The 242,986-nt window shown below is 39.0% G+C and overlaps 3 protein-coding genes across 36 annotated transcripts; 2 read left to right on the top strand and 1 right to left on the bottom strand.

Moving 5' to 3' along the window:
* Positions 1 to 6,620: 6,620 nt before the first annotated feature.
* On the bottom strand, positions 6,621 to 14,564 carry COMMD6 (COMM domain containing 6). Its single transcript, XM_068929633.1, has 7 exons — positions 14,430 to 14,564; positions 13,740 to 13,798; positions 13,086 to 13,151; positions 12,911 to 12,987; positions 11,593 to 11,761; positions 10,401 to 10,553; positions 6,621 to 9,329 (listed from the first exon to the last, which is right to left on the bottom strand). The coding sequence occupies exons 1-7, from the start codon at positions 14,476 to 14,478 to the stop codon at positions 9,279 to 9,281; spliced, it is 624 nt and encodes a 207-aa protein (XP_068785734.1). The 5' UTR covers positions 14,479 to 14,564; the 3' UTR covers positions 6,621 to 9,278.
* A 4,762-nt stretch (positions 14,565 to 19,326) lies between these two features.
* UCHL3 (ubiquitin C-terminal hydrolase L3) lies at positions 19,327 to 65,421 on the top strand. Of its 3 annotated transcripts, XM_068929630.1 has the most exons (9): positions 19,327 to 19,430; positions 19,633 to 19,644; positions 32,945 to 33,073; positions 37,374 to 37,530; positions 37,918 to 38,003; positions 39,061 to 39,108; positions 60,834 to 60,909; positions 63,419 to 63,477; positions 64,678 to 65,421. In XM_068929630.1, the coding sequence occupies exons 1-9, from the start codon at positions 19,389 to 19,391 to the stop codon at positions 64,759 to 64,761; spliced, it is 693 nt and encodes a 230-aa protein (XP_068785731.1). In that variant the 5' UTR covers positions 19,327 to 19,388; the 3' UTR covers positions 64,762 to 65,421. The 3 variants fall into 3 exon arrangements, with proteins under 3 accessions (XP_068785731.1, XP_068785732.1, XP_068785733.1); XM_068929631.1 differs by lacking the exon at positions 19,633 to 19,644; XM_068929632.1 differs by lacking the exons at positions 19,327 to 19,430; positions 19,633 to 19,644 and adding an exon at positions 19,719 to 19,943.
* A 4,450-nt stretch (positions 65,422 to 69,871) lies between these two features.
* On the top strand, positions 69,872 to 204,707 carry LMO7 (LIM domain 7). Of its 32 annotated transcripts, none has more exons than XM_068929607.1 (34): positions 69,991 to 70,133; positions 106,590 to 106,660; positions 110,263 to 110,332; positions 128,329 to 128,435; positions 158,125 to 158,155; positions 158,556 to 158,669; positions 159,153 to 159,351; positions 160,489 to 160,741; positions 161,780 to 162,070; positions 162,323 to 162,523; positions 162,945 to 163,661; positions 165,188 to 165,217; positions 167,905 to 168,022; positions 169,206 to 169,345; positions 170,628 to 171,075; positions 171,823 to 171,952; positions 172,106 to 172,146; positions 174,757 to 174,871; positions 180,585 to 180,746; positions 182,254 to 182,357; positions 183,040 to 183,100; positions 184,119 to 184,175; positions 186,288 to 186,313; positions 186,670 to 186,774; positions 188,571 to 188,663; positions 190,117 to 190,496; positions 192,672 to 192,737; positions 193,028 to 193,093; positions 195,007 to 195,059; positions 196,831 to 197,050; positions 197,972 to 198,244; positions 199,617 to 199,725; positions 201,476 to 201,578; positions 203,959 to 204,707. In XM_068929607.1, exons 1-34 carry the CDS (start codon positions 70,026 to 70,028, stop codon positions 203,979 to 203,981), a joined length of 5,085 nt encoding a protein of 1,694 aa, XP_068785708.1. In that variant the 5' UTR covers positions 69,991 to 70,025; the 3' UTR covers positions 203,982 to 204,707. The 32 variants fall into 32 exon arrangements, with proteins under 32 accessions (XP_068785725.1, XP_068785721.1, XP_068785727.1 ...); XM_068929605.1 differs by having other exon boundaries at positions 182,173 to 182,357; XM_068929597.1 differs by having other exon boundaries at positions 162,326 to 162,523; positions 171,823 to 172,146; positions 182,173 to 182,357.
* Positions 204,708 to 242,986: the final 38,279 nt, after the last annotated feature.

Raw genomic sequence — 242,986 nt, 5'->3', positions numbered from 1 at the left:
TATTATAAACTCTGCCACTAGTATTTTTAACTGCCTTTAAAATAAAATTCTCAAATGTTAATCCAAACAGTTTTCAGGCTGTCTTTTCTTCTCACATCTCTCTGAATCAATTCCTCATAGTAATCCTTCTTAGCTGTCCATTAACTTTATCCATTTACTTCATCATTTCGTTATCCCTTAATCTGCCTATCACTTTTTATCCCCCCGTCTTGTTGACACTGTTTCATTAGTAACTCAGTCCTTTAGTTATATGACTTTGGTTGTTGAACTTTTTCCCTTTTTCTCGTTTCTTTGCAGTCAAAACACCTCATGCACCTTGAAGGTAAGCTTCGTAATTTATCATATATTGAATTATATTCCTTCACTCATGACCAAGGCTTCTCACCTTTTATATTCCTCATGTAATTTCCCCCCTAATATTTATAATGGTAACAAAACTATCACCCTCCAATACTTCCAACACCACAGTCAGGAATTAGTCCAAATGCTGTATAATCCTTATAGTTCAGTCAATGGGAGTCCAGACGCTCCGGGACGGAGAAGAAAACAACTTCCCATAGCCCATGCTGATTTATCCATACAGCTCTGAAAATACTTTTCAGCTCTGGACGTAAGAGCAGTTTCTCCCCATGTCATCCCAAGTGGAAAAAACCACCTATACAAGAGACATCACAGATAAAGCCCCTGCTGAGAGGCCAGAAGTATGTTTCTAATTCCTTTTTTATTTTTGGCCAAGTTTCTTGAAACAAGTTGTAACATTCAAAGTAAAAACAACATTGGAAGATCTAAAGTTTGGAAAAAGTATACTGTGTTCAGCATTTTCCAAACAACGTGCTACAAATATATCTGTAGTTTGTCAGACTGACCAAATAACCAGTCTGATTTTTTTGAACTGTTGGTAAGTTAACATTAATTTGTGTTGACTAGAAAGACATTAGATGCAAAAATCTCTCAAAATAAGGTATATTATTGAACTCATGAAACACTGATACAGTTATCTAAATTCAAGTAAACATCTCTGAATATTTTGGATTTGATATGCTTGTCAATAGAGCACCACAAATAAAGACTTCTGAGATATTACTAGATTCCAAATGAAACTGATATTATGAAACAGGAGAATATATGTGAAACAGGTACAACAGAAATATTATCTTCCTAACCAACTATGGAGACCTGAACTTTAGATATTTTAAGGAAGTATATATTGTTTATATTGTTTAATAAAACAAGTATGTTTTGTTAATTAAGACAATACCTTAATAACGTACACCGATTACAGCACATTACATTACAGTGTAATGGATGTTACACTGTGTAACGTACACCACAGCAGCCATTTCACATATCATATCTGGATCATCACTTTATCTGCTGTGTTAAAGGACTTAAACCTGCAAAATGGTAAGCAACCCCAGTTTTCAGAAATTTCTCTAGCAGTGGAGGGAATTCACCATCTCACATGATCAGACTGTTAATTGCCAGTGGTTATCCAATCATCTTAACCTTTTGGCCAAAATTATAACCGCAGGAAAAATATGAAGTTATTAATGGAGCTGTGGACTTTATTTTACAATTCTGTGTAATTATAACTACCTTGGACTAGAATATTTTATTTCAGTAATAGTAAATCCCTATAACTGGAATTTCTTATCTTATTGCTTTTCTAAGAATGCTGTCACTTAGCTCTCTGAGATTTCAAGATCTGCTACCCCATTTACATTATTTTTAGCTAGGAAAATTTCATTTCAGTCTTAAATCACCTTTTAGCAAGATCTGAGATATGGACATTTTTATTTTAGAAAACATTTTATTAATTTAATTACCTAATCTTATTCAAAAATACCAGTGAAGTAACTTCTGCTAGTGTAATTCCAGTATTAGAAAGCAAGTTCAGTAGACTGGGAGTATTACCAAGGCTTTAAACTTTGGCTGCCAGAGAAAATTCTGGCCTCTCCTCTATGATTCTAACAGGATAGAAACATACAGTGTGAGAAACACCACTAGAAATAATAATAATTAAAAAAGTATGTTTTGCAGAATGTATAGAGGTTATTATAGTTTAAGATATAATGCCAAAGAATTGAGTAAGACATATCACTCTTGCAGAGACAAGTCAAAAACAAAAGCGACTCTGTAATTGTTCACAGTAAAAAAATGATAAATTAGTCTGGTAGGGCTTTTTTTCCCCCACTCATATCTTTTTTGATCATAACAACAAATTATAATTTGTTCTGCCAAGGAGAACCATTCCAAAGAAGATTTAGGGGAACTGGAATTGAGCAGAGTTCATAAACCATAAAAGAATAATCCCTGACTGAAGATTTTGTAGACATCTCCAGAACTTCAGAGGATCTACCGCACTTAAGTCCATGTACAGTGTATCAATGCTCAATTTAATACAGCACTAATTAAAAGAGAGAATGCATTGAAGTATTATACTTGCCTTCCTCAAAGCATTTGACTGAGGAAGAGAATCTATTTTTGACATGTAAAGGTTATCCGATAAAACTTGCTAGCAGAGAAGACCTTGAATCCAGTGTAGATGAATACTGTTCTGTTTATTAAGGAAAGTTTTTGCAGTCCTGAAAGTATAGCTTGGTTGCTACAGTTGACAAAAGGCTGGCTTCACTTTTTGCAGAAGAGAATGCAAGTTTCTCAGATGCCACAGAAAGTTTCTGTATATATAATGCAAAATGAGCAGATTCCGAAGATGTATTCCTCTGACTTCTCCCAAATCTTTAGTCCTGTGGTCTCACGTGTGATCAGAGCAGCTCTCCAAGTGGAAACACTGACAATTCCCCTGGCAATTCCCCCCCAACAGACACGTGTTATTTTTCCCTAAGTGTTCTGCAAAAACTCAACACCAGATCAGCTCACTAAAATCATTGTCATTGAGATGACAGAGAGTTAAGGTTGCCGTTAGCCACTCAGGTCGGTTGCAAAGCTAGTTATTGCAGGAGATGACTTCTGCAGCAAGAACTTCCACATTCCCAACTATTTCTGCTTTTATATAAAGGATACATTTACTTCCCTACCATTCACCGACCACTACAGTAACATATGAAAAAAAGAGAAGAAACAAGGAGGGAGTTCTGCAGCTGCTGGAATCTACTTCTCTTCCGTGATAGTGCCTGCTTGCTCAAACTCATTTTAGGATTCGGAAGAGATCCTAGTTCCCTCCAGCTCTCCAGAGATGAAAACCAAGACCAAAGCTAACGGGAACTCCTTGAGATTATTCCACAAGTTAAGTGATGACAAATGAAGGAACACAGGCTAGAAAGGTTAATAGAGCTGCAGTATAGTACAGAATCAGTAAGAAACAGAGATGCTTTGGGAGGCAAAACTGCTTCAGCTTCAAAAATGACAAGTTATATCCGGCTCAAGAGAAAAATGCAAATGCCCTAAAAACTTGAACAGGGTATCACCATTAAAATATTACTAGAACTTTTGAAGACAACTAAGAAGCACAGCTTAGTACTGTATGTCTGGTGAGAGAAGGCACAGCTTACTATGGACGATAGGGCACTTGTATTCCCAATGCAATACCAAGAACAAAAGAATGATGCCAGAGTAGCAAAAAAAAAAAAAAAAAAAAAAAGATTATGGGATTCCCATCTGCTGTCTTTTTTCACCTCCCTTGACTCCTTCCTATATAAATCCACATCTGCTGTCTTAACTATGTAGACTGCTGAACATATCTCTTCTTCCCACATCCCCAATTGTGAGAAGGTAAGTATTGCACGGCACACCAGTGATTCACTTACATTCCTTTACTCATTTTAAATGTAGACTTTAACACCCTTTTCAAGTTGCACGTGTGGTTGTAGTATTCAATACTTGACAGCTTGGAAGCATCACTGGGAAGGAGGCCTTTCTTGGTTTAATTTGGCCTAGCTCTCAAGCAAACAATTTTTAAAAAACACTCATAACCTTCTATCTCAAACACAATAGTGATGAAACCCTGGCCCCAAAAATAGTAAAAAAAATTTCTAGCAACTTCAATAGTTGCAAGAACATCAGAACATTATCTGTCAGATTCAGATGTAACTAACGGGAATTAAGCAACAATGCCACTTCCAGTGGCTGAAATGTGTATTCTTAAATGTAATCAGTATGGCATAAGGACACTGAAAACTAAGTGGCATAATATAGAAAGCTAGAGTAGTTAAGTTGCATAAAAATGGATAGAGAAATGCAAATGCTTATTCTCTGAACCAGATTTAGATCTAGAAAAAAGTTATTTCAGATATAGACATATAGGAAAAATTGTAAATCTAGAACAGGCCCCAATAAAAATGTAACATGACACTATGTAAAGAGCAAGTAATAATGTGTAAGTGTTGCTATAATTATATGACTGTTTTAAGTTATGGCAAATGTGTAATGTAGGGTATATATTATCATTAAGATACTGCATTTTTATGTAGCTGGAAATTTCGACATGCATCATTGAAAATTTGATGTGCATACTATAACAAAAGTTAAAGTATTTTCAAACAATATAAAAAGTTACAGTAGTATAAACAGGTAGAGTTACAGATACAGTAAGTCACCCAGAGAAGAAAAATAAAAGGACTACCCGTGTCAGACACGCACTCTCAAAGCATTACTGTGTAGCAAGACTACGTGTAGCAGTGCCACCTGGTGACCACTCCCATAACAAACATCTTAAAACAAACTGCCACCCACACAGACATTTTATTACATGAAGCAGTAAGATTTTCCTTCTTTTTTGATATATATATAAGCTTACTGTTCCAGAGCTAATTATGTGAAGTACAAAAGTGACAGATATTATAGTTATAAACTGTAAATTTCAGTGATATTTTGTAAACACTAGCAAATTATTTAGAAACTATGGCACCTGCACATATCCAACAGAAACAGTTATCACAGGCAAGGCAGGTGGAACATAATCAGTCAGCAGTCTCTGAGATGGATAGATAATATCCAACTAAGCACATACTTCATTTCCAAATTAAGCTTCATTACTTCCTCAAGGAGATACAAAGTCATGAATAATTAACAGATATATCCCAACAGCTCAGTTCAAATAGCAGGACATTTCTTCACCTGCCTTCAGAAAGACCATTAACATTCAGAAAGTCTTTCAAAGCACCCATGATTGGGCATAGTGACTGACTCATCATCCCTCTAACAAGCATGAGGTCTATGAGCAACTCTAGCACTAAAAGAGGACTTGATGAGAATGTATCGACAGCACCGCATGGCGGAAACAAAAGTAAATATTCAGACAAAGGTGCTGGCGAAATTCAGTTGTTTATGAGATGACCAAGCCTCCTGTAGACCTCAGTAAGGAAATACTGTAGGAACAGATTATGCAAGCTGAACCCAGTTCTAGGCACTTGTATCATGCACTGACCCGCACGCAGGTCCGACTTCCTAAATCAACCGAACACACAGTAAGTTGGCAGCCCAGCCAAGAGTCATATGACCTTTTACTACAGAGTCAGTATAGCCCACTTCCCAAACTGAAGAAAAAGCAGGGGGGGAGGAGGGTGGATAACAAAAGGGCACTTACTGGGTAGGATGGATGCCACTGAATTTTAAGTACTCCCCATTGCAAAGCTTGTTAAAGGATGGGGCATTTTTGCTGCAGTAGATTAAGTGACTCTGGAATCTTCATGTGTTATTCTAGTACTGCAGAGGCTAAACAGAATAATCCTGCCTGACTCTGCAAAGGATTCAAAGTTGCCCTCTCTTTATACCCACAGTAAGAGGATAATAAAACATCCAAATGCCATAGTGAAGAGAGCAAGCAGGAACAAACAACAGACAAAGCTTCTTCTCCCCTGTCCCCCTATTTTATCACCTTTTTACTTTTGCTTTTCAACTGGTCCCTGCTAGCATATCTTTAAATACAGTAGCAAAGCTTGAAAATAGGAAAATTAAAAAAATAAATAAAGATAGGCTACACAGCTTTGAAGTGTGCTTAAAGAAAGGCAATACAAATTTTGTGGAAGCAGGAATGACAGAGTTCAACACAGACATGCTTTATACTTTGGCAGTGACTAGGCCAAAGCGAGTGGGCAGTATAAAACACTAATATGCAGAAGAGACTACAGCCATTTCTGCCCTCTGAACTTTTCTCCATTTTCTAGAAAATAAAAGGCATTCTGTAAATGAACTGGTGTGTTTTGAACTAATGCAAGAAAATGGTCAGGTGATGAAGGAGAAAGCTAGCTGTTGCCAGCCAACAAATTCCTTCCTCCATCCCTTGGCTTTGTTTACTGTATGAGACCATTTCTTCCCTCTTCCCTTCTCTTGCCCTGCTCCAAGCAACTGCTGAAAAGAAAAACTGTTTGTGCTCTATATACAGTTAGGAAAAGAAAACCACTTGCATGCTATTTCTTGAAAATTTTCATTTATCGCATATCTCTTTCCAGGTTAAATACACTATTTTGTCTGGCTGTAACTGATCACTGCAGTTATCCCTCAGCTCTTTGGTACCCCACCACAGAGGAAGATTGTGTTTGTCTGAACTCCATCCTAATTTAATAAAAAAAGTTTTATCATAACCTAGCTCTGAACTTTACCCACTGTAGTGTTTATGAGACAGTTTTATTCAGTAGACTTAAAATAAAATACAGACCATCTTTACCTTTGTCACCTATATGTTTAATGATCGTTTGCGGACTTACAAAAATATTCATGTTACACAATTCTGTATCAACCAACAGGTAGAACCAGGAATACATAAGGACTCCTGATTCACTTTAAAAAGATCTGGCGCAAATAGACAAGCACGTCTCAACAGCTTGTTTGAACAAGTTAATATTGCCATCCTGCAGACTGTTAGGTTTTTACTTTTTTAAATAGTGCTTAATTCTTCCGTTGTTTAGTATATGAATACCTATTGATAGTGATCAAGATAAATCCCATTAGTTTGAGTTCATAGCCAACTTCTAGTCACATCTCTTGGATTAAACACCTCTGAGAATTCTCAGTCAGTTGTGCTGGTACAGCACACACCTCCGGGCATCTTCCAGCCAGTTACAACACGCATTCAGGAACGCAGGGACATTTCAGAAATATTCGTTAGTATTTCTGGCATATTTAACTTGACAAAATGTAACAGTTACACTTTTCAGATGTTGCCAACTTTCTCCTCTTGGTGACAGACCAAGTAAAAATGGTAACTGAAGTTTTCTCATAACCAGTAATTGAGTAGACTGGAAAGGTACTTAAAGTTAAGACTGGACTTCATCCAGTTCCAACGAAGGCACAAGTATTTCCAGCACTATGGAGAACTTAAGTGCATTGTCAGACTCCAACTTCACTCTCATTCTAAAGAGAATAAACACACACACACCTCCCCCACCTTGATCTAAACCAGTTAATTCACTAGGCCAAAGCATGACAATGTTTTCCAGTTACAGATGCCTTACATTCCAACTTCTACAGATTACATTAAAAAAAAAATTACTAACTGCTCACAACACTTCTCCACACACTTAGAGAGGAAGATTTTTGCAATACGCTCAGCCCCAAGGCCATGAAGACAGACATGGGAAAAGGCAAACAGGAAGTCTTCTCCTGAGGCCGTTTTGTGACATTCCATTGAGAGGTCCCAGAAAATAGGGTTCTGCTCTCCCCTGCCCTGAAGCAAACATCTGTGACTTCATCTGCACACAGGAAGTATCATCCAGATTAACAGCCACAGCACAAGACTGTTAGTGTCACTGGTTAAAGCCAACATATCATTAATAACGCTCAAAATAATAGTGTGTGGGGGGGGGTGTATCTCTCTTCAAAGTACACCTAATACAGAAAACATGGTGCAGTTTATTTTCATGAGAAAAAGGCAGGCAAGACCTGTAGCAGCGTCTTTCAGCCAGCTTCTAAAAAAAAGTAAAAAAGTTAAAAAGGCTTTTTGTGGGCTAAAAAGCTGGATGTTCTCACTTACGGGCTTGAAATCACCTAGGGATCTGTCCCAACAAAACTAGTTCTCAATCTCCAGCCTTCCAAAGCTGCAGCATAAAATTCAGCCTGCTTATTAGTATGATTTGTCTATCTTCAGACTTACTTGTTTAATTAGACCACCAGCCTATCTTGAAATGCAACACTATTGTTTTTATTACATCCAACTGTATTTGTAGTTTGTGTTTTGTTTACTCTAGTCTAGAGTTTTGTAAAACTCTAGAAACAAGAAGGAAAAAAGAGAGAATACATAAGCACACTGAATTTATCACTCCTGCTCTGAAAATGCCCCCATTCTCAGAGTCAAATTTTACTCCTCAGGACATTTTCTGACAGAGCACCACAGCCCTATGGACTCCCGCCACAAAATATAAGCAGGAAAAACAAAACAACACCCACCTTGCTGACTTCTAGTACAGTCATTTCTCTGATGTGTTTGGCTAATGCACCAGCTTTGAATTCTCAAGTTTGCTCTTGACTTTTCTAGTTCAGAGGATGCAGTGAGGCAACTACATCAATAGTCTAATTTAATATAGAAACCAAAGTGCTGATCAAAACATCAAGCAGACTGCCACAAATTAGAGCTGAATTAAATGCAAAGGCAAAAAATATATTAAAATGCTTCTGAATTAAGTTAACCTCTCTTCCTAAATTTAAAGTTAGCCTCTGGGCTTCATTTCAGGGAGTAAGTTTTAGGTCTCCAGAGAAGTGTACTGCACTAACTCAGTATTCATAAGCCCAGGCAGTGGGAAATAAGTATTGAAATAAACTGTTAAGACAAGTACATTCTCCAGTAATTAAAAAGAAACTGAAAGCCTGGTCTGCAAATACCTGCAACTAACTACCTGTCACTGCTTTTCTTCCAGACTAACTGTATGCTTGCTATGTGTAATTATACGTACTCCGCATAGATAATAGTGTTGTTTCTATGCACATCTCAATTTTACAGACAAAATAGTTAATACGGGATTTACACTTCTCTTAATATCAGTCAAATTAATGTTTCCACATATCCTTCTGCACTGCAGAGTTAAATGCATAGTTTCTTCATCTTGGATAGCAGAAAGTCTACAGTAACACATCTCCTTACACATCCTGATCGTTCGTATACCAGGATGAACAAAGCTGAACACATTTTACAGACACTGCAGAGTTGATCTCAAGTATTCAAAAGCGAAGAAGTCTTCGGAGTGATTCAAGGAGGATGCTGGCAAATATTCTTCAGGAACATGAGTATACATACCTTGTTTGAAAAACAGCACTCTACTCCCTGTGTAGAACAGAAAGTTTACTCGATCTAAGTCTGTTAGAAACTTCACTGTAAAAAGTTCCGTTCAAACTGTTTCAAGGACAGCTGCCATTTCCTTGAACTGTCTGAAGAAGTTCTGAAAAATAAGAGTTAAGATAAGTTCCAGTTGCACAAAAAATGGCCTGAACTGTAGTCCAAACCAGAAGGCTATACAAGAAGTTCACTTAATCCAGGTTTCTCACATTCCCTCTATCCTCTGGTTAGAATTTGCAGGTTGAAGTGAAAGAGATTTTGCATTTCCTTTTGTGGCCTCAATAGCATTTGGGCACACTCACTATTAAACCTACCACAGATGATGCCTTATTTGCATTGGTTTGACTACTAATAGGAAAAGATGCCATAAAAAAAACGTAGCAGTTGTCACACTACAAAAAAGCAAGTCTTAGACAAGTGTTTCTACTCCCACCTGAAATAATCCAGACCTCCTATACAGCAACCCTTTCTTATAATAGTTGATCAGCAAATCATTTAATAAACTTCACCCAGAAAGACTGGGTGTGAGACTTCAGAACAGCCAAGGATTCAGAATATCCTGCTCAAAAATTCCTTCCTGCCTAACTGCACAGATTTACCTCTAAGCTTGTAAGATAAGCATTCTAACTGACGTACTGGCCTTCTAAACAGAGAATGACAGAATTCCCACATTTATGTGAAATTAAACAAAGTTACCAAAGTTTATAGCTGAAAGCACAACAATTAAGAGCCAACAACCAAAGCAGACTGACCACCATTCTTAATTATTAGCAAATTCCAGGCTGAACCTAAGTTTTAGATTTTGAGGCTAGGAAACAGTTCCATAGATTTAGAATATCTCCAGAAGTTTTTGATGAGGCAGATGGACAGCTGACAAGATGGATCAAAAAGTCTTCATATCTTCAGTTCTAAGTTTATTTGGAAGAGAAAAGGTTAATTTACCAGTAACTAAACCTGTTCGGAAAAGCAACGTAGAACTATATGCTATGAAATAGGTATCTGTTTTCAGTGTTTTAAACTGAAATTTAACACTTCATCTTTAATACTTCATCTTTCAAATATCATATTAGTAATTACGCATCACAAATGTAGGCATCAAGGTACATATATGCTTCTTTAAACCACACCACAGTTATTCTTAAGAGACTGAATCAAATAACACTGGGTTACAGACCTTGAATTGTGGAACCGTCATTTCAAAAGATTTGTTTGTTATTTGTCCTGAAGGGTCTGCCACTTTTAGTGTCACTGTAACATAAGGATACTTGAGAGACCTGCAGGTGTCAGAGCTCATTGCAACTCCCAGTTTCCAACTGATATCTATAAACTACAGAAAAGGAAACAATCATTGGAAACAGTGTTTAAGGAAGAAATCTAACCTATTTTTACTGTTCTCTTGTGCAGATGTTTTGCAGGTTATAGACAACATCTACAGCCCATATCCAAATGGGAAACAAACAAATATTCACATACTATTGTGAAAATTCTGGCAACAAACAAAAGTAATCTGCTCTTCCTTATTAACTTGTTTTCTTCCTTATTTATAACTTTTATTTCACTTAAATCTGCTTAGAGTTGAATTCCGATTCAAATGCACGGCTCACAAGAAGTTTACAACAGAAAGAGAGAAAAATCAAGGTATATCATAACTATATTTCAGATAAATCAAGGTAGGTCAAACATTTTAGATGGGTAAGTTATAAACATAAAAGGTTAAAAAGGATAATAAGTAGAGCTGCTAAATAAGGCACTGAAAAGAACATATAGAATACTATTCACTACTGAGATCAAAGATTTTTTTTTAGTTCTGCGCTAACTGGTGCTAGAAAAAAAGAGTTTGAAATGCAGGTACACTTTGTATCGTGTTTTGCAAAAAAAAAAAAAAAAAAAAAGGACAAACAAAAACCCATCAGGAATGGAATCCTAGAGACTGACTGAAGCTACCTTTAAAAAAGTTTGTCTCCCTTGGTTGTTTTAAAACAAAGAACACCACATTCAAGTGCTAGTGCTATCAACTGTAAAGAACAGTTCAGGTCACATTTAGAAAACATATATGTAACAGCTAATACAGCTGTCTACCATACTGACTGCCACTCGTTTTCCCCAATTGTACTATGTAGCACTTAATTAAAAAGAAAAAAGTAGGAAACGTGTATTTGTTATCCCAGCAAAGATATTACAAGCTTTCAGGACCGTTTTTGGATTCAGAAGACCTTTACTGGATACGCTTCATCTGGCTAGACGCTGGCAATCTCTATGAAGGGTAAGCCTTGGGCAGTCAAGATACCATCACGTGCCTGACAACATAACATACTTTTCAGAAACGTTAGTGCTAACAGTTCAATTGCATTTTGTTGTTTAGTTACCTGCCCCACTGTGGCCATATTTCTTTCATCTTCTGACACACTAAAAGATTTGCCCTGCTCATTCCATACATGACGAACAACTTGAATTGCATGTTTCGGCAGCGTTCTGACAGCATTGCCCAGAGCGGTGACGAGTTCTTCTGTAGAGAGATTGCTTCTGGCTGCTGTGCTATAGGTGTGATCCAAAAGAACAACAAATTAATTTCATTTTCCAAGAATTTAATAAGGTTTCTCGCTTCACCCCAAATATGTAGAAGTCTCTATTTCTGCTTTATGCTCCTATGTGTTTTACATGCAGCCTCTGACTTCCTGTTGCAAAATATTTCACGCCTCTGGAAATATGACTTTGGTATCCACATGCAGAAAACAACATATAACTTTTTAATGCATCTTAAGATGAGAAAACAACAAACAGACCAAGTTTTGCTGAGCTTGCACAACTTGCAACATTAAAGCAGAAACAATCTCAGCCTCCAAGTGCTGTCGTAACTGCAAAAGGGGTATAATTCAGCAAAGGATGTATAAAGAGAGCAATTAAGATTATTAAATAATATTACTACTTTAGAAACAGAAAAATTTAATTAACAGTAAAGAGAGTTAATTTAAGCATCACCAAGGGGCAAACAAGGACCTCTAGGTAATTGTGTAACTGGAACCAACAGGAGTCAAATGATGTAACACACACAACTGAAAAGGCAGCAAGTCTACAGAAAAAAGCAGCAAAAAGCATCACCTGTAAACTATGATTTAAGGTTTCATATTTTACAAAGGAAAAAGTAGTAAGTTAAATTTCTACTGATACATTTGCTACAGTTTGATTAATGAGACATAAAAATGTTTAAATACTACATTTTGAAAGAATAAGCAAAGTTTTGAAAAAAACTTTGCTTTTTGAAAATAGAAGAGCCTGCAACAAAATAAAAGTAGAAAATACTGCCTAAAAACTATGCCCTTATCACAATGGAAATCTACTTTATAGAACCATGCGAAATTCAGATAGACAACGTGGTGGGTTTGCAATGCTCCATTCTTTTTTGTCAGTAATTCTAAAGCTTGCAGACAGGTTCTAAGAGAACAACTTCCTCTTTAGCTTTTTTCATTATGAAAACCAAGTCTAAATACTATGTTACTCTGCATTTTCGTTTTTATATTAAGAATATAAACTAAGTACAGAAGTCCTGTTGCATACTGGGAGTTAAAATTTTTGCATTTTTCCCAAATTTGGTTTATTTTATACATTCACTTTTTAATACTGTTATTAAGCTAGAGTGGGGGGAAAAGAAGAGAGGTGAAGAAAAATGAATTACATTGTGCTTACCTAAATAAAAAGGAAAAGGTATTAGCTATTTTTGCCAGGTCACCAACATTAATCTCAATCCCAGATGTTTGAAGTCTCTAAAAACAGGATGTTCAAACAATTATCAATATGGTATATATTTTTATTGTTGCCTATATTATTATACTCACTTACAAGTGCTAATATCCATATTTACCTGACACAATTCTATTGTATTTACACCAGGGATCCTACGGTTCAGATGTTGAATTACTTGCTCACACTGTAAAGAAAATAAATTTGAAAACATTCTTTATGCATATTTGAAAAGATGAAACAAAGCTAGAAACACAGGGTTTGACTCCTTGGAGATGACACAACAAGAAAGAAAACTGGTTAATACAAAAAGGGACAACAGGACAACATTAAAACTATATCAAATTCAAGAAAAGCAAATGAACATAGCCCAAGCTTTTAGCTTTTTACTACGTCACTTGCTTTTACTACTTAGCAAACTGCTTGCATAGTAACTGAACAGCTATTCTGTTCAAGCACACATTACTTTTTTTGGTAGAAAGATTTGTTGAGGTAAACTGAAGCTGAGTGTTTTCCCAGTGTATTTCATTTACAAGTAAGATATGTTTTATGTGTGTGCATATATATATATTTTAAGACTTCTGTGATAAAATATAAAATTAAACCACTTCTATTAGCTGTTAGCAGGACTAGTCCATTTCATGAGTCATGTAAAGCTAAGGTACTGTACCCATACAATTCACTTCTCAACAGACAAGAGCATAACAACAGAAAGGTTTTCAAGAATCAAAGATGCCCAGAAGCCCTTCCATATCCCACTTATTGCCCAACTTACTAGTTCTGCAAAAAAGTCTTGAGGTATTAAATTAATCTTATCTGCTGCACCACCAAGATCTAAAAAACAGAAGCAGTAGAGATCAGAAGGGAATCCTCGATTTGTTGCTAGCAATAAGTCTTCTGTCTCACTGAAGAATTCCTAAGTCATCATGCTTGCACCTTTTAAACACTTTTTTCAAGGGAATCAGGAGTTGGTCCTAAATTCCTGTACTATAATCTAAGCAGGATCCAAAGTAAAGTCTAGTAAGAGTGACTCTGTATAGTCTCGAGCACCAAAACTGGGTTTCTACAATTGTACAGAATGACAGCCCTTTAAAATCCCCCAAAGGCTGTGGGGCAAGATCTGCAACAAGTCTCTCAAAGCACCAGAAGAGCCAAACCCGCCCAGGACCCTGCTCCGGCCCTGAAGCCCAGGGCACAGGGCTGCTCCCCTCCCTAAGGCCAAGCTCCCCCAGGCAGCGCGGCAGCATCCCAGCTGCCTCTCGCCAACGGCCCCGCGCCTGGGCGAAGCCCCCGGTGGGCCCGGCCGGCGCCTGTGGCGCGACGCGGAGGCCCAAGCCCTAGCGGGGCCTGCGGGCAGAGCCGCCAACCGCCGCCCTCCCCCGAGGCGGGGGGGGAGAAGTGTGGGGGGGGAGAAACGGCCTCACCCCGGTGGCCGCCACGGTCCCGCCCGCCCCTGCCCCCTCACCGAGCGCTTCCAGCGCCCGCGCGAGCACCGCCGCCGAGCCGCCGGCCATGGCGCCGCGCACCCGCCGAGACCCCGCTTCCGCCACACAACATCCACCCCCCTGATTGGCTCCGGCCGCGGTCGAAGCTGCCGCTCGAGCTGGGCGGAGCCTGCGGCCCCGCGCTTATTGGCTGCCGGGCGGGGAGCATGCGCCGTCTCTCCTCCCCCCCCCCCCAGGGGTTGGGCGCGGCCTCAGCGCCCGGCGCCCCCGCGCAGCGCTTGAACTTGAAGGCGCGGAGGGGTCGGGGGGGGGGGTGGTTTCTGAGGGTCTTTTCCCCTTCCTCGAAGTAAATCGCTTCTCTGTGTGTAAAACCAGGACCGCGCTTAACATGAAGAGCGGAGGTGGGGGTGGACCAGGCCCATGCGGGGCGATTTGGGCCCTGGGCCTCCCTCGTCCTGGCGAAGCGCCACCTCCGCGGTGACCCGGCCAGGGCCTGGCCGGCCTTCGCCCTCCGGCCGCTGCCCTGCGGCCTGCTCGGGCGGGCCAGCGGCGCCTGGGTGCGTAGGCTGGCCATGATGTGCGAAACTGCCTCAGTTAATTGGGGAGGCTGTTGAGATTCCCTGTGTGCCTGGTGTGCGCAATGAGCGGTTTAGTCAGTTCTCTCTATCACTAACTGGCGTCAGGGTTTTCTTGGTATATAAATCATGCACTGTTCTTAGTGCGTGTGGCAAGTATGGTGTACTGGACTGAGTATAGATAAGTGGAGTGACTGCTTTGCACAGGTAGATTGTGGACTAGATCTGCACACCTGCAAATAAACCGCGCAGTTTGTGAATGGTCTGTGTGTGCAGATCAACCACTTTTTCTGTGTAAATTGCCATTTACTGAAAATGACTAGAACCACATTCAATAAGCTTTTCATACACGGCACAGTAATTTTGGGGTGTGTCCCTCACCCAGTCTCACCTTCTAAAAGTAGCAAATACTCTTTTAAGATTTTTCCAGTCATCGGTGTTTTAACTTTGCTCTGTCCTATTTTTTATACTGTAATGCTAGGACCTCAAGTTGATTGATTGTTAGACTTTGTGTTGAAAGTTATTAAGTAGTAAAACACAACTAGTCACACAGAAGCACTGGCTAGTTTAAAATTACATATTTTCAACTCTAATTTTCCCTTTTAAATAAATTTAAATAAAAGGATTGATATTTCAGGAAAAGGAGAGGCTATTATGGAACATAGTATACATGTTTATGAGCTTTATATGTTTACGGACTCCCTGATGTTAGCATCTCCATTTTAAAGCATCTAATTACATGTGCAAATGTTTTTGAGTAATATGTACTTTTGTGACCTCATCATTGTCAAAACATTTGCAATGCACAAATAAGATCGGCCTGTGATTAGCAGGGCCATGACTCAATCTCTGTGTTCTCTAACTTAGGTAACTCTGTCTGTGTTATCTGGAGAACTTTACATATAATTTTATATTGTAATTTAATCAAATCTCTTAGTAGAGAGAGATGCAATATGACTAATATGACTTTAGCAATATGACTAATATATGTTATGTTTTTTCATTCTTTTTTCATATGGAGATGTAGAGATAGGTGTGCAGTTGCATGTCTTGTTTTCACAGGGTGGTTTGGTAATTACAGAATCATTCTCCTGGTGTTTTGCTGAAATTTAGAGTTACTTTGAGGTTATTTTTATCAACATGCTAACATGTATTTAGTTCTTCCAACCTGGAACAGAAGGTGGTTGAAGTATTTAATGATTTCAGTTTATGGTCTGTCCATCTGTACTCTGAAATTGGGTATCTGTAGCAAATTCTGCCTTCTATAAGCTTGCTCTAAGAAAGATTTTTGGGGTGGAAAACAGATATAGACTCTGATCTTCATTTGACAGTACGGGCCCATCTTTTAGCTAGATAAGGACTGCAAGCGATAAGGAGACACTTTGTATAGAAACTGGAAGGCGTATCTCATAAGCTAAAAGTAGACGGAGTTGCTCAAGAGATATGCTACCGTGTTCTGTATAGGCCAGAACAGAACTTTTAGGCACAGACTTGTTGACGTAACTGTAGTCCTGCTGAGTGATAACAGGGTAAAATAAGATAAAAACCAATTCTTTAGGTACTTTACTCCATTTCACAAGCTTAACCTTTTCAAGATTGTTTTTGCCAACATTCACTAAAGAACTATATACCAGGTTCTTCAAAAAGCTTTTTAGGCATAAGGGAGAAAGTATTTCTGTTAAAAATTGTGTTTTGGTGGTGCCTGGACTGTCCATTGTATGGTATCTCCAACGCCCTGCCTTTCTTGCCTCCAGTCAATTTGGTGCTTATGTCTCTACAGTGCATAAAAACACCATTCTCCTATATTACCCTCTTCCTTCCTCTCATGGGACTTTTTCTTTGCCTGTGAACTGGCAGTTTGTTCTTTCCCACAGCCTCTCTGCTCACCATAGACAGACATAAATACATGCTCAGCCACCTGCTTCCCACCGCTCCAAGTCTTTTTCTTCACATGCATAAGGGCTGGACAGGTCTCGGGCTTTTCAGCTCCAGGGCCTTTTCAAATAGTTTGTCCGAATGTCCACCTCGGAGTCCACAGCTGCTCTCACAAGCCCCCAGATCCTATGACGTACAAACAGGTAAACGTTTGTTCCCTTGTGTTGCAGTGAAGAAACATTCAAACGGACATTTCTGTTTCTTACAGCCTTTGCCTCTTGCAGATCTGTATGCCTCTTGCCTCCTGCAGATCACCTGCGGGCAGGGCTTCGATCCTTTTTAAAGAGGGGGCAGGAGGTAGGTATCTTGGCTAAGAGTAATCTTTCTTTCACGTTTACATAGGCACCTGAGAGATGGCAACCAGTCTAAACAAAACAAATTGTGGACATGGACAACAGTTACCGTGTTTTCATGAGGCAGAATAGCGTAACTTAATGTTTTAGAGAGGGAAAGAATTGTGACAGCTATCTTGTCAGTGCTCTCCAGTGTGACACGTGACAGGTCAACCGGCAGTAAAGGTTATGAGGCTAGACATCTAGTGAATTTTAAAGTTGCTCCACAAAATAGAGCCTTTTAAAACCATTGTTTCCTCCCTTTTCACCTGCTCCTTGAAATAGATAAGCCAGGCTGCTCAGGGGGTAAACGAATCTCTTGCTGTGTCCTTCAGCAACCCAGCATCTCTGCTGCAGAATTAAAATGACATTCTCAAAATATCCAGTCTAAAAGAGAGAAAGATAAATCTCTTGCAGCTGCCCCTCTCGGAATGGCTTTGTGCAGCTGTCCAAAGATTGCCGAAAAAGCATGGGAAGGGCTCTAAGGAGCCACACAGATAAGCTTATATATAATCTATATAAGTTTGTATAAAGAATAGGGGTCAGAAGCAATTGGGCTGGGAGCATGAAGTGATGAACTCGGAATACGCAAGGAAACAGGCAGAACTACTGGGTCTGGGGAAAAAATAAAAAGAGGATACTGAGCTCTAACGAAGGAAAGGGTAAAAACAGATCCCTGGTCAAATAATAGGAAAACACGGGTAGCAGAGGTACCATGGTAACCAACAGCCAACATCACTTTTCTGAATTAGCTTGAGAGAAGATATGACACTAAATCTGATACATTGAGATTACATATATATGTATATGTATACTCTTGGAAAAGAAGATACAACATGTTTTAATACTTTTTGGTGGATCATATAGGGAACTTCGGCACTTATGGCCTTGCTGATACACACATTGAAGCCTTCTGAGAAAATCTGGAGGTAACTTTGTGCCACTGTGTTAAGTGTGGCATACAGTTCCATTTTGAATCCTTGTGTCCTGCCTTCCTCTGTGATTTATTCCATTTCTACCAATCTATATTTGTAAATATTGTCCTTTCATCATTCTCAGTCCACGGCCATTTCTCAAAGTCTCACGCTGCTGATTAACTGTCTTCATTTTTTCTTTTTAGCTTCTGGACTCCCTGTTTCAGAGAGGACCTGGGTATCCAGAGCCCTTGATGTTTGCTTTCCTTTTGCTACTGTCGGGTGGAACACGAAGGAGCTGGAAGCAAGATGGGTGGCAGGAAACAGCAGGCCTGGGGGGGGTCTTCTCCGACATTGCCCTAAAACAAGGGTGTAGGGGAATCAACTGGTACAGTAGTCGAGCCAAGGCTCAGTTTCCCCCTCCCACACATCAGAATATTTCCTCCTACCATTTTACCTCATCAATTGCTTGTCGGTGTGCTACCCTTAACCGGTACATGTCTTCTCGCCACCAGTGCGACACGCGTATGTAGGCACATTTGAACATTGAAGCATACTTTTATCGGTCAGGTTTTCAAAAACACCATCAGGAGAAAAATGCAAGTTGTGTATGGAATAAATACCTAGCATATTTTGGGTTGTAATATAAATGTTTTCACAAACAGCCCTTGGTTTCTGCTGGCAGCGCTTGTTTGAATGAGGGCCTAGAAAGGAGACACGAGAGGGGAGAAAAGACAAGAGACGCACAAGGGAGGAGCACAAAGCAGAGCCCCCTTTTAACCATTTGTGCTTAAAAAACACGTTTCTAACCGCGGCGGCCGTTAGCCCTGAGGGGGGGGCAGGGGCGGGGCGCGCAGCGCCCCCTCCCCCCGGCGGCTGCCGCGCGCCACGCAGCGGGCGGCAGCGGAGCCGCGGCACCGCCCCCCGCCCCGCTGGGAGAGTCCATTGCCGGGCGGGAGGAGGGGGAAGCCTAGCCGAAAGGCTTCCAGCCATCCCTGCCCGGCCGCAAGCAGCGGGAAGGGGAGAGACATTGGCCTGCGTGACGGTTTGGCCAGGTGCGGAGGGAGGGGGGAGGGGAGGTGCGCGCGTAGGACAAGAGGAGGGGCGGTGCTTCCTCCGCGGCTCCCCCCCCTCGCCGCGCGGCTCGGTGGTACGGTCTCGGGTCGGGTGTGCGGCGAGGCGGCGTGAAGCGCTGTCAGCGCTGGGCTGTTGGCGCCGTCAGCATGGAGGCGCACCGCTGGCTGCCCCTGGAGGCCAACCCCGACGTGAGTGCCGCGGGGAGGGGGCCGCCGGGCGGCCGGCCCCGGCGAGGCGGGCTGCGACGGCGGACGGAGGGACAGGGACAGGGGCCGGGGCCGCGGGCTCAGCAGGGCCCGGTGCCCGGGCAGCGGCTGTGTCAGGGGTGAGGGGAGGCCACGGGGTCTCGCCAGGTTCGTAACGCCCCTCTGTTTTCTGTTTGCTTTCCAGGTCACGAATCAGGTAAGCAGCTTTTTTTTTTTTTTTTCCTTTTTTCCCCTCTGGGGTAACCTTTAGCCCTCCTCCCCCGCAGCCTTAGGCTTATCTCTCTTCCCCTTCGTAGTAGTAAAGGCTCCTGCTTCCCTAAGGAGAGGAGCCCCTTCTTCCCCCATGCGTGCCTGTGCTCTCTCCGCTGATGTGTCAGACCTTTCAGGACCTCCTCGGGAATCTCAAAGCATGTAGCATAATGCCAACACCCCGTATGAGAGTGAGAGCTGCGAATGGAAAGAGAATGATGTGTTTTGCAGTTAGGAGATAACCTGGTAATGTAACCTCTAATATATTTTAGGGTGGGGTTTAATTCATTAATTAATGATTAAAGCATTATGGCATACTTATACATCCACATTTGGACCTGTATATGATGGCCTTGTGCATTTGCATGGGTCTACTTACATCATTGTGTCACAATCTTTTATTCTGCTTCGGATGACCGTAAGAAGTAGTTTATTTTACTGTATTTGTACTTTACTGCTTACTCAAGGCTGTGCCTCCTTGGTTAAATGTAAAAATGTGATTTGTTGCTCTCTTATTTTTGTTAGCATAGTAGAAATAACAATAGCATAAGAAACTTGTTCTAGGTCACAAAGACATGGAAGTACTAGATAAACTCTACCTGAAAGAAAATTATGTATCCTCCAGCCCTGCATTGTGCTCTCAGTGGTAATTTTGAGCATCTATAACAAGCATTAGAGGCCGGATATTGATCCCAGCAGGCCTATTGATAATGTTAGTGATAACGTTTGAGCTAAAAGAGTCTCTCTGCAGCAGTGAGATTACGTTCTTAAAACTGCTAGGTTGAAATATTTTGGAAATCAGGAATTTTGTGTGTGCAAAGAATGCATTTTGTTGTTGTTATTGTAATGGAGTAACTGAGCCTGTAGGAGACTGAAGGGCTGGCTGTTGCAGGGTCACTTTTCATTTTACAGTTCTTACAATACTGCCGCTGTGGAGCAACTTGCAAAGACTTTATTACGAGCTCTGAATTAAAACCAACACACAGCCCCACCAATTTTTATGTGGAGTACTCTATGAATTCCTCATATTTGCTAATATGGTATGACAACTTACTGATTTTTGAAATTTGGAGATTAAATTTTAATTTGGAAAAAAAGAGGTGCAATTAATTTTATAGTTCAATTTCAGACTCTATTTTTTTGTCATCTTCCAGGTGTTGAGATGTAGGAACTGAGGAGAAAAATCAATGATTGCTTCAGAATATCTGAATTATCCTGTATCATTACAGGTTTATGTTCATTTACTATTCTAGGATTTTCTCTGTATAACAATTTTAAGTGTGTTCAGAACCTCTCTCTCTTGCCCCCTTAGCTTTGTATTTGAAGGTAGGTGATGTGTATCAGCTGTGGATGATCATGAGTAATGTGAGCTTCTGCTCAATAGTGACTTTCTTGTCTAAAATTGCCTTTTCTGAAAAGAAATATTAACGATTTAGACTGTCTTTGGTGTATTTTGCCATTATCTGAGCAGTGGTTGTGGTTAATATCTAGAGTGAATGGTGTAGCCTTTAAAAGCCTTTGAATATGAGTACGCCTTGCATTATTAGTCATTGTTTTTTAGCCTTATAAGGATATGGGTAAACTGGACAACAGCGGGTTTGTTAGTCAAGTTATTCATCTCCTGCTTATGTTTAAAACAATAATAGTAATATGAAATCTAAGTGAAGTTGTAAATATCCGATTGAGTTGATTGCAAGGACTGACTTTGCGGTACCCTGTAATGGATAAAATTGTGTATGTGTATACACGCACATACGTAGATATACACACTCCAGAATTCTTCAGGATCAAAAAGTATGGCGTAGAGTATGTGTCTGGCAGTAATTTAATACATATATCTTTTTAATGATATAGATCTATGTTGGTTGGGTTTTTTTGTTTGCTTTTACCTTGGGTATTAGACTATCCTTGGAGCAGTGTGTTGAATATGCTGTTAGTGTTGCTATTGGCTGTATAAATAATAGCTTTTTAAACCAAAACATTTTCAGTCACTTATAGGAAGCATGGATTCCCTTAGCATTATGCTATAATCAAAAGAATAATTAGGCTTTAACATATAATTAGTCAAATTTGACTAAATGTACTCATTATTTTATTCACTTTTTTAAAAGTAACTGAAAAGGGAAATGTGCTAAATACATTTCAAAACAAGAGGGCAAGCCCTATGCTAAGGGCATATTAAGAGTATATGAACGTGTGTGTTGTCAAATTGAGACTCTTTCAGTCTTTGTGCTAGAAATTCAAATGATAATGGGGGGATGGAGAAAAGTCAGGATTTCCTAGTTACAGGGGCATGAGATTGTTTAGGTGTGAAATCTTTCCGAAATACCTTAAGACTTTCTCCATTTGATGAAAACATCTGTATTATAATTCAAGTCTAAGAGCTTCTAATTCCTTAGTGTATAGGACCTCTGGTGCATTGGAGTTATTTGCAAGTTCAGAAAGTGCCTGGTGAGGGTAAACACAAATACTCTTAGCGTCAAAGATCTCAAATTGCCATGACTCACAGAACAGCACCACCACTTATCTGTTGTGATCTTTTTGAGAAGTCAGCATAATCAAATGTACCATACAGTGCTAATTTGATTCTGTCACAATGCTTTTTTTATCATTATCAAAGTCTAATGGAATGAATTGCAAAGTGTTGCTAGTCTACTTCTGGTACAGAAACAGTTGATGATTCAGCATGCACAGAGCTCCAGTTGTATACAGTGAATCAGTGATGGTGGGGGAAATGGTCTCTTCCCTTTGAGGCCCTTCAGCTGTAGGGCCTGAAGGGACCCGTGCTACTCCTTTTCCTGACCCTCTTATGACACTAATAGAACTTTCCCAGTATTGGGAGAGAGAACACAGGAAAAGTGGATTTAGCTGCCCGTTGTTTATGAGATGATGCTTGCCTACGTATCTTGTTCTGAATTTCTTTTCACACGCACGTGCACGTGCAAAGTGAGACTGCTTAAAAATTTCTGGAGTGAAAAGATCAGGCACAAGCTAATTGCAAGTAAGATCAAAGTGATGGCATGAGGAACAATCAAGGATTATTTGTTTGTCTGTGCTTGTTAAGGAACCAAGTACTGTCAGTAGCCAGATTTATCATTTTTGATCACTAGCGTTCTAAGAAATATCCTTACTTTCTACGGAAGGTACCGCATCAACACATGCCTTTGTAACATCCAGGAGGGGTTAAAATAGTTCATTATATCTGATCATGCAGCTCAAGCACTGGCTACGGGTTATCCGGAGTTAAGCTGTTCGGCTTATTTGGCAGCTAGTTGGCTGTGGCTTGGGCTTCTGTGATCACGTAAGGCTTATGAACTGGTTTCTAGTTGCCTTCCAGAATTATTTGCAGGCCTTTGATCCTGCTCTTTTAAAGCCATTAAAGTGTTGAGAATCATTTAAATAAAGAAACTAGTTTTAGTGCCTGGATCGCCTTGACAGCTATGACTTTCTGGGACAATAAAGTTCACAAAACATCAGAAAGTAGATATGGCCAGTATTCATCCAGTTATGGCACACGTTTCTCAAGGGCATCAAGCAGATATAGAGATGAATTATCTTGAGGATATTAACTTTACTCTTCCTAGAAGGTCTTTCTATTTTATCAGCTCGCTTGGCGAAACTGGGTTTCGCAAAAGAAAACCCCACTGACCAGGAATCTCTGGCGCTGCCTCTTCAGATTAGTCTTTGAAGTGCGTTGTTGGTGGTGGTCCTCCTAGATGAGCCATTGTGTTGGAGTGAAAGCATGTCTAATGTGAAGAAACAGAAGTGGCCTTCTGAAAATGCTTAGCTAAGCTGTTTTTTTCTTTAAAAAAAAAAAGTTATCTGTTTATAAGCAAAGTAGCAATATTGGAAATATGCAATGTTGGAAGGCAGCCTAGTATTATGAGTGTAAGCCCAGAAAGTAGAAGACCAAGACTCAATTTGCACGTCTCTATAACGAGAGTACCCTAGAATGTCTTTGATAGAGTCAGCTAAGGGGAAATGTCGATGCTGTGCCACTGCATAGCGAAGAATATAAGATTCATAAACATAAGGACAAATATAGAAGTGGGATTATAGACATGTTGATCACAAGATTGGTTGTTGAACGGTTTCTTCTAGCTTATACTATCTCAGGCTACTGAAATAGCATGGCTAACCTGCAAAGGGAAAATTGTAGGTCACGTTGGAGTTTGCAACGTTACTTACAGGAATAGTGGAAAGACTGACTTATAGGTCTGTCTTGGTATGTTCTTCAGTAATTGGAAATTAAGGAAGCATACATTTCATCCTTCTGTAGGTAATTGCCACTTTTGGTCTTTTATTCTGCCCTTAGTTTTTTCTTATTTAATTGAGATAGAAATAAATTGACAGCTGTTAAGAGGAGACTCTAACTGTTAGACGCTGAAGTACTTCCTGCCAGCCAAGGATAAATAAGTCTGTTTAATGAGTAACAACAAATGTTGTGCTCTACAGTGGAAAACAAGTGATAGTGGTTTGTGTGACAGATTATCTTGTTTCACTTAATGGCGTGGCAGAGAAGACAAAATTCCTTGCTTCCCTGTTTTCCTTAATTTAAAGTAGCAGTGGAATCAGTAGAATCTACTTGTTATTTTAGTGCACTGTAAATAACATGTGTAACAGCTTATCTGAAAGAGTGGATTGATCAGGCCCGTGCCCATTATTTAGAGTTGTTTAGATCATAGAAACAAATTTCCAAATATTTTTTCACAACATAACATGGTGCCCTATTATGAGTCATTGACTAAATAGCTGCATTTCACAATGTACTTTAATCTGCAGCCTGTGCTCGCTAGAAACAGTTTCAGAGGAAATCTGAATTGTGTGATTAGTCCAACTTTGTGTGCTTTGCATCGCTGTCTCTGTGATGCTCTAGTCCTAGTCCAAAGCATACGTCGGTGCCTGAGCATACTAAGTATTGAGTTTGGAAACTGCTTGATGGATATTAAAAATATGTCGATACTACTCACTGTGAAGATCAGGAGCTCTAACTCTTGAGTCAGTACTGCTCTTTTTAGATACACTGAAGAAATTAACACAACTGCAAGGGTACAAACTCTATGTTTGTAACATTCATCACACTTCGATGAAAGTATTCTTTCGGTTTCTCCTCTGTAAATTTGGAAAAAAGCAAAAGGTGATGGTAAACAGGCTTTATTCCTTGCACTTTTTTAATGAGATCCTGAAATACCAAGCTTGAAGATATTAAAGAATTTTTGATAGTCCTTTAATTTCCTAAGTCAGCTTATTTTAAAGGCATGTCAACGGTTTGACCAGGACCATGTTGTGGCCGCTGTACAGAGTGGTTGCTAAGGAAGAACAATGCTCTTCAGAAGTAAATAGAAAGCCGTAACTTACATGATATGCCTCTTGACCTGCAGGGTAGAGCTAAAGTTTCTGTGGCTGCTAGTGTCTTGTTGCCTAAGTCATTCTGATTAATAGTCTGAAAAACACTTGCTCTAAAACATTGTTAGAAATGATCCCTTCCTTTAATTCTGTAAATATCATAGTGGAAAGAAATAAGACATATATTCTTATAGTGCCCAAACAGCAAAAACTTGTTTGGGTAGTTCCCTTATTTCTACAAAGTAATTTCTGAAATAAATAGCTTTTTTGCAATGTACCTCTAGGAATGAGGTTGAAAGAACTCCAGAAAAGCAAAATACTATGTAGTTGTAATATATGTTAGTTTAATAACAACTGGATGCTTAAAGGGCTAAATACAATGCTCAGACTGTTTGTCTGTTAATATAAACTGTAACATAAAATTATTTTTGCTTAGGGATAATTCCATCAGATTTAAGTTTTAAACAGTGTCTTATTAATTTCTGGGTGAAAACAGTAGTTTCATTTCAGCAACTAAAAAGCTACACATACAATTTTTGAAGTTTCACAGTATCATTGTGCGAGCACTGGCTCGTACAATGCCAAAAATTCTTAGACCTGAGTGAAAAAGTTACAAAATGTTCATTAAGCTTTTATTAACTGGTTTATTTTGATGTAGTCCTTTCAGTTTCATAAAGCCATAGGTCTGTTCTCATTTTTGTGGAAAAAAAGCCTTATCTGTAGACTTGCTATGATACAGTGATACTTTAATCCACTGAGCATAAGAACAGTAAAATGTAGAATCTGTTTATGTCTTAGTTTGTGTTTGCATTTGGAGGAAGACTACAGCAGCTGATTCTCTCCAACAGCTTTCTTATGTGTTTCTATTTCAACTGGAAGTGTTTGTGTTCTTTCCATTTTTATGTTCTACTGGTTCCAACTTGTTTGCAAATAACGAAGTAAAACGTGGAAGTCTTAAGTATAATGACTTAGCATTTAGAATATGGTTTTATTGGAATATTTGAAAATACTTTCCAGTTTTAATGGCACCTAGATTTCAAAGTCTGCTTTGTTTGAGTGTTTGTTCTCTCTTTATATGCAAGTGACAAAGTGGAAGAGAGCATTTTAAATACTGTCTGAAGACTAGCAATGTGCACTATTTCTGAAATTTCTCACTAAAATAAACTGCACCCTTATTTTTTTCTCTCCCCACTTTCTCTTCACACATGGCTGTCAGCCGCATAAAACAAACCTCATATTGGCTGTGTAGCTGTGTTGGAAGAAGTGCTATTTTAAACTGCTGAAGTCAAGAGGGCCAGCTGATATAACGGTCGAGATGTTGCTATTTTGCCTTTGCCCAGGCTCTTTTTCTTTCTTTTCTTTTTTAGACTTTTGTTTCTCTTAGTAAAGTTTCATGAATCCTTACATGTAGCCAGTGTGCCTCATAAGAATCGCATGTTGAAGATCAAAGCTCTGTGCTGCTACTTTCAATACTTAGCAGTTAATACATTCAAATAGTGGTACCAGCAATGAAAACAGCATAGGTGATACTACAGAAATGCCAAATGTACTTACTGTTGCATGCCTTTTCTATTAACTCACACATAGACATTAACATTTACAGGTTTTGGTGATTTAGAGTAGAACCGCTTAGGGTTGAAGGGACCTCTAGAGGCCTCTAGTCCAACGTCCTGCTCAAAGCAGGTCCAGTCAGAGCAGGCTTACTTCAAGCCTTACTGTCAAGTTCTGAACCCCTCTGGGGATGGAGGTTGCACAGCCTGTTGGGCAGTCTGTGCTGGTGTTTGGCCATGCCCATGATTTTTTTGTTTTGTTTATTTTTCCTTAGATCAAGTTCAAGTTTCTTATTTTCCAACTTGTATCCGTTGCTCTTACCCTTCTAGTGTGTGCTAGTGAGTTGAGTCTGGCGCCATCATCTTTGCGCCCTTTCTTTTGGTAGCTTAAAACAGCTCTCTAACTTCCTCTTAAGACAGAACAAACCTAGCTCTCTGTGTGTCCTTGTACATCAGGGGGCTTTGGGCCCCTGACTGTCTTGGTGGCCCTCTGTTGGACTCATTGCAATACATCAAAGCCTGTCTTGTACACGGGGGCCCCAACCTGGACACATTTTAGAGAGGAAGGATCACTTCTACCTACTGTCTACAGTCACTTGATTATACAGCCCATGTTGTGGTTGGCCTTCTTTGCTGCCAGGAGAGCACACTGACTTGTGTTCAGTTTATTACTGACCAGGACTTCCAAATCAGTTTCTGCAAAGTTGCTGTCTAGCCAGTCAGCCTAAGCGTGTATGGTTGCATGGGGTTATTCCATCCCAGATGCAGGATTTTGCATTTGCCTTTGAACTTCATGAGCTTGTTTTTCCTGCCTTTTGAGATCACTGTAAATAGCAGTCCTGCCCTCCTGTGCCCTTCCCAGTTTGATATAATTTCCAAATTTGCTGTGTGTGCTCTATGCCATGATCTAGGTCATATTAAATAGTTTTGGCCTTAGTGTCAATCCCGGATGGATATCACTGCCAGCTGGATTTTGTAGTGCTGATTACCAACCACCCTGAGTGTGATAGATCAGCCAGTTTTCCACCTACTTCCCACTTAACCTGGTTTGTAACTTGCAATAAGGATGCTGTGCGAGACTTATAGTCCTTGTTAATGTCATTGTCCGTTTCTCCCATCCTAACCTACACGTTGTAGAAGGCTAGCGGGTTAGTCAGGTGTGAGTCCCTGGTAAATCCCTGCTGGTTGTTTCCCATCACCTTCTTCATGGAACAAGAGTAGCTGCTTGGAAGTAGCTTCAGGATGGGGTGCTCTATAACTTCCCCAGGGATGTAGGTGAGGGTGACTGGCCTGTAGTTACCAGGCTCCTCCTCTTTGCCCTTCTTGAAGATAGCTAGGATGTTTTCCTTTTTTCAGTCATCAGGAGCCTCCCCTGGTCACCGAGACCTTTCAAAGATGTTAAAGAGTGGGCTCACAAATGCAGCAGCCTGCACCCTTGACACTGTTGGATGTATCCTGTCTGCTCCCACGGACTTACGTAGGTCCAATTAGCTTAAGTACTTGCTAACTGTATCCTCCCCTGCGGTAGGTAATGCTGCACTCCCACAGACTCCGCTAGTGGGTTTCAGGAACTGGGAGGACAGGAGGCCAACCTTATTAGTGAAAACTAAGGCAAAACTGGCATTGAGTATCTCAGCCTTTTCCATGTCCTTTTTTCACCAGGTCCCCTGCTACATTGTGCTGGGGCCCCGTGTTTTCCTTAGCCTTCCTTTTGTTGCCAGTGTACTTATAGAAGCCCTTCTTGTTGCCCTTCGCATCCTTTATTATTTCAACACAACCTGGGTTTTGGCTTTCCTAACTGCATTCCTGCATGCTCAAGTAATGCCTCTATAATGCTTTTGGATAGCCCATCCCTCTTGTCTGCCTTCTGTATTTGAATTTAAGCTCAGTCAAGAGTTCCCGTGCTGATCGGTTCTGGCCTTCTGCCACACTTGCTTGACTTCCTGCGATGGGAATGGACTGCTTTGAGAAGGTTGTCCTTGAAGATTGAACTCCAGTTCTGAGTCTGTTTGCCCTGCTGGGCAGTCTCCTATGAGATTTTGTGAGGCAGATCCCTGAGTAAGTCAGAATCTGTTCTCCTGAAGTCCAGAGCTGTGGTTATGCTGTTTGTCTCACCCATTTTGCTCATTATTTTAAACTCCATGTTCTCATGGTCACTGCAGCCGTGGTTGCTCTCAGCCTTCACAATTTTGACTAGTTCTTCCTTGTTTGTGAGTAGTGCAGTTATGTGTCCAACTTAAGAAACTCTTGCTCTTATCAGGCAATCTTAATGAACAGATCCTGCATTGCCATTTGCCACCTTGAAAACTGGGCCCACCAGTGTGGGCCCCACGCCACAAAGGGTTGTATATTCTTCAATGGGTCTGATCATGTTGATAATCTCAGCTCAAGTGTATTGGGTATTGAAGCGAGTGTGAAAATTTCCATTTGAATGCTAATTGAGAAGAAATTCCACTTAATCCTAGATCCCAGCTGAGAAGGGATACTTGGGCAACAAGTAGAAACTCATGAAAAGTGTAGAGAAGACATCATTGAAATGATCGTATTAAAAAAAATGTCACTCTATTAGTGACTTTTTGTCTAATGGAACTCTATTAGTGACTTTTTGTCTAATGATTAGATTAACTAGTGAAAAAACAAGAATGTTTCTCAGGAAGATAATTTAATACAACAGCAAAATAAACAACCAAAAATATGACTACAATCGGTAAAAATAAAGCTCTGAAAAGGTATCTAAACCAGATATGCAAATATGCATTGATTTTATTCTATCTGAACCCCTGCAGGACTCCTGTAACGTGACCAAGTATCTTTTCCTGTTATATCTTTGAGCACTCATTTCATATAAATTAAAATTAATACGCAAGATGATAACAAAAGTGAAAATGAGTATCTGATTGAAATAGAGCAAATCTAGAAGAAAAAGAGCTATTTTATGTTAACCTGACAGGTATCAAGAAGCTAAAGGAAAGTAAGCAGCTGAAGGTTTCTGGGTGAACCCTTCAAACGCAGAGAAAAGTACCCTAACACTTTATCCATTAAGGATCCGTAGAGTTGAATTACTTGCATAATTGCTGAATAATTGGGATGCAAAGCAGCAAAAGTCCTTCCATTTGAATGATACTGTCCAAAAAGCATACAGAACTGTCTGCTTTTCTAAAACAGTAACACTTTTGTCAATGTGGAAGTGGCTGGTTCATCTCTCAGTAGATAACTGGGCATGTTTTGTACCGGCTTTTTTGGCTGGCTTAGGAAAGAGCTCGGAGAAAATCGAAGGAGGAAAAAGTAGGTTTGATCTAGTTCTAACCAAAGTATTCACATAGCTGAAGCTGGCGTTTAGGATGTCCCTCTTCTGTCCTCCCTATGTCATGTCTAATACAGATCTGATGTTCACCTTCAAAATTATTTTCTCTGGTTCCTGACTCCATGCTTTTATTTCTGCAGCATTTTTTCCTCCCTAGCAGTCTTGTCTTGCTTCTAGCCATTCACAGCACAGTCGCAAAAAAATTACTGGCTGTGGCTTTGAACCCCTTTTTTCTTTGCATGTCTCCACATAAAAGATAAGCTACATAGCTTTGCCTTGAGGGATTTTTTCCCACCTTCCATCTACTGTTCCATCTGTTACCTGTCTGGCAGTCTATCTTACATATGGCCTTATGATGCCAGTTTTTATCTCATTAAATTTTCAGACAGGCATCTTTGTCCTTTTTCTCAGGTTTGAGTGAAATTCTCTTGTTACACAGAGGTATCTCATTAGCCGACTTCAGGGGTCTCCTTAAAAATCTACTGGTTTTGATGATTCTACAATAAAGTTTTTGAGCTGCTGGTGTGTCAAGACTGCTACCTGTCCTACTAAGCCAATTTTCTTATTGCTTCTTATATTGGTAACTGTCACTTAAGAGCCAACTCATTGTATATTGAAACTTTGGACTTCTTATTTGTAAAGTTTCTAGGGGCTATGGTAGTAGGAGTAATAGAAAGCTTCACAGAAATAGAGGACTTTCATCTGATGAATATATTGTTCAGGAGTTTGAATAGCTGTTTTTGAGTTTAGGGCTTTTTGCAGTAGTATGGAGCAGGAGAAGGAGAATCTACATCACTTGTATGTCCAGTAGCTTAATGCTCTCCTTCTAATGTTGCCTCTCCTAGTTGTATGGGGCTTTTGTTTTTGTAGGGGAGTGTCTCCCTGCTCCCTCTTGTGTAATCTTTCCAAATAATAATTGGTGTCAATGTCAGTTGCAGTACTGTTTAGATAGTCTGAATAGCAGCAATGAAACCTGAGTACTTTGAATCGTGGGTAGACTAGTCATTGGCATCACAAGAAAAGTACTAGAAGTATAGCACTTTAATGCACAAACACACATTCCCCTTCTGTTTGTTTTATTGTTCACAAAGTGGTGATTGTCTTTGCCACCTAGGGGTTTTAAAAAAGGAGTTAAAATGGTCTTCTCTTTCATAGGCTAGTAAATACTTACATTTTCCCTTTTCACCTTTTTCATTAAAAGCTAATGAGTTGGGCTTATCCATCTTGGCAAAACTTAAAGATGGTGTAGAATCAAAAGATCTTGTTGTATTTACACTAGCAATCTTTTGAGGGACTTTTCTCTTATCGTACTTGAAACAATTTAAAGCTAGTCAAAAAGGGTAGGTGCTGCAAAGCCTTAATCATAATCTTTGCCCAGTCCCACAGACCTCTGCTCAAGGGACCAGAAGTTTCTTGAGAGCTTGGGGGGGAAAAAAAAAAACACCCCCCCCTTTTTTTTCTCCTCCTTGAATTTATGATTATATATTACTTACCAATAATGAAAAAAGTGATAAGAAAAAAAGGAACTGAGAGAAGATGTTTACATGGCCTTATGAAAAGAAAATCTCCATATTTCATAATGCAGCCAGAATCAAATTCTAAACCAGCTCTGGGAACTTCATAGATTATTGCTATAGCTGTGCAGAAAGCTGTATTAATTTTTTCAAGCTTCTCTTTAAGCTTTTTTCAAATTTAATTCTCCTTTACTTGCCCTAGGTTTTGATCTTATCTCTTACAGGGTATAAGGGAAAGTAAAGACTATATTTGGAATGGTAAAGTGCTTTTTTTTTTTTTCTCAAAACATTGACTAAACTATAGCTTCACTCTCTTCATAATAAACTTAGCAGTATGTATGTTTCCTGTTGCCCCCTTGTAAAAGCTGTTCCTAAATATTACTGATTAAAACTTTCCTTACCCCTTATGAGTACATGTACTTCATACATTCACTTGTATACCTTTTGAAGAGATGGTCGTCTTTTTGTCAACAACCCTGATTCTTGCCCAGTCCAAGTTGAAATTGGAATTTGGATGAGTCTTGTGTTTGAAATAGACGTTTCTTGTATTTTACTTCATATAAGAAATATCCAAAATAAATGTTTTACTGTAAACCTATGTAGATTTTTTTCAAACAGTATAGCTGTCACTGAATTCCTGTGCATATGTGTAAATATGTTCCATAGGCAGGTTATGGAAACAAGGAAAGGCGTAGATGGGTGACTTTGGCTTGTTGGCCCATGTGATTCATTGTGTCTCATTCTCAAGTAGCTAGATCCTAGGTAAAAGATCTACAATCCAAAGACCCAAAATGTAATATGCAGCTGTAGTATAGGAGAGATTTTGATTTAGACACTTCTGAACAATTCTAGAGAAGCATCTGAGAAATGTTTAGAGATTCGTGATTATTGTCTGGAACTTAATCTTTGTTTACGTCAAAACTCTGTTACTCCATCACAGTTTGAAAGGATTCTTCCTATAAAGGAACACCTTAAAAGGTACGCCTAGTAAAGTTTGCACTTTTCTGTCTCTTTGGCCAAAAGCCATTAAAGAGCACTTCCCCCCCCCCCCCCCCTCCACTGAGCTGCTGAAACTCAGCAGCTCCAATATACTGCTACCTGTACTGGTATAGGGTATTCTGAAGTACTCATGGAGTCAAATAATATCGTAAGCTTATTCATATATACTCTACCCCACAGTTACTGGTTAAAGTGAATACTTGGTACTTTTCTATACTGGTAATAAAACACTTTCAAAATGATTAAAATGCTTTGATGCTTAATAAATACTGTTAGGGATGAGTTTTCACTTCCCTTTCATATAGCTATTTAAGTAAGTTAGACATGGGGGTTTTATACGTCTTCGCTTAGCACTAAGATTTATTCAGTCTTATTTATTAAAATTTGAATCTCATTTGTTCTTATTTTGAGTTGTTGGGAAGTCTGTGCTCTTGCGATGGTTTCTACCTTGAAACTACTCCTTTATGTTTCTGAAAAGATCAGCTTATGAACACTCATCTGTTTTATTAATATATATATTTTTTTCTTTTCCAGTTTCTGAAACAGTTAGGTATACATCCTGACTGGCAATTTGTAGATGTTTATGGTATGGAACCAGAACTGCTTAGCATGGTGCCAAGACCTGTTTGTGCAGTGCTACTTCTCTTTCCAATAACAGAAAAGGTAAATGTTTACTTAATAATCGGTGAATCACTCTTTTTGTAAATGAAGTGGGAGTGAAAACTTTGAATCGTGTACTTCAGTGTCGTAATAGAATCAAAATGAGACTGAAACCTTATTCAGAGACTTCTTAATTAAAAAAGAAAATTCCTTCAACACTTTCTTGTGATAGCCTTGTGTGTATATTCCCAATTGCTTTTTGCACTCCAATTAAAACACTTTAAAAGTTAATGTAGAAGCAAAGTATGGCTCATACCTCTCTCTTATGAACAATTTCAAGACTTTTTAATATTATGTACTATGAAATTGAACATTTTTGCTGCTTTTAGTAGAAAGCCACATACTTTGCATGTGCAAAGTATGAGGAAGTTTTGAATTTTGGCACTGTCACACTGACCAAACTTCAGCCCGTTTTTAGTTCAGTCATTAGTACCAGTATGACTTTTACTTCTTGGACAGATGGGGCATGTTTCTAAGACGAGACTGTGTGTGTGTGTGTGTGTGTATGTATATATATATATATAATTTTTTTTTTACTGCCCCTTCCCCCCACCACCTTCCTGACTGCTTATACTCATTCAAGAAATAAAAATAAGTTACCATATGTTAGGCAGGAATTTGAAATAACTTAATTTAGTTAAGTCTTTAAGTCTGCTTATTCTGCGTAGTTATGTATTTCTATATAAAGAAGATACCCGTCTCTTCTTCAAAAGTTAGATGGCTATAGGTTGAAATGTGCAGTTCCTATTGATCTTTTAGCCTGTAAAAGTCTTACATGATTGTGGAAAGGTCCAAAGTCAGCCAAAAAGTTTGAAGTCAATTTTTCTCAACTTCCTACTTCTGTAGACCATTTGTTCTTTTTGAGGTATGCTAAGGACGAGTGGAGAGAACTAACAGTGGCTAGGTCAGTCCTCTTCTGTTACGACCTTTTTAAGCCTCTGTACATTAGCTTGTTCAAAACACCTATGAAGTTGGTCCCACTCACGCTTGATTTCGGCTAGCTTGATGGCTTTAAATTGAAGCAAACTCTGAACTGCTCTTTCTTGTCTTCAGGAATTTTTTTTTTTTTTCCTCTCACCTTTGAAGGTTGCGTCTATTTTCTGTGTTTTGACTTTTTGGCCTCTGGCTGCTTGAGCTGTGCAGTCTGAGCTCCCTCTGTGACCATCCCTTTCTTCTTCTGCCTGCCACATCATGCAGTCTGTGCAAACTTGCTCCCTTGGAGCATGCGAAGGGAGCAGCATCCCAGAGGAAAGAGCAGCCTCCCTTTTGTTACAGAGGATCTACCTGGTTTCATTCTGTAGAAGCATGAGACAGAGGGAAATGGCATATATTGCATTGATCAGTCAGATTTGATAATTAACAAAATATTTGAGATTTTCCTCTAGCATGTTAACCCTTCAACGTAAGGGACACAAGTGTTTCTATCAGCTATGTAGTAACTCTTCCCCTGAGCGCGTGTGAGCTGAATCTTTTGCATTAAGCCCCTGTGGTCTTAAGCTATTTTTGCTCAGTGTAGACTTTGAGTTGAGCATTATTTAATATTTTTGTGGAGTATTTTTCCCATCTTCCATCACCCTTCCAATACTGTCCATCGTACTATGCTTGTATGTTGGCATATTATTTGTCTATTTTTTGGCTATGCCTACATTTATGAAAGCATACCGCTTCATTTTGCTGCCTTGTAAATGTTCCCCTATCATGTCTTTGTTCTTCTGTCTAGAAATACCTCCTTTCTTCTGTCCTTCCTATGTATCAGTTTCTTTGAACTTACTTTCAGGGTTAGATGCTCTCATTAAAATAAAAATCATCTGTATGCTCATTGTCCAGTTAAAGGTTAATGACTTGATTAGTTTACATCATAGCTTCTAGAGAGAATGAGTGCTGTATGTGTTGGGAACTTTGGGCATGATCCTGTAAATGCATATCATGGGATAACTAAAGTTGGAAGAGACCTCTAGAGGTCATCTGGTCCAACTCCTGTGTAAAATCGTATTTTCAGTATTCCCCAAAAATCAGTCAATCTCTCTCTCTTTTTCTCATTTTTTGTTTTCTTCTGTAGGGGTCGTTACGGTTGACAAGGAGTGAATGGCAGCTCTTGCTGCCCTCTTTAACCCGCACTTTTGTCCAACATGCTTTTTAAAAGTCCCCAAGTAAGATTACTGTTGCAAGCTTGTAGCTAAGTGGTTAAGATACGTCATAAATGCACTTGCTATTAATGTGAACATTCAGACAAGCTGTAGATGTGGAACCACAATGCTGGAAAAAAAATTCCTTGTTTGTCTTTGTCACTGACGTATGTAGAGTTTGAGAGAAGTTTCTAACAGTTCCTCAAGAAGAGTTCCTTGATATGTTCTACATGCAAACTTCAGATTTGCCATGCTTGTATCAAAAGTCTAACTACTTTGGTATTTTTTCTGTGAAAAGAGTTAGTAGAAGAGAACGAGGCAAAGGAGAAAGAAATATGGCATTGTCTGGAACAGTCTCTTTCCTTGATTTCCCTATGAGATTTGTCTTTTTTTTTTTTTTTCCTTTTGCATCTCCCATTCATGAATCTTTATGATTCACAAATCCTTAGCAGTCTTTACAGATTTCTGAATGTAATACTAACAAATCTGTTCAAATTTGTTATGTGCTCTCTTGGCATACTCCTGGATAGTGTTTCATAGATTCTTTATGGAAGTTGGGATATACTCCTCCACCTCAAGGCTGAGCTAACTGTTTCCAGCACTTTAGCCTCTGTTGGCAAGTTACTACTCTGGAGGCCTGTCTCCTGTATTCCTACCTAATTTTTAAAATTAAGGGGAACTGCAAAGCTACATTTGTGCAGAATTAATATGCTACAGTGGGTTCTGTGGGCAAGTACTGCTTGAATATTCTCTAATTCTTGGATATTACCATGATGCACAAATGGTTGAAAACTCCTTTTATTTTACTGCTAAACAGGCAGTTAAGGGGGAAGGTCAGTATTTCCAGAAAATAGAATTCCTGCAGTAGCTAAAAGAATGGAATGTTCTATAATCGGCAAAAACAGATGTCTGGCACTTACAAGTTTGCTGTCTTCTCCGATAAAAATCAATCCGTGAGGCACACTGAGAGGGTGGCAGTGTTTAAAATGAGAATATAATTTCATTTCGTAGTGCAGAATAAGAAGACTGGTTGTCAGACTAACCTTTTGGGGGTTGTAGGCAGCACGCTCTTCCTTATTTCTGTCTTATGCTGGTTTTACACAGCTCACAAACTTCAACATCTTTCATCCTTCCTAGTTAAATCTGTCTGTTGTCAATAAAGCACATGAATGATGTTCTGTTTAAGTGCCTGTTGAATATTCTTTATGTTTACTAATGTTTTCATGAAGTTCTTCTCTTAAAGCAGAATGCTTAATTTCAGGAGTCATTTCTTACAACAGCACCAAAGGACCTAAACTGAATTCAGTCTACCTGATCTGAAGCACTTATCTTAACAAATCCAGAAGCAAATGGTATTAGCCATATCGTTTTCCAGTAAATTTAACTAGTGCAGCTAGTATCTCAGCGTCCTTTCAGGTTTAACTTAGTTATTCCCCTAGTGAGGAAAAGAGGAAACCTCACAAAATAAGCAAGAGCCTTATTCCCAAGGCTTCTTCCCTCATTTACAGTTTTCTTTCATCCTTTTCTAGATGAGATGAAAACCTTAAAAACAAAACAACAACAAAACCTGTTGCACAGACAGATTTTCTTCACCAGTTTCTTGGTCAATGATAATTTTACTAAATATTTTAGCTTGCTCAACCAAAATAAATTCTATCTGTTACTACTAGAATCGTGACCTTACAAATAAAGCTTTTGAAGGCCTGTTTTCAGGCGATGAGCATTATATGAATCTTATTTTATCTCTCTGGGGAAAAAATGAAGTGTGAAGAGATGGAGCTTATAATAATGCTTCATATTGATAAACACCTGAAGTATTATGATTTGCTTGATAGACCTTTGAAACCTTTATCCTTAAACATTTTTTGTTGAACTGAAGAGAGATGGTGACAGATCAACGAAATACTTTGAACTTTCTTGAAATGTTAGATAAATGCATATTTCAGTGATGGATTAAGGATGATTGTTCCCTGGCTAGCAAGAAGACATTAAGACATGATATAGAACTTTTCAATTAAGTAAGTCAACATATACTGGTTGAACCGCTTGTTAAGTGTTTTGAGCTAATTTTTGTGTGTGGTTTCTCTTTTTTTTTTTTTGCATACCTATTTTTTTTTGCTGAATGATGTAAACAATTGGTATCTAATTAGCAAAATGCTGTGTAACTTTCCATCTAGTATGAAACCTTCAGAACAGAAGAAGAAGAGAGAATAAGAGCCAAGGGGCAAGATGTCAAATCATCAGTGTATTTCATGAAGCAGACCATCAACAATGCTTGTGGAACAATTGGACTAATTCATGCTATTGCGAACAACAGAGATAAAATGAACTTTGGTAAATTTCTTTCTTAACATTGTGGAGAAGGCATGGAGGGTAGGATAGATTGTGTACTATTTCTCTGAATGTAAACATTTGTAAAGGACAATTTCTACTCATAAAGCATTTCTGCCTATAATTATAAAAATAATCTTTCATACTAAACCAAAAACTAAGGCACTCAAAATGTTGAATAATGCAGCAGATAGCAATTCCTGTTGCAGTAAGCCTCCTGTGTTCTGATTATATATTTAAATCTTTTGTTGGATATAAGCATGCTGTAAGCTTTGAATGATGTTGGAGTTAAAGCATGAATCAAAACTTTTGTTATGTAATGTTCAGCTAATTTATTAAGATATGAAGCACAGATAAGAAAATTATTAATGTTATGTCTTTTTTTTTAAGAAACTAATTCTTCATTGAAAAAGTTCCTAGAAGATTCGTTATCTATGACTCCTGAAGAGAGGGCCAAATATCTAGAAACTTACGAAGTTAGTATCATGCTTTTTACTTTTGTTTAAAACCATATAAGAATTATTTGCATGAGTAGATACAGTCTTTAGGACTTAATCTGGTCAAGTGTTTGATCAGTTTAACTTTAAGTGTGAGCCTGTGATCAGACAGTTGTTGCTGCAAAAAAATTACTTTGATAATTTAAGGGATTACTGCTCAGTCAGTAGAATGGATTTTGTCAATGTTCCTCATCCATATTAGTTCACTGGCTTAGTTTAAAATTACTGTAACGTGGATGAGAAATGTATGCACAATCTCTTTGGTTCGTTCAGAATCCAGTTTTACAGTCAATTTGAGCTGATCGGAGGCCATTGTTGAAAGGATGATCCGTCTACTGCTTCTTTCTGTTTGTGCCTTCTAATCATCTCACTTGCTTTGGCTGTAGCACTTCTGGCCACGCAGGGAGCTGATTTGACTGATTATATTGACTATAATCCTCTCACAAAAACACATATCACCACTGAGAAATTAGGTGAGCTAGCTGAGAGGGTCGTTAGGTAGTTCGTTCATGCTGGCTCAAAGGACGGGGCAGAACCATTTGGAGAGGGATGGAGAACAGCTCCTCATGGTAGTGATGATCCTCTGTCGAAAGGGAAATTGCGATGACTTCAAGTGTTAGTTTGATTTAACCTTATTGTGAAACCTTCAGGAATAAGGATGGTAACTTGTGGCTGAAGGATATGATAATAAACAGGAACTGTGGAGATTTGATTAAAATTTAGCGTCTATCACTTCTGCTGAGATGTCTGATCACAGCTTCTGCCTAAAGTGTATATGAGTTCCTGCTTAGTAACACAATATAAGAAAAACACTTGCTAGTACTGTTGTCTGTTTGTTAAAGTTCAGTTACCAGCTGTTAGATATTTTATTTGAATTGAATGAAATTGAAATATTGATCTCCTGAGATCTTTAGAAGTGGAGGTTATTTCTTGATTCATTTTTTTTCAAGAGCTGTTACTTTTGTAAAATGAAGAGCGTAGTGATTCATTTAAAATCTCTTATTTAAAGTCTGACTGAAATATGTTTTAATTTCAGGCTATTCGTGTCACTCATGAATCCAGTGCCCATGAAGGTCAGACTGAGGTATTCATTCTTTTAAAAAAAAATTTAATTAATTGTAGCTCAATATACCTATGATGAAAGCAAGCAGTCATATGTAAAGATGCACAGTGAAGTGGAAATAATTGTTTTGTGTCCAGTATTGAGTTGTTGGTCAAAAATCAGAACTTGAAATCAAGTAGCCTTGGGGGAGGAAAAACACTTGAAGCTTTTTAATCTTTTGTATAATGTAGATGATGTTTTCAAGCTTTATTTTACAATAAAAGTGCCAGAAATAGTATTTTTAATGAAAGCTGAGATTTCAGTGTTGCAAATTCATAGCTGGGACTGTAAGATCCATAGTAATCGTACAAGCAGAACAAACATTGTTATAAGTGATTGAAAAGTTTTGTTTCAGGAAAGCAAATGGTGCAGTACTTAGTAGGATAAACACATTACTGTTTTGTCTGTAAAATCAGTCTGTTCTCAGTGTTGTGCTTTGTCATCCGTTATCAAATATGGGCACAAACCTTCAAGGATTACATACACTTTGGCATATGACAGGATCTGTATGACATGTTTGTTTTCATTAAGCTAAGGAGAAAGTTAAGAAAATTTAGACTTGGAGAAAACTGGGTGAATAACTGACCTTTGCAGTTTTAGAGGAGTGATTTTTTTTTTTTCCTTAAGTGTGTATTGTGTGGTGTGTGTATGTGTTTTTTTTTTTTTGGAAACTTTGGGTTTTTTTTTTTTTGTTTAAAGGGGTAACTGGATATTAAGGTTACCCAACCAGTCAGTCCTTTAGAGGCAGTTTGCCATATTTCTGATTTAGACTTCAGTCTTCCACAGAAACAAATTTGGTTAGATTGTTGTTAGCACTCTGGCAAAGAGAAGAGCCCTATTTTGTTTGGCTTGGACTCCATTGAATCATCTGTTGCATATTTTTTTGCAGTACAGTAGGTAAGCTTTTCTTTTCTTTTATGGTTTATGCCGCGTCTTCTACACGCTCCAGAAGAAAGTAAAGCAGACCTTTCTGCTGTAATGAGTTGGTAGCAAGACCTCCTTTTCCTCTGTGCGGGAGGAATTGGTTTGCTCTAAAGCATAATTCTTTCTAAGCAAAACAAAATACGTGAAGTCTGAATATGCTAAGAAGTGTAACTGAGGATTAGAATGAGCTAATCTCCTAGTCTTGTTCCTGCTAGTTGTACATTTTGAATGTTGCTGCATAGCTGTTCGTGAAATGTGGAAGCGAGTGATGCACAGTGTGCACTTGTTGCTGAAATTGCTATAGGCTTGTCATACAAGGATATTAAGTTGTCCTGAAGGGCAACTTGATAATGTTGTAGCACCTTTAGACCAAGAGAGAAGATCCCATTTGTCTTGCATATCCATTATTTTCTGGCTGACTTCCCTGGGAACTGAAAGTTCCTTTCACAACACCGGAGAGGAAAGTATCTGCCTTCCTATGTCTTTATTGGGTTTTGTTCCTTTTTCTTCCTAGACTACTGAGGGCATTTTGCACAGAAGTCCTTCCTTTGGATAAAGTGGCTTAGGTAGTTGCTTAAAGATAGTAAGTGCCACGGCTTTCCAAGCAGAAAGTCCTTTCTAGGTGTCCAGCAAAATTAACAGTTAAGAAAACATATAGGCCTGCAATTTTGGCTTCGGTGGTACCTAAGAACAGCCAGCGTTCTAGGTGATTTTTGTGTCTCAGGTAGGTGCTGCGCACTAATATCCATGCAAATTCTTCTGAAAATATTGCTTAAACTCAATAGCGTGAGGGCAGAATGCTGAAAGTAGGATATGTGGCAGTCAGATGTGCTCATCTGGTTAAGAACGAATGCAACTGCTTTCAGGATGCTGTCTTTCCTCTTCCCCATACAAAACACGGCATCACATATTGTTCTACAGTACCATGAGGTGAAAGTAACATTTTCTGGAATTTTGACGTGTGGAAGGTTAAAAGTAGGAAAGAATACAGGCAGGCTCTCATCTGATAATATTTGTTCTGTGCTCTAATTTCTGAGATGACGCAGATAATCTAATAAGTCAGCCTTTAAGGCTGTAAGTAAAGCCTTTACTTGTTGATTGCTCCTGACAATCTTACTAAAACTTCAGATTCTTTTTTTAATCATCTTAGTGAATTCTTGATTTTTACAATATGCTAGTGTATTTTTGCTTTTACTTCTGTTGCATGTATGCAGTATTTCAAACCTGGAAATAAAGTGAGTCTACCTAGAAATAAAAGGTTAGAAGTAATGTGAGTAAAATGATTCTGTCTTTCCAATTTATGTGTACTCCATCTTATTAATTTATCTGATTAGGAGTCAGTTCTATTTTAGAATAGTCTGTAATCAGACCTATATTTTAATTTCTTATGTCTTAAAGAAAAGTGCTATTAAAAGATATTTGGCAGGAAATTATTACTGGCCTACCAAAGTCGACATTCCAATTAGTGACTGCTGGAAGAGAAGAGTTACAGTGGTATTTATCACTGTGTGCTCTATTTAGGTGAAATATTAAGATAAAATGCTAAGCAAATGGATTGAAGCTGACAGCTGCAAAACATTCTGCCTTGACAGATACTTTAAGAAGCTTATCAGGTTTGATAGTTATGATTCATTTGCTTAGCTTAAAAAAAGGCTGTGTTCACATCCACTTTGTTTAATTATTGGTAACAAATTCAAAAATTTTTGCAGGCAAGCTACAGACTGGATAAGAATCGAGTATTTTTTTTATCAAAGTACTTGATGTTTTAATGAAGTTCCCTGATTTTTTTTTTTTTGGTCAAACTAGTTAATGGTTTTTTTTTATCGATAGAGAAGTCTTTTTGTCCTTTCAAAGATTATATTTTGAAGAACAGTTGTGCGGTTTTATTGAACTAATTTTCTTCAGATTTGCAGCTAAAGTATTGTTAACTTCAATTTAATCTATTGGGCCAAATTTTAGACCACATTTGATTAAAGTTCTTTAAGACTACTGGAATCTGTAGCTCCATGACTTATTCTTCTGCTGGAGTAGAAGAAATGAAGTGCTACAGGAATTCTCATGTTAAAAAAATCTAAGTCTGTTTAGAATTTACTGTAGGCTAGTCAACAGTAAGGTCTGTGAATTGTTCTTTTGGAGAAGCATGGTGTTATTCTCGGGCAATTTCAAGGATAACTTGATGCTGGTCCCATGGTTCACGTGCCATTTTGAATGAGGGCAGTTGAATGTAAGCTTTTTTTTTTTTTTAAACAATCTTTTTGTGTACGATTTGTGCTGCTGAAACTTGTACTTTCTCAAATGACAGGTATTTCCTATCCAAAGCAGCCGAAAAAGGATCTAGATCTTTAAGATAAAGCTGGATAGATCTAGTGGTATAAGGCCAAGTTTTCAGACTTCAGCTGTAGCTAGAATTCTTTGAACATTGATACTTTTGCTAGAGACGACTGTGCTCTTGGGAACGAAAAGGAAAACTTTCTTTATGTGCCAGACTGCTCCCTTTTTAGACTATATCTTTCTCCTTTCTCTATGCTAACTCCTGAAAGGCAGCTATTGATGAGGCTAGAATAGTTGCCAGCTACTCAAGATCTTTCAGCGGAAGCATCTTCTTTATTCTTTCATGGTCTTCTGCTGGGCATGTACTTTTGTTTGTAGTATCTGTGATGTTTGAAAATGTGGAAAATACAAATGATTTCTTTGCAGAACTGCACAAGCTTTTAAACTTATCCTTATATTGTCGCTGCAGTATATGCTTTTGGTTTTTGTTTTTTTTTGTTCTTTCTGTTCCCCCAGAGTTCAGGAACTGTTGAAACCGTATGCTACCACAAGTCGTAATTTTTTTATATGCTTTTGGAGGAACTTTATTCAAAGATAATAAAAAAAAAAGCAGTCTGTGGATGCTAGACAAACAGCTAATTTATATCAATTATTAATGAAAGAAAATTATAGCAAAACTGGGGACAAATAGCAATTAAATTGTATACTGATCAGGGTTAGATTGATCTGTAACTCTTTTGTCTTACTGTCTTGGATTGCTTTCTTCCCGGACAATCATAGTAACTGACTATTTTCAAATAACATCAGAAAATCTGAGTGGGAGTTTTGTGAAAACAGGAGATCATTTCAGTACAATGAGGGGGGATTTCCAAGTTCACAGTCTTCTTCAAAGCGAGTAGTTCTTTTGAATTCAGAGTTGGAGAAAAAACTAATTTTATATCCTATCCCCTCACTTTCATTTATTAAAAGTTACTTCATAGTGTTCTGGGAGGGAGGGAGAGAAGGAGGAAAATGTGAAGTTGCCAGTTACAGAAATAAAACAGTAGAAATTGTTTAAATCACTTGCTGTCATAGCCTGAGAACAGTTATTCCGGGTATAAAATAATACCTATGCTGATTCTTGAAATAAATGACTTTTTAAATATAAGACTATAATAAAGAGAGTAGCAAGATATTTTATTCTGCTCTTGTATTACTGACATCCACATCTACTACTTTGCAACTATGCTTCATTGCAACTCAAGTCTACAGTACGAAAATGGAGAACTATACCATGTAAAGTACTTCTGAAAAGACTAATTGGCCTTTAGTCAAGGAAGTCTATCTAGAGAATGGTGTATACTCAGTCTCTGCAGTCATAAAGGCTTTGAAATGTTTAACTCATATCCGTATGAGTAATAGTGTTTGAAGTTCTAGCCAGCTGTGTGTGTCTGGCAGCTGAAATCAATCTAGTCTGGATTTTCAGGTCACCTAAAATATTTTCTGTCTTCTACCAACTTCCCGAACCAGCTTATCTTATGATCTCATAGGAGCTAATGCTGGCACAAGGGTGTTAGAAGCCTATTTCTGGGAAAACAGAAGAGGAGACTTAAGAGCCTAGACTTTTTGGGGACAGCAAATACTCAGATAGTTATGGTGATAAGTAATTCACAGATTATGTTGTGCAACATCAAGGTATTGCTGACTGCTGACACATGACTCTCCATATCACTTTTTATTATAAAGTTCAGATGGTATAGCCAGCTTTGTCTTGTGGTACTTGTGGCATATGGAAACACTTCTGCGTTTGAGGTTGATGTTTTGGGGATGGGAATTTCAGCATGGTTTATACATTACCACTTAGCAAAATGTGATTTGTAGGCTGTATCTTTAGGAAGTTTACTTCTTTAAATGTTACTGCACTATAGTTCAAAATAAATCTAACACTTCAACCAACCAAATAAATGCAAGTTAAATGGCCACTTGAAATACCTGTGTATTTGCTATGGGTTAGAGCAGTATAACAGCTTTTATTTTTGATGCTTCAAATTCTTAGGAGGAAAATTAGGAGTGCTCAGATCTCTATTTTCCTTTTGCTTCTGTAGAAGCTATTGAGAACGTGAAATTAGGTGAAGTTTAACTTACAGTGGTTCAGTTTCTAGTTATTGTGGAAGACATAGAAGAACAGAGCTCTCTGTATATTTTATATTTTCTGTTATGTCACCTATTTCTGGGAGCAGAGAAAATATTGACTTTGATTCTGTAACTCTTCTTGTTTGCCCTTTCTTATATGCTTAATACATCCATATATCATCCAACAGCTCCAGCTACTAGGTGCTCAGCTAAGTGAGGGAAGCTGTGAACTGGGCAGTCTGAGGTGCTGCATCTGAGCTGCCACTTCAAATGGAAACAGCATTCTTGTACCTCATTGGACCATGATCAAAAACAGTGATGGGGGGGGAGAGGCAGGGGGGAAGTAGCCTTTGAAAATCAAAATTGCTGTTTGACTGTGCCAATTTAAGAGTAATAAGTAACTGGCCTCAGATGTTCACAAAAGAAAAAAATACTTGTGCACATAGATATACTTAAGGTGCAGAAGTATACAAAGTATACATATTTAACAGCAGTGTTTTTCACAAGAATTGAAGTTGGCAGCCACAAAAAAAAAACAAAAACAAAAAACTACCACAGCTTGGTTTCTTCCTTAACTCAAACCGTAACTGCAAACTATAGTCTATAAACTTATTTAGCATGCCCGGAGAACTGTAATCTTGTTTGGAATGCACCAAGTTAGACTTTGATCACAGTAACAGTCGTTAACATTGGCAAGAACTAAGCAAGACCTAAGCAAAGTCAATGTGCTCTGTTCTCAGCTGCTGTAAAGCTTGAACTTTCAAAGATCTCTGGCTCCCTAGGGCATTACAATTTATTGTTGAAGGAAAAACATAAAGGAGCTTCCCTTTGACTCATGCCAAGAACATATGGTGGGATTTTTTTGAGGTAGTCTGTATTTCTTGGTGTTTCTTTTGAATAATTCGTACAGTCTCATAGAGAAATGCTTGTATCTCAGAATATAAAATCAAGTCTAGTTTAGCGTTACAGCACAAGCCTCTAACTTTTCCCATAAAGGAGGTGATGTTGCCTAAAAATGTTGACTATAGGTTTTACCTTTACGCAGCCTACCCAGTAAAAAGGGTAAGGATGAGCTTACTGGAATCGCAAGAAATTCTTTGGAAATTACATTTGGTTAGTCTCCGATTCATTGCATTGCCCTGTTGGCTCTCTGTCAGTGTCTGAGACAGACATGCATCAATCTGATTTCTATACTCTATACTGAGTAAATAACTAGTAAGCCATTAACATGATCTTGCTCTGAGATGCTATTTTGGGTCTTACGCTTAACTCTGTAAAATCTGTCTAAACAAATTCTGATTCTTAGGATGAAACAGAGCTATAGAGGATATTCGCACCCATAAAGCAGCTCATGAATTTAAAAAACAAGTATGTAAGAAGAAAACCTGCAACATTAACAAAACATTTTTACAGTTTTGCATCCTACATCTCTATCAACCAACTGCCATAAGTTCTCTTGCATCTCTCCAACCCATAACACTTCAGTGCAGTCTTTCACTCCATATGTAAGAGGTAGCAAGTAGCATGTTCCAGCTGTGTGTTTGTTCACTGGTGTTTAAGAAGACTGTTCGAGACAGCTGACGATAGAGTTCACACTGAAGTCGTTTTCCTCAGGCAGGAGAGAGACTAATTTAGCTCTCCTTCTCCTTTATGTAACCACTAATTTTGAAAAAAAACTTACAGGAACTTAGTAAAATAATAATATTAAAGATAATAGTGTGACTGAAGCTAGTCAGTGGGCTAAAATTACTTGGAGAAATGATATTGCAGCAATTGAGTTTCCTCAAGGAAACGCACTAAAAATATAATAGTTGGTGTGCAACACTGCTCTTCACTTTGTTTAAGAAGAATAATTTTGTTGAGGAAAAGCTTATTTAAACTAACTAGTTCATTTAAGTTTTGCAGATCTCCCTAACCTTTAGAATTTTATATATATATATTTTTTGCAACTCCTAATTTTTGATCACAGAAGTCACCATTGTGATAATGTAGCTTGACTTTTGCTTAACATGGGCCATAGAACTTAAATTTGGATCTTCAGAGGGAGATTCTTTTGAGAGCATATGAGAACTTTAGTTATAACTAATTTTGGAAGGGTTTTTTTTGAGTGCTCTGATCTCATTATTTTTCTTGTTTTAGGCTATGTCTTAACCCACGTGTTTAGCCAAGTATTACGCTCTGGATCCTTCCCATTCTTAAATATGAGATGAGTTGACATGGAGAATACTAGAAAGACTTCCTCTTTACTGACTGCAGAAACACTAAGTAAACTTACTGGTGAGCAAGTTGCTGAGCTGACATCTCAGCAGCCTGGTTCAGTTTAAAAAGTTGAATCCAAGTTTTAATACATATTAATGCTGATGACTGTAACGTTGACAAAACAAGTAGATCTATGAGCAGTGGAATTCATGAACCTTGATTTCCTAAGAATTTACATGTTGTATAGATTTCTGTTGTGTCTGTTGAACTTCTGGTTAGGAATAAGGCTTTTCCTGAAGTTGAAGTATTCATAATGTCTCATGTGAATTTTGCAGTGTGTTGTTGTAGGTGAGCTCGTGAAACAGTATCTGATTCTGTGGAGCACTCTATTCATAAGGCAGCTCTCCTTTGTCTGGCTGCCTGTTTTTTTTAATAAAAGGTTGTAGGAACTTAGCATCTCTTGATTTTGCTGCCACCACCAAAATAGCTTAAAACGCAAAGAAGGTTGAAAATTTTTGAGGGAAAGGAGTTTTACTTTGTCAAAACACATAAAACCCTGAAAAGGTGTGTGTGGAAGTAGAAAAGACAATATTAAGTACACTTTTTCTGAATATAATCTTAAAACGAAAACAACTCTTATATAGCCCATATAGCTGGAAAAGTTAAACCTTTTAAGTCGGTTCGACCTTCCCCTATCTCTACTGCAGAGTTTGTTGTACATGCACTGTGTAACTAGTCCACGTATGATCAGTTTGTCAGGAGGAGTTACTGGCTGGTCATGGATCCACTCAACTGAGCATAGGTAGAACATTCAATCATGTGGTAGGGTCTTTGATCCTCGGGCTGTCTATGTGACTAATTGTGGAGGCAGAGACCAGGACTAACAGTATTATACATCTTTCTGTTTCCCAGGTGAGTACCCCAGCGACCGTGGTATGCAATCAAAGCTCCTTGCATCTCTGTCCCAGTGAGACTAGCATTTCTTTCTAGGCAGTGGCACAAGATCAAAATGGAGGGAAGAAGATAGCCCCTGTCTCAGCACAATAGGTAGGACAGCCTCCTTAGAGGAACGTGGCATGGGCTTGACCTTTCCAATGAGAGAGGGTGCCCGAATTTGAGCCTCCGAATGGATGAATTTTGTAACCACTAGCAAATTCATCAGTGTTAAATAAAATTTCTACTTGCAAATAAATGGTTATGCAATGGTAGATGCCACTTTCTTTGGTAAGCGTAGTCCTGTCAAGCCTTTTATGCGCTTTATTAGACATGGACTGGGATATTTTGCTGACTTGAGTTCCCCAAGTGAGATGAACCCTGTTTTTAAAGCCTGACAGGTCTAGGCATGAACTGGGTCCTGAGCTATTCAGCAATATCAAACTTGTGCACTTCTGGGCATGCAGTGAGGCACAGCCTCTGGTGCCTGAGGGACTCTATAGGCGTTTCTTGAGATTTTAGTAGTAACGTGGCTTTAGGATTTAATAGCTGGTGTACGTAGGAATGAGTCTTGGATTGAGGCAGGAGTAAATTGCCTGAGCTCCCTTTTTTGGACCAGTTCCAAGAAGTTTAACTTCTTCATAATGAATTTTACTTTGCAAACTATTAACTTAATATGCTTACTGCCCTATATGATACTAACATAAATTCCGTTTCAGGGTTTTTTGTTTTACCACTTCAGCTGTTTGCCCTGCTACAGTTTTCTGCGCTAAAGCATACTCCTGTGATCTTCTCATCTTGTGAAGTTAGTCTATAATTCTTCTAACTGCAGTTTGCTAGCTTGTAATGAGTCTTGTTGGAATAGTGTCTAAAGTTATGACAGTTTTCCCCATTGTAAATTAAATGTGGAATGTAATACTTCCATAACCAAATTCAGATACTAGAATATTAAATTTAATTTCATATTAATACTGAAAAATATAATTCTATTTTTGTATATCTAATACTCAATTGAAAATGGCACAGCTTAATTTATGCTTGTTATTCAAACAATAGATATAAACTAACTCTGAATGAAATTTTATGGCTGCTGCAGCCATGTTAATTAAAGAGAAGTCCAGCAGTAACTTTGCCTTACCAGAATTCCTGCATACTGTCTGTCAAAACTTCACTCTTGAAATGCAAAAGTACATTTTCAAGTGAAGGAACTTTCTTTAAGCCTTGGTTGATGTCACTAGGGGACCCCCTAATATGGGAAATAAAGGATAAAAAGATTCAATAAATGAAACTTTAAAATGAAGGAAGATACTGACCTAGAAATAGTAAACTAATTTGGTTTATTAATAACTGTAGTAGATGGCATTCTAAATTTGATTTTGAGAATATTAAGTCCTTTCCAGTTTCAGTATTAAGGGACATTTAACATTCTCACTGTTCTATCAAAATTAGTCAGAAAACAAATAAATGCAATCATTGAGGATGGTAAAGGTTAGGAATTGTTTTTACAAAGCCTTTTTGACTTTCGTTGTGATATTAAACATATCTTTGAAAATACTCGGCCAGTCCCAGAATATGGAACAGATCTGGAATTTGGTATTATTCAATATCTCATTCGTGATTTCATAGCAATTGTGCTAGGAGTGCTAAATGATAATTTTTCAGAGCAAAAGTATACAGCTAAACAGCTTCCTGTCAATGGAATGAACCAAAGACAGAGTAAATTCCTTATCTCAGTTTTTTTTCTCTTTTCCAGTTTTATTTCTTTTACCGTTTCTAAGTAAGCAATTACTGTACTTGCAGATTCCAGAAAGACTAACAATCTTGTCTATTTTGATAGCAGAAGCTTGATTGTAAAATATAATATAGGCTGTCTTGGCTTTTGTTGTCCCACAGCATGTTCTAATCTTACAGGCTTCCCTGTCCATAGGGAGATCCATGCACTGTGAAGACTTCTCAGACTAGAGTTTTATCAGTCGTCCTTCAGAGTTTTCTTAGGCATACTGAGCATAAACAGTATAAGCCATATATCTAAATGCAAAATGTTTCATTTTAAATCAGTTCTTCATGTGAAGAATTTGGAAAAAATAAACCTTCAGTAGTACAGATGAAGTATAGTAACCATTAAACTCTTTAAGTTTCTCTGACTCTAAGTACTGTCATTGCTAAATTCCTTGTTCTTCATTTCTTCATATGGTTACATTTGGGGTTTGGATTTTTTTTGGTTTTAGTCATGTTGCTGAGGAGCTGCTCAGATCTAGGAACAGATTAGAATGCTTGAAAATCCTCTTTTACATGGGGGTCTAATAGAAGAGAGCCTCTGCCTAACTTCTACAAAACTATGTTTTCTAGGCACGTTATAAGACGTGGAAAACACTTCATACACGCCTACCTCTGAGCTCCGTAGTTGTTGCTTATTGGTGCTTGGTGCTTATTCTCTGTGAAGAACTTCTATCCTTGTCCTTGTTTGTTAAGGACAACAGTATGGAAGCAGAAAAGAAATATGTTGCCCCACTCTTGATGAGAAATTAAAAAAAAAAAAGAAAAGTGAACAGGAAAGAAGGTGAAAAATAATGCAGAAAATAAATATTTTGAGTGGCAATTACTGATTAAACAAAGTAAAAAATTAATTTTTCAGAGAAGCTATCTAATGCTCAGTTTGTGTAGTCTGTCATTGTCCCATTGAGTGCATCATTGGACGTTTCTTGTGGAACTGCAGTTGCTATTCTGCCTGCATAATTTTAAGGAATTCACAAGCATCTGGCAGGTCTCAGTGAAACTAAGTGGAATATCATCACTGAGTAAGTGGTTTTTTTTTTTTCTAATGGGGCCCTGCAGGCATTGCTTTTAGGACCTGTACTGTTAAACAGCTTCTATCAGTGACACGGATACTTAAAAACACAATTCAGAATTTGCAGATCAGTAAAGATCAGGAGAGAGCAAATTAATGGTGAACACAAGACATTGACACAGGGCAATCTAGATTGCCCTTTAAGTTAGCTTCAGACAAAACTGTATTTTTGTGAGGTCAGATAAAGGACACGTAATTAGCACAAGAGAGAATGTATGAGAGAGGTGAGGGATTCTCTGAAAGACAGAAGATGACAGAGGGGATTTTATATGAGCTGAGAGGAGAAACTTATGTTGGATGGTAAGCTGAAGGTGAGACTGATTTGACATCATGGCTAGAAGGACTAATGTAACCTTTGTTTTTTTTTTTTTGTGTTCATATTATTAAGTAGGAGTAGCAAGGTTGCCTTTTTTATTTACCACTGGTGGGGCTAGTGCATTTGAAAAACTATATGAAAACATTACTTACTGGCTCTGTAGCTGTAGATAGGATTGATTGAAAGTCTGTGTCTTGTTCTGATTTATTTTGGTAGTCAATAAATCGTAAGCTTGACTGTTTTTTGTTTTGTAAATATTTTCTAGTTCAAACAAAAGTTGATTGGTCCTGTGGCCCGTGTGGGATGGAAGATCAAAACTAAATCATCACAATGGTTCTTTCTGGTCTTAATATGTTATTATAACTTGTCAGTTGCGGCTGAGAGTCATTGTTAATACTTCTGTGGTCTTTCTTCTAATAGTAACTATTTGAATGGTTTAACATAGTCCTACTGCTTCCACGGATACTAAAGGGATCCTGAATGTTAATGGCAATACTGCCACTGGCCTGCTATTTTAGAAGAATAGGTGAAAAACTTAGGAAGTTGCATACCTCACCACGGTAAGCATTCCTTTTCCTTTGCTATCCTTTTCCATTAGAAATGGAACAATAAAAAAAAAAAACCAAAAAAACTCTGGGTTCCATTACAGTAGTTAATTCATTTGAAATCCCAGAGTAGTACAACCTAGCTCTCTTAAATTGACAAAAAGTTTTACTTGTAGTGTTTGTGACTATAGACAGGATTGATCACTCTGTTCTCAGCTATTCCTTCCATTATACATTATTTCAGTCCCCTTCCTCCTCACTTTTTAAGTCTGTCTCTCATATTAATCAGTTAACTTGTGTTCATATTATGCAGTTCACTGGGTGTGAATAACCTCTAACTTATTTGATAATAAGCTTCAGATATGGACCATGCCTTTCCGTATCTTCGTTGCTCTTTTGTCATCTCATTCAAATCCAACACATTCTTGGTTATTTTCTGTGTAGACTTTATCAGTTAAAGCACAGTATAATGAACAGTGGACATCTTTGCAGTTACCTTTTTAGGTATGTTAATTCAAGTTTCAGTGGGCTAAGCATGTTCTTTTTTAATATTTATGTAGTCGTCATCGTCCTCGCTGTCTTCACCACCATCCTCATCGCAGCCTCAGGTTAGCCACAGCAGAACGAAGGCTTCACCATTGTGTCACTCTGCATCCCTCTCCTGGGCCAAACGTAATCATGTAGGTCCTGCAAAAGCTACCAGTCCGTCAATCCGTCTCCGTCGTTGGCGGCCCTTGATACGCCTGCCATCTGTTGGGCTTCATTCTGTTGTAAGTGTAGTCCATCTTCAGTCTTTTCTTACTCTGACATGACTGGCATTCTGCCGTGTAACCTTCAGTCTTCAAGGCATCATTTTTTGTTGGGGTCTTTTCTCAACCATTCTTAGAGGTTTTTCTTTCTTTCTCTTTTCTTTCCCCCATGTTGGACAGCAAAAGTACATGACTCCATGCTTTGCTGTCCAAAACTTTTGATTCAGCACATGTATCAAGTCATTTTCAGAGCATAAAGTTTGCCGTTCATGAAGTGGCTTTTTTTCTGCCCATAGGATTTACATCCAATCCAGCCTCTTCTCTTCACCTCATCTTCATGATCTCTCATTTGGATCTGCTAACCAAGGGGCTTCTAACTCTTTGTCATATGATATTATTTCTTCTGTGTTTGAGACCTGGTTTATGTTCTGATATCTTGAACCTGGTCTCCTTTTCTTCCATTCTAAGTCTTGCTTAATAGTCCCTCGGCCTTTCACTAAAGATGAAGTGTTTTCTGTAATCCCAAGGGGCTGGTTTACCTGCTCACTCGACATCTGTTTCTTTATCCAGTTTCTAGAACTTACCTTCTGGTTGAAGGTGAAGACCTTCTCATAGGTAGAAGCTTTTCATCAAATGCCATACTTGCACTTTTTTTTCCTTCACCCACAGGAAACAAATATATTTTGAAAAAGCAGGAAAAAAATGACACATGCACAGAGTAGCTAATATTCCTGAACTGCATTATGACCACCATTAGAATCATTACACTGAAAGAGTGCTTTGGTGGAATTTCATGATGCTTTTTAAGAGTCATCACTCTTTTTTCAGTATGCATGACACAAATTTTGTTATGTAGAACTGAATGCGCTCTTAAAAGTAAAACTGGGACAGTGATTTTGTTTTAATTTTTTGTAACAACCATGTTTTTGCTGTGTTACTAGAAATTCCTATATGAAGTGTGCGTGTGTGGTGGGTGGGTGGGTGTATGTCTTTTTTTTTTTTTTTTTTTACTGAAGTGAAACAAGTATTCTGATTGTGGTCCAAATAATTCCCTAATCTGTACAGATCTATCTTTCCAGATGTAGAAATTATTAATATATTATTACTATTAAAAATTAGTGTCAAAATACTTCCATTTCTGTTTAGCTTTATGTTTTTATCCTGATAAGTATCTCAAGATGAGCCTTTTCTCAGGTGCCATTCTGTTCATATAAATAAAAACTATTATTAAGTGTCCAGCTAGGAACCATGATGTTATTGTTCAGGGCTAGCTGAGTAACTTAAGATTTTAGGAAACACAAAGCTAAACATGGAGTTAAGTTCTTCCCAACTCATGCTTTTTTTTTGTTTTGTTTTTGGCTGCTTTAAACATTTTTGGCACGAACATTGGCCAACTTCTGACGTTTTACCTGGAGATTTTGTTTGTTTAGCAAAACTGGAAATTCTGCATTGTAATATTTCTGTAATTTGAAACTGAGATCTTGTATGAATATGGAGCTTGATGTTAACAAAAGACTTGTTAAAAACTTTTGAGCTTGGGATTGGTTGCCTGTAATAACTACATTAATTGATTATGAGTTTACTTCAGCACTAAATAAACCATGACTTAACCAAGGGTGGAAGATACACCATAGTCTGTTGTGATTGTGCTAGATAACCAGTGTTTGCAGGTTGAGAGTTCTTGTTCTTGGTTTGGTTTGGTTTTTGTTTACTTCAGAGTATTTTTAAACAGATCGTCATCCATTAGCAGCAAGCATTTGTTTGGAATACGTTTAAATTATAATTTAGTTCAGAAAATAAATGGCCTTCAGCACAACTGCATCTGGGAATAGAAAAGCTTGCTGCTAAAATTGGTTTTAAGATATTGCTTATTAATTCCACTCAGATCCAGATTCTCTCCACCTGGCAGGTTAAAATTGTATATATCCTTTTTGCAAAGATTTATCACTGAATACCAGTCTGACACTTACTGGTAACTAAGAGGTTATTCTTGTCACTACATTTTTGTAGCACGTACGTGCAGTTCATATGTTCTTGATAGTAAATTAGTATAACTTAGGAAAAAATAGGCTTTTGATCATTAAAGTGATCTTAGTTGGTTTAATTGGATTTAAACAAAAAACAAACATTTACCTTCAAGTTTTATCTTGTCTGTGCCGCTAAAACATCTTGGCTTCAACAAAGTAGTATTACTGCAGAACCGATCCTTCTGCTAGACGTACAGTGTAACTGCGTTGGTCTGAGTATTGTATGAGAATGTTTTAGCATTGCTTTTATTCAGAATTCTGTGCACTTAAATTTGAGAGGGGGAAGAAAACATCCTGTACCTTATGTTTAAAATAAAATTGTACTTCCTTGTAGTTATAAACACATTTCTCCTTGTAGTTATAAATACATTTCTGCTATGTAAACACTGATGGACAGATGGTAAATTTCTTCAAAATTGAGAACAAAAGTCAATGGTGGGAGACTGACTCTGTTCCTTAAATAAAACTGCTTTCCATTCTCAAAAGATTTCTTTGACTTGATGAAGTCTCCAGATGACTAACGACATGTAGCAGAAAAATATTGAAAATACTGTACTGAAATATTCCATGCAAACCTGATGAACTGCAGTAGATGTGGTGAGTCTTTAAACTATAGATAACAACATGCTTCATTGCTGCTGACCCTTCCTCAACCCATGTTATCTCTTATTTTCCACCTCATCTGTTTTTTAGTTAGCATCTCTACTTGCCTTGGGATCATCTTGCTGCCTTTTATAGGATGTGATAATCTGCTAATTCTATCTATCTTCCTCACACTTCTCAAATGGGAAAACGTGCTCTGTTTTTTCACTGCAGCTACTCAACCTTTAATTTTTGTGTCGGACTGAAGTCGCTGGTTTTTAAAAACAAGAAATACCTGTTTAGCACAGCACACTGCTGAATAATCTCCTTTGCTTGTGGATTTATAGGTAGATTTGTGTTTGTGTAAACCTTCTGAATCAAGATACTTCCGGATTTCGGTTTCTTGCTTGATATCCTCCCATTCAAAACCAGATGCTGCCATCCAGCAACTTGGAATCGTGTCTGCCTTCGTTCTGCTAGAACACTTGCATGTTCTAGCTGCAGGTGGGGCACAAATGAGTTAATAAGCTTTAAAGGGACTGCATGGTAGAAAAATGCATAAGGCAAGGTTTGGCATAGGAACTTCATATCCATTCTGTGGGTCAGCGTTCTTAGCTAGATAGATATTCCCTTTGCACCTTTTATTTTTTCATAGTCTGGACAAGGGTTAGGGTTGCATTGCTCTGAAGTGAGCTGTTAAGCCTATGTTAGGCAGCAAAGCTCCAGGGCATTCTGGGTACGGTTGACTTACTGCAGTATATTGTGCATGAATAGAGATGTCCCTGTTCAGTGAGAAAGAGCCAGAAATAATCTTGCTGAAACTTGTGATCATCATTGCAGTGGTCACTGTTTAAATTCCAGTATTTTAACTAGGTTTCAAATGCCTTTCATAGGCAGATAAAGTAAATTTGTCTCAATATGTTCTGCCTCATCTACCCCACGGCAATTGCATCACCTTTCTTCCTTTACTTCAAAACTTACTGAACCCAAACCACATCTAAAGTTCTCTTGTGTAAATGTATGTTTGAATAGTCTTTTTCTTTTCTTGTAACCCCATAAAATTGTATATTTAAACCCCTAACTCTTTTTTTTTTTCTATCTAAACCCTATTAGTTGCTTTTGTCTTAATCTTTGACTTTGATGCATCTGTATCTTTTTCACTCCTCAAGGTTCTGCAAAATTATCTTCTCCTTATCAGTCTTTACCTATTTTCTTCCAGAATCTGAGACTCTTGACAAGACAGTCTTGACTTAGGCAAGTTTTGTTTCGGTCACTACCTGACTACCTGTAATGCAAAATACTCTTCTAAACTAGTTTGAGGTTTATTGCCTCACTTTATTTGTTTATACTTGCTCTTGAGAGAATGATCAGTAGATAAGATTTAGTTACATGACAGATTTCAGAAAGCTTCTTCTAATATTGAACCTGCTTTTGTATTGTGATCCTTCAACGAAGTTCTAAGCTGTGTGAGGTGAGCCCTTGCCCAGTATATCCATGGAAGCAAGACAGAAATGTTTTTCCCAATTGTGTGTTTGCCCCCAAAATGCATTTTGGGGGTAAAGAAACCAACTCTAAATCAAGTTTGAGCAGTTTTGTCCTAAATTAGCAACATTTGAAGATCTACATTTTTCAAATGTATGAAAATAGAATATTAACTTTCAGATGATAATGGTCTAAATGTATTTAGGAAGATGAACTGTATAGGAGATGAAGTGTACTTCGTTAGACCAGCTGATATAATTAGCCTAAGAGTGGACAAGCTTTTGGGCACAAGGTTGTAACATTGGGTTTCTGAAGGTTAATGCAAAGCAAGAATGAAAAATGTAGCAGTTCATGAGTGAGGGCGGCACACAGGGCAACGGTGAAAGGTGAAAACGGGGAATTTCTCGGAACAACAGGAGATGCCAATAACATGAATTAATGGATCTGTGAGAGAAGTCAATTGAAATCGACTTTTCACGACAGTCAGCAATAGTTTATTATTAAGTCTGAATATCCAAGTCAGCAGAGAAATGCAGTCACATCCTCTGAAAAATCAGGACTCGCTCACATAGGTGCCTTTAATTTGGTATCCAAAATCAGATGGCACAGCAACTCTGGTTCTCATTTGTGTGACCCTTGGAATGCCATTAGTAAGAGAAGCTTTTTTTGTTACTAAGGGAATGAATGATGGTGCAAGGCAGAAGGAGAAACAGCTATTCGATATTAAATAATGAAAAAGGACCAAAAGGCTGGAAAGATATCCGTTCCGTCTGTGTGCTAAAACGTGTAAAGTATGTGAGACTGGTAATCCATGAAGATGTACTGCATTATTATTGAGGGCTATTTCATAGCTTGAGGACAAACGATGATTAAGAAAATATTCTTAGCACCACCACTTGTCACTTTGAAAGTCAGTTTCAAGACTACTGGATGCTGGTTCCGAATGTGTGGGGTTTTTTTGTTTGTTTTCTCTTAAACAGATTAAATTGGAAAAGTCGTGTCCATTACAGAGTAAGTTCCTGCAATATGAGTTATGCTAAGACTAAAACAATAACTCAAGCTTATGTAAGCTATTTGAGATATTTGTCTTTCTGTCTTTTTGGATGAAAAAGAGGTATGAGTTTTCTTTCACTGAGTGCCAAAGCTGTTGAGAAGTCTTGACAAATATAGTGAATCCCAAAGATTAGTTCCGAATCCTGGTCAGAGAATGATCTTGTTCAGACTTATATGCCTTACACCTTCCTGTTGGTTCTTCCACGTGATCGTTCAAATCTGCTTTTTCCTTCTGCACGTTAAGTGTGACACTAAGTGAAAAATCAGAGGAATAGGAGATCCCAGTGCATGGCTAATATTGATGTTATAATGGTCTTTGACAAGAGGAGTGATCCAGAGACTCATCTGTAGTTGCTGTGAAAATACTACTTAGGGGTGAACACGCAGATAGACTTCTTCAAGCTATGTTCTCTTATTCTTTTAAGCATTTATGCAGACTATTTATTAAAAGTAGAAAACCTTGCCAAAGGTGTAGCTTTTCATGGAAACCGCAAAAGACATCTCCCTGAAGCTGATATTCCCTTTTCTTTCCCTCCCTTTGAAATTTAAAGTTGTCTTGTTCTAGTGCTAGAATTGCTAGAGCTTCTCAATGAAATAGAAGTTGGCCTGACAAGTTTGTTTGTTTATTTGCTTGTTTTGGGTGTGGAGGTGCCACAGAAAGCTGCTTTCTTCCCCCAGGGAGGGGTCGTGGGAATTCTGAATCAGGTTCATCATACGGGAAAAGTTTAATCAAGATGGTTGTTTTGCATAAATCATAAGCAATGTATTTTTGTAATACAAAATGTTAGGTCAGCTTGTCAATTCAGAGCCTATTGTCTCTCTGTACTTAAGCAAATAATTAATTGTCAGTTGAAAACAATCACAATCCTTATTTCCAAGAAATGGGATGGATCTGCTTTGTAGTATTGTAATATTTACTAGTATCCACCTTATATGAAAATGATGAAATGAAATGATTTCATTAGATGAAATCACAAATGAAGGAAATAGAGCATATGATAAAGTTTAAAAATGATCTGACGCTTGCTTTCTGTCTATGAGGTGGCTCCATTTCTTTCTAGAACAAGTGGGAATTTAAAATATAAAAACAATGTTTCTTACAGGCTGTGGCAATAACCCTCAATGGAAGCACATTATTTGAATTCGGCAAGTTCAAAAACGACCATGGCTATATACTATAGTAATAGCACTAGCTTAAAGTTAATTCTATGAAAAGTTAATCATGTTTTTCTTGATGGCTCCCCTGTCCATCTTTCAGCTATACATAGATTCAGCACTGTAAGTGTGCCAAGTACCTATCCCTAGAAAAGGTCCTTGTTAAAAGTCAGCAAAGAACAGAGGTCTCAAAATGGTCAAGGGAACAACTCTGTTCTGGTCTAAATCTGAGCGAAAATAGGTGTTGGGAGTCTTAGATACTTTGAGTTCTCCAGTTAAATCAGTTTGTGCCCAGGTAGTCAGAAGTAAGCTTTTAGATGTTAAGCCATTTGTTAAATTGGGAGCAACTGGTAGCAATCTTTCTACTCACTCTGAAGTTTCTTAAACCCAGACTTCCCAGTGGTAGCTTTTGCACAATATAGTTCAACACCCCTTGATATGTGGACAGCTTGAAGTCATTGTCTGTACTGGGATTAGCTGGCAACGTGGGATTAGCAAGGGCTCTGTTTTGCCTGTCTTTGAGCTTTTGTAACACCATGGTTTGGTGTATCTAAACAGTTGGTTGATTGATGGCACCTTTCTGTTACGCCTGTTGGCTGTCGGCCACTGTCTTATGTCCTTTTCAGGAAGTTACTGAAACCAGTGAGGTTTGGTGTGTTTTTTTTTTTTTTTGAAAGTTTTGGTTTTGTACCAGTATAGCCAAACTGTAGAGGATACCTATTTTGTTTTTCCAAATCCTTACTTTATTTAGCTTATTTCTTATTTGGTAAAGCAAAAAGGAGCGCATTTTCCTTTGATAGCTTCTTCATTGTAAGTGGCAAAAATTTTCTTTGTTCTCCCTTCTACGCCCTTTGAAACAGAGATGAATAGAATATTTAAGTCTTTCGCGTTTTTATCTGGTCATGGAGACTGATCTCAAGTGAGGGTGGGGGGAGGTTGTGTGGGTGGTTTTGGGGGGCTTTTTTGTGTGCTTTAATCTTTCTTGCGTGCTGTGCTCTTCAGCATTCTTCATCTGTTGAAGTACTTACGCTAACTTCTTGTCCTTCACTGGAGATATTCAAAACCCACCTGGACGCGATCCTGGGCAACGTGCTCTAGATGATCCTGCTTGAGCAGGAGGATTGGACTAGATGATCTCCAGAGGTCCCTTCCAACCTCAACCGTTCTGTGATTCTGTCATTCCCACTTTTGTTTTGGCTCTTCGCTGCATTTCTTCAACTTTGATCTCCTTTTGAAGTCTTTCTTCGTGACCATGAAGAAGGAAAGTTTTAACCCAGTCTTGAGAGCATGATGTAATTGCAAGGTTCCAAAACCCACCTTATGCTGTACTCTGTTCCCGGTGAACTTTTAGATTCTGAGGTGCTTTAAGCAGTTCCAGGAAGGCTAAAATTGGAGATTTCCAGTTAAACACAGAGGAAGAGAGTGCATCAAATGTATTTGCATGTAAGCCGGCTGCCTAATAGTTTATTCAGGAGAAACTGAGGTGCTTTTTCCCATCTCCTCATGTATTGTCTAACTGTGTTGTAGATCATGGGCCATCAATGGACTCATATGGAGATTAGACAGATTCATGAGGAAATAAAACCACCATTGGGCTATTGAAGCCAATGGTAGTGAAGCAGCGTTTGGCTCGGGAGTTCCAAATCCCCTGCTTAGTGGATGTTGGGGAAATAAAATGGCGGGTGGACCATGCACTGTTGTCTCCCCTTGAGAAAGGTGTGGCTTGCTGCAGTTGGCAGTGCAGTACAGGACCGGATTTTTACCAACTGTGGCCGTTTTTAGGTCACGTCATTTAATTGTGCTGTCCCTGCACTGCAGTGCTTTTTTGATATGCAGTGGTGATGCGTATGATATCACCATGAAATCTCTGAGAAATTCTTCTCTCCAAGAAGTCTCTGAGACAAATAGAGCTATATGCATCTCTGATTATTTTCCTTTCTGTCTGCCTAGTACATGTCTTGGGATGGATGAATTATGCCCTGGGAACATCTGTTTCTCTACTGCCTGTTAGGGGAGAACGTGTTAACTGTATTATAAGTTACTTACAAGCAAAATTAATTTGACTAAGCAAATATTTTCAGTTTTAAAATACTGTAGGTTCAGACTGCAGTCCTGCATCGCTTTGTTTTGTTACAGTAGATGAGTTAGTGAAGGAGGTGCTATTTATACGAGTATCTATTTTTAATGCTGATGTATTCGAGTTGATACTACTTGTAATCTGGTAGTGAAAAATGAAGCTCTCATGTAAACTTACTGTTGGGAACACTTTCAGATACCTTCCTGAAGTTATTCTGATTGATGTATGCATTTGCAGGAAATTTGTTTATATTTCAAAACGTTCTGTGGTGTGACTTCTGCCATTCTGCATAGAGCCAGAATGTGCTTCTCACTTGCAACTTCCATCCTTCTAGTGACCCGGTGTTTTGTGTATTGTGATGATATATTCTAGTTAACTTTTTTGTGCTAAGAGTTTTAGTGAACACAACATGTTTTTTTTTTTTTGTTTTGCAGGCACCAAGTATAGATGAGAAAGTAGATCTTCACTTTATTGCATTAGTTAATGTAGGTGGTCATCTCTATGAATTGGGTAAGAAAACTTTTTATCCCCCTTCTCCATTAGTTTGAAGCAAATACAAGTGATAATCTTATTTAATTAGTGAAACTTTGTGACAGATTATTTGATTTGTTGTAGGGCTTTGGTTCTTTTCAACCGCCTCCTAGGTTGTAGTTTAAGGGATTTGAGAGGGCTTTTTTCCTCTTTCCCTCGACTCTCTCCCACTCAGATAAAACAGTACATAATACTAAACTATCTCTAGCTGAGGTTCCTTTATTGTTTACGAGGGTAGGAAGCAAGAAAGAATTAATGAATACTCACACTTCCAGAGAGGAAAATATTGCTATACTTATGTCCCTGAATTGCTTGTGGAAACAATAAACTTTAGGCAACTATAACTATTAGCTATATTATTAAATAGTACTATAGTTAAAATTGTAATTATGTAGTCAGAATACTAGCAGATATTAATATTCTGCAATTTATTTATTATAGGCTGGTTATTCTCTTAATGAGATTCTTCTTTTTATAGTCATTAGGCAGTTAACTTGTAAAAAGGAGTCTCTGTTTTCCAAATTACTTACAGCTATATTTTTTTTCCCCTTTCAGATTGTGTAGCACCAAGTTCTGCTCAAATATTCTCTAATGATTCTAATCTTAAACACGTTGCTGGGCAACTAGGTTTTGCTGCCGGCACTTCAGAAAACTAGCAGGTAGATTAGGATTTAAAAACTGCAAGTCACTCTAGTCTTTCCTAAAGTAATTTTTGTAGTATTTTATGGTGGGAATGTTTGATGTGTCTTTGGATTTTAAAACCTCTTGAAAATCAACGTTATTAAGCAATGCCCTTAACGAGACAATGAATTAAAACCTGAGGCATAAATGATATGTAAGAAATGCTTACGTTAATATTAAGGCAGATATAAGAAATAATATCTGTGATCGTTAGTGAACAGTAGACACAGACTTCTATTTTTCTGTGATGCTGGTGTGATGTCAGTGCACTAGATCAAATAGTGAGGCAGCTACAGTAGGATGTGATATAAATATTTTATGACAATAAATTTCCAAACATGTTGCGTATAATGATGGATGACTCATTTCTTTTAGTGTGCTACTATTTCCATACTGTTGTTGTATTATGCATTAATTTGTTCTACTTAAAACATACTGCAAACTATGATTATCATATCTATCTATTTTCCACTCCGTAAGAATGATGCAAGATAAAATCTGCTCTCATTTTTTGCTGAAATGAGGCATGTAGCTCAACTCTATAGTGGAATGCTACTACTATTTCCTTTGTTCTTAAGATAACTTTTCTCTGTACTAGCAGAAAAAAATTAAAAAATTACTTGACAGTAGGAAAATAGGAGGTTTTTCCATTCATTCACTGACTTGAGTCACTGTGGCCAGCATGTGGGCTTTGGCAGGCAGCAGACTCTAGCGAACCACCTGAACATTAAATGCACGTGATGTTTTTGCCGTGGAAGACACGTTGTTTATGGACAGATGAAATTAAAAGAGCTGTTGTGCCAAGATGCATGTAAAAATTCCTATCGAACTTAGCTTGTCTAAATGCAGGGCATTCAGTTCTGTTTCCTGGCATGTGCTCAGGCTTTTGTCTTGTTAAATCTTCAGTCATGCTTGTTCTATGAACAAGGTGTTCATTACTGCAAATCTAAGTGTTGTAACTTAGTTTCCCTTACTAAAAATAGATTCTGTAGCTTAGACACATTGCCAAATTCTGTGGAATCTTTGAGGAGGAAAAACTCTTTAAAGGGATGACAGAGCCAAAAGGGATCTGGTCTAGTAAGTACTTAAGGTATCCTGACGGGTCTTCTCGTTGTTACCTCTTCACAAGTAACCTGAAACACTTTTAAGTGTTTTCTACAAACAAAAGTATTTAAAAAATATGGACGGTGATAGCATTATTATTTGGCAAGGAATTAAAAATTCTAGCTGTGGCAGCTATTTTAAATGCTATGAACATATTTAATACCTGAATCGTTTGGATTTTGTTCACTTTTTTTTTTTTTAATTAAGGTAATGTTTCGGTTATGCCTTTTGCTCTTCAACCTCTTAGAGTGGTGGCTTTGGTATTCTGTTCTGCTAATCATGGAGTCTATGATCTCAGTTGCCAAAGACCACAGGTCCGCAGTCGTCCATTTGTGTATATCCATTAAGAGTAGTTGAAACTGTTCTTCTGTACTTGAGAAACTGAAATACTATACCAGTGGTAAAGCAATTGCAACTCACGGCTTTAAAGCTTTCAGTAAAGTGTTACAAAGTATTTAGTTGTTTAGATTTTTTTTAATGTAACAGATTGTGCATAATAGTATCTTTTGAAGCGGTCAGCAATGGAAGAGAGACCAGGCAGTAGCTGCGTGTTATAATTTGTGTGACTCTGTGAAAAATGAGGTGGCACTTTTGTAAGTAAAGAAAGAAGAATCTGTTTAAATTATTCTTTATTGAAAAAAATGAAGATTTTCTAATTTAATTCTACACATGCTTTGTTTAATCCTGTTTTATGTTTCAACAGATGGACGCAAGCCATTTCCAGTAAACCATGGGGAAACTAGTGACGATTCTTTTTTAGAGGTAGGAACAGAAAATAATCTTAAATGGTGTTAAACAAAATTCAGACTTGTATTTATGGTTCTGTTGGGGTAGAGTGAGTGGGATGATGAGAGAATTATGTTTACTCAATTTTAACGTGGATATTTCAGAATGCTCGTTTTGTGACTCTGGATGAGAGAGTATCATAACATGAAAGCAAGAAATGTCTGAAAGGTTGATCATAACAGATGATCAGACAGATCTTTTTTTTTCCTTTTGGGCTGAGATTTTCTTATGCTACTGCTGCCTTTAAGTCACACATGAGATGAAGCAATCAATTTGAAAACTTAATAACTTTTCATTTTCTTTCCTTTGCTTTAGTTATAGTTTGATAGGTGCCATGCTGGACATAAGTTGAATCCTCTTTCCAGCCCTTTTTGTCTCTGGTTATTGGCAAGGAAGAAAGAACAATTCTCCTTTAGCTTCATGATTTCTTTTGGTTGCTTCTTTATGTCATCTGGTTAGTTGAGAAATGAATTCAAAAGGAATACACTTAATTGGGAGAGTAAGCTTTCATCCCAGTAGAATGATGCCATGTTGAAGCAGGCAGAGGGCAATGCATAGACCATTAGAGTATGCAATCTGGATGAGCTTTATGAAAGGAAGAAACCAGACAAAAACAAACAAAACCTCTTACAGTTTAGTAGTGTTGACTTAATCTCTATAAAGTGTGCGTGCAATTTGTGCTTGTTTGGGGGTGGGAGGCAGAAGTTGGGTAAAGTTTTTATTCTTTCACATGTTGCACTTTTCCCCCTATTTTACTGATAGCATGTGCTCTCCATATTGCACCCTGAAGCTAGGCGAAGGAATTAGAAGTAAGTTTTCATTTACCCCACGCAGCTTAGATTCATCTTGAGACAAAGGAAAAGTTTCTGAATACAGCAGTACTAATAAAGGCAAACCTCAGAGTTGCTTTAGGAAGGTCAGACAAACAACGTGTCTGTTGCACAAAGTAGTATTCAGTTAAAAAAAAAAAAAAATTGTTGTTAAGCTTCTGTATGCAGCTTATGCTTTCTTTTACTGCCTTTGAGTGCTGTAAAGAATCTTGAACAGGAGCAACTTGGATGAGAAATACAGTTCAAAAAAAATTGTCTGATTAGTAATCCTCTATGGAAAATTCCATTTTGGTTATATTTCAGTTGCTTTATTGAGTAAAGTTTTTTGTTTTATTTTTTCTTTCAGGATGCAATAGAAGTTTGCAAGAAATTCATGGAACGTGACCCAGAAGAATTAAGATTTAATGCAATCGCACTGTCTGCAGCTTAAGCTTTTTCCAGTTGGGCTAATCTATCATGACATGCTGTAATAGTAAAACTCTTGCTATATGTTAATAATAGAAATTTTGATACTTCTCTAACATGTTGATTAACTGTAGCACACGTGGAATAAACTTTGGATTTGTCCTTGCTATTTCTTGCTGCTTGTTCCTAAAGCAACTTGGATATTTATATACACGCATGCATTTCATGTAAGACTTCTGTGATGGGTTTTTTCCCCCGTTTTTCCCCCATTCCCATTATAATATATGGGAGTTAGTGTCTGTGATACTCCATCCTTTATCAACATAATGACCTAATTCAGAGCAGGATTATCCTTCATATCTAACATTTGGATTGGTGTATGTGGTATGTTAATGGGTAGAAACTTTGAAGTCTGAGGCTATCTGCATCTTACTTCTAGTTAAAATGATATGGGAATATTATAAGAACTTTTGCAAGTGACTCAGAAGGCAAAGTCAGTTTTTTCACTGCATTATTTGTTAATAAATAAATGGAAGAAGAAAAAGCCTGAACAGAGGACTGACTGTTTCTAATTACTGTTGGTGAGCACTAACATTTTAAAACTATCTTATCTTTACATTTTGAATAAAAATTAATTTCGCTTTTCAAGCCTTATGTAAATAAATTGCCAGAAGCTTTAGTTCAACCAGTGTTTGCTGTTTGTGAAAAATGACATAAATTTTTACCGGAAGAAAAAGGCATTGTAGTAATAAATACTAGTTCAAATGCTAGAGCTGGGAAGGGAACACACAGGTGAATAGAGCAGTGTGAAGTATCTCACATAATAAATGATAGGAAAGTAATGAATTCTTTTAATGAAGTCTGTGTAATAGGGCCAAAACCACTCTATAGATCTGAAGATGGTCGTGATGGTCATATACTTTTTTTTCCTTTAGGAATATCTATTGTGAATCTGTCAGGTGGTATTACTGAATGCTGTGTGATACCCTTCCTCTGTGCCCTCCCCTGCAGCCCTCACACTGATTTGTTAGCTACTGTTGACCAATTTTTACACTTGCTTCAGAGATGATTTTATGGGAGGGCTAAACAACTTTATGCTGTAGGATTCTCATGAAGATTAATTTTGTTTAATGTGCATTTTTCTGAGATTCCGAAATAGCATTCCTTGGTGTTGGTTGGTTGTTTTTTTGTTTGGTTGGGTGGGGGTTTTTTGTGTGTGGTGGTGGTGGTGTTTTGGTTTTTGCTTTGAAGGGAGATGTTTCAGGTTGGCTTCCAATCAAGACTGCTGGCAAAAGAAACTGATCCCTCAGTGTCCCATAGTGTGCTTTCACTCTCTATCAATTGTCATTACAGGTAAAATGAATGGGATTATGCCAGAAGCAATCTGGCAGAATTTTCCTTCATAGGAAAGAAACAGGCCTGGGAGTCTGTCTTATCACTTAAGAACGTCTTTTGCACTCTAAAGAAAAAGTCGGAGGAGAGTGTCTGTCTGAAAATGTCACCTGGAGAGTCCTCTGACAACAGAGTCTGTTTTCTGTAAATGAGCTGGTTGGAAAAGTGAGGGGGGAGAACACTAATGAGCTTCCATTTCCAGCATTTATTTTTCTCCCCATAAAATGCAGTAGTGTTCAGAAAAGTTGCTCTACAGAACACTTGCTTTACATTGCCATGCTCATTAGTAAAGCCTTGAAACTTCCTTTTAAGTGAAATTCAAAGAATTTATTAAACAGAGCAACTGCATTTGTTTTCCTGCTGAACTAAAAGTTTCCACAATATAATTGGGATATTGCATCTTTTGTGTTAAAGATGGCTCAGAGGACTGCAGTTGGGAAACTGAGCTATAGCTAATAAAGATAAGGTGCTCTGAGGGTGAGGGAAGAGGAAGTGCAATCAAAACTGTTTAGCTATATCAGTTGTCTAATGTAGGGAAATGTTCATACCCATGTATGCCTATCAATGTTCAGAAGATGTCTGTATTTTAAAGCACTAAATGTGGGGACTGTGTTTTTGTGTAAATGTTTATTGCACACCCAAAAGAACTGGAACTTCTATCAATTATTGTAACAGACTTAGTGAAACCTCAGCAAAGGTGATTGAGGTTAGAGTAGTAAAACTGGGATAGGTTTTTTCTTGGTCACGTTTGAAGAATGTGACCTTAAGCAAAAGATTATAAATAAGAAGTCTTTGTGTTTGGAAAGATGACAGTTGTGCACACACTTTCTAAATAGTCTCCAAATCAGTTCTCTAGGGTAAATAGTCTTAAAATCAGTTCTCTAGGGTAAGGTTTCCTTGTATTTTTACTTTCAGTGTTAACTTCTGGATTATTAATATAAGATGGTACTTGTTAGTGAACATTGCTTTTGGACAGTCAGGTTCTCAGAAGACTGAGATCACAGTTAAGGAAGAACCATGTGTCAGGCTTTATACTGAGTGGTATCTGCTTACTGCGCAGTTCCTTGCTAGGCTGAAATCTCTGACAGACTGCTGCAGAAATACTATTTTAGCTAACATGTGCACTGTGGTGGCCTTCCAGTGCTTGTAATACCGTGGTTTGGCACAGGCACTGGCGAGTGTCTTGAGAAGCACAGACAATGAAGGGATCTGCAAGGTGCCGGAATATCTTTGGCATTGAAAAACCAATGTTAACTCGGACACCAGGAGCGTGGCACGCGTGCTTAGCTGACTTGTGTAGTCTAGCAAGGTTTGAACTGGGGTGAAGGAGCTTGGCTGAGCCCTCAGTGCTGCGATGCCCATGCAGGCATTGCATTATCTGTCAAGTTTGTGCTATTAACTCAAGCTCTGTGGAAAAATCATGTGGCATTTCTGAACTTGTGCGTCCCTGGCAGAGCCTAGCCCCCTTTGTGTGTAGCCTGCTTTGGCTCCAGGTATTTAGCGCTAGGACTGCCAGGAAATCCCTCTTCGGCTCCTGCAGTTCAGGTCGGCCATATGCATGATGGACGCAGGGAAGAAATGATGCATATTCAGCGCTTGCATAATTTTAGCTGAATGGAGCTGGTGTACTATGAACTGCTTGCGATTGTTCAAAGTCTTCTACGTATACCTGCATAAATCTTCCTGTGGTATTAAAAGCATTTTGTTGGGAAACATTAAAGATTGAAGAGCCAGAGTAATGCATTTTCCTTTCAATCATGGCTGCATGTCCACAACGAGGTGAGGAGAAAAGTGGTTTCTATCACTGAAATGTCGTATTTGGAAAATAAATACACTTAGAGCCCACACTAAAGAAAAGACACTATTTATTTTCTAAGAAGGGAAAAAAACCTGCCTTGATGGAAAATATTATTGCATCTAATATTGTTGGAACTTTTTATGAAAAGAATAAGTCAAGCCACAGTCTGTCTATCCCTGGGAGCACACACACAGTGAATTAGTTTGCGGAGTGAATTAGTTTGCCTACTCTTCTTACCAATAATTAGCAGTCATGCCAGGATTATGCAGTCTCTTTCTGATCTAAGAGTCTGGTGACTTATCTTGTTAGTGCAAAAGAATATTGAACAATTTCTGCTGTTTTGGCCTACATAGGAAAATTGTTGATTTAAAATTCACTTTGAGGAAGAAATGTGTATGTTGGAACTTGAAGTCACTCACTGAGTAAAAGCATCTACTTGAAAGCTGCTGTGGTCCATGAAACTTACTGAAAGGAGTATTTGCTGAAAATTACTGAGATATGTTATCTAAAAAATTACTTTCCTTATGATTAAAGTATTTAATCTGATTCATCTTGAAGTGATATAAAACAACCAAAAAAAAGTGCAAAAACTTGGAAGCTATTTTCTTAAGCATGAACTCTATTTTTTTTAAACCTGTTTCATAGAAATTTATTTTCAAATTTCCACCTTTTTCTCCTACTTAAGGCTGAATATCATATTTTTAATATTTGTGAGAAGGCAGACTTTAATGGCAAATGCTATAGTAGTTCTCCAAATGAAACTTTTAGTAATGACAACTGATGCAAATTGATGTCAGCCAGCAGCAGCACATGCACTCTTTTTTTCACCTTTGTAGCCATGAATGCAAAATAATTGAGATGAGAAGGTTGCTTGGTTCACACATTTCACTAAAAAGGAATGCACGTTCTTCATTTGTATTTGGTCTTACAGTTGCTCCACCTTGGGATAGGAAAGAGGAGTGAGGAAAAACTGTTTCAAAAGTATAACTTTCATTGTCGTTTCATTCATTGCTGCCCCTGTAGCACTGAGATCTCAAATCATACCACCGTGAGGAGCTAACTGTGTGCTTTCTCTGCATTTCTAACTTTAATAAATGTCAAACATCCTGTGGAGTTTATTTCAATTTGAATCACTGGTTTTTCATTTGTCTGCCACTCGTAAAACAAGGTCTATATGTGCTACAGAAACTGATAGCTAATAGCTTATTGATAGGAGATCAACTCCACCCAAGACGTTCATTCCCCTTTTAAGAAGGTTGTATTCAGATCAGAAATAAGATGTGCATCCAAGTAAACAGGTCAAGAGAAGCTAATGGGTGTGCAATGTTAACTGAATTTTCTTAAATTAGATAGAATTAGCCCATGCTCTGCCACAGCCCATAACAGCAGACGATACAGGCAGCAACTGCATTTTGCTTATATGGAAAAGTTTTAGGGAAAGAAGACTAATAAGAAATTCAAGTAGGGGCGGGGAAAAACCGCCTTGATGTTAAGGTTACAATGCAATCAAGGAGTTGCCCTTTATTTTGAGGTGGGCAAGCACGCCAGGGAGGGGCCCCTCTCTTGCTGAGCTTTCCTGCTCTGCCCTGGGAGCAAGGGTTTTGCTCGGCGGGCCTCAGCTGCCCGCTGCCTCCTTCACTGCGGCACAGCCCGCTTCCCACCGAGCGGGACCACAGAAGACGTGCGGGGCTGAGGCGCGACACGGGCACCCTTGCAACCCCTCCGAGTTAAAAACACAGGCGTGGTTACCACCATGGAGGGGGGGGGGCGTGAATGAACAAAATGACAGCCAAGAAGGTCCTCGTCCCGGCGTCTCCTGGAGCGGGGGGGGGGGGGGGACTCTCTTTTTGTGGCCACCCGCTCAAAGCGCCCCTCTCCCGTGGCGGGGGGGCGGCTCGGGGCTGCCCTGAGCCCCTCGTCGCCGGGGGGCCGGGCCGAGCCCGGCGGGGGCGGCCCCTGCCGGGGGCGGTTGCCTTAGCGCCAGCGGCTTCCCAAATTCCTGCGGCCGCCGAGTGCCGGCAGCTCCCGGCAGGGGGAGCGGGGCGGAGCCGGGCCGGGCCGGGCCGGGCCGGGCCGGGGCGTTAAAAGGAGGCGGCTGAATGACAGCGGCGCTGCCCGCGCCTCAGCCGGGCCGAGGACGGGCTGCTCGCTGCCCCGCCATGGAGGGGCCCGCGGAGGCCTTCGCCGCAGCCCAGCGCTGGGTCGAGGTGAGGCTGCTGCTGCTGCCGCCGCCGCCGCGCTACTGCCCTCCTTCCCGCCGCGGGCTGCCCTTCATCCACCCCCTCCCACCCGCCGCCTCCTCCTCCTCCTGCTGCTGCCCCGCCGTCCCTGGGGAGGAGGGTGCTGCTGCTGCTGGGGGGCTGCGGGGCGGGAGCGCCCAAACTTTGCTGCCGCTGCTGCTCGTTGAGCAGCTGCGGACTGCTGTTTTTCAGAAGGTGTCGTTAAAGCTTGCGGGAAGGTGTGCTTTTGCGCTCCCCCCCCCCCCCCCGCCTACGCGAAGGGATGGGACGGCGGCATGCCCGCGACTAGGGCTCACGGCTCCTTGTGCCTCTTGCAAATCACTGCCGCCAGCGCTCGCTCTGCGGCCGGCGGCGTTAAGGTGTTTCCTCCTCTTCCTCCTCCTCCTCCTCCCGCCTCGAAGGCTGCAGGAAACGGAGTAACCCAAAATTACAGTAACCTTCCTCTTCCCCCCACCCCACCCTCTTTCTTCTTATTTATTTATTTTTTTAACATCAGTGGCTGGCTGCGCTTTGCCGGACCTAATAATACCTCTGTTTGTCTAGTCGTTAGCCCGAATCACGCTGGCGGTATGCTAACGCCTGCGAGGAGGTCGCGACCAGGTTGTACCCGGGCGCCCTGTGCGAGCGAAATGGTGGTGTATGGCTGGAAAAGGGAGCTTGGCGACACGGAAGGTGTTTTTAAGAAACCTCGGAGTTCCTGCGAGCCTCGTTTTCTGTCATTGCGCGCTTTTAAAAGCGACCTTTAACATCTCAGGTTATGAGTTATTTAAACAGCTTTAAACTTGTAGGTATGCTTGCAGCCGTTCGCTGCAGGTGAAACTTATGTTGTTGGAAATACGCCATTCCGGTAACTTTGAAAAGCGTAAGCGTTCGAAGAAAGTCCCCCTTTGCCAACTTGTCCAGACCTGAGTTCAGGCTTCTTTGTTTCCTCTGGAAAACGATGACATCTAGTGCTTAAAGTCTATCGAGGAAAGGCTGAGTATTTTGAACCGAGGGCCCCGTAGGTAAGGGAATCGGGAATGATTTCCACAAATGCCAAATTTGTAAGTGCTATCAATAAAATTAGGTAATTAAAGCACTCTTTTTCTCTCTCTCATACACTTTTCTTGCGTGATTTTTTTTTTTCTTTGAGTCAGCGAAGCTTACGTTGGATGGTATTACCTCACCTATTTGAAAATCCTATTTTAAGGTGTTTTTTTCCTCCCCTCGTTTGGTATTGGCTTGGTGTACTATTCAAACAAAAGGACCTCTCCTTTGCCTGCCAGTAGCACATGGGAGCAATAGGGGTAAACTTATGTAAGTGTGAAGTGTGTGCTGTTTTTTATATAGTGGAAAACCAGTATGTTCAACTTCCTCTGTGTTCCTTCTGATTTGTGTGGTTGTACTTTGTTTCTGAAATGGGAAGGCTTACCTCATTTTAAAATAACTTTTAAACTTACCCTATGGATAGGCTTTTTATTTTAAGTAGAATAACTTAAAAAAGCCCGAAGGTATTGATACACAGGATGTTTAGAGTTCTGTAACGTTGAAGGAAAATGTAAATATTTATTTCTGTATGAAACAAGGTTTGCATTTCTGAGAGTACTTTGTATTTCTCTACTCTTTAAATTTAAAAAAAATCAAAACCAACCATTTACAAAGTCATATGAGAGGAATACATATTTTTTTAGATGAGTCGTGTTCCAGGGTTTTGTGAAACTGGGTGAAACAGTGGTTGAGAGCAAAACCTGAAAGATATCGAGAGTCCTGCTGGTTTAAGCAATTACTCCTGAGGATGAGGCGCTACTTCTGACCTTTACGTTTTTATGTTTTGGTTAGGATGTCATTCTCCAGTTTCCTCTGATAGAGGAAGATGAAAGCATACAAACACTAGCTGATATGTATCTATAGCTATCTATCTATCTATATATACACTTAAAACAACTAGGGAAATCCCTGTGTAAACTGTTGATATTTGCCTTTGATAATGAAATCTGCATTAACAAATATTTCATTATTTCAGCACAGAGCTTTTCAGAGTCTGGGATTAGAAAACCTCAGATGCTGAAACTGAGGGATTTTTTTGTAATGGGATTGGGTAGCTGTATTTGTCATATGGCGGGGGGAGAATGAGAATAGATGTGCAGAAAACTTTTGAAGCTTTAGGTAAGAGAGAAAATACCACTGCTCACACAGAACCCCCCCAGTAATGGTAATTAGAGTGCTTGTGTGGGGTTCAGAAGGGACCTGGTCAGGTCCCTCTTCTGCCCGTTCCCAGCTGAAGTCTCCCAAATCTCCATGCTGTGCAGCCACCACTGGCTGGTGGGAGCAGCGACATTTGACCATACGCTTTACACTGCACAAAAAAAAGGCACCCTTAATTAAAAGTAATGATAAAAAAAATGTTGGATCTGATGGTTAATGGAAGACTTGGGGTTTAGTTCAAATTCATGTTCAAACATTTTATTGTCATGCAGACAAGGCGTGCTCTGGTCTTTGCAATGTAAAGAATGTTTCAATTGCAGTCTCCCACCCCTTGTAAAATGGGTTTTTGTGCACGGTGGTGAACTGCGGGGAGAAGGGGAAGGATGTTTTTGCTCCTCTTGGTATTGAAAATTCTAGTTAGCGATGGCTGGTCACTCTCGGAGAGCTGACTGTCTAACACATCTATTTATTTTGGAGAAAGAGAATAGTCATTTTCTAGGCAAAACTTAAACTCTTCTCCGGAGTTCCTGTGCTGGTTGTTTTCTAACCCAGAGCCTGGCACTGATTAGTGTGGTTAGAGTCTTGTATCGGAGACTTCTGGCGTCTTCGGAGCTGCGCATGCAGCAGCCATCGCTAATCAAAATCACCTACAGCTCAATCTTTATTTAGCACCTCAGCTGGGCATACAGTGTGTGCCGAGACTAGAATAAAATACTGAAGCAACACAACCTCGAAACAGTTTCTCTAGAGTAATGTTTGCCATATCTAGAAATAGTTGGGTTTTAGAAATTATTTTATTACGTTCTGTTCCGTATTATAACTTAAGAAAGCCAAAAGCCATCGCTCAAAAACCAAGCACTCTTCCCTCAGCTATTAAACATTCCAAATTGCTGGGTCCATTTTCCTGCAGTGTTGTTTAAAAACGTAGGAGAGCCGTCTACCTCTTCCTCTGTGCAATCCATCCAAAAATTTGTTCTTGTAAATGAAGGTGAGTTATTGTGTTTCCCCTCTTCCCCCCTCCTCCCCCCCAAAAAACCCTTTTACCGTTTTAGAGGTGTTGACCCCATGAAAGTTCAAAGGGAAACAAAAGCGCGTGTGCTACTTTCTTGTCAAACCGCTCAACTTGTGATTCGTGTTCTGTGTTTTAAATGAACCCTAATCTTCAGGTAAACGTCTATGGCTTGAAACTGTTTGCTAAAGCAACTTGAAACCTGATCCATGATGTCTGTAAATCTTTAGTTAGAGGGCCCTGAGGCAAATAACGCCTCCCCCCCTCCCCAAGTAGCTGAGTCGAGTGTGCAATAATGTGTACAAATAACTGTGAGAGGGAGATTGGGAAGTGAGCGTGTGCTTGAATGAATTGTCGAAGTGGAGCAGTATGGCTGTAGGAAAGCAAAGAGAGCGATTTTGAAAAACCCACTGAAGTGAAAAATGGGTGTTAGGCCAAGCAACTTGTATTGTCGCAAACTGTCACGGGGCTTCTCACAAGCTGAATTTCTTCCCTTAATCACCTGGTCTAGAGTTATTAAAGTCATGTATGGTGAAAGCTACTAATTTGATTTAGTGATACTGTCATTGAGAGCTTCAGCTGTAGAATCACAAGCAAGATACCATTAGTCTTGGGGTTGTTTCTCACGTAGGAACGCTGCAGTGTAACAGGAGAAGTCTTTTTCTAGTTGCTAATGCTACTGAGTGTTGAAGGAGCTGTTAGGGTTTCTGTAGTAAGATAAGGTTTTTATCATTTTTGCTAGACTGCATCAGAGGATGGGAGCCCGCCGTTATCTGGAGGGCAACTAAGGAATACCTCTGCTGTTCATCTCTTGTCATGGCCCTTAAATAGACACATAGTAAAATAGCTAATTCGTCTGAACGCTCCTGTGCATGTGCTGACCGCTTTATTACTGGACTATTGCACGCTATGCTTTTCAGAGTCCAGAGTTACCTTCCTTTGTGATTTAAAAGTATCTGGTACATCTGGGATATTGGCAAAAATTAATTTTGTCCTGGGGAGGGGGGGAACGCAAACAAACAACTCCCCTGCCCATAAAACTCAAAAAGCAAATTTGCAGAGTATCCTGGTAGAAGGAGTCACTTGAAGATAAAACTTGAGAGCCAGTACTACTTGGTAAAATCTTTTGGTTTGGACAAATAGTACAGTAATCAAATCCAAGGAAAGGTCTCTAACATGTGGTCGCCAAATGTTTCAATTTGTTGAAATAGTTCGAAGTCTGCATTTCTACTGTGTATATTTTTATGGCTTCTGCAAATGTAGCAAGAGGTCTAACAGCACTGTATTTGCATAAAGATCTTACCTCAGTGATTATTTTGCTTTGTTTTTCCCCCAAGCATGACTCTCATGCATGCAGTCTGGTATGATGGGGGAAATAACTGTGGATGTAGAAGCTGGTCCAGGCTTATCTTAGGCGTATTTATTTCAGTTGCACTAAACTTTATGAAAAGGTTTTTCTTGATTCTAAACAAGGTATTCTCACATGGTACACAGCCAGACAGTCTATGCCCTGGATGTTTTCAAAAGGAAAACTGTTTAAATTAGAAGGCAAAATCTATATATTGTATTGCCTAAACCATATCTAATACCGAGTAATTCTATCAAGTCATAAAACCTGGGTGGGCTGGTTTCTGGAGAACTTCTTACAGCACTGCTGCCAAAGTCTTGGCTGCCTCCTTAATGTCTACATGAGGGATGTGTTTAAACCTCCATTAAGCAGATGCATCAATATCTCATTATTGTATGTAGATTCTTGGCAGTGAGCCCTTGCATAGAATAAATGTATCCAATTAATATATAAACATGCATTGATACAGAACTATACATAGTATTAAGTAAATACTATGGGAATGTAAATCCTAGAATTAACATTCTCACTGGATGCAGACTATGAAAGTGCTTTGTCAAACTGTCATGTAATGTTTTAGGGGAAGAGTGTGAGAGTAACTTTTTTTTTTTTCCTAGTTAAAAATTTCTCTCTCTTACCTTTGTTGTCTTCCTCCCAGACCTCTGGAAAGATATCAGTGGTGTATTTGGGGGAGTGGGCAAGAGAAAAACGGGACTGATTTTGCTTAAGAATAAAATCTGTTTACTGGATTCTGCAAAATTTTTCCTGTTGGTGGTGGTGTGTTGGTTTTTTGCTTTTTCTTATATATATGTTAATTATAAATTCAGATTTCTCAAAGATGCCTGAAGTCTCTCTTTACACAACTCTGCGCAATGTGAACGTGCAGCTTTTAGCTGAGTTCAGAGTGCAATTGTTTCCTTTTTCAGATGGTTGCCATCTTTGTAGTTTACAGCACTGTTTTACGTTTTTGCATGAAATCAGCATCTGCAGGTACTTTAGGAGGAATACTTACCTTGTTGAATGTATGTCTTCTACACTGGGGAAATGTAATGCTGCTGTAGAGGATCTACAGAGTACTTGACTGGATTCTTGTTCTTATGTTCTGTATCATGTGGTTACCAATAGAGTCAGGCATGGAGTTAGTGTTGCTCTTTTTTGATCTCCTCTTTTTGAACTGTGACCTGATCCTTTCTTAATTTTTTGATAGGTTGTGTATGTCTTTCTCCTGTAGCTCGGAGAGGAGGAGGTGAGATGCTGATGATTTCTATCTTAAGTGTGCTTTTTTTTTTTCCCCCTACATCACTATGAACTTCCTTTTAGCACCTTATCTTTGTCAAACACTTTTTTTGTCCAGTGTTTCAAGTTTTTAACAAGCACTTGAGTGTATTATATTAGACTGTGACCTTGCTGAGCTTTGGAAAACACTTGGTTTTTATTGTATTTAAAGAACTAAATACTTTCCAGCTGTTTCTTGTGCCTACTACTCTTTGTCTTTAAAGTTTCTTATAGCTGTAATCTTCTCCAGGAGTGGGGGGGGGGGGGGGGGGGAAGTGATGTTAGTCTCATTAAGCAAAAAAGATTATTATTTTTTCTTTAGGTATTGTTTTTTAAAATGGACTTTCCGACTTCAGGAATTTAATGAAAAACAACACATGTTCTCAGACTTTATATACTGGAAATGCTTCTGCTGATCCAAGGTGTACTTAGCACGCCTTACATACTATATGAAGGACCTTAGAAGGAGTGTTTTGTTGCTGTTTTTCACTTATTTCAATATTGTCAATCCAACTGAAAAACTATCTTTAAAGGAATGTAGTGAATAAGCTATTTCAAAACAGATTCTTTGGTTTGTCATACTGTATAACTTCGGTAAGATGTTGTAAATTTAGCTTTTTATGTATAGTGCTAGGTTTTTTTTTTTTAATGATAAAAGATGTGTGTATCTGATTTACAGTATGCTAGCTTCCAGTTGGACATTTAGCTGTATAACTCATTTGTGTTAGGCTGAAAAGGGAAACTTGATTTCAGTAGTGTTTTGCATGTGTGGTACATAACATCTGAGATTGTCTTAGGGCATGAGATTTAAGAGTTGATTCCTCTTCCCCCCTGCCCCTTTCTGGTGCTGGGTGTGTTGGTACGTTTTTTTGCATCAACTAATATGAGAGTCCTGACTTTTTCTCGGGAGATGATTCAGCTCTGAATTTTATTAGAAAATAACCCGACACTAACTAAAGGAAAAACATTTTACCCTGTTGAGCAAAAAAGTCAAAATCATTGAAGTATAGTGGAGCTTTAAAAGGAATACACAGATGAGAATTGATTCAGCTAACACAGCGGCGTTAGTAGGTGTTAGGTCAACCTGTCCTATGCGTTTTGGTGTTGCTGGTGGACGTTTGTCAGAGCTAGGTGGTACTGACACTCCTGTGCTCGGTGTGTGCTCCTCCTGCCGCCTTTTGTGGTGGCAGCGGTGTTTGTCTGACTCTCCTAGTGATTTGGTTGAAGGAATTAAACCGATGGAGGCTTGGCCTAATCTGTAGTGTTTTCCATCCATCTGGCTCCCCGAAAAAAGCCCCCCGGCAGACGAGGCAGACACCAGTGTCCACGCAAGGGAAGTGGTGGTGATTCAGGGTTGACGTTTCGGTGCCAGCTTGCTATTCGGTTGCGGCTCAGCCGGTAAAAGTCCTCTGGGCAGGCAATGAGGAGAGGCAGACACCTGAATTCAGACAAGCAGGCTCTTTCCTTGGAGGCTGCTTAAGTCACCTGCTTCTATTCGTTGCCTAATTGCCTTCCTTACCTGATTGGGAGTTATTTGCTATTTCCATCCATCCACAACTTCTTTAGGATGATTTTCATCAGACTTATAAATATAGTAGAAACTGTCTTAAATAGAAACTCTGCCAGGAATTTGAAAGTATTTGATATGCTCGTAAACTGACTTCAGCTATGGCAGAAGTGGTCCTTGCGTCTCATTAGAGTTGCTTTGTGCAGGAGATGATCCATTAGAAGTATTAGGCCATCTGGCCCAACAGTTCTTCCCGTGACTGCTTGCCACTCCCGGGTGCAATCTAACCCCAGATCTAATCTCCAGTGCTGTTTGCAAATTCTTTCCTGGAAGTATTTTACTGGCCTCACTATTTTTTTCCCCCTCTTTCAGGAAGGAATTTGAAAAATTCAGCTTGTGGAGTTTGTTCTGAGACTTTCTATGTGGTCAAATGACCATGTCAATTTGTAAATCATGATGTAATAAAGAAGGGAAGGAAAAAAAGCCAGATGTCAAAGTGACTATGAAGATGTAGAAAAATCATGATCTTAGTTTTGACATTACAGTTTTTTTGTAGCAGCAGCTGTTTTACTGCCTTGAAATGTTTCTTTGGATATTACTTCAGGTTAAGTGAAGTGGGGGGCAAAGCTAGAAATTACTGCATTTCCACTCTGGGAAAAATTTCTTTTTCTTCCTTGTGTCATCATGCTCTGTTTGTAAACACCACCACTGACCGAATGCATCTTTTTGATATACCTAGGAATGTAATCCTGTACCAAAAATGAGCTGGGCAAATTTTAATGCAGGTTCTTTTGCAAATAGAAAAGGTTTGTAACAAAGTGATGTTGATCGACTTGGCCAACTAGGAAACCCTCACCTTTGGATAATTTTTTGAAATGTCACGTGGGCCTCCTTTCTGTTAATTCTGATCATTCAAGAAAAAGGTTGGATGGAGCGTCCCTAATTTGGACTAGATGAAAATGAGGTGAGGATGAAGGTGAGACCTCTAGGTACTGGTGGATATCTTTCCCAGATGTTTCCCTGATGCTGTGGAGGAAAAAAAGCCTGGTGTAATAAACATGGACTTGATGATTATTCAAGAAGGTATTGCTTTACAACTATGAGTCTTACATGTAGACAGGTTTTTTTTTCAAAGACCAATCCCTATTAAAATGCACAGACTTGGTTGCTCGCTAATGATCTAGCTTTAACATGTCTGAGACAATCCAAAAGTCTTCTGTGACTTTGGAATAGGCCCTGGAGACGTGGGCTGTATATCTCATTTGAGAGCATTGTTAAAGACTCCAGGAAGTTCTGCATATCAGAGTTAGTGGATGGGATTGAGAACCGCATGCTGTGGAGAAATGATGGAGAGAGGCTTGCGATGTGAAGATGACAAATGTACTCCTACGGTTATTTGTAAATAACTACTTTCTTCTGACTGGAATCAATTTCTTACTTTGTGAGTATTTCTGTTATGAAATTTTGTAGCATGTGGTGACTTTTAAAATCTATATGCATTTTTACATTTTGATTGCTTAAAAGATGAGAGAGTGGAGGTCTCAAACTTCGGTATAATTGCCCAGTATGTTATCATACTTATCTTTACAAATGTGTAAGTGGAAAAAAAATTAAATCAGTGTTTCCTCTGTGTTAGCTACAATTAGGTATGGAAGCCTGCTGTTAGAACTGGCTGAAAAATGCGTCTGTATACATATGGTTCATCTTTGTTTTCTTTTTTTTGTGCCTCCCCATTGAAAATTTCAAAAACATATATTTTTTTTAACTTGGCAAGTCATGTTGCAGCTTTCTGTTTTTCAGTTTGAACTTTTTTTTGTGAAAACTGACTTGCCTAGAAATTTACATTAAAAAAGCCACTGTTCTTTTCCTACACTTATGTTGATGTTCCTTACTTCAGAAGGACACTGTAATCATATCCGATTCTCAGTATAATGGTTAATTTTTACCTGAATACAGAATACTTGATGTGCAAGGGGGACTTTATCTGGCGAAGCAGAGTTAGCAAAGAAGCAATGAAGTTGAAGCAGATGTATTTTGGCAACAAGATACAGTCTTCACGTGTGGGCTAACTCCCTTGAAAGAACCATGTGTGTTAGTCATTGTAGCAAAGCTGAAGATTGGAGCAGTGTTTTCCAGCGTTTGGGTAGGTCTGGTAGGGAGGCGGACATTAATCAAGTTTCCTGTGCCTGTTGACTACATGTGTTAGATGTGTTCCAGTCCCGCAGATTTCCAGCGGTGACTCATGCGATGCGATCTGCCATCGGCCTAGGAGGTAGAGTGGGGAAGGGTGTGTTGAACATGGTAGAAGACATCGGTAATGTCATGCTACCTTTCAAATTTAGGAGGAGCAAAATATGAAACATATGAAATGATACTGGCATCTAGCAGATGTTTTTAAAGCTAAACCCAGCCTTTCTCATCTCAGTCTTTTCTTTCTTTTTGTTTAAAGTCCTTACGAATTTATCTTAGACACCCACCATGTTATGCCTGTAACTTGACCATTTTTTCTCCATTGTTATGTTATTGTAATTGCTCAGGGTCTGAGGAGTGATGAAACTGATGCAGGTTCAGTTTAATAATACTTGTTACTGGGTGAAGACGTAGAGAAGAGATACTGATCTCAGGTTCCAACTCACCATGACCTGAACGCCTGCTTCTCCTATCCAGGAAAAAAGTACATATGTCTCAATTTCTTCCTGAGGCAGGAGGTATTCCAGTGGGGAAAGGGACGCTCTTCACTCTGAAGCTCTATGTGACATGCACCAATTTTTTGCCTAGTAAATCTTTTTGGTGTCTCACTCTGGTATTAGCTGACTCAAAACGTGATTAAAAATACTCTCTGAATGTAGCCCAATTTTGTTTTCCAATTTGTACTATTGAGTGTGTGTTTTTTGTTTTTTTTTTTTTAGTTTACTAAGGGATATAATGTTGCCTGATTTGCATGTAGTATTCTTAATTTTTGATAATGACTCAGATTTAAGACCCTATGGCTATGGGTCTATATGTGGCTATGTCTGTCTGCCTGGTCTAGGTTGGGTACTGAAGTAGTCTAGCTATGCTAATACAGAAAGCCATATGAACTAATTTAGATCTAGCATAAATGTCCTTGTATTCCCCAGTCTTCTGCAGCCTATCTTTGAAGATTAGGCTGTTGAGAGTTACTTGGCTGGACACGGTTGCTCGTTCTCTTCATCTGAAGAATCTTTTATTCTTTTCTCTCTCAGTGAGGTTGTTTCCCAGACTAATAATAGTACACAGTTTCCTCAGCTATTGTGAAAAAGCATAATGGCTGCTTATCTTTTTAAGAGCTTGATAGTCCTAGTCATAGCATGAAGTATCTGTACATGAGATGTGTGCATTGGAGAAGCTGCTTCTAAGAAAAGTCTTATAAATACTCTCATGTTTAGAAGGAGGTATGTGGATTTTGTATGCCCCTTTCTTTCCTGTATTAGATGTGCAGTACCATGGTATAAGAAATAAAATCACTGTGTAAATGTTACCATTAATGTCCTATCCTATCTACTTTTAAAATGGTATTAATCCTGTGATTCAGAAGGAAAATAGGGAATATAAGGGAGATATGGGTAAAAAACTATCCTGTGGTGACGAGTGTGATGACCAGCATGATGTATTGAGGATTTTAACATACAAATAAGAAAAGCTCTGGGGGTTTGATGTTACTGTAACACTAACAGTCAGATACTGAATGTCATTGTACATTATGTGTGCTTTCTTGTCACATTCTCCAACTCACTAAGAGAAGTTTTAGCAATTTGCTCAACACCCGTGAACATCTCCCATATACTGGTCCAGTCTAAATACCCATCTCTATTTCAGTGTAGGTTTTATGGTCATAATGCTTTTTTGGTTTTCTGCTAAGAAAATCTGGTTTTCATCTTGAATTTGAAGCTACATTTTTGGGAGGCCCTCAGAAGTAAGCATGAATCTTCTATGTGAACTAAATGTTTGATTGTTTCCTGGATATAAGTGCCGGGACACTTTCTACTTTACACTGAATTTGACCAGGTTCTGTTGCAGCAACTTCCAGTGGTCATTAAAACATCACTTTTGCTGGTGGTAGTTCACTTTTACACAAAATTAAACTGACATGTTTTGGAATATTTGCACAGTACAACTTCTCTGTTTTAGACTTTTGGCATAATGAGGCTAACAGCATTGTCAGGAAAGCAGAGTTTTGGTTAATACCACAAAGACTGATAGTGAAGTCTTTAATGACCTCTAGAACGCAGTTTAAGCACTCTTAAATCATAGCTGTCCATTTGGAGTTGTGAAAAATCTCTGCAGCTGTGGCTAATATCAGGGAGAGAGTTCTCCAGCAGTCAGAAAATTATGTATAATGCTATTCTAGACACCAAAGCCCTTTTTTTCTAGTTTATATAGTATCAAGCAGTGCTTATTGATGATACTTGTGCAGATACTGCTTGTTACAGTCTCAGACAAAGGGGAAACGGCTGCATAAAACAAACCAGCAGCTCATGTTCACCTTCTACGTAGATGTGTTACTCTGTCCAGGTTACTTACTTGTGTGTAGTCTGAGAATGCCAGATGCCTTTGATCTTTAAAACTTAATGTTTGAAAATGCAAACGGTGCACTTCTTTTGATCTGCTTCTTAAATCATATGATAATTGTGAAAATTACATTAGGCTGCTTTCCACTTGAAGGTTTGTACTCTTCATTTCACAGTATGTTAATTTTAAGCCAAATGCCATTGCTGTTTTTTCATCAGTGAATGCTGGTAAAGGGAAGATCCTTCTGTCTCTACGTGACCTAAGAATCAGCAGTGTATTCATTTAGTGATAGCTCTTGATATGCAATTCCTCTTGCACTGACTCGAGGGATCTTCAGTTTTGTATATATGCATATATATTTGTAACAGGGGAAATGAGACTCTTCAAGGCTGAGCAGTAGAATAACGAGATTTGAGTCGTGTGTGCCCAGGACAGGAGGAACAGATTTGTTCATTTAAATTGGCAGGAAATGCTTGGGCATACGCTCTGCTGGAATCTGGTGATGTGTTCTCCCAAGCATCTGTTGATAGCGGAGTAGCAGAAACTTTCTGTCTGGGTTTTTCCATGTTACAGACCTATTTACTGTTTCATTTCCAAATTACTGTCATCTTTCATTCAAACACCTACCAGATAACTTAGAGTTCCTAAAAACGTTCATGAAGCTCATGCAAAGTTCAGTCTTTCCCTTACACTAGCTTTCTAATACACAGTGGATTTATTTATTTTATTTACCATAAATGATATTAAAGACCTATGTGTCCTTTCTGCCTTCGTCCTTGTTTTTTTGTTTTGTGGGGTTTTTTTAGTTTTCTTGTTTTGTGTGTGGTGTGTTTTTTTCTTTTTTTTTTTTCTTTTTTTAACCAAAGCGTCCTTTGAAGTTTGAGGGTTGCATCAAACTGCCGACTAATAACTCACAGGGTTATTCTTATATATATTATATCTTATCCTTGTATAATACTTTCTTTTAAGTACCTGTTGGTTTAAGGGCAGCTAAAAATCGGCTGCTAAACTGAAATGACAGTGCTAATCACCAGCTTAATAAAAGCATTTTGTATAGTTTTCAGTTATTAATACTTGTTTAGCTGGGCAGAAATTAAATTTGTGGGGGGTGAAGGGGAGAGGTCAGAAAAATATCAAGATGGTTAGTGCTGAATATGTCTTTACCCACTTACACTTTTTTTTTTTTATTTGATCTGTGGGGTGGGTTCTTCTCCATTTTTAAAAGTCAGCCCATGATATACTTCTGTACATAGACGGTACAGAGTTTCAGCTTCTGCTGAAACTCATGCTACAATCCTGAAACTTGGCTTGCCAGCTTATCTCCTGTTGATCTGCTTTACTCATCTTTGTGTTAAATTCAGCATCGTGCTAAACAAGTGTATCGCTGCTTCTTTTTTTTTTTTTTTTTTGCTAATATCCATGTGTATGTGTACTGATGGTTTTGAGCGTTCATCTGTAGTAATTTGCATAATATGTTAAACAGTCTGGTTGCTTCGGTGCCATCCGTCGGAGAGGAAACTGCCCAGATGAGGTGAACAGGAACTTCTCTCCTTGGAGCTGTTACAGCAGGCTGCCTGCACGTTTGAACACTTCTAACTTGTTTGTTTTGTTTCAATATGCACTTTTTTCCCCTTCAGAGAGAGAGAGAGAAAGAATGAGAATATTTCCAACCAGGGATTAAAAACCTTTGCTAAGGGAAAGAAATTTGAAATCACTTTCCTGATATTATGGAAATGATCTAACTTGAATTTCTGTGCTTCAGTGAGATACCTTCCTCATTAAAACTTCTTTTAGGTGGATAATGACTTATAAAACTTCCAAATAATTGTTCTAATTAAGAATGAACTCTTTTGGATCTTGTTTTCCATTGAGAATTGGATGCTTACATTTCTTCTTCCTTAATCTAAATGAGGAGAATTCCAGATCATCCTTTCTTGAAGTTTATCTTCCCCTGATCGTTCCTTTGGCTTGTACAACCTTTTGAATAAGGAAGACTTGTAGAATTATTGAAAAGAATTGGTTTTCCTCTAGCTGTGCACTGAAGTTACCTGACTGAAATGTTTATTGCTCTATGGAAATGAGTTGGGGAGGGAGGTGGGCATGTGAGCCCTGCTCTTGTCCTACCCTGAGGGCAGGCACTTCCACCAGACGGGGTGAGCGGGACCCTTGCCGCATATTAATTTTAAGACTCTTTTGTTGTCTAAGTCTCAAAATTGTGTTAATGTGGTTACTGCTTATTTTCCCTTCTTCAATAAGCCTGGTATGATACAGGTATCCTGTGGCTCTAAGAAGAGACTGATTAACCAGTTCTGTACCGTTTTGCAGCTGATACCTCAGAGTAGGAGGTGATGCAAAACTTGTACTTCTTTCATCGTGGTTAAACTCATCTAAATTCAAGTTAGAGCAAGTTATTAATTAGAGTAGAAAATTAGAGAAGTAGAAAATTAGAGCTGGAAAAGTCCACATTTTTTTTTTTTCCTCAAACCTGAAGAACTTGAAACAAATGTATTCCATAGTTGCCCAAGAGCAGGTAACTTGTATTTCCTGGTGGAAAAGCCAATTGTAAACCCATTGCTGCTCCTTTAAGGCTATCCCTAAAGTAAAAAGAGAGCCTTAAACTTCAGACCAAAGCTTTGACTTTTGACGGATTGTTCAGAATGGAGGAAGGAAAAAATTCTAGGTATGTTTTGTTTCGTAGATCTTAACAAAAAAAAAAAAAAACAAACAAGCAACGTAATGTCTGTACTGGCACATTCAAAGCTGTTTGCTATTGTGAGAGCTTCTCTGTTAGCTGCAAGCTTTCATAAACTCTCTGTGGCTCCCCGCTTCTTTTTCTGTATAACTTAGTCTTTAATCTAGTTTGGGGAGTCTTGTGACCTCTTGAGAGTTGAAAGCTTTTACAGAGACTAGAGCTAGCGAGCTGCCACATTCCTGTAACCCTTCACGTAGCCCCATATGATGGAGTGTAACGGCTGGACATCTGCTGTTTCCCATAAATCTTAACAGGAGCAGAAATCTAATAGCAGAAGTATCTTCTCTTTTTAAGGCCTGATGCCTTTTGTTAAATATTTGTATATTTATCTCCTGTGACCAGCAAAAGAGATATTTTAATAGCATTATATTAAAGCAATATGAGGGGAGGGAAAGAAGAATTTGATATTACTAAACAAAGTTTGACAGTGACAACTGAAGGTAAACTTGCTCATCAAGGGCGTATGTGGCGTATGTTACCAACAGAGATGAAGGTACTTGTCTGGAAGAAAAATAGTTAGGAAACTATAAAAGGGCTAAGCTCTAGACTTTAAAAAGAGGTGCTGTTGTCTTCCTGTGGATGTATATCATGCATCGAGCTTTCTTTTTAATTTTTTATTTAATCGTATACACTGGTGGTTGGCATTAGATCTTGAAATTGTGTTTAAATTAAATGCTAATAGTCAGCTGAAATGGGCTTAGACAAGCTTGACTTTGTTGCAGTGCTTCAGAGCTAATCATTTACAAATTGCAGAGCTAAGGGGCATAGATTAATGGCATTCCAGCATCTTAAAATAACCCTCACTATGTCATACTGGAAAAATGTGTATTTGAAGTTCAGATGCTATGAATTTAACAAATGTTTCACTTATGTGGAAAAAATATGATCAAGACACGGAAAGGAATTGATATTTTGTGTCAATTACTTTCTGTTACTCTGAAGGCTATAATGCATTTTTCGAGTATCACAACATTCTTTATACCGTTAGCAAAACGGCTTTATAGTAAGAACTACAAAGAATTGTGAGCCTTAGTGGGTTTTTTAGCAGCAGTTCTGGTATCACAGCTTTGCTCACAAGAACTTTCATCAGCCAGCAAAACGTTTATCACTTCATCCAGTTTCACTTTGGGTAAAGTTTTCAGATTTCATTAAAACAGCAGTGCCTTCCATTGCAGTGTGCTGTGACTTCCAGTAATTTAAGGTTTCAGAAGATGTTTTGCAGGGATGCTAAATTTACCAGTAAAGTATTTTTATAAGGGAAATATTTCATTCCCAAATAAGCTGTTTTAAAATAATTGTGTGAATGTGCCTTTCAGAATTGTTTTGGTAAAAACTGTTTTGGGAAATTATATTGTAGACTTATTTGTGCATGGAAGAAAAAAATATTAGTAAGCTTTTTGTTAGTTGTCTTGGGCGTCGTTTGCTTTGCTGACCCAAAATCTGTCCTTTGGTCTCGGATGATAATTCTGATAGTCCTAGGCTGATGGTGCTTTTTTTGTTGGGATTATTTTATTGCTAACAGGTTTTATTGCTGTAGGTTATTGTTGTAATGTTTGAGAATTGACATTGTATCTTTTCTTTTTGTACTAGGTCAATTTTCATTCTTGCCAGTGTCAGCCCTGGCCGTGGTGTAATAGGCGGGAGCTGGGAGTTAAGCGGTGATCTCCTGCTTGGCGGCGTGCCTTTAGTTCACTATGATAAAACTAATGAAATGAATTTTTGTTCTTTGAGCACATGCTCAGCTATTTTTTATTAGGCTTGAACAAATCAATTAGATTTGAAAATGCCTCTGAAGGGCTGCTTGCTCTTCCATAGCTACTTATGGTGGCTATGACTAAAACTCAGTAGGACTGAATGGTTTATTAGACTGAAAAGTATCTTGCCTAGGCTAGGAGAAAAGGTACATTGTGAAGAAAACTTAGCTGAACGAGATCTGAGATGTTCGGAGTAGATGTTAACGTATGCTCATCTGATCATATTATGGTCCGTAGTCCTCTTGAAATGTAACAACGGTGGAAAAAGTAGAAAATCTAGAATAAAAACACCCCCATATGATCAGATTTGAAATGCTTCAGAGGGTTTTCACCCAGTAACAGAAAGACTTATCTGTATGGATTTAGCACGTGTTAAAGTATATGTAGCCTTGAGTGTGCTCTGCTTCTTATTTATGTAATTTGAAACACATGAGCCTACTGTGTCTTTAAAAGTACTGTTTAGGCAAAACCTTGGAGAGCTAGCTATAGACAACCAGCTTTGGAATTTCATATTTGGGATAGTTAGTGGTTCTCGCCCCAGCTCTCATCACTACGAAGTGTTTGGTCATCGAGCATTAGGGTTGTCCCAGCTGCCTAGGGTTTCTGCAAAATCCTCTAAACTTGGTGATAACCTTGCACAGGGCTCCTTGAAGCAGCAGTGGGACTGGAATTATCCAGTGACTCACTTCTCATCCAGTGCTGAACATAGGCACAGGCAGGAGACTAATGGGTAGCAAAGCCTTACGCCTCCACTGGCGATTTGGGGCAGAGTGGTGTGAGGGCTGTGCTGGACTGACGGGGAATGCAAGCTGGTGCCTGTTGCTGCTTTCATGGGCATGGCTAGAGGGGATAGGACCATTAACAAAAGCAGCCGTTCATGTCTTTGCATTACAGAAATAGGGGGAGCAAGCAGGAACAGCAGATCTTCCAGGGATCTCCATGCTTGCTCCACTTCTCTGTTCCTTCCAAAAATACGTTTCTGTTATTTTCCTTATCTGCTTTCTGGACGTTCTTCAAAGAAAGCACTGAAGTAGCTGCAGCAGTCCTCTCCGTGGATACCTGCCCCAGTCCCTCATCACTCTGTGGCTGTACGGGCTTAGGAATAACTTTTTGTCCTTTAAGTTTGTAGATTGGCTGTTTTATCAGATCAAGACAATTCTCCGTCACAGAAAGGAAACTGGAATTTTTGTTCGTTGCCATCACGTAATCTCTTTGGAGTTGTAGAAAGTGCAAACCATGTGCAGACATCCTCAATACCTCTTTCTCGCTAAACCACCTTTAGTGGTTGCAGGGCTGTAGGCTGCTAGAAGAACACAGCTCGTCTCTGAAGACCTACCCTAAACTGTGTAACATAATTACTGCAAACTATTATATTAATAAACTGGGTCATTCTGGGTCTTGTCATAAAGACAGGTTAGCCCATTCCTCCACATCCCCAGCAAGTGATGGGAATGAATGGGCCAGATGAAGGAATTTATTTGGGAATTAGAATTTATTAGAGAGTATAGGTTAGAGATAACCAGCATCTTAGTCTCCAAAGTTCTAATATATTTTAATTTGCTATGCAATTTTATGGTAACATTAGGTTAGAAAGGCTCTGGTGTTTGTTTTGGGTTTTGTAAGGTAGCGAAGTGCCACTTAAACTGTGAGTCTTCAAAGATGGTAATTATCTTAATTTATGTAATGATAGATAATTGTGAGGAGGGAAAAAATACCTGTGTGTGTGGTGGTGTTTTGGTTTTTTTTTTGTGTGTGTATACAACTATCGTGGTAATGATGTCAGATCATAGTAGGGATTATAGATTTGAATTGCTGACTTGACACTTAGTGTACATCCAAAAATAGATTCATTTGTAGACATCTCGTGCTTCCAGTTTATCATGGTTTTTTTGAGCACTAGCTAAAAAGCACCTCATTTCCAAAACAACAACAACAAAAGACTCACTTTGTTCTGTCTTATGCCCTAAATCCTGCAAATGCACACACGCTTAACTAAGAATTTTCTCTTGGTTTGGTATTCAGATGAAGAGACTGAGTAATAAGCTCTTTCATGTGGAAATTGCGTATAGGGCTGGAAGGAGCTCAAAGGTCAAGTAGTTCATGACTACCCTGTTGTAAGACTGGATATTCTTATACCTAGGCCATTCCTGGTATATGTATTTTTTTTTAACCTCTTAAGGACTGGCAATGGTGCATAACCTTTACAGTTAATTTTTCTTGCCTAATACATGACAATCTTTGCTGCAAATTAAGCCAATTAGTACTACTTCTCTTCCAGTAAGCTTGGCAAAGACGTAGTCTCAGTTCCATCTCTTCTTTATAATAATAACTCACTTCCAGCTTTTCCTCATGATTCTACTACTTTTTTCTGTCTTATTTCTCTTGTTTAGATGCTATTAGATTTTTCTTAAAGTGCAGTGCCTGCATTTGGGTATACTTCAGCTGGGACCCGTACTAGAGTAGAGCAATTGCTGTGCCAGTGCAAATAGGCAAGTAACCACTTAAGGCAACAGCACCACATAAAATGATGTGGGGGTGATAAATGACCACAAACCTGGGCATTTTTTTTTTAAGTTAATGTTGCTCGGAGATGTACAAGTGTGTCCTATTTTTGCCCTGTTTTAATAATAAGTTTTTGTTACTGATCTCTGATGAATTTTCTCTTGCTAGTCTTTAGACCACTACTCCAATTTGTCAATAGAATGGTAAATTCTAATCTTCTTGCCCCATAATGCGTGTAAAACTTCTCAGTTTGGGTTTATAAATTATAAGATTACAGTCAGTCATCTGTAATGAACATACTGAAGCATCGTGGAATTTGAAGCAACCTCTTTTGGATTTTGTCTAGTACATCATCCCAATTTGATGCCACACCATAAACTACTCTTTAAATGCATGTTCTTCTTTTCCTCCCATTACATACTGACCTTTTAATCTTTTTACCTAGACTGTGTTTCTACAGTCTGTCTTCAAATAAATAAAATAGTAAGACTTTTTGCCAGTTCCATAACTGAAACCTATCTGTAGCACATTTATTGCTTTTTCTCCCTGTGTACTACGCTAGTAATTTTGCCAAAGTAGGAAAAGATTATTTTTATGTGACTTTGTCAAATCAAGATGTCGCCTCTTTGAAAACAGTTAGAGCTATTGTGGGCAAAAAGCTACAATTTTTAATACCTTTCTAGAAACTGAAGTTGGGGAGATTAGGCTAATGTTTCCCTAATTCTTCTTCTGGTTTCTCTTCCTGTCCTCACACCTCTAAAGAATCGTTATTTTTTCATTCAGTCTGTGAGACCTTTCCAGTCCTTTGAGTTAAAGGTAATTGTCAATGGTTTAGAGCATGCTCTAGAATACTTAAGAACCCAATTAAAGCAAATTTCTCCAGGCTTTGCTGTCTTGAACGCATCCCTGTTCTCTCAGTGGTTCTTTTAGCAATCCCATTCTTCTCTGTTACGAATCTGACACAGACTTTGAACTGAACATCTTAGCCATCTTATCATTAACTGTTTCTTCAGCTTCATCCTACCTGACTCTCCTTTTGTTTGTTTTTTTTCAACTCTAACGTTGCTAACAGAAGAATTTCTTCTGTTTTATCTTTGCTAACTATTTTTCAGTTTAACTTCCTTGACTTATCTTTCTATGCTAGAGAGATCCTATAATAGCCTTTAAAACAGTAAATAAAACTTTGAGCTCAATTTCTGGATTGTTCTGAGTAGTTCTGCTTATGGTTGTGGATAGTTTCTGTACACTGACCGCAGGACAGAGGCTTCCATCTTATGCTTGGAAAAAATGTTGTCTCTGTTAGTCAGATCTTTGAGTGGGAAAATGAATTGTCATGCCCTGCCTTACAATTTGTCCTTCCTTTAAAGTGTTAATTGTAATGTTAAAACATACAGGCCATCTCTGGTATTTTGTATAACCCACTTCTTGGCATCCTTGCTCATCTTAATAACTAGATATTTGTTGCAGTAACATTCTTTGAGGCCCTTTCTGTTTTAGTTTCCAGCAGATGGTTGCAACTAAAGGCAAAAGAAAATACGTGAGGATTACCATTGGAATGGTGTGTGTAAACTAACAGACTGTCCTCCGGACGACTGTGCAATAGAGTAAGGTACTATGCCGAGTTCTAATTTGACTGTATTGTAGCCTTAGTGGAGGATCTTTTAAGGTTTAGTGATTTATTCATATTAGGCTGTTGCATTTCCACTCTTAATACAGGCGTTATGGCAAACCTCCATGTATTTGTCCAAGCTCAAGACTTTATATTTAGAGGGAGGGAGAAGGAATAAATATTTAAAAATCCACTTATGCATGGAGGTAGAAATAAGGTTGTTATACGCCTAACAAAAAAAACCCATTAATTTTAGTGCTGCTGGTAGAGATAACAATTGTTGGTGAACACAGACTTTTTTAGAAAGGAATATTGCCAAAGTGGTGCAATATTTCCTATATATAGTGACTATTTCCTATATATAGCTCTAAGAGAGAGCTTTGATAAGGTAGATGGGTTCTTGTAACAAGGGTGAACTTGCTGATTTGAGATTAGTGCGTCTCTCTCCTAGTTAAAACACGAGGATAGAAAGCGCATTCATGCTAAAACACTCGCCAGACACTGTGCTGTTGTCTTTCTACTCCTTAGTCAAAAATGTTATCTGCTTGGGAGATACAGTCTTAGATTCCTTCTGTCTATAAATATTTGATCAAATACTTTCTCATCTCCCAAGCCAAGGGAAATTGGGAAGTCTGGCGGAAATGATGCAAGCTGTAGATGCAGTTTTTTGTTAAAAGAGCAGCAGGTAGTTTTGCTGGGAAAGCAAGACCGTATGTTCTTTGAGCGTTTGTGATAAGTGCAATAAAGACTCATGTCTTCATCTTCAACATCAAGGTCCGGAAGGAGACCTCTTATCCAAGAGCGTAAGAGAAGTTTTATAAGTAGCACTGGAAATTTCAGCTTGATCTTGATGGATGCTTTTTTTCCCCTTCTTCTTTTTCCCTTCATGTGTAGCTATAACCTAAAGATAGTGGTATTTTGCTGCCCGTAAACCTTGTCAGTCAATACAGCAGTAGTTCATTCGCGTTTACACTTTCATGGATGTTTATGCATAGGATATTTTGAACACAATTTCTTTGCTAACCAGCACTCTTCAAATTCAATAGAGACCTCTAGACTTGTCAATAATTAAGAGCTTGCTGGTCTAGCCGTGGAATACTTTTGTAGTCAAATGCAACTTATACTGATAAAGAATGTGATCAGCCTAAAACTAGTTGTTGGAACAGGCTCATAGTAGTGAAGGAGAGTCTGTATATTGGTGTCCCAGAGGTTTTTGTTAGTATATACAGTGGTGTTCAAGCCTAAAAAAGTGCTTTCTCGGAGAAGGAAGTTCCTGGGACAGTTTAGTAGCGTATGCTGAGTCCAGATACTGAAAGAACGCTAAGGGTATGTGTATTTATACAATAATCAAATCTGCAGTGTGTAATAAGTGAACTGTCAAATGTCCAAATACTTGTTGATTTCTTAAGAATCTTTTTCTTATCTTAAAACAAAACTTCAGGATGACAGAAATATGAGGGGAAAAGAAAAACTTGGAAGTCTTGTTCTTATGCGATATAAAATAAAAGCAATTCTTCCATCGTTAGTTTACTCTGGATAATTTTAGACTAATTCTGTCCACTTAGTTCTGTAGTAGCCCTAACTGGTATTCAAACATTTATTTACTCAGCTGAAGCAGATTTTTAAAGAAAAAATAATTGTCAAAATAAATTCCACTTCATAACAGCAGAGGTCAGGAGATGTGTGGGATGAATTTTGCAGCTGCACGCAAACTGCATGAATTCATACCCGGTATCAATGCAGGCTCTCAGACTGAGATACCAGTCTTGGAGACCGTTTCCCAGTGCAAGGTGCATGAATTTTTAATAGCATATTTACATATCTTAGTTAAAAATATGAGCATCTGCAGAAGCTCACAATTTTTATTTTTCAGTAACATAGCTGGATGTGATAGTAATATTACATGTTGCTTCAGCTTATAAATGAAATAGTCTTTGGAGAAGGAAACAATGCTTTAGCAAGATTTCAGTTAAATAGTCATATTTATTCTAATGCAAGTTCAGCTTTTTGTTTGTGTGTTTTTTGTTTTTAGTTTGCATAATTGATATATATTCAGGAGTACTGTACTAAAATTTTGCAGACTTCTACCTTTGTGATTAAAAAAAACATGGGATGCTTGTATTTCGTGTCATTATGTAGTTGTTTTCCCTAAGCTTATGACTGTAGCTCATACTTGGGAAGCAGTCGTTGTACACTAGTCCCGTATCCTCCTGCCATTTCTTTTAAATAAATAAGTGACCAACTTTTATCATAAATTGAGTCGCAAGAATTTCTTTGGACTGGTTCATGATTCCTGACCTAATCTTTCTACAGATGAAATATGTTATAGTACAACTTGGACAAAATGCGTTATTTTGTTTCATAAAACTGAGACCGCATCTGAAAAAGGGAATGTTTCGTGTTTATTTCTAACTTGCATAGAGATGATTTAACACTTTAGCTATTTCCAGCTTTATTTGACCATGAGTTTCCGTATCCTACTACTGTCCTCCCACCCTGTGAGCACGCTGAGATACCTGGTACAGGTCACTGCCAGACAGAGGATGCTGGGCGAGGTGAACAACTCACTTAATCCAATGAGATAATTCCTTCTGTAAATACCGTGCAAGTAGTTTCAAGCTGAGCATGTGTCCAACTTTTTCTTCTAACAGAAAATGTTTGAGGGTGTGTGTCCAATGAAGAGCATAATTTGGTGATGCCCTCAAATAAAATTAAACCTTGCATTGGAAACAGCATTGCTGATGCAAAATACATTATTTTCTCAATTTGGTTTCGAATGAAGAAACACAGACATCACTCGGCTTCAACAAAGCAGTGACCTAATGTTAAAAACATTTGTCAGTTTTCTCCTACCACAACGAAAACAAATGTCTTCAACTGCTCTACTGAGCTGTAAATAAATGATAAAAATCATGGTAGAGAAATGGTAATTATTTACCAGATCGGTCTTCAGCAATTGGCATAACTTCATGAAATATGTATAGAGGGAAATGTTTAAAGTGCCAGTAGTCTGCGCTTTGTCTCAGTTGCTAGGCAAAACTTCAGACGTTCTTGAAGTCTGCAAGCTCCAAAAGGCAGCTGTTCATAGAAACCCTTGTGCCTTGAACGTGAAATACTGTAGGCATCTTGCCTACAGTAGAAGGAAAACTCGGTGTTTCGTGACATAGATATTCTCCATCTGTGAGAAAGCATTTATGGATTATAGATGATATTTCCCCATTTAACACTTTTTTTTTTTTCCAAGACAAAAGGAAGTTAAACGAGAAATGAAGAACACCCCCAATAGTAGATGCATGTATAACCCAAAAGATCTCTTTCCTGTGTATTAAAATATAACCATGACATAACCATCGTACTACAGATGATTAGGACTGAGTCTTTTATAGTTCTGAATATTACTTTTTCTGGTATGTTTTCCCTTCTTGCCTTTTAGTGCTTTTTAGTGTGTGTTCTGTGGGGTTTCTTTATATATCGTTTCATCAGAGGAGTTTACTTGAGGAGAAGTGAGCCAGCCCACTACAGCTTGGAAGCCCTGTGTTTCTTCTGTGTAGGACTTTAGGCCAGTGTCTTTCTGTGAGGAAGCATGTATCAGCTGTTTGCAGATAAATGATTTACGTAAATCTTTTCTCTCCTCTTCAGAGAAGAATGTATGACTTTTTTTGGTGACATGGTATTTTCTAATGATACTGAAAAATTGGGCTTGGTTTCAGTGATACTGAGGATTCACCTTTTAAATGTTTAAATGGAGTGAATGTGAAAACTGCGTGGAAAAAATCAGCCTCACCCTTGCAGGGTATGGAATCGTTTACATAGAGACATTAACATTTGTGAGGATGTAATAATAAATACAAGCTAATTATTGTCTTCTGTAATGGGGGGGGGGGGATTGGCTACCTTCAACTAGTAATTAAATCCTACCTCTGGGCACTGTACATAGCAACCATATGTAACTGCTATGATAGTCAATCTTATCTTTGGTTCCTCTAAACACACCCTGTGATCGAGGTAAGTGCTCTGTCAAACCAGTTTGACTCCTTTAAAAAAAAAAAAAATAAATAAACAAGAAAACTACACTTGCAGTGAAGCAATGAAATGGTTGTAAGAAGTGTTGCGTTGGAGGTGTTTGGTAACATTGGGATCATATCAACACTCAGTCTGAATCAAGTACTGAGCAGTGAGCAGGAAGGGTATTTAAGGGAAAGATCGGAAGGGGAAGGCTTTGGGAGATTCCTCTGCAGCAGCCGCAGCAGTTGGTTGCTCGCCGCTTCCTTTTTGGGCCACAGTCTCTTGTTCCCTTCCTTTCACCTTAATTCAACTCAAGTCCAGCAGTTAATCCGTAGGCAGGCCTGCCTACAGCTTTGACAGCTGCAAGCGCTTCTTTTCTCCTAGCACAAATGGAAATGCCAAGAACAAGAGTTTGCTCGTGGTGTATTTGGCTTAATAAATACCCGAATGCTGACCACATCGAAACATTCGGATGGGAAGGAGGCAGACGACAGGCCAGTGCGGTGCAAAAGAGAGGGGCCTTTCCGTCTTGTCTCAGTTTTAGGCAATGAAGCGTTAGGCACTGATCCTGCAGTCAACTCTGCTTATATGTGTTGCAAAATCACGTTGTATCGTTGTAGAAGAGTAAAAAGCAAACAACGCTCAGCAGAGAAATTGCCACTGGGTGGGGGACGCAGTCTTTATTTGTGATTCCAGAGTAACCTTGCTAATGTTGAAGCTGGATCTTGGCCCCAGGTTACTAGAATGATGTTGACTTATTGATGAATTTCTAGAGAAAGCAATAAAAGTGATCTGATTCCTTCTGAGGAATGATGTACATTTAATTTTTGCACTAAGTATTGACAAAAGGGTAAGTCTTGACATATTTGAATCATGTAAGTAGGGTGAAGTCCTGATTTTTGAGGTCAGTGGCAGCCTGATCCCTGATTTCTCTTGGAAATGAGATTTGATTTTTTTTGTAAAGGCAGATGGGCCTCAAATAGGAAGAGTTATGTCTCAGGGCGGGGGGATCTAAGCATAATAGATGAATGGTGCGGGCTACTACTCAGGTTGGAACCATATCTACTGTGAGATTATAGAATGATCTTGAAGGAGAGGTAGTAGGAACAGGTTCCCTAGAAAAGCTGAAAGCTGTGTGATTTCCCAGTTAGAGGTTCTCTGAACGTTATAGACGCCCCAATAATTTGGGAAATGTTCATCACGCTTTAAAAGGTCCTTCTACACCTTTTACATTTAGAACTCCAATTGGTCAGTAAAGCTTACTGAACTTAAACTAACGTTGTGATTGTTTCAGAATGTTATATTACTACTTAAACCTAGACGTGTGATTAGTTATTGGACAGTTAGATAACACTCAAACCTGTACGTTTTTTAAAAATGTTGTTATATATGTAACAAAACCCTATGCATTAGCATAAAGACTTTTAATAATAAAGTTTTTAGTAGTGAATAATCAGCTGATTATTGTACAGGTTCTCTCCTTTGTATTTTGGTTTTTTGTTTGCTTTCCTTATTCCTTTGCCTAGACCAATATTCCAGTTCTCCTCTAGTTCTGCTCCCTTCTTTTTCAGACATGAGCCATGCTTTTGCAGCTCCCGTGGACTTCAATTTCCTTCCTAGCCATCCTTCCTTTGCTGACTGCAATTATTTAATTTCTCTGCCAGAGGCAATTTCTTTCATCTCCTGCCAAGGAAAAGAGACTACGTACAAGCATAAAGCCCCTGGTTATACGCTATAGCCAGCGTCTCTCATTAGGTGGTGCTGTGTGGCAGCAGCAACGCTCTCTGCCATGTAATGCTGCTGTATAGGAGCTCATTAGCTATAATGTGATATATTGCTACAAGCATTGGGAAATGGAGCCTTCAGAAGTCTCACTCCCACCTTAGTCACTAGCTACACGAACTGTGTATTTCAACTATTCCAATATAACTATTAGTCTGCGTTTTATATTCCTTTACATTTCAGATTTAAAAAACATTCGTAAAAAATGATTTTTATCTTAATTTCACTGTCCCATACAGCTTCTCCTACTGGTTACTCACTCTTACCTCTTAAAAGCTTATTTGTAGTTTTTAAATAAGAAAAGTAAACATAATAGCATTCGACATCTTTACAAAGCCTTGCTTTTATTTGGATTTGAAGAAGTAGTATCAGTGAGGTCCTCTTAATCTAATCCTTCCTAAAAGGTCCTCCAAATCAAGAGAAGAGCATTATATTTCTACAGCGGATGTCAGCAAAGTCAGCATTAATCTCTGCAGCTCCCACCTAATGGTTTATTTCTGCGTAACCCTTGGGAGATAATGTTGACGTTTCTAAACGCCCTCATTTAGGCCCCACAATAAATGCAAGGTGCCACAGTTTATTGGAAACTGGTGTCACTGCTATTTTTTCCAGACTCTGTATGTGACACTAATTGTCTTTATGGTGTCTTCTGACCCTGTTAAATGTTAGTTTCCGAGCACTTTTTTCGCTCGTTGTCCATCTGTTGACTTGTTAATGAGCTAAGTAAACCTAGTGAAATGGAATGGAAAACTGCATATCTAGAAGGAGATGTAAAAGTCCGGGAATGTGGAGGCGGGAGAGAAAACGGCTTTGGACCGTTATTGATTCCCCAAACTGGATGTGTGTACGTGCCTGAGAGAGGGGATTTGGCGAATGTTTGTGACCGAAGTTTACTCGGATGTCTCAGTATGCCACTGAAAATGCTGCTTCCAGTAACAACTGGAAAACCAAAAAGACTGAAAAAGCTCCAGTAATAACAAGAAATGACTTACATGCATGAATAACCTCTCTAACCATGAAAAGCAATTACACCTAAAGCCTTTCCCTATTGTGTGCATATTCTATTATCTGATTTTTTTTTTCCTCCTTCTGTTGAATATTGCTATAAAATCTTACGGTTCTGTCGCTGGTTAGCTCATGGCACTGACGTTCCCTTCTGCACAACCAATATATTTACAGTGTTAAAGAACTAAAATATATGAAAATCAAAGTGTTAAATACTCCTAGGACTAGTAAAGCAGTTTAAGCGTGAAAGATAGCACATTTCAGTCCTGCGTTACAGTTCTGTTTGTGGCTATTTCATTAGGTGTGTGTCTGTCTGTCTCTCTCTCATCTGCATAATGTCAAGGGAGACCTGTTTGCAAATAGCTGAGTTTTAGCATATTTTTCTTTATCAGTTTAGGCAAAGATGCTGCTTTCTTTTAAAGTCCTTCCTACAAAATAAATGCTGATGAGCTGAAAGCATGTATCGAAATTCGCAGCATATACTTTCTGACCTGGATTTACAATAATAGCAAGACTGAGCTACAAATTTAGGAAACCTGAGCATCAGAAGACTTTTTATAGTTTGTGTTAACCTTAGGTTTGAAAAGGACAAGAACAAAATATTTGAAGATTCAGTTACAGTGAAGGGAAGACATTAGTTAAAATACTAATGGATTAAAATGTTAGACAAATGTTATTTTAGTGCTTCTGCAGCAAAAACTTCTAAGTTTGTATTTGCTGTAGTCCTTTAAAAATATAAATATTTAGTAAATATTGTAACGTAAATATTGTTAGGCAAATGTGATTTTAGTATCTCTAACATTAATATTTCAACTAATGCCCTATTTTACTGTAATTGAAACATGTAAAAACAAAACATCTTGTTCTCGTTCATCTGAAATCAAAGTGCTGTTTCACTCATCATAAACTTTTTTTTTTCCCCCTCTTTAGGAAAAGCAATGGTATGGACAGATTTTACAGAGGGTTTTGTGGTTCTGTGTGTGTGTGTTTTTTTTTTTTTTTTTTCTTTTTCCTTCCTCTTTTCTTTCCTCCTTCCACCTACATCAGCTGTCTGAACTGGAGTTCCTGGTGACGGAGCGTGGCCAGTCACTTCATTAGTCATGTACCGTCTGTCTGTCAGGCAGCTGAATCACTGGATCTATGTGCGTGTTAAACCTCACAAATCTGAACAAAGTCCAAATGCTAGCCTTATCTCCACCACGCTGTGGAAACAGACCTACGGCATATTTTTTTTTTGATACTTGGGACCCATGGTTCAATTGCAGTGGTAGTTTTGGGGTGGGGGAAGCTGGATGTGGGTTTTATTAAGGTTTTTAGTATAATAGTAAAAAGCGCAAAGGAGCTCAGGTGATTAGGAGCCAGTGCGTTTCTGAAATGTGAACCCGTCGCTTGGGGATGAGGGAGAGAGCGCGGAAGGCAGCTCTAATCCAGCCTCAAGCCAGTAGGCAGCTCATGGTTTTCTTCTGACTGCTCAGGCAGTTTCCTTTCTGCAGAAGCACCTCCTGCCGTTGTGTTTGTATGCGTCGTCTTGGTGTTCCCACAAGTTCTCCTTTGTAAGATGTTTTGTTGCTGTCCCCCCCGCCTCCCAGACTTCTTATTTCAACCTCCCAAGGAGTTTTTCAGAGTGGTGGTTTATTTATTTATTTTTTTTTTTGTCCAGAGCAACCTTTTCTCTTGTCTTCCTTGTATTACCTGTGTTGACGCTATAGAGTAGTCTAACTGCGACACAGCTATGCACAAATTCATTTATCTCTTCATCGTTTAGTCCCCAGTTCAGAAAGCTGTTAATGACTTTAGCTCAGGTAACAACCAGTGCAGCGCTGAAGAAGAAAATGATTCAGAAAAGATTAAGAAATGGCATATGGAATGGTTTAGTTTCAAAACAGATGAATTAAAAAAATTTGGCTAAAAGGGAAGCAGAAATGTTATGAAACAGATATTAAAATACCTAAGCAGTGAGAATGGAATCTCTGTACACCACTTCTTATGTTATTTCAGTTTTAAAAACTATACCTTCATAAACTTCATTCTCCATGTAGGCTGAACTCTTTTTCTGCAGCAGGAAAGTGTCGCCAAACTGTAGAACACCACCATAATAATTTGAGTTGCTTTGAAAAGGTATCTTTCAGTAACTCAATTTTTGAATATTTATTGAACGCAGTGGTTTTTTTAAGGATAAATTGAGCATTTGGGATGGTGTTTTCTCACGATGACTTTAATTTTTCAATTTTTCTGCTTAACTGGGAGCATCTAAGGTTAAGGTGTCCCCTGCCACTCTTCTTTTATAACGAACTAAGAAGAACTAGAGTACAGTTTGCATCTGGCAAACTTTAAAATAATGTTACACTTTATTGCTTCAGAAAGAAGTATAAATGTCCTCTTTTGTTTGACTGAAATTAATTGCAGATACATGTGAGTAAATGTTTGGCTAAATTTGAAATGGGCATGTATCAATTAGAATGGCAGCTTTAGAACTAGTTTACATGTAAACCATTTACAGAACTAATAGTTATCTAATTTATTTCAATTTTATATCGTTACATTCAAATTTCAATTTTTTTTAAATTGATTTGTCATTCAAATTTCACTTTGCAATTGCAAGTTTTATGTCCTACTGGAAGCACCTTCCTTTTAGTTTATAGTGCCAGTCTGTATCTACAATAAGGCTTTCTTTTTTTTTTAATTAGGCAAACAAAATAATGTATGTTTCTTCTCTTAATTTGACACCTGTCAGGAGAGTCATCAGTATAAACAACATCTTGCTAGCATTTGTGGGATGCCTGGCTTTGTTTGATCCCAAATGTTTCTTGGAAATATCCTTGCTTTTTCTGCAGTGCTTTTTTCTTAAGCCAGGGAGACCTTACTGTAAATAGTGGAGGAAAAATTTCACTGCCATACCTCAGATTTTTGTCAACTCCTCTACCAAATTACATATAAAACATTCAGGGTCTAAGCAGCTGATGAACAGTGACCTATGCTTCTCATACCTACCATACCAGTAATCGTGTTGCCTCCTTGCTTTCCCTTTGCTCATTGTTTTTGTTCGTCTTTTGTAAAAAAATTTAATGGTATGTACTTTAGAGAGTCTTGGCATGTCGTTTTCAGAAGGCATACCACAGTGAGACCCCCATCATTGTGATGATGATATAAAGTAACAGTAATACTTTTTCAGTAAATAGTCTTTTCCTTTTATAAATGTCTGTTCTGATTTGTTCTCAAAGGCAGTTTTGGCTGAAGGTTGGAAAACTTCAACATCCCCTGAACTGGAATCGTGTTTAGGGATTTGGAATGTGGGGTAAAACAGGACAACTTTGCATTAAATAGAGCAGGAATTAGTCCAATCAAAAAAACCAGAAGTGTTATGGATACAGAAGGGAGTGTTCACACTGACCAGCATAAATGACCAATGGCAAAAATATTCATTTCTTCCAGCCTATTTACTTTTGCTATGCAATTAGATTATACAGCAGATTTCTTGATAGGCATTTTTCTTCCTATTTCCTGCCACCCCAGCTCTTTTCCTCAATGCAGTCATGCCTGTCACGGATTTTAGCAGTGAATTGTGAGGACTTTAAATGAGGAGCTTCCCTTTGTCATCTTAGAAATCCAGGTGTTGGTCTTGACTCCTGTAACATTGTTAGGGTAGGCAGTGTTGCAAGTTCATTGTTAGAGGCTTTCCCTGTAAACTAGCTGTGGCGACCAGGTTCTTGAGCACTTGTTGGCATCTCAGGTGTCTGCTAGACTGTGTGGAAATTGTGATTGGAAAGGAAGATACCAGAATGGTTTCCTCTTTGGCCTTGACTGTTTTGGACCAGGCATTCCTCCAGCTAACAGGTGAAATGCCAGCAGAGTTTTCTTATTAGGGGAAGATACAAATGCAGACACTTTCTGTATGTCTTCCCGTAGTCTAGAATACAGATCTGGCCTGCTTTAGAAATAATCCACTCTTTTCCGCTGCTTGACTTTGAGAGAACTAGTAACTGCTGTGGCTGGGCTGTTTGCTGTCAAGCAAAAGGCGTTCTGCTCACGTGGTGGCTAGCTTGATTTTGTCACTTGTGTGTTCAGGATTGCATGTACAACAAGCCACTGCATATGGTCCCGATTGTCTGCCCTGTTGTGCTGATCATCTGGGAAGGATTCTGAGAGATTAATTTCCTGCTGCGGCAAATTATGGCCATGTTAGACTTTTTAAGAAATTCAAAGAGGAAGAACCACTGAGAGTAGAAGTCTGTTTGGATGGAAAGTCTGAAAAGGCCAAACACCATAAGCTTATCTTTCCAAAGAACAGCAGTAGCATTTTTGTTGACAGTTGCCACTTTCACCATTCAAGGACAAGTTCGTTTCTAGCATGATGTTAAGAAAGGACTACAGGCAGCTGTGAAAGGGGGGGAGGCAGGAACTGTCACAGGTCTTTAGGTAGTGTATCTGAAGGCTCCCCACAAAGCTCCTGCCCCATTGTCACAGTCCAGGAGAGCCACCAGTTCCTGTAGGAAGGACGAGCAGGAAGAATCCCTGCTATTGGCATGTTACGGACCTCTTCATTTCTGACAGATCTTAAAGGGCAAAATATGTTGAGCCAAGGTAGAGCATGTTAGCAATGAAAGTTCATAAAATGGAATGGACTCAAAGATTTTGCAGTGAGCGTGTCGTACATTTACTCCTAGGTCCTGCTAAACAGTACAAACTTAAGAGTATTGTGAGTTTCCTCAGCACTGGCTTGTTGTCTGTGGATATAATGTACATATCTCCTTGAGCATCTCACTGTGCACAGTAAGAGTACCATTCTGGAGTGATATATCGGATAAGGGTGGTTAGAGCCAAATGAGTGCTGGAAATGGAGATATGTAACGCAAGGATTGTGTAATGATGGAGCAATTTGCATTGTAATCTGATCCAAATTGTAGGTAATTGGAAAAAGGCCATTAGCAAGGCAATAATTCAGACATCGGTGCCTATGCAAGGTGATTTCTCATTTCTTGAGTTACTGGCACAGACCCAGCTCTGCCTAGGGGGGCACTGTGACAGGATATAGGGAAGCTGGCATGCATAGCTGTAATTCTGTAGTGGAGGCTACCACAATATCAGATTTGTATTGATGTGCTAGTTTGTTTTTTGTTTTTCTTTTTTTTTTTTTTTTTTTTTTAACAGCACATTAGCAGCCCTTTCTACAGCATGATAAACTTGACTCTTCTTGCTGCAGGCTGAGCTGGGGACCTGAGGTTCATAAATCAGTTTAGTATCCTTGAGGTCATTGCCTAATTAATCGCTTGCCCAGTGAGATCCTTGTGTGACCCAATATTCAGGACGTTTGTCATACTCTGTTCAGTATCTATCTTGAATCTTCCATCCCTAACCTGCAGCCCTACATCAGGGAGTAGTGCACTTTATGCTGATGCAATTAGCGTTTCTCAAATCGGTGTGGGGGGTCCTTGCTTGGTTTGCGTTGATACAGTCTAGATGGGGCCATATCCAGGGGAGCTCTCAATAAGAGTGAGAGATCAGAACTGGGCTGACTGGGGAGAGTCTAGCTTTGGTGTTTTTCCACAACAAAATTAAAAGGAGAAACCTGCTGCTTCTGGATGTTTTGTGACCTGTGGTCTATGTAAGTATGAGAAGCAAACCTACAGGTTTCTACAGGCTTCTACAATCTTGCAGGAAAACTGCCTTTCTAAGAGAAGTCTTTCGTATTGATGTAAACCGTGGAAGCAATTTGACATGAACTCCATTAATGTTTTTATTAGCATCAAAAAACCTTTGCATTTTTAATTCTTTTTAAAGCAAGAAGGGACTATTAGTATCAGCTGCATTTGTGCTTCAGTGGGACAGGCCAAAGAAGTGTACTCAGTGTTAATTTTTGTCCTGAGGCCTGTAATTAATATATTCTTCTGTGCATTGTGCTTTTTGTTCAGTCTAGTCATGATTTCAATTTTGTGCCATGTTCAGAGTAGTTAATCTTGGATATTTCTTCCTGATTTGCCTCTTCCTACAGAAGTTACAGCAAACTTTCAGATAAATTAGCCTTATATGTGCAAGGACTTAAAAAATACTTAAATTTATGTAAAGACTTGATTTGCATACTATTTGCCATAAATTGCTTAGACCTGGCAATTGCAAGTTACCAAAGTTTTAGGGGATGCTTTCTTCCAAAAATTAAATAAAATTGTTTTATAGTAGCAGTTAAGTATGATTTTATTATATAGTCTTTTAACTAAGTCACTGGCCTCTGTCTATTAAACAGGCAGAAAAGGAGGCAGATACATGAAAGAGAGAAGAGAGACTTACAATTGTAAAGAGGTGATGTTCAAAGATGGATAAAATTGCTTTTGTGAGATATTTCCTTTATTGTTTGGTGGATTACACGGTCCAAGTGGTTGAAAAATGTCCAAAATCAATTATATCTATTACATAAGCGTACCAGACCCAGTAAAACCTGCTTTAATGAATAAACAGTGACTCAGAAGTCATAGACGTTGTTTGAAGATGTAATATCTGTGGGATTCATTTAGTCTTACTCAAGTCCTCAAAACTTAGGGAACTCTGAGCCAGTCAATGAGTGTTTCGGGGTTTTATTTTGTTTTTAAATGATACCTAGTTCCTATATAGACTCTAACAGTTATAGCTGTGCTTGATCTCTTTCAGCATGTATAAATTGGACGAAAGTCCTTTCTCAGAAAAGTTCTCCGTCTCTGTATGAAGCTTGATTTTAAAATGGAGTACTTCTTTCTGTGACATCAACAAGTTCACCATGTTGTGCAATTTGGTGTTTCGGTTTCCAGCCATCAGTATTAAATTGATCCCTGAAAATACCTTTTAATTACTTATTTATTATTAGTTATCCTTTGAAAGTCAGTATTAGCAAAACCTACTTTGGCCGTACTGACACTTTGTCTTCAGAGTCCCAAGATCAGTCCGACAGCTCCAGCCTATCTACCAGATCTGGGTAGGCTACCACGAATAGTTTAGGTGAGACTCTTCCAGTGTAAAAGCATGTTATATTAATTGGTAATTAAGTCTAATACTAGCAACCTTGTACTGAACTTGAACTCGCTTATAGTTTGAGAGTGGCTTCTAGCTGGCTGAGGTCATGTGCCAGAACACTTTGTGGTAGTCAGAAATGTTCCACTCCACTGTTTTGGCGAATGAGAGTGTTTTTTATTTATTTGGAAACAAGCATAGCATGCGCCTTGAGACTATGGGATGTACTGCTGTGCACCACTTTTGTGTCTTGGAGGGCCTACACTGAAGTATGAGTCTTCAATGACATTGACCTCCTTAGGTACGTGCAGTTCTAAATTATTAAGGAATTTGAACCTGAAGATTGTTTGCAGATGCATAAGGCTTTCCAGCTTGAGGACAGGCCCAACTCTAGCACAGTGACATTACATGAAGGAAGCATCTTGCCTTCTGCTGCGTGCAGGACTTGTAAATCGTTTGTATTAAATCAAACACTTGCACTGTGTAGGACCTTAGATATCAGAGGGCACTCTAAAATGAGAATAACTTCTTGGATTCTGCAAATTGAGTAGAGTTTGAAACACAACCCCAAAGCTAGACCTAGTCCTCTAGGTCCCGTAATAGCACAATTCTATTCTATAGCATGCAAACTTTAAATTTCTTATTTGTAGCATGAGGGGAATTAATTTATAAGCTAACCTAGGGAACTCAGATACTTGCATTTAAGCTTTTAATGCCATTTTACAGGGGCTACTTTCCTCAAAATTATTATCACAAAATGTAGCAACTTTCTGCACAAGTTTGGATGGAAAAGACCATATTTTATTTGAGAAAGCAGTAATTTTGAGATGCTGTGTTTTTAAATGATTCTTCAAAATGATATCACCAAGATGCAACACTTACTCTTCTTCTAACAACAGTCTGATTCTTTAGAAAATTGTACGAACTGCAATTCATCCAGGGGAATCAGTAACATTCTTTATTGTTAAAAGTTTTTTTTTTTTTTCCCCCAACTGAATGTTGAAATATCTCATGTATTGAGTTGATCTGTCATCATTCTTTCTTTCTCATTATTTGTTAAATCCTAGAATAAAGCTTTAAACCCAAAAGATCTTTTTATCTTTTTTTTAAGTAGGGAGATTAAAATTACAATTACTGGATTAAAAATAACCTACGTAAAAACTAATTGTTCAAGTTTTAGGATTTCTGTTTTTTTTCAGGTTTTTTTTCAGTTTAGGAAAAAAATTATAAGGTGATAATTTAAGAGCTCTTAAAAGAGCTACCTCCTCTCCCTTGCCCTTTTACCAAGCAAGCACGAACCAAAGATAATTTCCTACACCACTAATTTCCCTAACTGTCGTGGTAACCAGTAACTTTGGTTTGGATACACACACATTCCTCAGCACTTTTCATTTGTGTACCTAAAATCCTGTGCGGTATTGAGGACATGCAGGATCCCCAAGAGGAGGTTCATAACAACCAGGTGACTGAACCTGGAGATATCTAAATTAAGCATGAAGAAATGCCCTTCTTAGTGTTTGATTCCTAGACACAACCGGGCTAAAACCCTCTTTTGGACTGAAATATTTCCCACTTCCCTGTGGGTTGGTCCTAAGAAACCTGCCAAATTTGATCCCCTCAAGAGACACGGGCCCTTGAGGGGGATCCAGAATGTAAATGAGTTCAGACTTGAGAAGGGTACTGCGATGAGGGGCCCTGTTGAGACGGAGGGAGTCAATGACAGAGGCGCTTTTTTTTTTTTTTTTTTAACGACCACAACTTTTGTCAAAGTGCCTTAGGTGCAGAGAACACCTATTAAAATACTTTGTGCTGTGTACCTTTAGCATAGACACTGTAAAATGAAATAGGAGATAAAACGCACTCCCCGTCCCTGCTGTCGTTTCAAATTTGTTATGCTTTCCAGTTTGGTTATTGTATTAGCAAATAATAATTATTCCTACAGAATTAAGTGGAAGATTCATCTACACTGAAGGAAACTATTTGAAGATGTTGGATTTGACTTTTTCTGAAGCATAAAGAATTTTTTTTGAAAACTTAGTTCCTATTATCTGTAACTTTATTAATTTTTAAAAGCAATAAGTGTTGAATGGAAGAAGTTATCTGTAGTAATACTTCCTAGATACTGTGGCTTGGGCTGGTTTTGTGTATGTATGTGTCAAAATAACTCCCAATTTTTATTTTTATAGACAGTTACTGGGAAGAGCTTTGGAACCAAAGACTTTCGAGCAGCTCTAGAAAATGGAGTCCTGTTGTGCGAGTGAGTATTGTTTTATCTATGTAAAAATTGTTCAGGTTGACCTCAGTTGGCTGTTTGCCTTTCTGGTCTTTTGTTTCTGTATTTTTTTTTTTATTTTTTTTTAAGAATCATTTTGGAGTTAAATTTTGTTATATGTGTTTATTATTGTCGGGGAGGAGGGGAACGCTTTTCAAGAATCCTCTTTCTAGCACTACATATTCCATGTGTTGTCCCACATGCTTCCTCGTGTGTTTGCTAGAGGGTCGTGTTGATCCTCTGGCCAACTGATAAATTTTGTTGGTTATAATGCGCATAGTATCATTGGATTTTATTTTCAGCTGGTGCAAGATGGTGCAGCTGGGGTGTTGTGATCAAGGCACATGGTCACCCGTATACCCATTGTTTCTTTTCAGTTTAAAAAAAAAAAAAAAAAGTTACTGTAAATTACCTGTGATGGTTGTTCTCTAAATCATGTAAGCTATCCCCTGCCATATGCCTTTTCTTTTCAAAAAGCAGTTCATTTCAGAAGTGAATATTAGGAAATTGTTTATTAAAGATAGCATGCATGATTTCATGTATCTATTGCTTACTAATACTGTTGTTCAGTATGAGGTATGAGAAGGGGTTATTTGGTCTTCTGAGCAGTTGTGACTACCTCTGAGTATCTCAGAGGCATTGGGTGGCATTTAGGGATATGCATACTTTATAAAAATATACATATTTTTTCAACAAGCACTTTAAGATGATAAAATAAAGGGATTGGGTCTTGGCATAATGTCGAAATACACTTATGTGTATGTGCATATGCAGTCCTGGTTTCAGTACTTTCTGGACTGACTTAATTACAAATTTCAATAACAGTATTCTGACCTCAGCCTTTTCTAGGCTGTTTTTCTCAAAAAAAAAAAAAAAAAAAAAGCTGCCTTGTGCTTATATGTTATAGGCTTGGCAATAATGGGACTTACCTGGTTTGGTTGGTAGACTGAGTCAGAGGTGTAAAATGTCCACTTGTCAGGTCTTTTCCATGCATCTGTATTTGGTTTTATGCTTATTTAGAATAAGATTCCAAGATTGCAAGCTGTGCTAACCCCTTAGGGTTTTAAGGTATGGCAGGTATAAATGTCATTTGAATGCCAGTAAGAGAGAAGTCTCATAAGAGGTCTCCATAGGAAATTTAAAAATTCCTTGGAATCTCAGAGCTGTTCTTACATCAGTTACTTTCATCCAAGCTAACTTTCAGAAGGTTTTTGAATTTGTTAGTGTGTATGAAAAGTGACCAAAGTAAATACACATATGCAACTTTCCTGCATCCTTCCTTCTGCAAATATTACTGCCTTTTCTGTCTGTTCTGTCCTTTATTCTTCTCCGTGGGCACTTCTTTCAGCCTATTTTGCTAGTACTTCTGCAGTCATCTTTCAGGGATTCATTCATATAATGGAGTTGATTTATTTTGAAGATTAAATGCTGTTGTAGAGAATGAAAATTGTATTTTCATTACTAATGTAATAAAATATTAGCTAGACTGAATGTTGTAATAAAATAGTTTATACTTTAAGAGGAGCTACTTCAGGTACGTATTTAGTGGGATGTGTGTATTATGTTTGGCTGTAACACTTAAATAGCAGTTCAGTGCCAGTTCTTAAAAACACTATGTCCTGCTCCTCTGATATCTTCATTGTTGACGTTTCTTTGGCAAAAGAATGTGAGTTTCCATCTGCCAAATGCAAATCAGTTAAATTTATATGTAATTAATAGCCATATGCAAGAAAAAACATCCTGTAATTTCTTCAGCTGAGCAGCTTGCCTTAGGAGGCATACAACATTCTTTAAAGGAAAATATGCCTAATTATCTTGCACTAAATCATATAGCTGTCCTCCTATATCGTTTTAAATTTGACATACTTGAGGTAGAAGGAGAAGTGGTTTTCACAGAAATTCTATAGAAGCAGAAAAGAGCAAGATGGGAAAGGTTTTTCAGATGTCTGATTTTCACTGAAGTAAATAGAACGCAAGATCTTGAGTAACAGAGGCAAACTAGACCCAGCATTGTGTATTACCCTGGTTCAGCTCTGACATGGCTACTTCTGGCTTCCAGGGAGAGATTATCTGTGGACGTGAAACTGCAGCAGATCAGACTTGTACTTCCACCATATTCCTATAGCAGCCCAGTTGCTTTGTTTGGTGCACTGAATGACCAAGTGTGCATGCTGGGCGGTTGGCTGACCAGTAGTTGACAAATATTGTTTTACAGTACAGTAGATCTCCTGTGCATACGTTATCAGAAGAAAGCCATTAAAGTTATCCTAGCTATATGCTATTTCATGTTTTAAAGTACATTAAAGCTAACAAAAATGATGCATAAGGAAAATAAAACACTTCTTAATTCTACTCAAAAACGATTTGGGGGGGGGTTGTTTGTTTGTTTTTTTGTGGATAAGTCATCAGAAGTATTCTGTTTAGTAAATGATTTAATGGAGTCTAGAAATCTCAGGACCTGCAACCATTCTTTCTTTTTCTGCAAGCATTTAGAAATCCATCTACCATTCCATTTTGTTCACATAAATGCCATTCTTTGTGTTTGTTTTCCAAATAAATTTGCTTTTTATGTGGAAAAATTCCTTTCTCCACATATAATTTTAAACTCCGGGTCCTTTGCATTGGTGTGGGTAGATCACAAAACCTCACTGATGCTTTGTGTGGGCAAAGGGACTGGCCAGATAAGCAGCAACAAGATGAGGGAGTAAGTCCAAAATCCACAGAGGTATTTAGGCAGATGGGGAGCCTACAGGGTGTCCTGAGGTCCTAGTTCTCTGTTGGTCCTGTGGTCTGCATGTACTTAACTGAACCACGGATTTTCTCTACCTCCATGATTGAAAACCAGAGTATGCAGGTATGAGGAATCCTGTGCATCTGCATCTTTGCCTCATCCTCGCTGCAGGGCAAGATGCGCGTTTAGGCTTCTGTGTTCAACAGTGATATGTTTGTCTATCTAATCTTCTTAGTTTAATTATGAATTCTAGATAAAGTAGAGTAGCAATAATGTGAGGAAAAATATTTCTGGCTGAGATTGAAACCATGACTTGCATGTCATGTAACAAAAATGGTGGTTGTACATATCATACTGGGACCGACAGTGTGTGAAAACTGAGTTGATTTCCTATGCTTATGGGAACTTCACAACTTTCACATTGAAAATTAATATTCTGATTTTTTTTTTTAATATCTGCTACATCAGAACTTTTATTAGAAGAAAATCTTTAAGTGGAAAATTTGAGTCTGATTAACATTGCCACCCATGTAGCCTAAACACAGCTTTGTTTCTACCTACAGCTAACTGTGCATTTCTGATTCATCTTTTTCTTTCCTTCTCACTTTGCTATTCTCAGCAACCTTTATTTTTGTGACTTGTCCTAGTTTTTGCTTCTGCAATCTGTTGTTGTTTGGTGGTTGTTTTTTGGAAAACTGATGAAAAGATGCAAATTATTTGGGTTTACATGTTCAAATTTGCTTGGTTCAAGTCACTTAAAATTAGCAATAGATGCAAAATATTTCTTAATAAACATTGATATTCATGCTTAAATACAGTTGATTATATAACAGAAATCCATGTGACTTCTTTTTAGTTTGATTAACAAGATCAAACCTGGCATTGTTAAGAAGATCAATCGCCTGTCAACTCCAATAGCTGGCTTGGTAAGTAATGATGTCAGATCTATTATCTACATAATTCTACTAGTTCTGATCCCCCCCCCCCCCCCCGCCATGAGTGGTGTCTTGCGAACGCATAAGAACAAAAGGCACTACAGAAACCTACCAAGTTTTCAGTATTTTAGTTCCATTTTCACTTCTGTTAAAAATTGTGCCATTTTTTGCGTTGACTTAGAACTCAAGATTACCTGTGCTGTGATTCGGATCTGTAATTTTAATCAGTTTGTTACTATATGAAACGGCACAAGTGCTCCTGTGCACAGACCTATGTGACGTTACCCATCTTTATTTAAAGGCCATCATCCTATTTGTATTCACAAACCACCTTAGACATCCCTCTAGTAGGGAATGGGAATTTACTTCTTCCCCAACTCTGTTAAAGCTTTGGTTGCACTAAAATAACTCAGGTGATGCAGAGATCTCTCTTTAGGCTTCCATTAAGAAATTTCACAATATTTTGGCTGTGAAACACATTGTCTGTCATAGAAAAAAATAATTACATTGAATCATTTTATTTTCACAGTAACCTCAAAGGATTTCCAATGTGCTGTTGACAAATTTGCAGGGGCTGTAGGAGAAATTTTGTAGCCATTTGGCATCATAAAAAAAAAATCATTTAAAAAAAAAAGATTCAAATTTATTTCTTTACCATTTTTTTCTTGGAAGGTAGCCTTGTTGGCTATCCTTGTCACCATTAATGTATCTTACTCCTACAACCAGAACTGTTGCTCTTATCTTAAAGGTGAACAGGGACATGTGCATGATTCTTGTAACAAGCAGAACATTCCACCTTATGGCAAGCATGCAATCATAATGTTGGGGAAAGTTATTTGACTTCTTAATGTGAGTAGAATGCAAAACATCTGCAGATACTTGTAATTATATATTTTAAAGGCATGAACCAATAAAATGCCTGCTTTTGCTGGTCAACTATATAGCTCTCTAGAGAAGAAGGCATTCTGTAGTTGACTTGGCTGATGGCCGTAAGATTGGGTTAACTTGCGGCATGCTTGTTGCAGGCTCAGAATGTGCATTTCCACATGAAATGACCACATGAAGTGTTAGTTGCCCTTGTCCCAGAAAAGCTCAGGAACTTGGACTCAGGAATAACAAGTGCTGCACATTCTTTTCCTGTGAGGCATCCACGCAGGAATTCAAATTAAACCAAAATCATCCCGGGGAAGACAGCACCGTTATTCTATCGCTAGTCTGACTGCCTGAATGGCCTCTGAAGTGGCCATTAGTCCAAACCAAAAAACCATGGAACAGATCTCATTTTTATGGTGACTTAAGTGTTGTCTTGAATCATAACTGTTTGAACTCCCATTTTTACATATTTGCTTGTTTATTTGTTTCCAGATACAAAAACTTGGAGTATTCCTTAGGTGTATAGTTCATCTCTTACCACATACTTGTGGTGTATTACTGTTCCCTCCAGTTGTTTCTAGTTCCTGCAAGTCTGCAAAAATTAAAGAAAGGGGAAGAAGGGTGAATGAAACTAGTAAACCAAGACTATGCAGTGGTATCATTGGTCTTAAAATAGCAGTTGAAGATAAATCACTGGGAGAACTGATGTTTTGTGTTAACTGATGGAAGAGGTTTTACGCAAATATATTCATTTCAGAAGATCGTGATTATGAGGCCCTTAATGAGAGGGAAGGGAGGTTTGTTTCCCTAGACTTGGGAGAAGCATACTCGGTTTCCAGCTTTGAGGAGACTGACTTTCATCCCTGCATGTAAAACTCACATTAGAAACTATGGTTTTGTGCATTTGGAGAAACACAAACATTGGTACCTGACAGCCTCATGATACCATGCTCAGTGAACCATAGGATTTAGAGATGGAAAGGATCCACTTGAGAAGCAATTCCCAGGGTAAAACACTTTTACTGGTAATTTCCTTGTTTTATTTTCAAGTGTAGAAGAATAAGGTTTACAGTACTCTTAAATGTACAGCTTGCTAAGAAATTATCCTGTAGGCTTGCTTGTTATGTTCTGGAAATATTTTCATCATTCGTAAGTTTTCTTCCATGAATCTTCCTGTAGATTGTGTTCTCCATGGCTTCGTGTATACCTCTGTGGCTTTCATTTCTGCTGTATTCAATGCCTTTTTAGTCTTAAATTAATTGCTGTTCACCGGATCTGTATGAGTTTTACCAATACAGTTGGTAGGGGGACTTTCTTCTTTTCTTAATGAACTTAAAACCCTCTTTGAACTTAAATTTTTGTTTTTTGCTCGCTCTCGCTACCTCTCACTGTGACTTGAATGCGAGTCTTGCAGTTTCTGTGATATCTTTTCTGTAGACACCTTTTGATTGTGTTCTTCCTACAGTTTCTTGTTCTTCATCCTCTGGATTCATCAGGCTGAGTTAATGTATTTGATTTCCATATTAGCTGTGTGTGTGTATGTATATATATATATTAAGAAAAGTTGTCAAATACTCTCTTCAAATACTTGAGCAGTACAGAAACAAAATGATCAACCACCATGTTTGGTTAAATCTCCAGCGTGGTCTCATTGTATTGCTTCTTTGACTTCATGGTTATTTGGGGAAAAAAAATAAAATAGGAAATGAAAGCCTATTTGAATAACAACACATTTGCATTTATATGCAATGCTTTATGCTATACTTTTTGTGTGGAAATAGGGAATTGAGGTGCTTTTTTTTTTTTTAAATGAAGTAAATGCTTAATTAAATTAATATGTCACTTGCTTTTGTGACATCATAATTCTCATGGAATCTAACAGGGATTTTTTTATTAGCAGGATCACCTAAATTCCAAACTCATTTTGGACAACAGAAAATAAGCTTTAGCTTTCATCTTTAGTTTGGTTATACTACTGTGTAGCAAATTTGGGTGTAAATTACAGTGCTTCAGGTATAATCATAATGGAATGATAAATAAATACGTGTGTTTTGATGAGTAAACACCTAAGTGAAACTTGGCATTCAGTGACCAAAATGCTAAGTAAGTTAAACTTAAAAATTTATATAACCTGATATACGTGATTTAGACTGGCCTAAAAAGGTTGGGCTGCAGCTTGCTTGGGAGATTGCACTAACATTTCTTGGAAGGGAAACTTAGCCCAGCCATGATGTGAAATCTGTCTGATGGTTTGCTATTGCAGTGCCACGTCTCTGTTGCTCTTCTCAGCTGTGTGCCTCCCATAGTTTGTGTGAGATTTAACGATTTTTTTAAACTTTAATATATATATATACACACACACACACACACATTTATTTATTTATTTTACAATTTAGAAAGCTGAACCGATTCACAAAGGGGTAAGACAAAATACCTGAGCTGCCACAAGGAAGCAGTGGGAACAGGAGACAGAGGGCAGAGCAGACCTATCCATTGATGGGGGGACGGCAAGCTCTTAGGTCAGTTTGGCCAGTGTGTGAAACTTTTCTATCCTTACTGCAATGAGCAGGAAACAACGGCTGGGAATTCCTGTTCCTGCTGCAGCGCAGCATATTTTGCAGAACTGCTGCAGCTGGGAGCCTCACATGTTGGTGAGTCCCAAATCATTGCCAGTTTGCTGGGTGGGTCAAGCCGTAACTCAGGGCATGTTATGGAGCTCAGCTGATGGTGCAGCAGGATGGATGCCACTGGAGCCGTCCTAGGCTAGCTTGCCACCATGGGCGACCAAAGAAATGTTGGTGCAGCTCTTGAGCTGCTGAGCACTGGGGCGTGCAGGCTCCAGGGTACAAAGGACCAATTCCAGCTGTATGTAGTTGCAGAAAAATGAGACTTGCTCCAGGTTGATTTTTAACAAAATGCAAAAGGCTTCTGAGATGGTGCAGCAGTTCGTCTAGGTTTCTTGAAAGGAGTTCAGGGAGCTCGGACATGGTATGCCTTTTTTTTTTTTTTTAATTTAAATTATTTTTATTTTTAACTGAAGGGACACTGAAGGAAAGAAGTTTGAATGCTTGATTAATAGACCAGGTTAATGCTTTCCTTAAACACCACTATTTTTAAGGTGAGAGAATGCTATTTGTTTAAGAGTTGCACTGAGATAATTTCTAGGGAACGCAGAATTAATTTCTGCTTCTCCTTCCAACTTTTACTCTGAAAGATCCACAACTTTTATAAGAAGTCGGTATTTTTTCCCTAGTGCTGCAGGGTAGGCAGGCAAAATGGGTACAAAGTAGCAGTTCCTGGTCCTTTGTCAATTTGGAGGGACACATTAGGTGTAATGAAAAGTCAGAGAATTGTGGAGGCTCAGATCTCGCTGTCCAAGTTAGGAAGTGTGCAGCCTACCTTAAAAATCCACTTCTGGTCCATACTTAAATGAAATAGACCTATGTCATGAAGATATGCTTAAAAAGCAAGCAAACAAACAAAAAACCCTCTCTTACATTGATAGATCTTGCTAGATAGATTTTTATTTCAAGAGAAATAGCTGCATGACCAGTAGCGTAGTAAACATAAGTTGCTACCTGATTTCAAATGGAAAATTTAGAATGAGAGTCAATATCCCCGCTGGGAAGCAGTAGCTCATGGGAACCCTGCCTTGCAACTTCCTAGTATTGTCTTAAGACCATGTATCTGTCTTTGCAAATCCTGGTAGTAAGGTGGAAGTGCAACACTCTGCTCTGTGATTGGGAACCATGTCACGTTGAAGGCCTGGGGCTATGGTCAAAGACATGGTATTGGGCGGCTATTGGGTTTATAGGATTTAAAATGAAGTGCCATTACTCTTCTGTGTTTTTAGGTTTTGTTTATTTTTTATTAACTAGCCATTCATTTTGATCAAGCAGAGCTGTTGCTTTTCCTTTCCAACTCTCTCAGTTTGAGTGCTGGATGAAAATTAGCACAAAACATCTTATTCACAAGAAGTTCCTTACTTCAGGTCTGACACTTTTTTAGTGAGCTTTCATTTACCTTTCACACAAGAGCAAAAGACCATTCATCTATCGACTATCCCAGGTTTGACCATATGCATTCAGAAAATTATATACTTTTATTTTTTTGATTCTACTAGGGAATTGGGAATCTTTTGGGGTGAAGAGTATCTTAATATTGTTTTCCACACAGATTTTTTTCAACTACTTATGTTCCTGGTTCACCTAGGCCTAATGTGCCCTTCTGAGAAGTGCTGTATTCAAATATCTTTCCCTATCCTGCAATGAAATGTACTATAACAGCACTATATTATATAATTTACTCATTTAATAAATCAGAAGGAATTATTCCGCTTGCACCAAGAGAGCGAACACAAAAAGTGAAGAAAAGCCACTTTGTAATCGAGTTTATTAACATAAAGATTTATTATCATAAATCAATAAAGCAGGAAATAATAAAGGTAAAAAGGGAGAAATAGGAAAAAATATACCAAAATGAGAGAGAGATAAAGACAAGGGCAGAGAAGTTAAAACGCTACCACTACAATTATTTTTCTGAGCCTTTGTGCCTAACACCTTGCAGAAGTTGGAACTGCCCTGGTACGTCCTTATCTTCTGTCATCAAATATAGCCAGCCAAATATATCTTTTATATCTGATATAACTCTGATATATTAAAAGATATATGGGAAAGTTTTCTTGATACAGTTATCTGAATGCCAGTCTCCTACAACAATGTCAAATTTCCACTTTCTTACAGGACATTTTTAAACAATTTTGGGGGTAGAATCCATACAACTGAGATAAAAATTTTCATTTTGCATATTTTATTTAGGACTTGGCTACAAACTCACTCTCTAGATAATTTAAATTTGAATTAGTTAAGTCTTTAATTTAGAACACTTTTTAAAATGTGATGGTAATATTAATATGATTTTTTTTAATTAAAAATATCTTTTTTTTTCACTCACCTAAAGTAGCTCTGCTTCTGAAGTGCCTTGGAATCATCCCTTCCTGCTGAAAATCCTGACTGCATTTATTATCTCCTGCTGTCCAACTTTTTGTGTTCAGTATAACCTTTATACTGGTTCATGCTTTCTGTTGTCTTGCATTTTTATTAGATGGTCTCCTTTCTTGTTTATCCAGTTTCATATCCAGTATCTTTTTTCTATTCATCTGTAAGACTTTTCCCCCTTTTTTTTTTTTCTTTTATTATTTTTCTCATTGTGGTGTGTTTTGAGGGGAGTTTTCTGTTTGGTTTTGTTTTTAGTATTTTGTAGCTTTAAAAAAAAATCTTTTCCAACTTCTGATCTGTGAATATGACTAGCATGGGCTAGATAACATTAGGAATGCTAACAGCAGTTTGTGTGGTGTGAGAAAGTGAATAATGGAAAATAGGCCCCCCCTCCCCATACTCTTCTTTCTATTCCTCATTGAAAATGAGAAAAGACAAATACGTAAATATGTGGAATAAGTTACCTAAAAGATACTGATGTTGGCCTTGCTTTGCCACCAAACAGCAGAAAAAACAGATAGCTCAAGCTAATGCTATCCAAAATCTCTCACAAGAAATGGCCAGCCTCATAAATTTTGGTTGAGAGCTGACTAATGAGCTAATAACCATGTGAGGACTTGCTGTGTTTGCTTGTCTAAAGCACCTTTTTGCAGTGAGGAGAGAGTTGGAGATGCTGAGAAAGCACAATGTAGAGTGACTTGAAGCATGGCTTCTTCTTTTGAAGTTTTTAAGTAACCTTTTTGACAAGTCCCAGCCCACATAATAGTAAAACAGTGGTGAACTCTGCCTCGAGTCCTGCCTTCCATTTCCTTCATGGCTGAGCCCTGTCCTGTGTTTTTGATTTTTGTCTTTGGACTGTAAATTCAGAGGTCAAGGGCAAGTGTATATGTAGCACTTCTGCTAAGTGTGAAATTTGATGCATTTTCACCTAGAAGCTGATTTGTCCGTCTATAGTATTGCTTCTTATAGGGCAAGACACAAGACGATGCACATTAATTTCTCAAAAGACATCTAGTTACTGGCATAATCTAGTTACTTCCATGAATGCAGATTTTGCTTTTACAAAACCAATTAGTGTTCCTTGTGATTCTTATACTTAACTGCAGTATGCCTAAAACTTCAGAATAGGGAGAAAGTGAACGAAGAATGTCTCACATATTGTGTGCACTTGGTCCAACTTCCCATCATTGTGCCCTTTCCTTTATAGGGCACCCAGCAAATTTTCTGCAGGCTCAGTAGCATTTCAAATGACAAAAATGAGGTTGGCTTTCTCTTTACAGTAGTAGTTATTTACCTGTCTTTATTGAATATCCTTTTTATGCTGCAGGTAACAAAATACTTCCAGTAAAGTGTTGGTTTTGTTTTTCCTGTGGAAAGCAAGAGATTTTTAATGAGTAAATTTTAATTGCCAGGAAGGCCAGTGTAACTCTAAGTGATATTTTACAATACTTAGTATGTCAACCTGTGTTTTTTCTTTTATGTTCTTCATGCGTTTTTTCCTCCTGGTGTTCCAGCCTGATGTTACGCTTAGCTGGAAACCCATCTGCTATGGCAAACAGTATAATTTTTTTTAAATGTTGAGGAGCGTTTTATTGCGTAGTGGTATGTTTATTGCATTGTTTTAAATTAGTGCCGTAACATCTTCAGATTCTTAGTGTTTAAACTAGATGAGGATTTCTATATGGCTGTTACTACCTTAAGTATCTAGTTTTGTTCTGACAGGTGAAATTACTGTGGGAGGGGAACTCCCCCCCCCCCCCCCCCTTTGATCAGTGGTCTAGCTGAAGTGCTCAGAGAAGTTTCCTGGAAATAAAAGAATATATATTAGTCTGAGAAGAGAGCTTTTTGACTTGTGTAGCATTTGAAATATAACCATCAAACAATGTGTAAAATTCTTAAGTTAATGAATCTTAGAGTTTTTTGTCAGTACTATGAAAAATGCAATCAAATATTAACATCTGTATTATCAGTGTAGCTTTTCAGTAAAATTAAGAAGTTGCAGCTGCCATTACTTCAGACTCCTAAGCAGATGTTGCTTCAAATTTGGGAGAATGATAAGCATATAAACCACAGCATGAAAATTCCTAATTTAAAAGGAAAAACAGAGAATACAACCTTTTTTTTTTGTCTTTGTTAATTATGAAACATTGTAGAAATCTGCTCATTATCCTTGAGATTTTAAACTAAGAAAATTCTTAAAGCTTTTAAAATGTTGGATCTCAAAGTACTTAGCAGAGAGGTCTTTACTATTGTTTCATTTTTGCAATTGCAGAAGGCAGAGCACAAGCAGAAGAGTTGAAGAGACTTTCCCTGAGGTCAGGGCAGACATGAAATTTTGAATCTGACTCCAGCTCTCTGATAGACCATACCGCAAAACCAAAAATGTTTGAACTGAGTTCCGAGAACCTAAAAGGATAAATCAGTAGATGACAGTTAGGAATGATGTAGGATTTGTTGAGGGTATGTGGCGCTATAAATCAGTTCTTGAACTCTTTCTGCTGTCTTACTGGAAATAGGAATACGGTTTGTATGAAAACACCTTTGTTAGACAATTAAGGAGAAGGGTTATATGCTGTAAAGGAAGTATGGTTATTAATAGTTAGAGATGACATTGTTGTATAGTTTTTTTTATTGCTTGATAGTGGGAGTATGTAATCACTGCAGAGGTTTACTAATGTTTTGTGCCCTTCGCCTTGAAAATGTATGGTATGTTTCAGCCTTAGCTATGAATTTCCTTTAATTGTTTTCTGTTTTTGCCTCTACACTTTGAAATGTAGGGTGTGGGAAAAGGGCAGGTTGATGCAAACTCTTTGTGACATTTTTAGTTGCTGCTCGAGATTTCCATCAGGCAGAATAAAACCCAGTTGCTGTATTAAACTGACAGTCTTTCAGTAGGTGGTGATGATGTGAAATGTATCTAGGAGACTAACTGGGGAGAAATGACATGTGCAGACCCTGAAGTGCATACCCCAAGAAATGGTGGTTCAGCTTCTAGCCCTGTCTGTTGTCTCAGGATAGTAAGTGCTGTGCGTGTTTGTTGATCTCTATGTGAAACAAAAATAGTGTTTGGGGGATGTTTTAGATGAGATCATGTGTTCCAAACTGATGCTTCCAAAGAGTTACTGGGAAGCGATGTCAAAATGGTAATTAATCCAATTAAAAATTATTGTAAACTAACGATAAGGTAATATGATTGACATCAAGGTATTTTTTTATGCGGAAATTTTTTCTTCTCCCTTCCTACTCTAAACTAAAGCTCCAAAAAGTATGACTTTCCCCTAACTTGCCAGCACTTAATAAGATTCATAAGTATGGAATCTTATTACTGAGATAATAAACTGAGTTGATAAATGGAAATTTCTTGCAATCAGCTGTAGTTTGTGGTGTGCCCTGTCACTTTTTTTTTTATTTCCTTAAATAGCTGATGACTGTTTCTGTGTTTGTAAAGAAACATTCCTTCCTGACTGGAAAAAAATGGCAAACATGTAGAAAGGTACACACCTTAAATTATGATTGTGACACCTATTGTTTGATTTCTCCTACTTTTGCTAAGGAAATACAGTTTTGAGATTTCATGCAGCAGTTAATATTTTTCTATGCTATATCTTCATAAGCTGGAGACTGCAGTGCCTTTCTCTCTGGCTTATCAGGTTTTTGTTGCTGTGTGGTGTTTATAATTGATGGCAATTTCCAAACAAAATATATGTTAACACAGTAGTGATAACTTTCTGCAGTATCAATGCTGGAGATGTATAGCTGTGCAACTTGCTTCTCTCTTCAGGACAACTCATACCATGTCTTTCAACGCCTGTCTGAACACCTCCGCACCTGTGTGCCCGTATTGAATTGCCCTTTCCTGGTGATGCGTGTAGAAGAGCTAATAAAAACGAAGGCAGCATTACATGTTGCTTAACGCAACTGCAGAACGGCTGCACTGTGATGACCAAGCTTGCTTTCTGTGGAGCATGAGATAGGGATGGACAGGAGGAAGCTTGGCCCTAACGCAGGAGTTCAGGTGGACTGAAATGCAGATCGTCTCCAAACTCGCTCATTGATCAGGGCACACTAGGAGGTTGTCTTTTGGGTCATGAGATAAGCCCAGGCAGGGCAACATAGTTAAAGGAAGTAGTTTGCTGCTCCTTTCAGAAAACGAGAGATGTCTGTCTGGGGCTGCTGAAGGAAGCAAAGTTAGAGCACTTCAAAATTTTCTTTTAAGAAAAGTGAAGTACTAAATTGTAGTCTAGAATCAGGGACTAAGTGTACTGAGGATCTGAGGGATTGAGTTTTATCTGTACCAAATTGTTAACTTGTGCGAGCAAAACAGAGAGGAAAAAGGAGGAAAAAAAAAAAAAAACCACCACCCTCTGTATACAAAACCAAAAAAAAAGTGAGCTCTGCCAAAACTTTCCATTTCAAGAGCAAGAGTTCTTTACTTATTTTATTACTCATTAGGCTTCAGGGGAGTTTCACCTTTAAGTGGATTACTGTCATTCCAATTCTGTGTAGTGGGGTAACTTGGTGTTAGAATATTTTGCACACTTAGCTTATAAAGTCTGTTCAGAGTGAAAAGCACATCACTTGATTTTCTTCAGTTGGACTGGAATGTGAATAACTGCTGGGAAAGTTAAGGCTTGTCTAAACAAGGAAATAGCCCAGGATGGTTACTCCATACCAGCTTTCTGAGCGTATACTTATTTTACAGTAAGAGTGTTTGTGAGTAAATTAGTTTAATTCACTTTGCGCTGCCCAAAATGGAATTAAGCTCTGAACTACACGGAGCTCTCCTCTTGATGAAAAGGCAGGTCTGCCCAGGGTGTCAAAGTGCAGTTACTTTTGCCCTTTTCATTTCCAGCTTACCTTATTTGGTAAGGATGACATCCCATAAACACGCTTGCAGTTTACAGCTTGTTACTCCCTCTCTTTCTTATCGCTATAGTATTCATTTGGTACGCTGTTGCTGTTATATACAGCTATATTATCTTAGTTAAGTTTACGCTACAGCACAGTAAAGGCAGGGACCTAGCAGGGATTTCAAGCCGTAGAGGACAGTTGATCCCTTGCTGCATCGAGTACCTTGAACTCCATAAACTCAGAAGTTTCATTTAAAAAAACAACAATAAGAAGACAGTAGTCTTTGTTCTACCATTTTTCTTAATTCTGGAATTAAGAAACTGGAATTACCTCCCACAGTGGGCAGTGTAATTCTGCCAGCTGGAATTACACTGTTGAGCTCAATGCTATGATAGACCGCAGACAGCGAGGTGAACCCTATAGAGCAGGTCTGCTGGCCCTTAAACACAGCGCTGGGCACGGTCTGGAGCTGAGAAACGAAATCTCAGCAGAGATTTCGAGGAAGACCTTTCAGGGCACACCTTGTTCTCCTGGGTTTCTGTAACCAGGCGCTACTGTGGCAGCGGAAGGTGGGGTATTTGGGATGGATGGGCCTTTTTGTCTGCCAGCAAAGTGCTGCTTATTCTCACCTAAGGCTGTTTCAGACTGTGGTTGCCTTCATGGTTACACCCCAATGAGACTAGTGAATTGCAGTGCAAAGAGGAATGTTACTTTTTCGTGGCTACGGTTATCTAAGCTACGATTTGAAATTATAGATACTCAGAGCATGGAGATACTGGGAGAGATTATGCAGGTTTCACGCTTGTATTCAGGAAACATAAGCATGTGCTTTCTGAGAATAAAGCCAAAAAAAGTTCCTACCTCGTATTGGTAATTGCACACAGCGCTAGGGGCAGGAAATCCTTACCAATCGGGGATCTCAATAATTTGTTATTGCTCACCATGTGAAAGCCAGTGAAGGCTATGCAAGGAGGAGTGCCAAAGCAGTTAGCGCCGTTTCTGACCTTTGGTCAATGCAGTGCTCCATGCCTCCTGTTACAGGTGGGATAATTTACCGAAGAGAAGCCTTGAGGTCACACTGAGCTGAGTTATGCCTGCAGTTCTTTTGGTCTTGGGCCCAAAAGTTGGGAGGAAAAAGTAGTTTAGCTGCTCCACCCACTCCTTTTCCAACTCGCTGTTCAAGATCGAACCCGTTAGCAGTGCTTCTCAGGAAGACGGAGAGACGCAAGACTGGGGAATCTCATTTTATAGACTGGATGAACATGTCGCGGCCGCTTGGTAGCCTGATGCCGCGATCGTGATGGGGCTTCCTGGCTCCCAGGCCTGTGGTCAGACTGCAGGGTTTCACCTCTTGGCTCTGCTCCCCTGCCTTCGCCCCGCACCCATAAGGACTGCTAATAATCGAGACGTAGCTCTGAGGAACAGCCATGAGTTACCCAACTCGTTAAACAAGATCCTTTCCTAGGCTGCTTCTCTTACCCCGCCTTTGAATATAAACAATGCCTAGCTGTTTCATGATGCTGTTGCAAAAGGCAGCTCTAAATTCAGTATTAAACTGATTTTGGCAGGCTTTAATGGTCAGCATGACGCAGAGCGTGTGAAAATTGCTTTATACTTTTTAAAATGTAGTGGGCATATGCCCTCCATTTGTAGTGGGCATATGCCTTTACTTGAGGGAAATGTGAGTGCAAATAAGGAGGATTTCTCATGAGCATAGAGCTGAAGGAGACACAGCATGCATGGCCAAGGTTACATCACTCCAAATACCCTTAAAAATATGGTGTTAAGAAGCAAGGTTGTTAAGTATGGGCTATTCAGAAGATGTTTAGAATTCTGTAGGAAGAAAACAACAAATGCATCAGTCTCTTCCCGAAACGTCAAAAGTTTTGTTGCTAGGCACTGTAGGTACTGGGTGGCTTCTTTCTTTCTTTCTTTCTTTTTTTGGGAGCCTGTAAATTGAAAACAGCTTCTGGCACGAAGTTGTTATCTGGGTGATGCTGTAACACTTCAGTGAGAATCTGCATCACGGTCCTTGGAGCACAGGCTGCCGTTATGAAATTCTGCTCCCTTCCTTCCCCTTCACCCTCTGAAAGGAGAGGCAGGGAAACCATCTTTCTTTGCATGATTGCTATTAAAATTAGCTGAAATGGTAGGTATTTAAATAGGAGTAGTAGGCAACCTAATGTGGAGGATCATCTTCATTTATTGGCCTAGGCAGCCTGCGAGCAAAACAAAACAAAACAAGCTCCCAAGTATGTCAACTGAATTTGTTTTTCTTCCAGATGCCAACTGAATTCAGAAAGGTGTGCCGTAACTTGAGTTCCTATAGCATCTCAGTGTGTCTTAGTGCATGTATAGAGCTTCAGAGAAACACTTAACTAAGACAGACTTACCACACAGCATGACTGCGCCCTAAAGAAAGCAAATGTATTTAAATATTTTTTTAAATTAATATTCACGCCTCACCCTGATAATCATGATAATTGAGGGATTTATTTTTTAATTAAATTGCAGATTACATGTGCAGGCTCAACTTAGTGTAATATTTTTTGCTCATAAACACTCAAAATAAAACAGTGATTCCATACTCTTGTATGGAGACCTCTTTTAATTGGCTTATACTTCATGCTCTTTGGGTTTTTTTTAATTTCATAAAGATTTTTTTTAAAAAAAATTTCTATATTTTACCCTTTCTCAGTTTTTTTCCTATTTAAGATCACTTTTTCTTGCTCCTTTTCGCATCTCCCCTTTTGTCTTTTCCCTCATTTCCCTGTTGCTCATGCATTCTTCCATTTTAGAGGTGGTCTTCCTTGTTTCCCTCTGTCTTAGGTGTTGAGGAACCCATGTACCCTCCCTCCCCCCCCCCCCCCCCCATCTCACTGGTGCTGTGTGTTTACCCTCCTTGTCACAGTGCAGAACCATCTTGGTCTCAAATTCTTGACGCGGTAATGTTAGGAGGTGACCACAGCTGCAAGCGCTGCACCACTGCCAGTGGTGATCTCCAATTTTTTTAAATTTTATTTTATTACATATTTTATTTATTTATTTGGCAGATGTCCTTCTTCTTGTGTTTTCCCATACCATGACTGCCTTTTTCCTCCTTTGTAGTCTGGTGGACAGAGGTATGAAAACACGTTCTGGGCTGCTCATTATCTGGCACCGTTGCATTTCCCACTCTGTTTAACTCCTGGAGCTGCAGAGCTCTTGTGCTGCCCCTTGCCTAGAAGCAGAAGCAATGCTGAGGTCCAGTGAGAAAAAATAAGGAGCTAGCAATAAGGAAAAGGCTTTACAAAAGGGAGACAAGCCTGCATTGCCAGGACATGGGAAGGAACCACAGATCTCACCTTCATATTGGCATGCTATCTTTTCTTATTTGGGACACTGTTTGCGGAGGGGATGCCTTTAGTAGCAGGAGGAGGAAAGGTGATTCCCCTGAGGGACCAGAAAGGCAGGTGCATGCCTGCAAGCATTTGGTATCACCTATCATTCCTCCCAACAGCAGCATTTAAATTTCTGCTCATGGGTGACCTGATTCCTTCTGCAGGCTCAGTCTCTCTCATGTTGCTGCTTTGCTGTGTTTTTGGGTGCGGTTTGCTTTGAAGTTTGAGGCAAAAATGAAAAGCTGTATGGCAATCGCTCTTAACTAGTCAGCGTTCTGTGGTGTGCATTTAATGTAAATCTGTATGGCTTGCATGAAACTGGAGTTGTGCTTGGAGCATCTGAAATACTTTACTGTTTCCTCATGCGTTTATTCACCCCCCCGCCCCCAATGCTAAGAAGTAGTAGTAACATACAAAAAATGAATTGTATTTGAATTCTGTGGTTAACACTTCAGGCTTTATTTTTGTTATGATTTGACACGTGTAATTGTATGATGCTAATTCCAGCTTGAGATGCTCAACGATTTGGATTGATCAAGCTCTATGTTAAAAACATCTAGTTGATTTTTGTGCCGTTATTCGTGTTAGTCTGTTCAGAACCGTACTCTTTTAATGGTTAGAAACCTTATATGGAAGCAGCATATGTATTTGATCTGTTTGTATTTGATCTGTTTGACTACATTTTCTTGTGCCCCATTGCTCTTGGACTGGATAGCTCTTCTCTCCCCTTTGGTGTTACTCCCCTTATGCTCATAGATGGCACCAGTATTGCCTCTTGTGCTTCATTTTATCAGCATAACCAAGCCAAGGTCTCCTGTTCTCTTCTCATTATATAGATTCCTTTTTGTGTGTGTGTGTGTGTGTTTTTTTTTCTTCTTCCTCATCTTCCTCTTTCCCTGCAACTATGCTGATTTGAATCTTTCCTAAATTTAAGCGGCCTGTCCTCAATTAAGTGGCCCTGGCAGAAGGAGTACACAGAAATGTATGTGGAAACCCATTTTTGTCAAACACACTGTGTGGGTGACTTATAGCCACTAGGAGAGAGACCTGGTCTATTCTGCTTTTCCATACTTGAATTGTTGGATTAGGATTGCAGTTATATGCTTTGAAGTTGAACCAGTAACAGTCATTAGCCTTATTAAAGTACAGTTATATTCCAAAAAATAACTTGCTAAAAGGAATAGCATGATGGTTTCTATATTTGAGCACATTAATCACCAAACACGGTTCCTGTTCGCATTTCCAATGATAAATCTAATTGCAAGGTTGACAGCTTGTCATTTTTTTCCAGTTATTTCTGTGGTGCTATTTAAAACTCATTTTCAGGTTCATTATTCTGTTAGAGTTTAAGATGGTTGCTAGCTATACTGAGACTTCTAGCTTAGGTGATTTATGGTAATGATTAGGGATGGTCAAGAGTAACTCCACAAGGGCAATATTTAGAAGTGCTGATTTGTTGAAACTATAACTTTTGTATCAATGTACAAATTTGAGGCTTTGGGGTGAGCTTTCTTGGTGCACTGGGATGGGTTCCAGGCCCAAATTGGAGAAGATTTTGCAGCTGGGACAGCCACCTAGAAGGTGGCAGGCGTCATCAAGCTGCTGGCTCAGGAACTGGAGAGAAGAGAAATCTGAACCCTACTTTATCCTGTGCTCCAGTGAGTGCCATGACTAGCTGTGTTCTGCTTCCCATTTTATTTCTCCCTTCTTCCAACCTGCCACAGCATTTCTGAAGGCCTTGACTGATGTCAGTGATGTCTTTCTCATGCGCTGTGTCAAATATGTTATTTATCAGAAGGTTGGTATTTGATAGATTTAATTGCTACAGCACCTTCAAAGTTGATTCTCTTGTACACCATTTGGTACAGCAGAGTAACTACTGATGAACAAGTGCTCTGTTTTATTTTGATTATGTTTAGGGTGTAGGCATCCCTTTTTCTTACTCTCCGACTCTTCTTCCTCGTTTATCTGCATAACGGGATCACTGTCTGCAGCTCAGTTGATGTGACCCATCAATTTGGGAGTTTCCTCTGATTTTGGTGATGGATCAGGCCAATCGGAGTGTGCTGCTGTGGTTGGTACTGGTGTTACTTGTGTTTACTGCCTTGCACCCACTCATTTCTTCTGGTCTGCTCTGCAGCTTTGTTCCTTTGTTTTACCTGATGGTTTCTGGAACTCCTCAGACTCCTGAACTCAGACTGTATGGATAGTTTTTTTAGCAACGTTACCTCTTGCCCAACCAAGTGCTGTGCAGTTCCCCTGCTAGCAGTGGGACTGCAACATGGGCCTTCCACCGTCCTCCAGATCTTTGGCTTACAATTTAAACTACGCATTTGCAGTCCTTGAGGCTTTGAAGTACTAACGTGACACTTGAATACTAATCGGATAAATGTCACATCCAGCCAGCTTTCCCTGTAGGTGCATTGTACGGAGAGGACAAGCAAAGGCCCCTGCCTGGGTTGCCCCTGCAGCAGGACGCTGGAAGGTGGCTGCTTGTGCTGGCAGCCCCCCACATATAGCGGGAGCTAACGTGTCACCAGCTGCGGTGAGGTTGGCGGCACGGTGCCCTTCGCTTGTCCCACGCAAGCCCGCTCAACAGCCCCCTCCATGCATTGGGTTTCAGGGTGAAACACCTGCTTTCCAGACATGCTTGGAGTCTCGGGGACATGGTGAAACCAAGCCCTCACCCTGCATGGGAAATACCTTCTGCAGGTATTTTTCTTGAATGAAAGCATGTTTACAGACTGATAAGAAATACTAGAATCTTAGGGACCTTCAAAACAGAAGGTTATGGGGATATTTTTTTTAACAAGCTTGTGTTAGAAGCAGCTGGGGTTTTTTTGGTAGACTTTTTTTTTTTTTTAATTTTAAATGATTGAACTATTTTTACACCCAGTGAGTATATATCCCCCCCCCCCCCCAAAAAAAAAAAAAAAGATTTAAAGCATGTTGTGTCACACTGCGATCATACTGCTCAACTCAACCATAATACTTTAACTGCAAAAGCTTTCATGGCTGTATTAACTTATGAATTAAGTAACGTTGTGTACCTTTTTCTGTGGCTTTCAACCAAACTGAAAAGTGCGTGAGAGGGCAAATTCTTTTGTTGTTGATAGCATTCCACATTAACGAGAAGGAATTTCTTGCCTATTGTTTATGAAGTGGAAAGAGATCGCAAGTTGCATAATCTTTCTTTATGGATTTAAAAAAAAAATTTTTTTTTTTTTTAACCTTACTTCTGCTAGGCAGTTGATCCGCAGCAGGTGCAGCGCATGGGGTGCTGTAAGACACCGCACCTATATTTTGTTATATATCTGGACGGGGGGAGGAGGAAGGGGAGGAACGCGAAGGAGAGAAAACCCCATAACTAAGGAAGCAGCAAAGCTGAATACAGTTTGGTTTCTCTCTCCCCCTCTCGCCTGCTCAGCAACCAAGCCCAGATTCCAGGTGCCGAATCCCAGAATCGGGCTGTAATCATAGAAACAGAATGTTCCTCCTCTTCTTCCTCCCCTGCCAAGAGTTTCTGGGTGGTGAATGTCAGTAGCTGGAGTTATTTTTAAAGGCAAGAGGTGAGGCTTGTCGTGCAGAGCTGGAAAGAGGGCGTTTGTTTGCAGAGCCGAGCTGACATCAAAGTGCAGATCGCTGCCTACTGGCTAGCCACTGCTTTATGCCAGGTAATCTTTAACGTACCAGTCCGTCACTGCGATCACACGAACCACCCTGCATGCGTGTATGAAATATGACCTGTATTTACGATCCAGAAGATTGCTGCTTTTTATTATTATTTCCATGAGCTGGACTTTGACATTTAGAGGTTCATACTAATCATCTTGCAAAACCTGCTCAGTGCTTTTAATAAGCAACTGCTTTCTACTTCTCTTCACAGGATAATATAAATGTTTTTCTGAAAGCGTGCGAAAATATCGGACTGAAGGAAGCTCAGCTCTTTCATCCAGGGGATCTTCAGGATTTGTCCAATCGAGTTACAGTCAAGTGAGTTTTCTGATTTTGTTTCTTATCTTCCCTCCTCTTCCTGAGCTGGTCATAAAGCTTGTCGAAAATATATTTCACAGTCCATCTTTTAAAAATGTTTGCCTATGGAAAATTCTTATTTTAGTCTAAGAGCTATTTTGAATACTGTGGTGAAGGCTTTAGCATTCTTAAAGAAGATAGATAAGATTTGCACGTATTTAACTTAGTGAAATTGTTAGTCTGCCATTTGTACCTCACACACTAGCAAATTAATTATTAATGAATATTTATAGCATTTAATAACGAAACAGAAGCTGTTCAGTGTTTTAAACAGAGTAAAATTAACTGTTAAATTATATAAAGAGCCTGACTTTCTTTTATGCTTAGAGATTATTGATGTAAAATCTGAAAGGCAAAGACGGTACTTTTGACACTTACCTGAATTGCTGTGAGGCTTGGGTATGGTGTTGCCGAAGGACCACCGTTCTCACCTCAGCGACCTTAGTCAGGCGCTTGTCACTGAATGTCACATCTCCTGTCAAGGTGTGTCTGAGTGGAAACTAAGTACAAGGAGTAATTGTCATGTTTACAGAGGACTGTTTTCCTGTGAAATTGAAGTGGTTTGGTTCTGGTACGTAATTAGTGGGTTGTCAAATGTCAGGACTGCCCAGTCCTAATATGAGTTTGTTACTAGTTTTTGAGAGATTCAGATGGAGCTTTAGTAGTAGACACTCCGTAGGGTTTCACGATAAAAGCCGTATGGAAAAGTATCTCCTTGGGGTCCTTCACTTTGTTACTGTGTTAGGTGTGTGGGTGCATAGGTGTGTTATTGTTCAGTCTCCAAAAAAGAAAGACTCAGTGGCTTGTGCTGAAAATCCATTGGGTTGAATGTTAAGAATTAATTTCCTGTCTTAAATTACCAGTTTAATAAAAGAGGCATGGGCAGTAACCCTTCTGTAAATACATGAGAAAACATTGTGAAATGGCATATAACTAGTTGGTTAATTGGAAAGAAATCGCCTGTAGGTGGATTGGATGATAGTATGTTGACATATTCTCTGCCTGGTTTCAGACTGAAAACTAATACGTTTTTGAGCTGAGAGTTGAGACAGAAATGCGTTTTCTAATATTTGACTCATACCTGAAACATAATTTCTTGCAAATGTGGTGTTTAGGATTTGGCACCCTTTCAGAAGGTTGGTATTTTTTACACTGGTTTGTATGTAATGCTGAACGCCAGCAGACCGGTAACTCTATCATGTTTAATTATTCACAAAACCCTTACTAAAGCCTTGTTTTAGTTGCGATTTACTCTAAGGAATACAGCAAAGCATGATTTGAAATTGTCAGGAGTTGGTGTTCAGCAGTGTAAATAATGACAAACTGAAACCCAAAGGAGGTCAGGGAGGTAGAGTGAGCAAACTGTTGTGCAAGTTATGTTGTCCGGCTTGCCCCTATGTTATCCGGAGTGCCTAAGTGAGGTCAGCTGTGAAATTCATCTAGTGAGTCTGTAACTGGATTTTTTTTTTTTTTTTTTTTTGGAGTCTTGCAGCTCCACTAGTTCCCTTCTTGGCTCCTGGAGCCAAGAAGAAGGCTGGAATTTGGATTTGTCAGAAGGCAGTGGGAGTATTATATCATATCTACCGGGTAATATCTGTGTTTTCCGAAAAGGAAGATTTAACTGTTGATCACTTCTTATTGACAACAGTACAGAAAGTCTGGGTTAGAGTGGGAAGAGCTGCTGGTGGTGTAGCCATGCTCTTCTAATTTGTTTTGATAAGTTCAAATTTCCATGTTATGTATCATATAGCAGTTCCCCGGTATGGTTAAAATGCTTATAGAGTAATTCAAAACTTCTGAATCTGACCACACTGTAAAGTGGTGATCTGACTGTGCTTAGCCCATTTTGACATGGTTAGGAGTTTGGGGAGGGACGGAGGAGGGGATGTTATTTTGTTCATTTTGGGGGAATAAAAGGTATACAAAGATAACTCCCCTTCAAAATGTTAATTATATGTCAGTGATTACATAGGGGGCGAACTAGTCTTCAGAGGGTTTCCAGAGAAAGTCATGTGTGTGTCAGGAGAGAAATGCTGTCTGAGCTTTCTGTCCTATTTTTTTTTCTTTTTTTATTTGGAATAAGTAACTAGGAATAAGTAACTTTATATATTCAAGCTGAATTGTACATTTCTTCAAAATTAGTAGGGTGCCAGGCATCAGGGCAGGCTTATGTTTCTTGTGTTGCTTATACATTATCCTCTGATAACCTTGTTGTCAGCATGAAAAGTAGATCATTTCTTGTCATGGAGAGGGAAAACTTTTCATATGTTGATTTTTTATAAAAGATTGTATTTCATTTTTTTTGGCACTCTAACATTCCTAACCAAGTGTATTTTGCCACTATCACCTGAGGCCAGTTGCCCACATCTTAAATCAGCTGTGATAGGTTGCACAGGATAACACTGCCTGAGGGAGTATGCATTGCTGGAAACAGTACTAAACACACTGGTAGGCCACACACATGTACCAGCATAAGCCAATTCCTAGTTTGCATTTTATATGAAAATAAAGAGGAAAGTACTGCTAAAAGGGTGGGTCCACTTCCAGCGCTAAAAAAAATGAGAGTTGCCCTACTGTCAGCCTGAAAAGCATCTGTAACGCTACTGACCAGGAAGTTAAATCTCTGCCCCTGCTGCACTTGGCCTTTTGTTAATTTGTCTAGTTGCTTACTGAACCCTTTAACGCTTCTGGCACGCCAGGCATCCTGCAGTGAGAACTTACTTTTGCGCACAGTGCATAGTTAACTTAGTATTTCCTCTCTGCCTTCTCTATCTGCTGCCTGACGGTTACATTTGGCACCTCCTCGTTCTTGTATCACTGCACACCTTCAGGCTGCTCAGCACCCATCGGACCTCTGTCCTGTCCCACCTTGATAGTCTCCCTGCGTGGTAGGAAAAGTTATCTTCTCTTCGCGCTGTACCTGGTTTCTGACTGTGCTTGTTGCTCTGCAATGTACCCTTACTGATACGACCTTGTCTTCTGTGTCATCCAAAGTGTATGGTAATGGTGTCCAGGCTTTAAAAGTTTTTTTTTAAGAGTTTTTTGGGAAAGCTTTTACTTGCGTGTAATGTAATGTTCTTACAGCAGCAGAGCTAAGACCCACTGTTACTCAAGTCTTGCGAGAAACCGTACTAAGAAATAACAGCTATCAGTTTATCTTCCTTTTTGATAATGAAGTTGCAACTTTCACTTTTATTTTGTATTTTATTGCAATTGAGATTATGTACAGCTATAATGTGAAACCCTTTTCTATAATTACCACTTATATCTGGACAGGAGAGGTAAGAGACCTCTTAAATTTCCAGTATGTTGGCCTATCTCACTTCTAAGGGATTACGTGATTATCCTTTTAGCAAAGAAAAAGCTCCTTAAAATTTTGTTTAGGAGTTTGTTTGAAGAGGGCAGGTTAGAAGTACTCATTGCTATTCAAAGCATTGCTAACCTCGTGCTTTCTGAGATCGCTGATGAGATTAGTAGTAGAATGAAGTGGAAAAATATACTGGCATGGACGATTTCGTTTCTGCCGGTGAAAATGAGAGTATAGATTAATGTTTGAAATTTATAGTTCAGTCTTTCAGCAAGTCTGCAGACGTTGCTACTCAATGGTGTAGTACAGCAATGCGTCATGTGTTCCAATAAAAAGTAGGCAGATGGAATTATTCCTCACGTACCACGTCCGGCAGTTCCGTGCGTATCTTCTTGTTCCGTGGCTAGGTATTTGTGTGAACGCATGTGTGTACCTCTTCAATTCTTGCAGTAGATTTGATTTATTCCTTTTCCTTTAACCTAGGTAGTTATTATTTTTAATCAAGGGAGATATTATTTTAAAATCCAGGAAGTCCTGTTTTGTTTTTTATGATAATCTAAGATTGTCTTAGCATTTCATTTGATTCTTTTCTAGATATATCAAAGAAAGACTGTAATATGAGCTTAGTGACTTTCAGTTGTCAGCACAGTTACTATTTTAAAATGCTGAGCGCTTCCTTACTCTTTAAAAGTGACACACCCAGTTGTTCCCAGCTATGGAAGGATTCTTAGTAAAATAATGAAAGTGACAGTTTGCAGAGACCGAATTTGTTATCCCCAGTATCTGTTTTAAAGGAAGCAAATTAAGCAATCGAGCTGACAGCATAACTGAGAGTTGTCGTCTTTTCCAAGCAAATTAATTCTTCCATCCGAATAAATTCGACTTCTGCAGAATGAGGTATCTACTTAAAGAACCTCACTACGTACTAATCATAAATCCAAACAAGTGTGGGTTAAGACAGGAGAACGTTGAAAAGGCACTAAGCCAAAAACTTATGAAAGAATTAACTGTGTTAATTCTAAATGGCAAACACTTTTAAATGCTGTCACGAGCCTCTGAGCCCTGATGTGAACGTTACTATATCAATTTCATTCCTCGATAAAGTAACAAATTAAAATATACAATTTCTATTAAATTATTACTGTAAGGATACATTTAGAGTAGGTTTTGACTGAAATTCAAAAATTGTTGTCTCCTAAGATAGCTGGAAGTCTCTTTCCACCTTTCAGATGATGATATTTAGGTAAGGCCTTCATCTTTTTGGTACTCTTTACTTCTTGACTTATTCATTACTAATCCTCTACGCTAAATGAAGTAGGGTATTAAGCAAACAGAAGACATTGTCAGAGAAGTCTCACCAAAGTGGAGTTAAGTGCAAAATGGGTTGAAATAACGGAGCTCTGACTTTACCCTTGACGTTTCTAACTTTTTGATAGTTTTTACCATTGATTTAATGTTCCTTAAGCACAATTGTTTTGCTTTAGGAAAGCCTATAAAATCAATCCTGAACAAACATGAATGCAATGCTCTCTGTAACATAAAGCTCAGAGCTTTAAAACTAGAGCTACCTAGACACAAGTAATGTCTGTAACTTGTCATGTTGATCCTTGTGTTCATGCATTTCAGAAGCATAACTTTTGAGACCTACTCTTTACTGCAGTTCAGAGGTAATATTTTCTGAATTTAAAATACCATGAAAAAGTTGGTCAGAGATTCTTTATGTTAAAGTAAAGCCTGAGAAGATCAAATAGTTCCTAGGTGATGTGGTTATAAGGGCATACTCTGTTACTCTTCATCCATTCAGAGCAAGGTACGTTTTGTGGGATTTTCTTATGATGAAACTTGAAAAAGAATGATTGATTGTACCAGCAGAAAATAGTTTTAATGTATGTACAGAATCACTACCACCCACATCACAACTGTTGTCCCTTACTAAGCAACCCTCTCCTTACAGCAAAGACAAAAAGTAATTCTTATAACGCTCCTGAGTTTAGCCAAACATGAAACCTCCTTTAATACCTACTTTCTTTATGCTATAAGTAAGATTACTGTAGTGTTAGTGCCTCCTTTCAGTGAAGAAATTGCTTCACTTGTCATTTTGGGCTACAGCTGCTAAATATGTAGATATAGTTGAGTGCCTAAAATACTAGTGTGCAGAGATGGTTTGAATGCAGATGTAGCGTCTTCCAGTTCTGTGTTCAAGCAAGTTCCCGTTCTCTTCTTCATGTGGAAGATGTAGGAAGATAGCTGCACGCTGTTTAGCTTCTAATAAGAAAATAATTTTTATATAAGTTGATGTTTCTCATTATTTCCATCATCTTCCTGTCTGGTCTTAGGGAATATGCCAGGTTTGCTGATTCCGCTTGTGTTTCCTGTTCATGATGCTTTCTTCTGCAGGGCCTATGAAGGCAAAGTAAAATTTCTGTTCGTATGTGATGAATGTTACCGCTGCTGAATACAGCACTGAGGAAAGCATTCTGGACAGAAACCACTGACAAGGTGGATTTTTTTTTTTTGAGAGGAGAGTTACTGTCAATGCTATTAAGTTCCCCCCACCCCAGCCCCTAGCATCTGGACTCATGTTGACCAGTACATGTGAATTTCAGCCTTCATTTAGAAAGGCCAGTGGTATTCTTCCTCACTGTGCAGAAAGCCCGAAAGCTTTACCAAAATGCTCCAGGAAAAAAACTACATAGCAAATAAAATAATCCTCAAGAACTTATTTAAAGGAAACACAGTAATTTGGCATGGAGACTGAGGATCTCTCTCTTTGAATGCTTATAATTCAGTGATGAACATCGGACAGCAAGGTAAAAGGAGAAAGGATGGAAAAGTGGAGGTGGAGGAAAGCAATATATTTAGAAAGGAGGGTCTCACTTGTTGTGTTTCCACAGCTGAGACTCTCCTTTCTAAATATATTCTACATCTCAATACTTGGGTTAATATTTCAGGGATGCTTTGCTAGTAACACTCAGCTCTTTAAACTGCCTAGCAAATGACTACCTGGGGTTTTGAGATGTAATGATGAAGAACCCTTTGGCGTTATATCCCCTTTTGGGCTTCAGGAAGAACTGCCATACTTTGATCAAAGGAGACAGATTCAGTATCCTGAAAATGTTTTTTGTTTGTTTTTTTGGTTTTGGTGGGTTTTTTAGAAGTGTATGCAAGTAAACTTGTGGCCAAGTTGCTCAGAGTTGGTGTGCGTTACTGATAATACTGAATTCGGACTTCTTGCGTAGCTACTGTGGTTGCAGAGTAACTATATCATCTTGAATTCCTTTTTGCCGAAGAGTTTTGGGATTATGATGAGATTGCATGATGGAACTGAGCCTGATTTTTGCTGTAGTGCTTCCCCTTTGCCAAGAAACACACACAAAAATGAGTTGAAAAACCCACTTCTAATTGTATTTAAACACACCCACGCCCACCCACCCTTTCCTGCCTTTTTATTTTGTGTAGAATAGAATATTGTGGACTGGATAAAGGCCAAGCACTTCAGTGCAGCTAGGACGGCAGCAGCTAGCCCTAAATTTATACCTGTGTAAGCCCTCAGGGTTTATACCTGTGTGACTGAAAAGCCAAGCTCCCTGAAGCGTTGGGCATAGAGTTTTAATAAATTATTTTTAAGAAATTGTCTTTGCATTCAACTTGAGCTGAAAGGATTAAAAGACAAAGTTTTGTAGCTCTTGAAAACTGAAACGAGAATAAATGTATTCCTAAGAACCTTTTTACCAAAATTTAATTAGAATAATGAATGCTGCTTTAATTTTTTTTCCTGACAGCCAGGGAAATACCCTTCTTATCATGTGGTTGTAATAGGGTTTTATTGTGGTTACAAGTTTCCTAGTGACACTTCCCTGGAAATGGAAAGGGGAGGAACCCTCGCTTCAGAATGACTCTAGAAATGTTCCTATGACTTCAAGTGTGGAATTTTTCTTTTTGCTATGGCAATTCAATAGGAATAAGCTGATGCTTATAGCAGCAAATCTCTCCAGGCATATCTGTATTGTAAACATTGAAATTGATGGATTTGTATTGTTTATGACATAACTAATGTCAAGATCATATATTTCACCTGTAAAACTTTCATTAATATGAGTGACAGTTACACAGAGGTAAAGAAAATGGAAATAATTGAAAAGAGTTTATTTTGTCAGCCTTACAGAACACTGTTCTTAGTGTAAAACGTTCATGCTCATGCCATTAATTTGCTTAAATTTTAAATCATTGCAGTAGAGGAGTTGGAGGTAAATTCCTGACAGGTATGATCTAAAGTCCAGAACATATTTTATTCCCTACTACTTCTCAGTGTAAAGACTATAAAATGTTAGGTGTGGTAGTATTTAGTCTTTCTACTTTCTCTATAAAGTTTCTGATCGTGAAGAGAAATAGTTGAGATTGCTCATTTTTTCCGTTGAGTAATTTAACAGTTAATAATTTACTTTGGCTTTATGGGATCATAATTTTGATAATGGTTGTTTACCATTTATCTATTTTATTCTGCTGATTCTGCTGATTCCAAACTTTTGGAGTTACATACCTGTACCTGCAGGTGTATGGAAACATGCACTGGACAAATTTGGAAAAAATGACACTAGTGTTTTCGTAGCAGTGACAGTAATTTGGGTGTCTTTAGTGACACAGAGCCTTATACTGAAATTTAAATAGTTACGCTACAAAACTAAATGACTCACTGAAGGAGGCTACAATAACTTTCTGTAGAAAGGTCTTGATTTGTTCAAAGTCCTTTTTTGATCCTATTACATTTTAAAAGTACCTCCGCAATAATGTGGGGGAGGGAGCGCAAAACCTTTATCAGTAAAAGCCTTTAAAGTGTTTTTCACCCTTGCTTTGTATTAAGCGGAGAGAAGTGTCTAAGCTTCTGGGATTCACATGGGAGTTGCCTAAATCTTTAGGCCCTTGTATTCATTTGTTAGCATGCACGTCAGTCCCCTAATGTCCCACAATAAAATGCACTTTGTAAAACAATGCAATAGAGAGGGGAGATCGATCTGGATGAGTGGCTTGTGTGCGTGTGTGTTTGGTTTTATTTTGTTTTTTTAATGAGATTTCTTGCCTGATTATCTCTAATTGTATATTTTACTAAATTACTTGTATATTCTACTAAATTACTCAAGTTCAGTTAGTTTTTCAGTAGACTAAATAACTCGATAGGAAGAGCTCCTCTTTTAAGTGTTGGGGGAAGCTGACTTGATGAAGCTTCCTGTGGATACAGGAGATTGTCAGTTAATCATACTCTGTAAATAGAGAAAGTGAGGCTGAACAGTATGTTGACAACTCCAGATCCTGCTTGATACGCAATCCGGCTTGTGGCCATTTTATTCCTGTGCTGTGATTAATATTGTTTTACAGTGCTTTCAAAGATGGCAGCTCTAATCGTTATTCCTGTTTCTTAGTTGGAGCATTTAGATATCTTTCAAAGTGATAGTAACAGGATTTCTTCTGCAACTACCATAGGGGAAAAAAAACTGGTAATGCAATAGCAAATTCAAGTATTTTTAAGAAGGTATATTGAGCAGGTTGTAGTTTTTTTGTCTTGTCACTGAAACCTGTTAAGTGAAATAATGTCTTGCGACATGATTAGAAGAAGACAGTAGTTTGGGAAAAAAGCATGAAGGTTGCTACCAACACAGAGGCATAACATTGTCATGTTTCTTTTAAATGATAGAGATCTGTTACAAAAAAAATAAAACTAGAGAACTTGCGTAAGATGTTGGACATAATCACAGTGCAGTGGTAGAGCCAGCTTAATTTCCATCAAAAGAACATAATTCAGATAGGAAGGGAGCTCAGGAGGTCTCTAGTCGAAACTCCTGCTCAAAGCAAGGTCAAGGCTGAGCTCGGCCCAGGTTGCTCTTGAAACTCTCCACAGATGGAGACCTCTCAGGGCAACCGGCTCCAGTGCATAATTATTCTCCCAATGAAAATGTTTTTCCTTGTATGTAGCTGGAACGTTTCTTGTCTCAGTCAGTGGCTATCATATCTTGTTCTCCTGCTGTCCGCATCAGTAAAAGAGCCTCTCCATAAGTAGCAGGGCTGCTACTAGGTCCCCCTGCAGCCATCTCCCCTGCAGATTGAGCAAGAGGTCACCTCCCTTGGCCTCCTCACAGGACAAGTGCTTCATCTTTGACCATCCTGGTGGCCTTCTGCTGAAGTCACCCTGGTTTTATCAATGACTTTCCTGAACTGGGGGTCCCAAGCTGGACATGGTGTTATTGCTGTAGTATGGTAAGTGCTCTGTGAAGAGAGGGATAGCCGCTTCCATCGTCCCACTGGCTGTCCCCCTGTTCCTACTGCCTGGGTGCTGCCAGGTCTCTGCGCTGCTGGCTCACGTTCAACCCAGCACCTGCTCCCTGCTCCCCAGGGCAGCTCTCGGAAGCTGCTCCTTCCCAGGGCAGGACTTTGCGTTCATCCTTGTTGGCTGCCGTGAGGTTGCTGCTGGCCCAGCCCTGCCCTCCAGTTCCTCGGTCCCTCAGCCCTGCCCTCCAGCGTATCGGCTGCACCCGCCTGATGCTCCTATCCACTTGAGGAGTGAGCATGGTATCAGCACCTGACTCAGAAAGAAAAATGTGAAAGTTGCTGTGGCTGATTACTCACAGCAGATTTACTAATGCGGATGATATTTCCTCTTTCCTTTCCCTTCTAGAAAAACCGTCCTGCAAATGTAAACACGTACACACCTTTGAACCCAGTATGTAAAGATACACATCTACTGACGCGGATTCCAATGCATTATATGATAAAATATTTAACTGGGGTGGGGAAAGGGAAGCTAAGTTCAAAATACTTGTGCTTTGCAAAGGGTAGTGAATTACGGACATTTACTGTGAATAAGTGCTTGAATATGCTTGTCAGACTTATGATGCAATAATATATTCTTTTTAACTCTTGTCACCTGGTGTTTGAGCTGCTGTATAAAATGCTCTCAGCCTTAATCATTTTCCATGACTGACGTATTTGGAAAACACTAGCTAAAATGCTTGTATTAATGCAAGGTACAGTATACTTTCATGGTTTGACTTTAAGGTGTGATATTTTTTCATCACAAATCTGTGCAGTTAGGGAATTGCTGCACAATTCCATAAAGTAATCCTAATCCACTCACCTTTGCTAGTGTCGAATAGTCCAGTAAGCAACTTTTAATGGTCTTCTGTGTGCAAATTTTCAGAAATGATGTTCCTCATATATGAAAAACAGAAGAAAAAACCTGGGTTACTTAAGTCGGAACAGGAAAACACAGGAAAATTCCAATTTCATATATAGAATATTGAGTTCTGGAATGGCTACTACTGCTTGGGGCTGAGATCTTGGGATGGAAGTTTTGTGAAAGATGTTTGTGAAAGTATTAATTCAGTATTCAGTGGTAGTCATTCCCCCCAGCTCTCCACCTTTACCCATTCTCCCACCCGCTCCAAAAACAGGCTGTGGAAATTGTGCTGCTGTGTCAATCTGGTCTGCTGGTGTTGTAAATGCCATCTGAGTCTTTGGACCTTAATCATTTTCCCTTTCTTCCCTTTCTCACGTCACCTCCCCCAAAATATCGGAAAAGAATACTGTCGAGCTAGAAAATTCTCGTTCTCCTGGCCCTTCTCTGACCTAGGCAATGGAATTGCTTCTGCTCCAGGTTTGATTAAACAAGTTAGGAGTCCTGAGCCTGAAAGAGGATGGGTGAACAGAGCCTGAAAGAGAGATGATGGTGGACAAAATAAACGAACTTTTTTTTTTTTTTTTTTAAACTATGGCCTTTGTTACAAGAGTAATGAATGAAGCAAACAAAAGGGTAGTAAACTTTGTTGTCAGAAGACACTGTGGATGATTAAGGTTTGGATTCGGGGGATAAAGTGGAGAAGGTCACAACAGAGAAATCTCTTAAGGGTTACTGAATACAGAGAAACTACATCTAGCTCAAAGTCTCTGAGAGAAGCATCTTGCCTGCTTACTTGCTCTATTTTTACTCTTCCTTAGGCAATCGTGTGCAGTTGTGCAGGAGGATGGGATCCTGGGCTAAGCAGACTTTTGATCTGGCCCAATATGGACACTCCTGTACGTGATTTTGAAAACATCACATCAGGATGCTTTAACTTCTGTAAATCTATGATAACCTTCTCTAAGAGGCATGACTAAGAAAAAATCTGTCACTAATTCCATGGAAGCAATTAATAAAATTTGCTAAATCAATCAAACAATCGGCTATTGTTAAACTTTAGCAAGTATGGAGCATCGTGTGTAGAGCATAGTACATGGAGGTACCTGAAGAGCTGAATATGATCATGGTAGGGCAGGAATGTAAATCTCTTAATCTAGACAAGTACCTGAGTTGTACTGTATGTGCCCAGTTTATGCAATCAAAGGGAAAAATACTATTACGTGTTCTTAGGAATTTAAGACTTAATTATTTTTTTAATCAAACAATTTGATATTTTAGCAAAAGCTTTGTAAGAATAAAAAAATAGGAATGATTGAAATTTTTTAGAAATAAGCTGGTATATATCTGCATATACTATATTCAGCATCTCAAAATTAAGACCTACTTTTACTCTAAAAAGATCAGTTAATTCAAGAGATTTTGTTCCTGATTTTGGCATGGACAATGTAAGAAACTGTAAGATCACACATCAGATGGTTATGCAGAAGGCACTCCCACCCAGATTGAATAAGCACAGAATGTGATGCATCACTAATGATATATTCCTCTGCTGTGCTCCTCCTGAAACACACTCTTTGCTGTGTAGAACATTTCATTTTGTGGAATCTGAGCTCATCTTTTGTACTGAATGTTGATTGCTGCTGAGAAATCTTACAAAGGTCACTAAGCACTAGTGATTCACTAGTATTATTTGCCATTTCATTGCGATGTTTTCATTCTTTCACTGGGAGGAAAAAATTTTCCTTTGAAAAATAGCTTTTCTTTTTGTAAACAACATTTTGTCTTACTGAGACATTTTTTTTTCTTTGAGCTATGACTAAATTCCTTAGTTGAATTCAGTCTTCTCTAATACTGGCTGAATAACTTGTGAATGCACTCAACAAGCTTGTTTCTGTTTAACCATTAAATAATCTATAGGGAGATTTCCAGTTATTCCAAGTGGTATAGTCAGTCTAGGGTGGTGATCGTCACCAAAATGAGGTGACTTCATTTGTGAGTTACTTACTTAATTTTTTCTTATGCGGTACTCTTTTTATTCGTCAGGTTGGATTTTAAAACTATTAATCCATGGACTGATGGCACCGAACAGTAAGGGCGCGAGCGCCTGAGCTTTGTTTGCTTGGGTACCATGTGGGCAGTGACTGCGCCGTAGCTGCTTTCAGCTGCACACCTGGCAGCACACACAGGAGGACGAATTCGACTGCCACCTGCCTTTTCAGTACCACTTTGGAATAGCGTGCGCTGTTGGTTGAAATACTTAAAATAAACTGAGGCAGGTACTCCGCGCTTACAGTGTCAGGTATGTGCCAGAGCTGCATGACAAATTCTGTTCCTTTAACGGGCAGCATGAGCTTGCTCAGGAAAAAAGCTGGAATAAAGCACTGGTGGTGCTTGGTTTCTGCAGAAAACACATTTGCACAAGAAGGCATTGCAGTAAAGTGGCATGAGAAGTAGGCAAAAAAAATTGGACAAGGCAAAACCCAAAGAGAATCTGAACCCAAAGGGATTTCAAAATCTTTTCTCAAAATAGAGGTTAACCTGAGCTGTTGTGAAATCTTCACTGGACTCAAACTTGAGCTGAAATAGGGTGGAGAAGAGAGAAGAAGCCTTAATCTTAAGAACAGACTTAGTAGATCAAATAATTTCAATTTCCAGGAGTTTTTTGTCTTTTGTTTTGTTTTTTTAGCTTTTATGATGTGCCTTTTCCCAAGGGCTGATAGTAGCCTGTTCTTTTACAATGAAAAAGTACAATGGCTTAAGAACTGCATAAATGGAAATATAAACTGAACAAAACAATAGAGGAGAACGAAAGTCAAAGGGTTGACCCCTTCAGGCAGCTCAAATATGAGCTCAAATACGGTTAAGTAGAAGTAGATCAAAAAGCAGTGAATGTTTCTTCCCAGTGGCATGGCTTGTGAAGGCAGAAGGAGTACACCAGTTCAGGCAGTAGACAGTTTCCATTTATTTTATTTGAACGGAGGTGCATCTGCAGGGCAAGGCATACTGGGCAGACTTACTAGCTGGGCCAGAGGAAGTAGCCTCTTGTGTTCATTCTGTGGGCACCGATTCAGAGCCGAATCCCACCATGGTGCATCTAAACTGGGTGTCGTGTGCCACTGGGGTAGTGTCAAAAAGCCTTGCCTGCTTTTCCCTTTCCACCAGAGCTTCGGTATTTCCTCATTGTGCTGCTTGGTGCAGCCATCTAACTTGAGCTCCACCTAAATAGTTGTGTTGCCCTTTAGAACTTCTTAGGGGGTAATGTAGCAAGCACAAAAGAAATTACTTAAAGCAAAATTTGATTCAGAGCTAATGTAGAAGAATCAAGCCCTTTATTTCTTTTGTTGACTCTGATAGAGAAGTGGATCTCTGCTGGTCACAGAGGCATTGCAGGTTATTGTCAGCATCACCGAAATACTTCTCGTCACCTCCTGATACGGTGTCATAGTGCAGAATGGATTGAGTTTGCATACCTACAGGATTTTTCCAGGTCCGTAGAGAAACCAGAACTAAAAAGTGTATTGGCTTAATTCCAGTCTGGGGAGGTAGGGAAGCAATGAACTTTTTTTTTTTTAAACACCACACACAAATCAAGCCTTTTCTTGTCTCCTGTTGCCCAGGGATGTATTTGTGTGGTTTCCATCATGTGAACATGGCATGTTGCTGTCTCATCAGTCAAAGGAGAGAGCAAAGCTTGCTTTTTTCTCCTGGGGTAGCAGTCTTTCTAATGGAAATGTACCAATTCATGCAAGGTGGAGGTACTTATGTAAGGAGCTTTTGTTCGCAGTATTTTTGTCAGGAAAGCAAATATGTTGAAACTCTTAGAAACTGTTTGGTCAGACTTAATTGTGTGTAGGTTTTGGCGTGCAGCATTTAATGGAAAGTGTTCCTGTTAGTTATGCATGTGTGTGTAGTCATAGGAGAGGCTAGGTTTCTTATAGGCTGAAATAAGGAGCAGTGAGAAATTTGGAAGAAAACTAATGCACGATATTTCTTCTACCTTCACCCAAGAGAATTCTCCAGCCAATTATTTCAGATTACTTCAGCTCCTGATACTGAGAGCTGATTGTCAATGCTATATGTTTAATTATGAAGACTCCCTTCAGTTTCAAAACAGATGTATTACAGTGAGTATTTGCCCAGGAAGATATCCTAGTGTCTGCATTTTCCTGTGAATGAAGAGGAAGTGGCCTGAGGTCTCTCTTGTTCTGCTCTGTATTCCTCTTGGTTTTCAGTTTTTTCAGTTCCTTGACTGTGGATGATCCATGTGGCAGTACTGGCCTGGTTCGGAATAGGCTTCCAGTAACTCTCCGGTTAATTTGGGATACCCAGCAAAGATGCTTTCCTTCTATTTTTATTCTCCATTGCTCAGGCTTCTGTGCCAGGCAACTCGCAAAACAAACAGCAACATGGGGTCAGCCTCAAAGAGCACACACTTTGAAGCAGCAGACAAGTACCAGTTGAGAAAAAGTCAGTCTTTAACAGTAATACAAAAGATAGTCTTAAAGGTTTCTGCACCTTGGTGTGTAATACCCCATACAAAAAGTTATTCATAGGTAATTATTAGAAAAAATTACCTTTGCTTAGTTGTGGAGGACGTACCGGAAATTTGTTTATTGAAAGTGACTGGCTTTTTGAACTCATTGGTTTTGGAAGTGGCAATCAACGCAGGAAGAAATCGGTACACGACAAGGGTATAAGACAAACTGAGTATAGATGGTTTCAGAAGAGATGGGGCAGTAAAAGAAGTCGATTCATTATTAAACAAAGCAAATTGCACTCTGTACTAATCTCTCACCATTTAACCGTACAAAAAGCTTTTAGTAATTGCAATAAAAATAATAGTTATTTAAGAGGATGAATACTCTGAATGCTGTGATTTTGTAGTCATTTTATGTTTAACTGTTTATACAGAATTGCTTTTTGGTTTACCTTTGGTAACTGCTATGCCAAAGTTGTCTTAGCATTGGTGATGCACCTTAGTGAGTCTTCAACTTATGCAAGCTCTTTGGCATAGCTTCCTTTTACACATGAATTGTAGAATCCGCTGTGCAAACCAAAGCTAGCAAGAAGAAAAACTCTCTTTAAAGAAAACATTATTTCAACATACGTTTCATCTCTAAAGGTTGCTCTGAAATGAAGAGCATTTCCATGAATGTGTTTTGGGGTTGGTGGGGTGAGAGGGTTGGTGTACACTCAAAAGGAGTGCGTTTGAGATTTCAGTGCTCGTTTACAATCTGTAAACATAAATATATTTAAATTCACATGTTCGAAAAGGTGCATTTACTTCATAAACAGTCCACTGATCTCCATGCCCTTATCAGCCTTCATCAATGCAAAGTTTCCAATGTCGTTGCTTAAAACAGAAGGGATTTGGGACTGCTCTTGACATGAGTTTCTTTGTTCTCTTTACAAAGAATGATACCTCAGCATCTTTAATTTGTTTTTCTTTCCCAGTAGCTTTTCTGTTTGGAACATAGACTGTTTTTTGGTGATATGATACAAAATAGTTCCAGTATAGTTGCCTGTGTACTGATCCTGTATCTGTTTTTTGTTTTTCAGAGGCTTACGTTTGTTGCTTTTAACAATAATTAAAATGATTACATACTTGACCTTCTATGTAAAGTTTATGCAGTACTTTCGGCTTTTTCCTTTCCAGTGAAAGCTTCCACTGATTCTCTTCTACCTGAAAAATTTTGGGGATTTATAGTTTTACAGGATATGCTCTATGTGGTATTTTTCAAGAGCTTTAAATGCGATGTGATGGAGGACTTAAAATTCATCTTATTTCTTTTTGATTGAGCAAAAAAAAATGTGACTATGAAGTGGTTCTGAATCAGTGTCTTCCAAAAAATTAGCATCGAACAGATGGCAGATTTGTTATATCATGAGCTGTTTTTGATGGAACTGATTTATGTTATTAAAGATGAGGCTTGCATAACTTGCACTTCAGTATGAGGTATTTTAAAGTATATTTATATTAGAAAACTTGTACACTGCATAACTCTGCCATAAGCAATGTCCTTGATTACGATGGCTGGTGCATAGCTTTGTACCTTTGCTTGCTAAAAACCATCTAGAAATACTGATTTTTATTAAATTTATTTTTAAAATATGTACTAGTAGAACTTCTAGCAGGTTAACTGACACATAGAGAGGATAAAGCAACAGATTAGGAGTATTCCAGCCATTTTTCCGTGGGTGGCTTTTTCACCTCACTATTGTCATGCAGCAAGAAAGCGAAAACGTATTATAAAAACGTTTGATGTCAGTTTTCGTTCCCAGCCAGTTATGTGTGGATAATGTGGTCAACAGTTTGCCATCTGGCAACCTTGAGCAGTATCATCCGGTTTGGTTTTCTCCCACGTACTCTATCTCTGGGTGTCAAAGGATGAAGGTGTTCCCATCCTGCTCTTTTCTCCTGTGCTTTATGATCGTTGTCTTCCTGTCGAGAACCACCTAAGTGGTTTCCCTGCAGTTGGACAAATTGCTTCTTAAGCATCAGCAGAGACTTGACTTTTTTTGTCTTTATTGGCAGATACTACTGGTTATTCCCCCACTGTGCTGACTGAATTTCTTCCTTGTAGCTCTGTTAGCTTGGACATGAAATGAGAGATGGAGACCTTGGAATTTATTCCTAGTCTCGCTTGTTGCAGTCGTCTTCCTAAGTAAAGATACCTCTGAGATGGCTTTCTCTGTCATTTTCCTGAAGTGCGATTTGTTTCAGGTAGACTAACAGCTCAAGAGTTAAGTATAATGAGAGGAGAAATATCCAATTAGTTTTATCAAGCTGCTTTTACATTTCTGATCCTGGCTAGATTAGAGGTCTTAACCGGGGGAAGATAAGAACTTGGCTTTTCACTGAATTGTAAAACAGTGGCAGTGGTGTCATTGGTGAGATTTCTGAATCACACAGAGCTAAAAACATGAGATCCAAAGGGCATCCTCCATAGACACCTCCAAAGGAGGCAGGTCTGGATTTAGCAGCCACTGATGCAACGTGTGAACTGGCGCTTTAGGAAGCTGAGCCTTCTTGTAACTCACTGGTGGTGTGACATACTCTGCAGTTTAATCATTAGTTTGATTTAATCTTTGCAATGATTAAATGCAATTATGATTGCAGTTGACAGGTTTTTAAAGAAACCTTTAATCTTTCAGAACCCAGGACTTCCCAGATGAGAGTCTCAAAGTAGACACTAAATTAACCTTATCTAGGTCAAAAATCCTGCCAGATTTTCATGTGGAAATTACAAGGATTGTTGGAGAATGGATTTGTAGAATGGCCTCTTCCAGAGCCCAAAGGGTTACTTTCGTTATCCAGACTCTGCGTTTTGATTGACTTCTGGGAAGGATAGCTCACAACCGCCATGTGTGCTTTAAGGAGCCTACTTGTCCAGTGCTTAATTTGGCTAGACAGTTGGTGAAATTCTGCAGATGGCTAACTGTAGTTTCCAGGAGTTAGTGCATATAGTATCTTCTTTCTCTGGAGAAGAAAGATTCCTAATTTAGCATTTACTCATGCACTCATTAAAAATGTTGGGAATATTGCCATGGCCTTGGTTGGAGCAGAATCGGATCCTTTTGTTCCACTCCCTCCCTACCACCGCATTTAGTTGTATTAGTCTGTTGGAGCATTTTGGTGGTGTCTTAATTGGTATATTAAGCTTTTTTCCTCAGTCATCACTTTTGTGGTACAAATTACATACTTCACGAGTACCAATGAAAGAGAGAGTGTGAGATCATCTGTATTTCTCTGACTGGGATTGCTTTCCCATATCATTAATTTTGTTCGAGTTCTTATTCTCAGACTTCTCTGATTTTTACAACTGAAACTCTCAAGTGACTAATAGCACATTCGGTTTCAGTAGTTTGGTATACTCAGAATTTTGCTTGATTTAAATTCACCAGCTTCGGAAGTATATGGTCAGACTAGCATAACTTTTTTTCCCTTCCCCATTTTTCCCTCCCACACAGACTTTCTAACATTCTGGCAAAGCAAGTATTTGGACTTTTACCCATTCTCTCACTTTGCAGTAAAGAAGCATTCATTTTTCCAGTGTTAAGATCTTGGCCAGAAAACTGGCTCAAAAAGTTTAATGTTTTGAGCAAATGTTTAAAAATACCCTCTATCTGACTTACTTTCTTAAAGTAGCCTTAAAGTACTTTTGATTGTCGTTGAGGTGGACAGTTCTTTTTCCACCAAGAAAATTAATACTTTTCCAGTGAAACTGATGGTAACAAATTGAATTTAGTTACTCCAGATATTGCAAAAATAAATCTGAGGCCATAAAAAAAAAAAACTGAATAAGGAAAATTACGTATTTAAGTAGCTCTGTTACACAGAGATATTGTAAGAGCTGAGGAGAGAAGGCAAGAATTGTAGCAAATACGGAAAATGTTTGCTGAACTTAAATCTTGTCTGTTCCCCAGCACGAGAGGGCATATTTTTGCTAAGGGTAGTATACTGCGTAAAACTTATATTTGCATTTTGTTTCATTTTAAATTGTGTTGCTGTTTCATATCATGCTTTCTAGTAGAGCTGACTCAAGGAGATACGTTCTCTTTTACCTTTTTGTTTGTTTTGTTTGTTCCTTTATCTTTTCAGATAAAGGTGCTATTTGACTCTGTTAATTGAAGTGCTCTTTCCTGGCTCAGAATCTGTTTTACCAAATGAAGGCAAATCAAGAAAATCTAGGAAATAATGAAGTACAGCTATAGTTCTGTGACCTAGGTACTCGCTACTTTGGGCGAATACACATTAAACCACTTTTAACAGAGGAAAGTCAGAAAGTCAGGTTCAGTTTGTGTTTTGCTTTCATGCTTTTTTGCTCTGTGTGATGGTTGCTAGAGTAGCCCAAAGAAACAAAAGAAAATAAGGCAAATTTTCAACAAGGAAGCGTTCTAATTTCTTTAGTGCTTCTTACTTGATTGTGAAATATTTTGCCAGAATATTACGTAAAACACCTAGTAGTCCTTTTAAAGTTTTTGTGCCATCTGTAGAGACCAAATGATGCAGTCATGTATTAGTGATTTGCCTCTACTTAAGGACAAATTCCAGCATAGCTTTGACTTATTTCCGATATCTTTGTCGTAGAGTAAATTGCATATGCCTTGTACCTCCATTTTGTCATCTTCACTCCATCCATCTCTATAAATAAATGCTTTCCGAAATCCTAGTTCTGTGAGATTTTTCGAAAAACTGTGCTCCCAGTAATCTCAATTTAAACTGTTAAAGCATCTGTTCTTTAATAATGTAGCAAAAGCTTAGAACAAAATAGGGAGCTGGGGTTTACACTGCCCCAATTCTCAGACTTAAGTTTCATCCTCAGCCAGCAATCCCAAGGATTGGCAATGTTCATGTCAGTGTTCACACCGTTCAGGCTAGTGGATATTCCATCAGGCTCAGTTTTTGCAGCCTTTATAGCCTGGACTGGCTACCTGTTTTCACCTGGCTGCAGACAGGTCACTCTCTGTGCAGCGTAACAATCCAAAATATAACATAGCCATCCAAAGTAACATGACCAAGCCACGTGTGTGAACATACCGTGTACCCAGAGGTTCTCCTGGAAATACTTTATTTTGAATGCAAAGTATGTTTTGTCCTTATGTACAGCAGTTTTGCTAGCACTACACTACAGTGGAATTGTTTGGGGTGGGGAGGGGGGAATTGCCATCAGAAATCTGTGCGGGAGCTGCTTTTTTCCAAATACCCTCAAAACATGAGCAATTGGGTTGTAGTCCACATTTGTCTGTCTCATCTCAGGAAGAAAAGTCGTCGTCTTGCCTATACTTGCTGTTATGGGGTCTTGGCTCCCCTGAAGAGATGGTGGGTGCGAACAGAGTAAAGCACGGATGACCTGCCACTGGTGCCTCATGGACACCAGTGTATCTGTTGATTCACTAAAAGCCGACAGCTGATACATCTTTGTGCACTGAATTGCTGTTTTCTGTGTATGCATTAGAGTAACAGCAACTGAGTGCCTATATGGACTGGTGAAACTCAGTACTGGCACAAACACGAGCATAGGAATACCAGTGCAGGTTACTGTCAGTCATCTTTTTTATCAACCGATACCTTCATTGCCAAATATCAGGTACCAATTACATAGTGTAGACATGAGTTATTTTTATTATCTTTTTTTTACACTCCCCAGGAAATTACATAAACCTCAAGAAGTTGGTACTGAGTGTTATAAGCTGTGATAAGCAAAATAGTTTATGCCCAAGGAACTTGCACATTGCCACCTGTGTGCTTAACAGAAAGATAACAAAGGATTGTATTTAATAAGTCTTCCCTGGGCACGCACCAAGGCAGGGGTCTGCATGCAGGAGGCTTTTCCCCAACCTGAGGGCTGAAGGTAAGAGGGCGCACAGGCTGTTGCTGTGGCATAGTTGGCACCTGGGAAACTTGGAGAGAAGGACTGAGTAAGTATAGAGGGCTATTCTGAAAACTTCCCTCTGGTATCTCTGTGTGAAGTATTTCAGCATCTCCTCTTCCTACAATCAGATGTAAGAGTAGGAGTAAAAAGGACAGCAGTTGTGGAAATGTTTAGTTTAATAATGGCAAGGAGGCATCAGGCAGGAGAGTAAGTAAATATGGATATGTCTTGGAAAAAAGGGCAGACTGTGAGTTGCCATGGTTGTTGCAGTTTAGCTAAAGCAAGTAATATGCTTTATTCAGAGTAATTTTTCAGTAAGAGGCTGTGAAACTATTTCTGTGCTTGCTGACAGCTGTACTTTCATGTGTTTATATATATATATATATAATATATATATATTTCTCAAAATTTATAGGTCACATTTAATTGCCTATTTTGGTACTTAATTTTCAGAGTGACTCCACGGATGTACTGACTATCCCTTTTGGAAGGAATGCTAAAACCAATTTGAATAGAAATGCATGGGGGAACATACATTTGTCTGAAAAATTTACACAAGATGGTGTAAGTTTGGTGGAGGGAAGAGAAAGGATCCTCAAAGATGAGCGAAAGAAAAATTAGCATAAATGATCAGCAGAATGAGTTTAAGTGTGCTGATTCGGAGGGAGGAAGCTCTGAGTGTGTGAAATTTGAAAATTTATAAAAGACACAAAGCAGGAAAAGAATAGAAATGGTAACATTTAGTAGAACCCTGATGCTTAAAGTACTGAACTCTACTATTAAGTAGACTTAAGGTCTGAATTATGTACAGGTAAACTTAAGAGGGCAAACAAGGAGATACTCAGCAAAGTAATACGCTCTGGGTTCTAAAGACCAATATCTTCAAAACTATAGAAACCCGGAGCATTTATAAGTAGTGGTACGAAAGCTATCTATCTAAATTGCTGTGTATTTTGAAGCTGATTTTCCTGATAGGCAATTGATTTCACCTATGAAATTCAAACATCCTTTTAAATTCAAATCAACTGCTTCGTTTACTTTGAGAACTACTAAGCTTCTGTGTAAGCTTGGAGCAAATTCTGCAACTTCTAATTCCTTGCAGAGCAAATCCATCAATTCTCATAGAAGTCAATAGATGTTCACATGCTTTTTGGCCAAAGTGCCTGGCATGTGACTGGTAGCTTCCAGAAACAGAATATCTGGTATTTATTTTTGCCTAGATACCAGTCTAGACCTAGAATTTAAAAGTAACTAGTATAGACTGGGGGGAAAAGTTCTACATTCACACGAAAAAGTGAAAGAAATATCCAGCCTGATTACCCTGGGCCAGGCAGTTACTGAAGAAAAAGATGCGGCTTTGTAAGGGATTCGGGGAATGGAGTAATTAAGAAAAACACACAGAAAGGGACCAGTTAACATTGCCATGCTAAATACACTAATATTCCTTGATACACCTCTAGCATTTGAGCAGGAAGCTGCAGGATCTTATCAGTCCTCTTACTCTACTAGTTAGATGTTCCCTCTTGCTTCCTCCAGCCCAGCCCTGAGCCAATCGCCTTGAGTTGTCAGCCAGGCTCTCTCATCCCTGCGCACAGACTTGTTCTACTGGCACTGGTTTTTATTATTATTATTTGATAGGTGTGCCTCGTACCCTGCAATACACTAAATATTATTTTCCTCTTCACGCCAGCCTATAAATTTGATTGAAATATGAGGAAGCTAGCGGAGATGGACCACGCAGGGAGGGGCTGGAAAAGAGCCGGAGGAAGTGAATAATGTGACTGTCTGGTAACCTGCCCAGGCTGATGCACGTATCTAGAAGTGGCTGTTTTTGTTTTGATAAGAGATTTAAGAATAGCATGGAAGCATAATAGATGAGATCAGTAAGGAAGCGCCATGCTTTAGAGGGGGTGTGAAAGGACGTGGCTCTGAGGTGATGGAAGGAGATGAGTTCCCACGGAGGGTGTTGGCTGGCTGGATCCCCTCCCCGCTTTTCCTCTCTTTGGCATTTCTCTTCTCCACCCTTCTCTCCCTCAGACCCTTCACTATAAGGTGGGTGCAGGACTCTATACTGTTATATAACATAAGCAGCATGGATACGGAGTGGTCCAGTGGCTGTGGAAAATACTTGTGATTTTTGTTTTTATGGAACAGTCGAATATAAATTTTCAGGAGTTGCTCTTGAGCCCTTCTGTAATACCAAGACCACTTTAAATCTCAGCAGTGAATGTGGCTATCGAGGCTGAATATCAGTTGGTTAAGAATGCAAGTACTAGAAGAATGTGCTCATGTTTCCGTACCCCTGCAACGGTCCCATCAGTCCCATCCTCCATTGAAGCCTTTCTATTCTGAGCAGCATGTGGGAACTCGGTGAAATCTGATAACTGGAGTATTAATAGCAGTTGAGTAGGTGTCCAAAGAGGTTAAAATTTAGCACAAGCCCGCTGCTAGTTGGGCAGACGGCGTTCATCTCCCGCGCAGCATACCTCAACGAGGGCGGAGAATCCTTCAAACGCTTTGACGTCCTTTTCAGAAGTGTAAGTGAATTTGTTTGGGGTCGAGTTGGAGCGCCTGGAGCTCTGCAAGGAGTTTGGGAGTAGGTCTATTTGGCAGCGTGCTGGCCCAATTAGTAGCCCAGAGCGAGGCTTTTCCAAGTGCTTTAACACACATCTGGGAGGTGGAAGCACCACTGCCTTGGTGGTAGAGAGTCAAAAGGAGAGTATTGATGTTTCTTTTTAAAAAGAAATCTCTATTCTGTTTACTTTAAGCACTGTGTTTGTAAGATCTGTAGTACGGAGGGTGGGATGGAAAGCAGATAGCTTTGGCAGCTGTTGGGGTTTCTGGGGTATTTGTCACTAAGGGAAGGGCTTGGCACTGGACATGGTGCATTTGTCACTAGCACATTCCTTTCTATCGGGCGAATGTCTCCATCCCTCTTTCTCACCGTAAATGGATTCAAATTTTTCTTCTCTTTGCTTCTCTTGCTGCATGATCATGTGACCTGTTCACAGCCGATAACTCCAATTTAGGAGAGAGAGGTTCCTCGATCTACCTAGATTTTATTTTTTGATTTTATTTATTTTTGAACTATAGATAGATATGTATAGTTTAAATACATTTCTACTCTAGATACATTCACATTCAGAAAGCCCCACTTTCTGAAAGAGATGCCATAAAATCATCTTCCAGAGTTCGGCTTTGATTTCTGGAATCTTGCTTTTGGTCTTGAGCTCCCCATTGATGTTCTCTCTGGAAAAGAACAAAGTGAAATGTCAAAGTAGATCTGACATTGTGTATTGATAGTTTCTGGAATTTAATATATATTAGGAGGTTAGGAAACTAAGTTAAATAACATGTTAGGAAAAGAAAACCCAAACTACAAGGTATATTTATTAGCTCTTTTGCAATAAGTAAACCTAAACATAACTACTTAAAATATGCTACTGTTTTGGAAGGAGACATTGAAGAAATGCAAGTGTAAGTGTTACCGCTGCCAACAGATGTGTTTTATAATGGTTAAATTCTAGTTTGTGGCTCCTTAAAATACTATAGAGTGCAGGCTACTATAAGCCATGTGACTATCTTGTGAAATTGCATGTTTCTCCTTTTAAAGTGTCTTAAAGTACATTAAAATAATACTAGGCAGCTTCCTCACTCCTCAAAACTGAGCATCAGTAAGTGAACTGGAAGCATGGAGAGCCTCTGGCTGGTGTTTTGTCAGATGGGGACTCTCGTACAGGGACTGGCTTACGGAGTTCCTCCTCCAGCAAGCTCCCCGTTTCCCCTCCTGTGTGGCAATGCATTGCCTCTGCAGTTGTGCTGAGACAGTTGCTTATAGCAGTGTGCTATAAAACAGATGAGTGAGTTAATCTGGGCTTAAAAAAAAAGGATTCTTTAAAAAAAAAAAAAAAAACAAAAAAAAAAACACCCCAAGCCAAGAAACTGGCACAGCTCTCTGGTCCTGATTCACAGCGTGGAACCATGGTGTGATTCAGCATGCGTTGGCATAACCACGGGGGCAGCAAACAGAAGTGGCTGTAAGGGGAAGGGAGACCAGGAAATCCTTAAGGTAGAAGTGCTGCCAAAGCTTTTGTGTTGTGAAGCTAGGGCCTTGGTGACTAATTGTGCTATTTAACCTTGAGCAAACAGGGGGGCTGTGAATAAATTCCTTGGGTGGCAACTCAATCTTCTGGTCTGCCATATCACTTTTATTCTTGTCTAGTGGCTCTCATTACAGAAACTCTTATTGGTCAGTGCTGAATGGGTATAAATGGTGTTCCTGAAAAGGCATTTTGCTCAAATGTAACTAAGGTACTTTGGTCTCTAATTTAAGCTTATCGTCTACTAACAAGTTAGAGCTATTTCTGTCTTGTTCGTTCGTCTTTTTTCTGTTTGCTAAACGATTGACGTAGATGAGATGGTGCTTTACACAGAAGGCATTATTTTTCCGTGGGTGGTGATTTCACATATTTTGTATGGATTTTGTCAATCTTTTGCATGAGTGATCAGCTTGCAATTATGCAGTTATGCTTCATAATTATAACAATATCCCCCACACATTGTTTGTTATCTCACGGCCTTTAGACTTGCTGCAATTGATAGGCGTTTTCCAGGATGGCTAACCTTGGGAGTTATAGATAAACATCTTTTGAAAGCATTGCTAGCTATTAAGGGTCAACTTTGTAAGTTGTACTTCTTAAATTTTGAGGTCTCTTAGTAATTTGACATTGGGGTTTGATTAGCTAACTGGGAGGATCAACGTTTCTTTCCTTTAAACTTCAGAATGAGTGCTAAGAATAAGCCTGTACTCCTGTAGACTGTAGCAGGAGTAGATGCAGTATTTAGAATAAATATCCTTTTTTCTATGAATCTTAACCACTCTCATTAGCAGCTTCTTTTGCTTAGTTCAGACCTCTTTAGTGAAATGAGGAATGTAGAAACCTTTGGGAAGGCAGGGAAGGTAACGTCTGGAATTACGTGAAGTGGTTTAGTAACTGATGTTGCATTGTTATTTGGACAGAAACACGCTTTCAGCAGATAATTTTTAGATGCGGCCTTGACTGCACCTTGCTGAGCAAAGCAGCCTCCCAGTTACAAATTTCAGCACAGTGACAATCATTTATTCAATCCACTGATTAGATTACATAGAATAACATATATTCATGAAGAATATAGTCTGCATTGACTAGGCTCTGTCATGATTTTGGGAGAAATAGTCAAAACGAAGACTACTTTGTAACAGTCCTCTATAGAATTGCTTTTTATTTGCATTGATGAAGATACTTCAGCAAGCTGGCTGCCTTTCCAATTCCTAGAACAGCTTATGCAGGACAAACATCTGTGAAACGAGTGCTGCATGTGCGTTTTGATACTATAGGCTCATGTTCAAGATACAGTTATAATTGTCCAGCAGTGTTAAAAAGCTTAAAGGCCACATCGCTGAAGTTCTTGCACTTCATCCTCAACTGTTTTTCTTCAAACACAGTGTGAGAAACTGAGTTGCTTGGGCCTACTTGGAGCCAGCATTAGAGTAGGGGCGCAGAGTGAAGAGGAGCCACTAGCCACTGGGTAGCAAGGGGCCATCAGAGAAGACAGATTCATGCCCTTGCTCCAACCATCATGCAGCATGTCACGCTTGAGAAAAGGCTGTTGCCGATTATGACTTCTATTTTGGACACGGTGGTATAAACACTAGTTGTTCAGGTCTATGCATAAGACCTCAACTGAATGCTTTGAGTGGTGCTGCGTAGTACTGGCATTTTGTTGATAGCGCTTTACAAGGAGAACTTCTGTTTAATCTGACTGATTATTATATGTTGCGTTTTCATTTACTGCAATTGAGCTGAAATCTTACTCTTTTAAGTTAGTGCTGACAGAGAGAGAAAAAGAAATCATTCCTGTTAAAAGCTCCTTTTCAGTTTGCAGCACATTTACATCCAATAGGCATTTTCCAGACTATTGTAAATGTGATGTATTGACTAGTAACTAAGCAGTGGTTTATGCATGCATTAGTCAGATCTGCATTTTGCGCTTGGCCAGGAGGTACATGTACAATTCTTCACTCAGAAGAAGATAGCAAGAGGTTTTGAAGCAAGTGAATCCAAATTACGTCTTTTACAAGTTGTAAACACGTGGAGGAGAGGCACCTGTGAAGTCTCTAGGTGACAACTGACTTGTAAGGCCTTCCAGTGAGACAGCAGCATTGCCTCTTTATGCAGGATTTTTGCTTGGCAGAAATTATAGTAGCATTTGTTTTACACAAATTCTAGGACAAGGCATTAATCATTCAGAATTATTTCCCCTTCGTTGTCACCCCCTCCTTACTTGAGACCATCAAAAAATTACATAATCCTACATCAGCGAGCAGTTCATTGCTGCAGGCTCATTTTTCATGAAGTTTTGTGTGTGTGTGTATGTATTTTTTTCTTACGCTCAGACTTGTGTCTATTGTGACAAGATGTTTAAAAGGCTCAGAAATTAATAGGCGTAACTCAGAGGAGAGTAGCAATGCAAGTGAAAGCATAGATGCGGAAAAACTCTACTCAATAGGACTAAACAACTTGTCAACCTGCTTCTGTCCTTAGTGTGGCAAACAGACGCGGGGAGTGTTGTCTCTCATTCAAGCTCGTGGACAATTTCTCTCCCTGTATTTTGGGGCTCAGCTATGCTCACTGTTTTCCTTGAATTTCCAAAGTTTTAAGTTTTGTAGTGTTTATAGCAAAAATATACAGGCATAGTACAGTTACAGTTATTCAAGTATACAGAATGTATTGAAACATTAAAAACAGCTGAATGTTCCTCCTATTGCAAATGGTTGACCTAAATGATCCCACAGAACTTGTGAACAGCAGAAGTGAACGCCATCATGTTGAGTCATAGAGCTTCCGACCAGAAACCTCTCGGGCATAGGCTCTAGTGGACTTCCGACAGGACTTTTAATTACTTACTAGACTGTTATTTGGAAGCAAAGTTTAAGGTACCCTCAGCAAGGGCACACGTGACTTCTGCTTTTGTAATTGCAAATAATGGAAGAAGTTGTGCCCTGCTGAAAGGTTCCTAGACTTTGAAGCTAAAGAATGTAAGCCTTTAAAATGCCCCACAATCAGATGTGGAAAGTATAATACTGATGCATAGTGCTAGGAGAACAATTTCCCATACTCTGCTTGAGAAAGCAACCTGTCTCTAGTCAGTACGTTAGGTAGCAGCCACAGCATGAACATCTGTGAGGAAAGATACATGCTGAGGGAAGGGAGAAGTACAATTTCTACAGTATCATGTCCAGTAAAAAAGGACAACAATGTATTTTGGGAAGGATAGTGGAAAAATAAATGTGAATATTTCACATTAAAGGAAAAGCATTCCCCCATATCCATAAGATATAGGGTACTTGCTACAGAATCAGCAAAATCTTTGGGATGGGATGTTGAGGAAGTGGCAGACGGGGATCATGCGGGTCAGATGCGTCTCATGACTTTATATGATTGGTAGTTTGGTTTCCCTATGATATAGTGGATGGGCATGGCAGGTCCAGCTGAACTGAGTGAGAAGAGCAGATTCTCTCAAACTGGGAAGCAAAAAGACAGGGGGGGCTGAGTCCCAGCCAGTTGATAGGCTGTGCTGAATAACGTATTTCCATGAAGGGTGCTGTCTACGTTGACCTGGCACTACCAGGATTGTGCTACCTCTCGACTGTCCGCTGACCAATTTCTTGTACCTTTTCTTTGCAAACCTTTGATTAACTTGCTCTCAAGCAGCCAGGAACAGGAGATGACCTGATAAATCATTGGTCTGATCCGTTATGGTGTCCTATATAGGTCTTTCTGCTGCCATATGTTAATTCTACTTGTTTTTGTTTGAATGCGCTCACCATGCTGCGTGTGAGGTTTGCTGCTGAGCCAGCTTCAGACCAACAGTGTCTGCAACAGATAAGTTATTTAGATGTAGGAGAGGCCATTTGTTTTTCTGAACTGCTGGGACTGCCATCGAGAGGGTTTTACAGCTGCTCTCAGAGGCCTGGCTGTGGATGCTTACAACTGCAGAGTGAACCTGTGGCACCCATGTTTGGGAGGGATGTGTTGGTACGCTTGAGAAATATGCCATAAATCAGTAATTTAAAAAACACTTACTAACGTTAGCGTTCGCGTTCTTAAGCCCCCCTGCCCCTCAGAAATATGTATCCCACTTAAAAGCAAACCAGAACCCTCCTTCCAAGCCTACAACAGCACGCTCTCTGTGTCCCAGTTTCAGATACTTTTTTTTTTTTTTGTCTGAAAAATTCTCTTTAGGCTAAAACATTCTATGCATTGAAGACAAATATTTTGGAAAATATATAACCATGAAAAAAGTAACATTTGAATCTGCTTACATATGGAACTAAAGATCTTTGTCTGCAGCCGACAGAGGGTTAATAGGGGTTGACCATCACCAAAAGTCATTAGCTTGTTTTCCACTTTTATTTTGTGGCTGACTAAAAACCTTAGCTAATTTAAAAAAAAGTTTAGAGTATGGTTCTTCTCAAATCACAGACTATAATAAAGCAGTTAGTGTCTTGCTTTATGTGTAATGATTGAAATGGTACAGAGTTATGGCTGTGAATTCAAAGCTAATTGCTTTTTATTTCTTTTGGAGCAGTCACAGTTCCATATTTTATACCAGCCTCTAATTGGTCTTCTTAAATGGTAATTTATTTTATCTTGTGACATGTTAAATCTTGAATAATAATAGAATTCAAAGTCAGAGATCTTTAAAGTTTGTTTTTGTTTTGTTTTTTTTGTGTTCTCCTTCCCTGCCGTGCTTCAGACCAGAGGAGACCGATAGAAGAGTGAAAAATGTAAGACACGTTTACTTTAATGCTTTCTAAAACAATTTCACACTAATTCCAATTTAGTATTTTTAAAACACTTCTGTTCATGGCAATGTGAGGCTTACCTTATTCTTCAGCTGTTCATTTATCTGATGTAAATTAGTGTTATGTTGCTATGATCTCTGCCCCGCTGACTTTTCCAAATACATGTATTAATAGGAAACAGTCCTTAAATTTACTTAATTGAGATACGTTAGATGCATCAAAACACTAATTGATTTTAATGGAGATAGTAGCTAATGGTGCAGACAAGATTTTACACTTGGTTGTGGAAAACATCTCTAACAGCATACTCAAGTTCTTTATGTCTGTATGCTCTTTGATAGCTAACTGTATGAGCTTTATATTTGACGGTTTTTGTTTCTAGGTTCTGATTACATTGTACTGGCTTGGGAGAAAAGCACAAAGTAACCCCCATTATAATGGTCCATACCTCAATCTTAAAGCATTTGAGAAGTTGTTAGGACAAGCATTGACTAAGGTAAGACATCCAAGAAGAATGGTAAGTAAAAAACCTGAACGTTTTGTATATTACAGTTTGCTGTAAGTTACAGCATCAAGTCTAAATTATCTCTAAATTAACTAAGAATTATTATTCTTAGTTTGGAGAGCATGGTGATTTGTTTTGTTTGTTTTTCTTGCTATCTAAAGTCCATGTGAAAGGAATGATTTTTACCTGATGTGAGGAGTTCTGCTGCCAGTATCGTCGTGAAATTCAGAACCCTTCTGCTCTCATTCATTTGGTAGATTGCAAAGAGCTCTGAGATAAGAGAAATTAAAGGCCTTGTGTTGAACCTGCTATCCAAGATTTTGTATATGTAGTTTTTAGGGGTTTACGATAGTCTTTGTTCAAGTTCATTTGCATACAAATGAATTTAAAAAAAAATATGTTTGAGTTTGAACTCATTAGTAGTATTTACCTCTTAAATTATTGCAAAAGGCCTTTCAAAACTTACTCCTGTAGGCACTCGAAGAGTCCAGCCATCTGAACAGAAGTGGCAGGGATAGTGGGTACGGTGATATTTGGTACATTGACCGGGCAGAGCCCTTTTCATCTTCAGCCAGCCATAAAAGAGACGACTCCTTTGATAGCTTGGACTCTTTTGGTTCACGATCCTCCACAAGCTTTTCATCAGATATAACCTTGAAAGGTGGCAGTGAAGGTATGTTTTCCCATTTTAAATCTTTAGTTAGTCTGTGTCTTGTGAGCGCGGGAGAAGACAGCGTATGGATCTAGTACTTTGAGTGCTCTAGCATCTAAACCGTTTTGAAAGGCATCTCTAGAGAGCCTGCTGCAGTTGTATTTAAGATAAGCAAATATTGACCTTAAACAGTTGGTAGAAACCAAGCAATGCCCGCGTGACTGTTCCTGCATGGAGTGGTTGGGCCTCTTGCTCTCGCTGCCATCTTAGGGCATATGTGGTGGGTATTTTTTAGCAGTGCTGGAAGAGAAATTGTTATAAGTCAGGTCCCTATGCCTATCACCTGTCACCGCAACAGCTGCGAACATGCATTGCCTTGTCCCTTAAATGGATATGATGTCCAACCTCCAGGTGTTCACTTCATTTGTACTGAATGCAAATAGGGGTTTTTCTCACCTAAGTTAAAAGCTGAATAATAGTAGTTGCTTTGGCTATTAGTTAGTCACGGAAAGAAACATAACAAGAAGGAAGCTTGTGAAATTGGTTCCTGCAGTTATACTCTAAGCTGTGTTTTCCTGCAAACTTTAACTACATGTTACTATTACATTTTAAGGTTATAAAGATAGCGAGCTTTTGGATTTTGTTCAGTGTGTATGGTATAAAATCATTGCCAAGGCTACACAGGGCATATCTGATATGAGAGAAGCACTAAGTAGTCATGCTACCATATGTGACATACCCATGGGAAGACATGGATATGAATCTGCTGTGATGGGTATATTTTTTAATTGTTTGCTAGTAGCCTGGGTTTGTTAGTAAATTTGAGTGGCAAGTATGTCTTTAATTAAAAACTTCTGTGTTATTTTAATGCTTCGATCCAGAGATTAGCACTCTGTTTCCTGTATGGAACAGTGATAGCGAAAGAATGGAATGAATGTAGCAAACCAGGCTCAGCATAATGGACCTTATCGCAGCTTGATGAGAAATTTCTAAAAATACCTCTGCTATTGTCCTGTCAGGAGCTCAGCAAGTTTGCAGCAGAAACATCTCAAATATGGAGCTGACGTGACTCTTACAACGTTTCAATCTAAGTTCGAGCTAGAAGCTTAAATCTAGAGAATAATTTTTGTGTCGTCCCTTTTCTCTCCTTTTCCTAAGGTTGTGAAAGCGACACAGACTCTGAACTGCCTTTCAAAATGCATGACTCCCATAAAGATGACAGGTCCTACCGCAGGATTGCTGTAATTGAACCGAAACCTACTACTGACTTCAATCGCTTCTTACCCAACAAAAACAAGCAGTCAACATATGTGCCAGCACCCTTAAGGAAGAAAAGGACAGAGAAGAATGAGGATAACAGAAGGAGCTGGGCAAGTCCAGTCTACACTGAGTCAGATGGAACATTTTCAAGGTACTGGTATGCAGTCTTAGTAAAGCAGACTTCCTGATTTCTGGGTTTTTTTTTTCCCCCTAAATGTTTAATTTATTAAAGAAAAGCTGCTATTGTTGCAATTCAAGGTAAAGCGTTTGAGTTATCATGTCTTAAGCTTTCTTTTCCTTTTTTCCTTTAACTCATTCCACTAATTTTTGAGCAGTGTTTTAAGGTTGTTCAGACCTCAGATAGAGGGGATTTAAATGATCTTCAATGCAGTTTTAAGTACGCTAGACATACAATTTTAGCTTCTTGTTAAAGGTTTCCAAAGTGTGGTAGTGATTTGCTGACTTGTAAATGTGTACACTTGAGATTTTTGGGGCAGTTCTTGGGTTTCGTCGTTACCTTCGTGACTTCACTGTCTTCATTCTGTTCCTGTTTTGGTCAACCTCAGTGGCTGTGAAAGGAATCCTGTAGCTTCCTGCCAAAATAGCAGAGCAGAATGTGGGCTCACAAATCCACCTTCCCTCCAGATGATCTATGACTATGACAGTGGCTCTGATTCAGAAGATGAAAGAAGGCTGCCCGACGTGGTTATGGATGACTTAGCAAAACGTAGATTTCCAATCCGAAAGAGCCCTGTAAGCTCTGTTGCACCTGGACATCATTTCATGTTGCGCAATGACTCTCCTAAATCTTGCTCACGGGAAAGTTATCCAGCTGGTCCATTAGCCACAATGCTTGAACCTCTGAGGTCAGAGATACTAATCCAAGATTCAGTAACTATTGTGTTACCTAAATTGCAGTCTATAAATAACTCCGTAAAATTAGCCTTCTAATCAGCTGATAAATTACTTTGCCTTTTCTGTCAAACTTTGTTTTTGTGAGAGGCAGTAGGATGCTTTTATAACCATTTAACTTTTTTTTTTTTTTCCCCTCCTGGTGCTGCAGTGATGGAATTGAGAACTAATTAGCTTCATTCACAAGGTTGAAGTCTTAAGCCAAAAAGCATGTCTTTTGCATATTTTATGTCAAGTTGCTCCTAAAATATCTTAACTGATTGGGTATTTTGAACAGTAACCAAAGGAGGCAGAGGCAGTTGGATACTAAAGTGGAAAACAAGCCAAGAGTTAACATTCCTTCACAATTATCTGGCTATTTTGATGAGGATGAAGAAGAATCAATAGGCATCCCAAACATTGAAAAAGATGATCTCTATTTTCGCAAGCTAAGTTCTTCAGCACCAAACACAGTGGTTTCTTTTGACAAATTTCTTCCTAAGTTCTGGACTCCAGAAGAAGAACTGCTGTGGAAAAAAATCAGGAAATCCTCTTTCAAACCCTGGTATAAAGAGATTCAAGGGTTCAGGTGCGTGTTTATGCATGCTCCTGTTTCTCTCCTGTGTGCAAAACCTATAAACAAAGTGTGGTTGTATGAATTTTTCATTGTTCGTCTTTATTGCCTGTGTGGCAGCAGGGTATGTTTTTTTTCTTATTTGCAAAAAATAATTGAGATATTATTTCCAGTAAACTATTGCACCATTGGCGTTGTGCGTTTTACTCAATTACTGTGCTTTTTTTTTTTCTTTCCCTCTATTCCCTTCTTTGTGCTGCTGCACAGTAGAAAGAAATCAAATTCTGAGGATGAGGATTTTGCTTATAGACAAAGCTCTGCCATTCTTGGTCATCAACCAAGACCAAGTTTTGAGTGGAACAGCAGTTGCAGAAGGGATCAAAACTATAAACCGACTGCTGAGTATGTGGGAAAATCATTGTCACAGATTGCAGAAGAAAGGATCTTGGAGGCTTCTGATGAGCCCAGGTTGATTTCGCTGCATGAGCTGTATTTTTGCTGCATTGGAAGGAAATGGCTGGTTATGCAACAGCTAAATGGAATTAAGTCGCATCCTGTGTTGTTGTTCTGGGGATTTTTTAATGTCATCATAAGTTGCTGGTCTTCTGCAATGTGTAAATGCAAAAGGGTAACGTGCTGCATAGGGTTACTGGCTTTGTGTGTGGGCATGCAAGTGTGCTTTTTCGGAGAAGGTTAGGATGTTGTGGTGCCATTTTGCAGCAGCTGATGTGCGCTATGCTGTAGTTAGTGGTGAATGCCAAGTGGTATAGTTGTACTGCTTGCGATACTGCAAGTCTAAACCAAATGTATATCTCAATACGTTGTGATCTGCTTGTCTCTTACTAGTTAATGATATTTTACTTCCCTCCTTTTGTTTTATATGCTTCAGTCAGTTTTCGTTACTTCAGGCTCTGCAAAAATACTCTGACTACTTGTCTTCTGAAACAAAGACCAAAATCGATCCTACTTCTGGTCCTAGGCTCATAAAATGTAGAAAGAATATTTCCTTTGTACCAGGATGCAAACAAGGAGACAATGAAAATGGATATCTGTATCCAGATTTAGAAAATGATGACCTGTTTGTCCGGAAAACAGGGGCTTTCCACGTGAATCAAGTTGTACTCCAAGACCCTGAGTATTTTAAAAAATTCCCTGAGCAGGAGTCTCCCCTAGAGGGTGAAATAATTCTGCAACCTAGAGAAGGCCAACCTGTGATTCCAGATTTGGAAAAAGATGACATGATTTTTCGGAAAATCCTCTCTCAGAAAAAAGAGGTGCCTTTGTCAGGTGCTCCAGACAAATATCACCCTGCCCTCTTTCCTGACCCTTGGAGTCTTCCAGAGGACATCCGGTCCAAGTTTTTGTGTTTACTTGAAAAAAGCACAACACCGGAGGAAAGAGCGAGCAATGGTAGGGTGTTGTCACCGTCTTCCCGACATAAGAAGGACGATATGTTGACTCGCAAGATTGAATCTTGGAAAGTGGGAAGCAACGTGCAGCCAGTAAATTTTATCCCAGGTCCATGCAGCGAAGAAGACTGGAAGAAGTGGGAGGCGATCAGGGAGGCCAGCAAAGTTAGACACAAGAAACGGCAGATGGTGGAGAGGTCAGGTTGTGTCCTGCACGGATTGTGCTCGAATTAATTGAACCGTTTCAATTCAGAAAAGCATCATCTTGTGCTGAACCATTCGTAGAGTGCAAAACTGCAATTTGTTTGTGTAGTCCTGGACCAGCTTTTTATTTGCTTTGAACAGAAGCTCTTGACTGCAATACCATATTTTCAACAAAAATTAGGATGCTTTGTGGTTTTTCTCTCTAAAATGGCAGCCTAAGTATGTTATGGTTCCTTCAGCATCAAAGTTTTATAAAAGTTTCTTTCTATAGTTGAACAGGAATACTGTTTATTCAAAAGATTATAGAGGCTAGAAATACATATATATTTTTCTTTCCCCTCCCTAATATAATGGTAAAAACACCTCTGAAATACATGAATGTTTTGATGACAAATTCTGGAAATGGGCACTGTGATAGTATTGCTTGCACCTGAGTTTGAGAATGCTCCTAAACTGACCTACCACGTGAAGTGGAAAAATATTAGCACTGCTGTGCCCCGCATAGTCATGGTGTGTACGCGGTGTGTGTGCATGCAGTTTTAAATTCCACTGAGACGTACTTATTCTTCCAGTATTTTTTGCTACTTTTATATCTGGTACAGTCCTCAACCTTTCTGGCATACTCAAAATTTCTTATTCTACAACTAAAGTCTATTTTGAACTACTTTCTAGCTCTCCTTTCCATTTTGTGCTTACTGTGGGAGAGTGGGATTTTGAATATTTTATTAGCTCTGAAAATACGGCATTGCAAGTTGCAGTTCTTCCAGCTGTGCATCCTTGCTTTGTGACTAAGACACTTTCATGTTCCAGTTGATACTTTGATGTTGTTGTAGATGTCGTTGTATTTAATATTTAAGCTTAATGCTGTTAACAAAGTGCAAGCTTCACTGAGAAATATCTGAAATGCTTGAAAGGATTCCACGTTCTAAGAATTAATTCGATAGAATAAGATGCTCATATTCAAGTCCACTAAAAATCCTCTTGGATCACATTGGATGTATTTGGGTCTCCACTTGATGCCCTAAACTTTAAAATAGGGCCTTTTATGTTTATCCATTCCATGTATTACTTGTGTTTAGTGTTAGAGTTGGGTGAATTAACATGACGCGAGAACCGCCTTTGTGCACCAGGCTTCCTTCTTGTTGGGATACAAGACAGCTTGAATTTTAATTTCTCGAAATAAGTATCTTTCGAGCTTCGTGCTGTTTCACAGCACTGGAATAAGTGATGCAGAATTCCTACAAGGCTCTATTCATGCCATGTTTCTAAAACTGGAAGTGTTGGAAACTTACAGGCAGCCTTGTTTTGTCGGGGTTTTCTGCCCAACTTACACATCGTGCAAGTCCTGATGTGTTTCTGACTAGTGTCAGGTCTCCGATGTGCTATTCCATGCTGGCTAGTCCTCAACCTTTCACAGTTTCCCCTTCACTGAGAATGCTGGTGTACTGATCGTGTTAACGTTGTGAATATCAAGCAAGACACTGAATCTTTTCTTTTCTTTTGGTTTCCACTTTCTCAGACTGTTTCAAAAGCTTTCTGATGAGCAAGGGTAAGTTTTATAAAAGCTTGAACGTTCTTAACGCTTTTTTTGCCTGTTGTTTAAATTTTCTGCATGCACAGTAGCTAAAAACTATGGCTCAGAGCAACTTGTGCATGCTGCTTTGTTCTGTGCTTGAGCAATGTATGTAACAAACGTAAAAAAAAAAAAAAAAAAAAACACCAAAGCTATGCCTCTAGCAAAAGTTCCCGCTGGCTTCTGGAATATGTAAGTTATAGTTCCAGTTATCAGGCATTTTGAATACTGGCTCTGATATGTTATTCCTGGTGAAGTGTCGTCCTTGGAGTTCTGTATTTAAATTGGACTTTAAAACATTCAGAAATATAAAGCAAGATTAGTAGAAGTTTCATTTTCTTTCAAAGACTGTACAGTTAGAATTCAGAAAGTAACTCATTAATGCGATGCCTATTTGTGATGGGAATCATATAACAGTGCACCATTTTGAAATAGGACAGGTTGAAATACTAATAGATTTTGTTGATAGTTTAAATGAATGTTGAAATAATTTAGCCTGGAATTCATTACTTTGTATTTAATGTTTCTGCTCTGATGTTCATACTAACGTTAATCAGACTTTAGTTGGAGTTATTTTATTTAGTAACTCTAATTTTTTTTTGAAAAAGAGGAACATACCTTCCAAAGAGTGGCAATTGAACAAAAATTAAAAAAACCCAGGGGACAGGAGTTTTATCAAGGTTATTCAGCTATAGTTTCTGTTAAAAATGTTGAGCTTTATGAATGATTTATGGACTCCAACTTATTGAATCCTGAGTGGTAAATGTATTTACCTGCTAGTTAGTGCCATATTAACTTATGTCTTGGTTACAACGTTCTGTAGCTGAGAGAGAGGTATTTTCTCATGTATTGTCTGACAGCTTTTCAAGTATTTGTTTATACATGTTCTACCTCTCTCTCTCTCTCTCTTTTTTTTTTTTCTTTTTGTACTTGGTTGCTCTGTGAAATCTGTTATATATATCTCTCTATTTTTTTTTTTTTAAACCCTGAGGCAAAACCCTGTAAAATGATAGAACACTGCCAAAAGAAGCAGGAAATGTAAATGTTTTCTGAAGAAGCTAGATGTTAGGGGAGGGAGACTTGGAAGACTGGAGTCACTAGTTAGATCTCGATGTTAGGACGGCATTTAAAATTAACATACTCTTTATTGGTGCTTATGTAGGATATATTGTTTTTAGGCCTAGATTTTACTGTTTTGCTTGAAGCAGATGTAGGAACTCAAGAGAAAGAAAAGCAAATACTAGGAAACACTTTGTTCAAGTTTCCTTGAACAAACCTGGAATGGTTTTGATACTTATGTACAGTTCTGGTTACCCAAAACCATTTTTGCAGGGGATGTAACTTAACCATACAAAGTAGGGAGAGGATAGAGAACTGTACAAGGTAAGTGTTTCTGCAATAGTGACCATGAGATTTTTGCTAAATTTGGCATTCTTCCCATTCAAAAAATAAACAAGAGAGCAGGAATAAGAAATTAATGCCCTAGCCTTTATTTCTAGAGGCCAAAGTCCAAAGTCTTTTGTTACCAGTGAAAGTAAGTTAGGCCTCCTGGGAGGAAGTTAAAGAAACTGGCGTGTTAGTTAAGAACTGTCTTAGTATGCAAGAGATTAGTTTCTGACTCATTTTTGTTTTGACCTGAGTTTCAGTCGTACCTGAGAAGTGCTAGATTTTGAAGCCTGGTTATAATTCAGTTCACTAACATCAATTATTCTGTCATACACTATCATTTAAGTTTTGTTTGGCTAAATATAAATGGAAGTATTAGTAGAAGGAGAGGAGGAAAAAAAGAAAAAACGTAGCTTTCCTTTTATTATAGCACTGAACCTCATGGTGAATCACCAGTATTTTGCTTGATGTCCCACTGCCTTATGGTCGGCTCTGAACAGAAGTCCTGCCCTATATCAAAGTTTAAAAGATCTGTTGTGTTTAAATGGAAGGTCTGGAATATGAAAGAACAAAGGAGAAAATAGCAGAAGAAATCAGATGTAGGCAAAAAGGGAGTTTTGAGGAATTTAGATTAAGGGGAGCTAGTGAGTGAGAGGTCACAAGGAAATCTGTAGCCGTGTTGGAGAAACTAGTCACTTTAGCCATCCTGACTCAGACTGAAGTGACCGGGAGGCTTGGAGAGGTGCAGCGTAGGCTACTGGGACCTGTGCCATGAATGAAGTGATCATTTAATAGTGGCTGAAGTTTGTCTTTTAGAAGTGTATTTCAGTAAGAGACTGCCTTTTATGGTTAGCATAAGGAAGGAAAGCTGGAAGACGGTGCTGAGGCTTTTAATGGAGAGAACAAGTGAAAGAGTGAGAATTCGGACTCGGAGAGAGGGCAGAAGCCTTTTAGCCAAAAGAAACGAAGATCAGTTACAAGAGTAACAAATTTAAACGGACAGAGTAATCGGATATGAGAAGTTCAATGTGAACAATCAGCATGAATTTGCTACAGTGCTGTGGGAGTAGTTGATTCTTCCCTTTCCCTGATTTTATTTGCTCAGATAAACTACTGCTGTAGCAGGCTTGCTCGGCCATCTGCTCATATGTTTCCTGCTCTGTTTAAAATAATACTTAAGAGAGCTTACTTGTACTAATATAAATCCTTCTTGAAGGTTTCACTTGCGTGAATGATGGCTAAGAGATAATAAAGCTAAGTACCCTTTCTCTTTCTAGGAGTAAATCTTTGAATGATGTCAGTGCAGATGAATTGCAGTCATTGCGCAAAATTCGTTATGAAGAGCTACAGAGGATAAAAAACCAGTTGCAAGAACAAGATCTGAAGTGGCAAGAAGTAAATATTCCTTTTCACTCCTGCTTTCGTGTGTGCTGCTAAAGGTCTGAGTGCTGCCTACAGTCAGCACCCCTAGACGACAAAGTATTTTGCATGTGCTCAGCAGTTCACGGGATTGGGTTTGAAAATGATCCATTTCACACAATTGCTGGTGATTTCGGGAATGTCTGTTTAATGGAGAACTGAAATTATTTTAGATGTTATCAAAAGGATCTAATTAATGTTCTAGGATAAGATTTATTTGTATTTTTATAGTAACAATATAAAACCTTTTACACTTGGTTTCTGTGGCCATGAAGATAAGTTAGGGCATAGTTTCATGTGCAATCCAAAATCTGAGAGTTCGTTTTTGTGAGATGATTGGAATGTGCAAGTATTTGGTTATTTGGGGAGAGGAGGAGAAATAATATTTCCCCATGCAAACTCTTGAGGCCCCCACCACCACCAATAATTTTGTCTTAAATTCAGCTTGAAAACTGATATTGTAGCCTTCAACTCCATCGTAACATTATCTGAAGACCTTTTCTTTTCTATTGAAATCTGTGATTTGTGAGGATTAAGACAATTAAGAACAGCGCACGGAACAAACAATTCATAGTTGTTTGTTTAATGCATGTTAGTTCTAATATTCTGTACTTATCTTAAAGCAGCTCTGGTATTTCATGGAGAAGGTTGCCAGTGCACATTGTGGTTTTACAGAAATAAAGAAAATATGGATGTTGATTCTTATGTTTTCAATTTAGAATTTAAGGCATGTTTGTTCTGAGGCTAATGTATCAGTCTAACATACTAGTAGCTGGAAAAAGAAAACTCTAAAGCCAATGACAGAGAAGTTCCTATAGCATTTGCATTACTTTTCAGCTATATGTCATGTTAAGTATTCTAGAATAAAATTGAAAGTTTCAAGAAAAACAAGACACGATTATTGCACTAAAAATGGAAAGAGTATTGTGATTATTAATTTTAACAGGCAGCAGGCCTGTAATCTCTAACTGGAAAAAACAAGAATGCCTTTATCACATAGGGGAAAGATATATGAAAATGTCACCTTCATGCAGGCATGCTGTTCATATAAGGTAAAATAAGGACCCTGGCATTCAGGCAGCATATAATGCAATATTTTTGTAGGTGTAAGAAATCTTGAGGGAAATCTAATGTTTGTACGCTCATGTAATTCTCTTAGGATCTAGCAAAATGGAAGAATCGTAGAAAAAGCTTTACTTCCGAATTGCAAAAGAAAAAGGAAGAGAGAGAAGAAATAGAAAGGAGAGCCTCCGAGGTTTCAAGGAGTAGCAAGTCACTGAAAGAAATGCAGGAGGAGAGGTACTGAACCTAATTGAAGTGTAACGTTTTCTACGTAAATCTTAGCATTTCTGTTCTCTGTAATTCTTGAACAGTTTTTACTAGCAAATTGCAGCTGCTTCTGCAGAAATCTAAACAATTTTAGTAGCAAACTATAGTGTAGAAATCTAAGTAATTTAAGCGCAGGATATGGTCCACTCGTACATTGTTTTCAGAGAATGTTAAACAATTTTGTAGTATAAATGATATTTTATTGTGCTAACTGCGAATAAATGCCAGTATTTGTATTCCCTTTAAACAGGTTAAAATAATAGAGAATTAAACTGGATAATTGCCTTTTTAATTCTTGGATCAGCTTAATCATCTTAATTATTTCTCTTTGTTCTAACATTTATTTGCTGTTCTTTTAGTTACTGTGGATAAGTGCAGCCAGAAGTTAGTGTATACCACAGAACTGTGAACTTTTACTTGATTTCGACTGTATCCCCAATTGCTCCTTGTGATATTTACACAGCAAGATTGCCAAGATTCTCTCTGAAGAGTAAAAAGTTAAAAAGTGTAAATTTTGTAGCACGATATCATTTGTCCTGCTGACAACTTTTTATTACATTTCTTTTCTTTAATGCATGAATGACTGAGTTGAAGGGCCTTAAAAAGTTTATGCATATGGCATGTATTTATAAATGAGGACACAAATTACAGTTTCTTGAATAAAAATACGGGTACAAGTTGTACAGAATGGCCGGTATTACCAGTAGCTTAAAATTGATGTGGTAAAGGTTATCTTTGTTGTTTCTATATGACAAGAAAACGTTTGGAAAAAAAAAAAATCTTAACTTCAGGACACCTTCTCATTTGTTATCTGAAGTTTAGTATCATATTTTTAGAAAGTAGAGGCACCACCAAAGCTATGGAGTTCAGGTGATGTTGCGTGGCTTCCTTCTTCCAACTCTTTCCTCAATAATATCTGAATTTCTGAAGCTACATAATTGAATAGCTATATCATTTTCTTGGCAAGGAGTTTTTTGTCGTGGTGTCAAGCTGATAATGTGACAGTAGTATGCCTGAGTGTTATGGCCATGTTGACATGAGCGGGGGGCAGGGAGGGGGGGGGGGGCGGAAAGAAAGAAGGAAGGAAGCCAGGTTAAAGAAACTATACTAAAATGATGTCATTCATTTTCCTTTACCAGAGAGGTGTTTCTCAGTTTATGCTCTGTCTTGGACATTAAGTAGCTGACAAACAGGTGGGCCCTAAGTGTTTCAGGTCACTTATGTGGTATTTTAATGAGTTCTGTCTCCTTAGGGAGAACAGAGATCAAGGAACCTACAGTCAGCAAAAACTGGAACGCAGATGGACGTACTCATTAAATGATGATGTGTTTAGTGACGAGAAAGAACCTGTCGCACAGTCAGCAACAAAAGATTACCTTTTTGAAAAAGATAGCTCCTACAGCACTAAGGACAGCAAAACTCCATATACTGCACAAAGTGGCAAAGAAAACTTGCAGAAGCCACCCAGCGTTGCAACAATTGACACTCAAATTCCAGCAAAGAGCCTGTCAGAAGAGCAGAGCTCAGCTCTTTTGTCTGCTCGCCACTCCGTGAACACTCAAACTGGGTCAGCTCGGGTTTCAGCTTCTCTCCCTAGAAGTTACCAGAAAACTGATACCTCTAGGTTAACATCCGTGGTTACACCAAGACCTTTTGGTGTCCACTCAAGAGGAATCTCATCGCTTCCACGGTCTTTCACGGTAAAATTCTGTTTCGTTCCTGAAGTTTGTAAATGTTATTGTCTTGGTTAACTGGCCAAGCAGTAGACTTTCAACATTCGTTACTTTTTAAAGACTCACCTGCTATTTAATGAAGGCTGTGTTAACAGAGCAGACAATTCTGTCACTGCTTTAGACGTTTACTTGTGTTTCTGTGCTTAAAAGGTAGTCTTTGGAGTAAATCTGATAAATGTGTTTGGTAGGATAATCTTTTCATCATTTTCAGTAAGTGTCCTTGATGAAGTCAGGTTTACTGATAAGCAAAACCAAATGTAATTGTCTTAAGCTAAGTTTATGTAATTAAACATTGAAGACAAATTTTCAGGTGATATAAATTTCCTCTGCTCCACTGACTTTACTCCAGGCTGGAATCTGCCTGTTCAATAGAGTATTGAAACACAAACTGATTTTTTCCCTTGTTATGTAGATCTTCATAGCTTTTTAATAAATCCCTCGTTGGCTCAGTTGTAGAAATGGTAAGAAGGCAAGTCTTTCTAAGCATGTGATTTTTAACAGGTTTATTTTAATAAGTTTGTATTATATATTCTGCAAGCATTTCAAGGTCTTGCTCTTCTTTAAAGTGCATAGTTGCACTTTAATGGGTGCAGTAACCAGAAGTTGCCTGAAAGAGAGATTTTTAAAATATATATATTTTTTTTTTTTTTAATTTGCTAAAAGATTAAGGATTTTGTAGAGCACATATTTACCAAACTGTCATTTTTCTCCTAGATGGATGATGCCCAGAAATATAACGGAGAAGTAGAAAAAACTAAAAGAACTCAAACTTTGTTCACTAGCAGTTCATTTTCACAACCAGACTCAGCGCACCCTGTTTCTGCTACTGCACTCGGAAGCAGAGGTGAGGAGGAGGAGGAGAAAGAAGGTGTTAAGACAGCACCTACTCCTAGTTTGACAGTATCTGTTAAATCCCAAGACCAAGATGCTGGAGGCTGTATTCTTAAATCAGAGTATTGTTCTCCTCCTGATTCTGTTTCACTTGCATCTTCCGCAGAAAATGCGAGTCTGCCAGAGCCCGATGATTCAAAATCCCAGGTAAGTTTGAAAATCATGTCATTATTTCATGTAACTGAATGCAACAGCAGGGTTTTTTTTTTTTTTAAAAAAAAAAATTGCATCTCACACTAGTGTTCTTTGGTAGTAAGAACTACTCAGAACTGTTACCTCGTGATCTATTTTAGGGGAAACAGGATACTTAGAAAATTTTTGCTCCTTTTGATGCATTCTTTCCCTACCCTTTATCTGTCCTGTGCTTGATTTTATTCCTAACTGAAGTTGAAACCCTTCATTCCAAATGTTCAGTTTGGTGCTTACCAAATTTGTTGTTCTCCAAATTAGCACATTGTGTGCCTAACCAGGTATGTCTATTAGGTGAACAATCTAAGCTGCTCTAGTCTCCGTTTGCACTTTCAAACGGGTGGTAGAAAATCAAGATCTGCTTTTCAAAAGCCAGTAGTATCACTGTTCTTCCCTCTGCCCCTTTTGTTGTGGCTTGAGATTTTTTTTAAAAATAATTATTTACTTGAAATTATTTTGATTTAGTATTTTCACTAATGAATTTTAAAACAAATCACCATCTCCCTGTATATCTGCTTATCTAGAAGTTGGGCCTTTAGTGTTTCTTTCAGAGCTGTGGAATCTTCCTGTGCTGTTTCCTCTGACTGATCTCATGTTTCACAATTAAAAAATCAGTATCAGTAACTCTTAAGTGTTAGTACCTTCCTGCAGTCTCTAACAATGTGGTTCATGCCCCTCACTAGGCTAGAGGTGAATTCCTTGCATTCCTGGTGCTGCTGTGTGAATTAATTATGTCAGTTGCTTGGGTGAGGATCATAAAACCTTGGACCTTATACACTGGCTATTTTTATGCATGCATCTGTAGTGATCTTTTTGAACCATTCTTCCTCTTAATCACCTGTGGAAGAAGAATAGATTTCAGTTTAATACTCGTGATCTCTGAGGTACCCATCTAGCCACCAGAATGAAATTATCATAATTTCTGGCAACTGTGACTATTGCATAAGGAAAGAGATTATGATTATTTTTGTCTGTGTTATGGTAAAAAAAAAAAATAAGTAAATAAACAGGGATTGTAAGCAATGAAAAATGGGATTAGATGTGGATTCTTTTGGCTCGTTTTTGCCTGAGCCAAATGAAAGCAAAATGTCTTGCATCCTATTTTATTCCTGTCATTAGTCATGAGACACTCAAATTCCAAAGCTTTCTGCGTGCTCATGCATTGCATCTATTAGTATATTAACTTTTAATGTATTGTTACTTACCTAAGGAATTTGGTTGTACAGGAAAAAAAGAAAGCCTCTTGCAGTGGAGGAGAGTTTGTAAGTTAATAGCATTTTGAAGTAATTACTTAGTAGTTTCTACCCTGGATTGTGACTGTTTGTGTTTTGCTGGGAACACTTTTATAACACAGGGGAAAACCTCAGGATGTTGTCCTGCAAGATTGTCTTCATGTGCACCCCCTGCTTGGGTACTGCTGAAGCCTCCTCTGGCTGGCTGCTGCTCCGAGCCTCCCTTTTGCTGCTTGTACTTGTGAAACATGCTCTGGAGGTGCCTGAAATGACCGAAATGAGAACTGTTGGGAACCAGCTTAGATACCTAAACTTTTACATGTTTGAAGCTAGGGAAAACGAGTCCCACCCTGTGGGAAGATTGGTTCACCAGGCAGCTAAAATTTAGGCATACGTTTAGTGCGCACACAAGCATACTGTGTCTTCTCCATATACACTTTCCTGCATTTTATCTGTTCTAACAGTGTTTGACAGAAAAAGTCTAATTTTTTTCCCTTTCGTCATACAAATTTCGTTGTGATGAAATGGATACCGCTCGTTTAGGTGTTCTAGTGGTTTTCTAATGACTTCATATTAAAATGTTAATGTATATAGCACATGCTTATAATATATTTTGATGTTGAAAGCGAATGTTTCAAAATGTATTCCAAATCAAATATTTGTGTAGTTTCAAATGGAAATGTTAGATTTTCCTTCCGATTTTGAAAACATCTTGAAAGTCCTCTAGAATGGAAAGTCTGGTTTCCAGCTAATTCTGGCATTAGCTTTATAGTCGAAGGCCCCCATTACGAAATCCATAGCAAGCTAGTAGTATTTCACACAAAATTAGAAAGAGGACTGTTTACGCAGGTAAATCTAGTTGCAGCACTGAGCCTGAAGGAAACCGATACAGCCTCCTATAGCATGCGTAAGAATAAACAAGGTGAATTACGAGCCTTTTCACAATCCTGTTTGACTGATGCTTTGTCAGGAGGCAGTATAGATCCCACAAATTCATAAGGCTGTCCACGAAGGCTCATTCAGAGTTTTGGTTTCCTCAGATTTCTTACATTTTGTGGCATTGTTCTGTGGAGAATTTACAGTTAGAAAAATGTACAGCTGAATATATATGTACAAGAAAAATAATATAAACACACGTAAGCCAAGAAGGTGCCTGTTTGAATTAAAAACAAACTAGTCAGTTAACTGACTTCAGTGCTGTTTCCTTTGTAGATGATGCGAGTAGTAGATAATTAAAGTGCACGTTGTGAGTGGCCTCGCTTATTTAGAGGATAAACTTTCCCTCATTTGGATTCCTGTGATACCAGATACTGTAGTGTCATGTTTTATTTTTCAGGAACAGTACAGTGAAATGAGAATCAGTATAAACCAGAGACCTGGCCACAGCCGCAACTTCGGGTTTACGACAAATTGGAATTCTTCAGGGGCCTTTGTACAGACTGTTGAAGAAGGTAAATGTGTATTTAGCTGTACAAACGTTTGTTCTTATTCTTACTTTATTGAGGCTTCTAAATCAAGGCCTTTATTGTTAGGGATATTGCAGATATTTCCACAACTCAGGCAGAGAGTAGAAAAATCAATATTGTGTTTGTTAATGCTTTTCTGTGAATTCTCATCTCTTGAAACGTATTTAATTTAGAAGTATGAAAAAGCATTTCCTGAAGCGAGGCCTGCTCTGTGACTGTTGAAAAGGTATAAATGCGAAACCTTTGGGTAATCACAGATCTCTTGCAGAACAATAGTATGGGGCACCTACAGTTTTTTTTTTGTTTCTTTGTTTTTTTAGCATACAGATTATTCCTTTTTCCTTAGTTTTAAAGCTTTCATTTCCTATAGCCTGTAAACACATACAGAGGAAACCTGGGAGCTAGTATTTTTATTTCTTTCTTTTTTTTCTTTGTCATGTTGGATTTTGGAGGCAATATTTGTAAGTACTTGTAACTTCTAAACTAAATTCCAGTGAAAACTTTACAGATGTATAAATACCAAGGAAAAATAAACATTTTTGTCTTGAAATGAAACATATGCTTATTTCTAGCTTTAACAGTTTCCCTCAGAGAAAAAACTAAGTTGTTTTCCTCTTTTTTTTTTTTTTTAAGGCAAGCAAATAGTATGTAATCTTTGCATTCTGAATAGGCGTCTTGCACATTACCAGTAATACTTACACAATATTTAGTTGTGCTCTTCCTTATCACTAACACAAGATCATCCTGAGGAAAAAAGAAACCACTGGAAACTTCTTATTTAGTTAGCCCTTCGTTATACTTTTCATAGAGGGAAAGTTGCCATCTAACAGTACCTGCTGAGCAGCCTTGCTTTTCATTTTGAGGTCGGTTTTTAGATCTCTTCATTATAGCTGGATACTTGTCACAATTAGATTGTAACTGTTAATTGCTTTGTCTGAAGAAGTAACTTTCCATTTATTTTCCCTGATGCTAGGCCTCTGGTTTACTTTTATTACTTGGAGGCAAAGGACAGTTTCGTTGTGCTGCCAGCTGTAACTGAGAAACCTGAGGGCAGTGAATGTTGCTGCCTGTCATTCACCAAGGTCCAAATGAGCTCCATGCCTGACACTGAAGGGTGGGAGGAGATGAAGGCCCTATCACTCGTACCTCGGTTATGCTTTATTATAATACTTGCAAAGTAGAAAGATTAAACTGAGCGTTTGGGGTGGACTGCACCTATTTGGTACTCTCATTTATAGCATGCATTTAATATCTTTTTGCAGTAACTGACTAATGCATCCTTATGCAGTAGCTGTAGGTTTCTTTAAAGGAGCAAAGAACGAAAGAGGTGGACAGTTCACTGAAACAGTAGGATATGCTTTCAGCTGGGCACTTCTGAATGTTGTGTTTCTTCTTATTAGGAAGAAGTCATAGGATAGTTTACGTGGGGAGGGACCTTGGGAGGTCACCTAGACCAAACCCCTGCCCAAGGAATTGTCAGAACTGACCTAAGACCTAGTTGCTTAGGACTTACTCAGCTGGGTTTGAAAACTTGCGAGGATGGAGACTGCATAACCTCTTTGGGCAGCCTGCTCTAATGCATAACTATCCTCCCAGTGGAAAACTTTCCTTATATTCAGTCAGAACATCCCTTGTCTTAGTTTATGACCGTGATGTCTTGTCCTCCCGCCATGCATCTTAATAAAAAGCAAGCTTTCCCTTCTGAGCGACTTCTCCTTAGCTACCGGGGCTGCTTTTAGGCTCCCTGAAGCTGTCACTTCTCCAGGCTGAACAAGAATCCCTTGGCCTCTCTTCACAGGGCAGCGTTCCAGCTTTGACCATCCTGGTGGCCTTCAGCTGAACTCGCCCCAGTTTAGCGATGACTTTCCTGAACTGGCAGTCCCAAACTGGGTATTATTTGTGTAGTGTAACAAGTGTCCTGTGAAGGGGAGGATAGTCGCTTCCATCCTCCATCCTGGCTATGCACCTGCTTGTAAACTGTGCAGGTGCGCCAGCCCTCCACGCTGCTGGGGCATGGTACCGGCTCACGTACAGCCCAGCGCCCACCAGGCTGTCCATATCCTGCTCCCCTTGGGCAGGCCCCAGCCTGTACTGTCACAGGGCTGTACTGTTCCCAGGGCAGGGCCTTGCTTTTCTCATTGTTGAATGTCATGAGGTTCCTGCTCTGAACAGCAGCCCTGCCCTCCAGCGTATCAACTCTACCCTCCAGCTGGATGTGGTTTGCAAACTTGATGAGGATGCATTGCGTTTCGTCTCATCCCCCGGTCACTGATAGACGTATTAAGCAGGTCAGATCGCAGGATACATCCCTGTGGAGCTCTGCTTGTACTAGCCTCCAGGGAGAGGCTGAACCATTAACCTCTACCCTTTGAGCCTGATGGTCCAACCAGTTTTTCACCCATTTAGTTGTGCACCCTTGTAGACCATAACATCTGACCTTTGATATCAGGATACTGTAGGAGATCAGGTCAAAAGCCTTTCTGAAGTCAAGGAAGTAAATCCTCCACATTCCTCATCCACAGATCTAGTCATTTCATCACTGAAGACAACCAGGTTGTTTCAGCATGATTTACGCTTGGTAAATCCATCCTGACTGTTCCCAATCACCTTTTTCTCCTTCGTGAGCCCAGAAATAGCTTCCTGGAAGACTTTACTTGATTTATCCTGACATGCTTACCATCCTAACTAGCTCTATGGATATTTTTTTTTTTTAAAGTGCTAAACCGCGTTTATCTTGTTATTGCTTATAAATGGCTTTGTATTTTACATACTGCTTTTACTTCAAAAAATTGTAAGAAATCTCTCTGGCAAAGAAAATTAGCTTCTTACATGTGTTCTCAGAAAGTTTATTAAGAGTTAAGCTTGTAATGCATGTTTCCCTGAGGCCCACTTATTATCTTTAAAAGAATATAGTGTTCTTTTTTACAGGCATTTTCTACCTTTATGCTAAAAATTACATAAGCAAAAGGCCGTAGAAAAGTTTAAATATTAACATTGTTCTGCCAATTTCCCTGCTGCCATAACTTCCATTATTTCAGTCCTTCCCCTTTCGCACACCCTATTTGCAGCCATTGCTTGAGGTGGAGTTGACGCAGAAGCGTACGTGTCTGCGATTGAACACTCACAGGGTCATAGGACATGTTCTTTGCAAAAATAAATTTTACTCATTCATATTTTAATTTTTCCTGTACAAATCTGAATTAATCTATGGTAGTAACAGCAGATAAGGATAAATAAATATGTATGGAAAATAAGTGAGAAAACTCTGTGTACTTGTTTTTTGCTTTTTTAAGAGAGAAGAATTTCCTACCTTCAGGAAAATTTATGAAAAACCATTAACTTTTATTTAATGGAAACTAAATCCTCTACGCCTTTATAAAGAAAAACTATCACTAAATCCTATAGTCAGGGAGGAGCTGGACAGAAGGTGATTGACACCATAAAGCTTTAGGCATCTAAACAGCCCGCTGGTCTCTGCAGGCTCCTTTTATTGTTAGTGAAACCAAGGCTTCTCTGGAAGGTGAATCAGAGCAGAAGCCTAATGTAGGTGCTGTTTTGCACTCTGGAGAGACCCCTCTCTTCTTAGATTATAGAGGCAGTATAGCAAGGTCAGCTGGCAAAGTTTGGTGCTGAAAATGAGTGGTGTAAGTTCTTCGGTCTGTGCGAGGTCTACGCGTGGAGACTGTCGCTATTTATTCAAGTGTGTATGGCTGGGATGTAGTCTGGATATGTTTTTATCGTGGTCTTACGGGAGGAAGTTTGTGCGATCTTAAATTTCCTTCTTTTTCTAAAACCTGAATTGGTAATCCAGGGTTTTGGTTTTTGTTTTTCATTTTTCTTTGTTTATTTTCTCATGTGCCTACTGTAATTGTGCTGAGGCGCCTAGGAGTTGAATCTCAGCCCAATCAAGTTAATTGAGTAAAATGAACACCAACTTTTACTCCTAGGGTTTATTCTATGTCACAGCACGAAACGTGGCAATACTTGATCCAGTCTCTTTCCTTGGGCCAAAAGCAGCCCCTTTACCATAAGCATAAAGTTTGGTCTGTGTGAGATCAAACTATATGGTAGTGAAGATCTTAGATTTTGAAATAAAACACAATTCCAAATGTTCTGTATATACGTTTGAAAATAGTACTTCCCATTTGACCTTCAATCCTATTAACTTTTATTAGACCTCCTTTACTCTAAGGAGGTGCAGGTTCTTCCAGTTTCATCATCATTGCTTATGCTTTTACCATTTCCTCCAAACTAAAAACTCTAATTTTTCTGCTATAATATTGTTTAAAATTAGTATGCGTTGGAAGTGTGCTGGTAACTGCTGCTGGAGTTTTCAGTCCGTGCTTTAAGAAAAATACAGAAGAATAGAACATGGAGCTATGCTCTTCCAACATGCTAGTTAAAATGTTGTTGTGTTTTTGTGAACTATGAAATAGTTCAGAAAAGTATTAGGAAGCCTAGCGTTTCTTTTTTTTTTTTTTTTTTTTTTTTTAAAAACAACTTCCTGGGGTGCCAGAAATATTAAAAGCTGTCTGAATCCTTAGCAGATGACCCAGACTTCTAATAACATTTTTCTAGTGAGTCAGAAGAAGGTCAGATGAATCATGAGGGTTCTAAATTCTTCTCTCACATTTGTCCCCACTTGTTTCTGATAATGTAATATAGCGTTGTCCTTGGTATATTTTACGTAAGATGCATGGATTCTTCCACTTGCTTTGGAAAAAGCTTCCATTGTGTAATTCAAGTTTGTCTGCTTTTTTGTTTGTTTTGTTTGTTTTTTAACATGAGGATTTATTTTTTCAATCTTTAACTGTATTTTCCTGTTGTTTTTCTATTCTACTCAGGGAATAAATGCTAATGGGAAAAACCCTTCAGATACATGAACTGTAGTCTGATATTCTCAGCTCATTCACCTTCTGAACAAACAAAAAAGGCTTTTTAACTAGCCCTGTATGCTGGCTGTCTTTAGACCAGCGGGATCACCTGCCAGTGCATAGTAATAGATTAAAAAAATAGTGTAAAGTGCAGCTTGTCTTGCAAAATATCTATAGAATTCAAAGTCCAAGCTGCAATAAAATTTGCTTTCAGTTGAGTTGTAGCTACTGAGAAATAAAGAGGCCTAATGATACAGCACCCAGCAGTATCTTGAGTGAGTTCAATCCTCAATTGATTGAGAGCTAACAAACTATTTTAACAAAGCAATAGAGCTGCGTATTCGTGTCAACAGAGCCCAGAAAAAGTAAATAAGCAAGCCAGTTTATACTGGAGTTAACAAAGTGGAGCCCATTTTTCAGGCAAACAAGAGGATTACCCAAACATTGGCTGAATTTCAGGTGTCATTGGCTACAGATACTGCGATGCTATCTTTCTCACTACCCCAGACTATAAAAGCAAGTTAGTGAAGGCAGGAGTGGGCAAACCAGAGCATGTTTATTAAATGAGCTAGCCAGTGTGTGACTGCTTACAAATGCAAAAGGCTAATGTTCTGCCTCCTTTTCATAAGTCTAAAATTGAACGTTACTTTGGTATTAACAGAGTTTACTGACCTTACATACAGTGCAATATTTTTTTCAAAGACTGTTTGAATATCCACCAAAAGCATTTCTTTGAAAGAAATATACTTTTTTTTTCTCTCCACCACAACTGTGGTAAAAATAATTGAGTGGAGGCATAATTTTTTTTTCCTCATTTTCTGCAGGTAGCCCTGCAGCACTTTGCCAGCTGCATGTAGATGATGAGATCATTGCTGTCAATGGCACAAAGGTTTCACATATGGACTATAGTCAGTGGGAAGAAGCCATCGCCAGAGCACTAGAAACTGGAAACCTGGTCATGGATGTCAGACGATATGGAAAGAATGGTGAGTTCTTTCGTAGGGCAGATACGGTGAGCTCTGTAAGGCAAATAAGCTTTGTCTCTGCTGTGCGTGACAGCTGAGAGTCCTTATTACCCTTACAGTAGTAATATGTATCTGAGCTAAGTAGTTGCTATTGTGTCTGTTGCATTTTAACACAACTTGGCTTTTTTTTTTTTTTTTTTTTTTTTAACAATTCTGTATTACAAATGTCTTCACAAGCAAGTCCGTTAAATGTTAAACTGCTGACCTCTCTCTTATGCTCTGGCCTGTTTCTGAGACAACGCACAGTTAAATTGTGCAACCGCCACACAAGGGAACAGAAAAATAATTCTCTTCACCTGCTATATCACATAAATGAAGTGGGGCTCTTCCCTAGAGGATAGTAATTTTTAGAACCTCTCTCTCAGCAGCTCCTTTTTGTCTCCTCCTTCCTTCAGGGAAGGAGAGTCCCGTGCCCTTTCCTCAGGGGCAGGATTTTGGTGGCATATGAGCTTGTGGTTCATGTAGCTCCTCTGGGCTTATGATTCTGACCACTAACCCAAATATTGTGATATTGTAATCTCTCCTTAACATGGCACTATCCGTTCTGGTGAGAGAGAATTTCCATCCTGGCTGAGGGGTTTGGCACGTCTCCAGATGTGCCGTGGGTTTGATCAGGATGCCTTTTCAAAGTCACAAAGGAATTTTTCCGGTGTTTGAAGCATGACCAATGAGTTCTTTCAGGTTCTGATGATATACCGTTCTTTTAGTGGGAAGACAGGTAGAATAAGATATCAGCAATTGGGGGCAGGGGGAAACAGTGGGGTTAGGAAGAGATAAGAGAAAAAACAAAAAGATAACGTATACCATACCTAGCACAGGTGAAGCCTGAAGTTAGAGGAGAATAGCTTGTCAAATAAATTCAAAGGGGGTGGTGGAAGGGTTGAAGTTGTGATTTGTGTTCTCCTCATCAGTTTTGTTAGTTTAGTTTAGATGGTCTTTTTTTTTTTTTTTTTTTTTTTTTGCCCTCTATGCATTTCCCAGGTAGCTCGGACATGAAAAAGTCACTTTTCTTCTTTGAATATTCTGTATTTCCAAATGTACCTTGTGTGAGCTAAAGCTGGGAGAATTTCTTCCGTTCTTATTAACGGAATAGTTTTCACTAAATACTATTTACTTTGTAACATTGAGCTGCTGCAGTCCATGTTAGCAATGCATCTTGGTGAACTTTTATCTAGCTTTTGACTAACACTTGCATTTTTGGGGAAGCTGGTCTGCTCATAAAAGCCCCTTTTCCCGTCTTTGCAAATTCTGCCTGATTTGTATATCTCCCTCTTGTTACTTTTTTTTTTTCTATTTTTGTATTATTTGAATGTATTTTCTCTAACTCTTGTTCTGTTCTTTGACGTTACTGTCTACGTTAATTTCTTGATCTCCACCTACCAAAAAGATTGGGGCACAGACCAGCCTTCCCTGCCACATGTAAGGCATAAAATCCTCAATCTCACCAGTATGGCTACCAACATTATAGGTACATCTGAAAATAAATGGATTGATGCAACTTCTGGAGAGCACGTTTCAAACACTTCAACCATATCACCAAAAGCAGATTTCTCCAGCAGCCTTCAAAGTTCTGTGAGTGTATTTAAAGGGTCATGGTATTTGGGGGGAAGAAGAAATTCAAAATTCAAGGCCTTAATGGGGAGGGAAAATAACTTAGGAAATCTTACTGTTACTTGTTTATGTGCCTCTTACAAGGAATTTATATTCTTGCAAGTATGGAGATGAAGGTGTACGTTTATTAAGGTAAATAAGATCTATTTTAAAGCCTGGATACTGTCTGTTCATGAATATGGGATAAGTGTTAACATATTTGCAGATTATATTTTAATTAAAATGTGCAGACTGTTTATTGTATAGAAATGCCTATCAGCTCCATTACTAGCTTAAATGAAAGTTGCAGTCCTGAGGAACAGAGGGTGCGCACGCTTTCAGATTATTTGCAAATAACTTGCTGCCTGCCAAGAAGCTGGATTTGGAGGAACTATTGCAGCTTCTGGCATTTTCTTGCAAATTAATGCTTTTTTTATTTCAGCTATCAATTCACAGCTGGCTATTGATCCCAGCAAGTGCCTACAGTCCTTTTATCATACAGTATACTCAGGAAGTTTTTTAATAGTTTTTATCCTTCTGGGGAATTTCTGTCATTCTGAAATGTTAATGATACACAGTTCCTATGAGGGGAAATGTTTAACTTGGTGGTAAATTTCCACAAAACTAATGAACCTGAGCCTTTTTTTTTTTTTTTCTTTTTCAGGATACAGAAACAAAATTGATAAATGGGATGCAAGGAGATCATGGCTCTAACCAGCAAAGAGGTAAACTGCAATGGCTTTTCATCCGCTAATTGTATGGGTTTGGAACGAGCATAGGCACTAAACCTGTAATCATCGTCAGCTTTATATAGTGGGCTAAGTGAGACCTTAATGAGCTGAAAGCAAGACAGGTATCGCAAAGATCTAATTGCATCCAAACTGAGTGTAGTTTGCTTCTGCAGCGTGCTAAACAGTCAGAACTGACAGCAAAGCAGTGACAATTCCCCTGTCTCAGCATTAGCGGTTGTAAGTTCCCTGTGTGGTAGGGATGAAAGAAGTGGAAGGCCAAGAGTTTATTAAAGCTACTACTGCTTTGTGTAGAGGCCGAGTCAGCATGAGTATCAATCTATTTCAGTCTCTAGCAAAAGAGTATTCAAAGAGTATTCAACTTTTTTCTAATTCAAGTGTGTAGACAAGTTCTTGTCTATTTGTTTACTTTTAATTTTTATTCCTGGAGAAAATATTGATGGTTCTGGTATGAACAATTATTCATGATGCTATGAACAAATCTAGCCTTGCTTGGTGACAGAGAGAGAAAGCAGGTATGTAGACTTCCTAATGGAGCAGTAACCCTTAAGTGGGAACTCCTTATTTTATTTTATCTTGCATGTGCTTGGTGGTTTATAAAGGAATTCCCCTAAGAGGTCAGTTGCCCTTTGGAAATGCCTTTCTGCTGACTTTAAATGGAGCCTGTGGTGATTAGGCTCCTAATTTGGCATCTTGAAGTGGCTTAAATTAGATGGGGAAGAATCTAGAGTCCTTGTGGGACCCTTGACTGTTGTTATAGTTGAGCAGTGTTAGTGCTAAAATGAAATACTAATCACTGTATGGTGTAACCTACTAAAAACTGTATTTGTTATTATGAGAGATTAGATTTCCTCTATGTTCCAGGTTTTTTTTGAAGTGACGTTGCAGTAGATTGGAGGTCTGACAAATGTTGCATGTTATCCAGTGGTGATGGTAATTTAGGAAAAGACAGCACCTCATTGACTTGTTGATATTCTTTGTATTTCCCAAATAGCATCTGAACCTATTTCTTTGAAAAACTTAAAAAGACGGTCACAATTTTTTGAACAAGGTAAAACAAAGAGCTAACATTTCATGTACTTCCCATGAAATCATTCCTGCTGCACACTCCTCCTAACAAGTCTCTGGTGCTGGGTATTATGCCTCTTCAGCATTGCTTGTTGCAATTATGACAAAGCAACATAATTAATTTCCCTTCTTTCCCCAGGGTCATCAGGTTATTCTTACAATTCATGGGTCTACCTTTGTGGTAATGGGTCTTTGTGTGTTCTCTATATCTAAAGCTATTTAAATCTCTTTTATGTTGTTCAAACTCTTCCCCCCGCCCCCCCCCCACTGGGTAGGAGTAAGAAGTGTAGCACTTTGTTCAGGTTTGCTACTACCTACAAAACAGAAAAACGTTGACCATTTCAGCAGAGGCTTAGTGCAGAATTCAAAGAGCTATTGATAAAATATTTAACGGTAAATTGGAGCTGATTTGGAGTTGCAACTCTACCCTTTCATCTAAATTGACAGAATACAGCAAGTGGCTGGCCTTCCATTATGTGGTAATGTCACTAGAACTCAAGAAAACCAATATAAATTTTGAATTGAATATGCTATTTTTAAAGACAAAAAGTAAGGCACTCAACTTTGGTTTTGTAGGTTGCTGTTTGCTGTTCTGCATGTCACAACTCACCTACTTCCACTACTGTTGTATGTCTAATGCTGTCCTCGGACTATGTATGCTTTGCTGTTTGGCTGTGGCCTGTGAGAGTGAAATTCTGGCCTGCTGGAAGTCCCGTGCAAATTTTGTCAGTGATTTTAGTGGAGCCAGGACTTTGTCCTCAGTGGTGATGGCTTTTGTTTTTCAAGAAGTGATACGTAAAATGCCAAAGCTTAAATCTGTGTTTATGATTCTATTTGCTTTCAAATACTTCTTCTGTATTTGTACCTGCAATGTTATGGGGGGCAGAGAGGTTGCTAGATTTTTTGCTTGATCAAATATTTAAAGGCCTGCTATGAATTTTGTTTTTATTTCAATGATTTTTTTTTAATAGAAATATTTAAAGTATGTGACTTTGCTTGAGGGAGAGCAGGAGGAACATATTTTCAGAGCGCACACACAGTACATTTTTGTTCTTTTTTAACCTCTGACATCTTGACATTACAGTGAAATGAAAGATTCCTATTTTTGAATCTCTGTAGGCCAACGTTAAGTTTATAGGGGTGAGAAAAGAAGGGAGCAAGATGTCTGTTGCCTCGGTCTCCCTTTAGCATCTCCTGGTGCAGTTGCACAGAGGATCAGTTCCTGTTGTCAATGTGGCTGTTCCAAAGACAAAATTGTGCATAGGTAGATTAGTAGCAGACCTGTGTGTTTATTAGATATCTCTTATATCCTAAATCTCACCGCCTTTCTCTAAAGCATGAACCCACAAAGCTGAGAAATGTTTCAACTCAGCTTTTATGGAATTTTTTAACTGAAATTTGGATAGATAAGTAACAAGTTCACTAGCAACAAACAAAAATGAAGATGTAAGTTGATGTTCAGAAAGGGATTGCACTTAAGTTTGCGCTTCCCCATATTTTCTCAATTTTCAATTTGTCGACATAGTACATGACTTTTTTTAAATCATGTTGGCATGGGCTAAAAGGAAGCGTGATAGCCTCAAATAGCAGAGTTTGGAGTGAGTGTCAACAAGTTCAAGTGTGCTTTTGGGAGTAGAAGAGGAGGACAGTGGAAAGGGAAAATACATTGTTTTGCGGTAGAGAAGTTGCCTGTGGAAGTCCGTTCACGTCCAGGGCGCTCGGTGAGTAGCTGCTGCAGGCTGGAACAGAACGCCGTCCTGAGTAGGGTCGTGCTGAACAGCTGGGCTTCAGAACAGCGATAGGAAAGCGGTAGCAAGTAACTTCTGTATTGCTGCAGTGGGAGACGTACTGCTCGTTCAAGCAATTACTGACGGCACTTGTAAGCATGTAAAGCTTTTCAGCAACTGCGCACATTAGTTGAAGCCACCTAATGAATTCTGCCCTCAAGTAAACGAAGTAGGGTCAAATGCAAGCATGGCTTACAGAAGAAGCAAAAATTAATCTGAAATTGAGACTTTCCACATTTAAACACTGTAACAAGTATGGCTCTAACAATTTTTGTTTTTGTTTTGCCTTCTACTTCCAAATCCTACAGGAGGCCCAGAGACTGCAATGCCTGATGTAAGTACAATTCACCAACTACTTACTAGCTGCGTAAGCCTGGTGGTTTCAGGAGACCCCCTGCTGTCTATTGCTTTATAAACTGCCTTAAAATTCTGATCAAATAACTGACTAAACTTTGGCTACTGACTAAACTTTTTTAGTATGTAAGAGAATGGTGGCATTCTGTCCCTTTGAAAAAGGCTAATTCAGGTTCTTGTCACTCTAAAGCTGTGGTGTTTGTAACACTTTCTGTATTTCTCATTTTAAAAAGTTACATTTTAAAATGTAGAACGTTTATTACGTGGGGAAAGATGATAAAAATATCTCATTTCTGTGCTTTTTTTCCTTTTTTCCTTTTTTTTTTTTTTTTTAAGCTCCCAGTCCCATCCATTAGTGCTCCTGCTCGTCGAGTTTGGGATCAAGAGGAAGAACGAAAACGACAGGAAAAATGGCAAAAGGAGCAGGAGCGTTTATTGCAGGTATAGTTCATCTTCATAATCATAGACTGCATTCCCTTTGGTCTGGTAACTGCCAGAGAAGAAAACCTTTCTCAACTCCTGCAACTACTGATGTCCTATGAAGACTTTCAGATGCTTTCTAGGCAGAGCAGAAACACACACTAGCAGTTACCTAGCAAAAAATGGGGAAAACGCACTGGTAAGGTTCATTAAATCAAAATCTAGGCTGTATGATCACTGTAACCAGAAACAGTGAATCATCACAAGGCTGGTATGATCTACCAGCAAAAGAACTTCAAGGGTAAGCAGAAACTGAAGTCGCAGTGGTCTTTGCTTTTGAATGAGTGTGTGTGGGTGTGTGTTTGTTTGTTTGTTGGTTTTTTTAGAAAATTATCTCTAGAGTGTGTTTTACCTTCAATTTGAGGTGTTGTCTTGTATTTGGAGATGAAGAGAAAGGAGCCAGTGCCTCAGTTAGATGCCTGTCACCATCCTCTTTGTTAGTCGTCCTGATTCCCAGGACCTCTGTGAGCTCAGGAAGCTGAAGCTGCAGACAAATGCAAAGAAAACCTTCATACCCGGTTTGCTAAAGCTGGAGGAAGGGATTGCAGAGGCAAGGGGCAATGTATGTTGCTTTAGGACAGTATAAAAAAACCCCCCACATTCTAGAGTTGAATGGGCCTATGTTTCACTGAGCTGTGGTCATTGATCTAAGACATATCTCTGAAAATTAAATTAAGGCTAGCTATCTAGAGTCTGTTGGCTCGTAGAGATGTTGATGAACATCACTTTCTCTGCAGAAGCCCTCTTAATAAAATTGGTGCATTCGGCAAAAGACTCTGATGTCAAAACACAGTGTAGCTACCCCATTGCTTTTAGGATGTTTTATCTTTTCTCATTCCTTTTAGCTTATAACCTCTGCAAGGCTAGAGCTGTGCCTTGCTAAACATGAATGTGGTCTCTTATGTTTTGGGTGCTTCTTTTGACGCTCAAGAGATGGCTTCAAAGAGTGAAATTTGGCTCCCCTTTCCTTCACGAGAACAGTCTCAGCCCTCCGCGTTTTTTCTTTTTCTTTGTTTCTCCTTCTTTAGTCTGGAGGGCCTAGAGGAAACTAAATGTTCCGTTTTGATCCCAGTGATGATCTTTCACATAATAGAGAGAAGAAACAAAATCTTTCCTTATTTACTTCCAGCATCTCGGAAGGAATATTTTTGACGTTATTAAGCATTTTACTTTTCCAAAGAACTAAGTGGCGACTGACAAAACCCACCAAACCTTTTATTGTGTGCCTTGAGTAGTGCCTTAAGATATTGCATCAATTTCATACCAACTTCAGTCACAGGACAAATTCAAAGGTCCAGAAACTGACTTTTGTTTAGATAAGGGTCCAAAAGATCAAGTGTTCTTGCTCAAACTAAATTACTGCCTCATATTTCACTTAGAGGGCACTTTGTGTTTACCTTATTACTGTGTCCAATTCCAAGTTAAATATAATTACTCTGTCTTTCAAGAAATACCTTACATAGCTGAGTTTTGTTCAAATGGAAACTGAACTGTAAAGCAGAGAGTATTACAGATACTTGGTTGTTAGGAGACTTAGCATATAAACCTGGATTCTGTGAAATCAATGACCTTTTGATTGTATTCGGGCCAGGATTTCACGTGCTTATGCCAGACTTAACGTCCTGGTGGAGCTCCAGCATGTTTTTACCGCATCAGTCTGTTATAAAGCATCAATTAAATAAGAGTATTATATTTTAATGCAAATAAAGCATGCCATGGTTCTTATTTGTGTGTCTAACTTCAATCTAACCTAACAGGAGAAATACCAGCGAGAACAAGAAAAACTGAGGGAAGAATGGCTACGAGCGAAGCAGGAAGCAGAAAAAGAGAGCTCCAAGTATTTAGATGAGGTAGGCTAGGGATATGGCTTCACCTGTAACACTGCAGTTTCATGCTGTTTTTTTTTTTCTCCTTTCCTCTTCCTTGCTTCACTAGTAGTAGAAATAGGCAAACAGGGAAATAATTTATTTTGCTGTGTCATATATCTTCTCACTTTGGAAAATAAATGCTTCTAAAATAAAAACATTGTCTATGACTTGGCAAAAAGAGATTGCAAAGATAGGAGGGGAAGAGGAAATGGGGTGTTCTGTGACCTATTGAACTAGACTTTTTTCCTGATGGGTTGGTTAAGTAACTAATACCAGAAATATGTCGACAAAAAGTTAGAGCATGTGTGATATTACTGTGACCAGAATAAGAATGGTCACCTTTGTTGCTGAATAATATTTAGCTCATGTTACCTATTGAAATTCTCCTTCACTGCTTCATCATTAGGCTCGTTCATAAGTGCCTGGCTTGTTATTGTCATCCCATTCATCCTCTATCTGATAAATTTACATATTAAATCAACTTCAGCATTGGTATATTTCAAAATATTGAATGCATCCACTTTCTGTAGCTGCCTACTTTTGTGGTTGTTGCCTATGGGAAGATGAACAGGTTTTTCCTGAGTGTGGGAGGTGTCTGAGATATCTCTTCTCTGTTGCTATATGAGAGCAAGGGGTGCCGCTTCAGGCATCCCAGATAGAGCGGTTGTGTTTATATAGAGTAATGAACAAGACGACTCCAATTTAAAGCTCGGGACCGCAATAAGAAACCTCTTTGAGCTGTTAGAGGACTTTGCAGCAAAAAGATGTAAAATATTTCATCTTTATAAACGTTAGAATTCAAGACTGGAGCGGAGTATTTGTTCCTGTCAGTTAAAAGATTTTTAAAGCACTGAAAGACCTTTTCTCATGTTTGAGAGAAGGATCAGATTGGTAGGTCCGAGGCTTGACTTTTAGATGGTAGAGGGACACAGGAGGATGGGTGCTTTCCCTATATGATAGGTCACATGGAATTCAGTGGTCTAGTACATGTCTACAGTGTTTCCCTTGGGTCAGTCTCAGGTTTCTGAGTAAGAAGGGAAAAATGCTGGTATGTGATGATTTTCTTACTGTGGGTGTCATAGAAGAATTTGTTTCCGCTGGGGATTTAAGTGGAGATGGGCTGCACTTGAAAAGAAAGTGGTTTTTAGAGGTTTTAGAAAGAAGGATGTTTCGCATCCTTGTGGGCACGCAGCTCATGGAGCTAGCTAAGGCAGCTCTATGAAACGGAGCTCTTACATTAAGAGAATGTGTTTGCAGACATTCAGAAAATGAAACCAAAGTATGCTGTGCGCAGTCCATTGAGAATCTCTGGGTAGCTTTTTATCCCTGGTTTTTGATATAGAATAAACAAACTGTTTTCTAAATAAGCAGCCTACTCTATTTACAAAATCAACCTCCTTCCCCCAACGTTTTATTTTTCCTCTCCTTGCTATAGGAGCAGACTGTCCTAACATTAAACACAGTGTCTGTCCCTGCGCGGACTCCGTCAGTGTCCAGCTGGAGGGCAAGCACGGGAATAAATACTCCTGACAATTCAGAAGGAGATGGAGGAAGTGAGTCAGAGGCACGCTTGCTGCATGAGGAAGAAAAAGAACAACAACGGAGGAAGCTTCAGGAGGAACAGCGGATCCAGGAAGAAGCAGCCCTCCGTTTTCAGCGAGAAAAGGAGCTCCAGGAACGGGAGCTCGAGAGACAACGTAAAGAGCAGGAACAGCAATATGCTGAGGAGCAGAAGCGGCGCGCGGAGATGGAGGAGCAGAAGAAGCGCGCCGAGAGGCAGAGGGATGCATCAGTGGAGACACCTCAGTATCAGAGGTCAGCGCTTGTGGAGGGAGATGTGCTCTCTCTTCCATCAGTATGGAAATTGAAATACGTTTCTAAGCGAGTGTGGAAGTCCTGAATGTTTAAGCGCGTTCATGTGTGATTCCTACTGTAGGTTAGTCACTCACCGCAAGGCTGCACGTGATAGCCTAACCCTGCTAGCCACTTATATGTGCTTCAGCAGCGAAACAGCAAGGGCTTAGTTGTGCTATCCCTTGCGCGTACTGTAAGTGTCATCAGACAAGTGTGTTTGACCAACTTGGTGTAGTTTGAGAAATTCCTCCCCCCTAGTACTCTGGAATCTGTTTTGTTGCAAATCATTTTACCTTAAGTAAACCTGTTTTAATTTGCTCTGAAATAGGCTAGAAACAATTACATGTGCGTGTTTTGCATTTTGGCCGAGGAAGGATGCCTAGAAGCTGTTTGGTGATAGCTTAAACTGCTGCAGCCTGACTGCAAATGCTCCTTGCCATAAGTGACGTTTGATTGCACAAATCATCCTGCTGAGGCTAAATAAAGTATTACTCATTCTTTTTAAAGGTAGAAGAATCAGGCCTAAGACCAACTCTTCCTCCGTGAATTAAGTATTCTTTTAACCCACTTCTGCTGATTTTTAAACAGGAAGCTAAGTATAAACACAGTAATTACAGCCAAATCAATGATGACCTAAAGCACTTACTGTGAAGATTTTTTAGAGTTCCTGCATAATCTTGTAAGTGGAAAGCCAGTGAGTCAACATATAGGACTTTCAGAAGAAATACCAAGTTAACTATTTTCCAGCAAATACGTGTTTGGTGGTTTTTTTTTTTTTTTAGATTTCTCTCATTTTCGTTTGACAATGCAACAATACAGTTTAATTGCTGTGCTAATTACCCAATAAGGGGTATCATGATAATCTAAATTAGCAGATACTGGCTTAGATGTCACAGCCCGTTAAGAACTATCCACTGTGGACATGTCTATTCTAGAAGTGAAACGGTTTCTTTCTTCTTCAGCCCCTTATTTAGGGGGAAGGGGGGAAGTAATTAATTTACAAGTACATGTTCCTACCCAGAAAAGTGTTTTTACTACAACTACAGGTGTCATGGGAGGTTAATCTGACTGACAGATTAGAACAATAACTTTTCCTTATTTCATTATGCACTTAGCTAGTCATACACAAGACAGTAATCTTTATTTCTCTTGAGGGTTTTTTTCCTCCCCCTGCTGTATAAGCAAAGAGATGACTGAAGATAATGCTCGGTGTCACGTTAAAGCTTAGGAGAAGAATATGTGGTTACAAAATTGCATATATTTGCAGGGGGGATTGTGAGATCTGGAGTTACTTTAACACATGTTAAATTATTGCTTCTGCTTGAGATCCCCACTGAGCAAAGCAGAGGCACAGTTGTTAAAATGGCTAAACAGGTTCTTCCTGGCAGCTGAGCCAGAGTATCTCTGCAGTTTTAACTTGCCCAAATTATGGGATAATAAGACTTTGTGCAGTAACTTATTAAGCTGCTGTAATATAATTGCATATGTAGATACTTGATATGTGCCTCAGTTTCAGAGGTTTTCATTTCTTCTGAGGTTGCTGCTAAAGGATGCATATTGCTAGACAAGGATGGCTTTACTTAATGTTACATGAGCAGGTTCAGTCAAACTGTGATTTTAAATATCTAACGTTAAATATTTGTTTATGATGATAGCCAAAGGTCCACTCTGAAATGCGCAATGTTATATAAACTTATATGAAGGCAGGATACTTGCCCCAAAGAGCTGTGCTGACTGTCAGCTAGCAGCAGAGCATGAAGGTTGGGGACAGGCAAGTGGTAAAGAGCTTCGTCTGTGCGAGTTCATGAGTGTTTCTGCCTATGGGTTACAGGCTGCACCCAGACAATTTGCTGGAATATACGCTCAGCTCCTAGAGAGCTGCTGTGTTTGGACAAAGCTTTACCCTCCTGGCTTTGAAACAGATAATAGAAGCACTGTCGTTTACCAATACTTACAATTTTTGCAGTGTTTATAAATCTGTCTGTCTCTGCCCCCCTGCCCCTCCCCATGGATTTTCATGTTCCTAACCAATATATCTGAGCTTTCTCATTTTCCTCTCTGTATGCTTACTGTTTGTCCAATTTCTAGAAATTTTTGTTTAATATATATTTGACTGTATCTGTGTTTTGTTTATAGACATTATGAGCGCTATGAAGTATCTAAAACGATAGAGGATCGACCTGGCTATCCTCTCATTGACAGGTAATACTAAATTGAACTGCTAGGTAGGTTGAAACATTACCTTCAGCAATAAGTGTTAACCAGTTTGGCATGCAGAGGTTTAGATTTTTTTGTCACTTAAAATCAAGTACTTTTAGGCAGTTTTTTTCAACACTCTTTCTTTGGGTTGTTTGTTTTGTTTCTGGCTACTAAAACTAGGCCTGCTTAGAACGTTCACCCTTTTTATATGCTTAAGGGTCTATTCTGAGTATTTTTAGTAGGAAATATTTGTACTTTTGCATATGAACATAATAATGCATCTTGTTTTATAGACATTATGAGCGTTACGAAGTTTCTAAAACCGTTGAGGAGCAACCTGATCAGTCATTTGCTGATAGGTATGTGTGCTATTGAATTTCAGCATCAGTCGTACGTCACTATTCCTGTGTCAAAGTCTTGAAATGTCCAATAAACTTGAACTATGGCAATTAAGCTTATATTATGTACCACTGTTGTGTTTTGCAGTTTTTATGTCATGTTTTCATCTCAAGGAAAAAAAAAGTAGCCAAACTTTTGGCAAATTACAGACTGTGTGGTAAACAACAGTTAATCAGCAGGATTTTACTGGGAGAAGCAGAACTATAAGGAAGTAAATATGTGGGTGGCACTAGACTTAGCTGGCTGGAAAACAATTTCAGCTAAAATTGTGGTTGTGTCATAATGTACTGTACAAACTAAGGTGCAGTTGTCTTGATCAAGATTGTGAAACCTGAGGTAGCAAGCAGGGGGGAAGTGAGAGATAGCCGCAGCATATTTATTAGGAAGGCAGTAGGTGTGCCACCTGTTCCAGTCTTTACTTTGACTGTTTTCTGTTTTGTTTTAGACTGTGCTCAGTGGTTTGTGTGGGTTTTTGGCTTTTAGGTTTTTTTAAATTCATTTCCATAGAGCATTAGCTATTACAGATCTATTGGGCTCTTTGGATAGACAGCTTTTTCTTCTCCCATTTAATTACTGGGCTACAGTTTTAAAAAAAAAAGTCCATAATAACTTAAATCTAGGACACTTCTATCAAGCCTTTTGTCCTAGGTGGCATCCCATAGTAGTTCCAAAAGATCATCTCCACTACATATTTAATACATTCTTATAGTTTGAATCAGCGTGACCTTCTGTACTAAGATGAACCCCAAAATATACTGGGTGTAACTTCTCGATCTGTTACCTAGAAGATCTAAATCTAATTTCAGGAAGTTGCCTCAATTAAATGGTTACCTCTTAAATTTTATGTATATATACACATATATATGAGGAGGAGGCTCAGGTGCTAAAATCGTCCCAGACCAGGGTGCCCTGCTCTTTGGAAGCCATGTTCACTACAAACAACTGTGCAACTGTGTCCTCTCAGATAGATAAAACAATAGATCAGCCTTGTATGACAGATAACTAGAACTGGAGGGACCAAGAAACACGATGCAATTTGGTTATGTATCATTTACCTGTAGATAAAGCACAAGGCTCCCTTCATACGCTCTTACGCAACCAGTGTTATATGTGTGAAAACGCTGCTGTGCAGCCATCCGTAGCTTTGCTGTTGAAGTTGTGGCCCAGCAAAGGAGTTCTGTTTCTTTCTGAACTATTTGAAACTGAGAAACTGGCTGTATTACTTAGGACTAATAAGGTAGCAGAAAGGTGTTGCCAAAGCTCCCTTCTGTACTGGCAGCAAACCAGCTTTTTGCCATTTATTTTCCTGTGTATTTGAATGGCTTTTCTTGGCTAAAACTAATTTAAAAAATGACGCTACTGGCTATAATCAATGAATAATAAATTTCCCAAGGACAATCTGCCTGCAGTATTTAAGGACGTGCTTTGCCTACAGTCTAGTAGCGCTGTTGAAGTGTGATTTCAGTTTCTCACAGCATTAGGTCATTTTATAAACCTGCTTTGGAAGTTAGCACTTCTTTGACTGACTGTAGTCTTTACAGAGCTTCCGTAGGGAAGGGACTGTGTTTCTTGCATGTTTTTATTGAGCAAAGTACAATGATTAAAGACTTGTGAAAGTTCCCAGCTTCAGCTATAGGGGAATAATGTGTGATTACCTGTGTTGACCAATACTGAAATCTTTTTTTCTCCTCCTTAATATCCTGTTGTCCTTTTGTCTGTTTCTTTGTCTCTTGTTTTAAGTACATTGCAAGTTGTTGGTGAGAGGGTTGGTGAAAGAGAGGGTTGGGTATCTGTAGTCCGGAGTGGTAAGATCTTTGTCTGTGACGGGCTCTCGTAGTTGAGATACAGAAACTAATGTTTCCTGTACCTTTAGGAGCAAGTCCAAGTCAACCTCAGAACTGGATGAAGTTACAACAAAGAGAAATGGTAAGTACTGTTTAACTTTCACTATCTTTTAAATGCATCTTTTTCAGAAAATGTTCTCGCATAGAAGAAGTCATCCTAACAAGATTGTCAAAGACCTTTTTGATAGCTGCATCGTACTTCAAATTCATAATGCAGCACAATTTACTGAAGTTTTAACAGGAAGAGAAAACTGATACGGTCAACAGAGAGGTCTAAGACAAATATGATTAACTTCTTTCTCAAAGTGCCTTAGCAGTGATTACGAAGGGAACTTAGATGCCTAACTTTTAGATGACTGAAACTTTACAAGATAAACCCTGTCCTGTAGGTGTAGCATTGAAATTGTTGTATGTGTTCATGCTATATTTGCTTTGTCAATAAAAAAGCTCTGCATACCAAGATGATGTGTAGTTGGCACAACTGTTAGCTGTTTTTAACTTCTGTTAGTGTAGGAATAACACAGCCAGAAGTCGGTTCTTGGTACTGTCACAGTGGCTTTTTTCCAAGACTCTCCTGCCTTTCTTGAGTTGCGTTCTTCAGTTACGTTACTGCTTTTTCAGAAGAAAGTATATAAACAATTTTCTAAATACATTACAGTACTACACTCCCAAAAGCTATTTCTGTGTGTAAACTGGGAAGGAAGAGGTTCTGTATTAACAGTGGATTTGCATATACAAACAGTATGGGTGACGGTGAATATGAGAAATTAGTGGGATAGATGGCTGCAGCTAGATGGGCTGACGCAAAAGCAGACAGACGAAGGATATATACAGAAAAACTTGAGCTATGAGTTTGAGGAAAGTAAATGGTGTGTTAGAGGAAGTATCACAAATTGACAACAGTGCTTTCACGCATTAAAGCTTGGTCATTGAAACTAATGGGAGAAAAAACTTTCACTGTATTGTATAATGGTAATCTACAGTGTTAAAACCAAGAGCAAATCTGTAGTCAGAACCGTATTTAAAAGGATTGAAATGTAATTTAAAGTGATTTATTGCTGAGCGATTTTCTTAGTTCAATAGTCCCACTGTATAGGATAGTTATAGTGTTCCGAAAGCAACAAAGTTGCTGCCATCTAATGTCTAAACCCATATTAGAGAAAGATGATTTCTTTGTTTCCCCTTTCAAAATTTCAAGCAGGGATCAAAAGGTCTTCTACACCAAAAATCTCGTTTCCACTGGCTAGTTAACACAACATCCAAATAATGGAGAAAATTCTCTGTAAGACTTAATTATAAATACATATATGTGTGTTTGTGTATGTGCATACATCTCACACACAGACACACACACATATCAAGGTTAAGCAATGTGTCTAGCACCTTGAATAGGGAAAGAATTCTTGGAAACAGGAACAACTTATAGCAAAAGAAAATAAAAACTCCGAAAGAGGAAGCAATGATATATTTGAAATGTGCTTCAATTTATGATGTTAGAGTGGAAGAATCTAACTTACAAAGCTAAAAGGTGTCACACTCTTTTAAAAAAAGCCATCACTAAAAGTGAAGGGAAATACCTGTTTGTAGATAAGTTAAACATCATGTAAAGGGCCACACTAATAGAAGTATGGATAAAACATTTTGTAATAAATAACGATGTATTGTGAAGTTTGATACTGGTCACTTGAAATCCACTGAAAAGTGAACTAGAGGAACTTGTGAATATGGTGATGAATTACTGCTTCCGGAACTATATCCGGGGTACTGGATGCTTGATATCTGTAATATCTAGCTAATATCTAGCTTTGTGCCTTAAGATGCCTAGGTGAAGTTTCTGCCTATTGTTCAAATAGGTGCTCACAGCAAATATTCGGAAAGGTCTTGGAACACTAGTGAGTCACAGAAGGGGTCTCAGAAGGAGCATGGCCTGTCTGCAGCAGAGTTGGAGAGACAACAAATCCTTCAGGAAATGAGAAAGAAAACATCTCTACATACGGACAGCAGCTGGATTAGGCAGCGCAGTTCCAGTGTACATAAGGAGCCTATTAATCTGTACAGCAATAGTATGAGGAGGTAGGAATCATGTTAAAAATGAACTTTGTCTCTCGTTAGATGTTTCTGTTTGGTAGTTTAGAGCTTCAGTTTGTATTGCAAGGATAGAACCAAATCCAGCCTGTAAAATGCTGTGCGATAATCTGAATGGCAATACAGACAGAAGAGGGTGGCCTGTATAATAGCTGACATTCAATCTTTGCAAGTACACAGCGTGGAGATGTTACTCGGTGACCTGTAAATAACAACTCCTTGTTTCCTGACTGATACACCAGCAATGGAAATCAATAGCGTGCCTTGTCATTGACAAGCGCGTTTAAGAATTTCAGTATGGCAGTTCACTGGGGAGATGGATTATCACAGTTAAAGAAGATGTTTCTTTTACATAGAAATATCATTTTGGAAAGTCTGGAGTTCGTGTCTTGCTTTAAGTAACATGTAAATGTTGGTCCTGTCACTTAGGAAACAGGCCGAGTTATCAGTCGTGGGAGTGTTTGGCTGTTGCGCCAACTCCTTGTTTCTAGACAATGTCGCTATCCAGCGGCGGATGGATTGTTATTTTCAAACTGGTATCCCTTGGAGAAAACAAAAACAAACCCACTATCTGAGGTCCGTTGATATACAACAGATTTTGATGTAGCTCACCCTGATAAGCCTACAGTGAAGAGTGTTTTGCCGTTATTTTGTAGTCTTGGAGTGCCACCTTTCTTTCACCCCTCTTGGGTTTTTCCCAGCACTAGCACTGGACGCAAAGGGTAATTTGTGGCTGAAACTCTTTATGTCAGTGTATTAAGAATATTGCCCAGGGTGATCAAACGAGAATATTCATGTCGGAAAATCTTTCAAATGCTAGGATAATGTTTTCCTTTTTTAAAACTGTAATATGCTTCTTTTGGTTCAGCCTCACTGCCCTTTACGTTTCTTTGTGTAACTACGTTACAGAGGTGAGTCTTTGGACAATCTCGATTCTTCAAGAACAAGCTCATGGAGGCATCACTCGTGGATGAATCAGTCCGTCTCCCCTTCATCTCTGTCATCTAATCAAGATTTCAGTCGCCCCGTGTCCACTTCAAACCGAGCCTACATGCGTGCTCCTTCCTCCAGCAAAGCACCTCCTTCTGCCAGCTCTGGGAGAGCCCCGTCTTTGTCCCAAACTGCCCCCCGGGCTCAGTCACCCATCTCTCCTTCCCAGCCAGGGTCACAAATGCACAGCAGGTCAGTAGTGCCCTTCTGCTGGAAACGTATAAACCTCGGGCTGTGGTGAAGAGTGAATTCTATAGATACCTTGGTCTACAGCAGTGTTCTCGTCTGTGACCTTAATTAAGAAGTTAAGTAAAAGTGCCCTGAGCTTCTGGCTGAAAGGGATGTTGGAAGTATGAGCTGATATTACCTCCCTGCTCCTTGCAGCCATTCAGAAAATTCCCCAGGCTTGTCATCACTGCTTTACACTTTTTTTTTTTTTTTTTAAATTGGAATAACAAATCACCAGTCTCCAAGCTGTTTGATTACCAAAATGATTAGTAAAAGTCTTCTGCAGATGACATTTCTGGTGTTTATTTTTCTGAGGTTTCTTTTAACAAACGATTCCTAAAAGCCCACGGTTTACTGTCTTCATCTCTCCTCCCCCCACCCTTTCTGGCATGTGGTCAATATCTTCTCAAGGAGTGCTCAAGAATGCTCATAACCCATGACCTTGGAGAATTAGGGTAGGATGTTGTTTTTAATCTAGGAAGAAGAGCAAGAGTTGCAACATATTTTGAAACAGAAATGGAATTCAGTTGTGGTAGGGTAGATAACTGCTGTCTTATGCACTTGAAACATTTAAAAAGTACCTTGAGATAAGACTAGAGAGAGTCATACACACAGAATTATATGTATTATATGGAATAACACTGTAAACACTTCCCTTATACTCTCAGACACTTTTTGATAAATTGACCAATTTTTTTGAAGCTAGGCTCCTGCATTCTTTATAGCAAAAGAACACGACCCCTTTAAACATACTTGCTCATCTTGTTCTCACTTGCTTTTTCTGATTTGCTAACAGCCTGATGGATCTATGGAAACTGATCTCTGTATGGCATACAATATTATGTTAACTCTTTGAACACGTGTCGAGGACCAGCCTTCTGTGATCTAACAAGGTGCAGATGGTGGGACTTGGCAGGGGTGCTTGCTAAAATATAGCCTTTAGGATGTTTTCCCAAAAATAAGTGAGGCAAGAGCAAGAAAACCTGTGTCTTTCTACTCTCCAAACTTAACAATATTTTTAGGTTAATTTATATTTTTAGGTTTATTTGTGGAAGGCTTTCTATGCAACCAAACATCTCCCAGGAACTTGACAGAATTTTCTCATTTGTTCCTACGTAACTTTCATTTAAATGAGCTTCAATATAGCTTTCCCGAGCTTTCAGTTCTACTGTACAGAATGCTCATTTTCACTTTGTTTTCCCCATGCGGCCTAATAGTCCACTTGTTACCGGTACTCTCTGTGTGTTTTTGTTTTCAATTTCAAAAAATCTTTAATTTTTCTTTGTCTTTTAAACCCTTTCAAGCTTATTTTAAAGGATTTTCATTCTGTATCTAGGTTGGTCAGTGGGAAGAAAATCTGTTCATACTGTAATAACGTTCTGGGCAAAGGAGCAGCCATGATCATTGAGTGTCTCGGTCTTTGTTATCATTTACATTGCTTTAAGGTGAGAGCTGAGAGTAACACCGTGAAGGAACAGGAACTAATCAGGAGCACGCATGGCTACTCAGTGTTATGCTCACAGGGGCTCTACTAATCAACTGCTTTACCTTCTACTCTGACAGCGTGCTACATGCATATTTCCATGAGGCAGTCCTGTCTGCAGGCATTTAGCACTCAACTCTAGGGCTGCTTCTCAAGTGCCAGAGCGAACAAGTATGACTTGCATCTCAGAGTTCTTCCTTCTTTGAATAGATGGCAAAAAATCAGAAGGTGCTGAGGCACCTCTCCTAAAGAATTGGGTCCTTTCAAAATATCTCTAGTTTGAGAGATTTGAAGATTCAGTTGGCGACTGAATCATCTAAAGTGACCAATCCCTTCTAGCTGAAGGGATGGGGAATTGCTTTGCCCCATGCTGCTGAGCTCATGGTAGCAGACCGAGCTCATGGTAGCAGACCGTGTTCATCGGATGTTTTCCTGGCAAAGGCATGCCGACGGTGTTCAGACCGGCACAGGATACAACCCAGCCCCCAACCAGAAGCTGTGGTTAGGCAACCCTGGTTAGAAGCTGGGTGTATCAGCTCATGCTCAGCGCTGAGACGTGGTTACATGATTTGCAGTCAGTTTGGAGCATACACAGAGCTGAAAGAATTACGACTGCCTAAAAAGGAAGTAGAAGCACTGCTAGTTCCCCTATTCTAGAACTAGATGAGGAATTAGACTCTGATTTGGAGACACCCTTGGACCCTGCTTCCTCTATGGTTTAGGAAAGACTCTTCTGTGTCTGGTTCAGAACATTTTCCCTCTGTGTCCAGTTCAATGCATCAACCAGAAAGTTGCAAGGAATTGACTCAAGGCTTTTCCTATTCCTGCCCACCTGATGCGAGTCAGCTGGGGAGGTTGTTCTTTACTCCCTTCCCGTAGAACATGTATTATGGGGATCAATCAGTAGGTTCTGACCTAGCTAAGAGAATTGCGAATTTGTCTTCTCTAAATTTCTTAAGATTAATGAGCTGTTGAACAAACTGCCATCCGAAAGATTAATTTCTCATTTAAGCAGGCCAGCTATCTGTCCTTCTGCAGACAGCCAAGCATTTTGCTTTGTAAATTCAGTAAGGAGAGTGTTACGCTTCGAGTTGGAGTCTTTCCAGAGGTGGTTCATATCCATAGCAAAGGTGTGTTCAGGCACTGCACTTATAAAGTTGGCACGAAAATTATCGAGCCCTTTATTCATGTGTTTATTCAAGAAAAATTGAAACGGGCCCCCTCTCTCCAGACAAGAACGCATTAAAATGGTGCAAAACTCAGTAAAACCAGCGTGCATGAGTATTTGCTGCTTTGAGTGCCAAATTGCTGGGGAGCCTCGCAGCGTAGAGCCACATGGAACTTGCAAGTAGCACACCCAGGTGCTCTGTGCCAAAATCGCTGTTGCCGTCTAAAGAACAAATTCTTTCATGTTGAGCCAGTTCTAGTTTTCAGAGAAACTGAAGCTCAAATGAGGTTTAATGAACTAATCTCTGAATAGCTTCTGCTTTATGTTTAGTTCACGTATCTCTGCTATTCGTTGTGCAGTCGTCGCCTTAAAATACTTTCTCAGGGCTGATTGCCTTTTGTCTACTAATAGTTACACACTTGCTTTTGGTGGTTGTGGGTGTATGGCTCAAGCTTTGCTGAGTTTTAATCCAAGCTGCTTTTGAGTAATGTTTTCTCTTTTTAGTATTTTGTAAGGAGTTGCTAATTATTTGTGTATCATGCAGTGTGTCGCCTGTGGATGCGACCTCGGGGGGTCCCGCTCTGGAGCTGAAGTTAGGATCCGAAACAACGAGCTCTTCTGCAATGACTGCTATATCAGATTTAAAAGTAAGGCAATCGGACAGTAGTGTACATGATTCTAGTTCTTCTTTGTGCTCAAGTGTTTTGTGCTCGCATGTAAAAACCTCAAGTGTTTTTACAGCTGAGCCAGTCAATAGCTTTCATGTTTAAGTTGGTGTATTAGTGAATAGGTTGAGAAAGGTTTGGTTGTCAGTTCTTCTTTCACTTGGAAGTCACTCTTAACTTGCTGGTAGCTCTTTTTACCACCTTATTGTTAAGCAGCTTCAAACAGGTAAGGTAGTACTGTCATCCTGCTTTCTTTGTAGATCTGGGAAAGTGGTGTCTAGGAGTTGTTGCTCAGCAGGCTCATCTTGATAACAGAAGTCATTTTGAAAAATGGTCTAGATTTATAAAACTAATCTGAATATGTATTTAATTCAGTCCTAACACATGCCAGGAAAGCTATTAGTATCTCCTGTGCAGGTGGTAAAAGTGCTTATTTCTCTCTGTGATGCTATTTTTTGAATTATAGCTTTGTGATTGGTTGTTCGTTTAAGTACAAGTCAGCAGGGAATCGATTTACTTACAGATCTTAATTGAAAAATGCAGTATAATTTTTTTTTCCCCTTTATTTCAATTTACAGAATTTGGACGTACTGGAGCATGATGTTAAGGCTTTGAAAAATAAGTGTTTTTTTCCCACTTTCTCTCTCCGTGCTATTGTAGAAGGTGCTAGACAACTGCCTAATTTTTAGAAGATGTCCTAGGGGTTTAATATGGCTCTGTTTTATGTAGCAAATATGTATCTTCAGAATGATAATCTTCAATTAAGGGAAAGGGTTTCTGAATGACTTGCTAGGAAAGTTGTTCATGCTTCTGCGTAAGCCCGGCACGTTTTGCTCCTGGAGGCCCAGAAGGCAGTGAAGGGACTGGGCTACTCAGGCTGCAATGAGGAGCAGGACCTCAGGCATCGGCTGGCTGAGGGGGCCCAGCTCAAAGAGCAGTTCTGCATCTGATGCTTCTGTCAGGCTCTCTTTGATCTCAAGAAAGAGGGAAAGCTCAGAGTTGTGTGGTGCCTGGGCTGCAAGTGAAAAACCCCACTCCTCTCCTTGACACTAGTGGTGCGTCCACAGAAGCTGACTAGAGGTGCAAGGATGCTGCTGTGTTTAGTAGAATGAGGGAGAAGATTGTCCTTTTCCCTCTGGAGGTGACCCAGAACACTGGTCCAGATCTCTGAATTACTGTTTGGAGATTTTTTTTATCTCCTTGTTGATGATGTGACTGGGCCAAAGTATTCCTGTTTAAAGCACTTAGATTTATAGGAGATTGAATCTGGAGCCTGCTCACGTTATTTGAGCTTTGCTTATCTTTCCTTCTAGGAAGGCAGGTAGTTGCTGTGTGAGATGGATAAATCTGAAACTGAAAAGAATCTGGATTTTTTTTTTTTTATTCCCTGGCAAGACAGTATTCAGGACTTTGGCAGTAACCAAAAACATCATGGATAAAGTGCAATTTAGTCAGCCTTTAATATTGTAGCTTATAAAGCCACAGCACTGAAGCAAAGTAAATTTTTGAGAAGTGGCTCTGTTCTCTTCTCTGCGGACTGTATCTTCCTGGGTCTGTGGGCACCTCCAAACGTAGAGGAGGATAAGTTAGAGGATGGGAACTTGAAGGTAAAATAATGAAGTTACTGAAGGTGGTGATTTGAATAATCCAAAAAACAACTATATGATTATTGTAATGAAAATATATACTGAAAACACAGCACTGGTCTGCAGTGCAGATTACTTTGCTTGCAGTTAGCAATAAGCACCAACCTGATTGATTAATTGGTTTAGAACGTGACCATATTGGCTAAAAGGTTTGATAAAATGTGGGTTCATTAATTTTCACTGTGTAATTTTATGGTGTGATGGTTTTGCATGTTTTTGTTCATTTAGTGTTTTATGCTTGTGACTTTATTACAGTGAAACGCTAATGCATTGTTAGGTGTTCCCAAATATGTGCTGAGAGAGAGGAAAATAAAACACTCTTATTGTTATAGCTGTTTAGCAAATCTTAATTAAAATTCAAAGGTGAATTCAAAGAAAAAAAAAAAAAGTGACCTAGTCTTCAGGCTGATACTGAGTTTTTGGGAGTTATTTTTTGTAAGGTGCATATTCTGTGGAAAATTACTTGGCCTGAAAAACTTATAGTGGTATAGTTGAATTAAATCCAAACTTTTATTCTTCATTAAATTTGACTTGCTAAATGCAGAATGTGTTACCTTTTTGCTGCTAGCATTTTCAGTAGATATTGGGAATTACCATTATCTGTCAATTTTTGAATTGAAATTTTTAATTTATGTCATTAAGCTGTTTCAGGAACTAGAATTTAATTCTAGAGTTTAAAACTAGAGTTTAACACAACTTCTGTCTCTCTCTAACAGCTGGACAACCAACCTCCATGTGAAGCAAATGTAGATATGAAACCACTGCTGCAGATAAAAGAAGAGGTGATTGCTGCTGATGTAGATCTATAAATATATATATTGTGTGTATGTGTGTTTTTTCTAAGAGTAACTCTTTTGCTTGTCTAGTCTTCATAGCAATGCATTATATCCTTCATATAACTGTATTTTTATTTATGAGAAAGTAAATGCAGCAAGGAAATGTCTGGGGAAAATGCTTTCACTTTTCAGCTTTAGGTACCGAAAGCAGAAGGGAGAATAAATATATTTTTCAGTAATAACTTCAAAATATTTTTGAGGCTTACAACCGAACTAGCTGACTTTCCAATGGTATATGAAGAGGGTATTTTGTTTCTGAGCTCTTGAAATGAGCATTAGAGAAATAGTTAATATAAATATATATTTGCAATTGCTGTCTTTATTTTTGACATATACTGAAAGTGAATTGTCTAGGTTAATATGAAGCTGCACTTAAATGCACACAAATGTGTCTGCTTTTCATATGGTGGTTTCTAAAATTAAGTGCTTTTTGAAACTTAAACGCAAAGTATAATCTGTTTGCTCAGTGGTGATGGCGTAATATTCTGTGGAATCCATTGAAGGGGAAGAGTTCTCCTTTTTCTTCCCATTTGAGAAATGTAACTATCACTTTTTCCTCCACACATTGAGTGGAGAATGGTTGTTGAATTACAGTACATTTGTAAATAAATCTTCTGATGTTGCATTTATTAGAAGTTTCTTTTCTTTCTCTCCAGCAGAATGTGTCCATAAGATTTGCTGAAAAAATAAAATTTGTTTGAATTTTGTTTTGGGAAAACCTTTTTTATAAAAGGATTAAAATGTCACCTTAAATATGTATAAGAACAATAGCTCTTGCATTTCTGTTTTGCTCACACTAGACTTCAAATTTTGTAGATGCTATCAAGCTCCTCATGTTCTTTCTCTTCAGCATTTAATACAAGTGGTGAGATTCTTTGAACTGTGTGCTCATCCCTTAACCACAATGGTCACAAGAGGTGGAAGTTTCCCCAAATTTCTCTACTGTGGTTAGAAATGAAGTGCTGAAAATATCCTGGATTGGGTTCTGCTGCTTCTGAAAACACTGCAGGAATGTGTGCTATGTTTTTCAGCAGTGGCTCCCAAATTGTTTTGGTCGGTGGCTTTCCCGAATCAGTTCATGCACTGTTACATGTACTCTTTTGCATCCCTGTCCTTGCAAGCTGCAAAGAAAACACGAGATGTGGACAAAGAGGAATTTTGGGTCACATTTTGCGGATGGGAATGAGGAGGACAACTGCTGGGATGGGTAGGAGGGCAGGGTGAGGTTGCAGGTTTCAGCTTGCATGAGGGGCCGTGGGGCAAATACCAAGGCGAGGCACAGGACTGTTGCCTCACGGGAAGCCTGGATGCCAGCAGGGAGCTCTCAGATCAGGGAGGGATCGTGGTGCAAGAGCTGAAGGAAATGGGGAGATCAGGCTGGGTTTTATGCCAGTGTCTCTACTGTTCTGGTGGAGTAGGGGAACTTCTCCTCTGTGGGTCTTCTCATCAGATGAGCTTCACTAAATTGTCTGTCTAATCTGTAACATTAGTGTGGGCCTAAGAAATAGGAAGTGCAAAGCTAGGAAGTTGTTTTGCTCTTAACCTATCATGTCTGCTGTTTGGCTTTTCTTCGTTAATCTTTTCCCCTGAACAGATGCTTTATGCCTTTTACCAAATAATTCCCTGCAAATAAAGGCTGAATAAAGCAGTGGTGTAAACATCAATTTTAAATCAACATTTAAAAATAAATACCTAGAAGTGCCCATTCACATCACATTTGCCAAGCTCCATGTTCAGTTGCCTTTGTGGAATGATTGGCTTGGCCTTGAATCTTGTTATTCTCTTGAGTGTCTCCTGCAAAGTGTACTGGTAAAGATTTTTGCTTTTGTTTATTTTCACTGGTGTGGTAAGTAACACTAGATCAGATGAGGACTCCAGGCTGTGAAGACTCTGGTCTCCAAATATGCAAAGTACAGAGGATATTGGCACTGTCTGTTCACAGAGCTCTCCTGGAGCCTTGGGTCCTCTCTTTTGTTTGTGGAAGAAGATCAGGTCACTCAGAGCTGTTCAGAATAAGAACCCCAATTAGCTGCTGTGGACATTTGTGTCTCGTTTAGGACATAAAATTAATGCCAAAGGGAGATAGTGCAGATGTCCTTCTATGCTAGCTGGTTTTTGAGCCTTTTTTTGTGCTGGGTAGTATCGAACTATGGACAACTGCATTTCCTCCCCCCTCCCCCCACCCCGTTGAAACTGTGAGAATAAATTAAGGATCCATTTCTAGACCAGTCCTGCCTCCCCGAAAGGCACTGGGAAATGACTATTTTTTTTTTTTTTGTCACAGGTCAAAGTTTCTTTACCCCTAAGGCTTTGATGAATTTATCCTAGCCTGTCCATCATTTGCCCTCTTCCAGTACTGTGTCATGCAGCAAATCTATGGGACAAATCGGGGTGCCCCCCATACCTTTTGCACCTTGGAGCTCTGATATGTTGCCCTGACCCTGGCAATCATTTAGGCACAGAAGTCGCTTGTGGGGTGAAGGGCTGAGGGGGACAAAGCTCAGCTCATGTACAAAGCTCAGAGTCTGTGATGGAGTCAGGGCTGCCTGGCTGGTGTCCCGCTGCCTAGAGTGACTTGCTCTAGTCTTCTAGACTGTCTTTTCCTAAGCAGTGTCAAATATTTCCATGTGCTCTCCAATTTCATTTTCCCAATATGTTTGCAAAAAATCTGAGTTGTTTCATGAATTTGGTCCAGATTACTTGCCTGTAATTAACCAAAGAGTGGAATTTCAGATTTAGTGTGGGTTAAAGAGCTGAAGTTGATTACAGAGTTGAAGCTGTTTCTCCTCCTTGTTAAAGTGCTGGTTTAACAGGGCTCCTTCAAACCTGCACTTGCTAATTCAATTGACAAATGCAAGCAAAGCAAACTCCTTCCTCCGCTCCTTCCTCTGGAGGGTACGAGGCAGAGGAAAGCACGTTATGAATAGTATTGTATCCATATATGACAATCCTCACTGAAGCATCTGGAGTGTGTTGGGCTCTAAGTTCAACGAAACTCATTATATGCTAGCAACACAAGATGGCAGTGTTTAAGTGCAGCTCGCACACTGAGGAGCCCTGTGGTTTTAATCTTCTGCACGGTCCTGTGTTCCTCTTTCTGCAATGTTAAAAACTGGTGTTTATCTGCATTAGTATTTGCCACGTGAAGTGGTGTGTGGTCACACCACTGGTAAGCAAGAAGAGAAAGGAACTGGAGAGATCATAATCTGAGCGAGGTCCCACTGAGTCTGGTATGCAAAAGACCAAGTTTGTGCTCTGGGTATTTTTCTTGGAGAATGGAATTGTTCATGTTTCACTACAAAAATGCAGATTGTGGTTGTAATGAGAAAACGAGTTTGTCTTGGTAGAAAAATGATCATATTTGCTGAATAATAATATACTTGCAAGAAAATGAGAGTAATAAAGAGAAGATTCTCTTAAATCTTGGATCATTGCCCACAGTTGGCATCATGGGGTGGGATGTGCAGCTTAATCAGAGCAGTCTCCTTGGCTGTTGTCTGCTAGCTGGTCAAATAGCTCTTAAACCAGTGCTAAGTAAACACACACATAGAACATTTCATATGAAGAAAAACTAGAGGATTTCTAGTAGAGTTTTGTTTTGTTTTGAGATGCTGTTCAAGGAAGAGCACCTGATTGCTTTGCCCCTTTCTATCAACTTCAGGCTTTATTATTATTATTATTATTATTTTAAGGTTAAGGCCCTTAAATGTAGGTATTTAAGCGGAGTATTCTGCAGATGAGCTGGGCCTCTGCACTCCTGTTCCAATCTGTGGACATTTAGGGCTCAGTTCGATTCCTTATGTGTTAAATGCCATTTGAGATCTTGTAGTGCCTAGGACATCTGTCTAGGGCTGGCAATATGGATGCAAGACATGGGGCATACTCATGCCCTCCTGGAGTAGCAGCTGCAAGTCTCATACTTCAGGGCCTCTTAAAGGCCAATAGATATTGATGAGCAAGCAACTGAATCAAGCTCAAGTCGGTACAGACAGTGGCACAAAGGTGGGATTTGGCAGCCCCGAATAGCTGTCCGCTGTAGGGCGAGATGCTTAACTTTCTGTGCTTCGTTGCCTTTAGTGGAAGTTTGGAGCTTAATTTGCGTATAAACATCTACAGTTTTACATACCTGTGTTCACCTGTCTCAATGTTAACTGAATTCTCCCCAAAGAGTCACAGAAATCCTGATTCACCTAAAGAATTGTCGGCCCTAAATCTACCCGGTCTTTAGCCTTGCAGCCTATAAGCTAGGTAGCTACTAAACTAGCAAGTTAACTACACTGTGCCAGTGAATATAGCTCTGGCACTGTGTGGTCTACTGGTAGATGTTCCAGCATAGGGCAGTGCTTAAATAAAACACGACTTCAAAAAATGAAAGTGTGTTTTCTGTGACTTTTAGTATGAACTAACTGTGGGCTTCCTCTGCTGGAGAAGAGGAATAAACGAACAAAGCTGCTCTGAACAAAATTCAGAGTATTGTGTGCACTCTTAGTTTTGCTGAGATTTCTTTAAGAATTTATATTTTTCCTGTATTTCTAGATTTCTGTTAGAAATGTACAAGCTTGATGACCTAGGCGCTCGCCTCTGCAGGCAAGTTACAGCAGTGCAGGGAGTGCTGGTTACTGGCGAAATCCATGCATTGAGCACTTTGTTAGAGCCCAGCATCTGAATTTGGTGCTCACACGGTCTCATTTTTTCCAAGAAATACCTCGCAGGTGAACCCCAAGGAAGTTTTTCTTGAGGTCCAATTGATAAGTTCAATAGCTGTTGTAATGCGGCCTACCTTGTCCTTTACGGAGGGTAAAACGGATTTGGCATCCGACTATCCAAGCTCAATATGAGACCTGATTTGCTTGCAGAGGTATTTTATATTCCAACCAATCGTTTATAATAGATTAACAGAACTTGTGTTCATAGTTTTAATGGAAAGCTATTAGCAGTAGGCATAATTACATGAAAGAACAGCTCTGTACTGACGGCTCATCGATGTTTTTATTTTAGCTCCTTGCTTCTCGGGAGCTAGGGGGCATATATTTAAAATAATATTGGAGGATGTTGTAGACTGTTCATTCACAAAAGGAATGTTCTGGGGTGATCAGTAGGGTATCAGTTTATTAAAGCAGAAGATTTTTGTAATTGGCTCAACCTCCTGGAAACAAGCTAGCCAGTTAAGAAGCTGCTGGAGACAACAAACAGTCAAGAGAGCTACGTAGCTCATTGGGAGTTGTTGACGTCTATGAATTTGCCTTAACGATCAATACTGTACAAAAAACTGAAACACTTTAAAAAAAAAAAAAAAAGGCATATGTACGTACCTGTGTGTGCATTCAGACGCAGATTCTCCTTATTGGTCATAATAGAAGAAAGAAAGAAATCAAGAGCTGGGGCTGTTGTATGGTTGTTCAAACTAATGTCCGCCAATATATAAACATAATCTACCGAGAGTAAGACTTGCGTTCAGCACAATGTGCCCTCTGAAATGGTCTTCTGCAAGTGACTCCAAAACAGTTGCTATGGCACATTCTCTGACCTGGAGTTTTCTTTTCCCCCAAAACCGGTCAACCAGATGTGCCATTTATTGGTGCACCAATTCCATGTGGTTCTTCTGGGATGGAAATTCATGGATTTCAGTGTCTGATGAGACTACTGCAATCATTTTATCTGACCTTCGAAGATCAGAACCTCTCACCCGCTAATTCCTATACTGAGCACCTAACTTCTATTTGAACAGTGGTGTGCTTTGTTAGAAAGAAGTCTGGTGTAGATCTAAAGAATGCAAATGATGGAAAATCTGCCACATGTCACACTAAATTGCTCCAGCGGTTAATTAGCTTTCTTAAAAATGTCTGGTTTTAGCTATTTTTATTATAAGAAACTCTTTAGATAATTATACTTTAATTCATTTTGCTTGATTTAAGCTTCTAGCGCTGGATTAATTATTTTTTCTTTTCTTCTCCTAGGTTACACGTGCGATTTTGATATAACAGCCTTTTAATTTATACTCATAAATAATATAATATATTGTTATAACAATATATCTTTATGGTAATATGCAATATATATATATATAAAATAATTATAACAGTAATTATATAATGATATAGTATCATAATATATATAGTAATTTATTTACTTCTTCATTTTTCTTTATCACTATACCTGCACATAAAGCTTTTATTGCCTACATCATTCAAAAAAAATGTAAGAATATTTCTGTAGGAGACTACTGCGGAGACACTGGTCATCGCTCAATGAATTACAACACAAAATCCCCTGGGGGGAAAAAAAACCAAAGGGGAAATAGTCTTTCAGAGCACTGAAAATCTGAAGCTCTGTAAGAATTTATATTTTACATAACTCATAGACTTGAAATAAGAGCTTATGTCCACGAGGGAATTTTCCAGCATAAATCTTCTGGCTTAAAAAGTAAGGTATAGAGTTGCCTTTGTGGAAACGATTATCACAGAATTTCACTGTGGCGTTACTAATTTTCCTGTCTTAGGGAGACATGAGTAAGAGATTTCCACTCAAATGTGTCTTAGCTCCTCGGGGGCAAGGTCATGTTCCACTTTTAATTCTCAGGGTCTAGCGTGAGTTGCAAAAATACAATTTGTTCCTGCTACGTTTGGCAGGTATAGACAGGATGGGTCCATGTTTTGGCCTTTCATCAAAATGCAGTTCTGCAAAGATAGCAATTATTGTCTTCCGATGCTCACATAAACAAGACTCTTGCAGAGAGATGTTACTTCTTGCGTGTGTTACTTCATTTTAAGCAGCCTTCATTCCTGCTGATGTGGCCTATTCCTTTTACAAGACGTATCTTTTATGTGCTGCACCTTATTGCTGAGGGCAGCAGTTGAGCCGGTGCGGTCTTTTTCCATGGAAATCAAAGGAGAATCCCAAAATAGTTGTAGGAAAAGCCCCACTGATTGCAGTGGAGCTAGTCAGTAAGTGGGCAACCTTCAGCTGGTCGCAGCTATCGTCTGTTAATGAAGCATGGTCCTCCAGCACCGCGTACTGCAGAATGGTAGTCCCAAGATACACTAGTCTATCCTAACTTATGCAGAATTCCTGTTACAAATGAGCATGCATTTCTATCAACAACTTGAATGCTCGCCAATGTTTTTTGTCCTCAGCAAGTAAAAAAGTGACAAGCCACTTATTTTTCCTTTGCTGTTGGGATAATTGGATGTTTTCTGCTTTTGACTGAAGGACTCAGTATTCTTTGGGGTTGTCTCTTGGCAATGACAGCTGATAGCACATCTAGCACCTGCAAACCTTGGGCTTTTGTGTTTCTTCCCCTTGTCCGCTCAGTGTTGGAAGAGTGGAGATTCTGGACTGAAAGTCATTCCTGCCAATGTACAAAGCTATGTAGATCACCCAGAACATTGTGCGTTACACCAGCCACCTTGGTTTCGTCATCACCAATCCTTATAATTTCATCTGCTTCGTCTAGTGATGTAGCAATAGATCAAAAAGGAAAAATAAGCAGATCAACACAAGTCTGGCATATGAAAGATGGGTAGAAGCTAAACAAGAAAGGGATATGCAGGTTATACAATCCATTTACCCTTATTAATGCTATTGTTTCTTTATAAATCGCTTTGAAGATTTATAGTGTTATCATATAGCATGTCCTTGGTATCAGGGAACCGGAGTGTGAGGTGGACATTTATGCTGTTATCTTCTCCTAAATTCTCGTTCTCTGCAACACTTTGGACTTAAAGTCAAGAAACCTGCCTATTCAGAAACACTGTTTACATGATCTTTTAATACTAAACTGGCACTCTTTGTCAGATATATCAACTTGAATTGTTCATAAGAAACTAACTGAAGGTACTAAATTCACTGAGCTTGTAAAATCAAGCATCCGTTCACCAGAGAGCATTTTGAATTCTTCCCTTCAGTGTCTCAAGGATATGACCTTTGAAGTATGCTAGTAAAAGTCTCAATGAGCACAGGCAGAAATGTCCCTGGGTCGTTCTCTCAAGCAGCAGATATTTACACTTGCACTCCTGATTTTCATAATTTTTTTTTCCGCTCATCACTTCTGCTTCAGTGGTTTTTTACATGGTAACAACAATAGTTATATTTTTCAGCAAATAAATTTATCGTCCAATCAGGCTTCATGCCGAGGCAGCAAAACAGATGCATTTATAATGCTGTTCTCATGCTTGTAGATCAACTGCAACCCTTTGATTCCCTCAGAGCCTCATTGGTTTTAAGCCGAGGCCTGAACGCAAGCAAGGCTGGGAGTCATTTGTCCATCTGTTGCCTCTCCTGACAAAGCTGGCTCTTTGCAAGAGCACTGCTGTTCTCTAGCCCAAGAAAAAAATTTCCCCATGCAACCCGCTGGTGCCAGATAGGTTTTGCTGCTCCCTAAACTCCAGTGATTTGCATGAAAGGGGAGGCTGCACCACTGGAGATTTGCTTCGTTAGTAGCCAGTTAGGACAAGAGTACGACTCAGATCTGCAAGGCTCATTAGTAAGACAGTGAAGTGATAACCTTGACTAAGCTAAATACTAAAGGCTGTATTGTTGGCCAGTGTTAGTAAAATTAGCTCTGTAGATGTGAGCAGAGCTGCATAGACTTAGCTCAGCTGGGCGTGTACCCCTGGTGCAAATGAAATAAAAATTATCTTCCAAATTTCATCTCTGCTTTAAAGCTTTTGACAGATGTTGTATAGGTCCTGCGTAGATGGTACAGCTATCACTTACCAGTTTTTCTCAAAGTTTGGGAGAGTAGCTGGAGAAGTGAGAGAGTGCTGAAATAAATACACTGTGATTCTGTGGAGATGTTGAATGCTCACTTGTTTTTGTCAGATTATAAATCTGCTTTGGGATGGTTTTGAAGTCTCTAATTTCAAGCTGTCTGATTAAATGGTAATTTTCATAAACCAAGTAACCTTTCTTTTTTCCCTTAAAGTAAGAAGACAATGAGAGTGATCCAGATAGCTCAATAAAAAATTAACTTCTCTCAGCATTTTTTCGGCTAACAGAGTGTGAACAGCTCTTGATAGATGGTTGCTTCTCCAAAAATAATTGCTGAAGTTGAATTCTTTCTTAAATAATGAAATGGATCTCAGACAATCTGCTGGTCCTGGACTTTGAGTGATGGGTTCATTTTCCACCACTACTTTTAAAAGAAGTCTGTGGGCAGTATTTTCTAACTTTTCTACTTAGATGTTTGCAATACAGATCTATGTAGTTGTACTGACTGTTATTTTCCATATAAGGCATTTTTCAGACACGTTGGCTGCACCCATCAGCTGCTTGTAAGCTTCAGTTTTGAAGTAACTGACACGTGAGGAGAGCGCTTAGAAGGATGATAAATGTTTTTATTTAGTCTCGGGTTAGGCCTGTGCAGATGGGGAAACTGTGCTGGGGTATATCATTTCCAGCAATGATAGATGATTTTGGGACTCGCATCTCTTGCCAGGCAGATGTCTCTCTATTGGGTTGGGTCGGATTAGAAAAAGTGCTGTTTGATATTTTTCTCTGCCCAGATATTGTGGACTTAGCCTCTGAGACCTGATTCAGCAGTTACAAGCTGCGATGGGCAGGAAACAGCTTTCATCTATCAGCTTTTCCATACAAGACTGGGCAGATAACAGGACAGCTAAAAGTCAGGGAAGTTCTGCTTCACCTAATGTTGGGTTATGGACTGTCTTCTTCATGCCAGCGGATTTGCTTTATGGGTTGCAGTGGGCAGAAGTTGATATATTTACCTCGTCACTTTTCTGAGCAAAACAGCACTTTCCGGTGCTGCTGTTCACTGACAGTTCTGGCCAAGAAGGCTGGATGCACTCCTACATTGGAGCTGCTGGTTTTGTCTTCCATATGCTCATATTCCAGCATTCAAGTCGTATTTGGCATTCCTGGAGGAAACCTGATGTTCAGTCTCTCCTTGAAATCTCAGTAATGAACTGTAGTGTTTCTCTTGCCAAATAGCGAGCCTTGGGGTTCTAGCAGGCATACTGGAAAGCGATGTGGGGCAATCACCTTGCCTCCCTACTGTACTGCCAGGTTGACTCAGTGATTATCTGCTCACGGTCGTGCTGGTGGCAGAAGGATTGATGCCTCCTTGGCAGCTAACTGGTGCATGACTTGGCACTTCATTTATTCTTTTGTTCCTTCAGCCCTGTTTCAGTAGCACTTACAGAGTCACCTAGGGATCAGGGTCCTTTTTCGCATACGGTATGCTAAGGGAACTCTTCCCCAGTGACCGGGTAATTAAATCAAGTTGTAGGTTTCATAACTTATCTGTTTTAAATGCAAAATATTTTTGAAGTTTCCTAATTTCCATCAGAGCTTTATGCCTGCCTGCCACCATGAAGTGGAAGTTGCATCTTTTCAGCAGAACCCATACCTTCTCTCAGAGACTCCAGGGAAGTAGTATTTTTTAAACCTTTTGACTTTCTAAATCAGGTACTGTAAAGACAGTATACACTTTCAATAATAGGAGTATGGCCATTAACAGCCAGGCAGGGGAGCTATCCATCCTTTGTATCCCTCCCCAAAAAAGCAGAAATATGAAGAGGTGTACGAAGGGTTTCTTCCTGGTATTAGTTGATACTATGATGAGTGTGTTAAGCTCTACATGTTGACTGCAGGAATTTGAATGAAGGCAACTCACAGCAGGAAGAGCTGTGGGAAGGGATGGACTTGGGATATAGAAAGGGGACTATCAACTTCGCTGGTCACAGACATTCAAAACTGTTTCCCTTATCATACCTTAAGTTATGTCTCTTTGGCTAAATAAAAATTAGAACTTGAAGGATAACGATCTGATGCAAAACAATCACAATTTTTGGTACGTTCCAACCGATCAATTAAATTCCTCTTTTTAAGAGGTTAAGCAGTCTAGTGAAATCCGGACTTTGCTACAGGACTATAATGCGATGGAAATATGACTCACATGAGATGGTGGACAACTGGCTGAAAAACTCTTTGGAACAGTAGAGAATATCACAGAGTTTTTTGGGTTTTTTTAGTCTGAGCTAGAGACTCGTTTTTTTATTTCAATCAAATGAGACCATTTCTAGAAGCCTTTTCCTGAAGGATTGTTCGGCTGGGACTGACTCAGCAACAGCAGTAGCTAATTCGCTAGCACTAGAGCAACGAAAGAGCTGAATTTTGAGAATTTTTTGTGAGAAATTAAGTAGTTTTTCCACGCTTCATAAAAATTGTGTTGTATTTAGACAGCCTTTAATTGACACTATCTTACCTAGATGGTGGATTTTCTCTGCGGTTTCCTTTCCAAGCTCTTTGTAGACTTGAATGTGCTTTGCTTGTGGCATTTGAAGCGATGCTTCTGGCTTTGCAAACTCATACCCTGATTAAAGGGTTGGACGTGCCTTTTAATTAATTTTTAATTAAAATGAAGGAAGTAAAGAAGAAAAGAGGAGGAAGAAATCCTAAAAAGCTGAAATCTTTGGTCTGCTTTGAGTTGGCTTCAGCTCTTCTTGTGTTTGAAGGCTGCAACTGATTCAGTCTTTTCAGTTTGGTTAAAAACTGACTAAGGTGTATTGACATTTTCTTGCAAAGAGCATCTGAACTTTGAGTTCTCTGTTGTCCCTGTGTGCTCTGCTTGTATCCTAAACTCAGAAACCACAGATCAGAAATCAGAACGTGCCCAAAGAGGCTTACAGAGTGTACTGGTCATTTGTGGAAATTTTTAATGTAAACATAATTTTACAAAATTGCATCTATTAACATGATCTGGTATGCATCTTTTTCTGCACAATAATTACCTTCCTTTCACCTTTTCCTCACCCTCAAAAATCTTGTCAGGTAACAGCAATCATCTTACCCGCACAAGCTAAACACTTTAAGAACTTTTAGTAAAAGATGATATTCTTTTTCGTAAATACATTTGATGCACTGATTTGAAGATTTTTCTTTAAAAGGATGCTGCACTAAATTGTCTTTTTTATGCTGAGTAGCTTTATTGGAGTTAATGAACTGCTTTCATAGCTCAGTATAATATTCAATTAGGTAAACATACTAGTTTCTATTTTATTTGCTATCAATCTGATTGTTAAGATTGAGTTTTGTTTTGTTTTCAGTTTAACTTCAATCATCAATTATATTTCCTTTGAATGCTCTTAGAATCTGAATAATTAGATGAGGAGCAGACTAATTCTTCTAGATTATATTCAAAATATAATTTGTAATGGATTTTATGTGGTTATTATGATACATGGAGATGCCATGTGAGGCTACCCATCTGACTCTCATATTAATTCTTTTTAAATCAAAAATACGCTACGTATCACTTTGTCCCATTGCTTCTAGATTTGTTTAGCCTAGCTAAAGTTTGAAAGAGAATGCAATGATTCACTTAGGAGTGCATTCAGGAGGGAGAGGAAGTTAAAAACCAAGAAAGATAAGATCTGTTTAAGTTAAGAGAGAGGACTGGCGTGAGATCAAAGGCTTATAAATTGGTCATAAATGTAGACAGGAAATTAGAACAAAATTGCTGACCGTTTGAAGAATGATGTCTGAGCTAGGGCATGGCAGTAGAGACAAGATGGACTTTCAAAGATTTATGGAGGAGTATATACGACAGAAAATAGAGCAGTTCCTGGGTAATCCTATCATCCAAATCCACAGACTCACAGAATGGTTGAGGTTGGAAAGGGACCTTTAGAGACTACCTAGTCCAACCCCCCTGCTCAAGCAGGATCAGCTAGAGCAGGTTGCCCAGGACCCTGTCCAGACAGCTTTTGAATACCTCCAAAGATGGAGAACCCTTTGTATCTGACATGTTGGTATCCTATAGGTGGACTGAAAAGAATGCTGATTTGAACAATACATACTTTGTCTTAATCTGATTCTTCATGGGGCATTCTTCATCTAGTAGGGCTAAAATGATTTTCTTCCCTCCCTTGATGGTTTCTGAGGTGTTGTAGTTTGGCTACAGCTACCAACAAGGGTAGGGTGTGTTGATGCTTCTAATAGCATTTGTATATTTTGTAGCTTCCTCATCTGTGTGTTTTGATCACTTGCAGGATTGAAGAGATTGCCACATCCGAGACTGAGGCAGAGCCTTTCTGCCAGCTTCAGTTGGCAGGGATGACTGAGGTTTTGCCAATATGTGAGACATGCTAGGAGAGCTGGAGAGCTTTAAAAAGCAGTTCCCTGTTGCTAGCAGGATTACAGATACTGGCAAAGATCTTGATCTTTCCTGTTGTGTTAGGGTTGTGCTTCTTGGACTGGATGTTAGATACTTGGGCATTAGCTCTTTTTTGCTCCTTACAGGTACACGTAGGCGTTTGTCATACTCCTGTCTAGCTGAGACCTGCATCGTGTATTCACTTTTCTCACAGCTCTCCCTCCCTGCTGCAATTTGCTGACTTCTTTCTAATGAAGGTACGACCAGTGCTCACCTAAGTTTTCTAAGAACAGTCAGTCACTATTCCCCGTCATTACCCGAGGTCACAAGAACACCTCTCCAAAATATGTACCGTCGTGCTCAGATTCAATATAATCTGTTTTCCAGGTCATTAAAGGTCTTACCCCAAAATAGTCTGGAAAGCAATTTTTGGGACATTCATGATTAGCTTCTTATTAGAATTCTTCCAGTCTTTCAGTTCATAGCACAGAAAGCCAATAAGAATTAATTTTTCAGATATGATGGTGAAAAGCAGTATTTAGAGTTTCACTGAAGCGTGTTACTTCGTGGAGTCTGCATTCCTTCTTTCCACCCGTGGTCACTTCTGCCTCTGTGTGCACCAGACCTAACATTTTCTTCTCAGAATGCAGTCATGTGGCAAACTGCATCAAAGCTATAACTAAATTAACTATGTACAGATTTACTCTTTTATCCTTTTCCTGTGCTACATTAGTGAGATGCCTGGGCCAGATTCTCAGCTGGGGTCCTGATATCTTTGAAGGTTAAGAGTAGTGACTGTTTCTCAGCAGTTCACAACACTTTTTGAAGGAAATTAACTCCGAAATCTGAATTCATTTATTTACTTTTCATTTATTTATTTGTATTAAGGACAATTATTGATAATGACTGTATATTAAAAATAAAATACTATTTCTTTTTTTATCGTTTGCCTTTTACATTGGGCAGTGAAAATAATGAAGATACTTTTTAGTCCATTTGTGAGATTCATTTTTCAAGTGTAATGTCACAAAAATAATTTCAGGAAAAGTTTCGATGCTGTTTCCAAAAAAAATAGTCAGCTTTGAAATTGTTAGTAACGTCATAAAGCCAGGTAGGTAGATCATATGCCAATATCTTGCTGATCTCAAGAAGTTTTTGAGTCTACATATTCGTCTATTTAATTTATTTAAGCGTTAGTCAAGCTAGAGGTCTTGCAGGTGAGGTATTAGTGTTGTATTTTAAAATTTGATCTTTGGAACCAAATGTGAACAGATGCCATTAAAAAGTGATCCAGAGCATGAAGCATAGGCATTTCTTGAAGAACATGTGTCATTCTTTTAGAATTGTTCAATATGTTTGGTAGAAAGACAGAGGCTTTGAGAGCTCCCCATTTTAAAAAAAAGTGTTTCTCTTCCCCTTGTTCGGTATTAAAGGGCAATGGTTGCTTCTAAAAATGATCCTGTTCTTATTTTCCTATTTTGAAATAAGAATGTCTATATAGAAACTGATGGATGTGCATTCACAGGAAGGATCTGATCTTTCATTAATTTCAATGCAGAGCCTCTTTGGAAGAAAGTGTTTGAAGATTTTTCCAGAGCTCTGAACATCATCGTTTTTTTTTTAAATCTTTCTCTTGTTCCTTATTTCCAAACATGAAGTGAGCTAGGAATTGAAATAACAATGAGGAAATTTTCCTCTGCATTTTAATTTTCCAGCCCTTAGTCACAGAGTAGAACGGCTACCTAAAACGTTTTTTTCCTTTTATTTTTACTAAATTAAGAATTAATAAGTTTAGCAATAGAAAGTGGGTGTTATTGGTTACCGTGGCAACCTAGTCTGCAAAATACCCTTCAACAAATACCTTTTCATTTGCTGTGTCTTAAAGGATATGTCAAGCAGTTTACTGTGTCTTAATGTGGCTGTATTTAATGCTACCTTATGCTTAGCATGTTGTCATCTGTGTGCTTTGTGTCTAATGTTACAGCTGGACTTGTTAGAGGCCTTTAAATCACTAAGAATATATATAAATGTTATTGTTATTATTTTAATGTTTTCACTCTGGTTCTGCAGTTATTTTAAATATAAAATGCTAAATTTCATTTTCTATCTTCTCCGTTATTGGATGGTGCATGAAGCGTTTACTGGGATCCCTTGTCTTCTAAAGCAGTTGATCCACTCTTCCCTCTCCCTCCTTTTCATACCACTTAGTACTCTGCTGAGATATTTGCAGTAAAATTACTATAGCTCAACATGATTTTAGTGATAAACTAGTGTATATATTGTCAGGGTGATATGAATTAACTATACGGTATGATTTAAATACTGTGCTCCTAAGGAGTGCAAAGTCTGCAAAAGAAAAGCCAAATACATTCAAAATGATTTGGCGAGATTATAACATACTGAAAATTACTTTCCGGTGCTAGGCAGTGGGGGTAGTTTCATCATACATATCCATGAAATTATTTTAGCATCTAGAGGTTTGGGTTTGTGATTCAGGCCTGGACTGCCTCATGGGCATGAAAATTGCACAACAGGAATGTGATTGCAGCATGTGTTTTACTGTAGCTTGTAACTCAAGATGCAGATTTGAAATCATGTATCAGAGCAGTGGAATGCTATGTAAGATTGTGTGGGCTTTGTTTATAATATCATAAATATAGAATACTATAGTTTTGACAAATGTATACATTATTTTAGAAATTAATCAGGATGCAGTTGTGGTACTTGCAATATTTAACTTTTGCATTTACTAGTCTCTGTTAAGACCTTTCAGTTCTCTGCACCCTATTAATCTGTCTCTGATAATGCTGAGCCAGAGTCTTCCTTTCCTGTTCCTCTTTTAGAGTCCCTAAGGCGGTAGGGGTTTTCACTATCTCTAAAATCATCACAGCGTTACTCTATTCAAGTGTATCCTTGCACTGCTGTGAGTATCTCAGTGGACAGTGGTGTATCTCAGCTGAAAGCATTTCTGCACATTTCTCGTCACAACAGCACATCATTTTGGCCCAAGGACTCCTCTCTGTTCTTTGGCTCTCCCTTGAGGTGCTGTCTGAGATTTGTTGCTTTCCTTTGAACATTGCTTTTCTGATGATTGAGAAAGGGTTTTGGGGGGCTTTTTTTTGAAAATAAAGCGATAACTAGTCTTGACTATTTAAAACCATTTTGTCTTAAAGGCGCTCTGTTGTTAGTCTTAGCTTCACCCTGCTTAATGCATGTTCCTGGGAATCTCTCTCATAGTAGACAAGAATGCTATAATGGAAAAAACTCTACTGGGCAATGGGATAAGCCCATCTTTTCTTTATTTGGCTGGTTTACTTGCAGGCAGAGTAAACATCTGTACTGCCCAAATTTATCACATCATAGACTCTCCCTAAGTCTTGCAGAGGGGTGCATAAATGGAAAGAATGGCTGAGTTCTTTACAGTGCACTAATCCCTATACGAATAATGTATGACTTAACACCCTCAGATGTTACCAGGCTTTCTTTTATCCTGTGGCTGTATGTAGGAAAAGACAACAGCCATGCTTAGGTATGGACTCCCCCTGTTAAAAGGGAATGGTTCACCAACATCTGATAGAGATGTGCAGTGGCTTACTCAAAATACTGCTTGCTTACGTGACTTGATGATATCCTCCACAGTGTACTGGAGGTTCAAACCACTTACCAATCTTTCCAGAAGAGAAATTTCTAACTTCCGTAAAATATTTAGTGAATAATGAAAGAATACTTTAATGAGACTCTAGCCTAAATCTCTGGCTCTGTCTGTCCTCTGGCTGAAATCCTCTGCCAGCTGTTTGGAAAATCTGTTGCTGAAGACACTCCAGTGATTAAAAAAAAAAAAAAAAAAAAAAAAAAAAGTGGGCTGCAGCTGTTTCTCACTGAATCATTTATGTTGTGCTGAACGGAAATATAGAAAAGAGGAGTCTCAGTGTCTTAGTAGGTGTAAGTGGAAACCTCTCAGAGTGGAGAAATGTATAATTTCTTCATTACCCCAAAATAAAAAAAAAAAAGCTGTGATTCAGCTCATTGCCATCTGTCTTTACTTGATGAACCTACTTAAATAAATATGACTGCATTTTCTCATAGTGTTTTATCTGTCCTGGAATACAGGCACTGATGCTGTACAAATCCAGACATTCCTGGATACAATTAGCACTGCCAACATCCCCATGAAAAACATAGCTAATTAAAAAAAATCTCTCCACGAATGCAAGCATTTAATTCAGCTAGCCTCCACTTAACGCTGCTTGGTTCTCTTCATATAATGATACGTTACAATGTCTTGAAGAGAGCGTAACTTCTAATAGCTGATAGGCTCCCAAACACTTGACTCCTTATGAAGGTAAACTCCTTGCTTGCAAAGCCATTGCCTAATTAGTAAGAGTAGCTCACCGCATGTTGACGTGGTAGTTTCTTTGAAATGGTTCTCTGGGTTGTTATACAGTGTAATTCCAGGGGTTGACAAGTCATTTGTTTTTCTCTCTCTGTTTGAAGGTTTTATTTTTTTAAAGTTCATTGTCAGAAATATCTTTGTAGATTCCACTAATACCAAGATAACGATCATCCTGTCAGCTAATGTTTAGGTGTGGAAACACATCACAGGATAGCTGCGATGTAGACTATACTGTTGAGGGCAAAAGAAAAGAAAAAGCGTTTGTACTTGCAAAAATTCTTTGTTATTTTATTTTGGAAAAATCTTATTTTAACTTTACCTCAAATCTGGCACAAGTGAATTACTGCATGACATGTTGTCCATGTAAGGATCGCAGCACTGAAGCATTTTCTAGGTTAATATTTGCAGAGGCCAACTGTAATTAAACTGGAAAAACAAATACCATATAATTGTCATATATGTGAAGGTGAGATACAGTATGATATTATTTCAGGATCAAACAACTGTATTAAAAGCAGCCAGCAACTCTGAAGGAAATTGCTATGCCTTAGTAGTCAGTGGTAGTTTAGATAAAGAGGTGATAAAAGTTTCATTTAAGATATTAGAATGCTGTAATAGAGAGTTTTCCTTCCCTCCTAACCCAGAAAATAAAAAAAAAAAAAAAAAATTCAAACGTATAAAGTTTACTGCCCATGCTCCAAATGGATGCAATTATATGTAAAAAATTGGGCTGCTCATCGTGTGTGTTTACGGATCGCTAACTCATGTAGTGAGTAGCATCTGCTTCAGTCTGCTTCTTTCTTCATTTCCATCCCTTCGCATTTTATCAGCCTCTCCCTACTGACACATTTTCTGTTCTGTTCTGTTCTGTCAGGCATGGTGTTATTCACCAAAGGTGTGCATGTGTCTGAATGAAGGACAAATTGCATAAAGCCAGACCAGGACCTGGGGGCATCGTCTTTGGAAAAGCCTAGAGAGAGCTCCTCTAGGTGATGAAAGAGGTCTGCAGGTATAGGGAGAGAAACCTTATTTTTATTTTTTTTAAATAGAAGAATACCAATCATTTAAAGTAAATTTCCAAAAGTATTTCAGTGAAATTTCAAATAGGAACGTTTAAGGTCTACATTTATTTCCAACAATATAGAGAGACTAGTCCCAATAGAGTTAGTAGACTGGTGATCAGAGGTGCAGTAGGAGGGTATCCATGGAGTACTGCCAAATTCTGAGTTTTCTTCATCCAGTGCAAGTGCCATAACTACAGAGCTACTGAATATTCATGGAGGCTGCTGGATTTTGCAATTTTTTTTAGAAGTTATGGCACTAATCTTCCTTAGAACAGAACAACCACTGAGAAAAGAAGCTTTTGGATGATCTGGAATTGTTTTCTGACAAGCCGGGTTGTTGCTTATTGCTTCTGACTCCTGCTGCGTTCAGGGAAACTGCCTTTCCTCTTTTCTCTGCTAATAAATAACAGAGCAGTAAAGATGTATTGGACTTTTACACTGAATTCTCCTAACTGAAACATCCCACTTGACTCTAAATTTTCACTAATTGTCTAAACTATAAGGGGAAGGCAGTAGTTTCTCTCTAATTCTCCTTCTCTATGTTTTTTTACTCATTGTTTGCTGACTTTGTGCTTCATTTTCTAAACCACAGAACAGAAGTGAAGAGTTCTTTGTCTTGCATTGGTTCTTTAATGACTACGGTTAAATGCAGATATGGTAACTTACTTCCCTTCCCCTTCCTCTTTTTGAATGATAAGCATTGTATGATAAGTCTATGATGTTCCTTGCCCTTCCCCATGAAACAATCTACCAGAAACTTTGGGATGAAACGCGAGGTTTTTCTTTGTGCAATATATAATTTGGCAGAGTATCCAAGGGGGAAAAAAGGAACCCGGAAAACTTGATATTTGCATGGTGGCAATTTATTTTGATATGGCTATTCCCATTCCTTTGTCACGTCAGTATATCATCAAACATAATTTTTGCCTCAACTTGTGTAGAAACTAAGCATTTTCACTGGGCACGTGGAAGAACTGTGTTACTTCCAATTTTCGCATCCTTCAGGATTAATGAAATAGAAGGTTTTATTGTCCATTGACTCTGGAAATACCTTTGAAAGCTGTTTTTTTGGCTTTCCTAAGAGTAAAAAGGCTTGTGTGATTGCACTGCCTCTGTCTGTCAGGCCTTCATTGGCTAATATCAGACTAACCTGACAGAGATGTGGAAATCTCAAAACATTCCTAGAAATGCTGTGAAAATGCTGAGCAGAGGGAGAAGACCTAAATCTGCCTGCATTGAAAGGAAGTGGTGGGGACTTGGCTGTTACACGCCCCATCCACGAGCTGCTGGCCACTGTATGTCGGCTGGGTGGCTCCCATCTAGCCGAGGCTCTTAATGGTGATCCCACAGGGTGTGTGGGGAGCTGGAGCTGCGGTGTGGAGATTTTGGGGTCAGGAGACACAAATCCATAGGGAGGCAGCAGCAGGCCCTGTCTGCTGCTTGTGGAAGTGGTTTTTTTTTGAACAGGCACTAAATTGTTTTGCAGCATATTGAGAAGTCTCATCACGTTGTTTACACTTTGCTGCCCACTCAGAGGTTTTTTCCACATCCCTCCTGCCTTTCACAGGAGTTCGTGTTCAAAGCTGGGTATATTGTTTCTGCATTCTTCAGGCTAAACAATCTTGAAGCCAGATGAGATAATGTGAAAAGCAAATGAAATCCTTTTCAAATAGTCTGTGTAAGTGTGTCTGGAAAGTATCAGTGACTAGCTGGCTAATGTCACAATGCAGCTGATGTTGAGGAGAGGTGATAGAAACTACATTTAATTATAGACATGAACATGTATTTAAGTGGAGGTTTGTGACATTGCTGCAAATTTTGACATGTCTTTGATCTTTGCTAAAAATACACTTGTACGTGTTACATGTAGCTGTTAGCAGTAGGTGCAAAACCCAGCATAATCCAGCAGAGATCCAAACCGGGGAGGGGGAAAAAAGGAAAAATGAATACAATCTTTCTTCTTTTTAAAATACCCTGCCCATAAATGCCACCTTTTCACCTTCCTCACTCTGGTAAACAAGTATGTGACTGTCATAAACACTAGCAATCAATACAAAAAAAAAAAAAATCTGGGAGGATCTTAGAGGTCAGCAGGTTTGGCCTTTGAACCAAAAGGAGTTAATTCTGAATTTGGGATCCTCTCCTCTTTAAACTGAGAAGAGTGATGCATCCAAGTGCTACACCAAGATGGGCTGTAGCTCCAGATCCACATCTTAATGTGTCTACATGTCCACCTATGTGCAAGGTGTCCGTGTTCCCACTACAGTCCAAGGAAAAATAATCAATACAGTCAATGGGTTCAAGAGGACTGGCTATTCATTTTATCCTATGCCAGATACTTTGGGCTCAATTCAGTTGCTCACATTTAGGCATCTGATGCTGTTTGAAATGCCTTTGAATGTCTGAGGCATCTGCATGGGCCTGGCAGATATGAAAGATGACAGACGGAGGCAACTGAGTGGAGTCCCTGCATTTGATCAGCTGAACTGCTCTTCTGATTCCCCTGGCTGTGATGGCCAGATCTCCACTGACACCCAGGGTAGGCACTTATGCTATGCAGGCATCTATATACAAATGCCTGAATATGAGGCTGACTCCTAAATTCAAATCTAACCCTCCAACCTAGGGTTTGATGCAGTTGCCCCACAGCCTGAGCGGCAGCAGTTGTTGTAGGACTGCAGACAATCCTCTCAAATGAGCTCATCTTAAATTATCCAAGGCTTTATACTGCAAAATCAACACTTTAAGCAATACCTATGTAGCAGCCACCTGTTTGTGGAAACATCGGAACATGAATGTCATGTAAAGAGCTTCACTGAGCAGCTAATGAGCTTCCCATGTGGGCACTCAGATGCGATGCAATGCATGTAGAAGCCAATTTTAGAAGATTTTGGATGGATCAGATCTGCATGAAAACTAGTTTGAGCCTAAATCCTGATTCCTGCTTTTGTGGCCTCACTTCATTCCACTGTAACGTACTGCCTTTTCTCTGTTAGCACCTTCTGCCACTGCTGTTGATGGATTTGCCCCTTTCCTGGGATTAGATCATCAGTTTCTATCTCATTTTCCTTACAACTGTACAATTTCATTCCTATATTGTTATCCTGGAGGTGCTGTGTATATTATAGCCACCTAGCTCCATCTCAGCGAAGATTAACAAGATATTTTACATTACAACAAACAGTATATAAGAGTGACCATGAGAATGAGCTTTTCATGACAACCATGAAAAAATCCCGAAATTTACAAGGCTTCCTTGTAGGGAGATGAGATAGCAGTGCGGTATCTAAGCCGATTTTAAGATTTTAGATATCCCTAGTCATCTTTCACTCACAAGGAAAGAAAATGAGATCTCAGCAGCACTGAAACGTGGACTTTGTGTGTTTACTATGCAATCTTGTCACCAGCAAAGTCAGTGGGCATTTTACCACTGATTTTTAAAGGAACCATGATAGCAACCTGCTGCCATAGCCTTTGTGTGTCTCCTTCTCAGGAGGCTTTGTCCTTTCTAATTCTTCATAGGGTGATTCTGGCACAAGCTGCTTGTAACAGGGCCACCCGCAAAGCAGAGAGCCGTTTTACAAAGAAATCAAAATAAACGGAGCTGGGGCCAGATGTGGTCAGCAAACGACAGCAGGCAATCCTCCGTAGGTTTAGTGCGTAAGGCGTTTAAGTAGCACATCCATAGATTGATTTGCACAGTGTTTTCAACCTTTTCACTTTAGCTCTGCTACTTTTCTCTCTTATGTGAAGCAGAAGGAAGGGTACCACTGGCATATGCGTGGGTACCGGAAGAAAGTTGATATTCGTTATTAAAATCGTTAGCCTGTCTTTTGGAAAAAGACCAGTGTCTGAATGCTCCCGTATTTATTTTTGGTGCCCAGTGTGTAAGAGACCTGAAACAATAAGCTATACATCCCAAGGATGGATGCACGTTACTTTTAGAGCAAAGCCCTTTTAGACTAAGGTTGCCAAAGAATGAGGCTCCTAGCAGTACTAGTTACTTTTGAAAATGTAGATCTTTCTTACATTAGAAAAAGCGACTACGAATAGCTTTTGGGAGGGAAGATGGGTGATTCGACACTTCAGGAACTGGGGACCCCATCCCTATTACACAAGACGAGGTGCGTAAGCGAGTGAAGTGAAGAAGGGACCTGCTGTTATTTTTCCTTTAGCAACTGTTGCGTGAAGCCTGTCCTGAATGCATCTCTGCTTTAAACCGGACTGCTGGGAACCACAGCCTAATTCCAGGACAACCACTCCCCCTGCAGGAGACGGGCTGGATGTATTAATTTCTCAGGGCTGGGTAAGAAAGCAGAATTCAATATGTAAGAGCACATGAATAAAGCATAAAGAGCGGAAAGGAAAAAAAAAAGAACATCCCAAAACCCAGACATTTTTACGTATAAGTGGGCCAGAATTCTGAAGCTCCAGCTTCAGAATTTGCTGGAGCTGAGGTTTGCAGCCTCTGGGAAAAGTGAGTCTACCTAAAGACGAAGGATGGGAGAAACAGTGCTGTGTAGCAGAGGAATAAGGGAACCTGAGTTGTTAAGTAAAGCTCCGCTCCCTTCTGCTTAGCCAAGCTGCACAGATCCCTGAAGTCTGGTGTACAGTATTTTACCTGAGCTAGGAAAGAATTTTTTTAAACCATTCAAGATAACTTTGGCTGTTAAGACAGTGCAATCTGTGATTTTTACTGAACCACGACACTCCATCTAGCTGTTTATCCCTCATACTTTCCTACCCCTGACATGCTAGAAACAATTTGTAGCTGATCAAGCCCTGAATTGTTAAGTTAGCTGCTGGACATAAGTGTGTTTCTGTTTTTAATAGGGATTTTCTGGGCTCTGGATTTTTTATATTTTGTACATAAAAATAGTTCAAGGCTGCTTTATGGTCTATCTGATATTAAAATGATATTTAATATGGAATTTTAACTATACAGGAAGGCAATAAGAGCTCTGCTTCTCAGTTAAGAGGTTAATAAACATTTTATCAACTTCATTATGTCTGGAGTAGAGGCTAATAGTTCAAACAGCTCAATGAACTAGATTTAAAAAAAAAAAAACAAAACCCTAAATATATGCCTAATGTGCTATTCCAATACTATGCATAGAAATTCCCGTGGTCGACCAAGCTAGAAATAGGCTCAAACTACAGATTTGCTACCAGCCCTTATAGTCCTATCAGAAATTAGAGATTTGCTGTGTGAATCACTGAGCAGTAGCTGTGTCTTCCATTACACAGGAGGTCATAAATAAACATAATGATATCACCTGCTCTTGAAGTATATGAATCAATTAAAAAAACAGAACAGAACAATATAGATCCATTGATCCTCAAAAGTTTTAAGTCTATCAAGTGACCTTTACAGTAAGGGTCATGCATGTTATCAGTCCATGAATATCACACATACTTATTGATTATGTGTGTTAATTCGTAGCTGGATACTCATGAAGATAAATTATTTTTTTCTGGGAACAAATACAAAGCCATCGCAGCTTTTCTGATCCTCTCCATAAACAGGAAAGAGATTGGGGACTGTAGTCTGGGACTCTACGAAGGTATTCCCAACATTTACAGAGAGCACACGTTACGTGCTCATGTCTAGAGCTGAATATAGTCATGGGGAGAGGTAACCCCGAAGGTAATTTGTACCAGTGAGGTGACACATACTTTGGCTCCTTATTTAGATGCCTTCCAGATGCCTTTCCTTCTTCACTGGTTGCACAAAGAGCCAAGACTCTGCAGTTAGGCCTTTTAGGTTAGATGACATGAAATCAGGAACCATTGCTAAGGAATATCAGCACGGTATCGTTCTCATTTGTGAGTCGCCGACTCAGGCATCTATCAGTCCCTCCCTTGAAAAAGAAAAAAAAAAAAGTGCATATATGACAAAATATGATAAAAGGCTTCTAAAATTACAAGTTCCTTTAAATACGTGTATGGATGTATGCAAAAATCCCATTGAAACATTAGACTGAAGGGAAAACATGAGTCCAAACATTTTCAGGAAACCTATAACATGGAATTAGTGTCTCACAATGAACCTGAGAAGTGAAAAAAATAAATTCTTGGAGAGATTTCTTTTTTCATGTATACTTCAAGAGGTGAGAAATTAAGAAATAACTTTTCTCTGTTTCATTTCCCCCTTTGTACAGAGCCTGCTGCATTTTAAAAGCATCAAGCTGTCACATTGGTAGCGAAGCCCAACAGAAAAGTGAAGGGTATCACTGGCAGCTATTCGAGTTAGGAAACTTGAAAACGGATAAAGGACTTTTAAAGGATTTGTTCTATTTGTGAGCATGCAGAGGGTACTGCTTACAGCAATAGGTGGGAGCACTTCCACTTGTACTGTGCTTTTACCTTTCTCATTTAAAATATATCCATCACAGTGATATAAACTCCAAAATCTTAATTACTGCTTAGGCTGTAAGTTCCTGGAAGTCTTGCTTGTCTCACTGCCCACCCCTTTCCTTTCTTATTTCTCCTGTCATGATCTTAGGTGTTAAAATGTACAACATAGCAAACGTGCTGAGACCAGAGACGAAACAAATCCGTACTTACTCATGATTTGAACCAGGTATTGCCTAATCTCTTTGGGGTGGGATTGAATAAATTTTCAAATTGTTCATTGTGATACGTGTTAACCAAATTCCAGATAACTCATTAGTAATTTCGTAACATTATTCAAGAATCGTTCCCTAAAGCTTCATGTTTGGAACGAATAATTCAATATGGGATTAAATATGCTTTATATTTAAGTTCTAAATTGAATTATCAGTAAAAGAAACCTGAAACAGCTCCTCTGGCACAGCCAGCTGGTCACTGTGAAACTTTCTGAAGGTTGTCAAACGTTAATTTTTTTTTCATGGGTGTATCTTAGAGGATTTGAGAATTAATTAATAAAGTGCTAATCATTGCTAAATACTTTTTAGGTGATATGTTATAATAATGAATGGCTTAAGGCAAAGGTCCATAGAAGTCGTTGCAAATCTCGTCACTGATTCAAGGAAGATTGAGATCAACCTCTTACCTCAGTCAGACCGAAAATACTAAACAGCTCTTCACTGCCTGGGCTGCGGACAGCTCATTTGTTCCTGCCCTTTGTTTTGCTCAGTTTAGGCATGAAGGTCAGCTCCATTTTTGTTTAATATCGGTTTTGCTTTCAGGCCCCTTGCCTGAGGAAGCATAGGTTGCCAAAACCGCTGGGGAATATGTTATTTGTTTAAAACCATTCAGTAGATGTTTTAAAATAAAGCTGACAGTATGCTTCTGTGAAAGCTTGTTTTTACAAAATCTAAATTCTGGGAGCAAATCTGAGTGGAGAAGGTTCATTTACATCTCTGCCATAGCTCAGCTGTGTGGGTTTTTCAAGAAACCTGATTTTTAATGACTTCTCCGTGTTTAGGAAATGACTGCCTGCATGTGAGTTTTCCAACTGTTTCAGGGGAATAATGGGATGTCTCTCTGCTTTCCGGTGCTGAGTTGTTTTCAAGAAGGCTCATAAGAAAGCAGAGTCTTTTTCTCTCCCACAAATCTGTTTGCCTGTGCTTTTTTCAGACTGATTTTGAATTGGCCCTTCTCTGTGTGGTTTCGTCCAGTTTTGGTAAGGGTGTTACTTTCCCCAACCTTTTTGTTTGATTTACAAGAGCAGGGATTAAGCTGTGCCTCGGGACTAATGGGGACCTCCATGCCTGATTTCCAAGGGGTCTGCAAAAGGAGGCTAAGAAAAGCAGTGGGCTTGAATCTGGCATCTGAGTATCCCTTCCTCCTTTGGGAAACTTTTCACGATCGGTATACTGAAAAAGATTTCAAACCACTGCTCGCTGCTACGCTCATCTTATACCTGTGGTTTTTGGCCGGGTAGAGAAGAGAGAAAAAGCTTAATAAGCAAACCCCTGTGCTCTGAGTTTTCCTATGTAAGTCTATAGACTCTGACATTACAATCCTCTGGGGACCTACAGCAATTTGTATCTGCTGAGCAGCACTTCCAAGTAATTGCAATAGGTTAATTTTTCCTGACTACAGATGTGGATGAAACGTGTAGCACATAAATATAGAAAACAGCTAACCTAAAGCACAGGCTCCTGTAAAGCATTCACTGGCTTCTTATAGCAGGTTTTTGTTAGGACTTTAAGCATGCATGCTGACACTTTTTCTGAGTATCAGCTGCAAGACAAATGTAATCCATATTGAATCTTCTAAATTTCCATTTGATTGCTGAGCATTTACCATATTAAGTTGACCATCACCACGTTAAGCCTGCGAGTGGTTCAAGGGCCTCTTTAATTCAGCATGTGATAAAACTCATGCGACTTTTAAGTCTTTCATATATTTTTATCTTTTAAACAGGTTGGATGATTTGGGTTTCTAATCTGACCTTGAATACGACTAAAACTTCCATACATGCCTTAAGGCGCTTTTTAATAGATTCATTGTAATTTCTGGGTTGTAATTCATGCTATTGAATATTCTGCCACAAGTAGCAGTACAAAAATAGCATGAAGAGTTGGAGGCTCAGGACTACTACTGGGAGGGAGCTGAAGGTGTGTGAGAAATTGTCTTCACAGGCTGGCAGCCAGCGTAGCCTGGTGTTAAAAATGTGATAGCCTGTGGAGTTGGCTTGTGTATTGTTTAATTTCTTTGTGTAACATGTTGGGGGTGTTTTCCTTTTGCTCTGCAGGATGCAGTTCCTGCATGTGGTCCGATGCCAGGAGAGGCTGGGAAAGAAAAATCATCATTCTGCGCCTTTTATTTCTTTCTTAGGAAAGCTGATGTCAGAGTAGAAAAAGCTCATTTGTTAAATGTCTGTATGCCCTGACTGCCATCATAACTACTGCAAATATCAGTGGTATGGCCTCGAGGTGACAAGCAGGAAAAGATTGATGAGTATTTTCTAAAATGATTTATTTACACTAGGCTGGGTCCACCTCATAATATTTTTAGGACAAGCCACACAACACTCAAGAGAAGTGCTTCTCCGAATGCAAATAAGACTAACAGAAGAATAATTTTCCACTTTTGTACTGCAAAATCTAGACTGATGCATTGTTTACTGTTTTTGACATATTTTGCTCAGTATGTAGCTACATTTCATGTATTAGTTAGTAGTGTGGCATTTAAATCAATTCACAGGAGATCTAATGGATTAGGCACTGGGGAGTGGGAGTTTATTGGTATGTGACTAACCCTAATATTTAGTGCTCACCAAGATCCTTGACATAATAGTCTACATTAAACTGTGTGAAAAAAGTGTTGAGGAGTAATTTGGGATCCTTCAAAAATTTTAGGCGTTCATTCTAATTTTACATTTATGTTAATTCATTTAAAAATTGGTTTTGTTCCAACTTGGCGTTAGAGTATGGAAAAATTAGGAAGATTTGTGAGATTTCAAAGCGGGTGCTGAGGAAGGTATTTTTCTTGCCTCAAAGTGTTTTAGCTTTTCCTTGCATTGCAAAACATCACTGTCTGTTCAGAGTGGAAAAAAAAAAACCCATTTGTACCCAGTTATGTATTCTTCTCTGCTCAGTCTTTTGATCTCATCTGTCTTTATCATTTTCAAACCACTCTCATAGACACGCTGGAGACTGAGATCTCAGTTCTTCTCACATTTAAGATAACTTTTCTCCATTTAAGTCAGTTAGTATGTATGGATGTAGCAGAACAGAGTTTAGTCCTATGTGTATCTGTTTTTTTTTTTAAACAAAGTACTAATATGCTAAATATCTAAGAGGTCTCATAAAAGGAAGTGAATTTAAATCAGGGAATTGGACTGAATGGTGGGTGACTGAGATGATAAGCCTGAAATAGCAGCTCAGAAGAGTGACAGAGGAAGATTAAAAGATAAAATGAAGGCAATTGCCAACAACCTGTAGAATCTAGGACACAAAATGAGCTAGAATGAAGAGTTCAGAAGAGAAAGCAATTCAGTCAAGATGAGAGTGAAAGGGTTATTTTTTCCAATAGGGAAAAAAACAAACAAAAATGAAATTAACATTTTGATAATACTTGACGGGGAAAGAGAGAACAGAATGAATAAGCTTCTGTCAAACAGGCAAGGAAAGTGAGAACGAAGGAAACTGAGATCTCTGCAATAAAAAGGAGTTCAGTGCTCTGAACTTGCATTCAGAGGGGACTGCAGTCAGAATCGTTTGAAGAGGCAGGACTTGGTGGAGTTTAAAGGCTGAGGTGCTGGAGGCAACCCAGAGCTAATTCCTGGTATTTTTAAGTAGTGTAACGAGTAGTATTCATATAGCCTCTCTTTCTTTCTCTGTTCTCTTTAAACGGATTATGAGGTGAGCATTTCATTAAATCAAAATGTAAGATTGAATATATATACTTTCTGTAACTTGCTTGTGAAGAAAAAATGTTGCCACAGAGACAAGCATAACAATTGTTAAAATGGGATGCCAACCAACAGTGTATGACAACTTTGACAGAAAATCTTATACTCCAGCCCAACAGCTTCCTTTCCTTCTGCTTAGGCCTGATAATACCCTCTATCCAGAAATAACTAACTCTTTGGGGTAATTTTTGACAGAAGACAGAGCACGCATCGACTCAGCTAGTTTAGGCAGTTTTCTTAAAAGGTAAATTGGTATGGGCTTGGAGCCTGCTGTCTCTGCTATAACAGCTCAAAGACTGGAAATTATTTATAAGATCGTAGTGTTGTATCTAGACCCAGATCAGTGTCATGTGGTTTTTGAGACGGGATATATCCAACAATCTCCAGTGAAGGTATTAACGCTAGAGGGAGCAATTTTATGCTTCCTTCCTGGAGAGGAAGAGGGACACTTCATATCGCCCTAGTATAGATGCATAAAACTGGTAAGTGTATCATTTTTTACAAATGCCAGTTTTTCTCCGCTGCCTGCCTAGAGAGCTTAGGGTGATTTAGACGTCTAAAGTCAGGTGAGATGGATCCTACTCCAAGAACAGAGTACACCTTTTCCCTCCCAGCCGTCTTGTCTGTGTTTTGATAGAGCGGTGACCTCCGAAGTGCTACACTCGCCCTGGTGTACATCTGGGTGCGAGGAAACAGATTTAGGGCAGAGAACTTGGTTCAGCGAGGCAATTTCCTCGTCGTCTAGGACTCCTGCTGTTGCCAGTGTGGAGGAAATAAGTGCTGCAGGCGACAGTTCAGCCCACTGTGAGGTGACTACGGCTGCGTTATGAATCCCCTTTGGGGCTTGCCTATCTCTTTCCCTTGACTATTAAAGAAGTCTATATGAATAACTTAGGTTAGATTTCTTCTTTTTTTTAGATAGGATTTGTCTTACTGAACTTCAGCCAAGTGTATTGCATCGGAAGTCCCACTGACTTGGTATTTAAGATGAAATGAGGCTGTTGTGTGTTTTTCTGAATCAGGACCAGAGCAGATTTGTCTTCACTTTTTTTTGTTTTTTAATTTTCACTCTGTCAACTCATACCACCTAAACAAAGCAGTAGGACACTTTTTTCTCCTAGAGGTCATTTCCTTTTATATTCTAGGGAGAAGGACTTTTTTCTTCAGGGTGTATTTTAAAACAAAATTTGAAAGTAAGGGAAAATATGTGAAGTTTTGCCACTTTCCTTATTTTAATCCTTGAAGTGACTGCTATCACGGACATAGTTAATAGCATCCTTTACTCCGTCTGGAAAATGTCATGACAGAAACTTATGTTTGTCTCTGGACATTTCTTGCAGAATCCCGCTTAAATTATTCTCAGGCATTCCTTCAGTAACACTAATTGCCCTCTTAATTTCTGTACTTTGCATATATTCATTTTTTGTCTTCCCCTTACTGCCGTCCCCCAAGGCAAAGAATAATTTTATATTATTAACCACCAGCTTAGTTATGGAAGTGCAAAGGATTTTTCTTTTAACTTTTTCAAGTTTCATATAAAATCAACAACATAACAATGGATAAATGAGCATAGATGTAAATTTGTATAGTGCTCCCCTATAGCAATCAGAGCAGGGCTAGACCCTTCTGAAAATACCAAAGCATAATAAACTAGGAAAAACGTACCTGTAACTCATATATCATAACTCAGCTTAGTGTGCATGAAAACTGCAATGATGCACCACTAATATGGTCCAATTTTAACATGATTGTATACAACAGATGGACACATTCATTTATTTATTGATTTCTTTATTTACAAGTTTCAAGCTTGAGTGCCTTGCGGCGATTTACTTTTAGTAACATTCATGTCGCTGAGTGACAGTAAACATTGAAGTGAATACGTTTTCGGTTTTGGCATAGTGAATGCTTCGTTTTTAACTACAGCATTACAGCTAGTTTTAACTTGTGATGATTTGATCCCTTCTGAACCTCTCCACGAAAGGGTTTCAAACAGAACAAGTTGTATTTATTATCAAGACAGAGGTACTGGAATAAATGAGAAAAAAATCACATTGCTATCATATTCTTGACCATTATGGTTGCGTAGCAGTTAAATTGGTATTTAGATTTTAGCTTTATTGACATCTGATTTTGTGGCTGACCATAAGAGGAAGGAGAAGATCACTGACAGTAGTTAACCTCTGATATTTTATTTTGAAATCATGCAATATTAACCTTCTTAGCCATTGAGTTTAATATCCTTTTATGCAATTTTCAGTCTTACAAGGGCTTTGTTTTTCACAATGAGTCTGTCCACACCAATAAAACATCATGATTCTGTGAAAATAATTTTGCTGTATGTAGAAGGTGTTCAGCAAACGTGTTGTAAATTTAATAAGTGAGTCATTTCAACTTGTATTTAGATGAAGCTACTTCCACATCAAGCCCTGCTGCCACCATTTTAAGGCCAGATGAGAAGTGGGAAAAAAGCCTGTAACACTTGAAATTAAGCAAATTCAAAGGAGTTTTAATAAAATTTGGTAAAGAATTGCATGTCTCAGCGTGCTTCTCAGAACGCAAAGGAATGTGCTTCCTATTGGAAATGGTGCATGTGTCATTACAGTTCATTTGAGTTTAGTTTAGAGATCAGCAAGAAAAGAAAATCCTTGAATTTAGGGGAGAAGTAATAGAGCACAAAATGATGAAAATTATTAAAACAGACAAATCCTTGCAAAATTTGCCATCTTATATTGGATATTTTATGCCTTATCTGTAGGATTTTCTGATCATAAAGCCTAAGACATAACCCTGACCATAAGACATCAGAGCATAAGACTAGAGCTCTTAGCAGTGCATGTCTCTGTTGAATAGCATCAGAGACTTACTTAGCATCATCGCTATTGCTAATTATCAGCTCTTTTATCTATAGGTGTCTTCCTCAGCAGGTGAACCAAAGGAAAATACTCTGCTGCAGGTAGGAAAACCTGTGCTGATCATGCCTGCGGAGGAAGTGCTTTCACAGGTCTTAAGATTGTTGCTGCTAGCACAGCACGCTTCAAATACAAAACCAGGAAAAGTAATACTGCAATAGAGTGCCGGAAATTTAGATGAAGGCACTAATTGATTCTCACTGACACGGTGATATTGCCTGTAAAGTTGTGCTGTGTGCCAGCAGAAGATCCAGGCTCAGATCGTTAGCTGATGACACGTGGCAAAGCCGGCTTCATTTCAGCAAAGTGATTCTGCTCACTGAGGTCCTAACCTACGATTTCCAACGTCACACATGAGGCAAACAGTGATATTTGCTCATTTTTGGAGCAAATGATATGGAAAAGCACTGAAATTATATAGTTTAGAAATGCAAGTTTTTTGCCTGGGGGGAAGGGATTTAAACTTGAAGCCGCAGTTACGTAGTGGAAGAACAGACCTGCTTCTGTCTGCACAGCAAGCAGACTCAGCTCTGGCCTATGACCTGCTGGATATTAAATTACCTGAGCCATTCTTCTGAATAAAACTTAATACCGTGCTGGAATTTATTCTTTTCTAAATGAGCTAAAAATCAAATAGGATGATACTACTCTTCAAAATGAACTGCAAACGTAAGTGAGGAGCAATGATGTTTTTTTATTATTCAGCAAGAACCTCTCTCCCTCCTACTTCTCTTCCTCTTTCAGTTCCTCTGTGTAATCTCTCCCCCTGAAGATTTAAGACACCATAAATAATAACCTTTTGTTCCTTGGCATTATCATTTTGTCATTGCTATATTTCTTTATTTGATGGGTTTCTGCAAGTGGTAGACAGCTAATGGCTATTTCTTTCAATAGGGAACACTGAAAGCATCTGAAAAGAAATGAAATAAAATACTAGCTTGAAAAAAAGACATACAATAGGCAGGGGAGCAGAAAACAGGCCCGCCACGGGCAGAAAGCATGCCAGCTATTGCTCAGTAATTTTAGAAGTCTATTGCAAAGAGAGCAATATCATTAACTGAAATCAACCGCTGCTCTCTCACTCTCTACAATCATTGAAAATATGTATTACTTTTAAAAATTATGCAAGCTCAGGGATGTATTTGTGTTAGCACAAGAGCAGCAATTGCGATAAGAGTGGGGAAAGCTGCATTTCACTTTTCCCCTCTGAAAGGTGTGCTACCAAGTAAACCTACATTGCATATGTATGGGTAGGGATGTGCAGTTCAGGTCCATTTGAGATGTGAGCTTCAGTCACCAATTAGCTTCTGAAACTTCTGAATATTAGCCTTAAGATCTTTGGCATGAGCTGCCAAATGTCATGAGAACAGCACGAATGGTAAGTGAGGATCTGAGATTTTTTGACACTGAGGGGATAAAAAAGAATAATGTCTAGAATATGATCAGAGCCTGCACATCACACAGCAGCGAGAAGACATTTCCAGATCTTGAATGTGTCTTCAGTTTAATAAGAACCATGGAGAAGCGTGCAGGAGACTTCATGGTCCAAATAATAGAAATTGATCTGGTTCATTGAGCAGGGAACAGTGCGTACCTTTAGCTTTGGAGGGCTGTTCAGGTCCCCCGCAGCCTTTAACATTTCTGTATGTTAGAGCTGTCTTTAGGAATGTGGCTGTTACCTGCAATCTGTTTGTTTCAGAGCTACAAGATGTAACTGGATCCCACTGACTAGATAAACCTGATGGGCTGAGGCAGGGTATGACTTAGTTACTCTGTGTTTGTTTAGGGGCTAAACCAGAGAAGATGGTTTCCGCCCATTGGAGTCTGAGATCTTGCAGCTGGTGGACAACGGAGCCGTGCAGCCTGGTGATGATCTGGATCATAAAAGTCAAAGTATTACATATTTCTGGAGCAGCCCAGTGGGATCACTGGCCAAATGCTTGCCTTTCGCTTTGTGCAAATAGCTTTGAAAAAGTATAATTAATGCAAATCTATATAAACTGGAGTGAAAATTTAGTCCAAGGTATAGCAGTTCCTTTATGCCCTCTTAGTTAATTGATTCAATTATCTTCTCAGTTACACTGGGGTAGCTCAGGTTTCCCTTCAGTAACTTAAAACAGGTGCATTTCTCTGATATGAATTGACTTACTGTGTGAATAACAACAGAGCCAGGCTCTGAGTCCCTGTTTCTACTAAACAATTCATAACTCAATCTATTAGTTAAATCCATAACTCCAATATATGATGATGAAGTAAAACCAAATTCTCCAGAGATTAACTCCAGATAATGCTTCTGTAACCGTTCAAGCTTCCCCCCCCACCTTTTTTTTTTCCCCTAAAGAAGCAGAAGAGTTTCACGGGTTTCTTTAATGAACAATGGTAGATGTTTCAATAAATGCAGGCCCTGAGTAATTGAACTCAATCAGACATGCCCTTATGGTAATAGCTGTTTAATATAAATACATAACAATCCACAAGTGGTGCACTTAAGAATGATTACTTTGAAAGCCTTAAATCTGTATTTCAGCATCATAAGACAGGAGCATACAACTCAGAAAGGGCCTCAAAGGGTCATAAACAGTAATAAAAACAGTAAGCAAATAATGTTTTTATTTACTGTGTAAGAGTGACTAGCTGACTGTTACTAAAAATGTACTCAAATGTGTTAGTGCATTCAAGGATTGCAAGCTCACCCTGTTAATGCTATGTTTTGATTAAAAAGAATTTTAGCCATTTGAGATTATTTGTACTCCTGAAAGAAAAAAAAAATAGAAAGAAAGCATTCATAATACAGTTTATGCAGCAGTAGCTCTTTCCAGAAGAATTTATGCGTGTTTTTAAAGCCTAGCAACCAAGTTGTTGCTACCAGGACCATGCTAATATCAGCTTTGTGGTATTCACATGATTTAGCTTTGTTTTCAGTGCACCAGAACTGTATTTTGTTTCAAGTAAATGAAAGATTTCTGTGGTCACAGTTCTGATATGGTTATCCTTAGATTATATTAGACCTATCTTTTCATTTTAATGGGATCTGAAATCTTATTACACATATTTCTTGATAATACAGTGTACATCGATAACAAGATTAAGCTTACTCAATGTAAAGAAGTTTGTAGCTAGCTGCAAGAGAAAGACTTTATTCTTTCTTGAAAAATGAGATAATTTAGTGCCTGGAAAAGATTGATGTAGAGTAGCATCAAAAGAACAGTAGGAATTTAGTCCAATCACAGAATGGTTGAGGTTGGAAGGGACCTCTGGTGATCATCTAGTCCAACCTCCCTGCTCAAGCAGGGTCCTCTAGAGCACGTTACCCAGGATCACGTCCAGGCGGGTTTTGAATATCTCCAGGGAAGGAGACTCCACTACCCCTCTGGGCAACCTGTTCCAGTGCTCACTCACCCTCACAGCAAAGAAGTTTTTTCTCAGGTTTAGACAGAACTGCCTGTGTTTCAGTTCATGCCCGTTGCCTCTTGGCCTGCCACTGGGCACCACGGAGAAGAGACTGGTCCCATCCTCTCGACACCCTCCCTTCACATACTTGTACACATTAGTGAGATCCCTTCTGAGTCTTCTCTTCTCCAGGCTGAACAGGCCCAGCTCTCGCAGCTTTTCTTCATAGGAGAGATGCTCCAGTCCCCTCATCATCTTTGTAGCCCTCCGCTGACTCTCTCCAGTAGGGCCATGTCTCTCTTGTACTGGGGAGCCCAGAACTGGACACAGGACTCCAGACGAGGCCTCCCCATGGCTGAGGAGAGGGGCAGGATCACCTCCCTCCACCTGCTGGCAACACTCTTCCCAATGCACCCCAGGAGACCATTGGCCTTCTTGGCCACAAGGGCACCCTGCTGGCTCGTGGTTAACTTGTTGTCCACCAGCACTCCCAGGTCCTTCTCGGCAGAGCTACTTTCCAGCAGGTCAACACCCAGCCTGTACTGGTGCATGGCGTTGTTCCTCCTGAGGTGCAGGACCCTGCACTTGCCTTTGTTGAACTTCAGGAGGTTCATCTCTGCTCTCCTCTCCAGTTTGACCAGGTCCCTCTGAATGGCAGCACAGTCTTCTGGTGTGTCAGCCACTCCCCCCGGTTCAGTATCATCAGCAAACTTGCTGAGGGTGCACTCCGTCCCTTCCTCCAGGTCATTGATGAATACATTGAACAAGACTGGACCCAGGACTGACCCCTGGGGGACACCACTAGCCACAGGCCTCCATCTTGACTCTGCGCCACTGACCACAACCCTCTGAGCTCGGCCATCCAGCCAGTTCTCAATCCACCTCACTGTCCACTCCTCTTCCAGGTGTTCCCGCATGGCACAGGGTCTGTTGGGCCAGTTGCTTCCCTTGAAGTCATGCCCAGCTCCTCCTCAACCTGGAGGGCACTAAACCTGTTCCCCAAAGGCAAGTCTTCAGGAGGAGTAAGAGCCTTTCTCCTTCTACGAGAAGTGACCGGTTTCCAACCTCCTTCAACAATGTTAGGATGTACCATTTCACATGGCACAGAGCCCTCCGATAACTCCACTGCAGTGGGGGGTGGGGACTCCTAGAGCTACATGGCCTCCAAGAATACCCTATCTATCTCTTGCTCATCTTCTTGGATGCTATGCAGCCTACTGACTTACTCCTTTAACTCCGTTACCTGGTGATACAATTCATCAACCACAGCACACCTCGCGCAGGAGAGCTGACTATCAGCCCAGGCCTTATGGAGAGGCCCTAGGCGCTCCCTGCAGCGTGAGACTTGCAGAGATGCATCTGCTGTCAGAGGGTCTGTCCGGGTCAAAGCTTCAGACACCGCTGATGCAGCAACTGCAACAGCCACCGCAGAATGTGCTCTGCGGCGTATCATGACCATACCTGAGGAAGTGCACACTACTACAAGAAGGTGCCTTCTTGCCTTCTGGTGCCTTCCTGTGCAAACTGCTGCCTCTGTTCACTGTGTTTTGGGAAGATCTTTTTGCCTTTCAGATATAACTACAGGTATTTTTCAAAGTGAATATTACTATTAGAACTATCACTATGTTGCTTAATACTTATTTTGCAAGACCACACAGATTTAAACCCTACCAGGTGCTTTCCAAATAAGTGTGAAAACATACTTCATACTCATACATGTTTAGAGCTGAGCTGCTAAAAAAACTGCAAGGGGAAGAAGATGTCATAGCTGTAGCTCTGCAACACTGAAGACAAATAGCTACGTGAATTATCAGGCAGGGATGCCAATAAAGCACAGACAGACTAATGAGTAGACATACTGGCTGTTCAGTTCAGTCGGGGAGGAGAAAGTGGCTGAGCCAATAGGTTGCTGGTCTGGCTGTACAGCTGGCTGCTGCTCTCCACGCCAGCTCTTGAATTGGCTCATGGGCAGGATTAGCAGCTGGTGCAGACCGAAAGTGCCCATGCTAGTGCTGAGCCACCTCCTGATAGCAGGACAGCAAATAACCAGACACATGTCCCTGGGCCAGATTAATATAGTGAAGGATCCTGCCCCAAACCATTGAACAGCAGCTTCTTGCAGTAGAGGTGACTCTCAGCAATTTACTATGAAACATAAGTATATGTATAAAATATGTATGTATACTTCTCAAATACTGTGTGCTGTTGTCCTTTCCCTTCCTCCTTTTAACTGATAGGTGATCTCTAGGTTATACTGCCAGCATCTAATATATTTCTAGGAACAAAATATAAGCGTTCTCAGTGAATTCCTACTAAACACGGTTTCTTATTAAGTTTGGTGCTTTTTTGATTATAGATCCAAAGAACTTTTTTTCAAGGAATAAGTAAAAGGAATAAGTCCTTCAGCCTTCTCTTTGACAAACACAGGTAGCCCTTTGCGCATCTTAAAGGGCTCCTGCTGTTTCGTAGGCCCCAGATACTTCACTAGGTCATGCCAGTATTGCGCCATTGGATAAGCACTTTCTGTGGCTGGGATTCATCTCCCTGGGTGCAGAGATCTCAAGACTGGACATCTGACTCTGACTTGTGTACTCAATGGCTCTTTTTACTCTCTGTGGAGAGAAGTAGATTTTTTGAAAGGGCAGTTCATAAGATCTGTGTTAAATATTCCCAGAAGACAATCCATGTCATCATAAGAAAGGTATCAGAGAAGGTCTTCAGAGGAAGCCTTGTTTCTCTCCAGAAACTATAAAGGGTGACTATTTCAACACTATTATTTGTCCTTACCTAAGACACTTGAAAGTTAAAAATATATGTGTCAGCATGTATGAACACTGCTAAATCTTTTTCACCTAAGAACATAAATATATAGTGGAAAATAGGTATTCAGGGGAAGAATGGTAGCTATTTCAAAAGAAAATAAGAATCTGCATCTACGAGTCTTCATCCAAATTAAACACCAACATAAACCTTTCAGTATAAATCAGGAAATAATTTGTTGGCTCATTTTTAAAATATTTTCTTATTTTTCTTATTTCCATTTTGTGCTGGCATTTGAGAGCTCACTAGAACATTAATGGTATTTTTGGCAGTAAAGGAACAAGAACAACCAGATGATGGCTATTCTCCTGCCTTTTTTTTTTTTCAAGTATTACTACCAAATAAATTCAGAGAGGGTGCAAATACTGTAGTATTTCCAATGCTGTGTTTGAAATAGCTCATACAACTTCTTGGGAGTCCTTCATTAAAATTCTGCTAATAGATTTATCTCCCTGCATCTGGTAAAACTTCGAAATTGTTTCAGGCCAATTCTGATCTGACTGATATTCATAAAAATACTTTTGATGAATAACTTTTTTTGGGGGGGGATTGAATCAGTTTGCCCCAAACTACAGATATAGGCAGACTATTTCCTAACACTACATGTGTATTGCCTAACTGTTACAACATAGCTCCTGCTTTAAACAATAATTGAAGTTGTGCTATGCTATCAAATATTGTTAATATATTCTCATTAGATATTGAGCCATTTTTCTAGCAATATGTAGAGTGTACTGGTCTGTATGCTTAATAGTAGATTCTTCTTTATTGGTGAGTGACTATGAGAATGTGCTACATTAACTGGAAAAAAAATGCTGACAGCTGTAGGATCTACGGAAGAATACCAATACGCATCAATCAAATGTA

This window comes from Struthio camelus, chromosome 1, assembly GCF_040807025.1.
Source record: "Struthio camelus isolate bStrCam1 chromosome 1, bStrCam1.hap1, whole genome shotgun sequence".
In the NCBI taxonomy this organism is placed as follows: Eukaryota; Metazoa; Chordata; class Aves; order Struthioniformes; family Struthionidae; genus Struthio; species Struthio camelus.
The sequence above is the reverse complement of the archived record's forward strand: the minus strand, read 5'-3'. Positions and strand labels throughout refer to the sequence as shown.

Excerpts from the sequence above, each read along its gene's own strand:
- COMMD6 (XM_068929633.1), bottom strand. The coding sequence starts at position 14,478 with ATGGCCGGCGGCTCGGCGGCGGTGCTCGCGCGGGCGCTGGAAGCGCTC. Across the intron at positions 11,762-12,910 it reads ACCTTTTCCTTTTTATTTAG|CACAGCAGCCAGAAGCAATC; the intron begins GTAAGCACAATG and ends TCACACCTATAG. Across the intron at positions 10,554-11,592 it reads ATATGGCCACAGTGGGGCAG|TTTATAGATATCAGTTGGAA; the intron begins GTAACTAAACAA and ends CCTTTTCTGTAG.
- UCHL3 (XM_068929630.1), top strand. The coding sequence starts at position 19,389 with ATGGAGGCGCACCGCTGGCTGCCCCTGGAGGCCAACCCCGAC. Across the intron at positions 60,910-63,418 it reads TGGTCATCTCTATGAATTGG|ATGGACGCAAGCCATTTCCA; the intron begins GTAAGAAAACTT and ends ATGTTTCAACAG. Across the intron at positions 63,478-64,677 it reads GTGACGATTCTTTTTTAGAG|GATGCAATAGAAGTTTGCAA; the intron begins GTAGGAACAGAA and ends TTTTTCTTTCAG.
- LMO7 (XM_068929596.1), top strand. The coding sequence starts at position 70,026 with ATGACAGCGGCGCTGCCCGCGCCTCAGCCGGGCCGAGGACGGGCTGCT. Across the intron at positions 158,156-158,555 it reads CCGATAGAAGAGTGAAAAAT|GTTCTGATTACATTGTACTG; the intron begins GTAAGACACGTT and ends TTTTGTTTCTAG. Across the intron at positions 168,023-169,205 it reads AAGATCTGAAGTGGCAAGAA|GATCTAGCAAAATGGAAGAA; the intron begins GTAAATATTCCT and ends TAATTCTCTTAG.